The 275417-nt window shown below is 41.8% G+C and overlaps 12 protein-coding genes across 15 annotated transcripts; 8 read left to right on the top strand and 4 right to left on the bottom strand.

Moving 5' to 3' along the window:
• Positions 1–10432: 10432 nt before the first annotated feature.
• abcg4a (ATP-binding cassette, sub-family G (WHITE), member 4a) lies at positions 10433–28097 on the top strand (the record flags this gene model as incomplete). 3 transcript variants are annotated; one of them, XM_080748548.1, is made up of 14 exons in its annotated part: positions 10433–10670; positions 17065–17182; positions 17289–17421; positions 17617–17667; positions 18097–18242; positions 18625–18748; positions 19166–19280; positions 19715–19848; positions 23124–23222; positions 23349–23517; positions 24082–24182; positions 24686–24844; positions 25625–25743; positions 27872–28097. In XM_080748548.1, 14 exons carry the CDS (start codon positions 10433–10435, stop codon positions 28095–28097), a joined length of 1932 nt encoding a protein of 643 aa, XP_080604674.1. The 3 variants fall into 3 exon arrangements, with proteins under 3 accessions (XP_080604674.1, XP_080604672.1, XP_080604673.1); XM_080748546.1 differs by having other exon boundaries at positions 19715–19878; XM_080748547.1 differs by having other exon boundaries at positions 17044–17182.
• Positions 28098–36599: 8502 nt separating this feature from the next.
• nherf4b (NHERF family PDZ scaffold protein 4b) lies at positions 36600–45165 on the top strand (the record flags this gene model as incomplete). Its single annotated transcript, XM_080749370.1, has 10 exons — positions 36600–36643; positions 38821–38885; positions 40297–40502; positions 41099–41303; positions 41742–41878; positions 42000–42210; positions 42503–42699; positions 43058–43270; positions 43775–43993; positions 45160–45165. 10 exons carry the CDS (start codon positions 36600–36602, stop codon positions 45163–45165), a joined length of 1503 nt encoding a protein of 500 aa, XP_080605496.1.
• A 586-nt stretch (positions 45166–45751) lies between these two features.
• atp5l (ATP synthase, H+ transporting, mitochondrial F0 complex, subunit g) lies at positions 45752–49383 on the top strand. The gene is made up of 3 exons (XM_080748776.1): positions 45752–45891; positions 46343–46503; positions 49185–49383. The coding sequence occupies exons 1-3, from the start codon at positions 45840–45842 to the stop codon at positions 49281–49283; spliced, it is 312 nt and encodes a 103-aa protein (XP_080604902.1). The 5' UTR covers positions 45752–45839; the 3' UTR covers positions 49284–49383.
• Positions 49384–51117: 1734 nt separating this feature from the next.
• On the bottom strand, positions 51118–57662 carry ftr82 (finTRIM family, member 82). The gene is made up of 7 exons (XM_080748905.1): positions 56990–57662; positions 55063–55158; positions 54589–54822; positions 53439–53598; positions 52407–52463; positions 52179–52247; positions 51118–52085 (listed from the first exon to the last, which is right to left on the bottom strand). The coding sequence occupies exons 1-7, from the start codon at positions 57578–57580 to the stop codon at positions 51565–51567; spliced, it is 1728 nt and encodes a 575-aa protein (XP_080605031.1). The 5' UTR covers positions 57581–57662; the 3' UTR covers positions 51118–51564.
• Positions 57663–65286: 7624 nt separating this feature from the next.
• On the top strand, positions 65287–70293 carry ftr83 (finTRIM family, member 83; the record flags this gene model as incomplete). The annotated part of the gene is made up of 7 exons (XM_080749369.1): positions 65287–65871; positions 66219–66314; positions 66468–66701; positions 67108–67267; positions 67414–67476; positions 68311–68397; positions 69767–70293. 7 exons carry the CDS (start codon positions 65287–65289, stop codon positions 70291–70293), a joined length of 1752 nt encoding a protein of 583 aa, XP_080605495.1.
• Positions 70294–73469: 3176 nt separating this feature from the next.
• ruvbl2 (RuvB-like AAA ATPase 2) lies at positions 73470–80446 on the top strand. The gene is made up of 14 exons (XM_080749190.1): positions 73470–73512; positions 74149–74206; positions 74546–74601; positions 75028–75169; positions 75484–75613; positions 75693–75759; positions 76049–76155; positions 76278–76371; positions 77108–77326; positions 77424–77542; positions 77656–77775; positions 78481–78610; positions 79774–79888; positions 80066–80446. Exons 1-14 carry the CDS (start codon positions 73501–73503, stop codon positions 80092–80094), a joined length of 1398 nt encoding a protein of 465 aa, XP_080605316.1. The 5' UTR covers positions 73470–73500; the 3' UTR covers positions 80095–80446.
• Positions 80447–95848: 15402 nt separating this feature from the next.
• spns2 (SPNS lysolipid transporter 2, sphingosine-1-phosphate) lies at positions 95849–170280 on the bottom strand. The gene is made up of 13 exons (XM_080748584.1): positions 169913–170280; positions 146684–146749; positions 128054–128190; positions 121112–121263; positions 117676–117742; positions 114984–115126; positions 114500–114652; positions 114083–114272; positions 111645–111710; positions 110937–111035; positions 105756–105919; positions 101639–101683; positions 95849–96132 (listed from the first exon to the last, which is right to left on the bottom strand). Exons 1-12 carry the CDS (start codon positions 170145–170147, stop codon positions 101644–101646), a joined length of 1512 nt encoding a protein of 503 aa, XP_080604710.1. The 5' UTR covers positions 170148–170280; the 3' UTR covers positions 95849–96132; positions 101639–101643.
• Positions 170281–187810: 17530 nt separating this feature from the next.
• On the bottom strand, positions 187811–194739 carry spns3 (SPNS lysolipid transporter 3, sphingosine-1-phosphate (putative); the record flags this gene model as incomplete). The annotated part of the gene is made up of 12 exons (XM_080749368.1): positions 187811–187836; positions 189365–189536; positions 191400–191498; positions 191593–191658; positions 191951–192140; positions 192516–192668; positions 192795–192937; positions 193061–193127; positions 193223–193374; positions 193830–193966; positions 194363–194428; positions 194607–194739. Coding segments are annotated over 12 exons (1404 nt in total), but the record flags the coding sequence as incomplete, so codon positions are not given.
• A 9801-nt stretch (positions 194740–204540) lies between these two features.
• On the top strand, positions 204541–215080 carry ube2g1a (ubiquitin-conjugating enzyme E2G 1a). The gene is made up of 6 exons (XM_080748841.1): positions 204541–204703; positions 211014–211116; positions 211232–211329; positions 211668–211846; positions 212462–212581; positions 213441–215080. The coding sequence occupies exons 1-5, from the start codon at positions 204658–204660 to the stop codon at positions 212546–212548; spliced, it is 513 nt and encodes a 170-aa protein (XP_080604967.1). The 5' UTR covers positions 204541–204657; the 3' UTR covers positions 212549–212581; positions 213441–215080.
• Positions 215081–216905: 1825 nt separating this feature from the next.
• ankfy1 (ankyrin repeat and FYVE domain containing 1) lies at positions 216906–232454 on the top strand. Its single transcript, XM_080749094.1, has 25 exons — positions 216906–216934; positions 218775–218979; positions 219540–219658; positions 219807–219942; positions 220097–220220; positions 221184–221333; positions 221602–221767; positions 221940–222144; positions 222387–222455; positions 222554–222756; positions 223531–223628; positions 224933–225134; positions 225386–225484; positions 225896–226049; positions 226594–226762; positions 227439–227557; positions 227956–228112; positions 228275–228475; positions 228560–228736; positions 228846–228993; positions 229787–229877; positions 229972–230096; positions 230237–230383; positions 230480–230570; positions 230870–232454. Exons 1-25 carry the CDS (start codon positions 216925–216927, stop codon positions 231000–231002), a joined length of 3498 nt encoding a protein of 1165 aa, XP_080605220.1. The 5' UTR covers positions 216906–216924; the 3' UTR covers positions 231003–232454.
• Positions 232455–234559: 2105 nt separating this feature from the next.
• On the bottom strand, positions 234560–237533 carry cyb5d2 (cytochrome b5 domain containing 2). 2 transcript variants are annotated; one of them, XM_080748573.1, is made up of 4 exons: positions 237208–237533; positions 235643–235783; positions 234994–235177; positions 234560–234819 (listed from the first exon to the last, which is right to left on the bottom strand). In XM_080748573.1, the coding sequence occupies exons 1-4, from the start codon at positions 237473–237475 to the stop codon at positions 234651–234653; spliced, it is 762 nt and encodes a 253-aa protein (XP_080604699.1). In that variant the 5' UTR covers positions 237476–237533; the 3' UTR covers positions 234560–234650. The 2 variants fall into 2 exon arrangements, with proteins under 2 accessions (XP_080604699.1, XP_080604700.1); XM_080748574.1 differs by having other exon boundaries at positions 237304–237533.
• A 14655-nt stretch (positions 237534–252188) lies between these two features.
• Positions 252189–254783, top strand: LOC308304737 (volume-regulated anion channel subunit LRRC8A-like; the record flags this gene model as incomplete). Its single annotated transcript, XM_080749367.1, has 2 exons — positions 252189–254219; positions 254508–254783. 2 exons carry the CDS (start codon positions 252189–252191, stop codon positions 254781–254783), a joined length of 2307 nt encoding a protein of 768 aa, XP_080605493.1.
• Positions 254784–275417: the final 20634 nt, after the last annotated feature.

Below are 275417 nucleotides of genomic sequence, written 5' to 3'. Positions count from 1 at the left end.
AGCACGGTCAGTTTTCTTCTCTCTTCCTTCACTCACATGAGGATATTCCATTACACATATAGCCATGGCACCATATAAAGGTCCTCAGCTGTTTAGAGTACTACCATACTGTTGTTGTCATTGCTGAAATTTGATTTGTTACATGATGGCAGTGGCAGATTGTCCATGGACATTCATTAATGGTACACACCTCACTATTCTGAATGAGGTTCAATTTAATTAGTCAGTGACAAACACAACATCTCCCTGTATAGACTTTTCCCCCATGGATGAGAACAAATGCTCATTAAAAATGTCTCAAACTTTTGATTCTATTTTAAAAACCTCTCTATTTAGACTCTTTCTGTGGATGACATGAATATATAGACATACTACCATATACTGTATATAGGATGGTAGGTTCTTTATTGAGGCAAGTATTCAAGTTTAACGATAAAAAGGAGACTCAATTATGTTAAATTCATTGTGAGAAATGACATGGAATGTAAATCTTTTCATTATGTCAGAAGCATAATTCGTTATCAAATTGAAAACCACCACTAATGCACGTCTGGTCAATGTCTTGAGCAACAGGCAGTTGTTAGCTGAGGCGTAGTGTATAGGCTACAGATTCGGTCAAACCAGCACTGGATATCTTCTTGGGTGACTGAGAGTAGGTATTTGTAGAAGAAGTATAGCCTACATTGCGATTCTTACTATTATATGCAAGAAGAATTCAAAATACTACGAAATTCAACTCTAAGAAATAATATGAAACAAACTACCGGTATAAGTACAATGGGGACTTATGATTAAAAACCTAGGCCTATTTAAATTAAAAGGGATATGGGAGATGATAAATGTTGAATGGTGGACAGTGATGTCGGTGAATAATGACCATTAAAGTGGCTTGTGCACAATGTGCAGTAAGTGTATAAGTAGTAAGTGATTAACATAGTCCACACTGTAGTGATACGATTCCGTAGAGCCGTCTCCCATCATTTTTAGACCAGAATTGAGGGAGTAGCAAGCAAGATTCCTTCACCAATGTAAACACAGTTGCTGAGGGAAGCTACTTCCTTTAGAGACAGCAAGACTCGCTGTGATTGGCCGGTGGTGTATGATCGGCGCTGTGATTGGCCGGTAGTGTATCATGTGGGAGATGACATCATTTTGCCGGGAAATTCTCCCCCCCCTCACAACTCATAGAAAACATATAAAGAGAGGCTTCAGAAGCTGAAAATAACAGAGTGGGGGTTCTAAAACTTTAGCGATTTAACAGTTAGGACAATTTTAAAGATTTGTTTTATAAAAAAAGTTACATGGTATAACTTTAAAAACTCATATAACATTGAATGACAGACAAACAAAACACAGTACTATGCAGGGGGGAAAACAGTCGTAATTGAAGAAGATTGATTGAAGACTTTATTAGAAGTTTGCATAGGAAAAGTTAGGGAATTACACTCCTTTAAGGCTTTCGGTAGGGAGTTCCACATGTTAGTGGTATAGCAGGAGAACGAATTTGAACCTTTTTTAGAGCCAAATCTGGGTTGAACGTGATCTGTGTAGCTGCCTCGGGTGCTGTAATTGTGAACATCATTGACGTTTAGGAAGTATTTTGTTTGATTGATTGATTGAAGACTTTATTAGAAGTTTGCATAGGAAAAGGTACAGTTTCATGACGGTACAGTTCACTGGTACAAGGTCTACTAAAAGGAGATCCATGAAAAGACTAAGCTTATTTCCACTGGAAACCATTGAAGTATCTCATATAACATTGAATGACAGACAAATAGAACACAGTACTATGCAGTAGATATGTAAAGAAAAACAAAAAAGAAAACAGTAAGTCTAAACAAACAGTATATACAAAGAAGGGGCAGGGGAGGGTAGGGTTGGGCTAGATTCATTTTATTACCAGTTGCGAACGGCTGCTGCCTGTAAGTGGTTTTTCAGGGCAATTTTAAAGGATGCTAGTGATCCACACTCCTTTATGGCCTTCGGTAAGGCTTTCCACATTTTGGTGGTATAGCAGAAAAACGAGTTTGACCCTTTGTTGGTTTTGACTCTGGGTTGGAAGTGATCTGTGGCGCTGCCTCTGGTGTTGTAATTATGGACATCCTTAATGTTTATAAAGTATTTTGACAGGTACTTGGGTATCATAGTGGTGTAGTGTATCTTGTACACCAGGCCCATTGCAAGTTGCTGTACTCTGTCATCTACTCTGAGCCACCCCACTCTTAACTGGTGAGTAGCGGTGAGGTGAGTCTGATAGGGAAGTTTGAGCAGGACCCTAATTAGTTTATTTTGGGCTGTTTGGAGTTTAGTTTTAAGGGCTTGTGGGACGTCACGATACCATACGTGAACTCCGTAGTCAAATAGGGGCTGGATTATTGCACCAGCTATGGTCTTCAGTGTGTTGAAATTGACCATTGTCAGGTATACATGGGTATCTTAGTAGTGTAGGCCCATTGCATTGTACGCTGTCAGCTATTGTGAGCCACCCCACGCTTAAATAATGATAAGCGGTAAGGTGAGCCAGAGAAGAAAGGCCAAGCAAGACCCTAATCAGTTTTTTGGGGCTGTTTGGAGCTTTGATTTTAAGACATTTGGGGCAATGCGATACCATACCTGGCCTCCATAGTCAAGGACGGGCAGAATGAGTGCACCTCCTAGAGTCTTCCGTGTATTGCTATTAACCAGCGGCAGCGGGCGACCCTCTGTGTGTAAAACACAATGCAAAATAAATGGTATTTACAATATCAGGGGTAAGGATAGGCTTTGTTTTCTTGAGGCCAAAGTACAATAAAACGAATGTTTTTGTATGCAGTTAAAAATTGTAGCCAGAAGCTGCAATGTACTGTAGAAGTCTGTCTACAGCAAGTCTATCCACAATTTTCCAACATCCCATCGTGCATTGCGCAGATGTTGCACGGAGCTTCCGGCGCCGCAGCCGAGTGTGATCTACAAGCTCACAACGGTTGCATCTGCGACGCGACGTGAGCTTGTATGTCTGCTGTTAACCGGAAGTGTGGTGCAAAAAATTCTCCAGTAAATTCCCGCGGAAAGGGGTGGATAGAGATCACCAGACTCTTGCTTTCTCAACTTATGGCTTGCATTTCAACATCACTCATTGTGGTCCTGTGTATTCAATTCACAAGCATTTAATTGCTGCTTATATACAGTAGACTTATAATCACACTATAATGCATTATAAAGTGATTATAATGCATGATAAAATTATTATAACTACAGCTATGAGAATTATAATACTACACTATGATCCATTCCTGTCCAAAAGTAATTGACCATGCGTGTATTATGTATTATGATACTTTACTTCATATCTACATTCTGTATGAGTGCTTATAACTGTAATAATACATTGTGTTAAGCAGATTATAATGCATTTATACATGACCGTATAAGTAATTTAAAAACACTTTATCATTATTGTTATAAAGCATAATGTGTGTTTACTGTATGAGTGTTTACAACTATAATTATACGGTGTTCTACACATTATAATGCATTATAGACATAGAACGTGTTACACCAAAATTCCCAGAATTCTTTCTTTTACTCAAATAAATAGTGAGTAGCCCACTAGCTAGCATACAATGTGATCATTTATGGTTAAAGTGATTTGAACATTTAGCAACAAATGGTAAAGAAAACAATTAAGTGCTGTACAGTAACCAAACCAAACCTAGCATGTGTCGATACAACATGCTATTTAAACCAGTAAGACTTCCTAATCGGGAGATAAGCGACCGTAGGTGGCTTATCTCCACAAATAGGGCAAAAATTTGTTTTTCCAGAATCTTCCTGATCCATGTTGATGACATGAGTGTAGACATGCTGTGTAGTGATATTCGTGATTTTAGGGCAAAAACTGTAGGAGCAGTGTCCAAAAATGTGTTTTAAAAATCGGCCTGAAGGTGGCGCTAGAATAGGGCCATGTGAGAAATGAGGGGTGGGGTCTCCGCGTTGCCTTGGCGGACGAATAGGTACCGGCCCCGGCTCTCCCGGACGCTCCTAGCCCGAGTTACGGCATTTTATGTGCGCTGCAGTGGCAGGGGGTCCTCCACTGGGGGCGCCACCACTTTTGCATCCATTCTGGAGCACCAGGAGTCGGTGGTCCCCGGGAATTCCCCGTGAGCAGCCCCGTTGGGGTGGTCATTTGGTCATTTTTGCACATTTGGTCATTTTTTACATCTGGGGGTCCCCCAGGGACCTGGGGGTCCCTGGGGCTCCGGGGGTCCTTGGAGGTTGTAGTTTGGCAGGCAAGGAGTGTGTGTGTAAAATCTGGCATGGATCGGGTCAACGGGTGCGGAGATATAAGCAGGGAAAAAGTGTGACGTGTGACGTGTGAGCACATTTGGTCATTTTTTACATCTGGGGGTCCCCCAGGGACCTGGGGGTCCCTGGGGCTCCGGGGGTCCTTGGAGGTTGTAGTTTGGCAGTCAAGGAGTGTGTGTGCAAAATTTGGCATGGATGGGGGCAACGGTTGTGGAGATATGAGCAGGGCAAAAGTGTGACGGACTCACTGACTCACTGACTCACTGACTGACTGACTCACAGACAGCCGGTGGAGGTTTTGGTAGTAAATGCGACCTACGGTCGCAATAACATTGTTATTTGTGGACTAGCAAACTGACAACATGTGTGTGACTGTGTATGACTAGCATCTATCACCAGTAAGACTCCCTAATCGGGAGATAAGCGACCGTTGGTCGCTTATCTCCACAAATATCACAACCTCCACCTCTCACGTCATACGGGTAGCCATAGTTACACCTGGAATGTTGAATCTCCATATATGGCGATAACCTACGCATCACACAAAGTCTGACCTCACCAGCCCATACTTGGGCATGGACGACTTATATCTCCATATACGGAGATGGCCATATATGGAGATACGATGACATCACAGAGTCCACAGCTGATGATGTGGCGTGATGTCATACAATACACAAACAAGCCCTATATAAAGGGGCAATTCTCACCAGGGAAGAGAGCATTGCCTGGAATGTTGAATCTCCATATATGGAGATAACCTACGCATCACACAAAGTCTGACCTCACCAGCCCATACTTGGGCATGGACGACTTATATCTCCATATACGGAGATGGCCATATATGGAGATACGATGACATCACAGAGTCCACAGCTGATGATGTGGCGTGATGTCATACAATAAACAAACAAGCCCTATATACTGATGCGATACGATGACATCACAGAGTCCACAGCTGATGATGTGGCGTGATGTCATACAATAAACAAACAAGCCCTATATACTGATGCGGAGATATGAGCAGGGCAAAGGTGTGACGTGTGACGTGTGACCGACCGACCGACCGACCGACCGACCGACCGACCGACCGACCGACCGACCGACGGACGGACGGCCGGTGGAGGTTTTCATAGTAAACTGCTCCCTGACGGTCGCAATAATAGGCAACACGTGATACCAGTAAGACTCCCTAATCGGGAGATAAGCGACCGTTGGTCATGTATGCCCATATATGGACATCTCTATATCTACTGTAACAGTCCTTGTCCCTTTATGCCCATAGATGGAGATCTCTTAACTGTAAGTCCTTGTCCCTTTTATGCCCATATATGGATATTCCTGATGTCATCAGTATATGAACATATATGGGCTTTCTGATATGCCCATATATGGAGATCTCTTAACTGTAAGCCCTTGTCCCTTTTATGCCCATATATGGATATCCCTGATGTCATCCGTATATGCCCATATATGGGCTTTCTAATATGCCCATATATGGAGATCTCTGTATCTCCATATATGGGTATAAAAGGATACTTCAGGTCTGACATCAGGTTTGTTTATATTGGGTTGCTAGGTTTGACATCACAAACTCCATGGGCCATCTGACCTAGAAATCTATATTTGGGCATAGATGACTCATCGTGACCTCATCATGATTTCAATCGCTATAAAAGGACTCTCAGTGACATACACTCTCCACAGATAAAGCAGTCAACCAGCCTACCAGTCAACCCATTCTTTGATTACTTTGTACAACTAGATTAACTTTTCAATGGCATCCCCACTGGAATTGACCGAAATGTACGACAGACAATGCCGGTCTTATATAGGGGTCATTTGTGTACGGTGTGATGTCATACTGATGTCAGCAGTGTGATGTCATACTGATGCGGAGATATGAGCAGGGCAAAGGTGTGACGTGTGACGTGTGACTCAAGGACGGACGGCCGGTGGAGGTTTTGATACTAAACTGGCGATAAGGAGTCTGCATGCAGTCCTGAGTCTGGGGGGGGGGGGGGGGGGGGGGGGGTTCATCAGGGTTGCCATGTCTGCTTATTGGAGCTGTGTGGAACACAAGCTCCCCTATACGTGGCCGTGTGTGTAGGTATGTGGGTATGTGGGTGGGTGGGTCTGTGGGTCTGTATGTAGCCTGTATGTAGTAACCCTGGGTGACCAGAGAGGTGCTGTTGAGTCTAGCCTGCCCTGAGCATCAACTGCAATACACACACACACACACACACACACACACACACACACACACACACACACACACACAGCTCCACTTCGAACAGAGGTTCGATTTTATAAGTTACTTTTGCCTTGTTTTTCTGTAAAGTAGCTTGCTAATTATTATTGGTGTCCCCCCATCTAAAAATATTTTGTGCTAGGCTCTGTACCACATTAAAGATGAAACTGGATGGGTGTAGGGGTGGATCATGTCCTGAAAGGGGATGCCATGCACTTGATTGCATTGTAATAAGTAATCACTAGTGTTTTGAATTGAATGCAGGCAGCGACTGGAAACCAGTGAAGGGAACGGAGAAGTGGGCAGATGTGAAAATGACGGGAGGACTAAGCGTGCTGTGGCTTTAGATCAGTTGTAAGGAGTTTTAGTGAGCATATCGGCAGACCAGCAATTAGGAGTTGCAATAGTCAAGCCTTGTATTGTATAAGGAGCTGAGTTTGAATCCAGACTGGTTGCGAGCCAAACGTTTGTTCTGTGAGAGATGGAGTTCTTGATGTCGGAGGGGTCAAGAAAGGTATCTACAGTATCTATCTAAGAGACAGTTTCTTGAGGATAGTTGTAACTATCTGACTTGATGCCAGATGGGATGCAGCCTGAATGTTAATGATGGGAGTGATGGTGGTAATGAATGGGAGTAGATCAGGGCATTGGTCTGGAAGATCAAGGAGGGGTGGGGGAAGATAGGAGGAAGAGCTTCTGATATTATAATCAACATTCTTATCAAAGTACAGTAGGTGACAAAAGCTCCAGCAGAAGAAAAAAAACACACTGCTGGCGGTCATTTGTTTTGTGATACTTCAAGCTTTCTTGAGATTGAGGCTGCAAGTTCTTTCTTGCCTAATTCTTAAGTTAAGGAGAGAGGTGAAGGTGGAGAAGATCTTTCCTGGGTTAGAGGCAGAGGACTGAATATGATAAAAACATGGGAGAGGTCATCTCATTGGTCAGTTTCCACCCAGCTGCTCTAAGACATGTCTGCCAGATAACCAAGGAGCTGGCTGGTGGACACATGCTTGGAGGACAGAGGGCTGTGACATCAAAGACAGATGAGAACATGAGGAGTTGCAGTCTGTTGAGAGGGAAGGGAAGCAATCAAGGGATGGAAAAGAGGAGAGGTGAGAAGAAGAGAAAGAGAGCAGAGGTATTTGGAGAGCTCATATTCCACCTTGTGATAGAGACAGTGGTTGGTTAGGTTTAGATGGGAAAGTGGGGAGAGAGAGAGAGAGAGAGTGAGAGAGAGATGGAGAAGGTTACAAAGTGGTGGAGACATTAAGGGGGAGTGACAGAAAGGTTAGAGGAGGAGCAGTGTCTAGAGAACACTTGTATAGGTCCAATACATTATGGGAGCTTGAATGAGGATAGAAGACAGGTAGCATGAAGTCTGCTGGTAGGTTGAAGTCAACTAATTGAGGAGTGCCGTCTCCTGGGAAGTAGCTAATAAGATTACGCTGCTCTCCAAGGAAATCCCCTTGTGGACTTGGGGGACAATAGAGCACAAAGATTGAAAGAGGCACAGTGTGTAATTGAGAAACAGTATGAAGTTCATGTGTGAAAAATGAAACATGAGAAACATTAGGAACATAGAAACACAGCACAGGTAGCAGTGTAACGCTGCTACTTTGTGAGAGTCTTTTAAGAGTGATGAATTGCAGAGACTGGAATGAGGCATATAATAGGCTGAAATGAATTCTTCTTTCTGGATTGCTGGTCAGTTCCAGAGTCCTCCTTCCAAAAGGAAGTGGTGACCGGGCGACCTGGAGAAAACTTGCGCATAGGGTGCAGAGAATAGTGACAAAACACATTGTAGACAAAAATATAGTCTAAATCATACTGTTCATATACAAAAATAAGAAATCCCTAAACTGTTACTACCCACAAATGTTGGACAGAATAACACATTCAGTATTTATAGTAGGAACATTTTTCACAATAACCTGCTTAATAAGATTTTGGGGCACAATTCTCCAACATGTCTGAAATCATAATACTTTGCATAAAAATGTACTATGTACTAAAGCACTCTGTTCTCTTCCACTAATAGGCCTATAGTGTTACCAAAGTATAGTGTATGTGAAAGTAAAAATGTTCAATACATAAACAAAAATATATATTATTATTATGAGTCCATTTTACATTAGCTCATTTTCAATATTTTCAACACTGTTGAAAAACATTCGCACACCAATAAAATGTGTATAGGTGAAGCACTGATAAACAAAATCAATAAAAGCACCTGCACACTGTCTGACTTCACAGTACAAGATAAAACTCTATAGCTATTAGATGCAACATTCCAGTCGCCAAGACATTCCTCAAGCATGCTTGTAGTGTCACGTAAAAGTATTTCTCTTATACTGTGCAATATAATCAACACAAAACCATTTTCAAATTCAGTAGGCTTCACTCTAGTGATCAGAACCACTAGTACATGATGGAGCAGAATATTCAAACAGCACCACTACCGTGCATAGTGGAGCACACTATTCAGACAGCACTTGTACACTGTATTGTGAATCAGCACTATAACTGCTGTAAGGCTGAAACCAGATCCCCTACTCCTCACGCCCGGAATCTCATTCCCCTCATCCAGCCAGTCCACAGTAACATCTGTAATCAGATCATGTCCAGCACCTAGCTTTAACAGGATGTCTGCAATCATTTTATCGTCATTCGCATCACAGGCCTTTGCTGGCGCAACAATGTCATCGTGCCTATGGTTCATCCTCATAGGATTCCCAAAGTATCATCCAATCAACTAATTAATCAACCAATCAGCGACCCACTAACCATTTTCTATATTTTCTAGTACAGCAGATAATTAGTTTTCACATTTTATTGCTGTGTTCTTCAGCTTAGAAGATTGAGAATGCTGCTTGAGATAGGAGAGTACCTATAAAGCGGCTTCTGTGTAACACAACACAGTAAGGCTGGGCAATATATCGAAAATATATTGATATCGAGGTATCAACATGCGAGGTATACAAATCAACAAAGTTTGCTTGAAATGAGGTATTGGTGTGTGTCAGATTAATTAACAGACACACTATGCATGCACGTAGCACATGCAAAAAAGCAGTCCATCTGTAACCAGGTGTGGTTATTTCAATAAAGCCATTGTTGGAAAATGGAAATAAATTATTCTATGTGTACTGTGCAATGTGCATGCATTGATATGTTATTCATTGTCTGTGTTATAGGCAGGCAGTGGACCTAAAGCAGAAAACATTAAAAATGATATAATGCAATTGTTTTTACTAATATCGTGAGTAATATCGATATCGACGTATTCAACAACGTTATCGAATATCGAAGGTTTTCCTAATATCGCAGAGCCTTACAACACAGTTTGAGCTTTTAAGTGTACGAACACTTGAGTTTACACTTGACAGAGGATTAGAACAACAGGTGGATGGCACGGTAAGGGAAATGCTTTTACAACATCTTTGGTTCAGAAACCAGGATGGAAACCAGATGTGCAAGTTCGATTAGAAAGCAAGATGCCTCCACGAAGTTCATTTAAAAGCCTCTTAAACAAGGGTCTTCAACGGGGGGCCCGGGACCCCTAGGGGGTCCTCCAAACCGAGCTTGTAGATCGGCTATTTTCGGCAAAGAGGTTTGCTGAGGGGAAAAAGAGCAGACCAAATAGTGAAAGTTCAAGTTTATTAAGTATTGGCGGTTTAAGTGGTTAAACATCTGAAAACACAAATTGACATGAATCCTAAATACACTGATACACTGACATTGTTCTGTCAAACGATGAAACTATATGGATTATATGAAAAGGTTGTGGGGGTCCCTGCTTCATCTCCCTCTCAGCTAAGGGGTCCTCGGCCTGAAAACGTTGAAGAACCCTGCTCTAAAACTAACAAACTAATCTGTTCTCTTTTCCAGCCTTTCAGCATGGCTGAGAGGACGCTGGAGCCGGGGTCCGTCTCTGTCACCGTCAGCATCCCCATGGAAGAGACCAAACTCCCTGGCACACCTCAGGAGGCGTCCCTGCTGACCCACCTGAAGAAGGTGGAGAACCACATCACTGAGGCCCAGCGCTTCTCCCACCTCCCGCGGCGCAGGGCCGTGGACCTGGAGTTCACCGAGCTCTCCTACACCATCCGCGAGGGTCCCTGCTGGCGGAGAAGTGGTACTACATATTCAGCTTTAACAAAAACAGTGTGGGATCAGGCAAGCGTCACGAACGATGATCAATATGTTTGAGCCGAAATTTAAGACTAAAGGATTTCAAAAGTCCAATCCCCTCTCTCCTCTCTGAAGGAAGTTATAAATTCTCCATTCTCGTCTTTTTGTGATCTATTTACACTATTCTCTTTCGCACACGCGCGCGCGCACGCACTCACACACACACACACGCACACACGCACGCGCGCGCGCACGCGCACACACACACACACACACACACACACACACACACACACACACACACACACACACACACTCTGTTCTCAGAGTCAGACTTCCGCCATGTTGTTGCAGGCAGTGTGGCTGTAGCTTTGCTGTGCTCAGCAGAGTTTAGACATAGTAAATAATTTACATTCACAGGCTGGCACACTGCTTCCTGCCCTTTTCTTTGTGTTCTCTGACAATCGGTTATGGTACAGAAGGCCCAGTGATTGATCATCTGCTCATGCAATATGAATGGCATCTTAAACTCAACAATCTTATTCATGAGGAGACTTTGAGTCTCCTGCCTTGAGTACAGGGTTGGTCTCCAGGGTAGGACACTCCAAGTTAAACTACCTATTGTATACCGTAATGTGGGGTTATTTTGGTTATCTCATATGTGTTTAACAGGGAAGGGAAGTGGCACTTGAAAAGGTTCACGCTCTCCAGAGTAACCTTTTGAGAGGGCATACGCTGAGCATTTTTATATATCATATTAATGTCAATCTTTGACATTAGCTTTGTATTTTGAGAGCCAAACGATTGATTATTTGTTGACCCGTTGTGAAACCCACGTCAGTGGAGATGACAGGTGAACTGGATGACGAGCTGTAAGCTAGGCTGGAAAGCCGGGCACGGCAGGACGTTTCTGCGCACTGGTCGATAAACAGACTTTGTTGGTACTGAAGCGTTGTGTTTCCTCCGTGCTCTCGTCCAAATCAATCGGTGATTCTCCCTTGTTTATTCCATCTCAGCAGGGTGCCTGCCTCGGCTTATTTGTCTGAATGGCGTGTGAAGTGGAACTCACTAGGCTTTTAATGAGATAGCTCTCGTAAGGAGTGTAGCTTGTCATTTTGCTCAGGCGACTTCCAATCTGACTGCCCCCCCCCCAGCACCACCACCAACAGACTGTAACCGTCTCTAGGTCACCTTCAACACACTGCGCGTACCCCAGTTAACCCTCCTCTTCCTCTACCAGGCTCTGTTTTTTCCCCTTCACTCCTGGTCCTCCCCTTAAAGGACAACTCCGCCCTAAATCACTTCTAGGCTCATTTTCCTACTTATATTGATCCAAAAAGACTATCCATGGGGTCTATTAGGCAGAAATGGCCCTGTTGTCCAGTTTCCCCAGCAGAACCCAGCAGCTCTCATAGCATAGAGTGGAGCCTATAAGCCTATCGCTTTTATATTATTTGTTGTAGTCAAAAGTGTTTTTATTTTTCATGAATGTGTTACTAGTTGTCATTACAAACACGTCCATGCCATCGTTGTCCCACACAAGCCATCACACTCTGCTGAACAGATGGTATGCTTTTATCTGTTTTGCCAAGTCCCGGAAAAGATGCCCTGTGATTGGCCAGTACAGTCACTTTGATTGGCAGTTGTTCCGAATGCTCACCCCAAAACATGATTTATGAGATTGTGGTGGCTTGTGTGGGACAACCAAGGCATGGATGTGTTTGTACAACTAGTAACACATTCATGAAAAAATAAATCACCTTTGACCACAACAAATAGTATAATAGCGATAGGCTTATAGGCTCCACTCTATGCTAGGAGAGCTGCTGGGTTCTGCTGGGGGAACTGGACAACAGGGGCATTTGTGCCTAATAGAACCCATGGACAGTCATTTTGGATCAATATAAGTAGGAAAATGAGCCTAGAAGTGATTTCAGGCGGAGTTGTCCTTTAACATTAGATCAAATCAAAGCACGACGTGGTCTGTTCTGATGCGCTTGTTTGTGTTTCTGTCTGTTGTTATTAGGAAGCAGTGTATATGTACGCTCCTGCTTTTATCACACTAAGCTGATGCCAGGACATCAAGCTGTATAGCTGACAGAGAATTGAGAATTGTGGTACTGTGTTGTGGTGTTTATGGACTGTCTGCGTTATAGATGGGAGAGAGTGGAGAGATCATCTGAGCCAGGTATTAAAATACTGTATGCCATGATGACACACCTGAAGAGTACCAATTTCAAAAAAGAGAGGACTATTTGCACCAAGGAGAAACTATGTATGATTTCATAAAAGAACAGTAAGGCAGGTACAGTTTAAAAAGACGGTCAGCAGAGATATTTCTTGTAATGGAAGAAAGGGAAAAAAGACGGTGGAATTGGCTCAGGAAGGTTACAGGAGAGTTGAGCAGCCCCCCCACCTCTTTGTCTCTTTTTATAGCCTCTTCCTGGGGAGGGCAGCCATTTATCCCTGTCATTATGAAGTCACCATGGCCTCCTTTGATGTTGAGGGTATTCTCCTCCCAGGGGAGTTTACTTGGTAGTGTAACACAAGCCATGGATAGGAGAGGGAGGCGAGAGAGAATGTGTCTGTGTGTTTGTGTGTTTGTGTGTTTATGTGTTTGTGTGTGCGCACGTGCATGCATGCGTGCGTGCGTGCGTGCATGCATGCATGCGTGCGTGTGTGTGTGTGTGTGTGTGTGTGTGTGTGTGTGTGTGTGAGAGAGAGAGAGAGAGAGAGATTCTTGCAGGTCAGCATTTTGTTATTTACTGTTGGCTGCAATGCCAGCTACCCTCAATAATTATGGCGAATGGATTGACGTTTAGATATACATCATTATTGAATTAATTCACAGTCATTTCCCTAGAATGTTTATGCCCATTAATTCACGTTGGATTAGTATATATCAATAAAATATATATGCATAAGCAGTTCACACTAGTGATGAATCTCATATGCACAAATTCAACAGTATGGCTACACTTAGGCAAGACCAAAAGTTAAGAGAAACCATTAAAAGATTACTTAAGTGATATGTTTTCATTAAATTCAAATGTTAAAGCACTTTATTCTGATATTAATCATTGCTATTGAACAGCCTTTATTAAACAAACAAAAAAATAAACGGTTTGGGGTACCACCCACAAAGGGGAAAAATTCAGGCTCAATTTTAAAGTGTTGCAATTTTGTCTGCTGGAGAGATCGGGAGACACCTGTTACTGAACAAACAGTACAACACATTACTACCATTGATTGCTCTCAGAATGTAGAGCAAGAATATCACTTACGTACACCCACACAACATTTTTGAGATGGTACAGTATGTTAAATAATTTTGCCCCTCCCGATACAAATAAATAAATGCCAAGTAAGTAATAAGTGAGCCCACAGTGAAACCACTGTTAACACACAGTTTATTAAATAACCATAACATCAGCATAGATCAGGTTAGATCAAGTAAATGAAACGGTTACCAAAAGATTTGAGGTAATGTAACTGGGAGAAAAAAAAATGATTTCATGTCATCTCACCCCATGAATTACCACATCAGGTGCCATGGTGATGTACGGGTCTCCCGCATGAATACGACTATCTGCGTGTGCGATGGAAAGCACTGGGATGGATCATCTGTATGCACCACACACCAAGGCACGACTATTTTCTCTGACGGGGCTTTGCTCTGCTGTCTGTCTGACTGGAAGCCCTATATCTGATGGATGTGATAGCAGCGCAGAGGAGAAGGGGTGCAGCCATTAGACCGCTTTGCCTGATAGTGTGAGGGTTAGAAGGGTCTGGAAACTCTACTGGGACACCTAATTATACAACCTGAGAGAGGAAGAGGAACCCCAGCAGACGATGCTAGAGTGAAGAGATGTAGGATATATGGGCAGAGCGCTAAAGCCCTCAACACAAACACTTGCGCTACTTGCACGCTGTGTGATAGCGGACCCGCCTCTATTATTGGCAGGATGCCAGTGTGTGTGTGCGTGTAAAGGACTCTCAATAATAAGCATGTTTGTACACATGGCCAAGCTGATGTAGTCTGACTGTGGGAAACCTTAATCCACATAATTTAATCTATATCCCAGTAAAACGCCCTAAACCCAATACGTCCATATATAAGCGTATTGGGTTATACAGTATGCGATGCAGGTGTGATGGCTGCACTGCGGCCCAAACTCTAGATGTGTGGGCCGCATACCGGCCCGAACCTCTATAGTATCCATATAATCCATATCTAGCCATATATAATCCATTAATCATTTCATGTTGACAGGACTCACAGTTGTAGTAGCCTCTACTGCAAGGTTATTAAACCCATCTCTCCACCACCAGTAATAACAAAACATATATCATCTGCCGTTTTGTTAGAATTGATATTCAATTGAAAATGCATCCTTATCTCTGGGCTCTGGAAGCATTGCAGAGGTCCTCTCTGTATAATCTGAAATTTGATTTGCATGTTTTTGCACAATAGCAGATCTACAATGCACAATGCACAACTAAGTATAAATCAGGCATTACCGGTACTTGGAGCAGTATGAGTGTAGTAGGTGGCATGAACCCTTGTCCACCAAACAGGGTATCATGTGAATTCAACCAATAAACTGACAGCATGAATCTTAAATTACTTTATGGTTTATGTTCCAATCATATTCCACCAAGGAGCACTGAGTTCAGGCAATTCAAAACAAACAGAAAATGCATAGCTAGCCTCCAAATATTCCTTCAAAATCCATCATAGTATGATAATGTGGGAGCAATGCATGCTCATGTACGGTAGATATGCATAGTAATTGATGGTGTTAATAGTTTTACTGCTCTGTAATTGTCATCACTTATCTGACACCAGGATTCTGAACAACTCTTTTCACTGATGTTGAGTGGAAACCTTGTATGTCCAAAACCGTTAGTTTTGTATTTATAATTTTAACAATGATTTAAAATAGTGAAAACAGACGTTCTACAAGCACACACATAGATCAGCTATTTTCACTATTTTGTGCGACAGTCTTGTATGATGAAGCAGGGCTTAGCTTTACCAAAAAACATACAACATTGAAACTTGGAGATACAAGGTTTCTGCCCGACAATGATGTTTTGCACAAGAGCTTTAGCCACTAAAATCTATATAGCCTACTTGGTTGACCGGAGTCCTCTGTGCTCGCTTTTTCCCCCCTCTACACCAAATCTCTTCTCCGAAAATAGTAGATCTACCATAGAGATCTACAAGCTCACGAGTCGCTTTGCGATACGTTGTGATGTGTTGTGAACTTATAGAACTGCTATTTTCACCCAGTGTTTGCTCCAGGATAGGGGCACAGCGGTTGGCCACGCTTAAGGCCCTTCCATACTTCGACCGAAATGTTCGGTGAGTTATGTTTTCCGACGTGCAAATTTCCGAACTCTCGTTCGGTCCAATGCTTTTCAGAAGTCCCGAGGGATATAATTTTATGGTAGAAAAGGACCTTTTGAGTATGGAACGGCCTTTACTCTCTGACATCACTCACCATCTTTCAGACGCTCTGTTGCTCCCACCAGTATGATGCCAGCCATAACATCCTGCTGTGTCATACACTATGCACCACGTTGTTTCCGTCGCTGGCGTTTATCTGATCGCAACATTTTTGTTTTCTTTTAATGTTTGTGGAGAGATAAACTACCGTTCTGATTGGACTGTATGCATACAGTCCAAGACACGTCCAATCTGAACAGTAGTTTATCTCTCTACAAATATTAAAAGAATCACGATGGTGTTTTTGAGTTCCTTCCAAGTTTCATCAGAAACTTGACAGACTTGAGAGACTTCCCTTAAAGCTGCCAAATCCTCCTAAGTGCAGCAAATGCATTCTCTAGAGAGGCTGTGTTTCCACCATATCAGATTTGAACCACTTAATTATCGAGTCAATAACATTTCCTTGCTTGGGAATTGTTTCTGGACTTTGAATTGGTACATATATGCAACACCCACAAACAATATGTGTTCCCATGTCAGCACATCAATTTCAGTGGAACTATTTTATGCCAATAATTGGTATAAAATCACAACTCTTGACTTGAATATGAGTGAGTGAGTCTGGAAGTTTGAATAGTGCAGCTTATTGTAAAAATGAGAGAGCTGCTTTTTATGAGGATGAGTAATAACGTATTTCAATTACACTTAATTCAGTATTATTTCATTGTTCTTTATTGCAAATAATGTTTAATTTAAAGATTGTAGGTCATCAAGTGATATTGCATTACTCAATGAGAGCAAGATGTTGACAATCAATAGACAGTGAATCTTCATATTGGTGGCTGTCCCTTAATGGAACATCAGATGTAAAAATCGTACTCTAGCCTTATGTTTACATAGAAATTGCTTATGACATAGTGAATAGCTGAGATTGTCCCCTCCTCAGGTTACAAAGCCCTGCTCAAATGTCTGTCAGGAAGGTTCAGCAGCAAAGAGCTGATTGGCATCATGGGACCCTCTGGAGCGGGGAAGTCCACTCTGATGAACATCCTGGCTGGGTACAGGTGAGACTGCACCTGGGAGGGATCCATTTTTGTTTTCACATAAGTGCAATATGTTTTTGCTATTTTTGCTATTTTGCTGTGGTCTGTCCGGTCTGTTTGTACACAGGGAGACCGGGATGAAGGGACAGATCTTCGTGAACGGCCGACCACGAGATCTAAGGACCTTCAGGAAGATGTCCTGTTACATTATGCAGGATGACATGCTGCTGCCAAACCTCACAGCACGGGAGGCCATGATGGTGAGGCCACTTAAATTAACCACTTTCTGCCATGTCATTATAGGCGGAAAAAAGCTACAGGCTCATGTGTCATCATGATGCAATGCATTGTGAGCTCATAACAGATATATATTTTCATTGTATGACAAGTAGGGATTAAGTGGTTAAATTCAGTGTTCAATGATGATCCTGTGCTAAATCATATCCTTCTTCCAGGTCTCTGCCAATCTGAAACTGAATGAGAGCATGTTGGTGAAAAAAGAACTTGTAAGTTTAAATTTCTTGATTAGTCTGACAAAAGTTGTATTACAAAATGTTAATACTGTACCTCTTGACAGTCAGTCAGTTCTAGTTCATCTACTTGTATCTATCGTCAGACCAAAGCTTGATCAGCAAGTGAGAGAAAGAGAGAGAGAGGGCATAGAGAGGGAGGGAAAGTGAGAGGGGAGGAAGGGCGAGAAGGAGAGAGGGAGAGCCCGATCAGTAACAGAGAGCCTATTTCACCCACGCAATAACTCTGCCAATGAAAACCTGAACGTACTGATCAATGTGTTGTGAAGCGACGTGTTGTCAGTGCAATAACCCCAGGAAGCTATAGGCAAGCTGATAACGCAGCTCAAAGCACAGCGTGTTCTGCTTGTATATAACTGTATACTGTACATGTCCCACAATATCCCACCTCTCACCATGCCGCAGGTGGATGAGATCCTGACTGCTCTTGGACTTCAGGAGTGTGCCCAGACACGGACCATCTCCTTGTCAGGCGGTCAGTGTAAGAGGCTGGCAATCGCCCTGGAACTGGTCAACAATCCTCCCGTGATGTTCTTTGATGAGCCCACCAGGTACAGATCTTAACAATTAGTTTGTGTTAATTTACTTTCTCTTCTTTTGGACCCTTGTGGGTCCATTTAGAGTTTCATTAACCCGTTTGCATATCATTTCATTTTAGATTTTAGCTATATACTGCAGCAACACATGTTTTTCAGAAAATCCGTAGAATTTAGAACATTGGTGTAGAACAGTGGTTATCAAAAATAGTATATTTCCAAATATTTGGGGGGTTTCTTGACACAAGAAAGTTTAAGATCTACAGATTTAGAAGGCATTTGTTGAAACGGCTTCGGGTGAACTGTGGAGACAAGACATCCAAACTAATAGTGCCTAATAGTGCATCGATCCATCTCTCTCCATTTGTTTGTCTTTGTGTCTGTGTCCCCATGTCAGCGGTCTGGACAGTGCGTCCTGCTATCAGGTGGTCTCCCTCATGAAGTCTCTGGCTCAGGGCGGACGGACAATCATCTGCACCATCCACCAGCCCAGTGCCAAGCTGTTTGAGATGTTTGATAAGGTAATTCATACTGTATAATGATACAGTCATTAATGCTCAATATTTGGGCTCTGCCTGTTGGCACCAGTCAGATATTAGCTCTCCATTAAGCCCGATTTATACTTTGTCGTGCACTAAAAATAGCACACTTCCAAGTTCACAATCGCGTCGCAACACAATTGTGAGCTTGTAGATCTGCTATTTTCGGCGCAGGACACTATGGTATGATGCAGTACAAAATGCAAATTAAGCATTAGCCGCTGTGGTTCAGACTATAGCTACCTATGATTTACTGTACATGTACAATGTGTTTTTCCAACTGACCGCAGCAGTCACTTTCCAAGCATGTTGTTATGTTAGGTGTTCGTGCATTATTCAGTGAGTCTGTCTTTGCATGCTGAGCTCAGTTCGTTACTCTGTTTCTGTACCCCTGAACAGCTGTACATCCTCAGTCAGGGACAGTGCATATATAAGGGCACCGTCCCTTACCTCATCCCCTATCTGAAGAACCTGGGCCTTCACTGTCCCACTTATCACAACCCTGCTGACTTCAGTAAGTGTGGCAGTGCCCTTGGCATGGATGCATATTATGTACAAACATGCACATGTATTTGTGTGGTGCGTGTGCGTGTGCTATTTTCAGAGGGCAACACCCAAGCGCAACCAAACATAAAATGAGTTGTCTTGTAGTTCTACTGGATCTCTTCTTCACTAGTCCCTCCCTAACATTTTAGTCTAGTTTTTATTTGTTAACAAAATAGTCAATATATTTGGTCTTAGTTTTGGTCATTATAGCTTAGTTTTTATATAGTTCTTATTTAGTTTTCGTCTGTGAAAAAGGTAGTCGACGTGTGTGTGCGTGTGTGTGTGTGTGTGTGTGTGTGTGTGTGTGTGTGTGCATGCTAGGTGTGAGGGTATGTTTGTCATATTGTCCAATGTCCATAGATCTATATCCTGTCTCACTGGCATGTCCTCTTGTGTCCCCAGTCATTGAGGTGGCCTCGGGGGAGTATGGGGACCTGAACCCAAAGCTGTTTGAGGCTGTCCAGGGGGGTCTGTGCTCAGAGGAGGGCAAGAAGAACTCTAGTGACAAGAGCGAATCATCTTATGTCACTCACAGCGTGAGTAGTACACTGGGGGAGCTGTTAAATGTCTTCCACAAGGACACTTCTCCACATTTACTGCGCGGGCCGGTGGTCAAACCTTCCCATTTCCAGAAGGCCTCTTTACCCATCTAGCCGGCCCATCTCATAGAAGCCTAAGTCCTCCTGTGCTCTGCACGTTGAAATACGTGGTTTAACATAGGCTGACAGGGATTCTCCAGTGCCTCTGAAAGAGAGTTCTCGACACACAGAATGCATTGGACATGTTATGTTAAATATTTACGTGTCCTCCTTTTTTGTATCTAATCAAACTAAAATAGGCCTACAGAGATTAATCACTAATCAATAGTACTAGTAAGACGCCTCAGGGCGACATGCGACCTCGTCCTAAATGGCGAGGTCGCGCCAATTCTTGGCCATCTGGCCAGTGATGTATATCGGACCAGTTACCCATATATGGAGACCCCTGGTACCCATATATGGAGATCCATGCACTGTATATGGTACATCCCTACGTCTTCCTCCATATATGGGCATTCCCATATGAAGTCCTGTTAGATATGGGCTTAATATTGATGACATCAGGGATCTCCATATATGGACATAAAGGGATTCTGAGTGGTTCCCATGACATCACAACATACAATCCCTTTTATGGCCATACATGGAGATCCCTATCTGAACCAGCCACACAGATATGGGCCATGTCTTGGTCATCTGGCCAGTGATGGATATCGATAACATCAGGGATGTTCATATATGGGCATAAAAGGGATTCTGGGGAATACCCATATATGGACTTTTACATAGGTGATATCACAGTGATGTGTCAGGGGAACCAGAGTGTCAGGCGTGACCTTCAGGTCAGATACACAGATACGTGGACAAGATGTGCCGGTTTTCATTGTAAACTTGCGACCTACGGTCGCAACAATACCTACTAGTAAGATGCCTCAGGGCGACAAGTGACCTTGCCCTAAGGACGAGGTTGCGCCATGTCTGGAGATATGCTGTGAGAGCCCAAACATGCTTACTCAGTTATTCGTTATGTGAAAGTCCTATGATGTCTATCACATCTGACATCATAGATACAATCCCTTTTATGCCCATACATGGAGATCCCTGTCTGTACCAGCCACACATATATGGGCTGTCTAACTCCATATATGGGCATTCCCATATGAAGTCCTGTTAGATATGGGCTTAATATTGATGACATCAGGGATCTCCATATATGGGCATAGAGTGGTTCCCATGACATCACAACATACAATCCCTTTTATGCCCATACATGGAGATCCCTGTCTGAACCAGCCACACCACTGTGATGTCACCTGTTTATGCCCTTATATGGAGATCCCTGCTCTGAGTATCTGACATCACTGTGATGTCACCTGTGATGTCAAAGTTACGTGTCAGGGGAACCACAGTGTCAGGCAATACCCGTATACGGACAAGCTGTGCCGGTTCTGACAGTAAACTGCGACCTACGGAAAGAGTTATCCTCTGCATTGTGAAACAGCTGAAAGACGATGAATAATACATTTCTATGACGATACTGTTCCTTATCCATGGTATGAACTTGGTATGAACCCCAATGGGTAGGCATGAAAGAGAATTGTAATTCGTTATAAAGAAATTCCATTGGGCTTTCAGCATTTCACTCAGTTCCCCCTCAAACTCCCTCCTTTGTATCTCTCTTCTCAGCCACTCTCAGTGTTCTCTCAGTTCCACTATGCCACCACTCATATGGGTGATGGCTTATTACTTTATGTATTCTTTGTCTCTTTTTCTGGGACCTAAGTGTTCTGACTGGAAAATAAAATGAAAGGGAGTCGGAGACGAGTCTGATATATTGTATGAAGGTGCCAGGTTATTACAGTGCTTAAAAATCACTCTAGTTCTGGATAGCCGGCCCAGTTGTGAGATGTGGGGTAATATGATCTCTTCTCTTGTTTTTGTTAAAATTCATGCTGCAGCATTTTGAATTACCCGTAATAAGTCTATTTAGCAATTACAATTACAAGCATTCGCTTTCAGAGAGATGGTAACTATCAACTCTTTGTCCTTTCTTACAGATGTAACAGTACAGTAATATAAACATACTGTATATTTTGTATAAGAATAAATACATTATTTCTGATACAAGTGTTTCTTAGAGGAATTGAAATATTCAGAGAAATCACTGCTATAGCGGTGGGGTGATGGCCCCTTCTGCTTTTGGTGAAACACACTGGCTTTTACTCTAGCGCAGGGGTCTTCAACAGGGGTCTGGGACCCCTAGGGGGTCCTCAGAGCTACTACAGGGGGTCCTCCAAATCTTTGTGTGATAGAAACTTTTTTTCTTCTTTTTTTATATTAACCACTTGAACCCTAGTGTCCTTATTCTGAGAACTTTAGCCAAAAATAGCAGATCTACAAGGAGCTTGTAGATCGGCTATTTTTGGCAAAGAGCTTTGGTGTAGAGGGGAAAAAGAGCAGATTAAGTACATAGTGAAAGGTCAAGTTAATTAACGGTTCAAGTGGTTAAATATCTAAAAACACACATTAACATGAATCCAAAATACACTGATGATCGTGCTGTCATGCAATGAAACTACTGTATATGGAATCTATGAGCAGGTTGTGGGGGTCCCTGCTTCATCTCTCTCTCAGCTAAGGGATCCCTGGCTTGAAAACGTTGAAGACCCCTGCTCTAGCGTCACCCTAAAGGCCCAGAAAGAAAGTATGTTCTTGACTGGAGAAGGGCGGAGGCCCTGTGACAAAGTAGCACATTTATATTAGGCTGAGTATATCATCAGTGGGTGTCTTGGATCACGACAAATTAAATGGCCGCTTTTCATGACCTTTAAAAGCAGTGCACTCACTGTGCTGAGCACAACAGTGTTCTGGTAATTTTCATTGTGTCAAGGAAGAAAGGCCTCGGAAACATAATTTGTCCCAAGAGTAAACTCATATCCTTATGCCAGAGGTGCAGAATAGACAACAACAAATCTACAGCACTGGTCCTATGAAAAGTATGTCTCAGTATAAAGTTCAGTTCATAACTTCATATATGCCAACAACTAAACTAAACTACAGATAAGGACATCTGCAAAATGCACAGACCTGTCCATCCAGGAACGGCAGCAGCCCAGTACTATATATATATATTCTGCCTTCCCAAAAATAGGGCCCTTAGTCTTGTGTTCAAAATAGAGTGGGACTTGGTAATGTTTACATATACAACACAGGAATGAGGGAAATGTTTTGCTGGGTTCACTGTGAATATTCTTTGTTCTCTATCTCCACAGGACACGGGAACCCTTGAGAAACATAGCTTTGCCACCAGTTCATGGAATCAATTCTGCATTCTGTTCCAAAGAACCTTCATTACAATATGCAGAGACACGGTAAATGTCATAATTTAAATGACGAGTTACTGATCTTCATCTATCTTCAAATCAATAAGCATGTCTTTTACCACCAGCATCTATTTTTAGGATAAATTTAGTGCTGTAATGTGTTGTGTTTCAAAGGTGTTGACCCACCTCAGGGTGATGTCCCATCTGTGTATTGGAGTTTTGATCGGTCTGCTCTATCTCAACATCGGCAATGATGCCAGCAAAGTGTTCAACAACACCGGATTCCTCTTCTTCTCCATGCTGTTCCTCATGTTTGCTGCCCTGATGCCCACTGTCCTAACCTGTAAGATACTATTTATATAATATACTCACTGTCCTAACCTGTAAGATACTGTTCATATAATATACTCACACACCTAACCTGTAAGACAGTGATTCTCAACCTATTGAATTTCAAGGACCCGAACTTGATATGCATGAGTGTACTAAAGGAATCAAACAGACCCTTAAAGGATTTTAAGACTTTTTTAAACCTAAAAAAAATTAAGAAAAGTAAAAGATCATTTCTGCATCAAAAGTAATCAACAAACCATATTATAGAAACGGTCAAATAATCGAACATTTTGAAAATAGCTGATCTACAAGCTCACAATGCCTCGCAATATGAGGCGTTATGAGCTTGTAGCTCTGCTATTTTCACAATATTTGTAGGTGGAACCCGGTCAAATTAAATTCGACATACTCCTGCATTCAGAGTACTTATCAGGGTGGGGGGTCCCCAAGGTTGAGGACCACTGCTGTAAGATACTGTTCCATACGCCTGTAAGATACTGTAAATGGATCATCATGTTACACTTTTAACTTGACAGGGAATCCTTATGTTCTTATGTGTTCTGTTGTTGTGCAGTTCCTTTGGAGATGGGTGTGTTTATGAGGGAGCATCTTAATTACTGGTACAGTCTGAAGGCTTACTACCTGGCCAAGACTATGGCTGACATACCATTCCAGGTAATCTTTAAAGCGGATTAAAATGCAATGGAGCGTGGGATGTGGCTCCAAAGGATAATGTTACGTTCTTGTCTCTTATCGGCACTGTTGGGCAGAAACCTCGTATCTCCACGTTTCAAATTTGTAAGTTCTTTTGTAAAGTAAAGCCCTGCTTCATCATGCAAGACTGTCGCACGAAGCTAGTGAAAATAGCAGATCTACAAGCACACAACACCTCGCGGTGCGAGGCGCTGTGTGCTTGTAGATCAGGTATTTTCACTATTTAAATGATTCTTTAAATGATAAATACAAAACGAAAGTCATACAAGGTCTCCACCCGACAACAACGTTATGCCTATAATTTTATACTCGTCGTACAACAGTACAGTGTTTTGCGCCGAAAATAAAACATCTACAATCTTTATTGCTATGCGATACGTTGGGAGCTTGTAGCTCTACAGTAGTTTGGCACAGGACACCATTATCTGGCTTGTAATGTGCTCTTCTCTCTTCCACTTCCATAGATACTATGTCCCATCATATACTGCAGTATAGTGTACTGGATGACAGAACAGCCTCCGGAGGCAGGTCGCTACCTGCTGTTCATGGCGCTGTCCACGTCCACAGCCCTGGTAGCCCAGTCTCTGGGTCTACTCATAGGAGCTGCATCCACCTCCCTGCAGGTTAGCATACAATGTAGTGATTTGTGATGAGCTGGGATTGAACCTGAGTGCTCCCACTCGCCAGACCGACGCGCAACCTGTTGTGCCAATAGGGCTGAGCCGATTGGCAGGGCTGTTGTGCGCCGGGTGGCTGTACCAACTATGGGGGCTACACATAGCATGTCTAAAGTATAGATTCTGCTCAAACAAATACATTTAAATGAAAAAATTAAAGCTCGGTTAAAACTACTAGCAACTCGGGCGTCCTGGTGACGTAGAGGAAAAACACTCATCTACACTCTGCAAGATATGCTTCTTCTTTTTCTCCCAATTTAGTCGTTATGCCAATTCCCAATTCCCTGTGTATTCTAGTCCATTGTCACTCACTGCTAACAGCTACAGTTGGCCCTCCGCAGAGAACAACCACTTGTCTCTGATATGAGTGACATCATGCATGATTGACACGACAGTGTGACGTTTCACCGGGAAGATGTAACACATGTGGAGGAACATCCACATGAACCTCCTAGTTCACAACTGAAAAGGTGCCCTGTTCATTTCTATGAAATGTCAAGTGGCATGAAATGGAAACTTCAAGTTGTGCAAAAGCATAACGGTAGTTATGTTCCACCACTGCAGAGGAGTCACAGGAACTAAGTACACTTGGGGGTAATTAGCAACAACTGAGCTGGGGAGATGGGAACTAATGAAAGTAGTTAGGAAGTATTTTTCTTTTATTCCTCGGTCATTTCCTTTAAAGCAATTTAATGATATGATCTGTGAGCTGTTTTTGTCCCCTAGGTGGCAACCTTTGTGGGTCCAGTCACAGCTATACCGGTGCTCCTGTTCTCTGGCTTCTTTGTGAACTTTGACACCATTCCCAAGTACCTGCAGTGGAGCTCCTATGTGTCCTACGTCAGGTATCTGTAGCATGGGGTCATACTAATTAACCTTAAGTACCCAAAAGTGTATCCCGAACTACCCAAAAGTACCCAAAAGTACCCAAAAGTGGTTCCAAAATATCCCTAATTACCCAAAATTAGCATGATAATTATTAATTAACCAAAAGTACCCAAAAGTATACCCAATTGGTTGCGTGCTGTGTCAAAGAGGCAACATCTGTAATGGGGTAAATACAACCTTTAATTTGGGACCCTGTTTTCTTACACTCAAAGCTTTGATTGATTGATTGATTGATTGATTGATTGATTGATTGATTGATTGATTGATTGATTGATTGATTGATGGATTGATGGATTGATGGATGGATGGATGGATGGATGGATGGATGGATGGATGGATGGACATTGTTGACAAACATACATATATATGAACATATTTCAGTCAGATAACTCACGATTAGATTGAACCAATATTCTATGGTAATGTGACAATATGTGTCAATATAATATTTTAACTTGGCTTCCAGGCTCTGCTATATCTTTCTCTGTTTTTGTATTTGTTCGCATTCCTAAAACAAAAAATGTATTATAGTAAATGTACCCCCATTGATTCCGGATGGACCCATCTGGAATTAATGGGAGTACATTTATTGTAATCAAATTATTGTCCTCAGTGTTCATTTATCCACTTGGAACTCAGAGAGTGTATACAGTACATGTTATACTTATATAGCTCATCTGAGTTCTTTGGGGAGCACTGAGGGTTAAGACAGCAATGCTCGATCACCTGTCTCCCCCTGTTTGCATTAATTAGGATCTAGAACAGTGATTTTCAGCCCTTTTCTTATCAAGGTGCACTATTTATTGGGCATTTAAGCCACGGACCACCATTTGATGAGATTAGTCTCTCAGCAGACTGAAAACGTAGAACATTTTGCTATCGTAAGATTTTGTCCACCATTCCATGATGTATGATGTGGTACCATAGGAGAGATGACAGGCAAAACGTTGATCAAAATAACAATTCTTCTCATTATCTAATTGGGTAGACTTCTTGTAAATCAAGTAAAGCCCTTTGCACACAGGCGCGTTTAACCGCACCAATAAAACGGACAATATAATTTTTTGAAAAGAAAACAATGATTCTCTATGACCTCATGCACACCGGCTCCGAATTAGCCGTGCGACGAGTGGCTGCCGCTGTGCGTTTTTTTTCTCGATCGAACCCAGTTCGATTTGGTAAAAAACTCATCACTCCTTTTATGACTCCTTTTTGGATCCGCAGCGCCGATTCCGCACAGCCTTGCACACCAAAACCAATGCGTTTTATTCATGCCGCAAACGAAAAAACGCAACTGTCCTGTGTGCAAAGGGCTTAATTCAGATGTTTAAATTTAGAACGGGAACACAATACACATTATAGTGTATTATTATTTTATGCTTTAACTATTGAAAAATATCAGATATACAAGCTCACAGCGCGGCACCGAGTGCCGCGCTGCAAGCTTGTAGATCTGATATTTTTGAAAAAGTTGTGAAAATGTGTGAAAATCTTTGAATATATGTATTTTTAAAGCGAACGTTTGTATCTCAAATTTCGCTTCTGGGGGGTCCCTGGAACTAAATATTTTGAGATGGCCAAATACATGTCATTTTGGGGGTCCTTCACATGGATAAGGTTTGAAAACCACTGACATAGTAGTCTCTCAAGAACAGACTAACTGGGCTCCAGTTAAGTGAAAAGGACCTTTTCTTTGACGATGGCTAGCCAGATTGCTGACATAGAAACATAGGTTTTTCAAAAAACCTTAGAAGGATTCAAAAGACACTTATAGAATCGGGTCAAAATTCAAATTTTCATGATATTTCAAAAAATAGTAGATCTACAAGCTCGCAGCCGCACTGTGAGCTTGTATATCTACTATTTTTCAATAGCTAAAGAATTAAATAATTCTAGGCCTAAACTTATATGTATAACATGAAATTACAGGTCCATTTGGTTTCATAATATACTCTCTCTCTCTCTCTCTCTCTCTCTCTCTCTCTCTCTCTCTCTCTCTCTCTCTCTCTCTCTCTCTCTCTCTCTCTCTCTCAGTTTGTAGGGACGACCTAAAATGTTCTGAGAAACGTCTGCTCTTCTTTCCAGATATGGCTTTGAGGGAGTGATCCTGTCCATCTATGGGATGAACCGCTCCGAGTTGGAGTGTCCAACGATAGTGTGCAAGTTCCAGAAGCCTGAGGAGGTGCTGCAGCTCCTGGACGTGGAGGATGCTAAACTGTACGTGGACTTCTTGGTGCTGGGGGTTTTCTTCGTGGTCCTCAGGTTGGCCACTTTCCTGGTCCTGCGCTACAAAGTCAAGTCAGAGCGTTAAGAGGTCCATAGACAACCATTCTGGGATATGGACTTTTCACACATACAGTATATTCCTGCAAGGTGAGATTCATTGTATGCATATAGTCTCTCTCTCTCTCTCTCTCTCTCTCTCTCTCTCTCTCTCTGTCCACTCTCTCTGTCCACTCTCTCTGTCTGTCCACTCACTCACTCACACACACAGACACACACACACACACACACACACACACACACACACACACACACACACACACACACACACACACACACACACACACACACACACACGTGCGCACACCCAAACAAATTAGAATAAAGACTACAATTAATACAGAATACAATCATCCAAAATCTGACATCATTAACCGAACTATACATCACAGCGTTCATTTGCAGGTATTCAGAGGACTTGCGGTGATATATGTGTCTGGATTTTGTATTTGGAAAGGTTTTAGTCAGCAAAGGGGGAGATTAGCCGAGACTATGGAGTATACGTAGATGTCCTCGCCTGCCCATACTTAGCCCTCCAATATATTTTTTGGTCAGAGTGTTTATATATCACCTTTACTCTACAAGAATACTGTGTAAATGCACTAAACATGAGCAGAATATCCAACATAATAACTACAAAGCATGTTTCCTTATTATGAGGAATTGAGATGTACAGTTATTGGATGAGGGAATTCACAGCATCTCAACTATGAGCAGACATATTGTAGTACTTAGCCATGGGTATGGAGAAGCTCCATTATAATGATGACTATTGCGGGACAGAACTGTCCAGGATCATGCTTACTGTCTGTATGTATGTAGCTTCTCCCTCCAACGTCCTCCTGCCTGTAATATCTTTCCTCAACGGTCCAGACTCAGAGACACTGGACTGCCACTGATACCCCATTCATTGACATTTAAGTGAACACTATCACATACACTGGCTCTGCAATGGGACGTCATCGTGGTCACGAAGTACTAAACGTCATTAGTGGAGTGGATTGTCAAGCGAGGATCATTCTCCGTTGGGTTGGTCTTATTTCCAGCCTTATTACTCTTATTATTAAACACCATCACTGTCAGAGGATGACACTTCCAAAGCCTGATTTATTCTTAGTTGGAAATAGAAAATCTACAATCTTGTAGATCTGTTGTTTTCGGTGTGCGACACAGCTCGCATGCAACCAAGAATAACTCAGGCTTAATGCCGTGATATTGTGAAATACATCCCACTGCAATTAGTGTGCTTCAGATGGGAAAAGGACGTGGATTCACCTCTCAAGTAGGGCAGCTACGCTAACTGGCTCCTAATTAGGCTCCTCACACTTCACATCTGTGTCTGCCATAAGCCAAATGTATACTTTGATGAAGCACGACGATGTTGCTTGTTGAAAATGATTTTATATACCTACTGTATGTATAGTTGTATATATATTTTCGGAAAGTGACACCGTCGTATTTCAATGTATAAGAGAGGCTTTAATCAGTGTTGGAGGCCAGGGTTGGTCTAGCATGGAGAACATAATGTGAAAAGCATGGTACTGTTGTTTCCAGGCCTAGGCCAGAGGGTTGTCTTTGGCGTCGGCCATAAGGAGAGAAACATTGTTTTAGTTAACGTGCAATATTAATATTCTATGATAGAACGTGCTGTTTGTGTAAATGGTGTCATTATTTTGACACATGTCTTTGAACTGCTTGTTTCTGCTTGTTGTTCTATAACTCTTTAGCAGACTGCTCTTTGACATCTGAGATGATTCTTTTGTTTTTGTTTCCTGCTGTGCTTTGCTCAAGTCCAACTGATGTGTGTTGTCCAAAGCAATGCTACATGTAGATACTTGAAACGCTGGCTGGGCGGTTTGTGTGCCTCTGAAATGGAATGGAGTTTCTTCTTGTGCTTTAATGCTCATTGTTTGCATACACACCTTATGTCAAGACATATGCTGGCACACACAGACAAAGAAAAACACAGACACACACTCAAACGTGGCAATGTTTAGAAGAGCCTCTCCTTATCACAGGGCAATGCAAATATTATTTTCCAATAGACTTGCTATGAAATATTTCTTACCCAATCTATGCTACTTAGTAATCCTTATTATAATGCATAAATAAGTATGTAATCAATGATTGTACAGTGAATATGTTATGCTGTAAAGAAATGTACATTTGCACTTTTCAATGTATGTGTATTAGTTTTTATTTATTTGTATTTAATTTTATTTTTATATATCAATGTGACAAGCGCTGCTTGGAAGTATAAGGGTAACGGCAACTGAATGTTGCATGGTCAGTTTGGGAATTACATTTATGAAGTATTACATTTGAGAGGATATTAGTACAATGGTTTTAGCCCTTCATTAAAAGATATTTGTTCTGGCGTTTTAGGACAAAGAAAGCCTCACCTTTTTGCTAAACATTTTATATTACTGTGGGATTATGTGCTCTACTGACATACATTCAAAAACAAAGTCAAGAAGGAATCAGGACTGAGTGGATGGCAATGAACGTGTAGAGCATTGCCAGAAAGGAGGAAACAAGGACAAGGAAACAAGGACAACAAATTATAGTACTTGAAAAAAATATATATATTTTGATAGACTATGTAGCATGTGGCTAGATGATGTGTCTCTTAAGGAATGGTTAGGATTAGAAAGCATATTTTGGGTTGCTCTGGTCTGGTCGAAGGATAGAAACAGTGAGCTACTACAGCTGCGGGCTGCAGGCTGTTGTTAATAGCAATATAGTTATCATTTTGATTTGCACTTATGTCGACCATGTCCATGGCATCAATGATAGTGCCCTGTATGATTTAATGCTATGATCCTCCTCATTCCAGTTTTACCCTCATGCCTGCCTGCTACTGATCCTATTATGTATGAAAAATATCCAAAGGCATTTGACCTCTGTAAAACTGATTTCACGGGGAAGGCAGATGTAACATGACATGCAATGTAGTCAGAAAGTTAGTTTAATGTTACATTTAGTGATTATGCGATTTTTACCTTTAGTTAGCAGTTTAATTTAGAGTCATGCTATGGTGAATTAAAGTGCCAAATTTGGTATACATTATTACTGGGTGACCCTGTAAGGAATCATATCATGTTACTGACCACCTTCATAATGGGAATTAGCGGTGTGGACATAATGCGGTCACAATATAAACAATGATGAAAATATGAAAACCTTTGAGCGAATGAATGTTTTCCTGTAACTCAGTCAAAATAGGTGCTACCTAATTGAACATGGTGCATTGCTGCAATTCCTGGAAGGAAAGAGCTAGAGTTATAAATATTTGTATATACTGTATATAGTACAGGTAATGTGCTTCTCTGACAACGGTAGTATCAAGGGTGGGGGGGTGAACTTATGAGCAGTGGTGGAAGAAGTACACAGATCTGTTACTTAAGTAAAAGTAGCAATACCACAGATGTTTTTGAAGATATTCAAAACATTTGGTTTTGAATAGCTGAAGTATAGATTAGGGCATGGGTCTTCAACTGGGGGTCCGGGACCCCTAGGGGGTCCTCAGAGTTACTACAGGGGGTCCTTCATATCTTTGTGTGATGGATACCTTTTTTCTTCTTTTTTATATTAACCACTTGAACCCTAGCGTCCATATTCTGAGAACTGTAGCCAAAAATAGCTGATCTACAAGCTCACAACGCCTCGCAGCACGAGGCGTTGTGAGCTTGTAGATCTTCTATTTTTGGCAAAGAGGCTTTGTGTAAAGGGGAAAAGAGCAGAGTACAGAGTAAAAGGTCAAGTTTATTTTAGGTAATGACGGCTCAAGTGGTTAAATATCTGAAAACACAAATTGACATGAATCCAAAATACACTAACGATTGTGCTGTCAAACATTGAAACTATATGGAATCTCTGAAAAGGTGGTGGGGGTCCCTGCTTCATCTCTCTCTCGACTAAGGGGTCCTTGGCCTGAAAACGTTGAAGACCCATGGATTAGGGGTTTTGTACTAATAATACAAATCAGTATAGTAACTGAAGTTTTCAAATATTTGTAGTGGAGTAAAAGGTAAAATATTTTCCTCTGAGGTGTATTGGAGTAGAAGTATAAAGTATTGCAAAATGTCAGCACTCAAGTAGAGAAAAACATACCTCAGATTTGTACTTAAGTACAGTACTCGAGTAAACATACTTTGTTACGTTCCACCACTGCTTATGATCAAATCAAAATGTTCACTAAATTGGGTTACTTAATTCACCATGTCACTATTTCACCAGATGCACTGACTAGAGGTTTTTTGCACTCCATCCTGCATGATACGTAATAACATGTATCCTATTCCCTAGTGAAAGCTCCAGTAAACCGATGGAAAATGTATAATGGAATGGCAGGCTGTTTACACAGCAGATTATATTATGATCTTTTTTGTCTGATTTGTTTTATGTGTTATCATTTTTTGTTGACATATGTTTTCTCAACTCAAACAATGCAAGTTCTGTGTACTGAACGCTGTTCCAAGGATTACAATAAAGATCATTTATAACCTTTTTCCCTGTTCACTTTAAGATGATGTGTGTAGTATGTCGGAATTCATTATTTACTTTTTATTATTATTTACTTCTACTAGGCAAAGAACATCTAGAAGTAGGTCATGTTTCTGGTCATTTTTGGTTGGTGGTGGTTGCTGATATCATTATCGTTCAAACTGTATTGGTCAATTGGACATTGGATCAAGACATCCAAAGCAAATATTTTGTATAGATTTGTTACACAATTGCACCATCATGCAAAAAGGTAGATGCTTTTATGTAATGCTTCATGCCTGGGTGTATCAACACACCCAGGCCATATTGATAGGAGTTTTTCCCATTTTATTCAGTTGCCTCTTACTCGAAGAAATTAAGACCTAACTCAGCCATCCCAGTTATACAGGTTCATAACCCCTCCCTTGCTGTTAGCCACCTTTGTGTTGTATGTCATCCATTGTTTTCTTTGAAGAAAAGCCAAGACTACATGCTTCCTTCTTCATGGATAGTTCATTATTGATGGGCCTACACCTGCACTTTCCTCACTTGTGACAGTGCAACTCCATAGACAGGGAAAAGTGACTCTTGTGATTTGAATCTTGATTGATGCTTGGATACTATTTGAACTGCCATGCTACACCGAACAAATATCAGATCAGATCAGATCAATTTATGTAAATTCCTACAGGGAAGGTTTAAATAAAGCAACACATTGTTTTGTTTTTCCATGATGAGACTTGATCAATTTGTGGTGCAAGAGAGCCACCTACTGGCTCTCTTCATACTAGCATCATGTCCAGGGGGGTGTACTTGTACATCAAGCCACCTCATGCTATTCTGAAACAGGAGATGCGCTCCCCTTGGCTCGGCAAGGCTAACTTACTTGCTTATTCATTTAGAAGTATAGTATAAGGAGAACAATATGTTATTTTACTTGCCTTGACATGAGTTGATGGTACATATTTTCCATCTTAATCATTGCTATCGATTTTGTGTACAGATTCATCAACAGTGTCTGTATATGTGTGTGTCCAATATTTATAACGTTTAATACATCGTAATTTTTTGCTGGAAGCCTAACCAGCCAACCTACAAAGTGTTTTATGTTTATATACTCGGCAAGCTAAGACCTTAAATATACTTTGATGAGTGACCTTGTCACTCTGTAAAAGTAATACATTTTCTACAGAAAAATGTGATACATTCTTGACAAAGTCAATGACGAGTAGCAATACTGTCATATGTCCCAAAGCAGACACCAAGATTAGACAGACTAAAGCTACATTAAATTCAGTTCAATTCAAAGATGTTTTATTGGCATTAGAAATATATTCACAAGTAGCCATATGTCATTAATTCAACAATTCTAAAAGACCAATAACTTCAATCAAAAGCAAAACCTAAAAATCCCCAGACATTTCATGTCTTACTGTTTTACTAATTTATTTCCCTGATTTTGCATAAGCAACAGGGAGTACAAGGTTGGGTTACACATTCAGGGCCAGTCAGAACAAATAAACAAAAGTCTATAGGTTTATATTCCCACTAAAACCTTGAGATGCCCCAGCAGTCTGCTGACAGTGCACAGGCTGAAGTTTAACCTTCGTCAACAGTCATTGTGTTATTTCAGACATAAAATATAAAACAAAACTATCAAATGGTCCAAGTAATTGTCACAGACAGTGGTGCTTGATGTATACTCGTCTAGTCTAAGGCCTCTCCTGCAATAGCCTTGCTGCATCAATTCTATGACAACTTTCTCTCTAAATGGTAAATAGTGAATTTATATAGCACCTTTATCCAAGGTGCTTTACCGAGCATTACATTCACCCATTCACACAACGATGGCAAAGGAAACCATGCAAGGCACCAACCCGCTCCCCGGGAGCAACTAGGGGTTCAGAGTCTTGCTCAAGGACTCTTCGACACTACACATATAACTCTGGAGGAGCCCGGGATCGAACTGGGAACCCTTTGGGAACCCTCCATGTTGTAATGACGGTTTCTCTACCTCTGAGCCACTGCCAATCCTCTCTATCTTCCCTACAGATACTCTATATTTTGACAACTTTTTATGAAACCTTTCTTATTTAATCCTTGCTAATGTTCACTGCGGTTCTTGTCACTGCTAACCATCACTGTTGGCTTGGGTAGGGTGTAGACAAGCTCATGCCCCCTCTGATACACATTGAGTCACCACAGGCACTTCTTTTTACCTGACAGTGAGATATAACATACGCAGAGTATAACGTTATCTCTCCCAGATCTCTCCCCATTGAACAGGTTCCCCCGAATAATGACAAGACACAATCCCCTGCCGAGGCTGCCGGCTTTCCATCTGTGAACACTGCAAGTTGTGTTTGTTGAAGTGCCGGCAAAGCAAACAAACCCAGGCCTCTGCGGTGGTGGTTACACCTACATGAGGTCTCCCCTCTCTATCTTGTTTTATCTCTACCGACAGGACTCCCCTCTATATCCTCCTTACAATTAATTGATTGAATCTTGTTTAATCTACCCAAACATCTCTTCCATTTACCATGTGAGTACGTCTCATCATCTTCGATTCCTGCCTTATTCAAACTTTACAGCATTGCATCTCAGGCTTACTTTCATCTACAGATCAATCAAAGAAGCAGAACATCCAGAAGAACATCTCCTTGCAACTTCCCTGAAACTCCCAGCACTGACTAAACTTTGTCCTTTGAAGAAAGGTAGCAAGCCAAAGGCACAATGTTGTGTCTTTTGCAAAGAATTATATTTTCATTACTCTTGTCGTCTGAACAAGATTATCCATCCATATCACCCTAGATCTTTTCACTGGATACTCTAGTCTAGATGTGCAGTTGGCTTGAAGCCAAAAAACTTCCTGATCATTGTACATTAAATCAGTGGTTCTCAACCTTTTATGGATCAGGTCCCACTTGAAAAAGTCAGATGGGTGGGCTATGTGCATTTCAGATCATATTTAATAATCAATCAATCGGTCGTGTTCCGGTTTTCAAGGTTTCAAAACAAATTACCATGACATATTTCTTTTACATTATTTTGTTATGTTTATCTTATTGTCAATACAATCTTAAGTGTTTTTTAAGTGTTTCCGTTATTTGAGGGCTCACACCGTACAGTGGGCCCTGGCCCACAGGTTGAGAATTACTGCATTAAATCATTCTCATAATTTACAACCAAATGATATTCTTTTCACCATGCCACCAGCTGAACTACTCAACCACCCATTAGGAAGCATTAGGAAGGCTTATAGCATCATCCCCAACCATAATCCTCATTCCCAACCTTAGAACTAGCCCAAAACCCTGACCCTAAACCTAACCCTAACCTAACCTGAACTGTTTTCTTATTTTAACACCAAATCTAAATAGCATTAATATCTTTACCATGACAATAACCCTACTGCCTTTTCGTGATTTGTTGTGAAACAAGCACACGCACGAACACACTCATGCACACACAGACCCTTTCAGTTCTTCAAGTTTAGACTTTCTCCTTATTCTCATAACTTATCAACTTCAGTTATCATGAAGTGACATAACCTGCTGAGACTATGACATAATGTGCTCATTGAACATATAAGCGTATTTGGACAGTATATTGAAAGGATAACTTTGTTCTGTCAGTGCTGCAAAGCCAGGCACAGTTTTATATACATTTTACAAGTTAACTTTATACGTTTATTTGGATGGGACAGCGCATATTAATGAACATTAGAGTAAATACACCACATTTAGCAAGAATGCTCATTTCCATCTGTAGTCCCCATACAGAAAACAGCAACATTACAAAAGCACATATAAACATTACAAAAGGCCAAGAATAGCCTACTAAAAGATAACGTGCACGTGTGTGTGTGTGTGTGGGGGGGGGGGGGGGGACTATTTAGCCTGTACAAAGTGTATCCATCTCCTCTGCACACATGATGAGCATGTGCACGTCGGGGCGCACGCACACACACACACACACACACACACACACACACACACACACACACACACACACACACACACACACACACACACACAGATTACAAATGAAGTCTGTCACCGTCCCTCACATGAGAGGAGGAGTTTCATGGTGATGAGCAGATCTTTTTTATAAACATCACTCTGTCTGCTCTTCTGCTAGAGGGAAACACACTCACCATGAGACAAACGGCAGGTACGATATTACAATGATTACATTTTCAATTCAAAGGATTCAATGATTTATTCATTAATTTCTTTATTTTTACTGTGTCCTTCTAATCTTGTTTTCTGGTTTTGGTTCTACAAAGTAAAAAGTGTCAATTTAATTCTGAGATTGTATAAATGGAACCAAACAGACCCATGTGGTTCCATTTTGTGGATAAATAATACATATAATTTTGCATTAGTTTAGACTACTTTTCTGAACTTAAGCAAGCACTTTTTCCACTTCTGCTGTGAGGATATAGGGATGTGTTTATTAAAAAGTAGGTATTATTCTTTCTTTTAAAAGGAGTGATTTGAAATTAAATTAAATTAAATCCATGTAACTTTATCTCTTCACCTTCAATTCTTGAATTTGCATTAGGTAAGCTAATACTGTAGCTTTGACCTTTTTTAAATGGGTTATCATTTCTGAACTTACAAGGGAAATGTAATAGCTTTTGCATAAAAAGTATGATATATTATACGATGATTGATCACCAATCATTGCTTTACTGTCAGACCAGTCAGAAATGATCAGAGCTAGATGAGTGTGTGCACTGTGCACATGTTGTGCCTTAGTTCCCAAGCAGAGCAAACATGCTGTTAATGTGAATGGAGGGCCAGTTTAAAATGTCCGCCATGGCAGAAGGTTTATGGCAGTGAAAAGGGAAAAACAAACACTGGGCCATTAGCTCACAAGAACCACTTCCGGTTTGTGTTTGTGATGAGTCAACTTGTGATCTGAGAGAAATTGGTATTGGATTGGAGTAGTAGGTTCACATGTTTCAGAATATCAACCATAAATTCATATCATCATATCAACACTGAACATGACCAAGGTTTGTTATTCAACAGCTTCACCTATTTGTAGGTTATCAACACAGGTTAAACACAGGCACAATTATTCCAGCTTATACTGGACACCTATATGAGTGTAGTCTTACAAAAGTATTATTTTAGGCCATTCTATATAGTGCATACTGACAGTATACGTACCGGTACCTAGGTAACTTACTAATAGCAAAGAATTATTTTCATTTAATTGAACTAAACTATAAGATAAGGTTTGCCACACAGATAAAATGATTAGTCCCAGAAAACTATTTGATAACTAACAGGTTTCTGGGTTTCTATGACTACAAATTAGTACCCTGATAGCCCCAATAGTTCTGATCAGGTAAGTCATCCCATCTATCTCTCGAGGCATGTTTCCTTTAAATTCTCTGTTGAGTATTTATAACTGAGCTTCATAATAGAGAGGACAAAGGACAAATGTAATCATGCACTGGTCGTAACCCATCTTTATGATGCCTTGATAGATACATGTAATCTGCAGCTACAGAGTTAACTGAACACTCTGGATTTTACTTTGGATCATGTAAGGCGATATAGCTGTTGTCTCACAGCGTTAAAGACCTCATTTTAGTGGAGGAAACCAAGATGCATATGTCGTTGCTGTAGCTGTAAGTGTGAATTAATATTATTCCTATTGTGCTTTGACTGTAGTGATATTGTGTATTTGTTTGTTAGTGAATCTGGATTTTTTTCCCCCCCCACTGGCAAGATATTAATATTGTCTAAAATTTATTTTTAAGGTCTGGTGGAATTAATAGGATTGACAGAGTAAGTATTGCTTTTCATCTCAATATTCATCATCCATAATACATTTTTTCATTATTTCTTACACTACCATTCCTGATTTAACTATAATAACTGTGTAAGAGACCATACTGGGCAAAGAATACATTGTACATTGTTTGGAAAATGACCCAATTAAAAGTGTAACATTATGGGCCATTAAAGTTTTTAATATTGTATTTTTTCTCTGTTATGCCTGCTGACTTTTGTAACTGGTTGATATAGCTTTAAGACTTTGGGCCCAAGATAAGCTCCCTTGCGCACAGATAATGACTTGTATTGCACATATATGCTGTGTAATAACAAGATACTCAAATCTCATTTAACAATTTATGAATGTCGGACTTGAAGTTAAATGATTCCTTAATGTTTTAAATGTACTGTACCAACTTGATCATCTTGTAGGCCTATAACTGATAACTTGTCATATGTTTTTGTTTAAAGGAAATTCACATTCAATCCAAAGGAGGGAATAGACAACCCCATCATGGTCATCACAGAAGATGCAGGTGCTGTACACTCATTAACGAGTTTCCAAAGCTTTTCGTATTTCTGAGTAAGGAAACATTGCTCAGAGATTCTATGACAGGGGTCTTCAACGTTTTCAGGGCAGGGACCCCCAAACTGATGGGGAGATGGAGCAGGGACCCTCTAGTCTACCTCATAGGGTGGGGGTGGGGCTACAACATATATTCAGTGGTGTGTTCTAGATTTTCTTTGAGGGCATACTATAATCTACGATCTGTGGCCATTCATGCCATGCCAGTGCATAAGGCCAATCAGATATGCTACTTTGAAAGGTTCACAAGGGCAGACACTTTTTCAAAAAAGTGTCTCCACAGCATACAGTGTAGACCCCAGTATCAGGTAGAACACAGCACTGCATATATTGTATGTTTATGTATAAAATTGTGTTTCATGTGTATAAACATACCATGTTATTGTGCATTCAATACTATGCTATTAAAATAATAGATTAATATATTCATGCTTTTATTTTAAACATGCATGTACTGTAAGTGGCATACCACTGCCATTTATAAACATACTTTATTAACTGAGAACCAAATTGTCAATACTATCAATCTATCACATAATCTGTCAATTGCACAATAATCCTGGATAAAAGCTATTCAAAAGAGACAGAATCATGTTTTGTTTTTTTTATATTTAAAGACAAATCACATTTTTTTCTTTCGTTTTTAATAAAGAATATATATATTAAAAAAATCCCTCCAACAATTTCTGGGACCCCCCATCCCCACTGACCACCTAGGGGTCACAGACCCCCTGTTGAAGACCCCTGTTTAGAGATGGACCGATTGCAAAATTCTTGGCCGATACCGATCCTCCGGTTTTATGAAGGTCTGACCTGCCAAAAACGATTTTTCCGATACCGATTTCTTTAGCTAAGAACTAGAAAATAGGGTTGCTCAAATATACCCTTTTTTCAGGCCAAGTAGGCCTACAAGACATACTTCAATTTGAGTACCAATAAGCTAGAAGAACACTAATGCCAAATCAATCACAATAGTACAATATCCAAAAACACAGACAATATCCAGTCTAATATGACCGTCTGTTTTTTTTTTCTCCTTCTTTTTGGAGACGACATTGACACAGGATTATGGAATATATCCTTACATTGCAGTAATAAGCACCATCTGTATTCTGTAGGCTGCCATTAAGTAGACTGGCTGCTACTTGCTAATGTTTACTTTAGTCACAGGACCAGAGCATCATGCTGTGCAGTGCCATAGACACAATTGGCATAAAACCGGTTTTATGTCAGTGACCTGCCGATCACCGATTCGGCCGGTTTGATATAATACCTGCCGATTTTTGATATTGCCCGATACCGATGTCCATCCGTACCCCTGTTCTATGATATCACTCACCTGTCATCTTCCTGTTCACCAGATTGGACTCCCACCCCGCGTCTGTGTGTTCTCAAACGAGAGGAAGGAGAATCCTATGGTTTCCACCTACGTGTGGAAAGGGGCTGCGAAGGTCATGTGATCAGAAAGGTGTTGTCCCTGGGCGTGGCAGAGCGCAGTGGTCTTCGGGATGGAGATAGGCTGCTGGAGGTCAACGACTGTTTTATTGATGATGTTCCTCACCCTGAAGTGAGTCTGCTTTGTAACATTCAGGAGTGTCACACCAAATTCTGGGCCCATGAATGCTTTAACTATTGAAAAATAGCAGATATACAATCACAGCGCGGCACCGAGCTAGTGCCGCGCTGCAAGCTTGTAGATCTGCTATTTTTGGAAAATCTTGAAAACTTGCGCAAGTCTTTGAATAATTTCAAATCCTTCGAAGGTTTTTTGAAAAAACAATGTTTCTATGTCAGTGGTGCTCAACCTTTTTCATGTCAAGGACCCCCAAAATGATATGTATTTGGCCACGTACAACCATCTCAAAATATTTAGTTCCAGGGACCCTCCAGAAGCAAAATTTGAGTTACAAATATTCGCAGATCTACAAGCTCGCAGTGTGGCACTCGGTGCTGCGCTGTGAGCTTGTAAATCTGCTATTTTTCAATTGCTAAAGTATTAAATAATTCCAGGCCCCTCCACCGTGGGCCCTAGTAACTCAGTCCCCCCCCCCCCCCCCCCCTTGTGACGCCCCTGGTAACATTCATAACTAATCCGTGTTGGTGCAAACCGCCCTATATTAAGCTAAATGCATTTTGCCTATGTGTCACTCTGTTTATGCACAGGTGGCCAGGAAGATAAAGCTAAGTGGACAACAACTAGGTCTGTTAGTGTTGGACGGGGATGACTATGACCAGGCTGTAATCCAAGGTCTGGACCTCAGAGCATTGGCCAGAACACACAAGGGGGAAGGACGCAAAGCACCCAGGCTCTGTCACATCATCAGAGACCCACATGCAGGCTTGGGCATCAACTTCACACCAGTAGAAGGTAACGAATGTGATGGTCATTGTCATGGTAGTGAAAAGAATACAAAAATAGAAAAAAGGACTGCTCTACCATCTGTTTTTATTTTGAAGTGAACATAGTTTCCCCAAATCAGGGTTTCATCAAGTTGAACTGTTTGCGCAAAACGATGTTCACTTAAGGTTAAAATAAAAAAAGACGGGAGAGCAGTTTATCATGTGCGGACATTCCTATTATCTTCAATTGATTGTTTTTGGGTCCAGCACGCTATTTAAAGAACTGTGGGGATGTGCATACTGTATATCTTACCTTTTTTCATTGTCGTGGTAGTACCATCACGATGTCCATCATGGTATTTGAAAAAACATTGCAGATGTTTATAGAGTAGAATGCCTTGAAGTTAGAAGAATAACATTCATACAATTTACTGTACTACAGCTATTTACTGTTCCTGACTTTTAGGAGAGAAGGGTAGGTTTTCTGTAGGCCTGGTGACTGGAGGCCCAGCAGAGAAGGCGGGGGTGTGTAAAGGAGATCGTCTGGTGTGGATGGACGGAGCAACAGTGTCTGAACTCACTCACTCTGCACTAAGCAGGATGGTAGGAATATCCTCTTTTACACTGGACGCATCACATAGCTGGCCATGCACTCTTATTTCTGCTCACAGGAATCTGTGGAAACATTTCAATGGATTAATGACGAAAGTTTACTTGGTAACAGGTGAAGAAATTTGGCAATCATATTACCATCTTGGTGATTGACAGCGAGAGTGAGAGTAACTACATCCGGCACAAGATGCCTATTCTGCCTGCCATGGCGATCCCACATAACCTTCCTCACAGAGCCAGAAAGATCCATGTTGGCCTTGGGTCCGACTCTGAAGGCTACGGATTCCTCCTGAGGTTGGAGAAGACGCCGCCGGGCCGTGTCGGTGAGGAAAACTAATAAAAACATAGTGCTCAACTTAAAGGTTCAAAGCTTTTAGTTACAATCACATGCACCACATGCATTTATAAATGAACAGTGTTCATTTATAAATTTCAAGTGTACAAATGTAACCACATAGACTCACATGCAGTTGTACAATCTCAGAGTTAAATTAACTCTCAGAATTTTACAGTAAGGAAAACCTTTGCAAAAAGCGTATAATTTAATAGATAAATATCTGTCTCCTGCCCACCGTTTAGATGATAACTTCTTTGTTTGTGTACTGTATACTGTAGGTCATGTTATACGTGAGGTGGACAGTGGCAGTCCAGCAGCGAGGGCAGATATGCGGGAAGGTGACCTGCTGCTGGAGGTCAATGAAGAGTTAGTTGTGTCACTGACGCATGAGGAGGTTGTGGACAAATTGAGACACAGTGGACAACGGGTCACCCTTACCACCATCACACCCCAAGGCCTGGAGTTCTACACACGGGTACAGTTATGATCATTAACCACCTCGGACAAAGGCTTAGAGCAGGGGTCTTCAACATTTTCAGTCCAAGGACCCCTTAGTTGAGAGTGAGATGAAGCAGGGACCCAATGACCTGTTAATAGATTCCATATAGTTTCATCTTTTGACAGCACAATCATCAGTGTATTTTGGAATCATGTCAATTTGTTTTTCCGATATTTAACCACTTGAACCGTCAATACTTTAAAAAAATTTACCTTTCACTCTGTACTTAGTCTTCTCTTTTTCCCTATTCCCTATACACCCAATCTCTTTGCCAAAAATAGCCAAGGACTGACATAATAAATGTTTCCTTTTGACTTTCTGTTCTCCTCTACAGTTGGGTCTATCCCCTCTTCTCTTTTGTGAGGATAATGCTGTTGAAAGAGAACAGGAATGCAGGGTGCCAACATCTCTTGTAACAGAGCACACGCAGAAAGAAGAACCAGCTGACATCCCCAGCAGGCGAAGCTGCTTCCTTCAGAAAGGCCCCCTAGGCTTTGGCTTTAACTTGAGCTGTATCCAACCTACCCCTGGTACCTTTATCAGCCAGGTAAAAAAGACTATTGTATTATCTCTTTGTGATTGTACAGGATTTATTTGACAAGTTAGCAAAGAGTAGCAGTGAAACAGTATGTGTGTGTGTGTGTGTGTGTGTGTGTGTGTGTGTGTGTGTGTGTGTGTGTGTGTGTGTGTGTGTGTGTGTGTGTGTGTGTGTGTGTGAGAGAGAGAGAGAGAGAGAGAGAGAGAGAGAGAGAGAGAGAGAGAGAGGAAGATAGAGTGAGAGACAGACTGGAAAAGATGGAGTTAAACAAAGATAGATTTAGAGAAAGAGGGACAAAGAGACAGGGAGTTGGATAGGGGGAATGAGAGAGAGAGAGAGTTAAAGAGGGAAAGAGAAGATAGATACCATTAAAAATGTGGGAGGGAAAGAATTAGAGAAAGAGAGAGAGAGAGAGAGAGAGAGAGAGAGAGAGAGAGAGAGAGAGAGAGAGAGAGAGAGAGAGAGCAACAGCATGTGGTTTTAACAGTGATGTACTGTCCTCTGATGTTGCAGGTGGCTCTGGGGGGCTCAGGGCAGAGGGCGGGACTACTAGAGGGGGATGTGCTGATGGAGGTCAATGGACATAACGTGGAGGGGAAAGATCTGGAAGATGTGATTATGCTGGTGAGGGAAGGAGGGAATTTCCTCACCTTGTTGGTTATGGATAGAGATGGCTACACCAAGTTGAAAGAGAGTCAGATGCCCTCTTCTACAGAGTCTCTTGAAGCTGAGGTAAAGAAATTATGTCTGGATTAAATGCATAAGCTATGCTATTTATTTAAGTTTACACCTTTGATTTTCTTCCATTTTTCTTTTTATACTCCACAGGAGGACGAAGATGTTGAGATATCATGCTTGTAAATGGAAAATAACCAAACACTCATGATGGAACACCCAATACCCTATTGAGGAGACTTTGTATCATATGTCTTATATATCTGTCTTATGAATTGAATACACACTGGACCTCAATCTCAAAACTCATCATCTCAAACTGTTAATAAAGTGTCAATCAATCAATGAAACTTCTACTTAAGCTGTATGAGGAACATCTTAGATCGTATAAGACTGATAGAGAGCTATTACTACTGTAGCAACTGGTGCTTATATCTGCTGGGCTTTGGGAACCTCTCTGATGGATACAAAATGGAGCAATTAAAAACCCTAATTAATCCTAGCAGCATGTAGTATGAACCGCCTCAACAAGACAGTACATTACCGTGTTAGCCTTATCCACTGAGCAGTAATACTGACCTGATGAAGATCCTATTAGGTGATAAAAGTGATCTATAGCTGGAAGATGGTGTGCGGGTTCTACCTCTTTTAATATATAGATTTTTTTTTAAATATGTTTTTGCCTAGCACCTGCTGTGTGTGTAATTAGGTATGCTTAGTTTGGAGTCTTATCTAATTACCCATAATCGTTAGCCTGGCAAGCCAGCATTGATACGTGCTCAGTCACTCATTCCTTCCTCAGTATCAGGTCTGGACTTCGGCCTATAGGCATAGAGTATGAGAAAAAAGATTGTGTGTTACATTCATCATGTAAATTATATATAAAAATAACGTACAGTATGTTGCCTGCATTGTTGTTGGATATTTCTGCCTGGACCACATAATAAAAAATGTAATGCAACACAATGTCCTTTATTCTTATTTTGAAAATGTTGTTCTATTAATTAGAGTCAATACAGACATATTGTTTATTTTTTGTAGAACTGGAGGGAACATATTTTTAACAGAGATGCATAAGAAATGTGGGGCCACGTTTCTTACAGGCTCTCTTAAAATGTGACCCAGGGCCAGGGGTACATTCAGTATTACTTCATATCACAAGTGCTCTTGTCATGATGCACTCTCATTTAAATTGGCTGATTTATTTCCTTTCCCCATTTCAGATTTAAACCCCCATAGAAAGGCTAGGATATGGCTAGGATGGGGAGCACGACTATAAATCATATACTACTATATGAAAGTACACTGATTTTAAAATTCCTAATACACATATAAACCACTGGGGGTGCAGCAAAAAGCTATCCATGAATTCCATGTCTGGCTATCATGTATTAATAGCTGGTTACAGATCTACAAGCTCACAACACGAAGCGACCCATTGTGAGCTTGTAGATCTGCAATTTCACTACTTCTTAAACATTTGTTTTCTAATTTATGGAATGTCTTAATTACCTGAATTTGTTTTTTTTAATTCATGAAAGAAATTGCTTTCTTGGGAATGTTTTGAAAATGTTTTGACAATATGTAGGAAACAAAAAATCAAGGGACCCATAAAAATGTGTTCCGACCCTTATTATATATTACCTCTTTGGTCCATAGAGTTATAAGGTCCCGACTCGACCATAGGGTCCCGACCCAGTGCTTGGGAACCAGTCAACAAGCGTGACATCTCTAGGATTTTCATTGGCTGCTGCTGCTGCTCTTGCAAAAAGTGCCATATCTGTGGGTTGGATTACAGGCAGGTACGTGGCCAGCTATATTAAATTCGTGGGTCCTTTAGCTGGAGGTGACATTCATTTGACAGATCCAGGTAGCAGGAACAGACACATTCAAAGCTTTTATCATGGCACAAGCGGTGCAGAAGATGGTGGCAAAAGTACCCACACTGATCGGCGGTAAGTTGATAAAGTTTATTTTGATGTCTGCATAGCCTAAACGAATACAGCCAGCAGGCACGCCGGCAGTTGCTTGCTGCTAAGCTAATGCTAATCTACTACTCTGGTTACATCTCTTGATCGATGTCCACCCTTGACTCTCAGACACAGGGATAATAACATAACACTGCTAACTTACACTTAGCAGTGTGCTGTATATATTTGGCAGCGAAATGAAAACATGCGTTAACTTATAACTGTTGTATATAAAGTTGTAACGTTTGTTGGAACTATTTCTCGTTTTGCTGTAGCTGTGTATTCGTTAGCAGCTAGCCAGCAACAACGCGCTACATCGCAGCATTAACGACCCGCCTAACGAGATCAGATAAACGTGTAGCCTAGCTGTGTTGCTAGCGGACACTGTCGTCATATTAACCAACGTATTATGACCGTTCTGTTGTGTCTTCTTTAGCCGCTGTCACCTACTCCAGACCCCGGCTAGCGACCTTCTGGCATTACGCTCGTGTTGAGCTTGTTCCTCCTACTCCCGGTGAGATCCCCAAAGCTATTGAGAGTGCACAGGGTCTCGTCAAGAGCTTCCAGGCAGGGAAAGTTGGACAAACGACAGTGAAGGTGAGGAGGAGGAAATATGTTCCACGTTATAGGCTATGTTGCCCGAGTTGTACAGATTTTTGGTTTGAACAATATGAAGCTTACGTCTTGTTGGCTTTAGTGTGATTTGTTGCACTAGTAACTATTCAGTGAAAAGAGCTATGCTGCAGCTGCAGTTTGCCTCAAGATACAGGCTAGATGCTAGAAGACTAAAGTTCAAAATTCCAAGATATTACCGTTAACAACAGGAAGATATAGTGGACACTAAGTGTGGGTACCTCAATGTAAAATGTTCCCCCAAATGTTAAAAAATAAAATGTTAAGTATGCATGATTAGAACATGCTCAAACATTCGATAATTAATGTCTCATCTTTCTACAATAACGTGTACATCCAATCATTTAGGGCATAAACTTAAAGCTATACTGTGTAAGATGCTCAACTAGTGGTCAGTAGCCCTATAGCAAACCGCGGTCGCGTTCGCGTCTTTCGCCCGTTTTTCGTACCTTCACACCCCCGCGTCTGCCTCCACAACGCCGAGAGCTATCTTTAGAGGGGTCCCTGGTTCCTGTGCGTTCAGGCATTCCGGAGAAACGGACTACTTCACCCTGCCTGGTAGGCGAGATTACCTTTTGAGTAAAGAGACACACGGGCGACTACAAATATGGCGACCCCACTTCAAGATGCGCTGTGATTGGCCGGTAGTGTACCATGTGTGCATGATCGGCGATGTGATTGGGCAACGTATACACAACGTATACAGATGATGCAGATTACGTCATTTTGGCGCGAAATCCGGTCCACGGCCAGGATCATAGAAAACATATAAAGAGAAGGCTTCAGAAGCTGAAAATAACAGAGTGGGTGTTCTAAAACTTTAGCGATTTAACAGTTAGGACAATTTTAAGATTTGTTTTATAAAAAAAGTTACATGGTACAACTTTAAGTTGTAGTCTGATAATGATGTATCATGCATAATTTATTCAATTTCAAATCAAATTTACTTTTTTTTTTCTCGTTTTCTTTTTTACATTTTGGACAAAGTAGCCAATTTTACATCGAGGTGCACACTCCTCCTTAGTGCCCAGTCCTCTTGTATCCTCAGGACCAGGGATGTGGGAAGTCTTTGAGGTAGAATTATGATGGTGTCACAGTAATCGTTCTGACGTTCCTGTCTGGGTTAACTGGTAGGGATCATGGGGATATATTCTCATAAAAGGTATCCACCTGTTTCCGCAACAATTTACTGTAGCATTATTTGCGGGACACTTCCGGTTAACAGCAGACATACAAGCTCACGTCGCGTCACAGATGCAACCGTTGTGAGCTTGTAGATCACTCGGCTGCGGCGCCGGAAGCTGCCTGCACATTCTGTGCAATGCACGATGGGATGTTGGAAAGTTGTGGATAAGGTAAAATAAGTAATTTAAAAAGAAACACGTTTTCTTAACAATTTCTTTATACTTAAATTTAATGTTACAGGAAAATATAGCAACTGGAAATTAAGTTCAAGGACGCTTTTAAATGATGTCCATGTTAACTATTGTCGTCTCTCAACCTCTGCATGCAAGCACATGTGCTGTGTGCTTCAAGTAACTTAGCAAACAGAATGAGGCATTGATGAATTAAAATCATGGAAATAGTTAGCAAAAAGCAGGCCATCTCAGTAAAATGTTTGTTCTGCTTTGACTTTGACATTTATGTTTCAAAGGTGGTGTACCAATACCAGATTAATGAATAGCCATCTCCACTAAACCACATGAACTCTAGCTTCCCAATTCTGGATATTTCATATGTTAACATCTAGGGAAAATTTGGCAAACATAACCAACCTACACACTCGCAACACATCACAACATGTCGCTTTGTGAGCTTGTAGATCGGCTATTTTCTGCAAAAAACCTTTTGGTGTGTAGAGGGAATAAATGAGGCAACCACCAAGTATAGGCCCCCTGAGGGACCCTGGCCAATTAAGCATATAGGGTTTAAGTGGTTGAAATATTGATTTGAAGTGCCAAGTGTACTCCATACTGTTTGCCAGCTGTTAGCAGAAATGATTGTTAAAAGTCCCACATGGATGCGTTTTGCTTTAGGTCTCTGATAAGGCATGTGTATATAGCTCTTTGTGTGTTTGAAGAGGAGTCTTATTAAAGGAGTAGTTCACGTCCGGAATCAATGGGGGTGTGTGAACGCAAAAAATACAAAAAGATATGATTGAACTCAAGTCTCCATGGCATGAGTAAATAATCAGTGGAAAAAAGGCATTTTGGGCATGAACTACTCCTTTAAGGCTGTCTATCCATATGTACATTACTCTTATGTGCAGTGCAGCATTATCTGTATTATGTCACAGTTAACCACAGATATTAACCACCAATATTGTTTAAACGTCTTACTGTACATTTTTTGTAAATTAAAACACAAGTGTGGTCTGGCCAAGCTGAGCTGTGCCATCATGCAAGTCAAGTGATCAAAAATCATACTGTCAAATTTGTTTTTGTTGGCATGGCAGCTAGTTAGAAATAACTAATGCATACGTTCTACTCCATTTGTGTGTGTGTATATGCTGTGGCCTTTCAGATCGGGTATTTTCACAGTTTACAAAGTACACGGAAATAGGCATCAGAATGAAAGCTACGGCTGTTATTGAAAGCTCCTGCTGTTATTTAAACCTTGCTCCATGTTTCTTCTTTCTCTCACAGGATGCATTAAGGAATGGACTGGTGGCCACTGAAGTGTTGATGTGGTTCTATATTGGCGAGTGCATCGGCAAAGGAGGTCTTATTGGCTACAATGTCTGAGTTTTGGACTGTTGTAAAACTTTCTTATGTTCTGAGCATTGTATGCTCGACTTCACACGTGTATCATGGGAACCAATAAACGTCTATTGTTAAAGAACTACACTGACTTAAGTGCTTACTTGACCTGTTGTTTGGTTATGCTTTGGTTGGTTTGAGCCATTTTACATAATTATGATCATGCTCAATCTGCAGCATAAATCTTCACATCATTTTCGGATTAAAATGAACACTTACGCATAGTTCGGCAGTTCAAGAAAAAATTAAAGTAAACCATTTTCTAAATGTTCACTCAAATATAATGTTTGTATGTTGAATTGAGATCTGTTGGAAGAATAAAAAACATGATTGTAATGTTCTTAAAGCTACAAATCATATACGTTTTTATGTCCATGGTCTCACTCTTCCCTGAATGTTGAATGAAAAACAAAAAATCACACCCGTGTGAACTGAGCGGTGGTTTACCCACCAACCCCCCCTCCCCCCTTCCCCTCGGGCTCTGTGTGTGTGTGTGTGTGTGTGTGTGTGTGTGTATTGCAGTTGATGCACAGGCCAGGCTAGACTCAACAGCACCTCTCTGGTCACCCAGGGTACTCAGGCTACATACACCAGAGGCTACATACAGACAGACACACACACAGACAGACAGACACACACGGATACACACACGGCCACGCTATGGAGACGGTGTGACCACTGCTCAAAAAGATGGTGTGTTAGGTCTAGTGGGCAAATCTGGTGCACTGCTATTTTCCAAATACCTTTTTATTGGCCTTGTCAACCAGTTGGTGTCCTACCTTGACCTGGGTCTACTTTTCTCAATGGAAGAGAGACCTCCTCAAACCACTGCACCTGTTCTAGTTGGATCCAGTCCTGGATTCTTGTAGCTATCTGAGCACATAACACTGTCAAACTAAAATCTGTGATATGACAGTGGTTCTTATGTCAAGGCTCACTCATTGCAAATATATCATTGCCCCATATAGAGCCCAATTATATATTTAAAAAAAACAATTACATGACAGGTTTTTTTTGTCCCCCCCCCCCCCCCCCCCCCCCCAAATGAAAACAGGATGGGAGTCTTACAAGACTTCTAAGAAATAAGATGCATGTTCCCCTGCTTATATTTGGCTGTGGACTCTTCATTGGAAAACATTGTGTCAGGGAAACCCAAACCAGATTTTGGTTGCTAAGACGGTTCGAAAATATTAAATGTTTTAAATATTTTCAAGTGATGTGAATTTGTAGATCGGCTCTAGCCAACGTAAAGGGTTAAAGAGTTAAACTGATTCATATTCTTTATTTAATAATTTTGCTGGACCCCATGGAATCATGCGTTTACTCAAAATGAGGTCCCCAATAAAGAAGCCAAATGCAGAATATCAGCAAAGCCCTGATCTCATCCTTCGGCTGCCCAGCCTGGCCCCTGTGTCCTCTGTAAAGTGCATTGTAATCATACATTGTTCTCACCTTCCCATCCGTGGGGGTATTTTAGTACTCTAAATATAATTAGATGATTAGCACTTATTCAATTCAGAACCTTATCAGTGATTCACACCCAATCTCACACTACACACCTACAGGTCTTAACATGAGAACATAAATTGTTTCCGTTCTCAGTTTTGTAACCCCTTACAATGTTTAACAATTATTTTAATAACTTATGTTGAGTTAAGTTAGGGTAGTTAGTGGTCATCAAAATGATTTGATCCCAGTGATGACTCAATCAACCAAAAGATGGCGCCATATTCAAATGCTATGCACAGTTTGTTATCATTAGTCTGATGAGGAGTAAAAATCATAATGCACACAAATCACAGCTTTTTTATACTCTTTATTGAGATGTGAGTGTATAATTATTAGTAAAAACAAGCTGATATACTTTCTGTGTAATAACATTACATTGTGGTTGTCATTCATATCGATAAACTAACTAAACTTTAAATAAATGTTACGTTATGTGAAGAAACCGAGGTTATTCTTAAATTAATTGCTCAATTTTGGTGTGATTATGGTGGAATCATTTTTCAATAACAGCATGTGACAGTTATTGTAATTTGAGACATGATGCACAACTTATTTTAATCAATGCGTAGGTTATATCCCTAAATATACACACATTAAAGACGACCTGAAAAAAAAAGTACATTCATAGAAATCCATCAGCATGTGATAAGGTAAAAAAAAACATGTAGAAAAGTTCAAAAGGCAGTGTTGTATAGTACCAGCAACAAATCGTGAGCAAAATATTCAGTTTTCAGCCTGGAAAAAAGGCAATTAGTCTTCACTTGAGTTGGCAGATATTGACTGAGGTTCCAACTCCAAAACCTGGATAGAGGGGCTCAACAAATGTGGTCTCAAAGCGGTGCAACAAAGTCATGGTGTTACTAATACTATAAAAGGCCAGGATGCCTGCGCCATGATCCAGGTACATTCCTATCCTGGGCGAGTGGGGACCAGTGACGGCCTTGTCCACCCGGTTATGCCAGGCAGAGTAGCCGGTGTCGGAGCAGAGGAGACTCCATGACTTATCGTTGTAACCCAGCAGACACAGGGAGCCTTTACCCTTGCGGCTGATGCTTTTGTAGGCCACTCCAACAGAGAACTCGCCGCTCCACTCGATCTCCCAGTAGAAGCGGCCTCCAGACAGGGCTTCTCGGCACAGCACCTGGGCAAAGCTGTCAAACCTCTCAGGGTTCTCTCCATATGGCTGCAAGTCCCTGGTCCTGATGACCTTCCTGTTGTGGTCGGAGAGATGCAGCTCTTTGTAGGCAGTGTTGACGTCAAATTTCAGCTGGCAGAAGTCTGAATGTAGAAGAAAATCAAGCAGTGTATTATTATGCATAATTATGAATAGATTTTAAAACATGTAGGCAAACGTAATGGCTTCATACTTACATTTCACAAAATCTGCTCTGGATTTGGGCTCTGGAGGTGGAGCACTGTCCACTGTCATGATTTCTTTGACTGTAGATGGAGAGATAATAGGTTATATTATATGTCAATGGCGTCTAGCCGTCTACACACCTTTCCTTTAATTCTTTTCACTTGGTCTGCCTCAGGTAGTACAGCATAATAACTAACCTCTCCACATGATATCTTGCTGTAAGAAATGTATGTGCTCACCTCTGCTCCTTCTGTCTAGCGTCCGACTTTCTGTGTTGTAAACTGGGACATCGTTCACTGTAATATGTAAAACATTTGTGAGCATTTACAGTGGTGGAAAAGGTACCCGTGTTTCTTACTTACTGTAAGTAAAAGTATCAATACTGCAATGTAGAAATACTCTGTTACAACTAAACGTCCGGAATTCAAAAAAGTACAAAAGTATTGGTATCAAAATGTACTTAAAGTACCAAGAGTAAAAGTACTCATTATGCTGAATGTCCCATTTCAAATTTTCAAATGTATGTAAATCTTTTGAGAATACAAGCTCATCTACAAGCTCACGGTGTGTCGCAACGCATTGTGAGCTTGTAGATTGTCTATTTTCAAATGGCCGAAATGTATATAGGGTTGAAGTGGGTAATGTATGTTTTGTAATAAGAATCAAAATCTGCAAAGTAACTAGTAACTAAAGTTTGCAAAATTGTAGTGGAGTAAAAGTATAATTTTTGCCTCTGAGATGTAGTGGAGTAGAAGTAAAAGTATCTACTCGAGTAAAGTACAAATACCTCAAAATTATACTTAAGTACAGACAGTACTTAGGTAAATGTACTTACAGTAGTTACTTTACACCACTGAGCATTTATCAAAATCCAGGTGTGCAGAGTAGGGCTGTCACGATATGACATTTTACATGACGATTAATTGTCACTCAAATAATTGGCGATTAACGATTTAATTGTGTATTTGTCATTGATAATTACATTTCTGTTTGGCTTTTAGGCTTTGAAGTTGCATATGGTAGATATGACACATAACCTAAATATACAAATACAGTACATAACTGACATATTTGACAACTTACTACTTAAAAAATGACGACGCGTTGTGAGCTTGTAGATCTGCTATTTCCACTATTTCTGACATTTTTCAACATTCACGATTATGACGATTATGACAAAATAATTGCGATAATGTCAAATAATCACGATTAGACGATTATGTAATAATTGTGACAGCCCTAGCAGTAGGCCTATGATGCATGACATGTACCTGACTTGGAGATCTTCTGAAGTTCTTCTCTGCTGTACTCCTCCAGACGGTCTTTTATCTCAGCCACAGCTTTCCTGGCCGCCCCAAAGGAGAACTCTGGGTTCAACGTCACTCTAGGTATAATACCATCATCAGTGGGGGTGCACAGGTAGTTGAAATTCTGGTGATCAAAAGCAAAGTTGTCAGATGAGCTCTAAGGTTTGTAACAAAGGCTTATGCAATAGAAATAGTCACATAACGTTTAGTATGTTCAGTATCCTTAGAAATGTAAAACGTAGACAAAAAGCTTATTAGGAAATGTTAAATATTAGGTTTGGAACTTCGGCAAGTATCGCAGTGAAAGGAATGTGGGTAATGAAGGTACAGCAGCAATATGCAAAATAAAACATTCAAAGTAGCGCCATTGCCATGCAGAAACAGAGGGCACCGCCTAGTTTTCATAGACACACAGCAATACTGACGATGACTGATGAGCCATTATGTGAAAGGTGACACATGAATGTACCTATAAACAATTCAATTTGATATATTGAATAATACTTGGGAAAAAAATATGTGTAATCAGAAAAAACACAAAGCTGTAGTTTCTCCATTATCCAACCTCATGAGTTATCACATCACGTTTTTTTTAACAACTGAAATATTACACACGTTTTCAAAATGGGGCCGTGAGGCGGCCAGTTGGAAAAGAGAGAAAAGATGAAAAAATAGATAAAATATTAAATTATAACTTGTCATGTATTGCAGTGGTTCTCAACCTTTTTCAGCCCGCGACTCCCAAAATAATCATATTTTAACTGGGGACCCCCACGCTGACGAGCACTAAGAGTTGGTGCATTACATTTTGTATAACACGGTTCTATTGTGGAAATAGCAGATCTACATCACGAGGCGTTGTGAGCATGTAGATCGGCTATTTGCACAATTTCTGCCTGTAATATTTGACAATTTGGCCAATATTAAAAAGTCCTTAAATTGTCACTTTAGAAATGTGCAGATACCCTCTATAAACTTAAATGTTATGTTGGTTTGTTTGTTGCACATTAAGTTAATCATCTGAGGACCCCCCAAAATAATTTGGGGACCCCCCTGGGGGTCCCGACCCACAGGTTGAGAACCAATGATGTATTGAATGATGTAATGGACTGACCTGCAGGAAGTGAATGTGGTCCTCTGTGTGGTACAGCTGCTTGAGGCCGGCCTCTTTCTTCTTCAGTTCATCAATCTCCTGCTCCAGGCGCTCGATCAATGACTCTGCCTGGTTGAACGCAGCCTTCTCATTGATGCCGATCAGCTTGGTGACCTCTGACCTCATCCTCTCAATGGAGCGAATCATGTCCTCAAACATCTTCTGGCTCTCCACCATGGCTCTCTGCGCCGAGCTCTGCACGGGACACAGGAGGAGGTCATGTCAGTAACATTCAGGTCACTTTGAGATGCATCTCATTTCATACGGTTCAAGAATTACAGTAAAGAATCAAGCCGCGTTTTTTCATGTGAGCTTGTAGGTCGGCTATTAGTTGCAGGACAAAGCATACAGTTTGTGTCATGATTTGTCTTCTTTGTGAATTGACTGTATTTCATATTAATGAATGATAATGATTGATGAGAGTTTACTCCTTACTTTCAGTGAGTCCACGGCAGTCTTCAGTTCGTCCAATTCCTTCACCCTGTCCTGGCATTTCTGTCTGATCTCTGCTTGGGATACTCCTAGGAGTTTCTGTGGATCCAATGAGACAGGGTACATTACATCACACACACAAATCTTTTGAAATCTCAATCACTATAATGTGTTTCTTAGCCACTTTCAACCTGGCGTCCCTATTTTGATCATGTCATTATAGGGAAAAATTGGCAAAAATAGCCGAACAACACAACAAGCTTGTAGATCGGCTATTTTCAGCGAAGTATAGGTGTGGACAAGTAGCCTCGGGAACCCAGGCATTTCATTAAAATTACCGTTACATCTTGCTGTGTGTGTGTTGCATTGAATAAATACTAGGTGTTTATTTCTTTCACCAGTGTTCATGCATGCCTAATTATACATGATTTGTGATGCTGTTTGGTGCTCACAAGATGAAAGACGTCGTACTAAAGGGTTCATGGATGGGGGAATAATTGGGGGATTGTTAGTGCATGTCCAATAATACCCATCCCAGAGAATCTCTTAGGATGGTCATCTTTTATCTCTGCAGGAGAGTGGTGGTGGTGGGGGGGAAACTCCAATGGAATCCTGGCCATGTCAGGAATGTGAAACTACCACTGCCTGACTTTTAAAAGAGATGTCTCAAGGTGCTCACACACAGTACTGTCATACAAAACAGAGGGCTAGTAATTCAGCTTTTACTCAAGCCCACCAACCCATTCTTCAAGATAAGCTTGAGGAATGTGGAGAATCTGGGGGTGGGAGGTGGATTAGAGGGGGAGGGGAGAGACAGAGAAAGAGAGGAGTGAGATGTGGGAGACTGCAGGTTGTAAATCTGGGGATGAAACAATCCAGACTCCCTATTTAGTAAAAAGAAATGATATACCCTCCTCAAGAACTTGAGTCATTACTTCATCCCTCAGCAATATTATCTGTCTTCTTTCACATCCCTGGATGTCATAAACCCGTCCCACGCGTGCAAATTGTAAGTGCTCAGAAAGATTCCGATTTATAGTATGTATTGCTATTGCCCTATTTATCTACTTGTCCACACTGATTTATATGCCACGTGATTAGTTGTTTGAACGCACGTAGTCATGGTTACAATCTGCCTTTGTGATTGGTTCACTGGCAGGAGGTGTTGAAGGCCTTGACTTCTTGTCCTGGCATTCCAGTATCGCCACACTGACCACACTCCCACAGGTGGGTTTCTGTGTAGGGGGCGGTGTGGGTGAGAGGGGGAATTCCAGTTTCTCTTCTGTGCAACATACAGCTGCAGCTGGCTCACAAATATGCTTTAAAGGAGTGTGAAAAACTGACAATAACTGACTCCTCCAGTCCTAAACCAGCCAATTGGAGAGTTGCATTTGTTTTGGCGGTGAATGCCTGCCAGGCTAGCTGATAGCACAGCTGAACTAGGTCAAAGTAGAAAGTACAGACACAAGAGATAGTGGGGAGGGGGAGGCTGATGGGAATACTAACACGTCCGCTTTAACTCAAATGACTTCACCGAGACGATCCTTGTGGGTGTGCAAGGATGTGCAGCTTTTCAAGGGTGTGTCTTGGTGAATAACTTTGAATCTACTCTGCAAAAGCAGAGCACTATACCCTGAGTGAACATTGTTAGGTGCCAAGCTGTGTGGTTTCATATATCAATGATATCATGACTGTATGACTGTAATATATCTTTATATAACTGCCTAAGTACAGTGAATACCATGAAATGCACTTGTAAGTGTACAGAGGCAGTGAAAATTACACTTAAGTATACAGAGGCAGTTGATCGAGGTGATTTCTTTGACATTTACACAAGGCACCTGCAGTATGACAGTGATTTTAGCTCCACTTTAACAACTACTCCTTTAAGCCATTACGGCTTAAAGGAGGGAGGTTAAACATTCCATACCTGTTTCTCACTCCTCTCTGCCTCAGCTGAGACGATGTCGTGGCCCCTGTGTTCGCTGACTGTGCAGATGGCACAGATACACATCTGGTCTGTTCGACAGAATAGCTCCAGGGACTTCTGGTGCTGGGGGCAGATCTTCCTGTCCAGGTTCCCTAGCTCGTCCACCAGCTTGTGCCTCTTGAAAGTGGCAGATTCGTAGTGGGGCTTCAGGTGTTTCTCGCAGTAGGATGCCAGGCATCCCAGACAGGACTTCACTGCCTTGAGCTTCCTCCCAGTGCAGTAGTCACAAGGCACGTCAGATGGCCCAGCATAGTTGTTCAATGGGCTAGAGTTCACGTTGAGGTTCAGTCCACTTTTTTTGATCTTCTCCGCCACCATGTTCAGTGTGGCATTGGGCCGCAACACAGGCCTCTGGGTGAATGTGATCTTACACTGGGGGCAAATGTAGATTCCTGTGTAGTCAGCCTCATTCCAGTAGCCACTGATGCAGTCCATGCAGAAACTATGGCCACAGGGGATAGCCACAGGGTCCCTCAGAAGGTTCACACATAATGAGCAGTTGAAATAGTCGGGAGCCGCCGGATCAGCCATCACTAAACAAAAACAAGCAGGCCTGCAAAAACAGAGAGAATGCCAGAGGTAGACAGAGATACTGCCTAGTGCGCCTTGGAGCCCGCCCTCAAGAGTGTGGTACAGCCTGTCAGAGACAGGACCTACTTGTATTTCTGAATTCCAGAGGTTATTGATTGAAAGCAGACTAGGCCCTCCCCCTTGTGCGGTGACTATATCGAGCCCAGCCCAGTTCAGATAAGCAGGTTGAACGAAGGCTACAGGATACTAGAGAGAGAGAGAGAGAGAGAGGTTGAGAGAGGGCGAGGGAAAGAGGGCGGGCTCTTGAGAAAAGGGGGATAGGCTGAGAGGGTGAATGAATGAACTGTAAAATGTACAGATATTGTGCCAGACAGTTCTTTTCATCTTGTTATTGTAGGATACACCACAGGCAATTCCAGTCCCAAAGTCGCTTTAAGAAACAAAAAGAAATCTAAATAAACAACTTTATTAGGAGAAAAATTGTTAAAGGGATAAATATTTTGCAACCAGAAAAGTGACTAAAAAGCAGAAAGTGGTATGTGGTATGCACTCTTAGCAGGTCAGCCACTTGAGTGGCCCCTATAGTGCCATACAGTTTTTATTTCTAATTAACACAACTGGTTGCTATAGTCAAGTATAAATGCAGGTGAAGCATGGTTAAGGGCCACAGCCCTTCTAATAAACAATCTGGCAACCGAACCATATTTGTGTATTCAGCATCATCTTCTTCTTTTTTTTTCCCCCTTTTTTACCATAATGTGTAATCATATCAGAGTTTCAGATAGCTCCAGGCGTTTTGCCAGAGAACAATTTAAGCGCAAAACCCTTGAGCTAGTGGTATATTTACACTGTAGCCAGTCGGACCAGTCAGGTGGGTTTTAACAGGTGTATTTGTAACAGGAATGAAGCTCTGAGTGAGACAGAGAGAAAATATTCACTGTGTAGGCCAAGAAAGCCACTCAACATTCCAACAAGGTGAAGAAGGTCTAGTGAGGTAATGGATGTTTTAAATATTTTTGGACAGGTAAAATTGCATTTTTAAAACCCAAAACGTCCTCCTTGTTTCTTTGACTTATGACTCACAACATGGACAGAACTTGACACAGATTCACTATTTCACTACGTTGTTAAGTTTCTCATTTGCATATCAATTAGGTCTTGGCCCACACCGTGTTTGGCATCCTGATAGTGTCATTTTCAGTAAAAAAAAAAATAACAAAAACTAAATCAGATCAAATCAGCAAAAAAAAGTGTCAAGGTGTAAAAATGATCTGAAATTATAGTTTTGTAGAGGAAGGGAGATTCTAGTTTAAGATTGTGTAAACATTTAGCTCCACCTTCATTGCATGTCTTACATCATTTCACACACAGTTTCGCCTCTCTCCATATTTGGTCAGGTTTCTGATAAGCCAGTTTTGCTTTCCTTCCTGTTTTTTGAAGTCTGCTGAATAAATGGAGCTCTCTGTGTTTACAGATTAACTACCTGTTATTGACTGCACAGGGACTTTCAACACAATGGCTTTGATTTTATGTGAGAAGAGGCTGGTTTCCAACTGATGACAGAAAAGGCAACAAATTGCTGTTTTAGTTTATTATTATTATAGGGGTTCAAGCTCAAACCCTATTGTTATTGTGCAGATTTTTCGCTTTCCGTCGAGGTTTTGCTAATTCCCAGGCAGGAGGTATGGCATTTCCACCATGGACGTTGTATGCATGAACAACACATTTGACCCCATAGGCCTGATGGGAGCGCTAGGCATATAATTAATGATCAAAATGTTTACTTTTGAAAAGTCACAACTTTCTATCCTCACTCTACTACTGTTCAAAACCAGTGTTGATTTCGTCTACTAAAACTATGACGAAAAATATTTGTCGACTGCGTTTTTTTCACTGATGAAAACTAAAAACTAAATAAAAACTAAGCTGGATGACTAAAACTAAGACTAAACATATTGACGTTTTCGTCAAAACGTTAGGGAGGGACTAGTGGAGAAGAGAGTAATTCTGCGACGCGTTGTGAGCTTGTAGATCGGCTAATAATTAGACTAAAACTAAAACTTTTCAGGTGACTAAATTATGACTAAAACTAAAAGACATTGTTTTCAAAAGACTATGACTAAAACTAAATAAAAATTTGCTGTCAAAAACAACACTGTTCAAAACCTACTTCTGCTAAGAACTAATTACCGGTAGTAAGTCCATCTGACAAAACTTCCCTCCTTTATTTAGTTTAAGATATTGACCAATGAACTTCAAAGGGGTGTGGGTCAGGTCAGCACGTAAATAGAACATGTGAATAAATGCTGGGCCAATCGTCACAAAACTTGCAGGATATGACTACATACCTGAAATATACCCTGAAAGTTTAAATGAAATTGACCACTAAATTAGTGGAGTGATATCAAATGCTAAATATTGGCGTGGTATAACACAAAATCAGTGCTGGCATTCTGACACAAATCAAACAATACATTTAAAATTGTTTCATCATAATATTGTTGAACCATGTGTACACGTTTATTTGAAGTCTCCCAATAGGGGCACTACAAGTTCAACATTCCTGTTAGTGATCTCTACAGGTGTTATAAACTGTCAAATGTCTGGCCCCTCGCAGCTTTCAATTCAGTCTGTGTTGGTTTGAACACCCGAATCGCTGCTTTGTAACTATATCTTTATGTTTATTTTAAAGAAGGTGAATCAATAAATCATTAAACTAATTTAATTTACTTTATTGAGATGGGGATAACTATATCCTTCACTTGCAATATGCTTCCATGATAATATTTATAGGCTATATGAGCCCCAATGTTCTTTGATCAAGCATAAAATAGAAACAGTCAAAGATGAAAGGTAATTGGCCTTCACTGAGTTGTAGTGGATCAGTATCATGCATTGAGCAGCTACAGAGAGAAAGTGACAGAAACTCAAATGGGCACTTAATTATGGAAGTCAAGGACCCAGCACACTGACTGATAATTACATCATGATGACAAGCTATTTTGACATGATTTGTCGTGGAACAAAGATAATCTTTGTTACTGCTGCTGATAGATGGACAAGGTGAATACGAGTACTGATTATGACAAAAACCAGATGTGAATGAGCAAAGTATGAATGTTGTCAAGACCACCCCAGATGATGACCAAGACATAACCAAGACTCAGTCTTTACCAAGACTGAGAACAAAGTGACTATAAGCACAAATCAATCCAAAGATCGTATTTGTCTGACCGATACCAAAACTTTTAGCCTTGCTGATTAGGCAATTAGCATTAGATGCTTTCTGTGAAATTCTTTGGAATGATTTGCATTTGTTAGATAGCAATATCAGGCTCTCGCATAACGATACTCAAGTCTAAATCCAAATATGCCAGGAAGACTGAAACTATAACAGTTGACATGTAGACACAACATTATATACATATACAAACACTTTCAAGTTCAAGAAACTGTTCAAATGAATTTGGTTTGTTTTAACTATCACATTTATGAGCAAAGCTGCTGTGCTAACCCTATATGAATATAAACAGAGCTTACTATTTGTCAGCTGAAATATGACAGCATGTTTTACCAGCAAAACCTCTCTACAATAAAAATCAAACCTCGGTTCGAAGTGGAGCGGTGAATTTGAGCAGCTGTACCCTATTAGTCCATGGGCCAGACGGGTTGTCGGTATCAAAAAGGTGGCAAAGGTTACCATGCATTTTTGAAAAGCTCTATATCTGTAGATTATATTTTGGTATGATAACCCTTTCTTAGACCCAGCTAAATTGGTGTTATCAGCCGCTGGAGTTGGTGTCCCATTAACTTTACATTACAGGGAAAATAAGCAAAAAAATTATCTGCTTTTAGTAGCATAAGAGGGGTGTCAGGGGTCAAACTAGGGGTTTGTCATGATGCTGAATCCATTGCAAGCATCTGTTTTGCACAAACAACATTCCTTGGGCTAAAAAGACTATGGTTTAGTGATGAAAAGTGATGAGTCATCACTTTTGTGGGGGCTGTTTTAGCCCCAGGAATGTTTTTCGTGCTAAACAGATGCTTGCAATGGATTCAGCATCATGAAAACCCCCTAGTTTGACCCCTCTTATGCTACTTAAAGCAGATTAATTTTTTGCTTTTTTTCCCTGTAATGTAAAGTTAATGGGACCAACTCTAGCGGCTGATAACACCAATTTAGCTGGGTCTAAGAAAGGGTTATCATACCAAAATATAATCTACAGATATAGAGCTTTTCAAAAATGCATGGTAACCTTTGCCACCTTTTTGATACCGACAACCCGTCTGGCCCATGGACTATATGTGAGTGAGTGAGTGAGTGTAAACTGTGCCTGTGAGTGAGTGGTGAGTGTGCCTGGCCTGCACAAAACAGCGCCCCTCCTTTAACTAGTGTGTTGTGTGTGGCCACTCAAGGTATTGCCCAGGCTACGGACAGGGCCAGCCAGCCAGCCAGCCAGCCAGCCACATACCCACGGATATACCTGTTCATTGGGAGCGCTTTCACCGCTCCAAAAATCAAAGGACCTCAATATGCCATCTTTCAGTCTTCAGTCTTGGATATGGAGGACTGCATGTCATGTGGGGTCAGATTGTGAAGTGTTGGGGGGGGGGGGGGGGGGGGGGGCATATTATGTAGGTACTGCTTATTATGTAATGTTTCGTTCAATGCATTTCCTGTTGCACATGCTCTTTTCCAGAGTGGCTTAGAATAAACTTTATTGTCATCACAGGTTTACAGGTGCAAAAGAGTGTGTGTAGGCTACTTTTTTTAAACTTTTTTCTTTTCTTTTTTTGCCAGGGCAAGTTGCTATGGCAAGTTGTCATAGCAACCAAAATATGCAACAAAACAGTCATGCGATCCAGTGAACAGCATTTTTATAGACTTTTAGAAGCTAATTTATGATCCTTTGTGTGACCGTGTTGCTTGTCGTAAATAGCCCATTTTCAAGCTAACACGTCATTGTTAGCTTGACATTTTTTGGCAAGCAGCACCATCTTGCAACTCAGATAAATCATCTTCTGCCACAATCTAATAAAACCTCTAGTGAACCCTAACCACTACCTGCCCTGACATGCACTTACATTACATAGTGTCTTTGCATCTGCACCAGGTGCTGATGTATATACTGTAGGCAGCCTGTAGTTTGGAGCTGCCATGCTGTCTGAAAGTCATCATGCTTTTTTCACCTGTTGGTTAAATATAAATTTAATGGTCACATTTGGAAGACATTTCATACAAGCATAAAGATTTATTTGAATAAAGATTGTGTACTGTAAGGGTATTTTCCAATGAGTATAGGGAAACTGTCTTGATTCATTGACAGCACCTAAACCAACCTGATCCACCCTTTTGAAGCCCATACATTTTAAAAAGACCCACACTAGCCTACACAATGCATGTATTTTGGAAGTGACTTCTCTCAGTTACTGTACTTATTTTCACCATTTCTGTTGCAATGTCTCGCAAATAATGTTTTCTTGGCATACAGTAACACATTCTAATGTCTTCCATCAGATTATATGGTGTTTAAATCTCTAAATCTAATTTTAGCACGGTTTTCCTTTTTTTTAAACAAACAAAAAACATAGACCATCTTTGGCAAATCTCCAGTCACCAACGTCAGCAATTGGTTAACCAAAATATGATGTTATTTGAATGTCATGTTCATCAATACCACTGAAATTCATAGTTTTCCCATAATTATATTTAATACTATACATGTTATGATATATTTTAGGCTTGAAGTGCTTAACTTGTATTTGTTTGTACTGATTCACTCATCTGCGTAAGCAAAATAGATAGTAGGCCTACTGTAGATTACAAGGTCACTGCTTTATCAGGTACTATATGTCCAATGATACAAGATGAAACTCTTGTACTGTTTCATTGTGTACTTATTATTATCATATTTTATTCCTTTCTGTTCCTTTCTATATCTGTAACAACTCACATCTTCTGGTCACATAATGTGCAGTCTGGCTAACCATCATCAAATAAAAGGGAACGCCCTCTCTGTTTGTTACTCTTCATTTGATGATGTATCAGAGTCTGCCTTGAGAGATTACATAATGTGAAACGTACAATATATTCTCTGTATAGTATTTGTCAACTTCATAACATCATGTTATACGGCCTAAACTGCCTGGTGTGTCAACTTGTTCTCTGAGTCAATATGTTCTCTGAGTCAATATGATTTTGTCCTCTCAAATCATAATTCCTCCCACGGTGTCCAATATATATATTCACTATAACACCATGTCTTCTTGAGATTTCAACACAGTACTGTACTTCCCTTCTGCACAATGACAGACACCATAGCACAATAATGAGACCCTAGGATTGCATGCCGGCTACAGATACTGTCATTGACAGACAACAGATCCTAACGGCTGGCACTCTGCTTGGCCGTTGCTGGCTCTAACACAATGGAATCTTTTTAGCATGCTTTCTTGGCTCTCCTGTTATCTGGGCTATCTAGTGTGGTCACATTCCATTCTTCATTTAAGCAACCCTGAAACTCCATCTTGGTAGTAGGGAGGAGCTGTCAGTCTGAGATGAAAAGATGAAAAATGCTAAGTAAAGACTTCAGATTGAAAGTTGCATCATTACGCTTTTACTTTTGACACGCATTTACCCTACCCTTATTTATTGTCCAGAGAAAATACAGGAGAAATTATATAAGCTTATCTCCATTGTATCTCAAAGAAACTCCAATTGACGAATCAAATAACAGCAAGAACAGGAACAGGAAATAAGTGGCAATAAAATGGGATGTAAAATAGAGTTGATAATTAACTGCTCACTGATCCATTGGAAGGTGCGCACTGCTGAGATTTTGCAATTGTTAAAACCAGATTCCTAGGCTGTAGGCCTACCTCATGAAGCACAAAGCTGAACCAAAGCAAATGGTCACTTTATTGTTGCTGCAAAGAAAATTGTTGAAAGGCATAAACTGATGCTCACACTAAAGCACCATAAACAATGTTCAAAGGCATAAACTGGTGCTCACACAAATAATATATAGCCCAAAATAACAGCTTAAGCCGTGAGCAGGGTGAGCACAGTATCTATTGAAAACAGCCATTAAACCTGACCATGATATCTCAGCTCAATACCCTACACTTGTGTCTTTGAGTTTGTTTGTTTATCAATAAAATGTCACACACCCTTCACCTGTCCACTCCCTTTCCATACTATGCACTGTTCTTATTCTTATTCAATTGATTTATCAAATTGATTAATTGAATTTGAATTGAATATCTGAATTATTATTGTAATGAATATTAAAAAAAACAAGCATTTAAAAACATCTGTTAATAATATAATATGAATATTTGATTATTGATGTAGGCTGTGTGCTTGTGTTTGGGTCACAGGTAAGATGAGTTCATTATGATATTTTGTACTTTTGCCCTCATCTTGTAAGTGTCAGAGCTTACATCTCACGATACATTTCATTCATTCTTTTTAAGTTTGATAGATGCATTCAAACTGTCCTCGCCTGCCCCGCCCTCCTTTAACAAGTTTCGGCTCAACCAGTTTATCCTCCCTCTCTGTTTACTCTATATAACACGCGCTAGTACTACCTGTGGAGGTACTTTGCTCCTGTGCTGATAACCGCAGGCACTCAGCTCAGAGGGCAGTTACAGTAGTTTGTTTGCCTCCTCAGCGCGATAATAAGAAGCAGCCCCACGTCGCTCCCATGTCATCTGACGACTGCTGCTACCTGTGCAAGGAGGAACTCAGAGACCCTGTGTCCATTCCATGTGGCCACATCTTCTGCTCTGTCTGTCTGAAGACATACTGGGATCACGCTGACCACAGCAGCTCTTACCTCTGCCCACAGTGTCGCGTCTCCTACAACAAGAGGCCCACTCCACGCCGCCTGGGAGGAGGCTCCCGGCATTCCACCACCATGACCACCATGCGTGCCTCCGAGTCCTTCCCGCCACCCCCTCCATCCCCGGACTACAACTATGCAGGTGCCCAGGATGTGGGCTGTGACATCTGCATTGGCAAGAAGCACAAGGCCATCAAGTCCTGCCTGATGTGTCTGGCGTCCTACTGCGAGAGGCACTTGAAGCCCCATTACGAGTCGACCACTTTCAAAAGGCATAAGCTGGTGGATGAAATTGGCCACCTGGACAGGCAGATCTGTCCCCAGCATCAGAAGGGTCTGGAGCTCTTCTGTCGGACGGACCAGATGTGCATCTGTGTGCTGTGCACAGTGAAAGAACACAAAGGCCATGACATGGTGTCCGCTGAGCAGGAGAGGGCAGACGAACAGGTAAGAGCCAACTGGTTAGCTCTTTATATCTGTAGATTATATGGAAAATTAATTTTGTATTTTCTTTTTTCAATTATGACCTGCAAAGTAAAAGGCATTCAATATTTAATGTTATAGTTGTGTCTGTAAAAAAAAAGGTTGACAGTTTTAGTTTTACTTTAAAATGTAACAAAAGCTTTTATGGCTTAGTAAGACCCACACCTATGAATGAGGTTGCTCCCGCTTATCATACACAACTTGACGTATTGGAGATTGGCTATATTGAATTGCGAAGGTTTAAATGACAAACGACAAACGTCTCTTGATATTCACTTGTTACGTCCTATAACGTGTTGTTTTCATCCTAGCAACGGCTTGGCGCTACTCAGGCTGAGATCCAGGAGAAGATTCATGATCGTCTCAAACAGATGGAAGAGTTGAAACAAGCTGTGGACTCACTTAAGGTTTGTGGCAAAACAATGGGCAGATATAGTCTAGACAACATTCCTTCAAATAACAACGATGGCATTTGACACAGGGTAGGATAGGAAAAAGAAACAGTATGGCATTGGCATCCAAAAGAGTTATGTGTATGACGTCTTTCATTTCCTGTGCAGAGCTCAGCACAGAGGGCCATGCACGAGTGTGAGAAGCTCTTTGGGGAAATGCTGCGCTCCATTGAGAGGATGCAGCAGGAGATGACCAAGCTGATCTCCTCCAATAAGAGAGCAGCGCTCAGCAACGCCGAGGGACACTTGGAGCGGCTGAGACATGAGATTGACGACCTGAAGAGGAGAGACAGTGAGATCACGAGTCTGTCTCGCACTGAGGATCACATCCACTTCATCCAGGTGACTAGACAGCCCTTGACACATGCACTGGCCTTGTTATATCTCAATGTATTATGTAATGGATGTGTCATTACGCGGTCACTGTCAGATCACACATTTTCCCAACAATAAACTACATTACAGCCAGGAGTAGCCATAATAATGACTCAACTGTCCTTTGAACTTTCGTTATTACTCATTAACCAGGAAAGCATCTTTTGCATTGGCTATTCAAAAATAGCAGATATACCAGCTCAGAGCTTGCATATCTTGAAAGTGTTTGGAAAATGTTGAATAATTCTGATTTACGGAAAAGTTTGAGATCTACTGGTTTAGAATGCACTTGTAGAATCAGCCTCAGGTCTTGGTTAAATGAAAAATAAAATTATTAAAACTAATAATAATCTTTTTTTCCCCTGTGCTGCAGAGCTATCACATGCTGATAGCCCAGACAGAGGCAGAGGAGTTGCCTACAGTCAGTGTCAACCCGTACTTCACTTTTGGGCCGGTCAGTAAGGCTGTCTCCGAGATAAAACAACAACTCCACGACTTTGGCAATGAAGAACTGATCAAGGTTGCCAAGACAGGTGAGCAACAGCATGGGACCAAAGGGCTTTTTACTGAACTGAATAATGTAGGAATAAACATTCTGGCCTCATCTTAAATGTATAGCCTACCTTGCATCAGATAATGGTTGTTGTGTTAACTCTGTTATTGAATTGTCTCATTGCAGTGAACAAAATGCCATTCTGTCAGTTGGAGGAAGGCAAAAAGAGACGAACTATTAAAGGCAAAGGTGAGAAAGAATCTCTGCTTTATTTGTATTACTATTTTTATTTTATTGTAAATAAGAGATTAAATGGCTCAGCACCTAAATGTAAACATTGTCAGTATCGTCTGTACTATATATAAATATATTCTGAAAGTGTTTTAGGGATTTGGTAGCTGATGGCAGTTTGACTTGCACAATCAGAACATAATCTGAATCCCTTTACTCAGCATGTCACAAACTAAGACCTTGTGTAGTTCTGTTTGACTAGGGAAGTGGCCCTAGCAGCATGATTTGTTACAAGGGTAGGTCACTTAGTAGCTCAAGTGGTAGATGTTTACATTGACTGATAATGTGACTGCAAGAGATGTCACATGACCGAGCTTAAAGCAAACTATAGTAGTAGATGAGTGAGAATTCCTGAATGTATGGACGGTTGAATCATGATCATGTTGTTCACAATAACATGAATAAGCTTATTCCAAACCCATGAAGGAAAAACAGGTACAGTAGCTATGGTGGTGTTCAAAAGGCATTTTGTTGAGAGCTAAAATATGTATCATTACAAAAAATGAAAGCTTGTATAGAGTATTAGCACAAACAAATGTTCTAGTGATCTCAACCATGTCAACTCTCCCATGCACTAATGCTCAGGGCTCAGTGAAGTATCACTTTGTGACCTTGCAGTATCTTGGTTCATTGGTTTCTGCATTGTTTTAGGAGAGGGTTGACTGATGTTTTCTCTTTTTCTTTAATGATTAAAGTTTATTTTTCTGTGTATGCAAACATATAGAATGAACACACATACAATCACAATGTTAAAAATACCTAATAATTCTAATTTCATTGTTGTTACTTTAGGCGGGGATAAAGTTGACGAGGCTCAGGCTGTCATGTACAAGTCTCCACCGACCCACGAGCCACAGCACAGGGATGAGTTCCTGAGATGTAAGTTTTGAGCTTTTCACAGTGAAACACATTATTGTAGTGCACTTCCCTTTAACATTCAAATGAACCAGTCCAATCACATACCTGATGGGAATCAGATTTCTTATACTACTCAGAATGTTTTCAAGTGTGAGTAACCTCGCCCTGTCTGAAGTGGGAAGTAATTGCAGTTACAGTTTTTGCTGCACCGCCCTTTATATTATTTATAACAGTGCTTCGGGACACTACCATTCTTCCATTGACCTCTTCACTCTGATCAAATCTCTAAGCCTCTGTTAAGTCACATTCATGACTTCACAATAAGGTGAAAGTTTGCTGCCGTTGAAAGGCACCGATTTGGCCTACAGCTATGCTTTCTTTCATTTGGCAACACTCACTTTTAACAACTTCTTAAACATTTGTTTTCTAATTTGGGAATTTCTTAGATTTTCCTTTATTTATTAATGAAATCAATGAAAATCTTAGCTTTTTGGGGAAAGTTTTTTGAAAATGTTTTGAAATAAGAATAATTAAAAACAAAAAGTAGGAAACCAAAGATTAAGGGACCCATAAAAATGTGTCTGCGACCCACAAATGGGTCCCGACCCAGTGTTTTTGGAAACAGTGATACAGTATACACCATGTTGATGGACTGTCTGTGCTTAAAGTGGCAAGCAGTTATTATGATCCCTCTGGCATTCCAGATAATAGGCCGGACAGATCTGGTCGCAGCCATCGGGTGTCCCACCAGCTGTGACCTGCTGAGGTGGAGGTCCATAGCAGCAGGCAGGTGACTTCTCACACCTGGGAATATTTCTGACTAGAAGTGCACAGACAGAGGGTCTCACACTGGTTTCTGTGAACAGATCTAACAGTTCGACCTAATAATTAAAACAACTAACTAACAGCTCATGCATGCCTACAGCCTTATAGTTGGTGATGCACTGGTGATATGGGCCGGGTACTTCAACTGCTGTGCATTGTGCAATAACTACTGTTACTAATCTTCGGTTCATGCAGCTTTTGACTCATCAACACAATAAAATCCTCTGTGTTAAATGTTGCTGTGTACTTCAAAAGCCTAATTTAAATACTGTGTCAGACATGCCATGACTCTTGGCTCATAGCTCTGTACTACTACTACTGTAGATACTAACTGAGCTATGAGTCATCATGAGCCATGTGCCATTGTGCCACAACTTGGCACACACAGTACTATAAATTAGGCAATAATGCCTAAATGCCCAGAGCTATGCGCCATGTTTTGTCTGATACAGCATAAATTAGGTTAACCCATCCCACTGAGCTGAATGCAGCGTGTTGCAATATCTGAAGCCAGAAGGCATAGGCCTGTGTTGCTAATGACGACATACCTTCTGTCTCTTCTCAGATGCTTGTCAACTCACACTTGACCCAAACACAGCCTACAGACAGCTCTACTTGTCCCGGGGGAACAGGAAAGCTAAACTGAAGAGGGACCCGCAGGCTTACGACGAGAGCCCCTCCAGATTCGACTGCTTGCCCCAGGTCCTATGCCTGGAGTCCCTGTCTGGCGGGGCCTATTACTGGGAGGTGGACTGGAGTGGAGAGGGCGCTGCCATCGGTGTCACTTACAAGGGCATCAAGCGGGCGGGATATGGCGACAGCTGCCGCATCGGCTACAACCGCAAGTCCTGGAGCCTCTTCTGCTCCGACTCCAGCTACTCTGCCCGCCATAGCAAGGACCAAGTGGAGGTGGACGCGCCCTACTCCTCCCGCATAGGGGTGTTCCTCGACCACTCTGGAGGAACTCTGTCTTTCTATGGCGTAGGAGACACCATGACCCTCATTCACCGCTTCAAGGCCTCCTTCAGTGAGCCAGTCATCCCTGGGTTCTGGGTTTGGTATGAGTCAGCCGTCACCATCGGTCAGCTGTGAAAACATAATGCTCCTCAAGAATCAAGTTTATTGTCCCATGACTAAACAATCAGTGTACATTAGTGATTCAAGTGTACATATTGTTGTCATGTTTTCTGCCCTCAGAGCAAACAAGACAACAATATGTTTCTCACAAAGAAATAGATTAGATTATAAATTATATGCTGACTATCTGATGAATGTGCAGAATGTAACTATGAATTTTTCACACAAAAAAAGAATGATAATATGTAAAACTTGAAATTTAGAAAGATCTATTTAATTCACACCCAAAAGATTATGTCGATTGTATTTGAGAATTGCAATGTTTTGTATAGGCTATTATCTACATCATCGCCTCATGTTAATCATATACTTGTGCATTTATCAATAAACATTTTACATTGAGCCTAATGAGTTGTCCTTCCTTTTTATTGCCTCTCCTCCAACTCCATCACACATTCTCTGCAGTCTGTGCTTATTATTCCACTTAAGTCATCAGCCTCCAGCTCTGATCCAGTTTGAACACAAACATATGTTTTCCTCCTCCAGTTCTACACTATACTAAAGGCTCATTCATACTAGGGTGAAGTGAGTAGCTCCTCACCTTTTTAGGTGAAGTGAAGAGTCCAGAGTGAAGAGGTGATGTCGGAAAGTAAAAGCAGGGACATGCATGTGTCAGGGTTTGCGGTGAAGCGCTCTTCACCGCGGCTAATGGCGTAATGTTGTAGTTTTATGACTTTAGAAAACGGCACCTTCTCTGGAGTATGAATGAGCCTTAAGTCTACTAGGGTCACTTGAGATCTATTTTCTGTGGGCAATACCATAGTAAAGTAGGCTTAACATTTGGAGCAGGTAGTCCCTTTTTACTTGTGTGGTCACTGGTCAGTGTTGTGTGATTTAACACAATGATATTGAGGCCTGGACTAGCTGGTTCGGGGAGTCCAGTGACCTCACAGGAAAAAGATTTAAAGTTGCACAAGTAGTACAAGTAGTACAAGTTGTACAAGATGCCTAGGGGAGGTGTGACTGAGATGACCCAGAGTTCAGAGATGGTGGAGAGCCTCCTACAACCTCTTTTGGAACATCTTTTGGGTACTGGTGTGATGTGTGACTCATCCAGATCACTCCATGGTATTTGAAGGTTGTTAATGTAATTTGTTATTTTAATGTTTACAACAGACAATCAAGACCAATATTTATACATAAGGAATTGTACTTTGTGAGATGCCTCTTTAGAAAATATATGGGCCTATTGGTCCAGGCGCATACCATTTAAGCATTGCCACATAGGCATGGATGCCTGGCGGCTTCACCGGTTTGATTCCCGATCCGGACGACCTTTGCTGCGTGTCACTCACTCCCCATCTCTCCCCCCATTTCCTGTCAGTGTACTGTCCAATCAATAAAGGCATAAAAGCCTCTCAAACAAATCTTTAAAAAAAAGGAAAATATATGGACAAGACAAGGACTAGACTGACAAAATAAAAAAGAATCTTACCCAACGCCAGATAGAGATCTCTGATGAATGTACAGTGCATGAAAAGTATAATGTATATCATACATAATTAACAGGTCATTTATGGTGTCTGAAAAAGCACTATGAAAAATACACTGGTGCACTTCTGAAAGTTAAATGTATGTGTGCTAGTGCTTTTGCGATTGTCAAAATGTAAGATTATATTTATAATGTACTATGTCTAGGCCAAATCCAAAACTTCTTGTTTATCCCCAAAATGACTGGAAATCACATATTATGTAGCAATTTGTAGCATTTGTAGAAATATTGGGCCTTGAATCATAAATGTAATGACAAAGTTATTATTTGTAGGCCTATACATTTGTAAAATAAATGTATATAAAAATAAATAAATAAAATGTCCAAGTGGTGTGCAGTGTTCTCAGGGGCTCACTGTTATTTCAGGATGTTCTGCGATGTCATAATAACAGTGATTGTGGGTATTTTGCACACGTTTTGTCTATTGCGGTTGTAAGCTCTGTGTTGCCTCTGGCACCTGCATTTCCCCCACAGGATCAAGGTCTGTCTGTCTGTCTGTCTGTCTGTCTGTCTGTCTGTCTGTCTGTCTGTCTGTCTGTCTGTCTGTCTGTCTGTCTGTCTGTCTGTCTGTCTGTCTGTCTTTCTGTCTGTCTGTCTGTCTGTCTGTCTGTCTGTCTGTCTGTCTGTCTGTCATATTATCTATGGTAAATATTTCATTTACGCAAGATATTTTTCAAGTCATTTTGACTAAACAGTGGTACCTACAGGTGAAATAAAATCATTGCAAAAATATAGTCATAATAATTAATAAGTAAAGTAGCTGGAGAATAAGTAGCCATATTCAGCCTCCTGTTAATTATGGCTGAAGGAATAATGAATAAAGAATACTGCCTTTGGCCTACAGCTATGCTTTCTTTCATTTGGCGACACTCACTTTTTACAACTTTCCTTATCCTGTAATCCATTAACGACAACTAACAAGTATATTCATATTAATATTTATTATTATTATAAGAAGAATAACACTGTAGGCTTGCCATGCCTGCAATAATAAGCCATATTCTGGTTCTATGGCTCTAAGCTGTGGAATACATTTTTTTATTGATTTAGTACACTACACAATATTATACAGCCTACTACTACTGCTATTAGATGATGTAAGGGCTTGTTTCCATGTGGTCCTATGTAACTGTGCTCCGAAGAAAACTTTTTCTAGTTGTTATTATAGTAGTAGTAGTAATAGTCTAATAGTATTATTATATTATTGTTATTATTTGTTAAGCGTACAGAAGAGCCTCTCAAAGATTTGACCAAAAGAAAACATTTGGTCATCTGTCAGCTGTCGCATGCACACCCTCTGCTGTTTAATATAACAAATAGCCCCACCCCAGTAGGCCTAATATCGTTGTGCTGAATAACCCTATTATTTATTTAAACGGGTAGGCTTCATAACATCAATATGACTATTCTACGTTTTGGGTCTGAGTAACCTCGCCTACCAGGCTTAAGGGTCTGAGAGGCTAAATCTCATCAAATGGTGGTCCGTGGCACAAATACCCAATAAATAATGGACATGATATGAAGAACTGAAGAAGGTTGAAAAGCACTGTCATATCAGGCCGTGGGCCGTTTTCAGTTTTAAACCACATTTTCTCTACGGACACATTTACCGTGAGCACCCACTGAAAGCAGGCGCCGTTCCAAATGCTCTCATTCTGACCAGCACCAGTATGACTGCACAGGTGAGTTCTCCTCCACATGTGCCACATTATGACAAATGTCCTTCTTTAATGACTGTGTTTGGGAGGTAAACTCGTATAAATGCATTCTTTTAAATCCAACATCTCTCTGTCGCGTTTCAACACTTCTTTTACAGACTACGAAATGACTTGAATGGCGCTAACGTTAGCTTGCTAACGCGGATGGTGGGGCTACTAGCGCTAGCATCTGCCTGTGTTGTCATTCTCTTGTAGACTTGTATTGTACAAGACGTACAGTTCACGTAACACGTTAGATGCGTCACTTTATTGGGTAGTCTGTCCATAGTCTTACTCTAGACTAAAAGAATGGTCAAAAACTCTCGTCTGAGCCAACTGGCTTGTCTGGCTATAATGCTAAACATGTACGTACTACGTAGACTTACCATGTGTCTGACTGTTGTGTTGTGGCACGCGTATCGTTATGGTTATCTCTATGACAACCGACTGATCACAAACGCGTCTACCGCTGGTGGCTGTAGACATGATGCTACGTTGATGAACGATTCAGAACGAACCAAGAATTGATGAATGGACAGACACATGGTTTTACTGTACACACGCACCGCGTGACACGCTGAGGTTACGCCCCTCTTATTTGTTTTATCCTCAATATTGTAGATGGCGACAACAACAAAGGTTCCTGAGGTCCGGGACATCACACGGATTGAAAGAATAGGTAAGGCTACACGTTCACAAGACGGTCGGGTAACAGACTGAGAGGATACCAGATATTTGGCTATTACATTGAATACAATGCTGCTGATGTCCGCTACTGCTCCAGTTACAGTTTTTATGCACAGACTCTGGGCTTTTTTCATAATCCATTGGGGAAATGTATGCAGGATACTCCTGTCTCCTCCTGCATACATGGACACAAACATCTGTTTGTATAGGCTATAGGGGAAATGTATGCAGGAGACTCCTGTTTTTTTTAATCATTTTTGTCTAATTCTTTACAGAAATTGTGTAATTGCTGTTACCTCATGTGCATATTTTGTGTGTGTTTACTGTTTAGGTGCACATTCTCACATTCGTGGCCTTGGTTTGGATGATGCTTTGGAGCCAAGACAGGTAGCTTAAATTCTTCAATTAGTCCACTACTGGTCCATTCCTGCAGGTCGATTCATGTGTAAAAAAGACTAAAAACTAAATCTGTCTCCAAATTATTACAATTTGTAGAAATTAATTACGGGTTAAACCCTGCAAATGTCTTACTTAATACAATATAGAAAACAATCTCTTACCAATGATGGATGTGCATAAAAGCAAATGTTTACAGTTGACCACCCATATGTCCCAATCTATGTGTTGTTATATCTTTATTTGCACAAGAGACTGAGAAACATATTTTTTCATTTTTAATTAAAAGTAACTCGTAATTTGTGGGCTGCTTGCACTTGCACCATAGATAATTTCACCCACTCTTATACCTGTAAACTTGTGATGTGACTGACATTAAAGTGAAGTTGAAGTTAATGAACTCACACATTGTTCCAGGTGTCTCAGGGGATGGTTGGCCAGTTGGCCTCCCGTCGGGCAGCTGGCATCATCCTGGAGATGATCAAAGACGGACACATCGCTGGCAGGGCCATACTGATCGCTGGCCAACCTGGCACAGGAAAGACTGCCATCGCCATGGGTACGGTTCACTTCTGGAGCTTTCCCTTGCAATGTCATTAAGTGGTCGGTTGATATCGACCTTTGTGTTTTTAAGCACTTTAACTTGCATCCCAATTTTTGGCTTGTCATTATAGACAAAAAACAAAAATGTATATATATTCTTCCAAAAAATAGATCTGCAAGCTTGTGACACATTGTGAGCTTTTAGATCTGCTATTTCTGAAGTAATCTATTTGTGGTTAAGTGGATGTCTTATATATCCCCTGTGAGATTAAAGGTATCTATCTATCTTAATGTTCTACTTGATGCGAATGAATTATTTATCTATTTTAGGTATTGCCCAGTCTCTTGGCCCTGATACCCCATTCACAGCGATGGCCGCTAGTGAAATCTTCTCCTTGGAGATGAGCAAGACGGAGGCACTCAGCCAGGCTTTTAGAAAGGCCATTGGAGTGAGGATAAAGTGAGTGTGAAAACAGAATAATAGTTGCACTCTCAGTGTGTGAAATGAATTGCTTTTCACAGTGTGTTTGCTTGTGCAGGGAGGAGACAGAGATCATTGAAGGAGAGGTGGTGGAGATCCAGATTGATCGTCCAGCCACTGGAACGGTAAGCTCTTTCTACTCTATAACTTAATGTGGTATTTATTCTTTAAATGCATCCATCATCATGTCCAGATTGGAACAAAGAGAGTATTATTAGTTCCACTGATTCATAGATGAACGTGAGATGTTTACTATCCCTTTGAATGGAAATTTGCACATATCCTGTTTTCCTGAGCCTTTTTTAAGATATCCTGTTTTCAAGTCAAAAAGATGTGTATTAAAGCATAACATTGTCTGTTATATAGTTATTCCTGCCATTATTATAACCATTTTGATATGTATTTTCTGTACAGGGTGCCAAGGTGGGCAAACTTACTCTAAAGACAACAGAGATGGAGACCATCTATGACTTGGGCAACAAGATGATTGAGAGCCTCAGTAAGGAGAAGATTCAGGCTGGGTGAGTTAATCTGTTGTTTCTCTACTTTCGAGTCTTTTATTATTGTTCTTTATGTTTTAGGGTCATATCAGTCAGCCTGACCAGTCAAATATCTTGATCTCGGTGTGTTCCATCTTTTCTAGAGATGTCATCACCATAGACAAAGCCACTGGCAAGATAAGCAAGCTGGGGCGATCCTTCACCAGAGCCAGAGACTATGATGCTATGGGAGCCCAGGTACCACTTGTTACATAAATGTAACCCTATTGTCATGACATTTTACTGCAGCTTAAAATGCAGAAGTTACTAACTCAAAGTCACAAGCAGGAGAATGAATGCAAAATAGCCCCATCATAGTAAAAATATCATATAGGAAATATTGTTTTATTTTATGGTCACTAGCCCTTACCCGTTCAAAGATATGAGCTCTGATTTGTGCAGTATGTGGGTTATGGGGTGTGCACTGTGCACACAGTATATGAGGGATGGAAAGTAACTTTAACTGGTGCTTACATGATAATATGTAGGAGCATCAATGTAAGAAATACCCTTTCCGTTTCAATGGCTACAGAGATACTGTGTACCGATCTGCATGATTTTTGCACAACATCTGTAACAGGGCCAGACAACCCCCCCCCCCGCCTGCACACACACACACACACACACACACACACACACACACACACACACACACACATCAGCTGGTTAAACATGTTGCCTCATGCAGAATAGATAAGCCTCATGCTAGATGCAGAATAGATATAGATACACCATAAAAATGCTAATATACAGCATACGATTTGTGAAAGTGACAAACGGGCTTCACAGTTATGTTAGGTGTGTTCATATGCTAATGGTGATGCGATTTCAGATCAATTGCTCCAGCCACTGAGGAGAAACGCTGTTTCAGACAGACAGACAGACACTCAGACATTTGGAAAATTATATGTTTGATTGACCTTGGTCCTCCCAGACGCAGTTTGTTCAGTGTCCAGAGGGTGAGCTTCAAAAGAGGAAGGAGGTGGTCCACACAGTGTCCCTCCATGAGGTGGACGTCATCAACAGCCGCACGCAGGGCTTCCTGGCCCTCTTCTCTGGAGACACCGGAGAGATCAAGTCTGAAGTCCGTGAGCAGATCAATGCTAAAGTGTCTGAGTGGAGGGAAGAGGGCAAGGCCGAGATCATTCCAGGGGTAAGTCCATTGCAGTTCTGCACAACTGCACATTTGTGGGCGGGCGCACATGAATCCATGTGAATTTATTTCCTCGTTATTCTTCATGTAATTTCAGGTGTTATTTATTGATGAGGTTCACATGCTGGACATGGAGTGCTTCTCCTTTCTGAACCGTGCCCTGGAGAGTGACCTGTCCCCTGTTCTCATCATGGCCACCAACAGAGGCATCACTCGGTACTGTCGCCCACACTGACCAAATTTCCAACTGCCCCCTCATCTGATGTAGTACATGGCATCTCTTATTTGAACTATCTCAGAATAATTACCATTTCTTTTATTTTTTTCAGTATCCGTGGCACAAACTACCAGAGCCCTCACGGCATCCCCATCGACCTGCTAGACCGTCTCCTCATCATCGCCACCTCCCCATACACAGAGAAAGAGACCCGACAGATACTCAAGATCCGGTGAGAATCCACATTAAAATCTCTCCCAACTATTGCATTTGTTTAGTTTACTATTTCATATACCGGTATTTTAGGTGCATGGCCACTAGGCCTGGTATTGTCAATTCTGTGAGGTCACAAAGGTCAAATGCCAGGAATGGAGGGCCATTAAATAAAACAATGATTTAAAGTCCACAGAATTAATGCATTTAACTTTAGAAACTGTATTTATATATAGTACTAGTGGAGTATAACTAACAGATAAATAATGTTTTGTACCAATATTTATAAACCAATTGCACGGTAAAGGTTTATTTTATTGTATTTTCCTCATAAAATAATATTTTCTTTCAAGAGGAATTTTGATGAGACTTTAAGTAATGATGTTAGTTAATTTTCCTATTTTAACTTATGAATAATATCTTTATGGAAGATTCATTTGGCTAATTAAACTTTAAAGATCTCAAACTGTCATCCAGCCATCGTTTTTTATGATCCATTCCACACGTATGCACGTGTGTGCGCAGACTGCGCACACTGATACGCACTGGATGTGTCTTGGCTCGGGTAAACCACAGTGGTGGTGGTGTCGAGTTGTGTATCACAGTCACTTGGGTATATAGGGCCAAACTGAAGTAGGGCACCAACAGCCATGGCTGCTGTAGCTGCTGTGAAATTCCTTCCCTGCTTCCATCGTTTGACGAACTCTGCGTGGTGTGTTTGCAGGTGTGAGGAGGAGGATGTGGAGCTAAGCGATGAGGCTCTCACGGTCTTGACCCGTATCGGACTGGAGACGTCCCTGCGCTACTCCATTCAGCTGATCAGCACTGCGGGGCTGGTGTGCCGCAAACGCAGGGTAAGCTTCTTGAGCTCAATTAGCTCAAACATTAAATGATGGAAGAATCCCATTCGGTGAATTTACCATTGAGTTATGCAATGTTTTATTCATGTAAAAGAGTCCTGCAACTTCAATCACCATCGCAATGCAGCGTGACGCTCCTCCTCCCCCTCGGTTTGCTCCAGTTTTCAGACATAGAAACAGAGAAAGTAGATCCAGCCTGAAAAAACGACCAGAGAAGTGATGTGAGCTGAAGATAACAGACTAGCGTTACGGGAGTTACACACCCGCGCCACCCCTCATCTGCTCAGACAGGCTGTGGCGGTGAAAAGAACGAACACTCGTTATGGCACAGAGGACACGTGAAACAAAAAACGAACGCTCGTTCCGCGGTAAAAGAGTTAAAGGACACCATTGCACGATGGAGTATCAAACGTAATCACTTGCTTGAAATGTGCAAGGAAACATTTCTTAAAGATTTGCGCTGACATCAGAGCCCTCACTGCAGAGGTTATTGCATTTATAACATAATTGTTTGATTGTCTGTCTGCTGGCTGTGTGCTTATCAAAGTGTGTGCTGACTGCTGACACAGCCCTCCTACCCAGTATTCCTCCACTGACTTGATGTGAAAATGTCTATTGTGTGCAGTAAAGTGTCATTTGTTAACTTTCACCATGGAAGCCAGCTTAGATTAACCTGACTTTCGCCAGATAGTTGCAGCAGTGCGTAACGCTCTGCCTTACATCTGGGCTCTCTCGGGCACACTCGATGTAAGGGGCGGGCCATTTTTTGAATTTCTGTAGCTGGTGATTGGATGTGGCCGTTTCTATCACAGTCTGGGAGTGCCAACTCCAACCACTCATATTGGCCTGTCTGCATGACGTTGCACCCAGAATCCGCCTTCTGGGTTTCCACGTGGTCTGCAATCAGACTCTATTGGCTCAGAGCCGCTCAGAGCCCGCCCATAGCTGCCGCTGATTGGTCCGGCCCGGGACTTTACGAGTGTTGGCCGAGCAAGCCCAGATGGTAAAGCAGAGCGTTATATACGCAATGCTGCCACCATCTGGCGAAAGTCAGGTTAAGCTTAGATGATAACACAAAGTCTGCATCATGTCATCATTCCACTTCTGCACTTGACTGAGCACACCATTCTAGTTAAGACGCATGTTTTCTTTCTCAGGGGACACAGGTGCAGGTGGAGGACATCAAGAGAGTTTACTCTCTGTTCCTGGATGAGTCTAGATCTTCTCAGTACATGAAGGAGTACCAAGATTCCTTCCTCTTCAATGAAACACGTAGGTTCTCTGTTGAATTAATCCTGTCATCATGTTGGGGACAAGTGCTGAATCGCTTTAGTTTTAGTGCAGATTAATTTGAAAGGTCTAGACAAAATAAATCTATAGAAACGATTGTTCTCCAAACTAAATTCTAATTTCTGTGAGTTATTTATCTTCCTTCTGTCTCCATTTCAGAAACGCCTCAAATGGACACTTCGCAATGAAGAGGATATTTTGTCTTAGTATGTTTTCAAGTTGAATTTTTCATGTTGCCACTGGTTCTTCCTTGAGTCAGTTCAGAACTCCATTGTGAATTAGTTTTTTTCTTAGTTAAGTCTCAGAGGCTGTCTGGGTGAGATTATCCTGATTATGGATTTCTTCATTTCAAATGGTTTCTCTGAATTAATATTCATGAAACTGAATTTAATTTACAATGAATCGTCACCTTATCTTTGAGGCCTTGTGGCAGGAATACCTATTCCTTTCCTTTTCTGTTGATTTCTCTCTAAATGCGGTTTATTTTTTAGCAGGTTTATTAAACCAACCTTTTGTCAGTATACACTTTGTCATTTTTTATTCCTTATAAATGTTGCATCCTGATGGTTATGTAAAACTTGTATCATTAATGACTGAGCTCATATAACTAGTGTCCGACCGTTCCACATGTGGTCATTCAGAGCAGACTGATTCTTGGCCCTCATATGTGCTGATGAACGGCTCATCCCGTCAACTTCACACTCAACACTGCACTTCCATGTGTGTCCTGAGCAATACGCCTGCAGGGTGTGAAGTTTGGACAAAAAATCTCAAGAACAGGCATACATAGAGATTCCTTGAATTAACAGTATTTAAGTTTATTGCTACAGCAAAGACAATTAGCTGGCATGGTGTTGACTGCTTTATTGTGACATTTACTGAGAAAACGAATAAACGGTTTTGCCTGTAGACCACTTTGTCCGCCCCAAAATCAGTCAAGGATGTTTTGAGTAAAAACGCATTATCCCGCTCCAATCTATGGGCTTAAAAACTACAGCCGACACAACAAATCATTCAGACTGCAATCTTCTCTGCAGCTTTGTAAAAAATTGTATTAGCACTAGTAATTATTAATTAATGTAGTATTACACAGATTTGATTAGATGAAGCGGCCTATATGATTTTTGAAATCTTAAAATTCTTGCCCTGAAGTTTGATATTACTGCCACTGGGTGGAGCTCTTACATCTCTATTGTACTTGCATATTGGGCTTCAACAGTGAGATGAGAGAACCTGACCACAGATGTTGGTTTTCTATAACATGCCTCTCATCTATCTATAAATGCGAGAAGTCTCTGCGTGTGTGTTTGTAATCCGCGTATCTCGAGAACCGTTCGTCCCACCGGCTTCAGATTCGGCACGCGCATTCCCCGCCGCGGCACGGAGTGCAGTGCCGGGCCTCGACCCGACCCGAAGCACGGTTTTCCCTAACCGGCGCGAAACGTTCGGAATCGGGCGGCCGAGCTTCTAGTACCTATAATAACCACATTATAGTCGACATTCCCAAATTCTGTATTTTGTTGACCTGTAGGTAAAACAAACATTAAAGTGCCTTTGTTTACTGGAATCACAAATATTTATTATTGCAGGTGTTTCTTCTTTTCAAATCTTTTCTGCCTTTTTACTACATTTTCAAATATATTGCAGGTGTTTCTATGGAAATCTTATTCCACCAATAGCCATTTTATATATATATATATATATATATATATTATTATTATTATTATTTTTTTTAAGATTTGTTTTGGGGCTTTTATGCCTTTATTGATAGGACAGTAGACTGCCAGGAGATGGGGAGTGACGCGCGGCAAAGGTCGTCCGGATCGGGAATCGAACCGGCGACGCAGTCAGGCATCCAAGCATGCCTATCTGGCAATGCCTATTAGTGGTATGCGCGTGGACAAGAGGGGTCCCAGGTCCAGTGCACAGCTGTAGCAGCTGGTGAGACGAAGGAGAGTTCCCGGCAGGAATAACCCCACAGTAGGCTACTGGAGATCTCTACCTGTGTCACCTCAAGACCTCAGGAGCGAGTCGACCCAATACCTCCCCAGAGGAGCCTCTTGTTGGCTATAGAACAGGAGAGAGGAGTTTAGCCTTAGAGGAGGAGATGGGCATTTGGCCACCACTGCTGACCCGCCATCCGGAGGGTGTAGCGGTCAGGGTTTATCAGCCTATATTCTTTATGAAATCTTAACATTCTTGCTCAGAAGTTTGATATTACTGCCACTGGGGGGAGCTCTAACATCTCTATTGTACTTGCATATTGGGCTTCAACAGAAGTAAGATGAGAGAACCTGACCACAGATGTTGGGGTTCTATAACATGCCTCTCATACCTATAACCACATTATAGTCAACATTCCCAAGTTTTGTATTTTGCTGACCTGTATGTAAAACAGACTTTAAAGTCCCTTTGTTTACTGGAGTCACATATATATTATTGCAGGTGTTTCTATGGAAGTATTCCACCAAAAAAACATTTTATATATACAAATTCTTCAAATAAGAGGTTATGGTTTCTTCATACCCAACTGTTCTGGGACTTTTCCATATTACAAGCTTGGCATTATGACAGAACATCAGATTCCCCTCTGTGTGAAGTTTGGTTAGGATTACCTTTCTGCCTTTGTTCCATAAACCTCCCTTATTCTCATAAGACCACATTTGGCTGGAGTGTGGCACAGGTGTTTGGTTTGCATATGTGGTGTATGAGTGCATGAAGGATGGGGGAAGCCTTTCCTGTGCTGCCAAATCAGTTGGAGCAGAATGTCTAGTGCCAATATGTTGCTGGGTTCCAGTGGTGGGTGTGTGTGCGTGCGTGCGTGCGTGCGTGCGTGAGGTGCGTGCGTGTGCACATGCTAAGCACCTACACGTTCTGACAGCGTGCAACCCCCCTTGTTGTACCCATATGTCCTCTCTGTTTTTAACACTTTCTCTGAATCCACTTCGTCTTAAATTACTAATAATCTTATGTAAAGACATTATAATTTCAATCTAACTTAAGAGCAATGCTCAGAACACACCAGACTAATACCTTCTACGTATATCGTATAGACCTACATGTCATCATCTTGATGAGTGTAATGTGGAGACAATAATATTGAAACTAACCCTGTTGCAAAAGTAATGTGGAGACAATACTATTGAAACTAACCCTGTTGCAAAAGTAATGTGGAGACAATAATATTGAAACTAACCCTGTTGCAAAAGTAATGTGGAGACAATAATATTGAAACTAACCCTGTTGCAAAAGTAATGTGGAGACAATTGAAACTAACCCTGTTGCAAAAGTAATGTGGAGACAATTGAAACTAACCCTGTTGCAAAAGTAATGTGGAGACAATTGAAACTAACCCTGTTGCAAAAGTAATGTGGAGACAATTGAAACTAACCCTGTTGCAAAAGTAATGTGGAGACAATAATATTGAAACTAACCCTGTTGCAAAAGTAATGTGGAGACAATAATATTGAAACTAACCCTGTTGCAAAAGTAATGTGGAGACAATAATATTGAAACTAACCCTGTTGCAAAAGAAAAAAGACAACAAAACTCGATATACTGTACATATATCATATCTCATATTTCATCAGCTGGACAGGCATCATGCTGAGAGAGACTTAATCTTGACTTGAACCTCAGAGTTGCACAAGAATAAAGTAATCAACTCAAATTATAGCAAGTATAGTAACTGGACTGGCAAACATCTACCCATTCTCTAATGCTAGTCCTGAATATCTTTATTTGTGCACTTGACATATTTTCTTTTTTGATGTGAGTCTCAAAGCATTGATAGAAAACCACATTAAATGGATCTCTCCAGTTGACGGCTGATAGAAGATGAATGGATGAGTTCTGTGCTCAGGCGGGGTTCTTGGATTGGCTCCCACCATTGTCCACACGCTATACTGTAAGGCTTTACATTACATATCCAACATGAGGCTACATTTAGTCTGGTCACGGTGCAACCATATATTTTAACTCTATGGGCGTAACTGAATGGTATTCTCCCCAACCCTATCATGTCGTGCTAATATTCAGCCAAAACCACAATCAATCATTTCTCTGTAGATTCTTTTTTAACATAGCTCACACACCCTTAGCAAGAACATAGGAACAATACAAGTCATTAAGTACAACACGCCTCCCCAACATCCTATTGGGGATCCTGTCAAACACAGTCTGCACTGCAGTTGTTGTTTGTGTCAGCAAGAAGGCTGTGTCAAGAAGTAAAGGCCATGACATCATTGACAGTGTCAAGGGTCATTGGACATTCTGACGGCCTAACAAGGCTTTCGGTATGAATTCAATTAGTTAAAGGTACCTACATTAGGATCAATCACATCAGTCCTGAAATGAATTGACTCTTTAATCAATTGAATTGATTTATGGTATTTTCAACTGACACAAGGCATAACAAAGGGATACATCTGTTTGCCTGGATTTGACCACTGGACCACAGGGACCCAATAACATTAATTTGCAATCAACTCTTGTGTTGAGAGATATGCGTATCTGCAGCAAGAATTGTTAACAGACACTGTCAATATCTGTTTAGAACAGTGGTTTTCAACCCTTTTCATATCAAGGTAGATTATTTATTCAGCCATGGACCACCATTTGATGAGATTTAGCCTCTCAGACCCAAACCGTAGAATATTTTGTTATCATTGGATGAGATTTTGTCCACAATTTCATGCTGTATTGATTGATGTGTTACCACAGAAGAGATAAAACATGCAAACGTTGATCGAAATAGAAGTTCTTCTACATTATCGAATTGTGTAGACTTCTTGTAAATTATGTAATGCTGCAGATGTTTTTTTAACAATAATTTAACTCGAGAGCATAAAATGTAACCAAATGGACCCATTTTACATTCTCAAGAGTTAAAGATCTAAAGGGTCCATTTGGATACCAACTCGCCATAATTTACCTGGGACCACCTGGAATCCCCTCAGGGACCACTGGTTGAAAACCACTGGTTTAGAGAGATACCCACCCACACTCTCCACATTGCCTCAGTTCTCATGAAGCAGCGTATGCTGGTTTCTAATGAGGGTGGTGTGGTGTGATTAACTGAATGGATTATTCTGTTTGTAGTGACTCTAGCAGTGAAGCAGTGTGGCCCCCACAGAGAGGTCACTGCTTTTCATGGCGTGGCTCTTCATGAGGCTACATCTATAAAAGGGTCGGAATATGTGTTTGTGCGTGTGTGTGTTTGCGTTTGTGTGTTTGCATTTGCGCTTGTGTTTGTTTTGTGTCTGTCCGGAACTAATTTCACAAACTGCTGGAGTCTATGGTGTACCAACCAACACCAAAAGCGCAATCTGGAGTTGTTTGAGTTGATGGAAAATATGTCATTTGGTACTTTTTTTACCCTCATAAATGTAAATATAGGTTTGTTCCAGTGGTGACAAACATTGACAATATAAATAAAAACTATACAGCCCCCAAATACAGTTTACTGTGTGATATAATGTTTCACTGGAAGAAGAGAATAATAGAACACAAACACACACATGCATCAAAAAATAAATACATAAATAACATATGAAGAGTATATTATTATACCAGTAAGACACTCTAAGGGCGAGAACCGACCGAGGTCACGCACCTGGGGCTGGGCGAGCACTGTCGCTTTGTCATGGGATCAACTTTGACCAAAACAATGCACAGACCTGGTTGGTTGTTTAAGTTGGACAAAATGTGTCCATATATACCCAAATATGGAGATGACTGACGTCTGACATAGATGTTTGATGTCATAGACCACATGAGACTGACACAATATGTCCATATATGGGCAGATCAGGGATCTCCATAATATATGGGCATAAAGTGAAAGGGACAAGGACGGAATTCATTTGCAACATCACTGTGATGTCAGGTCAGCTATATCCATCTGCTGAGCTGGGATGAGGTGATGTCAGAACAGGTCAGCTATATCCTTCTGCTGAGACGGGATGAGGTGTCAATGTGATGTCAGAAGAGTGACTGACAGACATGACCTACGGTCGCAATTATTATTATTATTTTGTTTTATTTATTTGTATAATTATTTTGTAAGACAGAACATATATCTTTTTGTTACCTACCGTTCCAAGCTGTTGTACTCACATCATTTTGGAATACCAATGACAGGGTGTTGTCCAGTGACTGTGTTTGTGACTGTCAGTTTGTAAGTTGTATTGTGTCTGCTGCCGTTGCAAGTTGTAGCCTATATGGGTATAATATGGCTCTTGATTCCTTCAATTATGCTACAGAATGTGTGGAAGACAAGTTCAAGCTAGAGGTTTTGGGCTTTGACATAACAGCCATCATCTCCAAATGTTCATTTGAAATAGAAGACTGATTTGGATCTACAGTTTGTCTGTGTTGTGGCTGGTGTTAACGATTGTGAGTTGTGACAGGGTGGCTGTAACAGGCTTGGTGGCAAACAAACTATGTATGCCTATTCACAATTTCCCCTAGGTCCAATATTCATTCATTCATTCTTTCTTTCTTTCTTTCTTTCTTTTTATTTTTTTTATATTTTATATATATATTTTTTTATATTTAATTATCTTATGTGTGAGTTTGCTATTTCCTTTAACGTTCAAGTTAGAGGTTTTAGGCTATGACAAAACAGCCATCAATTGCAAATGTTCATTTATCAAGACATGATGGTGTTTAATAGGCTAGTTGTATTGTATTATTATCCTATCATTTGAATAGAATTTAGTTTTCGTAGACTAAAACAAGACTAAAATGAAGTCTATATACTGTATTGCCTGCCGGAAATAGCCAATCTTCGAGCTCACAACGCATTCCATAGAGCTTTTATTTTTATGTTTAGCCTTTTCTCCCCAATGTAGTTGTTGTGGCAATTGATTCCTCCCCACACACAAGTCTGTGTTGTCACTGCTGTTGCATCCTACTGACTCACCTTCACCACCAGTGAGGAGCCCCCACCGGGAGGACGTAGAGTTCTCCCTACTCCTCCTGCCAAAATACTCCCAGCTGACCGGTGCTGCCCCAGCCCGTAAGAATACATGCAGTGACAATTATCACTTCGCTCCCCCTGAACATGGGCCAATTGTGTCTGTACAGACACGTGACAAAGCCAAATGTACCACAGTGGATTTGAACCCATGACCTCTGCGGTCCTGGGGAGGCACTTTACCACTGCACCACCCAAACACCCACGTTGACTTTTAGCTGTTTTTGCCAACTGACACCATTGTACGACTGATCATAAATTAAGGATGGGGGTGGCACAAGTACCCACTTCAGTCTACAGCTTGGCAGCAGCAACAATGGCCTATAATGCCCAAAGTCAACAGAGGTAGACCCTTTGGCACGGGCTGACACTGAATCTTCTCCTTGTGTGTACAGATTGTATCCGTTTCTGTCTGTGTACTTCTGTCTGAAAGAGACAACAATGAAAGCGGAGGCAGTAATGAGAGAACAAGTGAAGAGGGATGGTACATGTTTGTGATCCTTTATACAGTTTATAGTCAAGAACAATGGCTCTTATTTCTCTTGTGGGTTTTTTTCCCTCTGTGATTTTAGCTGATTTCCTGCTATCTGCTTAAAAATAACAGATGGATTTATCATCACAGCTGAAATAATAATAATATATAATTTATATCACTATACATAATAATATATAATTTATATCACTATACATAAAGTACTAGTGTAATTGTTCTGGTAGTACTTTTTATCCTTGCTGTATCATACATTTTCTGTTCTCCAATCACTATTACTTGTGGTGTGTGTGTGTGTGTGTGTGTGTGTGTGTGTGTGTGTGTGTGTGTGTGTGTGTGTGTGTGTGTGTGTGTGTGTGTGTGTGTGTGTGTGTGTGTGTGTGTGTGTGTGTGTGTGTGTGTGTGTGTGTGTGCGTGCGTGCGTGCGTTGTGCGTGCGTGCGGTGCGTGCGTGCATGCATGTGTGCATTTAAATATGTATCACTTGTTTTTCAGAAATGTATTTTTATACATTTCTTGGTTTTCACGCTGTATGTGAGTGCAGAATAATGAGCCATATTGTACAAATGCGTGTGACCACATCAATAGGCAGAGAAATCTATTGTTGTACTGAATGTACAGTATGTGTATGTGCGTGCACTGTATGTAATTTATTGCTCAGCTTCCATTCACTCTTCTGAGCTCATGCCATTCATTGCCTCTGCCTGCCTCTCTGTTGCACTGCACTGTACATTACATTCAGACCCAAGTCATTCACAAAGCCCTGTGAGGACCCACCACACGCACACACGCCCACTGCCTCACACGCATGTGAGACCTGAATACAGATGCTTCAGTGGAGACAGACACACACACACACACACACACACACACACACACACGCGCGCAAACCGCCTATGGAGGCTTTTCTGAATCAGCTCATGCAAGAGTGGAAACACTTCTTCTAAATATGGAATCATGGAAGCTAAAAATGGCAACTAAACCCTACCGACATCATTCACTTGAGGACAAGTCAAGCATAAGCTTATGTTTAATGCAGGAAACTGTGGTATTTATAAATCACACTCCCCCCCACCGATGAAACTTTAATCCAATCGTGGTGTATGACTGACATGCATGTCGTAGCACTATTTACACTGTCAATTTACATTACATCCTCGTTAGTAAGCATGGAAATTAAATGAATCCCTCATTGCATTTGGAACCTCATCAGGACCCCTGAGCTCTGTGCCTCAGTGCCTCGAGGAGAGTGTAAAGAATGATCGTTATAATTGGTCTGATGGCGGGGAAAACCCTCCTGCCGCTGCAACTACTTTGGCAGATAGTGTTCCTGACACGCCGCATGCCATTCACGACTTCTCGCATCCTTCGTTTCTCTTTCCGCCGTTTCCTGCATTGACATTGCTCAGTTATCTGTGAAAGCACATTTCTTGGCCACTCTACACACACACATGGGTGGACAATGACAGGGGCAGGGGACATCACGTCTTTCCACTTGAACACATTGTTGGCTACATTAATGATACAGTAACGACTGCAGATGGGAGTGTCTTGGGGGGGTTTTGTTGCAGAGACACTCATTCATGCTTGCAGAATCTCCAGCTCAAGGCCTCACGCATGGGGAGCTGAAGGTCGATCTATACCTCTGGGCCTAACGCTCATTTACACCCATGCAGAAAGGTCTTTGATCTCTCTGTCCAGCTATAAATGAACATTAGTACTGCTGCTGGCATCTGCACCCCCACGTAAAAGTGCAATATTGTGAGTTTCAATGCAATATTGCACTATTGCTCAGATGTTGTGTATACAGTAGAATCCACAGAATAAATAACCCACCCATACAGATTTACAGATTATGATCTGCACTTCCTACGCACTGTCTATTGCAAAGAGATCACACATGCACAAAGAGGCAAAGATGAAGGCAGTCGGTGAGGCAGAGGTTTCCACTGCACTGTAATTTCTCAGTTTGCTATGTAGTGAGGGTTATTTCTAGAGCGTGAAGAAGGTTGGAAACGGTAATGAGAGTGAGCCTGCAGGGAGAGGCGAGAGATTCACAGTGGAGGTGTGATAGCAGTGGAGAGGACACTTCTTATACCACAGATTACTTAGAATTCCATCTAGACAGATTGTTCTCTATTCCTGAGACTGGTTGCCAGGTTTCAGGATTCCATCTCTTATCTTTTTTCTCAGTAGTCTCTGCTAGGGAGGTTTTATTATTCATCATGATTACACAAGCAGGTAAGGCCAAAACTGTGAGGAGAAAGACTTTGTAAATGTAAAGTGGTGGAGTTCTTAATTCTCAAAATGTGGTATTTTATGTGCAGGAATATGCAAACATTCCACTCCACTGCTCGAGGTTTATGGCCGTTCAAGGCGGGTTTCACCTTGCCACTGTGGGGCCTTTTCCATCGGTAAACAACCAGTTTGGGTTCTTTCTTCCGACTATGGGATGAACCAGAGGTGAGCTTTTTCCACCGAGAACCGAGTTGGTTCCGAACCGTAAAAGTTGGTTTGCGACCAGTTCGCAAGAACGAACCAAGGTTACAGGAAAGTTCCCATCTCATAGGAGGGAGAAAGAACCAATGAACCCGAACCGGTTCTTTGCCGGTGGAAAAGGCCCCTGTCAGTCCAAGTGATTGCTCATGCATGGAGGAATTGAATGAATTATCTATCTATGTCAAATGTCTTTTAATAAACAAACTGGCATTATATAAATAACATTGAATGATTGGTTTGGGCAAAGAATAATAGTTCACCATAAGATGAAGTTCATCGAGAATTAATTATTAGAAAGCATACATGTTTTAGCTGTAGCTACATGAAGTACTGAGTAGGTTATGACGACAACTTATATATGAGAGAATATCTGATTCCATTACAGGACAGATTGAAAATAACTTTTATAGGCTACTTATGGAGTTTAGCCATAAACCTCATCCCCATTCTGGGGGAACATTAACCAAAACTAGCCGATCTACAGGCTCACAACACGTCACAATGTGAGGCATTGGGAGCTTGTAGATCTGCTATTTTTGGTGCATACATTTGGTGTATATAGGCTCAATAGGAACGCATCAAGTACAGTGCAACTCAGGTCTGTTTTACTAGTGGTTAAACTAAAGTGATATTGATCAATTCCAAATATTATCAAAATATCCTGAGGCACCCCTGGACTTGCGTCATGGCACCCACTTTGGGGAAACCCTGCTCTAGCATGTTATAAATGTAGATTCTATGTTCCATCTTAAAATAGTTTTTGAACTGTTTACATTTAGTAGATAATGTTTCAATTCAACAGCAGCTATTTGTAATCTAAAGTTAATGTGTGCTAAATGGTCCGCCCTCTGTGATTTTAAGTGGTAAAGTGCAAATGGAATTTCCATGGCTTGTTAGAAATGCTCCCCCTTTCCTGCCTACGCCCCAATGTTTCCTGTCTGCTGCATGACTAGGTGTGTTGACTTTTACAAAGATTGGAACATCTAGGGGCAGATACTGGTCTAACTGTGGGAAAAGGGTATATTGGGTGCCTTGGTTTATCCAGCAAATAGTCCACGAATACCTGCATCAGTTCTTCACCGTTAATTCCCTCTAAACTAGTGGTTCTCAAACATTTTTTCATGTCAACGAACCCCAAATTGGTACTTATTAGCCCGCGGACCCCCATTTGAAAAGATATGCCAGGGATCCCCATAAGAGAAGAATTTTACGGTTCTAGCAGTGATTCCCAACCATTTTAATTTCAAGGACTCCCAGTTTAACATGCTGTAGGCTACGCACCCACATTTAATGGTATTTCTATCTCTGAGACCCCAATTTATATTGTAAAATCAATGTTAATTTAACTCAGAGAGTTAAATTAACTCTCTTAAGGGTGCTGGGTCTATTTGGTTCGTATACGAGGTCTCATTTAGCTGGGGTCCCCCTGGAACTCCCTCAAGGACCCCACTTTGAGAACCAATCCTCTAAACAAAGGTTTTGGTCAATATTTGTCAGAAGTAGGTCTCAGGTAGATGGCCCATCTCAGTCACAGCCCTGCCTAATTAAAGGTCTTACCTTGTGCCTTTTTTCTTTCAGATATTCTTTAGCCAAAGCTGTAACGTATACTTAAGCTTTTAGTTAGCATAGCCCTCTCATAGACAAGTCCATTAGTGCCATTGGCTTCCATGTGAGGTAATTCTACCTCTTCTAAAGAACCTCACCACACTGACAGCCTTTTGATTTGAACTTCCTTGTTTCCTGTGAAGGTAAATATTATGTTTTCTCGTTACATCCACACCCATGGATAGAGCTCTGTGTCTACCTAGTTGACGAGACTGTGTTGTGTCAGTGAGTTGGGGACTGCAGAATTATTTTACAGATTGAGCCTTACACAACCCCGCCTGGCTGCCCTTGAACAATAAAGTACTTCATTCACAGACGAACTAAGGCCTGCTCTTCTCTCAACATGATAAAAATCCAGCCTTTGTGAGTCCATCCAGAAATGGAGGGGAAAAAATGGGTTCAGCCCCCTAGTGCGTGTTGTGAAAGAGTATATACATTACCTTCTTCCATTGATCTTCTTTGGCCTTGCTAGTCTCATTTCTACATTTCTACACCTTGCATTCATTGACAGTTGTTGTGCAAATATCTTGGTATGTTTTACATGGCAGTGGCTTAGGATGTAGAGCGGCCCTTTCAGAATCCGAAGGTTCCAGATTCGATTCCCGGGTCCTTCTGGCTAAGTGTCGAAGTGACGCTGAACCCCGTACTGCTCCCGATAAGCATGATGTTTATTATATTAGTCTAAGAATAAGATATCTACTTTATGTCTCATTTGCACATAGTATGTCAGCATCTGTTGCATAAAATAAGCATTCTGTGACATTTCAAATAAGCGGTTATTAATAAAATAACAAAATGTCTCATTTACATACAGTAGTTGTCGTACGCAGCTCATTTGTTCTTTCATAAATAAAAGTGTTTTATTGTGAATTCCTTCAAAACACAAATAGGTGTTCTGGAGCATACATCACACCTTACCAAAGAAACAAGACACTTATCAAAGAAGGCAACACGGTGGAATGAATTGATTAAATAACTTTATTTGATCATTTACATAGACATGTACATTTTATACCAACCCCCCAAGGGAGGATCACAGTTCAGCTCTAGAATAATATTGTTCCAACTTATTTTTGTTTTACTTGTATTGTCTTGTGTTCACTTGCTCTAAAAAATACAAAATAAAACCTCTGTTTTCTGCTTCAACATCAGAAATAGGTTTCTTTATACATGGTTCTTGTATGACAAGAAAGAGCACATTCTCAATACATCACTTCAGTGATTATTCATATAGAAGTACATAAATTTGGCGAGGTGAAAATCCATTCATGACCCATGTGACCAGAGCCAACGTCCCCTTCTGATGTTAATGATAGAATGTCGGCACTTACTGTGAGCATGACGTGTCAGAGGTGGTGAAGTGGATGCTTAGTCAATGGTTAAAACAAATCCCTGATCATTAAGCGTGCAAAGAAACACAACAGTTTGATCTGTTCTAAGTGGGACAAAACAAACAGAATAAATGCAGTAATATTGCGCCTTAAAGCAATCAATACATTTGTCTCAAAATCACATTGGAATCGTGTGTGTGTGTGTGTGTGTGTGTGTGTGTGTGTGTGTGTGTGTGTGTGTGTGCGTGCGTGCGTGCATGTGTGCGTGTGTGCGCGTGTGTGCGTGACTGTGTGACTGCGTGTGCGTGTGTGTGTGCAACATGTTCCTATAGGTATGAGATGCCCAATTCATGATCACAGTAAACATGACAAATCTTAGTGATGTAAAAAGGTTTTGTGTTGTTTCATTGTGATACAATAAGATGAACATACAGGCATTTATAAACCCAAACACAAACAACAAATTGTACTATACTTAAACCTTAAACTTCCCTTTACAGATTCTTCTTCATTATAAGAAACAAATAAATACATTGCATCCAAGCGATCATTTACAATATATTAAAATTGCTGCATGATATAGCTTTATATATATATATATATATCTCTAGTGTATTTTTACTTTATTTAATAAAAACTCATTTGGTAAAAAGAAAAAAGGCAAAGATAATCAGTAAAAGAAACGGTAAGAAGCTTAATTCATTAAGAGGACGTATAGGTGCGTAAACAAATTAGGTTGGACAGAATCACATTCAGAAGAGCTCCATGTCGTTGGATAGAAGCTAAAGCTAATTATCTGGCAACAAGGACACACAGCCCACACAGCTAGCATGAGTCAGAGTCACACTCACACACCGATGCTACAAGAACTCAAAGCCTCCCTTCATGTCTCTACTATCATCAATCTATCATCCCTATTCCTTTCTCACAGGCTCCCCGTAGGTCCATTTTAGGTTCCCTTTTTTCCTTTCTGCTGAATACAAAATCCAAACCTTTAGTGGTATTAAGGGTGACAAGGTACAAAGTAGTATTTTTTTTAGTCTCCATTCAGATTGTGTTGGAATTCATTATTATTATTAATGTATTTCTCAATAATATTTTGAATTGCCTTCCTCAATGAATATTTTGTTGCAGGAGATTGCATTGAGTTTGCATAACCACAAATCTGATGGTGCATAGACAGAATGGAGGCAATCATGTCTTCAGCCTCTTGCACAGTTCAGTGTAATTTTAAGCCTTACATGTACTCTTATCTACTTTTATTTGCTTTTACATAATACCTTAACCATGTCTTTCTTCCTCTGGCTGTGGTGAGTTCCGTTAAAGCCTCATTTATACTTAGTGTACCAGTGTAGTGCTCAGTAGATAGCAGATCTACAAGCTCACCACGGTGAACTTGAAGATCTGCTATTTACTGCAAGCAACACCAGCATGCAACAAATTATAAATGAGTCTTAAGCGTTGCATTTGTGTTTCAGTGGGATTCCTTGCTTATCGTTTATCACTGATTAAAAAGGTTTCCATCAGTCTTCCCTGGTGCCAATAGATTTCCCGGTACTGTCGGTTTTGAATTCTCCAATAACCTGATGACCGGGACACCATGCTCTTTTCAAGGGACCCTTTCTTCCACTCCTAGGAATGAGATAGCTACAGTTTCGAGGGGAAATTGGCCAATGTTCACAAGGCTTGCTATTGTAACCAACTGGGATTAGAATCCATCATTAAAAGTGACTCTACTAGTCTCTATGAGGGGTGTTCTGTTGTCCAGAAATCCAAAACCAGCCAACACAGAGCTATCCTTTAAAGGGGAACACTGATAAGTGTGGATGAAAAGATTGGTTTCACCAACATTTAGTTCCTTGTATTGCTTCTCTAGTACGCAGACAAAGACTAAATACTGTACATCTTAAATGGCTCTAAACCAAAGCATTACATCTTTTGGGGAAAAAACAATATATACATTATAAGTTATAAAACATGATCCAGTGTCATTCCTAAATTGCCTAAACAATCATAGGCAGCAAACCTCCAGTTTCGAATTCAAACTCACACAGAATTAAAATAAGAAAAATAAAATCACAAGAAACCTTGTGAGAAATAATGTGCAGAAACCTCTTGCTGTTGTGTTCTCTGGTACTGTCTGCATTGATGAGTGCTAAAATATATATACATAATGGGATCAACAAAACAAACAGCTCACATGCACTGTTAATGTGAAAGTCTCCAAGTCTTAAGGCTGATTCACTGACCTTTAGACATTTTAGACACTTTTTGGCTATTTCTTTCCTATGTTTACATACACTTCAATAGTTTAACATTAAGGTGGTTATGAGATAACTGCAATTTAGACATGGTTGACGTAAACATCTTAAAATATAATACATTTGTTTTATTACGTTTATATCCTAATTAAAATGCAGACTACTGCATGCACCATTTGTTGAAATTATCAGAATTATTAATTTCTATACAGAAAGGACCAACGTTGCTTGTAGTGTAAAGACTGCCTCAAACAGGAGTATTTCTAGAAGCTGTGTCTTCGAAAGAGCTGTAAACGACTTAATCAAATTTTCCTCATAATCACGGCACTGTGATTAGATTGCTGTGTGCATGTAAACATGGCTGAGATGCCATGAGAGTTGACGGTGGTCAGTGCAAAGTCTGTGAAGGAATGTAATGACGCTATGGCACTTGGTGCAGGTAGACAGCCAATGCAACAGACAGAAAGATAGACAAACAAACAGACAGACTGACCATCGGACAGGACAGGACGAGTTCGTGGTCAGCATTCAGTAGTATGGCATTGGAAGGGGCCACTCGCCCCCGGATGGTTCAGTGTGGGTCCTGGCAGACAGAGGTGACGAGGACACCAGCTGTCACTTGGCTGCAACACGCTGCTGAATGCCCAGGATTTAGAGGTGTCTTTATCCACTTCAACCCCGGCGTCCCCATTTCGGGGACGTTGTTGTAGGTGAAACCTTTCAGCTGATATGCAAGCTCATAACACGTCACGTTTATGACGCGTTGTGAGGTTGTAGATCGGCTATAAAAATGTTTTTTTTGAATAGGGCTTAAGTGGTTAAGGAGGAGCCAGACGCTCCCTCTTTCCAGTTACAAACAAGCCTCTGAAAGCATGTACAAAATAGGAGCGTCTGCCAGGATGAGGATGATGCTTATGATGACCACAAGGAGGGAACTATAGATGGCTGGCTTGGATCAGGACAAGTAGATCAGCTGCCCCCCCACAGCTTATTGTCCTTACTGTCATCCTTATTCATAGAGTTCAGTTGCCGCTGTAGGATGGCCCCTCACGTGGAGGTCACCTGAAGAGAGAGAGAGAGAGAGAGAGAGAGAGAGAGAGAGAGAGAGAGAGAGAGAGAGAGAGAGAGAGAGAGAGAGAGAGAGAGAGAGAGAGAGAGAGAGGAGGAGAGGAAATGTAGGGAGATATTAGAGTCTGCCATCGCAACAGGACATTGTCATGTAATTAATGTTGTGGTGGAGAGCCCCTTTGCCATCTGTTCAGACCAGCCTGGCCAACATACCACCACACTACAATCTTCCTGTGTGGTTATCCTCTCGATATGTCAGGAAGAAGCAACATGGAATTGTTGAAATTACAGGAAGTGCTGATCACGGATTTATATAATATGATATTCTAAAAAGTCTCATACAGTACCGGTATATGTATCTATTTTTGGTGAAATATGTATGATCCATTCGGCAAAAGTGGCGACTTTTTGTCAACGAGGGACTAAAGCTGCCTAATTGCTTTAAAGAGGACATTTTCTCATAGTGTCACCTTTTCAAACAAACAAATGAGTAAATTGTATTTGACCAAGATTATAGTAATGTAGTTTAGCTTTAAAAAAGCAGTGCAAGCTTGTTTTGATCAGTTACAACATAAGCTTTTTTAAATAACAGTAACAGTCTGCAAGAATTTAAACATTTAAACAGCAGATGGACACATTTTGCACCGCTTCACTGGCAGACAACGTTGAGTTTCTGTTTCAAATAACCGTACTTGATTCATGACAGGGCCAGGGGTGAGAGAATGGCATTGTTTTGGGCTTAAGGATTGGTCCTTTATTTAACAAGGGGAAAAAAAAGCCTGGATGTAGTACCTCAGGAATCAATTGCAAGGCAGCTTTTTTTAGTGCATTTGAGGCAGTGGCTGAGATCTCTTTAGAGTTTAGATTTAATCAGAGAGATGTTCCAGTAGTTGTTGTGTTCTGTCATTAAAGTGGAACCACTCTGCCCTGGATGCTTCAGTACACAATCTGCCACTACTACAATAGGATTAGTGCAGGGGGCTTGGCAGTGTGCCATTCCAAGCTAGCGTCTTACTCGTGTAATATAAACACACACCTAAGAACGCATGCTTGCACATAAACAAACGCACATGGACACATGCAGTCGCAAGCATGTACTGTACCCCCCTGTACTATCCCCTCGCTCTGGGAAATAAACAAGAGTAATTAGATGGTTTTATTAATAATAAGAGGATTAGATTTTTTTTTTCTTTTTTTAGAACAATGTCTTTTGTTTGCATATTCAGTGGAGGGAGATGCAGTGACTAATTTCTTCATGAATTAGTCAGAGCTGGGAAAAACCTCAATGATGTTTTTATGGGCCAAACTAAAATTAAACTAGTGCCAATGCGCAGCATAATAACAAACAGAGTTCAACATGCTTTGATAGTAAGTGGAAGCTGGTGCCAATGCCAGCATAATAACAAATAGTTCAATATGCTTTGATAGTGGAAGACTGGTCTGCCTCCTTATAAATACACTACACAGTGAAACCCTCAGTTTTAACTTATGGGTCCATTTGGTTACATTTGTACACTCTCAGAATTAAATTGGCCCTTCCACAAAAGCAGTGAAAATGTTTGCCTTCCTGCAAAAGATGAATGACCTGAACATACAACACTGTCGTAGGTTTGGTTGGTTTAGCATACTGGCCTGGGACCACACATGGATTAAAGAAAACTATACAATAGCTGCATCTTCGAAAGCATTGAGTTGTCTCTTCCTGTTTCGCCCTCCTATTGACAAAGGCGGATTTGAAAGAGAAGGCCTTATGTCTACTCTGCCACCCAGTTCACATTAGGGGTCTGTGGTTAGTGCTCTAAAACGCACGGCATACTGTAAACTCCCGGCGCTGCCGAATGAGAGCTTTTTATTGAATGATAAAAGATCAGAGAAACAATTGCACCACTGCAGCTGTATAAACAAATTGAATGTATTTTACGTTCTGACAGCAGAGGATTAAGAACGGTCCTGTCACATGACTCCCACAGAAATGCAGGAAGAGTGGCGGCTTGACTACTTTCAACCTGGCATCCCTAGTTTGGGCCTGTTGTTATATGTAAACATTTCTTTAAAAAAAATCGAATGTAATCTTTTTGAAAATAGCCTCTCTCATACTGTAGCTCACAACGTTTCATGTGATGCATTGTGAGCTTGCAGATGGTCTAGATTCACTCCTTGTTGAGTGATGTATATAGATAGGGCTTAAGTAGCTTGGTCGTTAAGAAGCGGTGTCATGGATCCATGTTTGAATCTCATGCAGACGGCCTCCAACTTGGAAATTGATTCTAGTTCACAAGAGCTGTAGGGGGTGGGGTGTCTCTTCACCGATTGGACAGCGAAGGCATGTTACCCCTAAAACCCCAGAGGAGGAAGTTAATTGGATGTGAGTGTATCTGATGTCCATAGGACTTCATCACACCACAGATTAATGCTTGCAATGCATCACAGTAGTGTACGATTACTTCCTTTCTCCATCCTCATTTCTCCCCAGCAGCACCCCCCACCCCCCCAATCTCCTTAAAAAGGCGTTAAACAAGGTTATTATTTTTCTTACTTGCTTTCTTCTTTCAAACTTTGCCGCTGTCCCTTTGTTTTCTGTTCTTTTCTTTCTCTCTCTCTCTCTCCCTCTCTCTCTCTCTCTCTCTCTCTCTCTCTCGGGTCTGTGTTGAGGCACTCTCACCGCGGTTCAAAAACAAACCACAGTCGACACCAGTGGCTTGTGTGTCGGCAGCTCTCACCTCCCACGGGGTGTTGTTCAAATTAAAACAATGTTGTACCACTAGCAGTAGTGTTCACTGTTGGGGGAGTATAGGTTTAGGTAGGCAGGTGTCATCAGAGATCAGGCAACTATGACCTATATCGATCTGTGTGTGGACCAAGTGAGTCAGCCTCGGCGTGAAAAGCCTCTGGCTCTCACTTAACATTGCCTGGTTGAGCCTTCAAAGCCCTTGTGCTGAGAATGCATCAGCGCGTGGAACGCCTTTGTTGTCCACCTCTGAGCAGACATTTACAACTCACAGAGAGATTCAACTCTGAATGCTTTTTATTGAATGATAAAAGATCAGAGAAACAATTGCACCACTGCAGCTGTATAAACAAATTGAATGTATTTTACGTTCTGACAGCAGAGGATTAAGAACGGTCCTGTCACATGACTCCCACAGAAATGCAGGAAGAGTGGCGGCTTGACTACTTTCAACCTGGCATCCCTAGTTTGGGCCTGTTGTTATATGTAAACATTTCTTTAAAAAAAATCGAATGTAATCTTTTTGAAAATAGCCTCTCTCATACTGTAGCTCACAACGTTTCATGTGATGCATTGTGAGCTTGCAGATGGTCTAGATTCACTCCTTGTTGAGTGATGTATATAGATAGGGCTTAAGTAGCTTGGTCGTTAAGAAGCGGTGTCATGGATCCATGTTTGAATCTCATGCAGACGGCCTCCAACTTGGAAATTGATTCTAGTTCACAAGAGCTGTAGGGGGTGGGGTGTCTCTTCACCGATTGGACAGCGAAGGCATGTTACCCCTAAAACCCCAGAGGAGGAAGTTAATTGGATGTGAGTGTATCTGATGTCCATAGGACTTCATCACACCACAGATTAATGCTTGCAATGCATCACAGTAGTGTACGATTACTTCCTTTCTGACCCCCCGCCCCGTAGTTGTAATCACTGTTAATCTGTAATCTGTAATTAGCCACCCCAGTAGCACAGAGAGAATTTATGTGATGTGACAGAATCAGAGGGCTGATGAAAACCCAGAGGCTGAGCACCCAGAATGCCAGTCATGGACTGAAACATGAGACCTGTGACAGCCATGGAGGAGCCTTTCATGTCAGCTGTCATTTGCTTAGCATGCTAATGTCAGCCTGTCACAAATAATGACACTGTCATCCTTAAGAGCCCGAGGTCACCCCCCTTTCAGGATCTTCAGGAATCGGCATCTTCCCATCAGCAACATTTTCTGTTTACTGCATGGTTGAAGCCCAAGTCATCCAGAACACCGTTTGTCTTTATGGATGTGTATTTATGTCATTTTTCTTTATCCATTGCTCACACAAGCCTAAACCCTGCAGGGATGCCATTCCAAAGTGAGAGCACTCAGGTCCAAAACGATAATGTTTAGAATTGTTATTTCTAAAAAAAAAAAAAACATATCCACAACTTTCCAACATCCCATCGTGCATTGCGCAGAAAGTGTGCGGCAGCTTCCGGCACCAAAGCCGAGTGTGATCTACAAGCTCACAACGGTTGCATCTGCGACGCGACGTGAGCTTGTATGTCTGCTGTTAACCGGAAGTGTCCCGCAGATAATGCTACAGAAAATTCTCGCGGAAACAGGTGGATATGATTACATCTTTGTTCACTGATGAACAATCTTAGCCAATCCAATAGGTAAGTTTAGAATGAAAGGAGATAATGTGGGACATTTATGAGGAAGTGGTGATGATAAACCCAGTGCTAGAAATGTCTGTGACCTATTTTATATGGAGTTCATTCTGATAATATTTAAACAAACATCCTTGAAACCCAGATAAGTAATGAATCGACCTCCTTGAACTCTTGGTCAAACACGATAACCTCAACACGCTATTCACAACAAACATCTTGTCCTTTGCAATCATAGAGTCAGGGTTTAATCTTGTTGTTGATAGCTCACACAGCTCCCTATAGTAGCCCCCCTATTGTCCTGTTGTACATAGCTGGCTGGCGCACCAGCAACCGTTTCCCTACTGTTGGTGCTTTTCTTCCCTCAGTTAATGATTAGTGACAAAGGTTCTGCAATGTGTGTGAGACTCTGATAAGAAGAGGAAGGCGGGAAGGCAACTCAAGTCTTGATAAAATGCCATCAAATCACTACACCAACAATGCCCAGACAGACAGCATAAACACAATGGAACCAGGAACTGAACTGTGGATCAACCCATCATGCATTTCACCTTTGATGTTTACACTGTCATGATTACATTGTCAGGGCAGACTCAGGGAAAGTGTTCTCTATCTACAGTTTACAGTTTACAGTTTAGGCATTTAGCAGACGCTTTTAATCCAAAGCGACTTACAATAAGCAGATACAACATCGCAATAATAAACAAGATAATAGGTCAGTACATTAACAGCAATATAACAATGTAAATGGATATCTATCTAGAGAAAAACACAATATAATCAAGTTCTAAAGAAACCTAACAAACAAATGCTTCATGTATGGTCATTGATTTTACTGTAGTGCTAAGGGTTTAGGTGGAGTCTGAAAAGGTGAGTTTTCAGTCCACGGCGAAAGGTAGCGAGTGAGTCCGTTGTTCTAAGTGCGACAGGGAGTTTATTCCACAACTTGGGAGCCAAGAGGGCAAACTGTCTCGGACGAGTGGATTTTTATCTAAAGGTTTTAGTGTTTTTTTAGGGACTCTATATGTGATGTTTGCCAAAAAATCAAACACTTAATGTTCTTGAGATGAGTTATAAAGGCCCAAAGAGCCACTTAAGCAGGAGAGACGTTAATTGATTTCAAATTACCTTGGTCATATCTTGACTGAGGGCTGTTGTGTCAGCTGGCTCAACCTGGCAACATAAAAGAAAGAACAGTGTTAAGAATTACACACAATTATCATCTTCATCCTCCTTCATTCATTAAAAAGTTGGTTGTTAGCCTGAAAGTTATTTTTGGCGAGCGACAATCATGACAAAGTGGCTCGTGTGCCAAGTCATGACAGGACAAAGGATCAGAAAGATGAGCTTTCACATACTGTACCTGTACTGTAAATAAGCACTGGATGCACGCGTGAGCATGCGTGTGTGTGAGATTGAGAGGGAGAGATTAAACAATAGTTTAATTAGCATCCTCAATACACCTTAATATCTTTCTTCCTCTTTCTACACAATTTACAATGAGGTCCTGATTTTAGAAGTTAATGTTTCTGATCTATACGGTACATGTACCAGGCTTTCCAAGATAAATATTTAAAGTACCATCCGCTAATTAAGTATAGGAATCTTTTGGTACAGATATAGACTCTGTCGACTCATATTTTGAAGCCTGGGTCATTCTACATTAAAATTGCCTAGAGGGTGGGTCAACCGTGGACAGTGGAAACGTAATATCCAGACTTAAGAGGTACATTGTTGCTCCGATCTGCATCAAACTTGGCACAATCACTGTTCAATGGACTGCCATGAGAATAGTCACATGGGGGCCACAGACGCACCGTTGTTTCCGATCCGCACCTAACTTTGCACAATCACTGTTTAGGGGACTGCCATGATAATAGTCATACCAGGGGCCACGTGTGGCCCCCAGAGGTCGGGTCAGGGGCATATTAGCGGCCTGAATATCTAGTGTATATAAACTTACCACGAGTGGTCTGAACATTGCTGGCATCACAATGACCAAAGCCAAACAAACTCGCTAAATACTGCTCTGTGTGAGCTGTTATATGCAGCTTGGCTGAGTGGAGAAGGTGCTACAGTATGTACCTTTAGGTGTTCCTGAATTGTAACCCTGTTATATTTGTTTGCCATGTAAATTAATAAACATTTTGTGGATTCTTAATTCTTGAATAAAGATTTTTTTTTTATGTATGCGTGTGTGTGTGTGTGTGTGTGTGTGTGTGTGCGTGCGTGCGTGCGTGCGTGCGTGCGTGCGTGCGTGTGTGCGTGTGTGCGTGCGCGCGTGCATGCGTTCGTTCCTGGATGTGTGGATGTTGTATGCTTGTATAAATGTGTGTGGGGAATATGAACCAAACGCGAGCTATTATTGGCATACACTCGTCCAAAAAAGCTAAAAGCTACAACCTAGAAATAATAAAACAGTCTTGGAAGGCTGGAAATAGACAGGCGTGCTCCAGTGAGTAACTTATTCTGGCTCTGTGCCTTTTATAAATAGCGCTGAATATCTGAGGACGCACTCATAAGAGAAAAGCTTCATACGTGAAGTCGGGGCGAATTTGTTGATCAGGGCCTGCAGAGCGTGAATGGAGGCTATAAATATCACAGTCGCAGAATAACCCCACTTTTATGTAGTTGTTTGTGTTGTCATCTTTCTTAGTCCCCGCAGTGCTGTTTGAAGGTTGTTACATAAGAGCTGCCACGGTTGAAATGTTAGCAGAGGCTCGTTCATCATCGGGACAAAGTCCTGCTCTAGTTCTGCCTCTGATGAGGCATTTATATTAAGAAACCAGTGTTGTATTTCTACTGTGTGCCTGGCGAGTGCTTATAGCCATGAAACAGTATGTTCACTGTTGCAATACCTACATGTCATCCAACAGGCTGGTGTATAATGAAACCATGTGTTTTGGTAGTCTGCTACATGGAGGTGGAAGTACACACTAAGGCCTCTGTTCAAGGAAACGTATAAATGAACCTGTATAGAATTAGTATTGCTAATTGTTGTTCATTGAAAACCATATCCAGGACTTTTTTTTAATGAATGAACATTTTATTTTAAAGAGGTGGTGCCATAGTTTTGTACTTTTACTATTTTGTATGTGTCTATGAAGTTAACATCACTCTAATAGACCACGGGGTGGGGTTATAATGTGCAAATTTGAATTCCCTGTGTATTGTTGGTTACTTCCTGAAAGCAGAAAGCCTCTGAGTCAAAAGGCCCAACTGAAAAACACTGAGTTAATGACATCATATATTCAACACCTCCCCCTTTACCATACACCCAACACTGTGGGTGTGGTAAGCACGGCATCTTTAACCAAGAACATGAATGCCGAATCAAGTAGCCAATGTCTCCTCAATTTCTACAAGTTAGAATAAAACATGGACGGCCCGGGCAATACCAGCCTGACAGTGTGTCGCTCCTGGACTAGTGGTAGCATTTTGGTTTCCCATTCGTTGGACTACGGCAGTAGTTCTCAAAGTGGATTCCAGGGACTCTGTGGGTTCCTTTAGAGGGGTCTAAAATTGACCCATACAAGTCTGTAACTCTGACAGTGTACACATAGAAACAAATGGAGCCCTTTGTACACTGTCAGAGTTTCAAGGGAGATCTTGAAATTTGAAAGATTTAGAAACACTGGACTAGGGTTCAAATACCAGGTGGGGCATAAAGGTTATGGATTGCAGCTTTAAATGTAATTCTGTATGGTACTTGTAAAGTGTTCCTTCAATTCCCCCACATGGTACAATGATTAATGTACTGCCATGTATAGTGTAGTAAATTGCAGGGTTCATACATTCAATGCATTAATTTTCTTATATGGAGCAGTATAATCATCTAAAGTCTAAAGACAGAAGAGTTCAAGTACCGTACTGTACTAAAGTTAATTCCACCCCCACTTCGTATACAGTTATACTGTTTTTAAACAGTTTTTAACTGCATGTGCTCAGCTTTTAGCCTCGTCCTTTGTAACTGTGGTTGGACACGAGAAGTTTGAGTGAACATGTGCCATACGCCCACACACTGGGCAATAATGTGGTCGCATACATTGAACCACAGACTGGTATCTATTACTGGCATGATAGCAAGAGTGTGACTTTTTATCACTGTTCCGCCTTTCTTCCTTTCTTTCCTGGACTGGTCCCAAGCGCAGCCACAGCATGGCTTAGTGGTGGTGTGCATGGTTGTGTAACTTAGCTATGACCCCTGCTAGACTGTATGTTAATAACACACAGGAGAGGTCCATGTTAACTGTGTGGATAATAGTTGTATTCCTAGAATGATATGCATTAAATCCTCTAACGGGGAAAGGTTAATGTTTTCCACAAAAGATGGCAGGCAGCATATGTTATACATCTGCAGGTTCTGCCATCTGTACTGTTAGGCCTGTAATTGAACAAGTCATGCACACAAAAATATGCTAATATTGCTCGTTCCTGTCAATCCGCAGCAGAATGCCTCGAGTATTCCGTCTTTGGGGAGTTCCATCATGGGAACCAACCACCGACCAGCCCTGTGAGGGCGAGGACAGATAACTGCAGACATCAGATTGCCACCCTGTCTAAAAATGTCCCTTATATCCTCAACAGGAAGGAAGCCATTTATGAGAGCCATAGCACCAAGGGAGTCCGCCATTGCGATAAAAATGGGACGAGGGGGTTATGCCTCACCGTCTGACAGGATGAGTGTGTTTGTTTTAGCCTTTTAAAGGCATGACATGCATGACATACCCTCCTGGGTTTGTGTTTTGGTATGTAAAAGAGGAAAATGTGAATGCCTGCATATGAGGAGTGGCACAGTACAGTAGCTCATAAAAGACTTAAGAAAGCACACTTGAACCAAACGGATGGCTTGCTGGCTGGAACAGCTTGTGTCAGCTCCAGCGTGCTTTTAGCTGACTTGGCCTTTCTATTGGCAAAGAGACATCATACCGGTACATACAGTCTTGCAGAACTGGTGCGGCCATTGGCCCGTTTGTCCCTGACGGACCTCTAAACCCTCCACACGATTAACGTAAAAGACTATGAAATTCTCCTGAGTCTTTATATGTATTCATTTATTTTTAACACCTGATCTCTTTCTCTCTCTGTGAGAAACAAAGACTTGCATTACTGCTGTGTCTGCAGTTTCATGCAGACAGATGCTGGGAGTCAGCAGAGAGTTTTTAATCCAGATATATTCTAAAGTGAGGTTGAAAACAGAAAATGAAATGTGAATGCCGTGTTCAAACGACGTTGAGTCACTTACTGTTTCTCGGCCTTCTCCCTGTCATCCAGGAAGAAGAGGGCGGTAGCCAGGAAGAACATGCCCCCCAGGACGATGACGAAGGGACAGAGCATGAGGGCATACCCCAGACTCAGGAACTGCCACAGCACCGACATGGCATAGCTCTCCTGAAGGGCATCCGAGATCTACACACAACAACACATTCACGAGCACCCAAACACGCCACACACGCACGCACACATACAAACCCAGTCATGCCACACAAAAAGAGAAAGAAAATGAAGTTACTCATTCGAGCTAATCATCCACTGACTCACATTATCGCTTCATCGCGCGGCAATTTCCTATCCTGTAAGCCGGACTCTTAACACGATGCTAGGCTTCCAGAGATGAGAGAGATTATGGGAGCTGCATGTTCAGCCAGGCTTGCAAATAACTTGTTTTATCTATCACTGATAATTATGGATATTTCAGCTTAGCAAAAATCGCTGAAACTCATTCAAATAACCTCTCTGCATGAAGAAAGTAATATGTCCTGCTCACTGAAAGAAGCGCTGTTATTTTCAGCGAGCAACACCATTGTGTGACAAAGTATAAATTAAATATAAAAATATAAAACTGTATAGTCACGCCACCATGTGTTGTGAACTTCTATTTTCAGTGCGCACTGTGCAATACAATACACAATGAAGTACCGGTATATATTATCAAGCTCTTGACAGTCATTCATTAACTTCTCAGCTTTTCCCCCAGACAACACCTATTAGTTCAAGGAAATTCTTACAATTAATGGAATATTAGTTAAATATAATTTTGGTACCTTTAACAAAGGTATAAAATAAAACATTTTAAGCATGAATAACCACCTGTAATTATGCCATGGACCACTAGTGGTTTGTGCACCACTGGTTGAGAAACAGTGGTTCCCAAGCCTTTAAGCTCGTGACCCAAAAGAGGAATTAGACTTTCGCTCAGAAAGATAACAGATCTACAAGCTCACAATGCGTCGCACCGCGTTGTGAGCTTGTAGATCGGCTATTTTCACTACTTCTTAAACATCTGTTTTATAATGTATGGAATTTCTTTTATTTATTAATGAAATTATTTTTTGCATCTTTTTTTAATTCATGAAAATGTTTCGAAATAATAATAATTAAAAACACAATGTAGGAACCCATAAAAATGTGTTCGCGACCCACAAATGGGTCCCGACCCAGTGCTTGGGTACCAGTGCAGTAGATTATACTGTAACTAAGGATGCTCAGTTGGATGGAGGGTTTTTCTGAGTGGACATAGGTCACCCTGGCTGAAGTGCATTGATTATCTGTTGGCATCAGCAGAGTGAGACTTTCCAGGGGGACGTCTTAGAAAACAGCTGACAAAGGTTAAAAGGGAGGAAACGTGTGTGTGTGTGTGTGTGTGTGTGTGTGTGCGGCTGTGCGCGTGTGTGTGTGTCTGTGTGCGTGTGAGAGAGAGAGAGAGAGAGGGGGGGGAGGCGGTGGAGAGTATATAAATGCATAAGTGAGACAGAATGTGGTAACGTGTCCAACAGATTTATGTGTGGGTGGCACAGCGTTGCACAAGTCAGTCAATCAGGTGCACGCTCTGATGCACTATGCTGCCTGCCACTCGCACGCTGCTGCAAATCGTTGCTGTCGGGCGGAAACCTTGTACGCCCCAAAACCGTTCCTTTTTTTATTCTTATTTTAGAAGCAGATGTACAGCTTGCTGAGCTTTCACTACTTCTGTGCAAGTGCGTCACGCTCTTGTACGATGAGGTGGGGGCGTTCATTTACGGGGGAAGCGTAAAAAGTTGAGATACGAGGGTTCAGCCCGACAGCAATGAAATGGCTTGGCTAAAAATACCTCCAGTATTGGAGCTGACCTGTGCATGTCTCATTAGCGTGCAAGCAGGGAGACTGTTCCTGGATTCAGCCTCAGGCTGTGTCCCTGAACTCCTTCATTATGTGAGTGTGTGTGTCGCCCGGGGGAACGGTTATAAGCCCGTTATACCTCATCAGGACAGTGTCGCTTGCTGAAAAAAGTGTGTGCCACGATTTTCTCGGTTATTTCCTATGCATACTGTAAGTACTGCATTAGTGAGTACAGATTAGGCTTTCTGCGTGACAACGGTAAGAGACTGTGAATGTGCAGGTGGATCTCAAATGGCATGAGCATTTTTCCACCACCGCAGTCAGGAGATGGCAGTTTTGCAGCAGGCTAGCAGACACCTGGATCAATGTCCACATGCAGGGTCGACAAATAGAAAACCGACAAAGGCCACATTGGTTTGTGGTATATCTTGTGCCAGTGTGACATTTGGGGGAACATGTAGCCTACATGTAAAAATCGAATTCTGCACAAAAAGGCTGTCTCACCGCTGTCTTCAGTGGTTGCTAAGCAATAAGGTGATGACTACTTTTCCTACATTGTGGAGGCTCGACTATTCACTTCCCGTCCTTCGCTGCTGTGTGTGTGTGTGTGTGTGTGTGTGTGTGTGTGTGTGTGTGTGTGTGTGCGTGCGTGCGTGCGTGCGTGCGTGCGTGCGTGCGTGCGTGGGTGCGTGGGTGGGTGCGTGGGTGCGTGCGTGCGTGCGTGCGTGCGTGCGTGTGTATGGGCGGGGGGGATTATGCATGCACCCACATTTGACGTGCGTCATGTCAAGTCCATCACACCGGGCTGCTAAACCTCAGCTGGGGAACGGAGGACTGGTGACGCACTTGGTGCATTCTGGAGCCTTTATGTTCAGGGGTTTGAGAAAGGGTGAGAGCCTGAGGGACATTTGTGAGTGTCACTCACTCAAGCTCTATGCCAGGGAGCTGATAGGCACAGGATGATGGTGACCAGCTAACCATCAGGCCATGACTGGGTAGCTCTAATTATCTTTGCCAGGAGATCATGCATGCATGGAGATCATGCATGCAGTCTTTGTGTGTGTGTGTGTGTGTGTGTGTGTGTGCGTGCGCCTAGTATGTGCCTGCATGTGTCCACTTGTATCTTTCTACTAAGCCATCAGCGTCATAGTTTTTGTGCATTCTCACAGTAGGTCAAGAACCTCCATTCTTGAATTACTATAGATCGTTCACAGAAATAAATACGCTTCCCACAAGGCTATGGACCGTAACCATACAACTGGGAACCTGTCTGTTCGGTTATGGGATCATTACTTCTAACTTGCCAATTAATTACAATGATTCTGTCCGTCTAGCTTACTGTTAGATTAACAACAAAATATGCATTCTTAAACATGACAACATGCTCGAAAAGTCAGTCTGAGTCTGACATTTACCAACGCATGCAACAAAACCAATGTAACCCAATGTGACATTAAATAGAGAAATGAGCATGCTTTATTTGAAAATAAATTGTCTGGGGTGATTTGATTGGGATATTCCTACTGAATGTATCGTAAAATATGTCATTATGTCAATAAGGAAGTCTTCTGTTTGCACAATGTCAAGACAGGAGAAGGGGTTCTTCTTAGACAGTAAATTAAATCCCATTCTTTTGAAGTGCGTGTTGGAACTTGACGCCAGCTTAGTGTTACGTTCTCTGCCTTTGATGACAGTTTAATAATTCAATTTGTAAAAAACGAAACAAACAAAACAGCAAAGATGTTTCTTAGCGGTTCAAAAGGTGCATCTGTCAGCATCTGAAGAAGATCTTGGGTCACTAATCAAAGCATGACTTCCACTGCCTTCGTTAAAATTACTTCAGAAGACAATGAAACACAATGTGAACGCTTTCCAAAACTAAACACGAGTGCAGCAGACTGCATTTTCAGTCAGACATTGGCTAGAACCAAAGTGCATGTTGAATATTAATATCTGGGTTAGGGTTAGGTTTGTGTGATGGAGATTTGATAGTTGGTTATTGTAACACTTTGGATCATAAGGATTTCTATGTTCTGAGCCCAGGCTTATCACCCATTTACTGGAGCCCCAGCAGCAAGTTAATGACTATCGGTTGTGGCATGTAAGCATCGTGAGTGTGAGTCAGAGATGATCGGTACATGGAAAGGTACTCCCAGCAGCACTTCCACAGAGTTACTCTTTAACTCTGAGAATGTTCATATTCTCGTATGTGGAATGAGAGGAATTCCCGTTGACGTTCGGAGGTGGGTACCGTTTTGTTTGCTGAAATTGTGAAACGGGGTCTCGCAGCTCGGCTATTGTCTGCGGTTGGCTGGGTGGCGGGGGAAGCAGTTTAAGAGACCCACGGGGACATTCAGAGAATGAGGTGACCTTGAGAGCCTTACTATGCCAGTAAGAGCCATTCTCTCTATCCCCCTGACCAATCACACAGCCTCTCTTAACCAGCGGATGTTTTACTATGAAGCGGGCTGACTTGCCGTTCGCTCTCCCTCCTGAGACGTGCGCTAAAAGCCTCTCAGGTAGCTCACTGTGATCTGGCCCACTCTAGCTAAACCTCCTTTCATAGCGTGCAAGATTGGTATCATGCCTCAGCATGCGCGTGTGTTCTTGTGTGTGAGGCGAGCGTGTGTGCGTGTGAGAATGGGACGTACGCGCACATTCTGTTGGACAACTGCCCGGCCTGAGGTGCAGGACTTCCAAGTGAATCGCACGTGTATTCCTACACTGTAAATCCTAAAGTCAATTTAACACTGAGAGGGGAACATTTTACAACTTTTAACTCTCAAGAGTTAATCGACACTTGCATCTTGCATGTTTTTTATAGTCTGTAAGAGAAGCGATGTACGCTCAATCCGTCTAGGGCAGTGGTTTTCAACCAGTGGTCCGGGGACCATCAGTGGTCCTTGAGGGGGTTGCAGGTGGTCCCCAGCTAAATGATGGAGAGTTGGTAACCAAATGGACCCTTATAGATCTTTAACGCGTATTGAAACCAACAAAATGAAATCAAATGGACCCTTAAATTTCCATTTGGTTTCATTTTACGCTCTCTAGTGTTAAATTATTGTTAAACATCTGCATTACTTATTTACATCTACACAATTAGAAGAATTGTTATTTTGATCAACGTTTGCCTGTCATCTCTCCGATACCACATCAATACCGCATGGAATTGTGGACAAAATCTTATGCAACCATAACGAAATATTCAAAGTCTTGGGTCTGAGAAGCTAAATCTCATCAAATGGTGGTCCGTGGCTCAAATACTGAATAAATCATGGACCTTGATATGAAAAGGGTTGAAATCCAGTGGTCTAGAGAAAAGCCTTACCAAGCCTATCAGGTAAGGGCTCCCTGCATCCCCTAGGAGATGAGAGGTGAAGCTCTGGAAGGCCACCGCCGTCGCTCGCCGCGTGGGGATGACGACAAACTGCCGGGAGAAAACAGAGAGGCGAGAAGGAATCAGAGCAGGCCAGGTGAAGAAAGATTAACCCGTCCATGATCACACTTCAGTCCCAGTACAGTGTGTATGTACAGTATGTATGGTTTCCAGGCAGACAGGCCTGCCACTCATAGTTAAAACCTCAGTGAATGGAGCCACTGATGATGTCTCCCTTTGCCCTCTGTGGCAGCCTGTCCAAGTCTGCTCCCTCACCACAGGCTCCATCCTAAATGGCAGATTAAGGAGTTGGCTACCGTGTGGCCGATTTTGCAGGAAGTCTCATTTCATTTGGCTCACGCAACCTTTTAAGAGCTGTTATCCCATCCCTTTTTGCACTCGAGACACAAAAACACACTGGCCTCTTAAAAAAAGAAAAAGGCCTCCTTCCCTTTATTTCCATGAGTGGTGTATGCATCAAGCCGGGTCAAAGGAGGTAATTATCAACCCCACCCGAACTATACAAGGGTTCCTTGCACACTCACACATTTCTCAAGTCCAAATAAGAGGCTACATCTTAAAGGGATGACTGCCATTTGTTACAGGGTATTGCATAAGTTTCCAATGGCCAGGGGATAAGTATAGGTTCTCTGTGCGTACCATTAAAATGTCCGCTGTGATGGCCCAGTTCAGAAACAGCAGTGTTTCTCCTATGAAGATGCAGACCTGAGGAAAAAAAAGAGGATATTGTACATTTTTAGTAGGATCATCAACAGGATCAGCCTATACGCAGTCAAGTATTCACTTATCCACTTGTATCTCTGAGAGAGTACAAATGTAACCAAATGGACCAATAAGGGTCCATTTGGTTACATTTGTACTCTCTCAGAGTTAGATTAACACACTGCACGCATAGAGCTGGCGACAAGCCATGAAGTCAAAGGGCAATTGTGCTGCAGATGTTGCTACCGTCTGTGGGAATTCACTGGTGAATTAAAGTCCTTTGGTTACTGTGGTTTGGAAACATGCTATTATGCTATGGCCCAATTATACTGCATGTACCGTATAGACCTCCATTTCTGTCCCACAACACGGTAAAATCCTCAGTGATAATTTAACTCTGAGAGTGTACAAATAAAACCAAATAGAACCTATTGGTGTACTCTCTGAGATACAAATGGATACATTAACACTGAGGATTTCATTGTGTGGTTTTTCAACAAAAAATAAATAAAAAAAGAAGCACAGGATGATATGAACTTATGTCCCCTTATAAATCACATTTAAACATTTGAACATTTCCTAAATCCAAGTAACAAGATTCCGTAACACAAAATGTATTCAACATGGTTTGCACAAATGATTGATTATCCTAGCCAATATAGCAAGTCTTGAATTCGACATATTGAAAATACACATATCGCATAACATAGTGAGGTTGACATACAGCACATGTAGACATGGGTTTCTCCTGACATCCTAACTAAAACAAGCGCGAGGAGCAGCTGGTAGGGTGATTTGGCCACTTTCAATAAAAGACCCAGAGGGATTTGGTTGCAATGGAATCCCATGTATCTCTATAGCTAGTTGTGGCATGAGTTAACACTGCTGGTGGATGTGTGCTTCCTGGCTGGGGAATAGCCCTGGTGTCAGTGTGCCATACCTGCACACAGCCACAGGACCTCAGCCTTTGACTGACAGTGAGGCTGTAGACAGGGCTGTTTCACAGAGCCTGCGAGGCAGACGCTGTGACCTAAAGAACAGAAGCCCACCCTGCCTCGGTTCAGCTATGTGTTAGTTAGACGACAGCTGTGGAGGGTCAATTAGCCTAGACAGAGTGGCACTGACTATTGCCGCCATGTCATGCTGTGTAATGTAACACATCTGTCAGTGAAACCCGAGTTGATCACATTACAGTCCACTGTACAGTAAGGTTATTCAATACTCTACTGTATGTAGCATAGTCTGAAGCCAGACTGGCTGTACGTGAAGACGTCAGACTGAGTTGCCGGGGATTGTGCCCCAGGATTGTGCCTCATTATAGTGAGATAAGATATTTGTTGATGCGTTGTTGTTTTTTTTCGTACCAGACAGTACAACTACTCCCAGACAATAGGTTATATGTGGATGCGTATGGAACATTTTAACCCCCCCCCCCCCCCCCCCCATACTTCTATCAAAGTAAAATAGAAACCAGGTGACAGGTAAAACAGTTAGTACTATCTCTCATCACACTCTGTCTTTATCCCATACTGACTCCATCAAACAAGCAATGTTGCAGGTGCTACTAGAATATATTTTGAAGCTCACAGTGAATCCAAAACCCTTTTGGCGCTTGTTGATGTCAGAGAGCAGGACTTTCCAAGGGCGGTCTTGGCCACACATTGGGACCGGGAAGTCTGTTGTTGCAAATAATCCGATTCACGGGAAATATTTTCCATCTTTCTTGACCTTTATCACGTTATTATTGGCCAAGTTGTTGAAAGATAGTTCCTACTTCTTTTGTTTTTGAGAGTGTAAAATGTGTGCCCGGTGAGTCCGAAACGCTGCATTCCATTGTTCGAGGGGCAGGGATTGTTAAAGCTGCACCTTTTCCTGCTTTCCATTGCAATTAGCCATGCAAACACCCTGACCCCTTTCCCTTTTGGCCAGACCGGAGGCAGCAGCCTCAGAGGTCCTCTCAATCCAACATTCTGTAAGAGAGACTCTTCTTGAGTGCTTAAGAGGAACGGTCTCGCCTCTCTCTCTTGTTTCTGTTCAGGGCATTTACAGCTCACATCCCGCTGAGCTTTTACTATACAATATCTTGTAAACTGGGTTACCAGGTTGCCACTTGTATAATGCATAGCACCTCAGGCCAATCCACTATTATCATATAAAGATGGCACCCCATCGGAGGGACAAGTTTTATTTGGGACTTTTAACAGATTCTTGGCAATTCTTGGCATTATAATTAACAATTATCATACATGTTTGAGTAGTGTGTGTGTGTGTGTGTGTGTGTGTGTGTGTGTGTGTGTGTGTGTGTGTGTGTGTGTGTGTGTGTGTGTGTGTGTGTGTGTGTGTGTGTGTGTGTGTGTGTGTAGAGAGACCCTTACATAAGCTCCTACTATGCTCTTCTTGGCCACCACAAAGATGAGGCAAATGAAGATGGCGGAGCCAAGCATGCTGACAGCACACACAAGTGGATCTGCTCTCTCCGTCTTCTGGCGACACAGCCGCGTGGTGGCCGCGCCAATCACCACCCCTAACAGCCCTGTTACACACGTGATGGCCCCGAAGATCAGACTAGACGACGGGGTTGAAGAAAATGAGAAATGCATGTGTTAGAGTTCATTCAAACATATTCGACCAGGATGTGAGGAGATGTCACACAAACGAAGGGGTAGCACTTTGTGAATACCTAAAAGCCAATACACAAAATGGTATGATAATGACAAGGATGCTTAATGAATTCTACAATGACGATACATTTGCGTCTGTTAGTATTACTTCCATTGTTATGAACCTCTCACCTGTCCTTGCTGCTACAAATGTCTTTAGTACAGATTTCTGCGGTCTTCTGCACCACCTGTGCTCGAGTAAGGTACACTGGGATCCACATGCCAAAGGCACCTGTAGCGAACGATACAGCTGCAGACGCCAGGGACGAGAACACATAGCTCCGACTGGCCAGGGAAACACACACACACACACACACACACACACACACACACACACACACACACACACACACACACACACACACACACACACACACACACACACACACACACACACACACACACACAGTTAAACCAAGCCAAGCCAAACCATACTATGTCAGATGGTAATCTTGGAATACAAAAGAAAAGTAGACAACAGTCTACAATCTTGAACACTTTCTTTTGCTCTAGTGTACTCTATATGTCTGTCTGTCTCTCTGTCCGTCCTTACGTCCGTCGAGAGATTAGTCATCACTAGATAATATGACCATGTTAACATGAACAAATGTCTTACTTCTTGGCCAGAGCCTTCATGTCGCAGCACCAGGAGCTGCGGGTCTTGTAGCGTCCTGTAAGCTGGTCAGCGCAGCCTCTCTTGGGCTCAGGCACAAAGACCAGGATCAGCGTCCCAGCTGTGATCCCCAGAAGAGGGGACACCTATGGGAACATCACAGCTGTATGAATGCAATGGAACACACAGACATACTAGTGGTGGGATAGCATGGCCACTGTCTGGCTGTGTGGCTATTGTGTTTGCCAATACGCTTGATGTAATTTACTTTGATTCTGTGTAAACAGTAAGCATGCATGCAGACTCCATTATGGGCATTTGGTCTTTGAGAGCTCAGCTCTTTGTGGAAGTTCTGTGCCAGTGACAGCCCATCTTTGCCCAACTGCTATTATCTCTTTTATCATCTTGTATGGAATTTGCTTCAGTGTGTGCCTGTGCAAGCACACGCCTGTGTGTGTGTGTGTGTGTGTGTGTGTGTGTGTGTGTGTGTGTGTGTGTGTGTGTGTGTGTGTGTGTGTGTGTGTGTGTGTGTGTGTGTGTGTGTGTGTGTGTGTGTGTGTGTGAGAGAGAGAGAGAGAGAGAGAGAGAGAGAGAGAGAGAGAGAGAGAGAGAGAGAGAGAGAGAGAGAGAGAGAGAGAGAGAAAGAGAGAAGGATAGGGACAGCTAGAGAATGGGTAGAGTGCAGTGTGCAGTGTGTGGGAGAGGAATTGCTTGAATAATACACATTGCAAATGAAAGAAAAACCAATTTTGTCTGTCAGATGAAATTCCGCTGAATATATTTTATGTCTTGTAAATGAAATTTTATATTCATAACCAGCAGGCTAATAGACCATGCAGCCTGTGTGTGTGTGTGTGGCTGTGTGTGTGTGTGTGTGTGTGTGTGTGTGTGTGTGTGTGTGTGTGTGTGTGTGTGTGTGTGTGTGTGTGTGTGTGTGTGTGTGTGTGTGTGTGTGTGTGAGAAAAAGGGTGCATGTTTTAGGTTATAGGATGGTGTACTGTATATTATGCTCTCAGGTTCTTTCCAGAGACAGTAGTTATGGCTGGTCTGGCTCATAGCGCGGTCCGCCTAGCTCTTACAGTACATGCCTGCAGGGTGACCATTACACCAACATAGACAATTTGCTTTTGCATATTGTGTCACAAATTTCCCCCTGGCTGTCAAAGATCGTGTGGCACTTAATAGGTCTACTGCTTGGTGCATCTAAATCACAAGTATATCTAGTGCGGAGGTATGGAACATATAGAGCTCCTCTCACCGAGAAGGACAATACATGTTCTGTAATGAGTTATTCCACAGGCTCTACTTTCCACTTGCAAATTCTTTCATTTCATTATATTATTGCATTATTTATATAAGTATGTGATATATTTTTTTTAACCCAGGACTTCCCCAACACCCCCTTCCCCCCCATTAGATTTCCCTACAGGCTGATTAGAACATTCTCCAACGCTTCATTTTTACACATTCCCCCTGTTCTACCTTGCCCTCCACATTTCCTCTGAAGAAAGGAAGGTAGCCAGAACACATCTGGGCAAAAACAAACGGAAAATGCTGCAAGTGTTTTTTCCTGAAAGCCGGATATTGCCGCTAAAGAAAGTCTCTTTCATGTGTTCACGTTTCTCCCACTGCGCAGCACACCGGTGATTAATTGGCCCTCATGCACGGGGGGATTGTTTTATTGGAATGTCATTGTGGCCGCCGTGGAACAGACCGCCCGACTCTTTGTTTTTTCTGATACGCTCCACCAAAACACAGAGAAATGGACTTCCTGTTTCCTCAAGCCGAACGAATGTGCTGTCATGTCCAGGAATCTCTCTGACCGCAGTGTTCTGAGAGGATGTTTAATATCCTCCTTTAATTTTCACTCAGTCCATAATTTGTTTTCAGTAGCCAGGAGGGCCTACAGTCAGTGGGTCTTAGGCCACCCAATCCATTAATCCTGACTTATACTTCTTCGTACGACGGTGTCAAGTACTGTAAATGGCAGATCTCCAAGCTCACACTGTGTTGCGGTGTGACACCTTGTGAGCATGTAGATCTGCTATTGTCGACCCTCTACTTATACTGTAGCTATAGGCTTCTTTTTTTGGTGCAGTACTAGATTATAATTGGTGGTCGCGATAAAAGAAAGTCATGACAACAGTGATTAATGTATCTAATTTTACAACGTGTGTGCTGTTGATGGAGCATACTACTGTAAGTGTGCCACGGCCAGAAGCAGTCCACTCAGGAAATTCTACTTCGTTAAAAAGCCCATTACGATGGAGGATCTTGGCTATTTTCTATGGATTCATTACCCCAGAGACTTAAAATGAGCCGTTGATTAAAAGGGATCCGGGTATTTCCAGTGCTCTTCAAGCTGCATTTTGAGCCAATATATGCTAACAAGTGTCTCTTTGTGCCCGGCCAAATGTATACCCCACCCCCCAATCCTCTGCCAGTTTGCAAAGAGACCTTAAAGGCGCTATAGGAAGGTTGAGGAAGCACTGAATTCTTCTTCTTTCAATAAGACTGACATCGATCCTGTTGCTTCAGGGCACAGAACCTCCAAATGAAAGGTTTAATGAAAGATTAATGTGTTTTCAGCCTCGCTGTTTTACCAAATTCCTTTCTGCATGATACTGTATGTACTGTACACATGTGGGTGTATTCTCATAGTGAACCATGTGAGTGATGATGGCGATGTTCTTACCCTGAGAGCCCAATGCCAGTCCCCTGCTGCTTCCTTGGCGCTGGATCCCAGTATATAACCCAGCCCACTGGAGGTGCACGGATACAGACACACACAAAAAGAAGCACGTTAATGGAAGATGCATTGCACAACCAACATCTTCTCCATTTAATTTGTTTGGTTTTTATTTGATCCTCTTTTAGCCCCACTGGACTACTCTTTATTCCACTTAAACCCTGCATACTTATGCTGCCTTGCTTCCATTTTAGTATCTGCACTAGAAAAACATCACCAAGTGAAGAGACCTCTCATCTGGAACCAGTTGAGCGTGTGCGTGTACGTGTGCGTGTGCATTTGTGTGCGTGTGTGTAATCTATTGATCAGTTCTACTTGGATGGCGGTGCGGCTTTGAAGTTTGCAGGTATGTTGTCTTGGAAGGCAGGTAGAATATTCCACATTCTCATTTCTAATTCCTTCTGCCTTCTCAAGCCAGTCCCCAGAGTACACCCGTAGAAGATGGTTTTAGACCAAGGTTTCTATTCAGTCTGTACACCGAATAGACCAAGAGACCAATACAGGGTTTTGATGATTAAATTAAAGAATGTACTACGTGACTATGGGTTTAGCCTAAAATGTACAAGTCATATTAAGAAGAAACAGCCAAAGTAACATCATACCGTATGTAAATTACAAAGAGAATTTAGATGTTTAAATGTTAGATATTTAGAGGAACTTAGACATCTGTATCTAGTGATAAGTAAAATGATGGATACAGTCTGAAAACTGATTGCTGATCCAAAATTGAATATGTTTGTTTGTAGCAAAGGTCAAATACTGTATATCTTTGTTTAACAAATCTGATAGCACTTTTTAAACAGCAAATTGATCGTTATCTTGTTCAAGAAATACAATGAGTTTACGCACACTCGCACAGCATATTCATACCCTCCCATTACCATTTGTCGTGAGCAAATCCCGGTTTCCCCAACATTCTTGGGCTTGTTTCTATGCACGTCGTACAGTGCCCATGGCCAGGAGTTGCTATTAACCATTTGAATAGTAGGTTGAAGCAATAGATGGGGTCAAGAGCAACCGCCAAGATGACTTAACAATAGGTTCTTATCAGCATAGGTTTCTTAAAGGCTGTGACCCGTTTAACTGGTTCAAGGCACACAGATATAGATAGTCACACATACTGTACATACATGGAACAGGGAAACGGCCTAATGTGTGGTGCTTACATGTAGCTGATTAGTGCTCCAAAAATAAACAGTACAGTATAACGGACTCACACAGCGTATGATTTCCAGTGAATGACTAAGTAACAGCTAATCTTATCTGAGTCTACCCAGAGACTGTTCGGAAAGTTCAGCAATCAACAATAAAACTTGAGAAATAGGGTCACTTCAACCAAACGGGGGACACACGCTGACAGCACCCACATGGGCCAAGTTTACAGATTAGAGAGCAGGGGAATCCATTTCCTGTGAACCCAGGCTCATTCTTGAGGTCATTTCCTGGAAACGGTCATAACAACCTCGGTAAAGACAAACAAGCAGAGTACATAGGATGTCTGACTGCACTTTACTGAGGCCCCCTCTTCTTTCACCTCCTATTGTCTTGGTTGCTGGGCAGTTTACTGTGACCCAACATTCTTACCTGATCGTTCCACATTCCACAGAAGAATGCATTTTTTCAAAAAAAGATGTAACATGATTTTACCATTTATGAATACAACAATTATTCTAGTCTTATATAAAAAAAAATACTGAACCAATTGAGGGCAGCATTAAAATTCATGGTTCAACCTAACATAGTTCATCGTACTAAAGTGCAAGTTGTGAATGCATGCAATACCGCTGCAATACTGTTGTACCCATTGTTACCCGTTGTATCCGTCTGTCTGACTATGTCCCTTTTATGCCCATACTGTATGTGGAGATCTCTGTATCTGTCTGTCCATCAGTATACACCCATATATGGTTCAGGACAAACAGATCTCCATACTGTATGCCTATTATATGGGCATATCATTCGCTGGGCACTGCACTCCCTTGGGTCCTCTACGATGTGCATGCAGAGTTTGAAGTCGATCGGTTCTTGAGAAACATGTACTATAGACGCGCAGAGTGCAGACAAATACATACAAGTTTTCGCACATGTATGGTATAGTAGGATGATGTTATTTTACTCACTTTTTGGTATTTACGCAATAAATATTATTCAAGTTATGACCATAAGACCGCAATGTTAACAGGATCACTGCGTATTGAATCTTGAACCTTGAGTCGTGATATGTATTTTATCGCTAGATTCTTGCCAATATCCCACCCTAATATACATACCTAATGTCTACATGATTTTCACTATATGTTTTACATACATAATGTAATTCATCAGTACTCTATTTTACCGTGTAGAAGTTGAACTGAACTGACATAATTGCATGATAAATAATTTATAGTGGATGTTGGTGGTGTCCTGTTGAGATTATAGCAAGCATCCACTTAGACAACTGTCTGTGGGCATGTGATTGTGTATTTATGCTGTACAGGAGTGCAGCTTTGTCACAGCACTGACAGATGCTGTGAATCTTTCAACCGTAAACCTCGAGAGCCTTCTGTGTCACATGCACCAGAGTGTATCTTTTATCACATTGTTTGTTTTCTACCTTGGACCCTTTTCTGACCAAACTGAAAAGGTGGACGATTTGGATCTAGAAAACCTCCTTCTATCTCACATTTCCAAAAAGCCTTCCTTTGAGCTTGAAGTTTATTTTATATTTAATCGTCCAACAAAAACAACATATTTTCAACTGAAAAGTGTTGAAAACATAATATAAATTGAATATAATTCCTGCATTGTTGCTTATAAATACAAATGTAATCACAAACTTGGCAGTAAACCTGATATGAACATTCAGAACATCCGATATTGGGTGAGGTGTGATATAGAGTCTATATCAGACCTCTCCCAATTCAGTTATCCTAAATGCCTCCAAATTCAGCGACTATATCAGACTGAACTTACGATGACGAAGGAATACTCCACTGCCTTTCTCTGTGTCTTTATTGGTAAGAAAGCGACACAGATTGTCAGAGTGATGGTATAGTCCCTTCTGCCACTAGGGGCAATGGCCTTGAGAATTGCTGAAGAACCAGGTTTTTACAGTGAATTATGGTTATTATAGGATTAGACAGCCATGTTCAGAATAGAACAGATAATTTTTTCTTTTTCTCAAATTGTATTCCATGTCACCAAAATGTTTGTGATTGTAATCAACACCATTAATATCACAAATGACTAAACATCCATTTGTAAGGAATTTGGTTGCAGAAAGTTTGGTTGAACAGGATGAAATGATCATCACATCTATCTGGCATTGTCAGTGAGTGTATCTCTTGCTGTTTCCTACTGTCAGAGTGATGTATGAGTGCAAGCTGGTTTTGCCACTCACCTTCCAAGGGGAATGGCCAGGTAGAACACAGAGAGCATCATGGTCCGACTGTTGCTGGTGAACAGGTCGCCTATGATGGTGGGAGAGATGGAAGAGTAGCTGGACTCGCCGATACCCACCAGGCCTCGGGATAGCACAAACAGCCAGTAGTACTGCAGGGAAAGAGGATATAGACATTTATGTTAGAACTCCTTTCTATGGAAAACAGGAGGGTTATAAGAGTCAGTCAGAGCACAACAATGTGAAGTTGTGCCACTGCCTTGCTTTGCTTACTCTATAGCAGATCTACACAGTAAATACATCAACATTGCTATTCCAAACAGGGTTACAAAGCACAAACAAAAGACTTATAGAGGCTTTCAAAACCTAACATAAAAGGTTCCTAACAGTACCAGAATGTATCGTGCTGGTTTAGGAGTGGCATCCTAGCAGGCTCTGGGTGCCATAGCTACGAGAGAATGCTAAGGAACGCTGTCCTATGAAAATTATTATTTCACTGTTACAACGTTGAGAAAAGCAGGGTGTCTTTTTGCATACATTTACCTGTTAAAATACGATTCAGTCTAATATGTTCAATCTCACACACACAGACCATCCCCTTAGGTATACCGGGCAGTGCTACGCCCGTTGAATATACTGTACATATGCTCTTTTGACCATTTACTGTTCATGTTGGTGACTGCTAATTAAGAGGACAGCATGCAAAAAGTGAAGGACAGTAAAACGTAAAGTGAGTGGGCTTAACAAAATACAGCACTGAATGCTGAACGTTGATAAGTCCCATACACAGTTGTCCTCATCTAACCTTAGGTCACAACACCATGTGACACTAACAATAATAAGTGTCCCTGAAACACTGCAGCTTTGGACATAACAGATGTAACCCCTGACTGTCTTTGCACTGGATTCTTCTAGTGGGGGTCAGGCTGCCTCGGTTTTGCAATTCACGACTTTAACTGCTGAAGAGCAGTTTTTTCCCCCTCCCATGTTTCTCTTGGACGTTCCAGTGAATGGTTTCAGAGGGGTTTTACTGCTCCAACAAATGGATGACAATGGAGTTTATATCAGAAACACAACATCTCAGTAAAATATAGGCCATAACCTGTGACTGTGTGAGTTGTTTTATAGCGAGCAGAGACATGAGGACAGACCACTGGCACTCATTCACTCTTTCCTATAAAGCACTAGTTTGGTTGTCTTTGTTGTGTACAGAGAACTGACCAAGCATTCATGTCCTCTGATAACAGAATTTGGCTAAAGGTAACTTAATACCGTATTTTACTACTAGTGTTTTATTTGTGGGTCAGGTGACAAATGTTGTCCTAATACGAGATGCTAAGAATAGGGTTAGGTTACAACAAAAACAAATCAGAGGAAATTCAGATTTTCTTCTGTACAGTAAATCGAGTCAATATTCCACAATTTGTGCCACAAATGCTATTATACTGTATTAACCCCTTATGAAAGCTGCCATTTTGTATCCAATCATCTTTTTTTTTTTTTTAAGATATGTTTTCCGACTTTTATGCCTTTATTGATAGATCAGTAGACTGACAGGGGAATGGGGAGAGGCGCGCAGTGACATGCAGCAAAGGTAGTCGGGATCGGCACAAGAACCAGCGACACACTGAGAGGCTACAAATTGTGGTCCTGTTCAGGTAGTAGTAGAAAATTAGCAAATGGTATAAACTGTACAGTACAATGCAATGCAGTGTTAATTTATCCATTTGTAACTTGTGTACAATGTTCCAAAAACACCTATGGGTCTGTGTGGTTATTTGTATACTCTCAGAGTTAAATTAACACTGACAATTCGACACTATGACACGCACGCACGCACGCACGCACGCACGCACGCACGCACGCACGCACGCACGCACGCACGCACACACACACACACACACACACACACACACACACACACACACACACACACACACACTCACACACACACACACACAAACCCCACCCCTGATGTGACTCTGGGGAGAATAACTCCTGACACTGCCTGTGGTGTGGTGGTAGTCGCCCATGCTGGGGTTTTCAATGATATGTGTTTACAGCTGTCCTAAACTGTTGTTTTCTCCAGCCACTGGTTTCAGATTATATCTGCTACTGTCTGTTTATGATTGACAACTGTGATTGTAGCTTTGTGTTTGTCTGTTGCCTATGGCCAGTCTATTTTCTGCTCTCGATGGCCCATCGTTTGGCGGGATCTTGATGCTGTTATTCTGTGTGGTCACCAGTGGTGTAAACTAACATTTACTTTTACTGTACTTAAGTACCGTTTTGAGGTATTTGTACTTTACTTGAGTATTTCCTATTTCCAATACTTTCACTTCTACTCCACTGCATCTCAGAGTCGGAACCAAATATTTTATTCCACTACAGTTATTTGAAAACTTTAGTTACTAGTTACTTTGCAGATATAAATGATAATATTAAAAAATACACATTAACCACTTATCCCTATTTTATACTATTAGGCTATTTGAAAATAGCCAATCTACAAGCTCACAACGAGCTTGTAGGTCTGCTATTTTCAAACATTTTGTACTTTTACTTTTGGTACTTTAAGTACATTTGGATGCCAACACTTTCGTACTTTTACCCAAGTACATTTTGAATTCCGGACTTTTACTTGCAACAGAGTATTTCTATATTTCAATATTGATAGTTTTACTAAAGTATTAAATGTGAGTACTTTTTCCGCCACTGGTGGCCACCAGACCATGGACTCCCCTGGGTTGGGATGGGCCAGCAGCACAGACAACAACACCATGAAATATAGCTGCACTGAAGCCAGGGAATGGACATAAAAAGAACTTGGCACTTTAGAAATGGGAAAGGAGGTCTCAGTAAATCAAAAAGCTCAACAACAGACACAACCAACATTTCACATATGGATTGTTTTAAGGAGTGAAGAAGTTACGTGGAAGTGTCCCAAAATTGAAATCTATGGTGAATAGACGAAAGGACCAATGAAGTTAAGAAACGACACATGGTATAAAATGGAGACATCCAAAGCCAAAAAAATGAGTTCCAGCAATCTCCATCTTAATCCAATAAAGACACCCCTTGACTCCAAGGAAAGCTCAGAAGTTCAAAAGTTGGATTTGTTACCAGAGATATGATGATTAAAGGTTAACAGATGTCCTGAATCCATGGCATGGTTTCACTAAAGTGTGGCGCTAGAGCAGGGGTCAGCAACCCGTGGCTCTAGAGCCGCATGCGGCTCTTTAGTGCCACCCTAGTGGCTCCCTGGAGCTTTCTCAAAAATTTATGAAAATGAAAAAAGATGGGGGGAATTTTTTTTTTGTTTTAACGATTTTTTTATCGTCACTGTCGGGCAGAAACCTTGTTATCTCCAAGTTTCAAATTTGTATGTTTTTTTTTCGCAAAGTAAAGCCCTGCTTCATCATACAAGACTGACGCACAAAAGTAGTGAAAACAGCAGATCTACAAGCACACAACGCCTCGCACCGCGAGGCGTTGTGTGCTTGTAGATCGGCTGTTTTCACTAGTTTAGTTCATTTTTTAAATGATAAATACAAAACAAAGTTTTGGACATACAAGGTTTCCACCCGACAACGACAATATATAAGGCTTTTATATTTTTTTGCGGCTCCAGACAGACTTGCTTTGTTTTTTTTTGGTCCAATATGGCTCTTTCAACATTTTGGGTTGCCGACCCCTGCGCTAGAGCAAAGGTTACTGTGAGTGGGCTTGAATTTAACCACTTAAAACCTTTATATTAAGTTGCCCAGGTTCCCACAGGGATCTGTACTGGGCCCCCAAACTTTTCCCCACTACACCAAATCAATTTTCTGAAAATAGCTGATCTACAAGATCACAGCTTGTAGATCTGCTATTTTGCTGAATGTTGGCCTCTAATGACAAGCCCACAATAAGGAAGCTATCGTTCAAGTGGTTAAAAACAATCAATAATAATGTCAATCGTCATTATCAATATAAAGGACATATTATTTAAATAAATTCTATATTCAAATTGGCTAATGGCAGGCAGGGCGGGTGGTCTAGAGCCACGTCACTCTGACTCTAACCATAAACAAACCCATATAGGCCTATAGGTAGGACCATGGCCATGTCACTATGGCTCATAACCATAATCAAACCCAATACGGCTATGCCCATATAAAGGTATATACTGTATGGAGATACGGTTACCCAGAGCCACAGATACGACCGCTATTCCCATATATGGTCATTTGCATACATGGGGACCGACTTCAAACTCGCCTCGTGCCTGGTGCCAAATAGATTGGATATGCAGCTGACCAGAATCGCCAATATGACCGATATTTCCATATATAGGCATATAGATATCCAGTTGTCCAGAACTTTCAATTCAACCGATATGCCCATATATGTGTGTGCATGCCAATATATGGGCATATAGTGACGACAGGGGATCTCCATATATGGGCATAAAAGGGACAACATCTGACAGATACAGAGATCTCCATATATGGGCATAAAAGGGACACAGAGTCACAAACAGGTACAGTACAACAGGTACTCTGACAACCCCCTGACACTATGACTCAGACATATCGGTCGGCTCGGTGGTGCGACATAGGTGTGAGGGCCGAACCTAGGATTTAAACTAGGCAAAACTATATCCTACACTGTGCAGGCAAGTAGCAGCATTAGTTCATATTTATGAGGGGAAACTGAATAAAATGAGTCCCCATTCCACTGGGATTAAAGTATAAATAAAGACGAAGTTGTGACAAAAATCAGCAAGCATATGTGCATATTTTCAAAGAAGCATAATGCGCTGCACACCAAGACATTTTTCTTTTTGGTTCTCAGTTAGGGATAGTTAAGGAAATTCACAGTAGACTCCCACTGGTCACTGAGTGTTAGATAAAGAGGAAATGACCAGCCTATTCTCAGATTATCTTGAAGTGGCCTGTTTATGAGCAACACTGTAATTGGATAATCGGGGAATACAAGTAAAACAGCTATAATTTGACTTCAACATAACACACTGGCCCAAACAGTGTTCTGTTATGTAAGACGTAAATAACAATTTGACTGCAAGCCATCTTTAATGCCCCCGAGTGATACACGATGATACGCTTCAGCTGTAAGTGGTTATGAATTTTTCATTGGACATCTTATGGTAATTGCGCTGTCGAGCTGTTGCGTAAGAGAAATCCACTGTCGTCTCGCTAGATTGACAGATTTCTAGAGATGGACTCAAGATGAAGGCTCCCCATGGGTGGGTGCTGAAGCTGCCTCCTCATGACCCCCATCAACCTTGGCCTATGTGTCATGCGGCAGAGGGAGACAGCGGGGCGTCTGTAGCCTGGCCCTTTCCTGTCAACGTAACTAGGACGGCAGAAGCAATCTGAATGTTTCCCCCTCAGGCAAAAGGCAGCCCATCTTGCCTCCTAGTGGAGATTTCCACAGGGGATTTAGTCAACGCATGTCCTTCTGGGGCCACCGGTCTGCATCTGTGAACTGTCAGTCTCTATCCTACTGTGGGGAACAAGCTTAGTTGCATGTGGAGATGAAACACTGCGGCCATGTATACTGGATTGGCTTGGCTTTCACTGTCATATACTGTACATTCCTCTGACAACAAATTGACCGTAAGCTGGTCCATTTTATTATATTATGACTTCTACTCTCTGAATGGAAGAACAGGCTCACACGCACACGCACAGGCACACACACACACACACACGAACGCACGCACGCACGCACGCGCGCGCACACACACACACACACACACACACACACACACACACACACACACACACACACACACACACACACACACACACACACACATACTCATGTTTAAAGCCTGTTAAAGTGATGGTAACTCTCTGCGGGATTCACCACCCCCAATAAGAATAATACTGCTTTTCAGTGCCTATGACACCACCCACCGCACACATGGGCTTTTAGAGATATCAAATCCATAGCGGCTTGTCAAAGAGCAGAAGCCTTGTTATAATGTATTCTGATTCATTGTAATTGAGACAGCTAAGGAATGTGCCTTCATTAGCTGATTGGAAGACAGCCAGGCAGAGAGAGAAAGACAGTGACATGAAGAGCCTCCACAAAATGGGCGTCTCACACCTTATAACGTGTCATTTCGATGGCATTAATGTCAAGCGTTGGTCACAGGGTTCCCAAACACAGGGTTGGGAATTTGTTTTGTAAATATATACATTTTTGAAAATGATTTCAGATTATTTCAGGAAAAAGAAATACAATACAAAACTTGTTGTGTTGTAGATGGGCTATTTTCACAATTTTTGGAATAGCCATTAGGGCTTAAAATAACCTTAAATGGTTAATTTATTTGAGTTTTTGAATGGGTCCTGGGGAGACCAAGGAGACACCAAATGTATCTTCTGGGTCTTGAGCTGAAAGTTTTGGGAACCCCTGTATTACAGTAGGACAGAGGTCTTCAACAGGGGGTCCGGGACCCATAGGGGTCCTCAGAGTTACTACAGGGGGTCCTCCAAATCTTTGAGTGATAACAACTTTTTTTCTCCTTTTTTTATATTAACCACTTGAACCCTATGTCCATATTCTGAGAAAAATAGGAGATCTACAAGCTCACAACGCCTCGTGCTGCGAGGCGTTGTGAGCTTGTACATCGTCTATTTTCGGCAAAGAGTTTTGTTGTAAAGGGGAAAAAGAGCAGACTAAGTACAGAGCAAAAGGTCAAGTTTATTAGATAATGACGGCTCAAGTGGTTAAATATCTGAAAACACAAATTTACATGAATCCAAAATACACTGATGATTGTGCTGTCAAACGATTAAATTATTATCTATGATAAGGTTGTGGGGGTCCCTGCTTCATCTCTCTCTCTCAACTAAGGGGTCCTTGGCCTGAAAAGGTTGAAGACCCCTGCAGTAGGACATGCTCCTCTGAGAGGAGATGAGGCCATACCTCTTTACTGATGAAGGAGCTGGACAGGGTGATGATGGACCAGAAGAAGATGCCACAGCTCAGGATGACCTTCCTGTTGAAGCGGTCTCCCAGGTAACCAAAGATGGGAGCTGCCACCATGAAGCTGCATATGAACACTGTGGAAGACAAAAGCAAAAGGACAAAGCATATAAATGACAGGTGGCTTAACCTTGTGGTCATTCTTCTTCTTATTGTTGTTGTTATTGCTTATTATCGTCATTAATAAGTGGATAAATGGTCTGCACTTCTATGGTACCTTAATCCAAGGTACTTTACATTGTGCGTTACTACATTCACCCACCAATGGTGGAGGCAGTCATGCAAGCCTTGCCCAAGGACACTTGCGACGCCATTAGGAGCTGGGTATTGAACTGGGGACCTTCCAGTTTCCAGATGGCCACTCCTCAGTACATGCGGATCCACTTACACCCCATGATATTAGTAATGGGGTGGTTTGCATTGCTATATTTGTATGTGGTTATGGACAGTCTTAAATTCCAAACAAACCATATTCACACATCACACTTTGGCACGTTATACATACCGTACTTAAATAATGTTGTAAAAGCAAATTGGTCTCCATGTTAATATAGTCAATAGAATCTTTCTTTAGCTGTACTTTGATTTATTGAGCTAAGGCGTGTCTTGATCAGCCATTTGATAGCAGCCAGCCAGAGCCGCAGTGAAGGACTGCCAAAGGACACCTCCGTTCAACTCCTACCAATAAGCACTCTATTATATGTCTTTCCATAGCTAAATGGAGGAGGAATATTAAATACTGATGATGCCGAAGACTCTAGGTAGGAAGGTTTGGCCTATGGGACACACTGCGTGTCACTTTTGGAAAAATGTGGGAATGTGTCCACCAGAGGGAATAAATTATAGGCTATCCCAGAAGCAGGACATTCTTTTTCTTTTCTTTTTTTAGTGCAGTGTAATGGCAATGTGTATTGTCACCTCACTGTGCATAAATGAATGCTCAGAATTGCACTTTTTAGCAATTGAAGCTGCTTACAGTTGTGCATGTTTCCTATCTGACCAAACAAAAGCAGCTCATTCTCAGGACCTTGATGAAATGTATGAACAAACCCACGCAAGCTTGAATTTTGAATGCTATTGGGTTTAAGGGCGAGAATGTTGACAGCAGCAGTTGAAGAAAGCTAGGGAGGCTGTTTTTGACACTTCATCAGCATAAACATATTTCCAGCTGGGTTAAGAGCGAAGGGGAGGAGAGGAGGGTGGATGGACGGAGAAGAAAGAGATGTGTTATGTAACATAGGGGGTATAGAGCATCTCCGTCACGCAGCGTGTAAGAAACAAACCAATGACCCCAGGGGCCAGCCAGCATGGTGAATGCTAAAGTAGCCAACCAACCACTTCACCATTCTGCTGGTAATTGTATAATGTAACACACATGGTTAGAGGGAAACGGCTATTTGCTTATCTGACGCATAATTTTCTCAAATTTGCAATTGCACTTTGAGTAACTGGGATTGTGCAATATTAAAGTGAACTGGTCAACTGCCAGTCTGTAAAGTAGAATAAATTGCCCATTTAACTTTAGAATAATTGAAACATAATGAAAGTAATTGCATTACATTCCTATGTGGCAATAATCCAGAAGATTGCATGGCTGATTGCAACTTTAAGCAGATAATCTGTAATGCATTACAATTGAGAGTAACTTTCCCATGCAACCCTGGGTAGATAATTGGTTATACAACAAGTAAGCTCAAAAGAAACCATACGAACAAAGGTGAAGAATAAAAGCTTCAAAGAGCAGGAAAAAAAGTCTGTGTGTATGTGGGTATTAAATGCCCTTCTTCTCGCTCATTGCATTGGTCTTTCCTGTCTCTCCCTTCTTAACATTGTCTTTGCAAGCGTGTCATTAGTAGCAGAATCCTTGTACACCCATACAGTATTTCATCTTTGTTTCGTTTTTTTCCCCCATAAATCAATGTACCATTTTATTATTTGTCGTATGACAGTGTCACGCAAAAGTAGTTAAATTATTACGGGTCATTAACTTGTAGATTGACTAGTTTTGCTATTTTAAAATAATTTCGATTTCTTTTTTTCCCTTGTTTTTCATGACATGCCCAAAATAGGGACGCCATCGGTTGAAAGTGGTCTTTATTTATTATTTAACCAATGCAAAGTATTAACAAGAGCTTTTTGACTACTACCACTGGATACACACGGTCCTTTTTTCCCATTTCCTGAAAAGTAACGGTTTTGGACATACTGTACAGTACAAGGTTTCTGCCTGACAGCGACGATTTAATGTGGCTGCCTGTGTTGCATAGCGTTAAGTGACTGATCTGTGCTGATGCAGCATCCTAAAGACCTTTACTGAACCACCCAGCAGCTTTCAAAGTACTGCTGAGAAAAAGATATTGGACTCAAACACATGCATACAGACACACACACACACACACACACACACGCACACGCACGCACGCACGCACGCACGCACGCACGCACGCACACACACACACACACACACACACAATAATGCAGACATGCACAACTGTGTGTGCCCACACAGCAGGGTATCATGCAGTGCATGCTGTAGATAAGACAGGGGAGAGGTTCCACAATCAACCACCGCCAGCTGGCCCCACGTCGGGCTTTCAAAGCCAGGGGGGCAGAGGCAGACATCATTAGTGTCACAGAGCTGACATCTACAGTTTAGCAGCTTGTCTAAAAGCCATGTTCTCACATCATTAATGAAGCCTATTTTAAGTCGTCACACAGTGGCACACGCCGGCAGGTCGCGCCTGTGTAGTGATTTCTAAATGGTCGATCTTATTTTCCTGGCGTTTTCCTCATTATCACATCTTTGCAACGTGAGCACATGGGAATGAAGTCAGCGCCTCGCAATGTGTCAGTGTTTATTTGATGCTAGACGAAATATATAAACAGTATCCCAAATACAGGTATGACTGCATACAGTTGTATGCATGAGTGAGATTCATGAGTCATGTCATGTTATTCATTGCTTTGGGTGGATCAGGAAAGTTCACAAAGATGTCGCTGCTCTTTAACAACGGCTATTACCAAAAACAACTGTCACAGAAATCGTAAGCTATTTCGACTAATCATCCTTGTGACAATTAATATTGACTAATACAGTGGTCTTCAACGTTTTCAGGCCAATTAAGGACCCCTTAGCTGAGAGAGAGATGAAGCAGGGACCCCCTCTACATATTGTATAAATGTGTAATTTTTATTGATTTCACAGATAGATTCATAGACTTGTTTGACAGCACTGTCATCAGTCCATGTCGGATTTGTGTTTTTAGTTAACTTACCTCTACACCAAACCTATTTGTGGAAAATAGACGATCTACAAGATCGGCTATTTTTGGCTAAAGTTCTCCTCAGATTAGGGATGCGATGGTTCAAGTTGTTAATTTAAAAGAATGATCACACAGATCATTCACACAGAGTCAGCATTCAGCAGCCCAGCCCTGCACACTGTAGTGTCAGGTGCACGGTGTGACTACCAGCTAAGTGGATGCTTTGAGACATTCACAGAGTATGATGATGATGATGATGATGATGATGATGGATTGCTGTCATTGAGTCAACAGGCAGTAGATTAATTTGCGTGTTTCTTTTTAACAAACAGAGACACACCCTTCCACTGAATCAGGTCCCGGTAATTTCCCAGCCAAGCGAGAATGTACTCTACAGATTTGTTCATTTCCAGTACAATACATTATATGACAAGGAGCTATATGAATTCCACATAATGTCCCTTCATCTCTGTGACTCAAATCAATTTCTTTATTATTATTATTATCTCTCATTGGGATTAAATACATTGATTTAAGTGACAAAAAAACATAATTCCCTTCATTAAAAAAATCGTCACTGAACAAACTATTAATTTAAAGATAATTTTCTAATTTAAAATATCTTTATTTATAGTATAGTATATAGTATTCATAATTTGAATTTATTTAATTTATCTGATGCACGGGAATTTGTTAGGGTGTAGCAATATTTATACAGGCACATACAAACATGTGAGATAGTGTTATGAAGATAAGATAACTATGAAAGTACGCTGCTACTGAATTTGCCGGGTAAGGGAAATACCATGTCAGTCCAAAGAGGATCTTTAAAATGAAACCACTGTTCCAATTTCACTCATTCTGATGGCTATTGGATAAAGACCCTTCAAACTTGTCTCAAGGATCAAAGAATTATGTCAAGTAGAAACAGCCCAAGCCCAAACATTAACCCCTTGTGCAACTTGTTTTTCTTTCAAACAATTTAAATAATAATACATCTATTCATAAACATATTTATTGCAGTTAAAATTAAAGTTTCAGTTTGACCTTCACAAACCTAATGGAGTTCAGCACTGATCCAAAACCAAGGTTATAATCTGCCATAAATAAAGTGCATATATATAACACACGTGCAGCAGGAAAACCCAAAGATCAACACTAAGTTGATGTCTGCACTGGAGATCCTTTGTACCATAGATGTACTTTGTGGATGTTTATGCTGCAGGCCAGAGGGGAGGAAATGTTTTTGATGGGCTAATTTATTGGACAATGGTCAGCTTTGACTACTGCGTAAGTCAGCTGGTGAACGACATTCTAAACATGGCAGGCGGAGAAACATTACAGTTTGCTCAGCCCACGTTTCCTGTGGTGCAGAAGCAACATTGACTGTGATGTGTGTCCTCCTAGCTATAGGAGCTTATCTCTGTGTCCAACACCACTGTTTGCCTTAAACAAATTGAACGTTTGACAGAGATGTGACACAGCTAGACTTCCTGTACTACTGCACATACAGTAGAGTATATAATTAGTACTGGTACTGCTGGCAATACGAGAAGTGCAGTGTGATGGTGGCAGACAACACAACACCATACTGTACATGTACTGTATATAACAATATACTATAAAAAAGATGCATGTGGTCCCTTCCTGAGAGAAGCTGTGAGAGGTTTTTTGTCTTCATGTACATTATCTTGCCAAGCACCTCCACCTCTGTGCCTGGATGTGCATGAGAGCTACCTGAATATAGGCTATACTGGTACGTGTGTGTGTGTGTGTGTGTGTGTGTGTGTGTGTGTGTGTGTGTGTGTGTGTGTGTGTGTGTGTGTGTGCGTGCGTGCGTGCGTGCGTGCGTGCGTGCGTGCGTGCGTGCGTGCGTGCGTGCGTGCGTGTATTGTGTATACATACTGTAGTGTATATGGTATATGGGGGGTGAGGGAAGTGACTCAATGCTCCAACCTTTGCTGAAAACAATAGCTGCGCCATCTACTCAGCCAGGTGGCCTGGCTTTATCATGAGACTATATATAACCTATCTATTTCTATTAGCTTAACAAACACAGACTACCTTTTAAATGGTACTGTCAGACATTGTTTTGTCCATTAAGCCGTGTCCTTGCTAACAGACAAGAGCGTAAATAGTGACTCTGTACGCTAAAGACATCATGACAGCAATCAGAATGGTCCATTATTAAATGACAAGGGCATTTGGGGCTTGATTATTATGTTGCAGCACAAAGTCATGTCGTGAATATAAAGGAGACTTGATGTAACCTTGCAGAGTTGTTTGCACCATCAAAAGGCCATGTCTCACTGCAGAGACAGCTGCCTTTGAGTTTAGTCTGGAAGAAGAAAGTACCTTGTACCTCTTCAGATGAATTAACCATTATATCATTCTCTTTGTGGACGTAGAGATGCCAAAGGCAACCTTGTGAACCCTTGGATTCTGTATACTTTTGTTTCTTTTCTTGTTCATTATTTTCAAACTGTATTCTGTTTGAGGTAATAGGTTCTTACGTAGGCTACCTCACATATGATACCTTACTGAGATGCTGGGCATATTTTCTCATAATCCTTCACGGTGTAAATGTCAACAATTATCATATTTCTGGCACATTCCATGCAAGAACAATGGATGTGTCAAGAGTCTGAACATGGACACAATAACGCATATCTATTTTTGACTACAGTTTAAATGACGTCCTTGCTGTATAGTCTTGTTGATGTTGTGTATGTGACAGACATGTACGACAGGTGAGTCATATACGTCTGCCAGTAACCTTAGTCTGACGATGATGACGCTCCTGGTCTCTGAAGTCCACAACACAATATCTTACTTAACTAGAAAGGTGCAATTCTGGGAAATTGCAAGTGTAGTTGCACTGACGCAAGTCGCGAGGAATCCACTGGGAAATGAATTCCGTCTTACCATTTATATTATATATTGTGATGTCAAGTGAAACATGACCAATCCTGTCTGATTGGACATTATATTGTCCTTGATATCTGGCCTTACAACCCAGATAACTCCAGTTGAAAGGTTAACAAAAAAAGGTTCACTTTAGCTGGTAAAGGTTCTCTGACCTACAGTAGAATAATAGTGTGTTGCAAATACAGTAGCAACCATACAAATGAAATCCCACTACACATACACTGAATGTTTAATGTAGGCCTAATGCATTGAACATTGCCTTCAGTAAAACACAACAGTCCCACTTTGAGATGCATTTCCATCTATATCATCCATACGGCTGCTGTGTAAATGTCAATACTGTTTACAATAAGCTATGGCCCATGGCTCGATCACTGGCTCACATCCTATGAGAAGTACAAAATGATGTCCATGAGCCACACAATCCGTCTCACTGTGTCTTACAAAGGGGCCATAATTAGATACAAGCACCTTTACACACTGTTTGTTAGGCCCTTACTGATGACGATGAAGCCATTTAAGAGAGTATACCGCATGTGGAACAAAATACTAAATGGGTAACAAATCCACCACCCAGAGTAGTAGAGTACAGATCCGATAAAGTTGTGTTTTGTGAATTAATTGATCTCAAAGAGTTTATAACAGAGCCTCCATCAGTTCTGTAGACAGAAGCTCTCAGATGCCTCGCCGCTACCCATTCCTTCCCCTCCTCCCTCGGTCAATAGAAACACGGTGTCAAGCTTTCGCTTTGGTCGGCCTGCGGTATCAATGCTTCTTGTGATGACTCACTCCTGGTGTGCGTGCATCCGTGTGATTGATATTCACTGAATCTGTTTCCCTATGAAACAGTAGTTTCCACGAAACAGAGCACCTGCACACTTGCCTTTGAGTTTGATTGTACAACACCAGATCCAAAGCCTGTTTTGATCCCCGCCCTCCCCCACACAACTTCATCAAGAAGAGGTGTGGACATCCATTGAATTAACAATGCATTTACCTCTTCTTCTCCAGTGTTTGACTGAGGCTGAAAGAAGTGAACAGTGGTTGGACATGAAGGTGTTTAGAGGGACTAAAATACATTGCAGCTTAATCCCCTGCATATGCAGTGACCCTTAGCAATGGACTTGCCCACATAGATCGGTGTTGTGTTGTATGGGCCGTGCAGCTGTGAAACCTGACAGTCAGTGCAGACGGCATAAGCAGGGGACCGCAGTCAGAGGAATTCAAATATGTCTCTCAGCTGCCAGACTGGCTGAATTAAAGGAACAGGAGAACCGCATCCTAACTGCATGTCTCTGCATGCCTGCGGGCTAGGCGTTGTCACCGAGTGCCATTTACAGATCTGTGCGGTGTCACTTTGACCTGCTCTCGCTTTGCGTGAGGTGTGTGCCTGTGTGTCATGTGCTCATCACTGCGCAAACATTTAGCTTCCATAAATACAACTTCCCCATTGAGTTTCTGTTAACTCTATAGTCTACCTTTGTGTCTCTGCCCTTCCTGTCACCACCAAGGTTATCTGCCACCGGGGCGATGTGTACAGCGAGTCAACTATGTATGAATAATGCTTTTTACACAGTCAAATACACCACAGAAAGTCTCTGGATTGTTGCCCCATACCCTCTGATTTATGCTTTGTAGAAAAGGTGTTGGCTGATTTCAATGGAAAAACAAACAACAGAAATCGGTTGAAAATACTGTATCATATACTGTAATGTTATTTTTGTCACCAAAGCACAAATCAGGCTTAATATTATCCGTGGTTCTGGTTACAGAGAGGTTACATAGAACATTGTGTTGTGCTGTTGTAATCAACCAAATCAAATTCATTTCACGGAGTGATTGATGATCAGACTTAGTCATTAGTTGCGGTTTCCTCTGACAGAAACTCAGTGGATCTTTCGCGGACTAGTAGTACTCTGCCTTTTGAACATGCCACTGTCGGATGTTCTGATGTGTGTAGGCCTACAGACTCTCAGGCAGCTCATGTTTCAATGCTGCTCTCTCTGTCACTTCAGTGAACGTATTTGTAGACATTTCTGTCTGTCAACATAGTCTCATGGTGACTCGCCAATACTGGCGATATGTAGTATCTCCAGTGTGTGTTATTTTATTTTTTCTCTATCTCTATTTCTGGAGAAATAAGTGTAACTTAGCATAATGACTTTAGATTGCTTCAAATCATAACATCTGGAATCCTCATTCCAACTCAAATGTACATTCAAATGTCGATTTAGACATTAGACATTTAGACATTTCATTATATAATGGTATGGTTCATTTCAAAAGCACCTACAGATTTCCGTCTCATTTCCAGGAAGGAAGAGAGTAGACTATGTAACATATTTGAAATATCCACTCTCTAATGGTGCTTTGAGAAGGCTACCGTTGATCATTATTGATTGATTGGTTGATCTGTTATTGTTCTTCCTCTTCTTCTTATTATTATTATTATGTATTTGTCTTTCATCATCAAATGAAGCATCAACATGGTGTGTTAAAACAACAGGGTAAACTATTTCAAGTCATCTGTAATGGGTTTAAGTGGAGGACCCTAATTCCAAAATAATTACAGCCTAATGATTCTACTTTAGACGTGCAAATCACCATCTTGAGAGCCAACACATACATAACACCTGGCAAAGCTGACGTAATTCCCAGGTTGTGGTTTTCTGTTTTTTTCAAATTATGCAACACACATGCATCACACATCTGAGTTTAGCATGTGATTGAAATAATAATAATAATCTATATGTAAACATTCTATCATGTCAATAGCATTTAAAATGATATCATTCATAAAGAAAGTTGTATATTACCTTTCAAATATTGTTATTCTTGAGAGAATATCTCTATGTGAGTGTGCCAAGTTATGACAAGCAAGTGGAAGATATACAGTAGTCCAAGTGTAACTGTAAATTAATGATGAGAAAAGCCATTGACTACAAATGAGTTTGGATGTCTTTTGTGGTTTGGGTGTGTTATATTTATGATAGCAATAAATCAAAGGCTTCTCTCTGGCTTAAATAAATGATCAAAACAGAAGCACAAGCTACTGACAGATTTATTCTTCATTGTTTACTGCTAGAGGAGAACTCATCACACCACACACTCTGATCAAATAATAATGATAATTTTGCTGACAGCGTCACAACGCAAGACTCGGCAAGAGTGAGGAAGAAAGAGAACAATATTGACTACCGTTTGGGATTTGCAAAAGGTTATCTAAGATCTAGCTGCTGTTGGCTTCATTGAGAGTGACCTTTCAGTCAATTGAATGGATTAAGGACTCAGCATTCCCAGTCATCATCACCAACCAATGACATCATGTGTGTGTATTGTGGAATCAGCAGCCTTGGAAGGGATGGTCGAGGGAACACCTAGATCTTGTTCTTCGGCCCGGCCTAATGATTAATGTGACTGCCTGAGGAGGGTGTGACACATAACTTTGGGCTGAATTGGACACCGTACTCGACCGATGTGCCTCAATCCGCACGTTCGCACACATCACACATCACACATCTCCCTCCTGTATTCCCCGCCAAAACCCAGACCGAAAGTACATGTGGCGCCCCCAAACATCACCACATTCCTCACATTGCTGATCACTGGCAAACTCGTCCAAAGAATCCAGCCATACAGGCCTCACCAGTGTTGGGTTACCATCATATTGACCGCCGTTTGATAAATGCCACATGCAGCCTGGGAAATACCCCCACAGAGTCTGTTTCCGAGGAATTCGTGGTTAACTTCTATAGAAGCCTCAGAGCTTTGCCAAGTTCTACAGTAAGTTATAATCACATATATATTTCACAAATTCAGGTGTGATGAAAGCCGCCTGCCATGCCTCCTCACTGTTTCTTCTATGGTGGTCCGTCCTTTTGTCTACTCTTAAAGGACCATACACCGCATCAATACACGCCATTATCTATTTACTGCTTTGGGCCATATATCCTACATAATGGGTCTTCAACAGGGGGTCCGGGACCCCTAGGGGGTCCTCAGAGTTACTACAGGGGGACCTCCAAATCTTTGAGTGATAGAAAGTTTTTTTCTCCTTTTTTGGAGCGGTGAAAGCGCTCCCAATAGACAGGTATGTCTGTGGCTGGCTGGCTGGCTGGCTGGCTGGCTATGTGGCTGGCTGGGTATGTCTGTAGCCTGGCAATACCTTGTGTGGCCACACAAGTTAAAGGAGGGGCGCTGTTGTGCAGGCAGGCAGGCAGGCAGGCAGGCAGGCACGCACACACACACACACACACACACACACACACACACACACACACACACACACTCACCGCTCCACTTCGAACCGAGGTTTGATTTTTATATTTACCACTTGAACCCTAATGTCCATATTCTGAGAACTTTTGACAACAATAGCAGATCTACAAGGTCACAACTTGTGTGAGCTTGTAGATCGCTACTTTCAGCAAAGAGCTTTGGTGTAGAGGGGTAAAAGAGTGAAAGGTCAAGTTTATTAAGTATTGACGGTTCAAGTGGTTAAATATCTGAAAACACAAATTGACATGAATCCAAAATAAACTGATTTTTGTCAAACAATGAAACTATATGAAATCTATAATAAGGTTGTGGCGGTCCACGCTTCATCTCTCTCTCAACTAAGGGATCCTGAAAACGTTGAAGACCCCTGTCCAACATAAACAGTTTTCCCATTACTTGCTTTATTTTTAGATAATGTATCTGTTTAAAAATTCTCCAGTCAGGAAAACATTATACCAACTTACCTGAAAAATCAAGTCAATGTTGGCTTAGCGTCATTGTGCGGTTATGGGCATTTGAATTTTGTAAATAATTTTTCTCAAAGGACTGTTTTCAACTACACTTTTCAATCAGTCTGCCTATTAAAATGCCATGATGAATGATGAGTGAAATTTTGACAAAGAAAATCACATAATGATATTTATGTTATTGAATTACCTATCTCAAGTTTCAAGTCTTTTCAAATGGACTTTCATACTGCTTGGGAAATGGTCTGCAGTAATGTGTACCATGAGAGGTAGTGAATGGGCTAAACATGCCAGACCACTGGTATGACTTTTAAACGGGATAAAGAATGGAGCAGGCTATATCACAATGTAACGACTACACAGTGTACTGGGTGATACAGACAAAACCAAATATCACAATGCTGTCAACCAACTGACTCAATATCGATATTGTAATAATAACAAATACATACACAAAGAGATTAAAAAAAAACAAAAACAAAAAAAAAACAGTAATGCCTATATACCGGTAATAACTAGCATGTAAAGGCAAGTGATAGAGCAGTCAGGGACGTGTTTTTGTTAATGAACATTGGAATATATAAATAAAAACATAATTTCAGTTTTTAGACCTGAGGCCGATTCTAAAAATGTCATCTAAATCTGACCTAATTTTTCTGGAAGAAATTGAATATTTATTCAGAAATTACAAATAATATACGTATGTTGCTATAGTATATACTGTACATAGCAACAACAACCCCAAAAGGGACTCTCGTATTGAAAGGTATAGACGTAGTGGTTCCCGTTCTAATGGGCAAAATAAAAGATAAATAGACAACGGTGCATTGTGAGCTCGTAGATCTGCTATTTCCGCTATGAGGATTATGCTAAATAATTGAGATTATCTCAAATAATTGCGACCAGGCGATCATGTAATAATTGCAGGTCAAACAGCACATATTGAAGGCAAATGTATGCTAGTATGCAGTGTCAAGTAAGTATGCAGAAAAGGAATTTACTGTCTTCGATTCTGCAGACAGTCAACTAAGCACACATGCGAGGTTCCGGACTGCTATCCAAGCGTCAGAATGGAACAGCTTGTCATATTTTGTGGGGATACTGGTGTCTTGTCTGGGGCTGTGCTGGGATGCAGCAGGGCCATTTTAGTGCAAGGCGAGGAGTTTTTCTTTCCTGCCATTTTCCTGCCATAAGTACAGGAGCAGCTTACTTAATGACAAGCTAAGAGTGAAATGATAGGGGAACGCGATTGTGTGTGTGTGTGTGTGTGTGTGTGTGTGTGTGTGTGTGTGTGTGTGTGTGTGTGTGTGTTGCCAATTGTTGTTTAGACCACTAGTGTACAAAAATAAGCTTACATGGGCACATGCATAGGCATGTGCCCATACATACATACATTAACACACACAAACCTTCCTCTTCAAAACATACACAAAACAAACCAGAGGAGCACATGCAGCAGTGCTATCTTTGACCTTGCCTGGGTGACATAGTGTGTGTGTGTGTGTGTGTGTGTGTGTGTGTGTGTGTGTGTGTGTGTGTGTGTGTGTGTGTGCGTGCGTGCGTGCGTGCGTGCGTGCGTGCGTGCGTGCGTGCGTGCGTGTGTGCGCGTGCGCGTGTGTTTGTAGGTGCGTGTGTGTGAGTGTGTTTGCTTAATTGATCTGTTGATGTCAGTCAGAGCAGAAACAAGCAGCAGGCTGCTGCACAGTCTATTGATCTGAGATCAGCCTTCCGCCTGCAGTGCCAAGACAGAATATCACAAAGACCCGCGTTGCAACTGGCAATGAAACTGTTGTGGCGACTGAAAAGGACAGAGCCATTTTCAGGTCAGTGTGTCCGACCTCTCTCTCCCCCCCGCTACTGTAAGCCTACAGATATTGCATCCCTCGCTGCAATATCAGGTGGAATTAAAGCTCTGATCTGGGATTTCAGCATGCCTCATGGAGAGACGCTCTCTCCAACCACGGCAAACATGCCAGTGTTATTACTGTATATACTATACAGATGGATAAAATAAGCATTTGTTTGTTCAAATAAATCCCAGATTGAAAGGGAATTTAGGATTTAAGAGGATTCACTGCTTCAGCCTGGTGACACCTCATTGGTGATTTGGTTGTTGCTAAGTGGCTCTGATCTGATTGGCTTGGTAGCAAAGACTCGAGTTCCAATCATCATCTAACAACTGCCCTCCTCATAGATATGCCCTACAAATGCAACCCCACAGAGAGAGAGAGAGAGAGAGAGAGAGAGAGAGAGAGAGAGAGAGAGAGAGAGAGGGGCGCACACACAACCTCCCACACACACAAGATATGATATTATTATATTACTGGGTCATCATTCTATTCTTGCTTCAGTCGTATCAACACCACTGAGCGTCGTCAAAACGCAATTATTTTGGCTTTGGTATTAATCCTGTTGTAGAAGATCACTTGGCAACGGGAAGGTTTCACAGGTGTCTCTTTCCTCTCTTTCTATTTCTATTTTAGTTTATTTCCTTCCTAAAGCACTCTAATTCATGCACCATGCCAGTCACAGTTACAACAGAGCAACGACAGCTGCCAAATTGCTGATAGAGAGAGAGAGAGAGAGAGAGAGAGAGAGAGAGAGAGAGAGAGAGAGAGAGAGAGAGAGAGAGAGAGAGAGAGAGAAAGCAGATGAGTGTGTGTGTGTGTGTGGGGGGGTGGGGGGGGGGGGGGGGGGGGAGTTGCAGAGGGATACCAGAGAGTGCAAGCAAGAGACAAAACAGGAGCAGCTGTGAGTGACCAACACAGCTGACCAGGCACCTATATTTTACCTCTCAATCAAAGAAACCTCCATTTCGATTGCATGAGATGAGAGAGACTGTGACTGAGGCTGTCAATAAACTTTATGTGTGTGTGGTCACACCTGAGGCCCAGTCACTAACGGGTTTCACATGGCCGCAGGCGCAGCCTAAACCCTGTGTATGAAAACACATTTGTGCCCATTACATTGAAACTCCAGAACTGTATGGAGCCATGTACCTCGACTGGATCACACACACTTTGCGGTTTAGGCCTAAGAAATGTGCACGTATGTGTGTGTGTTGTGTGTGTGTGTGTGTGTGTGTGTGTGTGTGTGTGTGTGTGTGTGTGTGTGCGTGCGTGCGTGCGTGCGTGTGTGTAATTGAGGTATGGTGGTCCACTCTGTCAGTGGAGCTCAAGGCCTTAAGGCTCACACACGCACTAACACACACATACACAAACACCTGTGGCCCCATTCCTAGGAGCTCGCAGACTGACACCCTGTTAGGATGTGATTGCGTGTCTGTGCATGTGTGTGTGTGTGTGTGTGTGTCCTCAGTCCTGTTCCAGACAGAACGGGACCCAGACATTCTGGTTATAAAAGGCCGGCTCCGTATTCAGACACTGACCAGCAGATGTGATCGACCCCCCAGAAATCCACCAATCTTGACCGGGATATTAATAATAACCACAGGTCATTTTATGACAATTTGAATTTTAAATCCTCAGCTCTGGGAAGAAGCTTCTCATTAAATATCTTTTCCCCTTATTTGCCTCAAAGCGCTTTCAATACAATAACCTTACCATTTTAGCGGGAGGAGAAAGCCTTTTCTCAGATTTCCCCGTCTGGGGTTAACAAAAGGGCTCAAACTCCTCCAAACCAAACGTAACCTCATCCAGGTGAAGCCCATTCCATTAACCTCCTCTGTGTCCTCCATGGCCTGGAGACACTGGTCCTGTTCTCAGCTGCCTGCATGTGTGTCACTCACTTCACATGACCAGGGCCTCAAGGCCATTAGCACATACAGGCTTGTCTTTCCCCAGTGTTGAGATCTGAGCACAGGCCGAGTGATCCGACAGGTGTGATGTCAGGTGAGAGAGCTAGCTGGGCTAGGCTAGTAATGACAGCCATATATTCTACTGCGCCGAAGGACAGACAGGCCAGAGAGTGGCAGGCTAGATAACAACAGGCCGTACCCTAACCTGATTGACGGCCTTTACACACCTCACCTCATCCTCTTACACAAAACAAGGCTGAGTCTTCAACTCCTCGGGCAACAAGGCCTCAAACAGACAGAGATGAACGGAGAGAGATAGAGAGAGAGAGAGAGAGAGAGAGAGAGAGAGAGAGAGAGAGAGAGAGAGAGAGAGCAGGCACATAATAGAAACAAAACAGATGACGGGGAGCAAAGAGCTAATATTGTGTGAGCTGTTTTAGAAAGGTTTTAAGTTGCCACATAACAAACATACAGCACCGCAGCATCTAAGATATGTGGAGGATGAGGTCAGCTCACCACAGGACGTTTTCCATCATTTGTCTTGCAAATAAGCATGCGCACGGGCACACACACACACACACACACACACACACACACACACACACACACACACACACACACACACACACACACACACACACACACAGACACACACACACACACACACACACACACACACACACACACACACACACACATACACACACACACACACACACACACACACACTCACAAACACACACACACTCACATACATAAATGACGGCTCCACTAGTAGGCAGTCGAGAACATACCGGTAGATGTATTTCCAGACCAATACACTTGCTATACTTGGGTACTTTTGCGAACACTGAGTATCTCTCAACAGACACAAAGAGTTAATGTTACACTTGCCAAACAGGTCCGAAGCCAGGCCAGGATTCACACAGAGCTTATGAACCCTGTAATGTGTTTTTGAGTTGGTCTAGTGCTGGTCTTAGCGCGCTGTGCTGTGGAGTGTGCGGTCAGAGCCCTCTTACAGATGTGAGTGTCCAGGGCATCAGAGGCAGAGAGCCCCACTCACTCCCTGCTAAAACAAACTGGTCGTTTGGATTCCCAAAAGGGAACGAGGAGGGAGAGAGACGGCAGCGCTTGCGTGCAGGTGCTCACAGAGCTGCTGATTGTTCTCTCTGGAGGAGGAGGGGATATTGGGGAGTAGGGGGAAGCTTTCGGGGGCACACACACATTCTGTAAACATAGCCATACAGGCACACTCGGTCTCTGCCCCCCCACTCTGATCACGTCATCCCCACCCCCCACCCCCACCCCCAACCCCGGTAACCTCTCCTTCGCACCTAGGCTCACTGTCTGCGCCCACCCGCTCTCGCAGCTCTCAGCCGGGCCACCGCACATTCCTCGGGGCAGTGTGAGACAGAGGTCGCCTGGGGATCAAGGGCCGAGCGGAGTCTGAAACAAGACAGCCTGAGACAGGCAGAGGCTGGCCGGGCACACAGAGCAGTTCCGTTTTTAGCCCGGCTGGCTAGGTGCCTCTCATAGACGCACAGAAGCAGACGGTGCCTGATACTCCCGCTAACATAGGCCTACTGTGAGAGTGTGTGTGTGTGTTTGTGTGTGTGTGTGTGTGTGTGTGTGTGTGTGTGTGTGCGTGTGCGTGTGCGTGTGTGTGTTGTGTGTGTGTGTGTGTGTGTGTGTGTGTGTGTGTGTGTGTGTGTGTGGGAGCGTGCGTGCATGGTGGGAGGGCTCACATGTCTTTGTGCTAGTGAAGTGTGCATAATCCAGAAATACGCCACTGTAAATAAGGTTGACTCTATCCTTGCCGATCATTATCTGATGTAAGCCTTTTGTACTGATCTGTGAACTATAGTAGAAAATGATTATCTAATTAGATAGCATTCAGGGAACAAATATACCAGAGCAGACCTCACCTGGAAAAGGGATGTGTCCTCACAATGGCTGGCAATCTGCTGAACGCTCTTTTTGAAGCCAAGCTCTCAACATTGCTTATGATTTCATGCATATGTCAGCCAGAAGCATTACCTCTCTGTGTGGGCCTTAGAATGAACAAAGGCTGGAGTGAAGTGGAGCACTTGGAAGTGGAACGCATGACTGGCAGCCCCTAATGGAGTGAAGAAATCTTGAAGAGATTTCTCACCTGCCAATCACAGTCGAGCTACGAGTCCTAGGACGCAGGATCGACCTGTTCTCATTTCCACAGCAGGTAACACTGCACTGCCACTAATAGTCAACAATCAGGAGAAGATGAGAAAAATGAAGTGGGGCAAGAAGACGGAAATTTGATAAAATATATATATCCTTAATTAGTGTACTGTACAAATAAAGGGGAATACATTTTCAAGGTACTGAAATGGCTCATTTGTTCTCACCCCCAAAATGACTTTTTTTTTTTTCAATTGATTACTCACCCAATGGAGACTTGAATTGATGGATATTTTTTTTTTTTTTTTTAGACAATAATGTGATGACCAGCAGTGGTTCCCTATGCCCTATTGAGACACACAGAGCCTGCTTTGTTCTCTATGGAGGTACGTAGTCTCCTCAATTTATTAGCTTAGGAATACGACAAAAATAAAAAGAAAATGAATTCAAGTCCCCCATGGGGTGAGTAATCAATAGAAAAAACATCACTTTGGGCGTGATCTATCCTTTAATTGCTAAAGTGACATTTATGGAAGGTATATTTGGACAGAACACTCAAAAGGTTGTGTTATTTTTCTTCATTGGTAAACTTTTGATGAAAAGAGGAAACAGTGAGCTGTATTCTTTGCCCCCAAACTCCAGCGTGGTCCTGAGCTCTCAATGGCACTTTGTGTGAGTTTGTTTGTGTTTGAGTGCATTTCGAGGGACAGGGAGACAAGACGGGGCCCTGTCCTCTAGCAAGAGCCCTGTGCAGGGAATCTCCGTAAAAAGGTGAATTCATTAGGGTCTAGAGTGAAAGCAGGAAACCCACGCCCTGACCAGGGCCCGCAGACCCTCTGAGCACACGCACACATGGCCTCAGGAGAAAGAAACGCCTGCCTGCCTACTTCACAATAAAATCTGGAGTATTCATTGAACTGAATTGATTTTTGCAGTACACAGTATCTCTAAAGTCATATCATCAACATGGATATGTCCCATTTCCCATATTCCCTCCTGATTGGCTATACGATTGCCTTCTAAAGTTTGTGTATGCAACGTGACGGTCGGTTATCGCCCGATTAGGGATTCTTACTGGTCAGATCCTCAGTCAGTTTGTGCTCCAGTTTCTCTGGATTCATTGAGGATCTGTGTTTCAGAGGCTGTGCTGGCTTTGTTGACTCAAACATTTTCATGTCAAGGACCCCTAAATTAATATGTGTTTGACCACGGAAGATTTGTGTATAGGGTTAAAGTTGATTAACAGATTTTGATGCATTATTAATTTTGCTGGGGACCCCCTGGAACCCCCTCAACGACCCCCATTTCAGAACCACTGGTGTAGAGACTATACTCAACTTCAAACAACTGTTGGACAAATTGGTGCACTGATGGAGAGTACTTGATTACAATATATCATGAATCATGGGAATGCGATTTGATCAGGCATTTGATCAGAGGTCAGCATGTGTTTACCTGTTGTACTGATATGGATAGCATCCAAACATTCTGCTCATAGTACAGACTGTAGTGATTAGAACGAAAATAGAGGCACATTGAAGGGCCCTTCTCTTTAGGGGAGGACCTCCACCATTGTTTTCCATTATCCTGATCTGCATTTAGCTAAAAGGAGCTTAGAGAGCTCAGGTAATAATCACTTCAATTACAAGAGAATGCACAAGCACTTGAGCTAGTGTTTTTCACACACGTAATTATGGGATTGGAGAAGCAGAAGACTTACCTGTTTGCAACAAGCCGGCTTGGCTGTCTGATATGTTGAAATGCCTCTGGATGTCAAGAAGAACACCTGCAAAAAGGGGGGAGAGAGAGCATTGTTAAATATCATGGTGTCATTAATGACAAATTGCACTTATGGTTTCATAGCCATGGTCAATCCTAGCCAAAGTAGCCATCAATATTTAAACAGTTTGACTTATATTGGAATTAATTGTGGATGGATACTCGTGGCCTCTTATCATTCACTTTGCATCTCTGAGAAGCAATAATCGCTTCTGTGGTCTCTGGCTGACAAACACGGCTAATAAGACTTCAGCTCTTATACTTTTGGTGTCAGGGTTACAGTGGGTGCCTCTGCTCTCACCACAAAGCAACGCTCTTTCATCTAAAACACTGGTTCCCAAATAGTGGGTCAGGAGTCTCAGGACCCATGTGTGGGTCACGGACACATTTTTATGGGTCCCTTAATTTTTTGTTTCCTAGATTTAGTTTTGAATCATTATTATTTCAAAACATTTTCAAAAAACATTCCTCAAAATAAATAATAAAAAAGCAATGAAGCAATGAAGTAATTTCATTAATAGATAAAAGAAAATAAATCTGAAAAAGAGTACACGTTGTGAGCTTGTAGATCTGCACGCACACATGCATGCACGTGTACACACACACACACAACCAACTCCCCCTCCAGCTCTGAAAGCTTTCTCCAGCATCATCTTCCCACCAGCAGATGCAAGCGCCAGCTTTAGGGAACACGACAGTGAACTGCAATGATTGGAATTGGGCTGACGGTGTCAGATGATGCCGTAGGTGTACTGAATTTGTTAGGCGGGTATTTCAGGTGCATCTTTGCCTCGCCACAATAAATTAAACCGTCAATTATGGAGGTGGTCCCTGTCTATTTAAAAAACTTTGAAGTAGAGTTGTTCCTGTTGGTGTAACCCAAGAGCTCTCTTATGTTGGAATGGAGGAAATTCCTCTGAGAAGGTCACACACTGCTCGATGCACTGACAGCTTAATGAGCAACACGGCACTTTGGTCACTGCAGGAAAGTCGAAAGGTATGTGAACAGCTGAACAGTCAAGTCATCACAATATTTGGTTTCCATGCATGTTTACGGCAACGAAAGCACATGAAAGCGGGCTGTGAAACAAGTGATTGTAATGAGACCTTTTTACGTTGTCAAATACATCATAAACGTCCCCATCAGACAGAGACAGCTGAATGATTGAATGATAAGGTTACATTTCTTCATAGCATTCACAGGCTTCCAAACAATTGTGGTAGTCTGTGAACAAGATGCAGTAAAACAATTCTGCTCAGTTTATTCAGATGTACCGTATCTACACACCAGTCTGGATCGAAGGGATGAAAGAGAAGTATCTTTAAGTATCTCCAAATACATACAAATTAAACTGCCTCTCACTCTTACACAGTCAAATGTTATTTATGGGTTATTTATCAATTTGTAACTCTGAGAGTGCACATACGGTACACTCTCAGAGTTAACCTGATTGAAATTGAGTTCAATTAAAAAAGATACATTACATTTTAAATTGATTTCCCTTGTGGTCAGGATGGGAGGTGTTGTGTTATTAACATGAGCTATTGTGTGACAGACTGGCAGGCTGGTCTGATTCATTAGCACAGCTTATGAATACCGTCATTGTCAGGGAGAAACCTTGTATCTCTAATTTTGTACGTGTATGTTTTTTGGTAAACTAAAGCCCTACTTCATCATACAAAAGTAGTGAAAATAGCTGATCTACAAGCGCCTCACGATGAGGTTTTGGACATACAAGGTTTCCACCCGACAACAACGATATGTAACTGCTTCATACCCAACAGCTTGTCTGTTTGCACTTCACCTCTTCTAAACCTTACTACTACTGTACGCTACATTATCTGCCAGTATCATTTTCTCTCCAAAGCATACACTAGAAAACAACACAAGACAAAAATGCAAATTCCCAAGCTTCAACAATAACTTGTGGAATCCTTATCCCCTCATAGTTATAGCTTTGGGAACAGAGGAAGTGACAGCCAAAGTAGTAAAGAATTAAGCCATTCATCCATAGGTCTTAATTCCACCGGATGGCGATTCTTGGGGCTTGCTAACGTTGCACTGTCATCACTAGTTCATTTGTCACCAGAGCAGCGTGGTGGGTTTCAAAGGCAGAGGTGACGTGGGGGGTGGGGGCGGGGACACACTGGACTGTGGCCAGGGAGTCGGAATGTAAGTGAAATTCTGGTCATTCGAAACATGCCACCTGCTGCCATTCTCACACTTCACACAGCAATGTTGGACTAGCACAACATCTGCAACAGTGAGACTGGTTTCTGCCTGATAATGACCTCAGTTAAATGACTCGTACGCTACCTACCACGTAATACGAGTAAAAACACTATTCTTGTGTACCTGTTTGATCCATTATGAAATGAGTAGAGAATGTGAATGACACATCAACTTCCTTATGTGAATACATTCCCACGAATATGGTGGATCTGACGATGACTGCTATTTTTGATCGCTTTTCAAGTCCAGTATGGGATCGTGCAAACAGAGAGATTCTTTACAGGGGCATGTCTTTGAGTAGGTATTGCCATGCCACTTCTACGTTGACAGATGGTAAACAGTACCTTTTCCCTCCGCAACTGCACTCCTTGTTAGCAGGTCCTGTGGCAATTAGAGCGGTATGTACGGTAGTTAAAAGCTCAAGGGATGCAAGATTAGATCTACATTTTGCTCAGGTAAAACCTAGTCCATATGGTTGCATGTGAAGCATGGGGATTATCAAAACAATTACCCTTTTAACCTACTGCAATTTTCATATTTTCACATTTTAGCTGCTTCTCTTCTCTAGGGTGACTTGACGAAGTGAGCAGCTAGGGTCTTAGCGTCTCAGTTTGGTATCAAATTTAGATGTTATTTTGAACGAAGGTTGCAGTTTACTATGAGAAACGTCACAGCTTGTCCGTGTCCGTGTAGACGTGTACACATTTTTCGGGCTATGGGTTTGCCGCTCTGACATAAATGCTCTAATGTCACTGTGATGTCAGGGGAACCACTCTACCAGAATGGGTTTGCCACTTTGACATCACGCTCTGGCTTCACTGTGATGTCACACTAACATAATCCCTTTTATGCCCATTATATGGAGTTCCCTGATGTCATCAATATTAATGATGCCCTGTTAGAGAGATCCCTGTGATGCCAGGGGGAACAATCCCTTTTATGCCCATATATGGAGATATGGGATTGGAGATCCCTGTGATGCCAGGGGAACAAATCCCTTTTATGCCCATAGGCGAGGTCGCTTGTCGCCCTGAGGCATCTTACTAGTTTATCCATTTGTACAAATGTAACCAAAATACCAAATGTGACCAAATTGGGATACATTTGTACAGTCTCTGAGTTAAATTAACATAATTTAGCTGAGTACTTTTTGGCTTATGTATGGATCAGACATGTGAGTTTTCCATTACCGGACGGTCGCCACGACCACACACACAATTACACATACAGACAATAGCTTGTTATACTATTTCTGTCCGCGATGGCTGCGGCAGCGAACTGTTTCACTCTTGTCAAGCCTGTCAAACAGCCACAACAGTGTTCAACACATTGCACTGCAGTGGCTGGGCTCTAATTGGCTGGGCAGAACTGCAGACATACACACACGCTTAGACTACACGCGTGCACATGCACAGCACACACACATACGCTCGCATGCACGGCCCGCTGGGAGGGGGGATTCCTGCACCAGATGGTGGAGCGTCCCTCCTCAACAGAATCAGCATTTGTCTGTCTGTGTGCCACACCCCGTCCCCAATCGCCACACAACTCTACTGTCTGGAGGAGGTTTTATTCAAGCAGACAAATCGTCTTCTTTTTGTGTCTTCGAAGCATGTTGGTTATATATATATATGACAGCTTCCCATTTCTTTGCACAGTCCTTTGCATTATTATTGAACTCTGTGACATCTTTAAAGCTGCGCACAGATTGAGTAATAGAGGGCAGAGAAGGCAGTGCTGCATCGTATGTACAGTATGGTCTGCTTCTCCACATTCACAGGTGGTTGGGCCAGTTTTATAACCCCTGAAACTGAACTCAGTGCAATAAATACCACTGTCTTTATTATTGTAATTAATTACCACTGTTTTTATTATTGTAATAATAGTAATAATGGTAGGTAATAATATTATGTTATGACAAGTAATCTGGTGAAGATCCACTATAGCTCAAAATGTCGTATTTATTGCTTAATAAAAAAGTCTAAACAATAGCTTGTAGTGAGGGTTCTATCATTGAACTATGTTATGACAGAAAAACAAATATGATTTGTTCATAGGAACAAGATGAGCCGAGTGCTTCAGAGGTTTAGCAGCAGGGTGATAACTCTGATTTGTTCATAACTCTCACAGCACTGGCTGAATGTACAAAAATGAGAGAGTAAAGTAACAGCGTATGTGATTTACAGGTGGTTGGCACGGTTCAGGTGCTCTAAGCTGCATTATGATCACTTTATGACACTGCACGATTCCAGTGGGAGGCTGTGCTGCACTGCACAGCGTTTGTTCAGCAGTTTCATCTCCTCCCTCGGGGAGGGCCTTTCGGTTGCACAGCAATCACACTCTGTACCCTTGTCCTCCATTCCATCGCACACTCTAAAATCCTGAGTTTCATTTAAGAGTGACAAAGGGATAAATGGACGATGAGGATCTCACTCTCCCTTTGCTTCATGCCTTTTTACTTTGAGCAATAAAGTGACTATGATTCCTAGTTACGACAGGGTAATTCACAGAAGTGTCTGATGAGGTACGATGGCGGCGGGCCGTATAGCCCACATTGGCACTATAGAGCCAGGGTTTGGTTGCCATGGTAATGTAGTGTTGGTACATACAAAGAGGAAAAAGGTCAAGAGACGGTGAGCAGGAGGAACCCAGCCTCCCAAATCACTGACCTGCCCTCTGTTAATTTCTCCTCCCTTGTCATGGATCTCTGTTCTTTCCTGATGTTTGCCTCTCCACCAGCCTCGGGCGTCTGTTACAATTTCATTACGTTTCTAACAACATGAACCCTAGCGTCCCTATTCTGGGGAGAAGATTCAGTAAAAATAGTAGATCTTTGTGAGCTTTTAGATAGGCTATTTTTGGCAAAAGTATTTAGCGTGGAGGCAAACAAGGAGGGGGCCTAGCATTGATCCATAGGGGTCTCTGGCCAACCAAGTATAATATAGTGTTTTAAGTGGTTTAAATGGTATTAGATAAATAGACACCAGGTTACGGTCACCTGCTAAACTGTTCCTGAATTCGTAGTAGGTTACAACCACAGTATCAGGTGACACAACACTTTGAACTTCTTCCTGGTTCTGTCTTATTGAGCCATCTGCAATTAGCTTCTCACGCCTTAGACCTCAAATGATCTGTGCGCATTATGAAGCATGATTCATTGTTGTACCCAGCAAGAGACATGGGAGTATGGCAGGAATGTGGACCTTCCTGACAGCACACAGGAACACCAACTTACAATACAACGGAAGTCAAACTAATGCACAGACACACAAACCCCAAAACACACCCAGCAGCCTCACACACGCACATCTGAGTGCTTGTGGTTACACAGTAAATGCTTTGTGGGTCACTCCCTCTAACTTTTTAATCCTGCAGTTCATACCTTCATACCTTTACCTACCGTAGAATAAGGGACACATTCAAGGCAATGATAAATAGCAACCCTATATATATACTGACAGTATTTTTCTATCTGTATTAAGATGTTGGTAATGTGACAGAGGCTATGTGTGTGTGTGTGTGTGTGTGTGTGTGTGTGTGTGTGTGTGTGTGTGTGTGTGTGTGTGTGTGTGTGTGTGTGTGTGTGTGTGTGTGCCGCTCATAAAGTCGTCCTTCATGAGCATATATATACTATTCAATGTTGCTTCAGAAATTACTCAATTTGATGACACAAACACAGCATTTAGACAGAATGATGAATGGTGAATGATCTTCCTTCTAAAATGAACAGTACCGGTACCTTCATGTACTCTGGTATACTATTCACACGCAGTATGGGATTTGTACATTTAGACCGATCCAGCAGAAGAAAACTAGAAAAGCCCAGAATAATCATCAAGCATCCAAGTATGCACATTTTATCTACAAGCTCACCACAATGCTTTGTGAGCTTGTAGATCGGTTTTGGCACCTTTTGAAAAACATTTAGGTAAATATCCCTAACCCTAACCCTCTCCAAAATGGGGATCGGCATCAGACCTGAGAATCTGGCCTCAGTTGGGCTTTAAACAACATACAGCCATTGATTACATAACATTTAGTCAACACAGGGCGGTAAAATCTGCCTGAAAACTGTTTGCTGTCCCGCTTTGGTTCCTTGTAAACCATAAAATGTGGGTCTCATTTAGATGATGTTTAAATGAGGATACAGTGTGCTGTTTTGTGAGGCCAGCTTTTTCTGTACTGTGAGTCACACTGTTAGCCTACAGTAGCTCATCTGGGACACACAATGTACACACAAACACACACACACACACACACACACACACACACACACACACACACGCACGCACACACACACACACACACACACACACACACACACACACACACACACACACACACACACATGCGCGTGTGCACACACACACACACACACACACACACACACACACACACACACACACACACACACACACACACACACACACACACTCGTGTACACAGTATACTGTATATGCAAACATATACACGTGTGCAATCATACACTCTCACTCTGTCACATTAGGGGGGACAGACTTCATATCCAAATTCCCACCAGAGACACATGGATCTCCAGCCCCTTGGTTCTATTTCTGCTCATTGAAACTAGGCTAAGAGGAAGGAGAGAATAGCGGTCCAATTTAGAAGGGAGGGGTGTAATGAGAGAGAGAGAGAGAGAGAGAAGGAGAGAGAGAGAGAGAGAGGGGAAAACAATTTGAAGCAGAGAAATAGGTGGCTCCATTGGTCAGGCAAGGCTGGATTCCTTTTGTGAAACACAGCCAATGTTTCCATTGTGTGCACAGAACACTGTAAGATCCGGAATCTGAGAGAGTACAAATGGAACGGGCCCATCTATACTATAATTTTGCGAATGTCTGAGTGAGTGTCTGTCTGTCTGTCACAGCGTTTCTCCTCGGTGGCTGGAGCAATTGATCTGAAATCGCATCACCATTAGCATATGAACACACCTAACATAACTGTGAAGCCCGTTTGTCACTTTCACAAATCGTATACTGTATATTAGCATTTTTATGGTGTATCTACTATCTATTCTGCATCTAGCATGAGGCACATCTATTCTGCATCTAGCATGAGGCAACATGTTTAACCAGCTCTCTCTGTGTGTGTGTGTGTGTGTGTGTGTGTGTGTGTGTGTGTGTGTGTGCAGGCAGGCGGGTGTGTGCGCAGGCGGGTGGGCGGGTGGGCGGGGGGGGGGGGGGGCCGGGTTAGCCATTAAACGAAACGGGTATTTCTTACATTGATGCTCCTACATATTATCATGCAAGCACCAGTTAAAGTTACTTTCCATCCCATAACCCACACACTGCACATCATTTTGGAGCTCATATCTTTGAACGGGTAAGGGCTAGTTTGGTTAAATTATCACTATGGATGTAATGTGTATGTGTCTTGGTGAGAGGACGTGTGTGTCTGTGTGTTCCCCTTTCCCCTGGTTTCACTGTTGTTGCTGCTGCTGCTGCATGCGTGTGCGTGCAGCCGTGCACGTATGTGTGTGTGTATTTCAGTAAGTGAGTGAGCTGTAGATGGAAGTCATTCACCCTGGCCAGTGTATGTCGGGCCGCGGTGAACCGCTCTGCTGATGTTGCCAAATCCTTCCACTGTGATTCCTGTAAAGGGGGGATCCCTTTCTACGTGTCCCCAGATCCACTGTACACACTGGACTTCACGCAGAGAGAGCGAGACAGAAGGAACAAGGTTCCCCCTTAAGAATCAGTGTGTCCTTAGGGAGTCTCTCGCACTCCTAAAAGACACTTGGACGCGAGGGTGTGAGGAGAAGAGAGGGGTGGCGAGAAGTAGAGAGTACAAGGGAACGTTGGCTATATAGGAGAGTGGCTTAGAGACGGCAGCAAGGAGAGAGTTGACCACAAATATGCCCGACTGCGGCCGGCGGGCTCCTGACCGACTGCTCTCCTCCCTGCCATGCGGCTCCAACGGGCGGGGGACACTTTTTCCATCCCACTTCCTCTCCCCGGCCCGCCACACAGAGGAAACGCTCTGCAGATGTGTCTGAGAAACAGCGTGGGACCGCCTGTACGGCAAAGCTCAAAAGTGTGTTCAAGAGGTGAACTCCCTCTGAAAGACTGCATGCGATTGTGCATGTAATGTGTGTGTGTGTTGTGTGTGTGTGTGTGTGTGTGTGTGTGTGTGTGTGTGTGTGTGTGCGTGCGTGCGTGCGTGCGTGCGTGCGTGCGCGGGCGCGTGCGTGTGTACCGGTATGTGCGTGTGTATGTGCGTTTGGATGAAACTTCAAATTTGACTTCAAAACCACAAAATCATTTATTTTCAGCCCTGTCTAGTAAATATGATCTCATCTACGCCTTGCTGAGGAAGCTGTTTAGGTTCAGAAGCTCTATGCGACCAAAAGAGCAGCTAATGTGTGACTTTAGTCAAGTTGATTAAGTACAGCAATATATCCCTCACACAGCAGGGCTAGCAGCTGAATCATAGATCCTTGTGGATATGCTGTATGTCTTTATCTGTCTGTGTGTGCGTGCGTGTGTGTGGGGGGACGGTGACAGATTGCTCTGATAAAACTGTGAGGGAAAGAGATGAGATTTGGCATGCTTTTCACTCTAATCTAAAAAATTTGACTGGTACACCCAAATTGGAGCTGAATCAAGTTCAACTTTTGAAGCTTTCCCAACCCTAACATTTTGTTTTGATCCTTGATTAAAATACAATCTTCTCCTACTTGTCTGGTACTAATCAAAAGCTTGAATTCTGCTCGAGTGCTCTGTCCCAGCCAATAGGTGCTAAATATTTGATGACAGTGGAGAAGATGTGTAATGTAGCATTCATGGAGCAGACTATACCGATGGATCATCCATTATAGATACAGTAGGGGGCCAGCACAGTCTGCTCATGTGAGATAATGCATTAGATGTATTGGAAAGAAATGCAGTGAAGTGAGGCGAATGTATGTGAGATGAGAGGAGATGAGCTAAGGCTCGCCGACTGGCTCCTTGGTGGGATGCTAGTGAGATGCCGTGGTCCTCACCCTCATCTGTATGGAATAGTGAGATGCCGTGGTCCTCACCCTCATCTGTATGGAACAGCCAAATGATGCCGTGGTCCTCACCCTCATCTGTATGAATAGCCAAATGCATCTGAACCCAACCTTGAGCTCCAGGTCATGGTGCAGCGCTGTTTACTTTACTGTTCTGCACTCGTGTAAAGTAACTAAGTAGATTTACTTAAGTACTGTACTTAAGTACAATTTTTAGGTATTTGTACTTTACTCGAGTATTTCCAATTTCCAATACATTTACCACTCCAAATATTGTACTCCACTATATTTATTTGAAAACTTTAGTTACTAATTGCAGTTATAAATTTTAATAGGCTATTACAAAACATACATTAACTAACCACTTTAGCCCTATTTTATACCTTGGATATTTGAAAATAGACCATTTACAAGCGCAACAACGCATGGCATCGTGACGCGTTGTGAGCTTGTAGATCTGCTATTTTCAAACATGTTGTACTTTTACTTTTGGTACTTTAAGTAAACGTTGATGCCAACACTGTCATACTTATACTCAAGCACATTTTACGTGTAAGGGCACAGTCACATAAAAAGTATGGCTGGCGGCTGATAAACTCTTTTTGTGCTCAGCCGACCAGCGGATTCTCACAATAACCAATGACAACCACTTGTCACTTCGTGAGTTTTGGGGCAGTCCACCTTCAACTCACCCGATTGGACAGAGGGGAAAAACAGTGCTTCAAGCATAAACGCAAGGTCTGCGCGGCACGCTGAAAGCTGTATCAATACTACATTGCAGTATTGATACTTTTACTTAAGTAATTAGGGCCTCAGGGCGACAAGCGACCATGATGTCAGAGCGACAAACCCATAGACCGTAAAAATGTGTACATGTCTACACAGACGGACACGGACAAGCTGTGACGTTTCTCATAGAAAACTGCAACCTTCGGTTGCAATAAATGTGAGTACTTTTTCCACCACTGCTGTTATGGAATGGAGCCACGTTAACCAGAGTGAATGGCTGTGGGTATCCACACTGGATCTATATGAGATCTCAGTATTGTCTCCCTTAAAAGCCATAAACAAAACAAATCAAAACAAATCAAATCCAATCCTGCAGTTCAGTTGCTCAATCTCCATCTGTTATTCGTCTTTCGTGCTTTGTTTGATAACAAAGTATCAAAGACGAATAAAAGAGTCATCGTGGAAGATGGGTTTTGCAGATTCCATGTAGAATCCTGCAGATATTGGTCAGCAGAGAGAAACAATTTATACTGACTCAAACGTCCCTTATACTCATTACGGAGTGTTTTAAGAATTGTGGTGTTACCCTGTACCTTGCAGTAACCCTGAAGTGTTTAAGAGGAACGCATACACAAACACATCTTTCTGTGTTCCGCCTAATTAGGAAGAATAGCGTTATGTCAGCGCTGAGACTCTGTCTAATGAGTAAGCCAAAAGCCAGGAGTGAGGAGTGCAATTACGAGTGTGTGTGTGTGTGTGTGTGTGTGTGTGTGTGTGTGTGTGTGTGCGCGTGCGTGCGTGTGTGTGTGTGTGTGTGTGTGTGTGTGTGTGTGTGTGTGTGTGTATGCGTGCGTGTGTGCGTGTCTGTGCGAGCAAGAGAGAGAGAGAGAGAGAGAGAGAGAGAGACAGACAGACAGAGAGAGAGATAGAGAGAGAGAGAGCTCAAAACACAAAGCGCATGCGTCAGGGTGAGTGTATTTACATGCACACAAATACACATGTGCACATAGTACACAGCTGGTGACAGCAAAGAAAAATCCCATCGGTAATCCCCAATGCTTTTTGGGGAATGGAGGATTAAATTCGTTCTGTAGTGTGCTTTTTTATGAGATTCAACTTCCTGTCTCTCCTCCGGTATGAGGAATAGGAACAGGTGGTCATTGAGACTTGTCTTTCTGCATAATAAACACTTACAATTCAAGGCATGCTTTGTCACATTATTTTTCTTATTTACACTCATTTACATATGCAGCCTTTGCTGGAAGCTCTCTTTCAATTACCAACAGGTTCTCTAAGGCATGGATGGCAATTTAAAATGCTGCCCGGTAGTAAAACCTTCAGGATAATACCAGACACCTGTGTCTCCTCTGAAAACAATGCACCACGGCAGAACAATAGGCCCTCCACAGGCTTTCAAAGAGCCTTGTTGTTCCTCCCTGCTCACAGTAGAAGAAAAATGTAGTTTCAAATGTGACCTGAGCCTGATAACGGAGAAGTAAATTGGTCAAGCCTTGTGTTTTAGGCTCAATTTAACATCAAAAGCCTGGTCTGTCAAGCTACAGTAACAGCAACCGTTAGACATATTACACAGGGGGAAGCAGGGACAGGGGCACAGTTGGTTCCATGGATGATAACTTCCCTCCGTGGTATGGACCGCTGTTCTACAATCAACATATAGAAGCCTCTGTGCGCTTGCCAATTTGGCACAGGAGGCCACTACACCACTGGGTGTAGTGAGAACTTTTTCATGTCAAGGACCCCCAAATTGACCCATATTGGCCCCCAGACCCCCATTTAATTGCCATAAAACAGCAGTTTTGACCCAACGGTGCCGTCTCTGCACAGATATTGGAATGAATCCTTCCTGACGGAATGGATAGATCTGGCATTAATTATGATTCATGACACAAAGGTCTATGCAATAACTAATGAGAACGTCTGTCTTAAATGGGCTTCATTCAACTCATGCAGCGATCAATCAAGATTCCCCACAGTAACTATAAACACTCCATTCCTCTCATAACACACTAATGGGGAGTCTATACTCGTTACTCCTGCAGTACATTAACCAACATATGGTGACATAGACTGTACTTACATATGGCCTTATTCATTTTAGCTCTATAATGACTCCTCTATAATAATGCATGTCTTTCTATGTATGCGTGTGTGTGTGTGTGTGTGTGTGTGTGTGTGTGTGTGTGTGTGTGTGTGTGTGTGTGTGTGTGTGTGTGTGTGTGTGTGTGTGTGTGTGCGTGCATGCGCGTGTGTGTGTGTGTCCATCTTCAGCCAACCTCCTGAAAGGGAGGCATTAAAAAGGAATGACACGCCTTATCCAGGATTCTGTCGAAAGCACTTCTCAACAGCTGTATACAAGTCACTAAATAGCCGTCCACAAGAGCCACCCCCAGTACTAGGAGAGAGAACCCTCCCTGACGCTTAACTCTATTTCAGCCTTGACAAGAGGGGACAGTTGTGCTAATGCTCAGGGGCTCATATCTCATCTTCTCATGAATTAGACATGCATTTCATTTCTTCCTCTGTTTCACACTTGGAGGAAACCTGAATGTGTCCTAACGTCTGAAAAATGATTTCTGGGACCATTCCATGATAGATATCTTGCACGCACGCACGCACGCACACACACACACACACACACACACACACACACACACACACACACACACACACACACACACACACGTATATATATATATATATATATATATATATATATATATATATATATATATATATATATATATATATATATATATATAGATAGATATATATAGATAGCATGCAAAATTGGTGATTGATTGGTGTTTTTACTCAAGCATCACACACAGTTGCAGTGCTGGCTACTGGTTAGACAATAATTATGATTTGTGACACAAATGACTATGCAATAGCTGATGAGAACATCTGTCTCAACTGGGCTTTACTGTCAACTCCTGCAACAACTTCCTCTGTTCACACTCGGGAAATGTGTCCTATTGTATGAACTTCAGAAAAATGATCTCTGGGGCCATTTCAGTTCCCTTGTAGGTCACTGATAGAAATACATTTCTTGAGCATGCAGTATGAGTTCAGGCACAGGTTCAGTTCTTATCTAATCTCGTTCCACCACGGCTAGATAACTTGCTTTAGGAAATACTGTATCTAGATCAAGGATGTTGTCTGATGTTGGTGTTGCTTGAATGCATGGGGAAACAAAATAAAAAAACAACCTCGTTGCTCTGTAGTGTGTAGGATGCTATTCTGTGCATGCACTGTCCTTTTTAAGTGGCGTGTGATCTCGCGGCCTTGGGCATATGCATTTAAACATGGCCCCGCAGACATTTGTGTGACTGAGGAATCAAAAGAATGCTGCGCAGTAATCCACCCTGCTGGGAGCTGAGATGTAACCACCCATTGTCGCATAGAGACCCACCACTGAAATAAACACCTCGAACCCAACCACCACTCTCAGAACCGCAGACATGCATCGTGGGATAGAAATGTATTAGTGTTGTTGAGTCCAGACAAATGCAGACGTTTTACTGTACATAATATACAGGTAAGTGTGTAGATTACTGCACCATCCCTGTCACTGACTGCTTCCTCATGTCTCAGGAATCCCACCCTACGTGTGAGTTGCTAGTACCATATACCGGTAGGCGCATACCACATAGGCTCTGATGCCTGACAGCGTGTTGCGGGTTCGAATCCCGTTCCCGACGACCTTTGCTGCGTGTCACTCACTCCCCATCTCTCTCACCATTTCCTGTCGGTCTACTGTCCTATCAATAAAAGCATAAAAGCCCCAAAACATGTCTGTCTGTTTCTGTTCATAGGTGTGTGTTTGTGTGTCATCATCATCTCAGCCCAGGGGCATTAACAGAAAGATCACACTGACCTTGGTATGGGTCAGTGTGTTCATTCCACTTCTATTGCTCTCACAAATTGCAACACAGCGCAGCTTGCAACAAGCAACCCGTCCCACTGGTCTCACCGTCCCAGTAATGAAAACGTATAGTCATGACAGATATTCTCAAATGAAATAAAACAGATGAAACCTGCGAGGGAATGCCCATGTGCAAACACACACACACACACACACACACACACACACACACACACACACACACACACACACACACACACACACACACACACACACACACACACACAAACACACACACACGTGCATGCACGCATGCGCGCGCGCACACACACACACACACACACACACACACACACACACACACACACACACACACACACACACACACACACACACACACACACACACACACACACGCACACACACACAAACCTCATCCCGGATAAACCTAATACATAATCCCTTACTGTAGTCAGACTATTTATTCTGTCACATGTAAAACTGGAGGGAAAAAAAAGATTACATTTCCGTCAAGAGGGAAGGGCTAGCAAACATGGGGCTGCCGTAAATAAACACTGCAAATATTATTCTAGCGGCTGCGAAGACCTTTCTGGGGCTGAGGGCTAATATATGCTGTTAGCGGTGGGTCAGAGGAAGCAGGTCTGTTTTCAATGGCACAAACAATGGGTGTGACTTTTGCTTCAAGGGGATCAATCAATACTGGATTGCAACCCTCCCAAGAATAACTTGCCAGCTAATGTGTTGGCGTAAAATCCAATCTCACTGTGTCTGGGGAAATTGTGTCTCATCAACTGTAACATGTTCAAAGGTCCTATATCCTATATGCAGCATTATGGGTACATGCATGCTCTTGCAACATGCCTCTCTCCACTGCATGTATCCAGTGGTGTAAAGTAACCAAGTATATTAATCAAGTACTGTACTTAAGTAAGATTTTGAGGCATGTCTACTTTACTGAAGTATTTACAATTTTCAGTACTTTTATTCAAGTACATTTTGATTTCCATACTTTTACTACTTGTAACAGAGTATTTATACATTACAGTATTGATACTTTTACGTAAGTAAGAAATGTGAGTACTTTTCACACCACTGATTGCAAGATGCCTTTCTCTGCTGCATGTATCAGTGGCCTCAGCTGAAGGGGACATTTGAAAATACTTTCACTGAACCAAATCTCTGAAACGCTTGCTTCTTAATTTCACCTCTGGTGTTGTGGCTGTGTATGTGAGAGGATGTGTCACTGCAGTGTGTTCAAATGGATGTGGGATTGTGGGTAATGTCACATTTTGTGCAGGGCGTCTGGGTCTGAGAGGGCTGGCTGGAGGACAGAGAAACGAGGACAGGGAAATATAGAGCATTTAAATGGGTTTCTCACACACAGTCATACTGATGGTGACAGAAACTCCTGGGGGAAGGCGGGGTATTAGTGTAACACACCTCCCATGTCAGTTTGGAACCACCATAGCTATAGCCGCATTGCATTACATGTAGTTAGCAGCAATAATTCAAAGTGATAGAATGTTTATATATAGATGTTCTTGTAATACATTTCCCCCACAGCATTAGTCACGTTAATTAATCACTTAAAGCCTATATTCTTTGTCATAATATGGTGAATAGCAAAAAGTGCGCTCATGCGTTGTGACTTGTGAGCTTGTAGATCGTCTGTATTTGATATTTTATGTTGAGGGAAAGATAGGATAAATACATTTTTACTTTCCCAAAATAGGGATCCAAGGTAAAGTGCTTCCACAATTACATCATTATGCATTCTGTGTTATGAAAAGGCTTACAGCACATTTCATGTTTGTTATGGAAGAACACTGACTGCTGGGAACCCCCCACCTCCCCCCCACTGTTCTTCATCTCGTTGTCACCCCAAAGTACTTTAAAACGCCTAGCAGACCGCCATTTATCTCAAAGGCTTTAATCCTAAAGCAAACTGTGGAGGTACAGGAGACAACACCAAAGAAAATACTGCCTCCCTCTCCTTATGTCCACACTGTGTTCCTTTACTCACTACTGTTTGAACATGCTCAAAGGTGACCACTAATGACAAAGGGGAGGTCACTGATTATCAGGCGTCTCATGTCAAAGATCAACAGTGGTCATGCGTAAGCGCTGTTGTCTTTTTCATGTTTCCGCTGCACGCCCACTGGAAGCCAGACGATAAGAAAGGTACTTTGTGTAAGTACTGTACAGTTTTGAGGTATTTGCACTTTACTTGAGTATTTCTAATTTCCAATACTTTTACTTCTACTCCACTACATCTAGGATCCAAATATTGTACTTTTACTCCACTACATTTAGTTGAAAAGTTACTAGCTACTTTGTAGATTTTGATTATTATTACAAAACATACATTAACCGCTTCAGGCCTATATACTGCACATTCCGGCCATTTGAAAATAGCTGATCTAAAAGCTCACAATTGTGAGCTTGTAGATTTGCTATTTTCAAAAGTTTTTAAACATTTGAATACTTGAAATTCTGCATAATGAGTACTTTTTTTGAAGAAACATTTTGAATTCTGGACTTTTACTTGTTAGCCATATAGAGAGTCACCCCACACGTCTGATTTACAGTATACTTCATCGTATGACCACATAGCTCGGGTGAGCGACAGTCATACAAATATATAACCTAGGCTTGCTTTAGTGGCCAACACTGAAGACATGAGGTCATGCTTATGCAACCAGGGTCATGGGGTAACAGCGGCTATAGGGGAAGTATGTCTCCTTGCTAGCAAAAACTGGGGTGCCCACATGAAAGGGCCATGTGCTGCCAAAAGGAAGAGGCTATGTCTAATTCCACTGGTTACTATTACAGATGTCGGCTAAATTGGAGGCTAAAGAACACACTCACTGTTTTCCCACAGCAATGGAAACGGCATGCAAGGATATGGGCCAGAAGAGATTACTGTGATATCTGTGGAAAACCATTCTTGGAAAAGAATCATCTGGACGGGATCTCATATATTTGTTGGATTCACTTGGAAATGGTGTCAATATCTCACCGTCCTACAATGAGAAATATCAGGAGATACTCTGTAGTAACATGGTTAGCTACAAATAATGCAGACAAATGGAAGTGCACCGTGTAACATAATTGACTGGTACAAAGCAGTCGTCAAATGGAAAGCGCATGGCAAGAAAAATACAATCCTATAAACTAAATTGGTGGAACCCTTTGAATCTCTTTAATACTTCTGAGAGCTTTAATGTGAGCACCATAAAACGATCTACAGAACAGACAAAAGTGTGAAATAAGCCCTAAGAGACTGAAGCCTTTCTTGCATGCTACCGTACTTGATGAGTGACAAGACAATTCCTGCGTAAATGATCCTTACTTCCATTTAACACCTTCTGTACAGTGGGCTTCTCTGTTACTCAGGGGAAAATATGCAGCAGCTCATTTCCACCCACAGCCAAAAAAGTCAAGCTTCACAGACAACAGTTTCAACAACTACCGTAGTTGTCATGCTCTGACTTCATTATTTACTTTCGTATCTGTATAGAATTTGAACCATACCTTTTAATGTTCCCCTCCCAACCATTTTCCATTCTCCCCCTTCCTAAACTCTCTAGGAATATAAGAAGGTTGGCTTTATGTGTTCTGTGAGCACCATCCAAAGAAAACAATGAGCTGTAACTACTGAAAGACCAACCAACAGAAAACGTTAAACACTGGAAAGTATTATACATTATATACATTTAGCAAATGTGTGTACTTTTTGAACAGCCAAATCCACTTGCTCCCACATTCAGAAATCATCCAGTAGATAACATTTTGTAATGTCAGGATTGAAAGAATTCCAACCAAGCTCCGAAATACAAGTATACTTATATCATCAATAATATATAGGCCTATATATATATATATATATATATATATATATATATATATATATATATATATAATTTTACCGTTAACAGTAGAAAGGGTTCCAGAGAATTGCAAGTATAGCAGTTTGAAAGTCAAACATTACAATGCACATTTATAGGCCTTAACCAAATAAGTACGGTACACTCGTACTGTCATGATTCATACCAGGACAGCAGAACTTGTCTCATTTTAAGTATATATCTATATCCTTTTTCCCCCCTTTTTTTTGCATGCAACATTAATAGGATAACATAACGTTATCCCTTATCCGTTGCCCTATTTATGTAAAACAAAAGCTGAGGTTAATAATTGTGCTATTATCTTATCTTATCTTTACAAATCTGCAAACGTTGTGTGGAAAGCCCCAGGAAATAATAATAATGATTAGCTGCTGGGAAATGAAGGTAGAAATCAAACACAGCCCGTCAGACTGGATGGATCACCAGAATCTACAATAGATACATCTTTCTTCCAGCATCACAAAGAGCTTGCCTTTAAGAGGATTATTACGGCACGCACACTCGCACAGTCATCTGGGTCTAGGTAAAACAGCCTGTGCTCACACATGAGGGAACTCCACTTGTCCAGAGGGGACATGTGCATATTTTAGGGGTGTTCCTGTAAATGTCTGGATTAGTCACCAGCACGCCACACAGACCCCTAATTAACAGCTTGACTGAGACATGAAGTCCTTGGAAGCTTTAGATTGGCCAGCAAGAAACATTAATCTGCTGCTCCCTAACACTATGTTCAGCATACACCAAGATTAGGCTGAAGTAAGTACCCCTCCAATGTACCCCTTACAGGATGTTCACAAGGTTGGGTGACTGACTGTGGTCGATACAGATCAGTGTGGACCCCAACACACAAATAACTTTAAGTGCTGACTGTCTGTCCAGCATATAACCTCATATTCGCTTAAAACACTTAATCCCCTCCTTATCATAAGCTGTTGGGAGGCTTGGACTGTCTGCAGTGGGACAACTGGTATAGCACCACCAGGATGTTACAGTAGGTTTCCAAGCCACAGCAAATTAAATTAAAGCTGGTGGCTCTTTGCCCCAATCCCTTTAAATCTTAGTGTCTTCGTCACAGTAGAGACTGCAGGTTTAAACGAATGCATCTGTGGACATAAAAGCCAGACAGAGTGACCCCGGGCTGAGCATCGTAACTCATCAGATGGCTAACACTTCCACTCCAATCATCCAGGCTCTGAAGGAGCAGCTCAGGAGATGTACCGGTAGAATAGTAGTATTTGCTCTCAGAGTTAAATGAACACTCTGAATTTTGCGGTGTGCTTCTCACTAATTCTCTCTCCATCCATACAGCTCTTTTAAATGCTGTAACAAAGAGAGCAGACAGAACATCAGGTGCACATAAAGGACACGCAGCATCATTCTACCCAGACCCTCCTCCTTTCCCCCTTTACTGTTTCATAGACGATCGTAAAACAACCATAGGCTTCTGAAACACCACTCAAGCTCGGTTTTGATTTTTCAGGGTGAGAAGCTCACATGAAGCCCACCCGCTGCAAAAACAGCTGAGCCTAAAATCCACCATGTTTAACATTAACCTCCTCTGTCACTTGGAACCCTCCATTTCTTCAGCACCTACAGTACCAAAAATGCAACAGTAGTGTCCTTTGTGCTTGTCCACACCTGGGTTAGGCCGCTGCATGTGTGCCTAAATAAAGACAGCCCACCACGTCTGTTTACCAAGTCCACAGTGTGGAAAGTGGTGGCTGCAGAAATTATGACTGTTTGTGGACCACTGCTCTCTGCAACAGAAGCCACATAAACTTACCAGCATTAAGACGACAGGGCTTAACAGAAAACAGACAGCTCATTTTTGGTCTTGAATCTAAACCAACTGGTCTAAATATGTAACATATGGAAAAGTTCCATACATGTATTATAATCTGCGGTCATTAGAGCTGATTACATTTCTACTGGGAGCGAGAATACACACAATTTGGAATTTGACAAACATGATATTTGCATAGAAAAACTTAAATAGATGTAATTTGGCGTCATCTTTTTTATGATTTTAAATGGATGAATAATGACTTGAGTTTTGTTCATGCTGCTAACGCTACAGTATGGTAAGAGCTGTAAACAATCTCATTTTATTCCTTTGTTTCAACTCCTCACATAGTGGCCACACCACTCAGATATTTAAGTCTTGTATAAAGTATATTGGCTGTAAATCTATCAAATCCAGAACCAAACAACCTTCAACAAAAGGCACTGAGACTTGTGGTTCCAACCATCATCTTGGATAAGGCAAGCAGCGGTTTATAAAATGCAATCTGCTTCTTTTTATCTGTGTGTGTGTGTGTGTGTGTGTGTGTGTGTGTGTGTGTGTGTGTGTGTGTGTGTGTGTGTGTGTGTGTGTGTGGTTGTGTAAAAGAAAGAGAATATGTATGCTGTGTGTGTGTGTGTGCGTGCGTGCGTGCGTGCGTGCGCGTGTGTGTGCATGCACGCACATGTGTGTGAGCGCATGCGCACAATGTGTGCAATTTTCCCATCATTGTTGCAGAACAGAATAGTACTGGTGTGTGGAACGGCCTAGCCCTCTGTCTGTGCGACAACAATGCTTTAGTGATCCACACACTACAATAATAGCTGCTGGTACAAGGACCTTTTGATGGAGCGCCACGGTAACGCTATGGCTCAACGGAACGTGCATTCAGTTCTTCTGTGTCCACTTTCCTGCCTGCCACTGCAGCAATCAGCCCCTCCCAAGTCCCAACTCCCCTCACCTCTTCTATTGTGCATGCGTGTGTGTGCGCGCGCGAGTGCACCCCCCATGTGCTCATGCTCACAATTAGGATCTATCAGTTGAGATGTGCTTTGAGTACCTGCCATTTGTGATGGTTGTAAGAGAGAAAAAACAAAGCGGAGAGGATGAAGAGGAAGGGAGGGACCACAAAAGTGACAAATTGGCCCTATCACATGCTTCATCAGCCCCTTTGTGTTCTGTACAGATCCATCATGCTTGTTCTTACCGAGACAGGTCAGGGGGGGGACCACGTGGATACCACAGAGGCTGTGGTGGCCAGTGGAAGAGGGAAGAGGAGGCATTACGAAGCCGGCAGTGACCCATTCATTATAACACCTCCCCACCCCCCACCCGCCCCCACAAAAACACTTCCCACTATGAAACAGATGTGCTGCAACAGCACTAAATTACTATCCCAAATATAGCACGTAAATATAGGCTACAGCAGGCAAGGAGACAATGTATTAGTTGTGTTGTTTTACTGAGGGGTGTGTGTCTGTTGTTGTTTTTTTTTTGTTTTTTTTTGCCTGTCATTCTGTGTGATGGTCAACTGCACATGGTGTCCATGCATAAATAATGCATCAGTTGAGCATGCAGGTGCCGTGGTGGAGGGAACCCCCATGCCTGCACTATCCCTATGAGGGGGGTTTATCAAGACTGCTGCAATCTCCCCCATCAATCAACCCCTTCTTGCTCCCCTCACTCTACTCCTCTGCTCTATCACACTCCTTCGCATCATGCATCTCACACACACACACACACACACACACACACACACACACACACACACACACACACACACACATAAAAGACAGATGTAGTCACTTGGAATTAATCCGCTCAATAACACAGACACTACTACGCGACATTAGGGGAATGAGCCTCAGAGCCAAATGGAGAAGGTTTTTAGCCCACTAATGAGGGGTTTCCTCGGTTAAAAGGGATAGGAAGGTGTCGGGAATGTGAGCCAGTCTGTTTGGTTCATCTGTTGGATCCATGATATAAGAATGTGGCATTTCAAGATATTTCACGTGCTACTCTAAGTGGCTCTTGAAGATGGTGAGATAAGATAATATGCTACTGTACATCAACACATACTCAGCATGGATTTTGTTTCAGCAGCTGAAAACCTCAGCCATCCCGAGAGATCATCAGTCAAATGCCTGAAGCTGCGTAGCTGCTGAACTCTACGACTGCTGACAAACAGGACCCGAAGCCTGGAGAGGCATCAATTATAAGCCATGCTCATGTATTCTTTCACTTGTGGAATTATGATGAGAATTAATCAATTTATGAGATGCCACGTTGTGGTCCAAGTTTATGTGTCAGCGTATAGGTTTATAGGCAAAAGTGGACAAAAGCCAGTTGTAGGAGAGGATAGACTGTCATCATACACTTCAGCATCCCTTTCCTTACAGCATGCTCTGGCCATAAACAGACTCATCTCTGGTCTGGATGCTGCGGCAGTATGTTTAACCCATTTCTTGCCGGAGACCAAAGTCTGGCTCATGATAGCGCTAATCTTACCACACACAATATAGGCTACTGTATAGGCAATCACAAAAAGTAGTCTAATAGGGGAGTGGAATGCTGATCATCAGATTTTGAGGAAACAACTGCATTATAAAGGTTTACATAATCCCATGATGCATAAATCAAAACCAAAACAAACCAATAACGTGCAAAGCAAAAAGGCATGGGGGAGGGACTACCCTTTTAAATATTTTGACACTCAAATAAATTACTTATTGACATGATTATTGAATTATAATGTAATTAATGTGTGTTCTAGAATCACTATGATATAGCTATGCCTATATCTTAAAATGGCAAGTAGGCCTAATAGGCCTTCTTCAAATTAAGTAGTTTTATGAGCCCTAACAAGTTAAGTTGTGTTAAATTAACATTAATGTAGGATAGGCTATTTTTGCCCAAGAGGGAACAAATAAATTGGCCTACTGTAACCACTCGTTCCCTGCAATACAGACATTTCACTAGAATGGCATAGACACCTGCATACCGCACTGAATTGTATAGGCCTATCAGATATTGCTCAAATCTGCATCGCAACAGCATGGGTTTATTGGGCCATCTAGACAATACGCTCATTCAAAGTGAAATATTTGTAAGCAATTGGAACAATGAGAATATATGACAGGCGACCTGAAGGCAATATCATCACATATATACACACATATAGGCTGCTACACAAATTGTAGGCGGTCAGGTTCATTGACACCTCCATGTTTAGTAATTGATTAACAATTAGCCTAATGGGTGACTGCTCATCATATGGCCTACAGTAGCCTACTGAGGAAGTCGTATATTTGATCTAATCACTTGGGCTATTGTTCCAAACAATAGCCTGTAATCTTGTCATGGGAAAAAAAGATAGTCCATCCGTGCGCGTGGGCAAAACCCATTGTTTGATTTGTCTCAGACAGTTGAGGTGCGCTTGTGACAGGATCTAAAATGTCAGGTTGGGAATGGGATATGAGTTCAAAATATCTCCAAAACCGCACCTGGAAATCCAGATTACTGTCTGTTCCCTGAAGTGGTCCTAGAAATAAAGAGCCATATATTGCCCATATATAAAGGAAAATGAATGAATGGTGTGTCTTACCAGCTACAGTGTATCTATCCATGTAATTTAGCACGTTCCCAAAGCTGAGGATCCCGGCTGCAGCGGTGGGAGAACGGCATCTGAGCAGCGCGGCGCGGAATTTGTGGCCGGGCTTCTTGCACGGGTGAAGGTCCGCGTTGGATTTCAGTGCCGGACTCATGCTGCCCGACAGCGTCTGGACCACATCCGAACTGCTGCAGTCCTCGATCTCGCATCCATCGCTCTCCACGCACATCTTCTGGCACGAAAGATCCAGCGCAAAGGAGAACGAGACAAGCCGTGAAAGAAGAAGAAAACTGGGAAATCGGAAGAGAATGCCCGGCGGTGATGAATGGCTTTAAAAATAATTAATCGCGTGGATGATGTTGTCATAAGTGTCTGTGCGCCCGCCGCTCGCCCTGGATCATATTCTGTGACTGGCTGTGCGCTCCTTAGTTTGTTCTCAGGGCCATGAAGCTAGTGCAGGGGGTGTGACCTGGCTGTGAAGAACCCCGCCCCCTGGAGTCCTGCGACGAATGATGGAGCTGGTACCTGATGTTCAGGACAGAATGCGGGGAATTGCAATGTGAGAGAGTGCTGCTGCTGCTGTGTGCGGTGCGGTCACTAATATGCTGCTGGTGACAGTCGTACGCCGGTAACGCCGTGATCATGCGCGACAGCTCTTTCTGTCATTGTTATTTTTAAGGGGGCAACAATGGGGAAAGGGCCAGGTACAGTATTGCAGGAGAGAATGGATTCTCTATAAGCTGCTAGGCGTTTCGAAAGGACCTGTTCATGTGCTTTTGAGATAGACAGTAACCTACCTAAACGCATGTGTTTTATTGCACATGCAGCATAAGATTTTCGTTCAGTTACGTGCGCTGAATAAAACTTCCAGACCCTCACAGGCTCAGCATAATTGGAAAATAAAAATAAAATAAATGCATATAGCCTATTTATGATCGGTATGATCGGTTTAGCTGCAATCTGAAATAACAAACAAACAAACTAAAACATGAATAATATGAATATAATTATTCTGTGACGTATCATATATTTGTGGTAGCCCTATGTCTACACAATGGTCCCATGTTGCTCAATGTTCAGAACAGTAGGCCTGATAACTGTAGGCTACAGGAGTCACTGGATAGCCATTTGTTTCCTATATGCAACCTAGCATGTATATTTCACCAAGTTACAGAATACAGTGGTGCAGGATGATGGCAGATTGTCTGCAAGCAGGAGTCGCCCACAACATTATGTTGTGTAATATGTCTTTATCAGCTGCTAATCATGTGCCAGTGTTGTTATGTTACACACCACTGCAATCATTCAAGCATTGGTGCTGCAGATAGCAATTGATTAACAAGAAACATGTTAATAAATTAAAGTGCTTGCTATCTGAAGACAAAGAAAGTTGTGGAAAATATGCAGACTCTTCTTATGATCATGTAAGAAGAATAGTCAGGAAAATGGGACTGTGAACTGCAAGCTCCACAGTGGCATCTGTGCACATTTGCAATGTGAAATAGCGAACTAAATATTGGGAGCTATTTTTCTGTGTGCATACCCATATCCCTCCGCTTTTGCTATTTCTTCCTAAGTCATGTGATGATTGCTAGCCTGTGTGTGTGTGTGTGTGTGTGTGTGTGTGTGTGTGTGTGTGTGTGTGTGTGTGTGTGTGTGCGTGCGTGCGCGTGTGTAATACAATGTGTAGATTAATAGTTGTTTTTTATTTCTCTTTCTCTTTTTAACTAAAATGATGGAGCTTGAATGAATTTCATCCACAGTTTTATACTTCTAAACCTTTGATGTGCCAATAAAGTTAATTCTGATTTGTTAAGTTGATGTTTCTTCTGTATTGTCTTGTTGCATGTAATCTGATGCCACATGGCAGACAAAGGTTCCTAACAGATCTCAATCAGTCAGTCAGTCAATCAATCAATCAAACAAACAATCAATCAATCAATCCAAAAACAAACAATCAATCAATCATGCATATCTAGATGAGAGTTTCTATGCCATTGGCTCTGTGTTCCTTTAGCCACGGTATCCATCTCAACACTCCATCCACACTTGTTACAGATACAAGCTCTTGTGAACTAATAGAACAGCTATTTTTGTCAAATGGATTTGGTGCAGAGGGAGAAAATGAAGGTGTCCAATATAGAACCCCAGAGGACACTGCAATGAAGTAGGCCTATAGGTTATATTCTTCAACATAGAGCCCAAAAAAGAGCTTTAGTTTAGAGAAGCACAGGCTACAACATACACATGAATAATTCGTAAGATGTGTATGTAAATCACACAAAGGATAACGATGTAGGAGGAGGAAAGCTGATGAGAGAGACTGGTAGTCCTCCCACCAGTTGAGGTGAATTCTGGGAGCTTTTTTGGCTGTGCTCTGCTGGTCTTTGGCAGCACATTGATATCAAAGGACTGAACGCATTCTGAGTCAGCTCAACTGTCGTTTAATAATCAAATATGGGTCTTGTGGCTAAATTATGCTTGTACCTTCCATTGGATAACAAGACAAGCCTTCTTATTACATGCAGTCTGCCAAAAAGGTTTCATTCTGATAAAAGGTGAAGACTGCAAATTGCAGATGTTTGGTGCAACTCGCTGAAACAATGCTGCTTGGCAGGCTCAACACATTAACAGTAAACCAATAGAAAACAAGCTCAAATCAACAGAGTACTATGCTAAAGACTTTAAGGGTGCCCCAGCAAACTGTTGTTTTCTCCCTCTCTTGCTGTTGCACCCCATCTCTTATTCTCTCTGACGTGCTTGATATGCCGGTCATGTCTTGGGGATCCTGTGTTTTTCCACAGTGCAGAGTGGGTTGATGGACCTGGGCCTGTCTCTTGCTGTATTGTGCTGTGTGCCTGGAGCCATGGAGTCACAGCCCCAGCCTTCCTTCCTGTTTCAAGTCAGGGCCGAGCCTCCAGTGCAGGATGGGAGATAACCCATAATCGCTGGGCTCAGTGCCTGCAGGACGATAAGAGAGACTCCCTCGAAATTCTGACGTAAGGCTGCCAATAAAGTTTAAATGCCCTTTTGACACGTGTGTCTATCAGCTGTGGCAGTGTTAAAAAATTCACTCCACTCCCATTTATAGCAGTCTATGGTATGGTTTTGTTTGTTTGTTGTATTCACTGTAATTATATTAAGAATACTATTATATATTTTTTCCCATTTAGCCATATTTTGGAATTATTATTTGTACATAAGCATTTGTTATCCTTTTTAAGGAAAGTTGTTTAAAAGCAAGGAATGTAAAACCGTGTGCCTCATCCATTGTTTTGTTATGTTTATCTCCAGTCAAATGTACAGTACACCCAACATTTTCTGCTCTATTCTACGGCACTGTAACCTAGAAAGGGCAGAGAACCAGCGTTCCATTGTGTCTGAGCTCTGTGTATACAGTAAAGATCCTGTATCACACTTTCTGTCAAATGTAACTATGCTGAAACCAGTGAGTTGGAGCGGTCACATTGCTTGGTTTTTGTAGACATTCCAGCCTGAGGTCAGACTTATCTTGTGCAGAGTACATAAAAACTGGCTACGGTGCTGCCTGGATCACAGGTTCCTTCCTATTGGAATGTACAGGTATCTCTATTATGGATAAAACCAAGCTTAAACACAGAGGGTTACGCAGAGGTGAACCTCTGTGTAAACGCTTGGTCAGACCTCTGATAACGAGAGCATCTTTTCTTTTTTTCTCAGTGCCTAATCCCTTATATTAATAAAACTAGCCCTTACCCGTTCAAAGATATGAGCTCCGAAATGATGTGCAGTGTGTGGATTATGGGATGTGCACTGTGCACACAATATATGAGGGATGGAAAGTAACTTTAACTGGTGCTTGCATGCTAATATGTAGGAGCATCAATGTAAATACCCGTTCCATTTAACGGCTACAGAGATACTGTGTACCGATCTGCATGATTTTGGACAACATCTGTAACAGGGCCAGAACCCGCCTGCACACACACACTCCCCCCCCCCCCCCCCCCCGTGTGTGTGTGTGTGTGTGTGTGTGTGTGTGTGTGTGTGTGTGTGTGTGTGTGTGTGTGTGTGTGTTTGTGTGTGATTGTGCATGGCCTGAACAACAGCGCCCCTCCCTTAACATGTGTGGTCACAAAAGGTACTGTAGACTAAATAGATATAGATACACCATAAAAATGCTATTATACAGCATACGATTTGTGAAAGTGACAAACGGGCTTCACAGTTATGTCAGGTGTGTTCATATGCTGATGGTGATGCGATTTCAGATCAATTGCTCCAGCCACCGAGGAGAAACGCTGAGACAGACAGACAGACACTCAGACATTCGCAAAATTATAGTATAGATGGAAGACATCTCATAGGTTTGTAGCTAGAGTGACCAGAGCAATGGTTTCACTGGTTTTGAAACCAGTTTTTATCTCCTTTCCTTCACTCAGACAGAACAAGGTGTGAGTTATTAATATCCTCTGATCATTCAAGCAACCTCTTGTATGTCTCCTGCGATGGACTGTGATAAAGTTGGTACAGTGCTTAGATTAAACCATGTTACATTTAAGATTATATCACATACTCTGCCCTCAAGCCCCTGTTGAGTTCAACCAATTGAACTTATCCCATTCTCCTGCAATGAATCTATTCTTGGAATGTGAATGTACATGTCCCATTTCTGTATTGCTCCTAATCCATTCATAAAAATAGCAGTGCTAACTCGCTGGGCAATGACTGAACCAGCTAGCCTGACTCATTTCTTACAGACCAGTGAGCAGAGACCTGGGAAGGTCTTGCGTCATATATTGGAGTTCAAACTGGTGGTTTGGTTGACTCTAATAGACAGATTCTAGAATACATTCAGAATGGTTCTTTGTATCGTAATGGACTGAAAACATACGTCCTCTCTGACAGTGCAGCATCCAACACGATTGCATGTCACAAGCTTATCGTTACTGTTATCATTGACCCACATTTGTGACAAAAACAGTGACACTCAGCATTTTAGGGTGGGGTTGTCCTTCCCACCCATGTTGTGACATGAGAGTTCACATCCCTTCAACCTCGTACAGTCGTATACAGCATTTGTTTTTGGAGCCAAGACTGTCTGGGCTGTAGTCAGGCTTGAGGTGTGGGCTCTGCCATTCTGACCCCTTCTGTTCCCCCTTGACCTCCTGACCCCTGGCCAGTCTGGGTCTGTCTGTGGCCACTAAAGCAAAGTTTCACCGGTTTCTACCCCTAAATTAACTCTCACAGCAGAGGGGTTGAAGATTTTAATAGCTATGGGTTGATGTGTCCACTTGAAGTCTCTCCTCAGGGGAGCACAGAGCCACTTTTATCTCCCTATTTAATAATTTATCCAACAGCTCCATCCAAGCCATGGACTCCTTGGTCCCAGGTCATCAGTCTCAGTGAATCCGTCTGGGAGGTATAGCTCTGCAGCTTTTAATCTCCATTCTTTTGCCTGACTTCACATAAACGGGACTTAAGGGCAGTCTCCACATCAACATCATGCATACAGTAAAAAAAAAAAAGAAAAAGAAAGAAAGAAAAAAAAGAAGAAAAAAAAGAAAACAGTGTAAAATGTGGAGCCGAATGGGTCCAAATTGTCCCAAATGAGTCAATTAACAACAAGGATGTTATTGTTTATTATTGTATTGCAGGGATATGTGGGGATAGATAGACAGAAGGACTTTTCCATAATGGCCTAAGAAGGTGATGGGATATGATCCCCGTATACTAGTACGCCTCAGGCGACAAGCTACCAAGGTCACACCACAGTGATGTGGACATCAGGGATGTGGACATCAGGGATCTCCATATATGGGCATAAAGGGGATTTGTTCCCCTGGCATCACAGGGATCTCCATAATTATCTCCATATATGGGCATATAAAGGGATCTGTTCCCCCTGGCATCACAGGGATCTATCTAACAGGGCATCATTCATATTGATTATATCAGGGAACTCCATATATGTGCATGAAAGGGATGCTGTTAGTGTGACATGACAGTGAAGCCAGAGTGTGATGTCAGAGCGGCAAACCCATTCTGGTAGAGCGGTTCCCCTGACATCACAGTGACATCAGAGCATGATGACATCATGATGACACATTTTTACGGTCTATGGGTTTGCCCATAGACCGTATACACGGAGACAAGCTGTGACGTTTCTCGTTAATTGCGACCTTAGGGCGCAATTAACCTATACATTGTTATACCGTACAATCTACATGTATAGGTTAATACAACGGATCTAAATGGGTTAAAAAGCTCAACGTCAGGTCTGTTGGATGGGATGGCTTTTGTGCTGGTACAGGACTGAGGTTGAGCTCCAGGGATGCCAGATCACTGTGGTGCTGTGGCTCGTATTTATAGACTGAATGGATCTTTGTAATTATTCTGCTTGCCTTGCCTGTCTCTGTGAACCAGCAGCCGTCTTCTTCATCCCGTTGGCCAACAGACCTCCGGAACGGGAATGCTAAATACATAGGAGCAGAAAGCACACATGCCATTATAGCACAAACCTCAGTCTTCGCCACACTACCATTGCAGTCTGCATTTGCACTCACTGCTCCACACATACAGTCCTGTAGCCATGCTGAGCGGGCCAGGTCAGTTTGCGGAGAATGAAACCAATGAAGTCAACTTCAGGGGTCAGTATGTGCTCGCATGACAGTGAGAAATGCTTCGCTGGACTTTTATCAAAAGCACAATCATGGACACACTGGAAGGAATATAGCACTATTTTCCCAATAAAGCTCATCCACTATATCATCCTAAAGACAACAGTGCACAACACTGCATTATTATGACGTATGAAATATTTATTATTATGAATAAATATTTTATATTTTCAGTTATATTGTTCATATCTTATCTTATGCTCTCATGTACTTTTCCATGCATTACTGTGACAGAATCTCTGCCTTAGTTGTCACCCACAATTTAATTGTCTAATCAACACTTTCACTCAGTTGGAGCTGTACATTTTCTACCACTAAAAATAACACCAGAGGCTGTATAACGCTTTCCAACATGCATCTCTTTAAACCAGTCATGTGTTTCCTGTAGCAAATGTTAACTGCAATGTTAAGTGAGCAATGTTGCTCATATTTGTTCATTTTATTTATCTGTTGTAATTTCTATACACACCTTTTTATACACATTTGTTTTTCTTTTAAGATAAATATAATCATGTATTCAAAGAAATCTAATATTTATTTATGTGTAAAGAAATATGCCCACACTGCCTGAGGCCTAAACTTGTGAAGATGTCCAGAATTGTAGAGAAAAGACACAGCACGCGGTCACTAGTAAAATAAGGACAGGATGATGTCACCAGTTATTGGCTGATAAGGAGCGAGTGCAACATGTGGTTTTATTCTTCTCACATGAAACTTCAGCTGATCCTAAAGGAGGACTTGTCACCCTCCATACAGCAGATCAGGAGGCAATTGCTTGGCCTAAGAACTTTGAATTCGCTAAATAAATACAGTAGCTGAGCCTTGGATGGGTGAGAATAGGTACATTCCATCTACGTATTCTTCACTGTGCCATTTGTAAAATCCTGCCATTTTCCATATACCACTGTACATGTGTTTCAGTGTGTTATTTTGTGTGAATACGTCAATTTGGCCATATGCATGCCTGTGGAATGTGACCTATCCCAAAGTAAACATTGACCACATCCGCTCTGCCTCTGGCCCCCCTCATTGATCGGCCCCCACAATTTATTAGCCATTGTGACAGTTTCCTGAACAGTCAGGATCAACAGGGGAAGCAGGGAAGTATGTAGATAAAGTGTTCTGAAATATGGTGCACACAATACCTATTGTGTTTTAATTACAGGTTGAACTGTTAAGAGTGTTTTTTACATACCATTTAGGATACGTGTGTGCTTGGTTGCTATCCTACATAGAATGTACCCATATGACCTAAAGCCCTAAATTTCAACTTTGTTGTGTTTTATCACTTGAAGATCTGTTATTTTCGGCAAGCAACATAGTATTACGATAATGTATTAAATAGCTTTAAGTGTCAAGAGTTGTTCATATCTAATTTCACTGGAGAAAGCCTGTATGTGTAATTCCATCAATGGAGAATATTTCCTGTATTGTGGTACCAATGTTTTCCATTCACTTTTGTTAACTTTGTGTCTTTATTTTTTATTTGGGTTTCGTTAAAACAAACAATCCTTGTCCTGAATCTTCCACCAACCCACTCCAACATCACAGGGGAATGTTATGACGTGTGATGACATGCTGGTGTCAGAGTTGGCCACTGTAGACTAGTTGGCCACAGAGAGGGACACTAGACACCTCTTTTGCAGATGTCTGGCATTTTGCAAGTTGATTGACTAGCTGTCATATCAGGGTATGCAAACATGGCATGTATGTCTTAGACCCCTGCCCAAGCATGTACATAGCCCCCTGGGTGCTGTATGTACTGATACATGCTACTGACAATGCTAAAGCCTGCTCATGTTCTGTGAATTCAACAAGTTGTTTCTAACCAGTTCTCTTTCCATCTCTCACAGAACAACCCTTTGCATCAGAATTCAGAACCTGGATTTTAACCTGCAAATTCCACAGAAATTAAAGACAGACCTACTCCACACTGTTTCTCCTTCCCTCCTTGCCAGTTTGAAGAGCAACATCCGCTGCATCCCTGGCTGACATCTCACAGTGGATGTCTTCCCACCACCAAGCTTCTCCTCTCCCCTGGAAAGTCCTGCCCCCTGCAGGGTCTTTCCATTTCCAGCAACAACAGCCTGGTGGTTCCTGTTCCAACTGCTAAGAATCTGGGAGTTGTCCTGTCCTTACTTCTAGGCACACATTGTAGTGATCATTTGATCCTGATCATCCTGTAGGCCGGTTGTTCTCAAACATTTTCATGACAACGAACCCCAAATTAATATATTTGGCTGCAGACCCCCGAACTGAAAATATCTTTCACCATACAAGATTTGTGTTGTTAAAATGGTTAACAAATGTCTTTAAGGAACCCACTTTGAGAAGCACTCCAAGGAGTCTTGAATAACAGTCTGAAATCTCATCTCTTCAGACTGTACCTCACCCCCCTGCACTCCTCATTGTCTCCGCCAGGTCAAAGGCGTGGCCCTATGTGGCCCATGTTTTGCACACTGTCCGTCCGTCCGTCCGTCCGTCCGTCCGTCCGTCCGTCCGTCCGTCCGTCCGTCCGTCCGTCCGTCCGTCCGTCTGTGTCATATAGTGGTCCACGTGTGTCCGTCCTTCTGTCCGACTGTGAGCAGCTAATCTCTGGCACCGTTGGCCTAATCAATGTGAAACACGTGTGTGTGCACACACACACACACACACACACACACAAACACACACACACACACACACACACACACACACACACACACACACACACACACACACACACACACACACACACACACACACACACACACACACACACACACACACACACACACACACACACACACACTGGATGCCAGAGCAGAACCTCTGCCCCAGCCGAGGTTTTAGCTAAATAAAATGCTTTATATTACTTATAGATTTTGTCCAAACATCATGCAAATTGATACACAGTATCTCTTTAGTCATATTCCATTCTGATTGGCTTAGATTGGCTTATAAAGTTTGCAGGAGTGGTCTGTTTTGAACAGAATGCCTCAGTTCATGAACGCAGTGTGCCATTACCGTGAAACTTTGCCTCATGGTGGGTTCGGCAGTGGCTCAGGGGTAGAGTTGCCGTCTTAGAACACAGAGGGTTCCCGAAGGGTTCCCAGTTCGATCCAGGGCTCCCCCAGAGTTAGTGTCGAAGAGTCCTTGAGCAAGACTCTGAACCCCTAGTTGCTCCCGGTGAGCAGGTTGGTGCCTTGCATGGTTTCCTCCACCATCAGTGTATGAATGTCTGTGTGAATGGGTGGATGTATAATGCACAATCTCTGTAAAGCGCCTTGGATAAAGGCGCTATATAAATACACCATTTACCATTTATGATGGCGCTATAAGGCCGATTCGCATTTTTTATTTATAACTGGAACCGTCGGTGCTCCAAGGAGCCAGGAGGCAGATTTTTCCAACACAGATTTTGTCCAAACATCATGCAAATTGGTACTCTTATCTCTATTGTCATTTTATCAACATGGATCTGTCCGATTTTTCATATTCCATCCTGATTGGCAAATTCCGAACATTGTTGGCCCACAATAACCTACCTGACCTGGTGGAGACCTGTGCTCCGAGTAGCACTTTTTCTAGTTACTTGTATCACTTCCAGAAGTTCCTAATTCTTTCAAGGTGGTAGTTGCGACCGTAGGTCGCAGTTACTTGCACACTATCCAAACCTCCACCGGCTGTCCCTCCGTCACTCCGTCACTCCCTCTGTCACACGTCACACGTCACACTTTTGCCCTGCTCATATCTCTGCAACCGTTGCCCCGATCCATGCCAGATTTTGCACACACACTCCTTGCCTGCCAAACTACAACCTCCAAGGACCCCCGGAGTTTCGGGGACCCCCAGGTCCCTGGGGGACCCCCAGGTGTAAAAAATTACCAAATGTGCAAAAATGACCAAATGACCACCCCAACGGGGCTGCTCACGGGGCATTCCCGGGGACCACCCACTCCTGGTGCTCCAGAACGGATGCAAAAGTGGTGGCGCCCCCAGTGGAGGACCCCCTGCCACTGCAGCTCACATAAAATGCCGTAACTCGGGCTAGGAGCGACCGGGAGAGCCGGGGCCGGTACCTATTCGTCCGCCTTGGCGGCGAGGAGACCCCACCCCTCATTTCTCACATGGCCCTCTAGCGCCACCATGAGGCCGATTCAGATTTTGCCCTAAAATCACGAAAATCACTACACAGTATGTCTACACTCATGTCAACAACATGGATCAGGAAGATTTTGGAAAAACACATTTTTGCTCTATTTATGGAGATAAGCGACCAACGGTCGCTTATCTCCCGATTAGGGAGTCTTACTGGTTATACTTACCGTATGTGTGATAGAAGATATTAGTGTTAGAGTTATCTTGTAATAACTACTTAACGTGTGATAGAAGATATTAGTGTTAGAGTTATCTTGTAATAATGACTTAACTGTTTCTTCAATGTGAAGAATATTCTGGTACTATATTTGGCCTTTAACCCCTCTTTTTCATTTACCGGCATTGCAGTACATTTTTATAATAATTCATGATCTAAAATCCAATCAGTGTTTTTGCCTTGTGTTTGTATTTGAGTATCATCCTAACAAGACAAACAGTACATTGTCCTGCACTATATGGTTACTGGTTCACATATCTACATATGTTATTTAGATACTGTAGCATGGTTTTTTTTGAGCGGTGGTAGACCGCTCCATAGCATGGCCGTGTGTGTGGGTCTGTAGCCTGTGTATCTGTGTATGTATGTATGTATGTGGGTCTGTAGCCTGAGTACCACTGAGTGACCAGAGAGGGTGCTGTTGAGTGATTCTAGTCTGAGCATCAACTGCAATACACACACACACACGCGCGCGCACGCGCGCACGCACGCACGCACGCACACACACACACACACACAGTAGTGCTGTTGCGCAGCCTCCACGACCACCGCTCAGTTCACACGGGTGTGATTTTTTTTTTACATACCTTAACCCAGCTGAGTGCTGCCCACATTGCGGAGGGGTGGGGGGAGCAATTAAAGGGGAAGACCACCCATTTTCGGTGTGATGTCATCACATTGTACTTTACAATACAAACCCCAAAATCAATCCTCCTGTTCTAGGCAACACAGAAGGGGGGGAACCTTTTTTCTATTTCCACACAACTCCTCTAAGGTATATTAATGACATATTTCAATATTGAAAATGGGTGGTCTTCCCCTTTAAGGGTTAGGTGTCTTGCTCAGGGACACTTCAACACATTGCTGGCATGGAATCGTACCTGCGATAACCAGGGGCTCTGGTTCCCCAGGTAGACTCACTAACCACTTAAAGGGATATTCCACTTTCAGTTTCAACAGCTAGGGAGCAGTAGAAGGCCCTCTCTCCACATACACACCCATTGTAACTTCAAACTCCATTTTAACCATGATAGATTCATTAAAAACACCCATTATCTTTTCTGGTGACTCATATTACCCTCCTAATACGTGAGCAGGCCGTGTTTTTTCGATAACTTTTTTTCATTTATTTTTAATAATTATTTGGGAAAATGGAAAAAATGAAATACAAAAAAATAATGATTAAAAATAAATGAAAAAAGTTATCGAAAAAACACGGCCTCCTCACATATTAGGAGGGTATTATGAGTCACCAGAAAAAAATAATGGGTGTTTTTAATGAATCTATCATGGTTAAAATGAAGTTTGAAGTTACAATGGGTGTGTGTGGGGAGAGGGCCTGGTAACATTACATCAAATATCTAAATATTAAATCAAGCTAATTAAAAACTGTCCAGGGTGTTCATAAAAGCCTGATTAGATGATAAAATTACCAAAAGTTTTTTTGAAAGTGAAAATATCCCTTTAACTATGGCCGCCCATCTTTAAACATGCTAGTAGTAACATGCTATTGACCATTTACCCTAATGCTTGTTGTAAATTGTAACAGGTCACAAACCTCTATCAGCTAGGGTACAACAAGGAGCTAAAGTACACACGCAGGGGTGAAAAAAACATGCATGTGTTTATTGAAATATATTTCATAAAATGAATTGACATGCTATATTATTAGTTATGACAGAAAAAGGTTTTCACTACTGTCATAATGATTATGAAACTATAAAATCCAAGAATGCTGGCCTATGGTAGCCTATAACAGTGGTATTACAGTAATTGGTTAATGTGACATTACCTCTCTGTTAATCATGTTTATTATTCAGCTCACCATGGATACACTGTTGGTTGTGCTTGAGGAATAGCCTACCTATAAAGACCATTAAAGCTCCGTGACAGTTGGGAATTGTGAAAAATGTCTTTCAGTTCTACTGTACCTCCCTGATGCTTGACAACAGTACAGTACAATTCCTCTTACATTCTATTATTTTTCTATTGTTGTTGCAATATGTCTGTTTTGACCATAGATGTGGTTTTGACTTTCAGTAGGCCTACCAATGTAATTTATGGAATACTGCCATCTAGTGGAGGCGAAACAGTAATGTCTTGAATAGATAGATACCTTTATTATCCCAAAAAACTCAGTAAAGCGGTGTTCCCATACCGGGAGTTGAACCCAGGCCGCCTGGGTGAGAACCAGGAATCCTAACCGCTAGACCATATGGGAATAAATACCCACTGGGGAGAATTAGGAATAAGGGATAATTTATTTGTATAAAAACATAACAACCACATACTGTAATCAGATGCACATCACACATGGCCAACATACAACTAATCTGAACCACACCCACTAACTGGGAGAGATTTGGAAGTCTCAGAGCAAATGGTATAGGCCTATTAAAAGATGCTGAATCTTCCATTTGAACTGTAGGCCTACATCAGGTGCATATGTTTCCAGCCCCAGGCCCACTCTGGTCCTCATTAGCAGGCAGCAGCTGCATGTTGGCTGGGACATTCATTGAGGGAAAGGTCAGTCCGATGATGCCCAACAAAGCTGCCATGGCAAATTCAGCATAATTTCTGCCTGTATATATTTTTTAGCCATGGGTATCTGCAAGTCAAAATGGTTGCTTGAGCATGAGCAAGTGTCAGCACAAGAGGCCTGGTAAATGTTAAGAATATTCCCCTTTTGCAAATTTAGAACATGTGAAATCTGTTTTGTGGATGGATAGTTCCTTGCTAAAAATGATAGAATTGCATTTTCATAACAATGCATTGAGAGACACCCCAGTCAGTGTATTATTAAACAGTATAGGGCCTTACTATTGTATGCACGCGCATGCATGCACACACACACACACACACACACACACACACACACACACACACACACACACACACACACACACAGACACAGACACAGACACACACACACACACACACACACACACACACACACACACACACACACACACACACACACACACACACACACACACACACACACACACACACATACATACACATGCATGCACACACAATTTATTTTCACCAGTGTCCTGCTTTTTACCTTCAGACAACACACATTCACACCTGGGAGGAGTCCAGTTCAACACAACGTTTCACTTTTGTCCACTGAGCAGATATAGTATGTTGCAGATATGCCATCCAGGCCTAGAATTTCATCTTTTTAGGGGCAAGGCCACTTGGCCTTTGGTGTTGTCCATTTTTTGATGGCACAACGGCCAAATGCTAGGGCAGGAAGGCCATCAAATAAAACAAGGTTTAGTCCATTGAAATAATTCACCGAATTGAATTTAGGGGTTAAACTTACTGCATTGGTTTAAAGTTGAGGTCTTAAAAAATGTATATCTGTTTAGTTCAATATCACTAAACCTTTTTTTCTACAGCAGTGATAGCTGAGTGGTTAGTGTCCATACCTAGGACTCCGGAGGTCCCAGAGGTCGCAGCCGCAGGTACGATTCCCTGCTCCAGCTATCACTGCCCCCCCCCCCCCCCCCCCGCGCGCCTTGTGCGAAGCACTGGGGGTCAGCTGGGTTAAGCTGAAAACTGAATTTCCCTTGTGGGTTGACATAGGTAAATTCTTCTTCTTTTCTTTTTCTTTTTTTTACTATTTTGAAAACTTTAATATTTCAAATAGCTGATCTCACAACATGCCGATGTACAGGGGTCATCATGTCAGCTTGTGATGGACATTTTGATAAATATTTTATTTTTGTCACGGACATACAAAATAACTGTCCAATAATTTTACAAAAGAACATACTGTATCATATTTGGCAAAATGATTGAAATTTCAGTTCCTAGTTTATTTATTTTTCTCAGTTCTCTGTCTGCTGGAAATGTCTCGTCAAATGATGTGTGGTTTGTCCGCAAGTTCTCTTTCTTCACCATCTTGCTGATGAGACAAATACTTTACAGAGCTCCACCAGTTCCATGTATGGTACACAAATACGTAAGGCTTCATTCACTTCTAGTAGTCAAATGATTTGTGGTTTGTCAGAAAGAGTCTTTCCAAGTTCCCTTTCTTCACCATCACGGCATTGTTTTTGCAATTCATTGTCCCATCAAAAAATATTGTTTTATTATTTTGTCTTTTGCCAAACTCATTCTACTGATCTCTTGTCTCATTAGCTGTGGTTGAAAGATAGTAGTAGCTTAATAAACAGGTAACAGTCCAGTAAAATTGATATGCTGCCAGGGTCAATCCTGTGTCAATTCACACAGTGAACAAGTATTATACTGTATGTTGATGAGAAAGACAGTGCGTAAGTGGTGTGTAAGGTACCAGTGGAACAAGTATTAGCAAACATTAATTCTCTCTCTGTCTTGTCTTGCATCCTCACCTGATACAATCATGTAGCCAACACAACATATTAATCATCCTGACACTTTACCAGTCCCCAAAATAATTCAAACAAATGCTTTATTATTATTATTATTATTGAATATTTAGGATAGATTATGTACACATGATAACCAACATACTAAATGTGCCACGGATATGGACAAGTCTTGCCACAGACACGTTTGTCTGTGTACGGACATGTTGATGACACCTGCAGATGTAGATCGGCCATTTGAAGTATTTTAAAATGTTTTCCAAAATATAAAAAAGGCAAAGAAGTTCATAGGAATAAGGGTACAGTCAGCTGGAGTAAGGCCACTGTGGCCTCAGGTCATGCCATTGGTTTGAGGGGCACAAGGCCAAACTGAGGGGCAACGACGGCCATGGCCTTCATGGCCTCCCTGAAAATCCTGCCCTGATGCCATCAATCATTTATTTTCCTCAATCCCATTTTTCACAGTCAACCTCGTGATGTGAACCAATGATGGTGTGGTAAGAAGTCATTAGGTTACCACGGCTTCCTAGACAGACAGACAGGCAGACAGACAGACAGACAGACAGACAGACAGACAGACAGAGACAAGCAGATGTTCACATTATTACTGGGACAATGAAATGTTATGTTACAAGCTCATGAAGCCCTGTGTTCCCAAAAACTAGATTGTTTCAGTTTCCAGCAAAGACAAACAGCACCACCCAATGGGAGGATATCATTTAAACAATGTCACATTGCTGTGCACTTTGCACTAAAGTCAAAGAGTTGCTTCAGTTTATAGCATCTGTTTTCCTGTTGTGATGCAGTGACAGTAACAAGAAAAAAAGGGAACTTACATGCTCACCAAATGAAGTTATCAGCACTCAAATTAAGTAGCATGTAACGCTTTTTTTAATAACGCAAAGCAGCATTAGGAATCAGACAAATGTATATGGGTGTGAAGTCTGCTTTTGGAATTCAAGATAACATACACATACCACGTCATAACCAGAAGTTTGAACTTGTTAGGTTCCATTAATAGTTTATTTTTTTTAAATGTCCGCTTTATATAGCGCTTTTCTAAGTACTCAAAGTCGCACTGGTCTGGGGTGTGTGTGTGTGTGTGTGGGGGGGGGGGGGGCTTTATTAGGGTGGAGAAAATCTAAAAGAAACAAATAAGATAAGTACAAGAATAAAATAATAATAAAAAATCACACCCGTGTGAAGTGGAGCTGTGTGTGTGTGTGTGTGTGTGTGTGTGTGTGTGTGTGTGTGTGTGTGTGTGTGTGTTGCAGTTGATGCTCAGGGCAGGCTAGACTCAACAGCACCTCTCTGGTCACCCAGGATCATGTGTACCGATTTTTGTGACATTTGACGAAAATATGTAGGAAAAGGAGCAAAAAGTGTGTTTTGGAGAAAATTCAAGATGGCGGAAAATCTATCCTGACGCAAATGGGCGTGGCCTATATGGGGAGATGCGTCTTGACCCAAGGAATCCAGGGAAAAAAGAATTTTAATTTTTCGACCTACGGTTCAAGAGTTACGAGACAAGTAGGCCGTTATAGCGCCACCATGAGGCAGAGTGGAAATGCTTTTGGGGATTCGTTGAGTATGCCACCCCCGACCTGTGGTTCAAATTCAGTGTTGACTGGACCTTTTGTTTGTGATTTATGGCTATTGTTTGCAAAACGGGCCCCTCCCGCTAACTTTGGAAGCGCGTTACGAACGAACGGAATGGACTATCGCAATATCCCTTGAGTATGTTCATTGCATAGGTTCATAGATCATGTGTACCGGTTTTTAAGACATTTGAAGAAAATATGTAGGAAAAGGAACAAAAAGTGTGTTTTGGAGAAAATTCAAGATGGCGGAAAATCTATCCTGGCGCAAATGGGCGTGGCCTATATCGGGAGATGCGTCTTGACCCAGGGAATCCAGGGTAAAAATAATTTTAATTTTCCGACCTACGGTTCAACAGTTATAGGCCAAAACGTAAACTGGGCTGTTATAGCGCCACCATGAGGCCAAATGACACAATTATTTTTTATTTAATCCTTGAAATCATTATGAACCTCCTCTCCAAGTCTTGAAACTGTAGCCCCTATGGTTTGCGAGAGAAAAATAATTGAATGTGAGTTTTTGCGATTCCCATTATAAGTCAATGGGGAAAATTAATTCACTAATAAATTAATATCAATTAAACTATTGAACCTTTCTCTTAGCCCACCATTCCCGAGTAAGCCGGTCGATTTGACATATGGCGCGAGTGTGTGGTGGCAAAACTGTGGGACTAGTAGCGTGCCGAAGTTTAGGAAGTTCAGGCTACATACGGACACACAGACCCACACAGCCACGTATAGGGAGCCTGTGTTTCACACAGCTCCAAAAAGGTAAAACAAGCTAAGAACATTCTCAACTCGACCTCAACTGGGACAAGCAATTTTGAACCACTGGGGTTTCAGGGCCGTTTTGAAGGAGGTATTGTATCTGATAGTGAGTGCATTCCAGAGGGAGGTTCAGAGCTTGGTCCTGGGGACTACCAGGAGGCTGGCATCACTGGATCTGAGGGGATGGGACATGGGGGATGGTGGATGTCAGAGAGGTATCGAGGCGAGACAGATTGTGGAGTGTCTTGTAGGTGGTGAGCAGTATTTAAAATACATTGCTCCATCAGATTTTATTAACATTATCATTCTAAATCATCCTAGTATATATTATTATTAATAAATCCCAGCTTTACCCCTGTATTCGGCTCCATGGTGGACTCAACCCTAGCAGCCAGTTGTGGTGGAGGATCTCCTGGAACATGAAAATAAATGCATGAGCATGTACACACTCTAAATGCACGCATGAGCCAGCAACAGCACCAACGTGACCAACTAGGAAACGAAGTTATCACAGAGGGTGCAAGATCAGAGACCTACACAGACCGTAAGGACTCAACCTCATCATGGAAATCTAATCTGGCTGCCTGACCTTAGTCAAACTAACTAGTTAAGTGAAGTAGAGGCTGTAAAGTTGATATAATGCAATGGAAAAGTGCCAGACTCTGGCTGAGTGTGATAGATAGCACATTATTGTGCATTGACCTAATCGATGCACAAAGGATAAATTGATCAGTCCCTCACCCACTGAGGGGAGAGAGCCTCTGTCACAACAGAATGAACCATCTTGCCTCTCTCTTCAATGACCTGGGACTTTCCATGGAAACCAGAATTACGCCAGAAGAGCGTGATGTTTGGGGATTTCCGTAAATAACAGAATTTCCTAGTGGCAATATCTACTTTGTGATTTAAGCACCATTCCCACCAGACACCACAACTACTGTATAAAGATAACTATAACTATATCATTCACCATTGTTTTTTTCTATAATCAGTGTGAATACTGCCATCCACTTGATGATTTTTAAAACTATACTTTTATCATTATAGTTATAGTGCTCAGTGTGAATGCCCTTTGACTACTTTATATGTCTGTACCTGGAAATAAAAGAGAACTGTTACATAACGCCTGCTATCGTCTGTCCAGTTGCAGGCCTACCGAGCCGTGTTACAGCCATGTTCATGTAGTAGATGCCTGGCAAACTGACACACACAGTGACAGACCCAACAGAATGGTGAGAATATGGCCATGTGTGGCCTCTTTTCCTCTGATTCACTGCAAACCAAATTACCAACCTGTTACTGCGACATGCATTCTGATAAGTATAGAATTTGTTGTCTTCTGTGTGAAAGGGAGCAGTATAGGAAGTGAGTTGCTGTGGCTTAGCAGAGAGGAAGGGCACAAAGAGGGCATTGTTAGGGGATGTCCTTGAGCAAGTATCACGATGTGTGGACTCTCAAGCAATGACTGCGTTATTTCGCTAACACAACACAATTGCAGACTCTCAGTCCCATGCCAGTCTCTCATGCTGGACACACACTAGCTGCCATGCACACAAACATTCACACATAATTATGCGTTCTTGGAATTGTTTCTACTTTGCCCAAAAACCAAAAGCAGTTGTTTTGGAAAGAGCTAAGCAACTTAAGCCATAGCAATTTAACAATATTCTGTCTTGGGAAGACTGGAAACATTGTCCAATTACCTTTAGCCAATGAATCAGCTGCTTTCCTGTCTTGGGTAATGTACAGGGCAGTCATGAGGAAGAACAATCCACCCAGGACTCCAACAAAGGGACAGAGAAGGAAGCTGTACTCTAGACTGCGGAACCTCCACTCATACGATTCAGGGTTGTACTTACTTATAGCATCAGATATCTAGAGAACAGCGTGAAACAAAAGAGGTAGTGGTCAGTGATACATACTGTAGATACGACAACACTGGGTTTACCAAAGAGACAGCACATTGTCGCAACATATCCACTGTTACTGTTAAAATCTTGTTGAAATACACAACGCAATATGAAGAGGTCATTGAGCTATATTTTCATCCATGCCTAAACTTATTTTCCATTTTTTTACTATTTTGAAAAACATTTTCAAATACTTCAAATAGCTGATCTACATCAAAACCTTGTGAGCTTGTAGATCAGCTATGGCATGGACGAAAATAGGGCACAAGAAAGATGTGTTTGCATAGACATATATATTCCAAGAAGACTAATATGGAATCTATGGATAAGCTAAAATAATTTGAATCTTCCTGAATCCTGACCAGGCCTAGAATTTCGTCTTTTTAGGGGCAAGGCCACTTGGCCTTTGGTGTTGTCCATTTTTTTATGGCACAAAGGCCAAATGCCAGGGCAGGAAGGCCATCAAATAAAACAAGGTTTAGTCCATTGAAATAATTAACTGAATTTAAGGGTTAAACTTACTGCATTGTTTTAAAGTTGAGGTCTTTAATTTTATTATCAGTTTAGTTTAGTTCAATATCACTAAACCTTTCTTTCCTTTTTTTTTTACTATTTTGAAAAAACATTTTTTAATATTTCAAATAGCTGATCTCACAACATGCCGGTGTACAGGGGTCATCACCATGTCAGCTTGTGATGGACATTTTGATAAATATTGTATTTTTGTCACGGACATACAAAGTAACTGTCCAATAATTTTACAAAAGAACATACTGTATCATATTTGGCAAAATGGTTGAAATTTCAGTTCCTTAGTTTATATCTTTTTCTCAGTTCTCTGTCTGCTGGAAATGTCTCGTCAAATGATGTGTGGTTTGTCCGCAAGTTCTTTCTTCACCATCTTGCTGATGAGACAAATACTTGACAGAGCTCCATCCAGTTCCATGTATGGTACACAAAACGTAAGGCTTCACTTCCTTCTAGCAGTCAAATGATTTGTGGTTTGTCAGAAAGAGTCTTTCCAAGTTCCCTTTCTTCACTATCACGGCATCGTTTTTGCAATTCATTGTCCCATCAAAAAATATTGTTTTATTATGTTGTCTTTTGCCAAACTCATTCTACTGATCTCTTGTCTCATTAGTTGTGGTTGAAAGATAGTAGTAGCTTAATAAACAGGTAACAGTCCAGTAAAATTGATATGCTGCCAGGGTCAATCCTGTGTTAATTCACACAGTGAACAAGTATACTGTATGTTGATGAGAAAGACAGTGCAGTGCGTAAGTGGTGTGATGTAAGGTATACCAGTGGAACAAGTAGGGATGGGTATCGTTCACCTTTTAATCGATACGATATTAGCAAACATTACTTACTCTCTCTGTCTTGTCTTGCATCCTCACCTGATACAATCATGTAGCCAACACGACATATTAATCATCCTGACACTTTACCAGTCCCCAAAATAATTCAAACAAATGCTTTATTATTATTATTATTATTGAATATTTAGGATAGATTATGTACACATGATAACCAACATACTAAATGTGCCACGGACATGGACAAGTCTTGCCACAGACACCTGACACCTGCAGATGTAGATCGGCCATTTGAAGTATTTTAAAATGTTTTCCAAAATATAAAAAAAGGCAAAGAAGTTTATAGAGATAAGGGTACAGTCAGCTGGAGTAAAGGCCACATGTGGCCTCAGGTCATGCCATTGGTTTGAGGGGCACAAGGCCAAACTGAGGGGCAACGACGGCCATGGCCTTCATGGCCTCCCTGAAATTCCTGCCCTGATCCTGACTAAAGAATATTGATGATTTCTCACCATTCCTATCAGGTAGGGACTCCCCGCATCACCCAAGAGATGACACACCATAATCTGGAGCGCCTCGGCCGTGGCCCTTCTGTTTGGCACAACAACATACTGAAGAACACAGAACAACACACACGTCACTTTATGTTTAAGCAGACTCTGCTACTCTGCTGATTCTAGTCATTGATGCAAAACTCAAACTCACCAGCAATATGTCAGCCAGTATGGGCCAGTTCAATGATATCAGTGTCTCTCCAAGGAAAATGAACACCTAAAACAGATGTGATTATGACATGGAGCTATCATATTTCCTTATCTTCCACTAAATGTTACATGCAATGGCTGTTATAGGACAGTGGCTCTCAAAGTGGATTCCAAGGACTTTGTGGGTTCCTTTGTGGGGTCTAATTTGACCCATACAAGTCTGTAACTCTAACAGTGTACCAATGGATCCATTTGGTTCCATTTGTATACTGTCAGAGTTAAGGTGAGACCTTGAAATGTAAAGGTCTGAGAAACACTGTTATAGGATACCAGCAATGGAAAAAGGGTGACTTTCTTACATAAGTGGCAGGGATGCTGATTGATGCAAAGAAGATGGCTAAAAAGAAACAAGGGGCTGATCCCAGCATGCCCACAGCACAGATTACTGGATCAGCATTGGGCACTTTGTCTCTCAGGCACCTGGAAAATGCAGTTCCAAGACACACTCCCAAAATGCCTGTCACCACTGTAACGCCACCAAAGATGTAACTGTTCAGGAGAGATGAAGTGCATTGTTCCATTAAAATCCCTTACATACATAATTGATGTAATTTGATGTAATGATGTAATTGATGAAGTAAAAGTATCAATACCGCAATAAGTAAAAGTCTGGAATTCAAAATGTACTTGAGTAAAAGTACAAAAAGATTGGTATCAAAATGTACTTAAAGCACCAAAAGTACAAAATGTTTGAAAATAGCAGATCTACAAGCTCACAATAGTGGATCGGCTATTTTTAAAATTGTACTTAAGTAAAGTAGGGCAGGCGACTTAAGTAAATGTACTTAGTTAACTTAAAATCCCTCACATACATAATTGATGTAAAGATACTGTAGAAGAGGTGGACCGAAGCCCGGCCCATACCTGTCTGAGTTGTCGCAGGGCTCCTGGACGCACGGCACTCGGAGTCCCTGTGTGACCTGAGCTCTGGAGAGGAAGGTGGGCGTCCAGAAAGCCAGGGCTCCGGTCAAGAAGGCCATGGCCGTCACTCCCATGGAAGACCACACAAAACTCTTACTGGAGCATCACAGGGACAAGTAAAATGCACAGTAAATAGCAGGACGTTGTGAACGCAAATCAGTGTCACTTTTATTTTGTGAAGGCTGTACATTAACAATTAACGCAAGTAATTTCCTCGCCTACTTCTTCAGAAGGTATTTGATGTCTTCCATGTATGAGCTCTGTCCTATGATCCCTTCTCCATTGGTTTCTGCTGCCCCTCTGGGGGGGTTGGGGCATAAGAAGATGAGCAGGACAACACCCACTACACCTAAAATGGGATTGAGCTTATGACACAAAGAATAGTATCATATATTGTAAGTGCACAACCAGTTTATATAGAAGAAGATTTATTTGTAGATCTGAAACAGTACACTATTATTTGATATGCATGATGTGAATCTGTTTACCCTAAGAGCCCAACGCCAGTCCCCTGTGAGAGTGGCTATGGATGATCCTGTTATATATCCAAGACCACTAAGAAAAACAAAACACATAGTTGTGTAACCCCTTTCAGCCTGAAGTCTTAAACATTCATTAATATAAACTGTCTGTATCTGAAGATGTCTAACCTGCCGACAGGAATGAAGATGTAGAAGGCAGCGATCATGATGGTCCTCATACCACCAGTAAAGAGGTCTCCAATGATGGTAGGAGCGACAGTGGAGTAGCTGGCTTCTCCTGTCCCGACCAGAGCTCTCATCAACACCAAGAACCAGAAATACTGTAAAGATAAGGTTAATTAGATTGTTTTTAAAACATCAAAGGTTATAACAGTCTATTTCACATGTTTATGGCCAAGAACAGACTGCTTAGTTTGTAAATAATGAGCAATACTTCCTCAAAGGGCATTGATCTGTCATATCGTACTAGTATACACCATCAAGGTATATCTAAATGTATTTCATCCTTAAGTTTTGAACCTGTATATTACATTTTGGCACATTCATATTTGGTCTTCTGTGGCTATGGGCTGCCATAATGAATGCTTACTCATACAACCTGAACTGCACTCATGTTCTGAGGAAAGCATAACATAATTCTAAGCAGAAGCAGCAGCAGTGCTACCCTAGATTAGAATGTCATTTAAATGGGAAGATCAAAAAGATGGCAGATGAATGGTGCTTCTGTTCTTGAACAGTGCATGTGTACACACCAAATTCTGGAGTTTTCAATTACCGACTCGCTGACAAAGGAGCTGGCCAAGGTAGTCACAAGCCACACACTCAGGCCAACAATCATGATAACCTTCCGGTTGTAGCGGTCGCCAAGGTAACCGAACAGAGGAGCCAAAAAAATGAAACTGCAGATGAAAACTGTAAATATGTTAACATTTTATGCAAAGAATCTACATGTCAAATCATTATTTGACATCATGCAGAGAGAGTCATTTACTTGCAACATGTTGCCACAGATTGATTGCAAGCACACACTCCAAACAATGATTAAAGCTATAAGCCAATGTACCGGTATCAGAAGACAAACACACCACCTACTGCACATTTTGGCCCAGTTTGAGTACAGATAACTCCATTTTCAATACAAGTTAAAGGACAGATGGTCATGGAACTTATTTGAAATTCAAAAACAATTAGGGCGTAGTCTTTTACAAATTACTTTTATATCCTATTATTATCATTCAAACAATGCAAGATTGGAAACGGTAAAAAGTGCTTGAGAATGTAGTTTTGCATTTGACTGCATTGTTATACCTGTCTGTAGAAGTCCAGATGTGCTGTCATTTATATCAAAGAATTTCTGTATGTTGAGAAGGACTCCTTCATGTAAAAAAAAGATTCAAGAAATCACGTTATGTCTGAGCGACACTGGTGTGCAACAAGTAAATCACCCTTAGTGGTCCCCATCAAACAAGAGGTAGCTTATTATGCTATGCATACAGTACACTGTGGATGTTGCATACAGTACACTGTGGATGTAAAGAGGAGATCATTCAACCTGCTATTGTGTATCGATCCATGTAGTTGAGCAAGTTGACATAACAGAGCACAGCCACTGCTATGTACGAGCGCGCAGGGGATATGACTGGTTGTGGTTTCACCTCTGTGGCTGGTAGAAGTGAGGATAGGCTATTAACAATGGAACCATAGCGTGGAGTAGAGCTGTGACTGTTACTCAGAAGAGTTGTCCCTCCATCTTGTTGGAGCAGCACTGGTCTGTTCGACTCCATCGTACCAGGCTTGTATTTACCTGAAAGCAGAGTATGTTTATAGAATGTAGAAGGTAGACCTTTATTCATCCCGTGTGGATTTCAGTTTCATCTTCGCCCAGCTGATGGCTGCTCAGAGGTGCTTGGGAAGGGAGCAGTTTTATGGGGCTTAAGTGTTTTGTTCAGGGACACCCCGACATGTAGGCTGGGCGGATTTGGGGGTTGAACCAGTGATCTTCTGATCCCCAGACAGCCTCTGTTTCTACCCACTAAACTATGTCCGCTCCTAAATATATGCTACAGTATATACAGTAGTTATATATATGACCTTAGCTGTGTAAACAAGTCAACCTGCTAAACATGACATTTTAGTGCCATAATTGATTTATTTGGGAATATATACTGTACAGTGGGGAAGTAGGCCTACAGATATTAATTCAATATCTAATGGAAAAATAACAGTGTTTTTCTGCTTCAGTACAATACAGTTGCTAATGAGACACAATTACTTGCTAACTGCTCAGGTCATACAGTAACATAACCTGACCATTGTTTTAGCAGTTCTCTGTGTTAATCCACTTTAGGCATTAACTTAATGCAGTTTGTGGAAATAGAAATTGTGGAAAAGTTTCAGAATAATGTTCCTGAAAACACAAGCACAGTAATCCTGTCCACCCACACACACACACACACACACACACACACACACACACACACACACACATAAAAAGCATGTATAAACCCACATCCATTCACATGATGCACACACACACGCGCACATGCTCGGGCGCGCGCGTGCACACACACACACACACACACACACACACACACACACACACACACACACACACACACACACACACACACACACACACACACACACACACACACACACACACACACACACACACACACACACACACACCTGAGTTTTGAACACTTTGAACTCATGTAAACTTTATTGTCTTTTTTTCAGTTATTGACCAACTTGACCACAGGATTTTAAACCCAGGGCGAAAACTATAATGACTGAGGGTTTGTATTTAAAGGTTTGTTGTGGTGATTGTGGTCAAGGTTTGTGTGTAGGTGGGTGTGTGTGTGTGTGCGCGCGCGTGTGTGTGTGCGTGCGCGTGTGCACGCGAGCACGGGTGTGCGTGTGTGTGTGCATGCACATGTGTCACTCTCTAATATTGTTATCTATAGTATATACTATGTGTGCAATTTGTGAGGGGAAAAGTGCTGCACAAAGCACAAGCGTTCAGTGGCAAAGTATACAGGCTTGTTGCTTGTGTGCGGCTGTGATTACTCTTCTTTTTGATGTGGCATACATACAGTAAATGCATACATTACATACGTTCAAGGCCTATTGTGACGCCATCAAAGGAGTATTTTGCAAGACACTTTATGTATATACACTTATATATTATTCGCCCCCTCTATTGATGCACCTTCTCTTTATTGGTACTGTACTGCTCTTGTCTTTGTTTTGTTTTTTTCCCCCTCTTATCTATCTTTTCTTACGTCTCTGTAACTTTGTAAATAACTGTATACTGCTGTGCTTCTACAATATATATATATAATAAAGGTATCTATCTATCTATCTATCTATCTATCTATTGAGACTGGCTGTGCACAAGTAATATGAATGAAAAATAAATAAAAAATCTATCCTATTATCAGTCTACAGTAAGATGCTGTAAATAATCGGCTACAGTCCCAGCTGCCCACTGTGATGTGTGTCAGCCTGGGTAATATTAACGCTCCTGTCTGTGAACAAAAAACCCTGGGATTGAATGGGTGGATTTCATGAAACGTCGTGAGAATGATCAGTATGCTCAAGTCATGGTCAAAATGACACAATCAGTTATATCTCAGGTCACATACTGTGTATACAAATGAGGTTTGATGGCTTGGAAATAAAACAGTTGATCAATCTATCAAATTGTATAGATATTTCTGGATCTTGGGTTCCTACAAGCCAAAAGGGTTATCGCCCTTTCATGGAAAAAGACAGGGAAACCTAGCATCGCACAGTGGTTTAAGGAACTGTCTTTGTGCCTTCCCATTAGAAAGAATCACATACACTCTCAAAAACAAACAAGAGCTATTTGAGAAGATATGGGGGAATTTTATCCAGTATGTCAAGGGTAATGATCTTTCTTATTTAATGGAGGAACCAGGTGTGGGGTAGCTGCATTCTCTCTGCAGCCACTTGTCCGGCCTTATGGCATAGGACTCTGGGTGTAAATAGTGTAAATAGTATATGTGCTCTTTGTATAATAATTATTTAATACTCTTATGTGTCGTGTTAGTGTCAGTTCTTTTTTTTTTCTTTTTCTGTATGTTGTTGGATTTTCTTTTTTGCTTGTTTCGTCTGTATGTAGCATATTATAGTCCTGTATACCGGTATGTTGTTTTGTATGTCTCTTTAAAAAATCAAACCTCTGTTCGAAGTGGAGCGGTGAATCTGAGCGTGTGTGTGTGTGAGTGCGTGTGTGTGCGTGCGTGCGTGCGTGTGTGTGTGTGTGTGTGTGTGTGTGTGTGTGTGTCTGTGTGAGTGAGTGGTGAGTGTGCCTGGCCTGCACAAAACAGCGCCCCTCCTTTAACTAGTGTGTTGTGTGTGGCCACTCAAGGTATTGCCAGGCTACGGACACGGCCAGCCACCCAGCCACCCACCCAGCCACCCAGCCACCCAGCCAGCCACCCAGCCACCCACCCACGGACATACCCACGGACATACCTGTCTATTGGGAGCGCTTTCACCGCTCCAAAAATGAAAAACAAAAATAAACATATTGTTTAAAAAACGATTGCATAGATATATTGGAGCAGGCAGCCTCCTCCGGTGTGTAGTGTGTTCCATTTCATAAGATTTATAATAACAACAATAACCTACAGTTTAAGTAGATGGAGTGTATGCTGTATGAAGAGATCTACTTTTCTTTGTTTCCCTGTCATTATTTTGTTATCATGTTGCTATGCTGCTGCAATGTCCCAAGGAGTTGAACGAAAGTAATGTTTACTCTTATACACAACACGAGACATAAGAACTTTGAATCCTTGAACCCTATGAAAAATCTAAACATTTTCTTTCACAACAATGTTTATCAAATTAATACTTCATTTCAAACATGGCCTGTGAATATTGAATGGTTTCTGGAATGGCTTCTTATGGTGAATCCAATGCATTCAGCCCAGTTTGGAGTCAATTGCATGCACTGGCAACTTTCAGCTATTATAGTTTAACTTTCTTTGTAGGCAAAAATGGACCTATACTGCTCAAGCGTTGGCTGCTGAAACCCATATAGATCAGGCTCTGCAGAAGTCTTACAAACACAATCAGTTTTAAAATACCTATCATGTTCTGAGGTTTCAATATCAACACATCAGTATAATAACAATGTATTGTCTCAAAATAAAACTTAAATCAAAACTAGCCTTACCTACAAAGTCTTGACAGTGATGTTCTATTCACTACATTCCATATTAGTAGTTCTCAGTGATTAAGGTAACTCCACGAATATACCAGGCTTGAAGATGTACAACCGAGATCTCCCTATTCTAATTATGCTCTGTGTCATATTAAGTTAGCAAAGGGACCAGCCCCCTTCTGGGCTGGTCATGCGCTTTCACGCAGATCAACCCTGTGATGTAATGTTGTACACAAGCCTTCTGTCCATTTGTCTTCTTCTTCTTTTAACTCTTTGTGCAATGTCCCTGCCCTGGCCACTAGAGCATGCCCTTAATCAATACATGAATAATGTTTCTATACTTATTGGTGTATATAATTCTGCTACTATTATGTACAAATACAATAGATAATTTTTTATTTTCTTTAAAATGGACACAATATACTCACTCATACTTCTTGGGTGGGAAAATAAATGCATGTGCTGGTGTCTGAAATCATACACATGAATTATCAATATGCCTGTCAATTTGGCTGACCATGTTCGATCACATTCATTCAGTATTCATGCACCAAGCCATCAACATTCGATTAGAGGGATTTCCAAATTGTCAGCTTCCTAAAATAATGGCCCATGTAAGCTTTTCAGAAAACAGAAAGAATAAAACTAGAAAGCTGCAATTCTGAGAAATTGCAAGTGTGGTTGCATTGACGCGAGTCACGAGGAATCCACTTGGAAATGAATTCCGTCTTTATATTATCGCCTATATTGTGAAGTGAAGCATGACCAAAATCCTCATTTTCTGTTGTGCAAAGGTTAACAAAAAACAGGTTTGCTTTGCTGGCAAAAAATCTCAGAACTAGAACAATAGTGTCTTGCCTACCACACTAATTAAACAAATACATAATATATGATGAACATATGACCAACAGTGATAAAATGATGACACAAGAACTGTTGCCCAAACACAAACAATGATACTGACGGGCCTCTCTTGGAAAACAGATTTTAATCTCAATGAGTACTTTTGCTTGTGGTTATTTTGGTTATAGGCTACTGACATAGGCCTATATCTCCTAGTATCTCTGCAGTGCTATACTGCCACCTGCATGTGTGTCAGGCTCCCAAAATGACAGGCACGGCCAATTTGTATGGGTGTATTGTGTGTGTGTGTGTGTGTGTGTGTGTGTGTGTGTGTGGATATACATATATATATGGGTCAGTGACGTGACGCCCCAAAAAACATGTTTTTTAAAAAACTTTAAATAGCAGGCATAAAAATTATTTACTTTTGTTCTACTCACTCTCAACTTTATGGAAACACATTTTGTTTTTAGATATTTTATTGGAATCAGACTTTATTGAGCAGTTTGTTGTACTTGTGCCTAAAACCGTCATCTGGTGTGACATGACAATAATTGTTCATAAAATGAAAATGGAGTACACCTTTCTTAAGTTACTCACTTTATCAAAGTCCTTTATCATAACTAACCTGTGATCCACTATAGTTTTGTGAAAATTAATTGAATCTGTATATTTTTTTCATAATCAACACTCTGTGTGAGGCCCATGTTGTCGATCTTTCAACATATTTAAATTTTATTCTGACAAAAACTTTCTTTAAAATTACACAAATATTTGTGACTCTTCCTGATACTATTTTCTATGTAAACCATACACATTTTTTCGGTTTCATCATTAATAAAGGTATGATTTCTCACTATTTGGAATGTCACACCAGATGACTTGGTGTCACACCAGATGACCATATCTTCATGTGTCAAAGCAAACTGTGTTTTAACCTACCTATTAGTGAGTACTGAACTTTACTGATTGATTAAACAATTACCCAGGAAAAACAGCAACAGTAAAATTGCTTTAACATTAAATAACATGGCCTTAATATTTCTGAACAGGATAGTATTGTTGGGCCTTAACATAGGATAACAAAGAATTGTAGTAGTAGATGGATGATGAGGATGTGCACAGGAATGCTACGCACACCTAAGTCTTCTGCCGGCCCACGGCAGAAGGATCTTAAAGAGACAATAAGGTGCATAGCCACACTGGGAGCCAAGGCAACATTTTATTAACACCAATTATTGGAAACAACTCAGCATTCAGGTGTATTACTTTTTTCCGAAGTCTCCTGAACTTGAACACAGCATTTTGAGTTGAACAAATTTATTTACTAATCATGTCGTTACACCACATCTCCACTAGCTAAAGAGTGCTGGGTTGTGCAACTCCGAAAATAGCTGATCTACAAGCTCTCGCAGCACAATGCGTTGAGAGCTTGTAGATCAGCTATTTTCGCTATGTTTGTCTCGGGTCCTACCTTACCTCATTGTCCAGTCCAGTGAGTGAAAGTACAAAAGTATTAGATTAGATTAGAATAGACATTTAGACTGCATTGTACATCAGCCAGTCACATTTGGTGAGGGTATAGACATTTAGACTGTATTGTACATCAGCCAGTCACATTTGGTGAGGGTAGCAAACCGTTTGCCCTGTTGCGGTTCTGCTATGCCACAGACAACTTCCTGCTCTTTGTAGAAAATGCAGTCTCGCCCCTTTGGCCAGACAAAACCATTTTTCATTTTTCCAAGTTGATTCATGCAGTTTATCTCTAGCCCCTCCTTATTAATGGTAACAATCTGCCCCACATATGGCTTTCCCTCATATTTGATTATGACAAACTGTCCTTGTGTGTATTCATCTGAGGAGGTGTCTGAATCCTCAGCTTGGGCCTCTCCAATAGATGCACTTGTGTCCAGCACCTGAGTAGAAGACCTTCAGGAGGAGACATTTAAATGTAATTTATTTGTCAGGTAGATTGTTTTTAGTAGTAAAATGTAATTACTAGCAAGTCCTCAAGTTTGCCAAGTATGTTATACTCACTGAGCTCCGGAAGCTGTTTTGGGCCTGCAGCTGACCTGGGAAGGGGGCAGTTCCGCAGATGGGCCACCACTTAGTTAAGGAAGAAAAGGAATGAATGGATGACATAAGTTACTTTATTGTCATTAAACAGGTACAATTACAGGTATCATAAAATTGGCAAAGAGAATGATTTAGTTATACTTACTCATCACTTGTCTTGTCACCTGGCACCTCAGCCCTGGAGACTTGGTCGAACTGTAATTTCCGTGGGTTGTGACAGGTGCAGATCTGAGGAAACTGGCAGAAACAACTCAGGTCTCTGTAAACTATCTTTCCCGGGAAGATAGAAAGAACCTGGTGCGTAGTGCTGATGCCAGTCACTGGACGCACTGATGGAGGGACCATTTCATCCATGTTGGATATCTTCTCTTCTTCGATCCACATGACAGTGACTTTTTCAGAGGACTTCTGTAAATACTCACACAGATCCCTCGGTGTTTGTAGGTCACTGCCTCCGAGGACATACATGTCTGCCTTACGCTTCAGCACCCCTCCCACACCATCAGGTGCGCCCTTTCCATGGGAACGCTCTGAAAAGTTCCAGGTGACCCTCTTGAATCCCCATGTATAAGGAATGCTGCTCATGAGGAAGCAGTTTGTGCGATTCCGGTACTGGGTTGCTGGCCCATCACTGAGGACATGCAGGGTGTCAATTGCATTGTCTTGTTTTCCTCGGAAATCATCAATAACTGGCTTGATGTGTGCCCACACAGCACGCTCATCATGGCGTAAGGACTGTGAAATGGTGGCATAGCACTGGGAGCCACTGACTGAGTAGGCAACTCCGGTATGCACTGTTGCCTGCTGCCTATTGCCACCAAAATGAAACGCCTGAATCTCTGTGTTTAGTTTACATGCATAGTTCTCAGAAAAGTCTATATGCAAGACCATTTCATTGGGTTGGATGCTCTCCTTGATGTGTCTGAACTGCTTCACCTGATGAAGCCAGTTGAGCTGATGACTTGCAATCGCACTGAGCCTCTGGTTGAACACATCAGTGAGTTCTCCATGTTTGTGTATTTTGGAAATAATAAAATCACATTTTCTGTACCACCCATTTTCTGTTGTCAAGTGTCTTATATTAACTGCTTATAACGGATAGTTATTATAAAGTGTTACCACAATATAAGGTTTAGGTTTCTGTGAAGGGGTTTCTGCTCTGTCTGATGAATTTGCTGTATCACCGAATGAAGCTAAATTAAATTATGTAAAAATGTTTAAAACGTTGTTTTAAACATGTTAAAATGTTTTAAATGGACAAAAGAAACATGGGACTTGTTATTTATAGTTATGTCTGTAGGAAAATACAGTATATATCATCTGGTGTGACAATCAAGTCATCTGGCGTGACAAGCAGATATGTCACACCAGATGACGAAGTGTCACACCAGATGACGTTTTCTGCATTTAGGACTACCTTGAGGCTACCAGGTACACATTAGCATGCTAACAACATGCTAGCTATAACAAAACAACCTAGATTTACATGTAATTATGACCAAAGTTTCAAATAACTTTTGCTTTATTAATGAAAAAGGTGTCACACCAGATGACATCCAGAAGTGCCACACTTGTCAAAGTTTCAACAAGATGGCATTTCATGAAAATGTTAAAATCATAACTCACCTCAGACACCTGTCTTGCAGTTGTGCTGGGAGTGCTGAATAGCCTTACAGAAGAAGGACCTCTCTAGCCCAGTAGGTGTCCAAATTATTGCCTGTTTAATTTTTCCAAACTAGTGTCACACCAGATGATTTTGGTTTGGGGGACAAAATCTTTTTGATCAGAAATGACTGAAAACATTATGCTTGGACTTTGAAAAGATATAGGCTCACAAATAGACATTTGTTTTTGCCTAAATTCATTTTTAAATGAATTTTAGCAATTCTTTTTCTTAGTTTTATTCAAGTTCCCACTTTGAGAAACAAGGTCGGGACAGTCACACCAGATGACATTTACCATGTTTGGTTGAAGATTCTGAAGAAATGAGGAATGAAATGTTTTAATCTTGAGTAAGTTCACATAAAGCTTAATGTCCTGCACAATATTCAGAAGGTTTTTGACAAATATATTTTTTATTTATACATGTTTGACACCGAGGACAGCGAAAACGCTACGTCACGTCACCCACCCATATATATAAATATATACATTTTAAAACTAACAAATCTAAGAAATTCTTCACGTTCGTTCGCGTGGAACCACTTCTCTATCACCTCAACTCAAAGGCACTAAAATCAGAACCACAGACCTCTCAAGACAAACTAATCAGACTACTACTAGACCTCACACCTAGGACTCATTTGGCTTGGGTGGGATGGCTCAGGGAGGGCAGAGTACAGCAACTTGCCTGTCTATGGTCCTGCTCCAGTGCAGCGGTGCCCATGCATGTACCTGTCAAACTAATGAAAAGAGTGAGAAACGCCCAGGCACAACACCAGAGCTCCACTGATCTCATTCACTCATTCCCCCTCAGATACGCAGGGAGGACAAAAAAATGCCAAAACTCAAAATAAATAAATAAATGAAAATTATAAAGACAGAAATGCACAAATAATTTATAAATAAATAAATATGCAAGGAAATGTAAAAACAATAATTAAATCTATATATTTAAGTGACATTTCGGCACAAACATGGGGATGATACATGATTCTATTTATCCATAGCTATTCCCTACCACCAGCCATCAAAAAGTGTGACTCCTTTACCCTCCTTCAAAACCGCCATTCAAGAGCTGTCACCAGCCATCAAAAAGTGTGACTCCTTAAGCCCGTATCAGAGTCTACGGTGGAGACCTATCCACCGCAAATTTGAGGTGGAAAGCTTTCCACCTCAAGTCAGAAAATAAGTGCAGGCCATCATAGTCACGGCCCACGGTGAAGTCCTTTACCCCGTCTAGAACGGTTCAGGTCGACCAATCAGTGAACGGGGTGTAGAGCCTGTCTGTCTGATAGTAAAAACAGAGAGATGTGTTGGGACTCACGGTGGAAAGCTCTCCACCGTGAGGAATGATGTAACGTTGTAGTTTCATGACTCAAAAAGACTCGAAAAGACTACACAGCGGTGTAAAGCCTTCCACCGCGGACCCGACTATGATACGGGCTTTACCCTCCTTCAAACCCGCCATTCAAGAGCTGTCTGTCTGCAATTTGCAACTGGACCTATATAAGTCTTCTAGCTTGGCAAAAGAAATGAAATTACCCTCACTGTTTTTCTGTAAATATATTTGTACCGATCCTAGCCTATTGATGATTACTTAATAATCATCTTGATGCATTTCCAACGGCAATGTACATCGGCACAGTAGAGGGCGCTACACGCGACATACTTAGAAGTGACGCGAAATAGACATTATGCAGAAGAAGGATGACGAGCTGGCTAAACATAAACTGAAGAGGAGACGAGAGACTGTTTATTGAACGTTAACTTAACACTGTCGCGTCCAAATATTGACATTGAACATATCCGTAATAAAGTTCGCTGAAAGATGACGGAGCCTCAGTCGGTGCTGTTACTAAGAAGACAGCTCGCAGGTAATATAAAAACGTTATTGACAAACGGGATATCGGCTAACGATAGCCAGCTAACCATCTTAGCCGTGATGCTAACGTTAGCTTTGATTCAAGTGATGCCTGCTGGCGCAAAACTATTTCTGTTAACCAGCTGGTCCTACTCTTTGTAACGTTTCATAACGTTACACATGTTGTAAGCTGGTTGTGATTGTAAATGAATTCTAGTGACAGGTCGTCCTGTTGGCGTAAACAACTTGGACCCCGTATGCTGTTGCGAGAGAGGGAGAGAGAGAAAGAGAGAGAGAGAGAGAGAGGGAGGGAGAGAAGTTGTTTGTTAATGCTGCACACTGAACAGCAGCCTGTCGTAGAAGAGATATCAGCTAACCTATTAAACCTGTTTTGTTTATTTACACCTGCAGTGTGGAAGAATTACCCAATTCTTATTTAGGTAGAAGTATCAATACTGCAATATAGAAATACTCTGTTACAAGTGAAAGTCCTGAATTCACAATGTACTTGAGTAAAATTACAAAAGTATTGGCTTCAAAATGTACTTAAAGTACTAAAAGTAAAAGTACTCATTATGCAGAATGTCCCATTTCAAGTTTTCAAAATTATATAAACACCTTTTGAAAATAGATTTTCAAATGGTCAAAATTAATATATGGCTGAAGTGGTTAATGTATATATTGTACTAGTAACTAAAGTGTTCAAATAAATGTAGTGGAGTAAAGGTATACTATTTGCCTCTGAATTGTAGTGGAGTAGAAGTAAAAGTATTGGAAATTAGAAATACTCAAAGTACAAATACCTCAAAATTGTACTCAACTACAATACTTAAGTAAATGTACTTAGGCCTAGTTACTTTACACCACTGTACACCTGACGGTTGGTACTGTATTCAGTTAAATCACATTGGACTGCATCCAGTTAGAAATATTGAGACCTGACTCCCCTCTTCTAAAGGTAAAACTGGACTTGGTTGTTAAGCCAACTAATTATGTAGCCTAGCCAAGTGACTCAGACTCACCGTTGTTGGCAAGCTACTTGGCTAACGTTATCAAGATCACACTGTCTGTGATAGTGTCAGCTGCGCATACAAGTTCTCTCTCTCTCATTACTAGTTAAAGACAAAAACACATTAGCAGTACCATCCTCATCTGTGAGACTGCGATGAAACTTTGACTCGCTTTCTCTCTGGGAAAGATCAGAGAATCATAAGATTCACAGGGTAGTAGACCATAAGGAAAAGTAAAGTCCATGGCCAGGCTCTCATTGGGTGGTAACTTTTACAGGGAAAAGCACAGGTAGAGTAAATCCACATGGTGGATCCACAAGAAAAGAGTCCAGTTAAAACATTTATACAGGTGACATTAATGTTACCTCAAAAAGTCAGGCGGTTGTTGTGGTGCATCAGGCTTTGTAGATTGTCTACTAACACAATTGGCTCGTGTTTGGGGGAGGGAAGGTGAGGAAGGTGCTGGTGGGGAGACACCTGTCAGCAGAGAGTACTGGCCACAGTGGCCAGGAGGAGTAGGACTATGTCCTCCCGGTGGGGAGGAGTGTATCCAGATAAATGTGTGTGAGGAGGAATTGATTGAATACATTAAAAAGTACAATCCACTATTCGTTGGGTTTCACCTTCAAACGCTGGTTGTTTTTTGGCGACCATGGTGAATGTGGGCACACTACACGGGACTCTGCGCATTTTGCAGGAGATCTATGAACTTACTCAGTGACACTACGAATACAGCGTGTACAGAAGACTACACCACTGCCTAGTGCCTACCCCCCCATTATTGTGATGCCAGTACAGGTCAGCTACTGTATATCCCTCTGCTGAGCTGGGATGAGGTGTCACGCACTGTGAGTGAGCCAGGTGTTGGTCCAGTTCAGCTCACGCTCAGTTTCATTCAATGCACACATAAGCAAGGTGTTTATTGCGACCGTAGGTCGCACTTACTACAGAAAGCTCCACCAGGTGTCCGTGCGTCAGTCAGTCCGTCACACGTCACACTTTTGCCCTGCTCATATCTCCGCAACCGTTGCCCCGATCCATGCCAGATTTTGCACACACACTCCTTGCCTGCCAAACTACAACCTCCAAGGACCCCCGGAGCTCCAGGGACCCCCAGGTCCCTGGGGGACCCCCAGATGTAAAAAATGACCAAATGTGCAAAAATGACCAAATGACCACCCCAACGGGGCTGCTCACGGGGAATTCCCGGGGACCACCGACTCCTTGTGCTCCAGAACGGATGCAAAAGTGGTGGCGCCCCCAGTGGAGGACCCCCTGCCACTGCAGCGCACATAAAATGCCCTAACTTGGCCTAGGAGTCACCGGGAGAGCCGGGGCCGGTACCTATTCGTCCGCCTCGGCGGCGCGGAGACCCCACCCCTCATTTCTCACATGGCCCTCTTCTAGCGCCACCATGAGGCCGATTCTTGCAAAACACATTTTTGGACACTGCTCCTCCAATTTTTGCCCTAAAATCACTCAACTCGGTACACAGTATGTCTACACTCATGTCATCAACATGGATCCGTCCACATTTTTTGGGGACACTGCTCCCTACTCTTTGTGTATACATGTGACCTACGGTCGCTTATCTCCTGATTAGGGAGTCTTACTGGTTCTTTGTCCTAGGCATGTTGGGCAACTTGGGCCATCATTTAATCATGCAGCTTCTAGCGGAGCGGACTCTGAGTCGGTTAGACCCCATCTACACCTTGCTTTAAAATGTAGGCCTTATCTAGATATAATTATCTAGATATGGATATACTAATGCAAAGTGTAAACACACGCACGCACGCACGCACGCGCGCGCGCGCGCGCGCGCGCGCGCGCGCGCACACACACACACACACACACACACACACACACACACACACACACACACACACACACACACACACACACACACACACACACACACACACACACACACACACACACACACACACACACACACACACACGATATAATGTCTTGTGGACCTGCAGTACGTTATCGTCCACTTTCAGTCCAAAAGCAAATATATCATACACAGAATCAAAACATTTTAAAGGGAGGGATGTTACAGAATTCCTGAACTGGACACAAGGCTTATCAATGCCAAGAGGAAGGGAAGGGATTTCCACCCAGTGCCAGTGTGGAATCTTTCCAACTTCAATTTTGTTTTTGCGACCGTAGGTCGCATTTACTACCAAAACCTCCACAGGCTGTCCGTGGGTGAGTGAGTCAGTCAGTCAGTCAGTCAGTCAGTTAGGGCTGACCTTCGAATACTTTTTTCATAATCGAAGCTCCTTCGAAGCTTTCTTTCGAACTTCGAAGCTTCGATGACGGCGACGGGGGGGGGGGGGGGGAAGCAAAAGTTTATCGGTTACATAAGTGATAACCGTTAAGGAAATGTGTCTAAAAATGCGCGATTTACACAATTTTAAAAGGGAAAACACACCAGTTTTTTCCTCGTAATAAAGCTCCTTATTTTCATTAAATAATACGACAATACAACGAGGAAGAAGAAGATACGAATGTTTTCTATATTAAAGAAAAGTGTTTTTGCAGTACAGTAGGATTGACATAATCACATCACGTCTGTAATGTAACACACCGTGGCTGCAACAGCAAACAGCAGCAGCGCGACTCAAGAGCCCTATATAACAAACAGATTAACTCCCAAGTCCCAAGGTGTACTGTACACGCAAATGTAATAGTATATTTTATAGTAAATAATTGCACTGCAGTGTGTCTGATGTAACGTTCCACTCATCAGCCGAAAGCTGATGGTCAGGCTCAGACAACGTAGTTCTCTATGCGGGCGCGACTAGTGAGCTTGCAGATCCGATATAAACTTGTAATCATCAACACCACGACAATGTAACCCTAGCAAGTTGTTGCTCTTTTGTCCTCTTTAAAACGGGATCGACGCTGACGGGGTCCGATTTGTAAAATCCAATTGTCGCTGTTTGTTTCCTTGCGTTGAGTTGTGTGTCTGTCAGCGTGTGGAAGTGTGCATGGATGTTACACCGACAATGGGTGGCAAACGAAATGTGTGACTGCATCGCATAGTTGCATTGGGTGATGATGTTACTCAGACATTGGTGTTACACATTTCGGTGCCAAACGGATGTCGGTGTATATGTGACAGCGCGCTGTCTTTTCTTTTTTTTCTTCAGCGTCGACCATTCGGATGGCTTCATTGTTGGCTTGTTATTGTTAACACGTGTGTGAGAAGGGGGTGACGCTATCATGCTAGAGTGGAGCGAGGCGCATGCAAGCTAAGGCACGCGGCCCCCCCAAAGGACAAACGGCCGCGGCCGATTATTCGAATTTATTTTTCAAATTCGAATACCGTGCCTTCGAACGAAGCTTCGAATATTCGAATTTTTTGGGTCAGCCCTACAGTCAGTCAGTCAGTCAGTCAGTCCGTCACACTTTTGCCCTGCTCATATCTCCACAACCGTTGCCCCCATCCATGCCATCCAATTTTGCACACACACTCCTTGACTGCCAAACTACAACCTCCAAGGACCCCCGGGAGCCCCAGGGACCCCCAGGTCCCTGGGGGACCCCCAGATGTAAAAAATGACCAAATGTGCTCACACGTCACACTTTTTCCCTGCTTATATCTCCGCACCCGTTGACCCGATCCATGCCAGATTTTACACACACACTCCTTGCCTGCCAAACTACAACCTCCAAGGACCCCCGGAGCCCCAGGGACCCCCAGATGTAAAAAATGACCAAATGTGCAAAAATGACCAAATGACCACCCCAACGGGGCTGCTCACGGGGAATTCCCGGGGACCACCGACTCCTGGTGCTCCAGAACGGATGCAAAAGTGGTGGCGCCCCCAGTGGAGGACCCCCTGCCACTGCAGCGCACATAAAATGCCGTAACTCGGGCTAGGAGCGTCCGGGAGAGCCGGGGCCAGTACCTATTCGTCCGCCAAGGCAACGCGGAGACCCCACCCCTCATTTCTCACATGGCCCTATTCTAGCGCCACCTTCAGGCCGATTTTTAAAACACATTTTTGGACACTGCTCCTACAGTTTTTGCCCTAAAATCACGAATATCACTACACAGCATGTCTACACTCATGTCATCAACATGGATCAGGAAGATTTTGGAAAAACAAATTTTTGCCCTATTTGTGGAGATAAGCCACCTACGGTCGCTTATCTCCCGATTAGGGAGTCTTACTGGTCTCTGTTGTAATAACATATGCCTCACCAAGCTGCTAGAAGAACAATTGTCTTTCATTAATTCGATGCAACACTCACAAACATTAACTTTACCATCTATTAGAAACTGTCAAACTTGAAACTGTCCCATATATAGGTGATATTTAATTTGAACTTGATCTATCATTTTGTGAACGCAATTGTCAATTCCCCCCTCTCATTGGGTGGTCAGAGGTCAAGAAAAACATTTTTGATTAACATCATGTTCTACACAACTTCTCAATTAGTCATTCATTCAAGGATAAGTCTTAGTTTGAATTTGAAAGTGTTTCAAGCCATTTCACTTGCTGCGTTGATAATGTTCCTGTTTGATATAAGATAATTACCTTTCAGCTGAACTATGTATGCACACATATACTGTAGGTTGCCCAATATCCATGTTTATTAATTATTAGGCTATGGCGCTCTGAGCGGCAAGCACCTTGATCAGGCTTCCCTCAAAGCATTTCTGCTTTTTCCCCTTATTGTTTTTAACAAGAGAAGATAATTCAGTTATGCATGCCACCATTACTTAATATGAGACACTGGTAGTCATAACCTAATAACATTAAGCCTTATCCAATTTGTGTGAATTATTTGTCACATGAATGGTGCTGATGCAAATTACTGTCTGTGCAATATGATGCAACTTGTTTTAATGTTTTAAATGTGTATTAAATGCAAGGCAAAGTGTAGCAAGTGAAGTGCTGTCTCTACATGATCGTAACACCGAACAGCATTGGCCAGTGGTAGTGTAAAGGGACTCGATAGGGAGGTCAATTTAGCTCACCCAAGCTTATTTAACATAACCATGACTGTGGTGTCAGGCTGAACTCTTTGCCTTTTGCCACAATTTTCCCCTCTAGATGGCATAGTATCCTATACAAATTGCATCACTGGTGCTCTTTTAAGGACTAAACTTGCTGCTTTTCTTTTTTGGACTGTTCACCTCTTCTTCATAAAATGGATAATGGATATCCTAATCTAATAGCACATGATAATACACAAGCAGATCACTCCTAACTGGATATCAGTTGACACGTTGACATGTATATGAGGCATTATATAAAGATTCCCATGAGTAATACTTTTCTCTTTCTGCAGAGCTGAACAAGAACCCTGTGGAGGGATTCTCAGCAGGCTTGATAGATGATAATGACCTCTACAGATGGGAAGTTTTAATCATTGGCCCCCCAGACACACTGTTGTAAGTCTCTTCTTTTCTTCAAAAGTGGAAACTTCTTAGTATGATTTATCAATGTTTTACATCTAATTGCATCTCATCTGCTGCTTGAAGCTGACCCTTTTTTCTTCATTCACAGTGAAGGTGGTGTGTTTAAAGCACATTTGACATTTCCCAAAGACTACCCTCTCAGGCCACCTAAAATGAAATTTATCACAGATATATGGCACCCCAACGGTATGTACAAGTATAGTGCAATAAATAAAATGTATTTTCGTCTGTTGCAGGTTCTGTATAGACTATGAGGAAGAACATAGTTTTCTATTTCTTAGATACATTTATTACTTATTTCTAATGTAGTTACAAGGCTTTCTGGAATCCATCGATCGTCGTCATACTTTAAGATTATATGCCCGTGTAGCTATTCAACAGGGAGGTCAACTGGGTTCGATAGAGTGTAGGATGTAGGGATATAGCCAGGGTATCTTGGCATAATGAGGGGATTAATTTGTGCAAATACAAATTTTAAATATTATGAATTTTAATTATCTTTTTGTTTTTTGTTTTGTTTTCAGTTGACAAGAATGGAGATGTATGTATTTCTATTTTGCACGAGCCGGGGGAGGATAAGTACGGCTATGAGAAACCAGAGGAACGCTGGCTCCCCATCCACACAGTGGAAACCATTATGATTAGTGTTATCTCTATGCTTGCAGACCCAAATGGGGACTCACCAGCAAACGTGGATGCTGCAGTAAGTGTATTCTTTAAGGCAGATGTTTACTCAAATTAAACGGATAGGTTTCTTCATTTAAAACAGGATCTTAAAAAGGATATACAGTATATTGGATATAGTCCTTGGACATTAAAACAGCCTTTATGGCAGTTTTTAGAAGTAGGCTTATTACAGGAAAGCAACTGTATTATAGACAATGATTAACATCTAAAATACATCAATGGCACATCTGTATGTAATGTAGCTACTCTTAACAGATACAGCCTGATTGCTTTTCATTTTAATAGCCAACACTGCCATAGCCCTCACTCACTTTTCTCATTTCTTGTAAATTGTGTGTATAAAGATTCAACCCAACTACAAGGGAAACAGAAACACATACATTCTAGCACAAATCCATCATTTATACAAAATAGCTAGACCTGCAAATGCTGCAATACTTACACCACAAAGGTTACATAATGCCTAATTTCCCATTCCTACACACACACAAACACACACACACACACACACACACACACACACACACACACACACACACACACACACACACACACACAAAACCAACCATGTATCCTTTATTCATCTGTCATGACACTCATAACCATGTCTTTCTAAAAAATCCCTTTGCAGAAAGAGTGGAGGGAGGACAGACATGGAGAGTTCAAGAGGAAAGTTGCCCGTTGTGTACGGAAGAGCCAAGAGACTGCTTTTGAGTGAAATTTAGCAAAGTTCTAACTCCACGTTTTCAGGGTATGTGTTTTTGGACTTTTGTTTACTTTATTAACCCAGTCTTTGGTTTCAGAACTAAAATGTTAAAGAAGAAATCATGTGGATTTTGACTTATTTAAGGGGGGCGTAACAGTGGTAGTTTTGTTTAAAGAAGTGTTAAATAACGAATATTCCGATAGGTGTCGCTCTTACATTACATTTTCGGGTCGGGACTCAGGATACCAATTTGATCATTGATACAGGATGAAGTGAAATTGGAAGTGATGAAACAAAACAAAAAAAAGGAAATAAAAAAATAAGCAGACAAAATTGGAATTAAAACACTACAAATGTAAAGCTGTTGAGGGTTTCCCTCTCCTAATTGAATAAAATTGGTATCCTGACCTGACCTTAAAGTGTATTTTATTATTACTAAAGGGATTGAGAGACTCTGTTACTGAAGAAATGCTATAGCAGTGAAATTTGGCATATAGAGCTTTAACTTTGCTAGCTAACATGTATCCTGTACAGCCCCCTATACTCTCACATGTTGCATCAGGTCTACTGTAAATGGGTTCACAAGAGGCCATAGTACATTGGGATTATATAGCTTTGGCGTTGTTGACACAATGCCAAGTTCAGTTCTTTAAAAGCCCAAAGCTGTGATACAATATAACATGGCCTTGAGTGTACATTTTATCAAATACATAAATAAAACAAATTATTGACCCTAATTGTCAGATGGGATCTATACCTGCTACGGCCGCCCGCGTTTAGCAACCTATTGCAACTATGAGTTATTGCAAGTTGACCGTGTTATAATTGTTTGTAATAAGATACTGTATTTGGCACACTGCTTGTCTGCTTAATCCTAGAAATGTTTATTTATTGTCTTCAACAGGTCTTCAATTGAAAATCAACATGGCACTGTTTGCTGCACTCTTCCACTCTTTTGCCAGGCCTTCCCCTGACTTGGGTAGGAACAGGTTGGCTACAATAGGCTGCAATAGAACATAAGTGACTGCAAAGGCTGACAGAAGCCCGCCAAGCAAGTGCCAACTCCATAACAACAAAAGATAGTAAAACGTTTCGGAAGTCATGAACTGCTTCAACATTCAGGAAAATATTGTAAAGATCTGTATATAGCACAGACAGAACCGGATAATATATAAACTCACTTTCCATCCAGCAGCACACTTAGACCAAATGAGTAGCTTTGTTTAGGTAATGTTTTGAGAGGTTTTAGTCAATCTTCCCCATTATCATCTCTAGAGTGCATTAGTTATGTTTAGATTGTTTTAACAGGAAGGCAGGGAAGAATCTGAAACTGTTGAAGAATCTCACTTCTACAGAGCAGGATTGGTTCAAGGAAGTCGTGAATGACATTAATGGGGAAAGGTAGTTGGTGGATTGCTGGTACATATATCGGAATACACAAAGCATGTCTCCGTTATGAGTTCTCTCACAGTCTCAGCACTCAACATTGGATATGGGTACATGGATGTTTCTTCTTTATGGGTCTTGCCACCCTGATCAGTTGCCTTTGGAAAGGGAACGTGCCCATCATTGCTCATGCATGCTTGAAAGTTTTTCACATCTTTTTTCAAAAGTGCCTCCTGAAAAATGCTTGGCAACTCCACCCTGCATTTAACAAGAGTAAAAAAACAAATATCTGAAAAGTTGGAGAAATTGTTTAACACCTTGAAAATTGTGTGTGAATTTATTTAACAGTCCAGTTCATGAGGATGATGTATAATTAGAATATTGGTAACCTTTTGGTGTAGCAATAACTCCCCCTTGTGTGAAGTGTACATGTCTTAATTTCATTTTTATTGTGATAAAGGTTTGGTTGATTTGGGGTCTATTTCTCCAATGTTCTATTTTAGCATCATCTATTTTTCCTTTATAAGGGATGCATGATATTTCGGTTTTGGTCAATTATTGCGCAATGTGCTGAAGACACTGACACATTCACAGAACAGCTGCCTAGCCTACACTGGAGAAAGTGTCTGTAATCTGCATCTCTTCAGTGTATGCAGACACTTAACACACAGAGATAAGAATAATAAATAAGGACTGTTACTGAACAAAGTTATTTTGTAGACCTCTATACTAAGCATTACAGTCATAGTACTAAAATAAATGCCACTGGTGAAAGACTGATGGAGGTATGTATTGCCTCAAAGTGAATATCTGTGGCACCCATGGAAGTTATGGGATATTGACCAAAATCTTGACATTGTGCATCCTTTTTATGTGTTGCCTTGGGTAGGAATTGTTATGCATGCTTTAACCTTAGTTTACTTTTTTCTGAATGTTTGGTGGATTTGGTTTGCGAATGTTAAGAGTGTTTGTGTATACAGTATGTATGCCCATGTTCTTTTTCCTCCCTTTCTTTCCTGATCCTCATATTTTCCATTATTTTCTCTGGACTATTACAGTTTTTGCCTAATGTACAAAGACAAAATACTGATGTATATTTTTCATGTTATGAAATTGTCACCTGTAGTGAGTTCTTCTAAAATAAGACTTTTTCCAATATGTCTTGTGCATTTCATTGACCAGTATTTTAGATGATACAGGAATTGAATGATTGAAACACACTGAGCAAGAACCAAGCTATAATATAGCATTTTACAGTCATAGACAGTATAAACACACATCTTAAGTTGTCTGAGTTTACATGACCATTAATAAAATATACAGATTATTCTGAATGGTTCATTAGAAGGGGCTATAGATCTTTCAAGCCTGTGCTCGTGCTCCAGCACCTTGGAATACTGGGGAATATATGAACTTATTACAAATTGTTTTACATGCTTTACTTCAACAACAATGTTAAGGAAATTACTAATGTTAATTTATTTTTGAATTTATCCAGTAGTGCAGTTTCAGAACTGTAATTCTATTTCCCTGTGATTACATTTAATTTCTATTTCCCTGTGGTTACATTTTACAGGTCTGATTTTAAAGGATATTGAAAACTCCACATCCTGTTTTGTAATACCTAATACAGCTCAGCTCTAGGGTGTTGCAGTCTTCCTCCTTTACCTCAATGATGTATTTATGCATCATTTAAGATCTTTTGCAGGTTTGGTTGTTTGTAATAGTCTAATAAAAATCACACCTAGTGTGAAGTGAGCGGTGCTATTTATGAGTTAATTTCAGCTTCCCGCGAAGCTTGGCCAATGTGACCCTGGGCGTAAACTTTGAGTGCTTTGTGCCAAGATGTAGACCCGATAGACCATGCTTCGCTAGATGTTGGAGCTTAGCTCAAAAAGAATAAATCCGACCTGGACTGCTAGGGTAGTGGTCCGGCCCGGAGGGCTCCGGGCACCTAGCCTGACAGTGTGTTGCGGGTTCGACTCCTGATCCCAGTGACCTTTGCTGTGTATCTCTCCCATTTGCTGTCAGTCTACTGTAATCTGTCAAATTATTAACAGATTACGGTAGACTGACAGCAAAAAAACAAAAGCTCCCAAAATATATTTTAAAAATAAACACAAAATAAATCTCTTTTCCATTCGAGCCATGTTTCTGTGTCAGGCACAGGTCTGGATCAGGCATGCAAAGGGTGAAAATGATAGAAGGATGATTTGAGGAGGGGGAAGAGAACCAGGGGTATTTCTCTTGTTAGAAAGCTGTTGGCTAAATAATGGGCTTCTTTACAAGAGACTGTGTAGCTTGGCTTTATGGAATACATGAAATGTGTGTGCAATAAAACAAAGTGGGCCCAGTGGGCACTAGAGATGACTTGGCACTAAAAACACCAGAGCCATTGCAAGGCTCTGTAAAACTCTAAAAGGAAGTGGGCACTGGGAATATTGCATGTTATCTTTATTTTAGTTTTTAAACAAAATATTAAACTTACTTGCTACCTAAAAATGCATAGCCTGGCTGCTACCAGTGTTGGAAAGTAACTCAGTACATTTACTTAAGTAAGTACTTACTCCACTACATCTCAGATCCAAATATTGTACTTAATACTCCTTTATATTTATTTGAAAACTTTAGTTACTAGTTACTTTGTAGATTTTAAATATTATTACAAAACATACACTAACCACTTCAGCCTTCACACAGTGAGGTGTTGTGAGCATGTAGATCTGCTATTTTCAAAATATGTTTATACATTTCAAAACTTGAAATGGGAATATTCTGCACAATGAGTACTTTTACTTTTGGTACTTAAGTACATTTTGATATCATTACTTGTGTACTTGAATTCCGGACCTTTACCTGAGTATTTCTATATTCCAGTATTGATACTTTTAGTAAAACATTTCAGTACCTTTTCCACCACTGCTGCACATGGACCAGATGGGCGGTTCCATCGTCATATCGCGATACAGAGCGACGAGGCAGAGCTGAGTGAGCTGAGCAACATGGCGGAAGGTATGAGATAGAATTTCTTATTTTTTCAGATTAACGGGATACTCTCTTCCTTTGTGTTATGCGAATTGAACTGTGATATTGACGTGTGTGTGTGTTTCCTAAAGCGTTACATCATGCATGGCTGCACTGGGAAAGAAGCCCCGCGTCAATCTTCTTTGCTTACATACTGATCTTGCTTGCTAGCGTAGATGTTGCTGCTAGCGCAATTATATTTACTATTCGGAGGAGGTGGTCAAGCAAGTCATAGGTGGTGGGTTCGACTGTGGGGATGAGTTTTGGTTTAGCTCACTTTAACTTGTACAAATTGACATGTAATGTCAGTGATGATTTGCCCTGCTAGTGAAATGTCAATGTTATGACTATGAGCTAACCTGTTAACATACTGCTTTGAAGCTCACTCATTCTAGCTACAGTACTGTCCTGCTGGTTATGACTGTCATTGTCAACAATATAACATAATAACCTTGTGCTGCATTACAATTATTTCATTGGTTAATATTATAGGACAGGGGGAGGACACTGTCGCCGCTGGACAGGTGTCACTCCCGTGTCAGGAGTCATTTCCAAAGTGCCTTTAATGCTAGGATCACAAGGCACACTGTGTGTGCCTGTTTGGATGGAAATTATGCACAAAAGCAAGAGGCCAACCAAGAGCGATTACTATGGGAATAGTCCATTATGTGTTAAACATGAAAAGAGATATTTCTTTGCTGCCAATTTGTAATTAAATTGTGTTTTTCATTGGACTTGTTGATTTCAACTGCCCACTATGTCATGATGAGTAACGTGACATCTTTGGGTGGAGTTTCCTTAAGTACCAAGACTTGACAATCACTTGAATTGGCGTCCACAAATTAAACCAATAAAACTTTGCATTATTCAGGCATGTTGCAAATACTGTTCTGCAACCTCAATGTTCTAAAGTAGGGTTGGGTCAATGTTGGTCTGGTAAATTTTCTAATAAATTTGGCCCTAAGCTCTTCGTGCAGCACAGATTCCTTCCTGTGTTGGAGTGGTCAGGTGGTGTGGAGAAACACCCCCTCTGCGCCTCATGACCAGTGATGATGCCAGTAACAGTTTACGAGGGAAGGCGAAATAATGTGCCTCCTCAGCATTCCTCCCACAGTAAAAACTTCTCTGGTTGAAATGGAAGGAAGTGGCCCCAGTGAAATTCTGTGCAATTCAGTGCAGGCTTGAACATGTATCACACTTGTTACCCCCCCGCTCTGCAGAACATTTCAGTTATTTCTGCAAATGAAATGAATAAAAAACAACAGCCCTCATTGGATTTTGTTTCAGACAATATTTTAAGATATAGACAAATGTGCTTTCGAACATAGTTCTGACATCAGGCAGAGAAATGAAAGTTTCTGGACAGCTGAAGTGACCCGACAAAATGTTGTGCAGACCAGAGGCCATGTCATGTAATAGATTAGACAAAATGTCTTGGTGGCTAAGCTGGTATTGGCAAAATAGTACAATGAAATGTTTAAATTCTTGTGTGTGCAAATCTAGCTCACAACCGCTACTCATCCATCACTGTTGCTCTACAATTTAGCCGTCTATTTATAGATAAGTTACAGACAACATTAAACGAATAATCTTAGGAGTGAGTGATATCGTAAGGTAAAATATACATCATCCCAAAGCAGATTTTCGTTGACTTGTAAAATTGTATCACTGCATTGGCTCTAAATAATATAAGTCTACATTGATTTATTAGCTTTGCTGCAAAAACAATGCAAGCCTAAGTAAGTGCAGCAACAGAAATAGTTCTCCGCTAACCTATTTCTTCTCACTGCGTCCTTTCACTGTGCCCCTGTGCCATTACCTGGGACAGAGGAGGTGGCCAAGCTTCAGAAGCACCTGGCCCTGCTCAGGCAGGAGTATGTGAAGATGCAGCAGAAGCTGGCCGACACAGAGAGACGCTGTGCGGTGCTGACCGCTCAATCCCCCAGCCAGGGTTCCCACCCTGTTCCTGGAGACACCTTCATCAGTCGCCTGCTGACCATCGTGGCCGACCTCTATCAGCAGGAGCAGTACAGGTGAGGGAGATGATCATGACGGTAGCCATTTTTCAATACAAGTACAAACGTGAAACACACAGGCAGCTTTCATTCATATTACATGTTTATAGAACTTTTACACAAATTGTAGTGGGTCCAGACTACAACCACTTGTATTTGAAAGGAGTCAAATTGGGCTACATTATGATCTTGTTGCAACATGCCACTACTCATTTCTCCCAACATGCCTATGCATTGTTTACACTTAAGTTGTGACACAACACAGGTACAGTACAGTATTTATTAGACAAGTGGCAGCTTGTCTACTGTGACTGAGCCATCAGATTCTTCTTCTTTAATTGTTGGTTTATGTGATGACACTCCCCACTTTTTTTTGTTGAACTTGTTCATGGAATTTTCATTTACTGTAAACCTGATAATATCAATTCAAGTAGACTTGTTATTCAAGCTATTGTTCACATTCTTTTCATTTATTCACTTTACAATGTTGTACAACACATTCCAGCGATTCAAAAAAGCCTATTATGGCAAACTTAACATTATTTGGTTGTATTGATGTTGTGGCCACTCTTTTGCAGTGATCTGAAGGTAAAAGTTGCAGGGGAAGAGTTCAATGCCCATAAGTTTGTGTTGGCTGCTCGCAGTGATGTCTGGAGTCTGGCCAACCTGGCCGCCACCTCAGAACTGGACCTAACAGGTGAGCAGTCCTGCTGTTAAGGAGCCCAAAACATCTGACAGTACCAACGTTACAGGCCAGTGTTTAATCCACATGCAATTCATTATTGGAATTCAATATTAGCATTCTAGCTGTCCTTTGAACCTTTTATCACCCGATGGTTATCCAGATGCCAAGCCAGATGTGGCTGTAGCGATGTTGCACTGGGCATACACTGACGACTTGGAGCTTAGTGGGGACGATGCCTTTCTTATTGACTTGATGAAGCTGGCCAACCGCTTTCAACTTCAGCTGCTCAGAGAGAGGTGAGTAGTTGGCTTCTACTGAGAAGTATAGTTTACGGTCTTGCGGTTTTCTACAGCAGCAATAGTGTTATTATAGTACCATGCCTTATTTTATAGATTGGTTTTACAAGTAATTGGTTGGTGCAACATTTTTATTGTCTCTCCTTTGGGGCAGGTGCGAGAAGGGTGTGATGTCGTCCGTTAATGTTAGGAACTGTATTCGCTTCTATCAAACGGCTGAGGAGCTCGATGCCACCACACTGATGAACTACTGTGGGGAAATCATAGCTAGTCACTGGGTGAGGCAGTTTTCTTTACTGTGTGTGTGTGTGTGTGTGTGTGTGTGTGTGTGTGTGTGTGTGTGTGTGTGTGTGTGTGTGTGTGTGTGTGTGTGTGTGTGTGTGTGTGTGTGTGTGTGTGTGTGTGTGTGTGTGTGTGTGTGTGTGTGTGTGTGCGTGCGTGTAAGAAAGGGTGCTTAATAGACACTATGATTCATTTCTTCTATGATGAGGATGGGTTACTGGACAGTGAAGTGAAAGTAATGCACCATAAGATCCTCTTCTGAGTTTGCTACTGTATGTTAGACTATCTACGTATGTAGTACCTCCAGGATGTTCCTTTGTGTACAAGGCATGAGGTGAAAATGTTAAGTTGCTGTTTTAATTAGTTGTGTGCCTGCCCTCACTTGCACAACTGTTGACATAATGTGAGTGATGTACATTTTACTTAGTTTGAAGTAACTCATCTCATCTTATGATATTATAAATCTGGTTTGGCCAGTGCCAAATCTAACATTGCCTTCTCACACCATCTATGTTGTTTCATTGCACTGCACTAAGATGTTTAATGACTGAAACTCATTATCATTTCACTATGTAGACTGAAGTACTAAATTAAGTACTTTCATGAATCTACTCAATTAGTCTTGTAATAGTCATTCTCAGTCAATTGGAATTACTATGAATTAGTCTTGTAATAGTCATTCTCTGCAATATTGCAGCCTGCAATATAGAAAAAGGTTGCCGTTTGCTCAAGAAATGCAAGAAAATACAGCATTTGATGTTGGCCTCATTGCCCTCATATGTTACATACTGTATGCACTAGTGCAGTGGTTTTCAGATTCAGATCAAGGAAATCTGGTTTCTCACCTTGAAGTATTTTTTTTTCGAAACGATGAACCATCGTTTCCAGCGATGGTTTCAAAATGTTTTTTTCTACCGTACTTCAAGTTGAAATCATTTTCCTCCAATCTTTCCTACCAGGATGACCTGAGGAAAGATGACTTCAGCACCATGAGTGCCCAGCTCCTTTACAAGATGATCAAGTCTAAAACTGAATATCCGCTCCACAAAGCCATCAAAGTGGAGAGGGAGGATGTAGTTTTTCTTTACCTCATCGAGATGGATTCACAGGTCAGGTCACTCCCTAGCTGTTAAGGACAGGGCAGTAGGCAATTTCAAAGTCATACCGTGTAACCTTTTCAATTAAACAAATTTTGATGATTATCTTTCACTGGTATATTTTTCACAATAACCAACTTTTCCAAACCTGGAGTTTGGAAATGGAACCGACATTTTAAGTAATTTCAAAATGGTTCTAATAAGAAAACAGCTGATATTGTTGTCTAGATAGTTGAGTGTGTCTCCAGAGCGAATCACCTTCTCTTCTGATTTATTTCAGTTGCCGGGCAAGCTGAACGAACTAGACAACAACGGGGACCTGGCATTAGACTTGGCCCTCTCTCGCAAACTGGAGAGCATTGCTACCACACTGGTGAACAACAAAGCAGATGTGGATATGGTAGACCAGAGTGGATGGAGCCTCCTGCATAAAGCCATCCAACGAGGTATTGGGGGGGAGTCATTCCTTTACAGTGTTCTGCACAGGTCTTAAATGTTTGAGGGTGAAAGTATAGAAAATAACTAATAACTATGATACATTCCCAGAGGCTTTGGAATGACATTAAAACCATTTTGAGTGAGAGTCTGATGTGCATATTGTTCTCGCGCCCCATCCAGGTGATGAGTTTGCCTCTACCTTCCTGATCCGGCACTCTGCCCAGGTGAATGCAGCCACGGTGGGGGCAGTAGAGACCCCCCTCCATCTGGTCTGCTCCTTCAGCCCCAAAAAGCACTCTGCGGAGGTTATGGGTGGGATGGCCCAAATTGCAGAGGCACTGCTCAAGACTGGAGCCAACCCCAACATGCAGAACAGCAAGGGCAGGTGGGCGCACACAGCGATAACTGTCTCTACACCTGTTTGAATTGCAAGTGTTCAGAGTTTGTCTGTTAGTTTGTTTGGTTTAATTTGTACTAGTCTTATTCAAGCCTTCAAACTAAGCCTTGAAAATAAAAAAATGACGCTGTGAACATTTTAAGTAACCAGTTGATGCATTAGAGAGCAGATCTAACATCGCTGCCAGTATTGTATTGTAATATCACGTCATTGTCTTTCCTCATACGAAGAACCCCTTTGCACGAAGCTGTGGCATCAGGGAATGAGCCCGTGTTCAGCCAACTCCTACAGTGCAAACAGTGAGTCAAGTTTGAGAAAACCTCAAGTTCCCATGGCCTTCATAACTCAAAACACAATTATTTGATCTGTTACACCCCATCGTTATCTCTCCTGTTAGGCTTGACCTAGACCTTAAGGACCACGAGGGGAGCACAGCCCTGTGGCTTGCCCTGCAGTACATTACAGTCTCTGCAGACAACTCTGTAAACCCGTTTGAGGATGTGGCGCCAGTGGAGAATGGCACCTCGTTTGATGAGAACAGCTTCGCAGCGCAGCTCATCCAGAGGGGCAGCAACCCAGATGCACCTGACATTACCACAGGTACTGTTTAACTCATACAGTGCCATCCGGCCACAAGGGGTGCTAGAGTGCCAGAAATTTCTCCATTGACCTTCTTTATAGCTTTCGTCGACCCTCTCCCAACTGGCCTGTGTTTTCACTCCGGTCAATCCTATGGGTGTCCACTGTCCAGAGGAGGAAGCTAGCTGACACGTAGCCAAAATGCTAACCCATTTAGAAGCCCGATCTAAAGCTATTTCAGCCGCAAAAAACTTTCTCATTGGGTCTGGGGACACAATCCGGAGAAAATCCTGTCTAAAGATGTGATTTATTATTGGAGTGGGCGGCGCGATTCGGCCGTTAGCGCGAATACGGCCTGTGGATGGCCGAGTCTAAGTCCCGGCCAAGGATGGACGTCTAGACCGGGGCTTCGTTGAGGCCTCCGATAAAATAATTCATTTTATTAAATATCCCGGACATGTTCGGGATAGGCACCCTGGAATACGTCGCGCCGCCTACAATGAACATTTGGTGAACATTGGGGGGGGTCTAAACTTTATTTTAAACCATTTTCAATGGAATAAATCGTCAGAGCATCTAGCGTCTCTCGTTGGTGAGCGCTGGGCGAGCCGGGACCACCCACGTTGCTCCAAGCAGCTCGGGGTAAGTAAAATAGCAAATAAAAAATTGTTTTTGATCCCGAATATCCCAAAGGGTTAAGACACTCATATTGGTGCATCCATTTAATAGCAACTTTGGCTCCACCTTTATCACATGTTCACTCCTCTCCTCTTCTTCCTCCTCTCCCCCCTCTAGAAAACTGCCTCCTGCAGAGAGCAGCAGCGGCAGGCAATGAGGCGGCCGCCCTCTTCTTGGCTACTCACGGAGCAAAGGTCAACCATGTCAACAAATGGGTGAGTGCTGGAAGTCACATGTTTCTCTGTAAAATATATCACAGTGGTACACAAGCTCTTATCTGTAATACGGGTAAAGCTGCACCACAATGTAGGCCCCTCTATGAACATACCTTTGCAGCATAAGGTGTCTTGTATTTCGAAAACGAGTTCCATCGGCCTGATTTTGAGCAGGCGTTAATGTATGATCAGTGCAATTGTTCTTATGAATGCATTCTAAAAACGACATTCATCTTTAAATTTGAAGGACCATACTGGTGTTATTGTCTATTCAGTTTCTGCCATATAGTAACCATTTTTCCCCTCATTGCTTTTATTTTCGTACCTTTTTATAAGGTATGAGAATGTGTGTAGTTATTAACACATCTGGTGCCAACCCCGTGTTTCCCGAGTTTGAAAAGGTACCACCCCTGTGCCAACCCCGAGTTTCCCCGAGTTTGGGCCGTTTTTTTTTTTTTTTTCAAAAACATTTTTTTTAATTTTTTTTTGAACCTCCAGAAATGTATTAGGCATGATCGCGACCGCGATCTTGCATGTTTAACCCCCATACCAACCCATTCTTTCAAACATGGCAGCATGTTTGTTTACATCTGAAGAAAACATAATGGCTGATAAATCATGAATGCCTGAACGGATTTCCAAGCGGATTTCTTTGTTTGAAAGCTGTGAACAGTGTGCACACACGTGGTGCATCATCTAGGCATGAGTGTGCACGATCCGTGCACTATAAATTACATGGAAGTCTATGGAGACAATTATTTAAAGCATAGAATCAAGCCATCCAGGATCCTAGTAAATCATGACCATAAAACCTTAGATTCTGTGAGCGGGAGAAAAAAAGTGCGACCATAGGTTTACCAGAACCGTCACAGCTTGACCGTATCTGCCTGTACGGGTAACGCCTGACACTGTGGTTCCCCTGACACATCACGTTACATCACAGGTGACATCACAGTGATGTCAGATACTCAGAGCAGGGATCTCCATATATGGGCATAAAGGGATTGTTAGGGATCTCCATATATGGGCATAAAAGGGATTGTATCCCAGATGATACCCTGTTAGAAGATCCACACTAACAGAATCCATATATGGCCAAGACACATGGGCGAGGTCGCTTTTCGCCCTTAGGCGTCTTACTGGTTAAATGTAGTATATCATAATAAATTAAATATTAAAATACAATTTCAAGAGGTTTTATGGTCATTATTCACCAGGACCCTGGCTTGTGCTATGAAATGACTCGTGCTATGAAATCTCAAAGTTTTATTTATTATGCTTTTCCCCCTCCCTCTATGATCCAGGGCGAGAGCCCTCTCCATACAGCATGTCGCTGTGGCCTGGCCAGTCTGACTGCTGAGCTCCTCCAGCAGGGGGCCAACCCCAACCTCCAGACCCAGAAGGCCTTGTCTGAGGACGGCCATGGCGTGGCGTTGCAGAGCCCTCTCCACATGGCCATCTCTCACAACCACTCAGACGTGGTCTCCGTCATCCTGGAGCAGAAAGGTCAGCACAGTGGGCACTTTTAAATACTACTCAAATACTCAAAATCAAATCAAATCAAAAGTCTAAATGGTATTGGATGTGTACTGTATATACTGTAATGTGAAGTCATGTGAAAAACCTGCACAATATTATTAATACTTATATTTCTAACTGGTTAATACAGATATATACAGAAATTGCACTGGGTAAGTGCATAACAGACTAATGTGGATGCACTTATTTTATTTCTTTCCTTCACCGTCCTGTTCCAGCCAATGCACTTCATGCCACGAACAACTTTCAAATCATCCCAGATTTCAGCCTCAAAGACTCCATGGACCAGACAGTACTGGGATTGGCCCTCTGGACAGGTATGGTAAACAACAGTTAGACCTGTGGTCATTCACATGATTATTTACTGTACTCCAATCCGGTCTACCATCGTCAAAGAAAAGGGAAAAACGGCGCCCTTTCTGTTTTGTTCAGAGAATCTGTTTTTGAGAGATTAACCGTACTCAAACGTATGAATAACACCGGTTAGGAGTGGAATTTAGTGTATTATCTTCCTTTCTGCTGTTGACACTAAATGTCTTCACTGAAAATAACAGATCTAAAAGCGTGCAAAGTGTTGCAACAGTGTATGTTATGAGCTTGTAGATCTTTTTTTGTTGTTGCAAGGGTTCATGTGGTTAATAGTGCCAAGACCTCTCTTCTTGAATGACACTTTCGATTTTGATTATGATTATGTGTTATTGAATAACTAAAATATCTGTCTCTGTCAGGTATGCACACCATAGCGGCTCAGCTGTTGGGCTCAGGGGCTTCCATCAATGACACCATGTCAAATGGCCAAACCCTATTACACATGGCCATCCAAAGACAGGACAGCAAGAGTGCCCTGTTTCTATTGGAGCACCAGGCTGACATCAACGTTCGGTAAGATCAGTCACTGTCATGTTATGTTTCAGTGGATAGAAAAGTGGATAGTGTTATGGCAATGTTTGTCAATGTTGGTGGTGCCACCATTATGCCAAACTTTCCACTTGCAGACACATTTATCTGAACAAGAACATCTAATGGGCCGATTACCATGAGTGGTCTCTGGAAACACATCAACACCCCATGATCCTCTAGTGCCACCCTCAGGCAAAAATATCAACTTTCCATGATTTTGGTGTCCACATGGCATTTCATCTAGCGGCTTCTACCTGAGCTTTACACGCTGTCTTGCGTGCCAATTTTTGCAAATTAGAACTTTATTTATTTTCTGAAATGATGAGGAAAATGTGTCATAGTATGGCTGGTATCTCAGCTCCAGGTTCAGGAGCAGTTAGGGGTTCAATGTCTTGCTCACAGACACTTCTGTGTATTATGCGTGAGTAAATTGCGGAAATGTACATTTCACAGATGATGATTGTCATCGGAATGCAGGTTAAAGATCTGCAACGATTCCCTTAATGCATTTTTCTCCTCTTTCAAGGACTCAAGAGGGCCAGACAGCCCTGCAACTGGCCATCAGTAACCAGCTTCCCCTAGTTGTGGACGCCATCTGCACGCGAGGAGCAGACATGTCTGTGGTGGATGAGAAAGGTGACCCTCCCCTCTGGCTGGCCCTGGAGAATGGCTTGGAAGACATTGCCTCTACACTGGTGAGACACACCCAAACCAAACATAACATGGAACCATGAGATCAAAGTAGATTTCATTTATTCTTATTAGATATTGCATTCATTGTTCATAGTGATGAGTTTTGCCGTACACATGCCACAGTTATTAAATGACAGCCTGGGGAAATTAGTTTTCTACCTGCCAACAAATTGCCTGCCGGTTGCCATCAGTTAGAATGTGTTGTGTACAGGTCCTGTTGATTGTCCTACAGAACAAAATAAGGATCATTGGACATTTTTTATATAGTGCCAAATTACTGTACAGGTACATTTACACTGATAAGAGATTTTTTTGGTGCCAGCTGCATTCTTGGTTACTTCCTGTCTGAGACCTGCGTTTTCAACTTTACATTCTACAAGTTAGGGATTTCATGTCACGGTTATTGTGACCAAAATATTAATGATTTACAAAATTATTGCGATTTGGTAGAGTGAAAAAAGTATGTTATTTATAGGTCTGTTTACCAATTAGAGGGTTTAAGTGGTACCAGATATGCAGCAAAAGGTGAATTGATCCCAGTGCATGACGGAGGACAATTTCACAATCATTTTCTTTTTTCTTTTTTTTTATCAATGGCATTATCGTCCCATCCCTACTAAAGTATGACATTGGTTTGATGTGTTTTCTTGTCTACATTTCCTACATTTTCCCTGCTAGGTTCGCCATGGCTGTGATGCCACTTGTTGGGGCCCTGGTCCTTCAGGCTGCCTGCAGAGCCTTCTGCACAGAGCCATCGATGAAAACAATGAGACCACCGCCTGCTTCCTCATCCGCAGGTCTGGCTCCACAGCACTTGCACACGCATGGCTGCAGATGGGCAGTGTACATTATATACCTAAATATATACATTTGTTTAAATTGTCAGATTCTCTTCCTTCTGTGGCTGCACATAATTTGTCAAACTTGTCTTACTGTCTTATATTATGTCCTACCAATGGCATACATTGACAATAGAAGGAGAGCTAAAATAATGGCAATTTAGTTATTTATAAAAGAATAACTGCTTCAAAGCCTAATCCATGAACAGTCCACATTTGATCCAATAATAATTAGCATGGTGTTTAAATTCATTCCAGTAAAATATTTTGACTGACTCTGGTTGCCTTTGACAGCGGTGAGGATATGCTTGCTGTCAGTATGTCCAGTGTAACATTCCATCTGTCCATGTCTTCAGTGGCTGTGATGTGAATAGCCCCAGGCGGCCTGGTACTAATGGGGAGGGGGATGAAGAAGCTCGCGATGGACAGTCCCCCCTCCACCTGGCGGGTAGCTGGGGGTTGGACGACGTGGTGCAGTGCCTTCTAGAGTTTGGGGCTAATGTCAACGCACAGGTCTGTCTCAGTTGGATCACAGACTAGTGTTTTCCTGATATTGCAATGTACACTTTCCCTTGTAGATGGCCTTTCACCAAAGCTTGTAGTTTGTGAGCTGTTGCAAAAGAAAAAAAAAAGATTCTTCTCTTTGTCTAATCTTGTACTGGTTACATTCCTCAGGATGCCGAGGGCCGAGCTCCTATCCACATTGCCATTAGCAACCAGCACAGTGTCATTATCCAGCTGCTTATTTCCCATCCGGAGATACGTCTGAACATGCGTGACCGCCAGGGCATGACCCCATTTGCCTGCGCCATGACCCACAAGAACAACAAGGCTGCTGACGCAATCCTTAAGAGAGAGCCTGGGGCTGCTGAGCAGGTACTGTAGCACACTCAGACACACCACAAACACACCTTCGGTATGAATCCTAACTGATCTCAGATCCTTTTCATCTCTGTTCAGGTGGACAACAAGGGGCGTAATTTCCTTCACGTTGCCGTGCAGAACTCAGACATAGAGAGTGTCCTATTCCTCATCAGCGTCCAGGCCAACGTCAACTCCAGGGTGCAGGATTCGGCCAAACTCACTCCACTTCACCTGGCTGTCCAGGCGGGCTCAGAGATCACTGTCCGAAATCTGGTAAACAGGGCAGCTTTATTCATGCTGACGGTATTTGCTACAGTCTGGGACTCTGGTACATTTAGTTACATTTTTGTTAATGCATGTTATACATTTTATACACTTCCAGCTGCTTGCAGGGGCCAAAGTGAATGAGGTGACCAAACACAGGCAAACAGCCCTACACTTGGCTGCCCAGCAGGACTTGGCTACTATTTGCTCTGTACTGTTGGAGAATGGGGTTGATTTTGCTGCTGAAGATGAGAATGGCAATAACGGTAACAATCATCACTGTTGGTTCAAGCTTGTGATGTGATGAGGACCAGTCCAAAGTGTCTTGTTTTCAGTCTAAACAATATTTTAGGCTTGGTGCGTATTTCACCTATTTGCATATTATGCTCCTATATTAGCTACATGTAAGATCTTCCATTTAGCTTGATCACTATCACAAAGGCATTGCGCACATAAAGCCAACTGTTTCCTTGGTGCACTGATTTCTTAATTGTGGTCAGATCTGATGTTTAACTTATTGCTTATTAAAGCACCAATTGGGTTGGCTCCATCTTACCTGAGACCTCATCAGCTCCTACATTCCACTGCATGGGCTAGATCACAGGATGCTGGTTAAGGATAATTAAGCAATCCGTAGATGGCAGTGAATTTGGCACCACTTCTGTGGATTAAACTACCTTATTCAATCAGAGATCTCTGTTCTGGCCAATCACATTTTGTTATATTATCTTCTGTAAAGTGTATTGAGAAACCTGTGACTATGCAGTTAAAATACATTTACTTGCCTACTCTTATGAAATGGAAATACTAGAGCTGCTTTTAGCTGTTACAATATGTTACATTTCTTTCCTATTGCACTACATTGTCTCCAGATATTTTACAAAGGTACGCAAAAGCTTTTTGCGTAAGTTTTTATTTGTAACTAACTCTAAGACTAACATTAAAACTAATGATCATTGGTTTCACTCCTACAATCCCTATTTAATGTTCTGTGATAATCAGTGTGTACTGTGTACTACTGATAGTGATTGTGACTACTTTTCCTCTTCCTCGTCTCAGCTCTGCACCTGGCTGTGATGCAGGGTCGCCTTAACAATGTCCGAGCCCTTCTCACAGAATCCAACGTGGACGCTGAGGCCTTCAATCTTCGGTACTGTTGCTCTTCACTGTCATGTTACTCATGATATATGCAAACCTCTGTAGACATTGTTCCATGTCAAATTATTATGTTCTTGTCTCCATAGGGGACTATCACCGATGCACGTCCTGGGGCATTATGGGAAAGAGAATGCAGCTGCCATCTTTGAGTTGTTCTTGGAGTGCATGCCTGAATATCCCCTGGACAAACCAGACAATGAAGGGAACACAGGTAGACTTCACTTTTTGGGATCAGCCTCTGCTTTCCCACTATGTCAGATTGGTTCAATTCTGTTATTCAAAGTGGACAAGTAGACCTCAGTGCAAGATGCTGTCGTGTTAGAATAGACGTGCTCTTATCACTTTCTCCAGTTCTGCTGCTGGCCTACATGAAGGGAAACTCTAACCTGTGTCGTGGCATCGTGAGGTCTGGGGCTCGCCTGGGTGTCAACAACAATCAGAGCATCAACATTTTCAACTACCAAGTGGCAACCAAACAGTTGCTCTTCCGCCTTCTCGGTCAGCCTTTTTTTATTATTATTATTAAATTCATCCTAATCATATCTGTATGGTTATATACGGCTATAATTCATTCTGGGCTATTTGTTTGCTTAGATATGCTGTCCAAAGAACCCCCATGGTGTGATGGGTCCAACTGCTATGAATGTGCTGCTAAGTTTGGAGTCACAACACGGAAACATCATTGGTTAGTAACATTGATATATGCAGTAGAAACATATTTTATTTTATTCAGAAATGCAATCTTCATTTGATATTACAGTACTTAATACTTAAGTCTGATTAATACTTTTGTCGTACAATGGTGTCACACTGCGAAAATAGGCAATCTAAATTACAAGCTCACAACGCGGCGCATTGCGATGCATTGTGAACCTTTTTTGTGGGGGCCTGTAATGACATGCCCAAAATAGTGTCGCCATGTTGAAAGTAGTTAAAATTATATGGTAAATTTTCCACCATCTCTCCTTTCTCTCTTTTCTCTAGCCGCCACTGTGGGCGCTTGCTGTGCCACAAGTGCTCTATAAAGGAGATTCCCATCATCAAGTTTGACCTGAACAAACCAGTGAGGGTGTGTGACATCTGCTTTGATGTGCTAACTTTGGGAGGGGTATCCTAATGAGGCAGCCTGACCGCCATCCAGCGCCACACGCTAGCCATGCCATGCCCCAACCGGGCACTGCTGGCTGGACATGACGGGAGAAAGGGACATCAGTAGCAGGAAATACTGACAGGGGATCCCTGGACAGTTATGGACCACAACTTCTATACTATTCCAGTCTTATGAAAAAAAAAAGAAATCTATATTAAAATGTTCTAGAGGGATGCTTTGATGTAGGGGAAAAAAAGAAGGAAAGAAAAAAAAAAAAGATCAAGTATTGTGAAGCTGGGTGATGACTGGACTGTGTTAGAGGGGGAGATATTATTCAGATTGTCTTAACAGGCTCAGTGATCTTGTCATGGTTAAATCTAAATATCACTCAAAACTAAGTGCTGTTAATGGTCATCATCAGCCATGTACTGGATCATTCACATTTAACATTCAGAGACGTTCACCCAGTTCTCTATTAAGCAGTCAAAACCAAATGGATATTTCACCATTGGGAGCCTTGGAGATTCATGACCTACACACTAACACTATGCCACTGTTAATGGATATATGTATATACATTGTAAACCTCCAGGTGTCCCAGTCCACTCCAAAGATCTGGACTAGGACACCTGTGACATTCTAACTATAACCATTATTTTTCTGCCTCCAGTTGTCAGTATACTGGGTCAAATAAGAGACAACTTAGGCTTTAAGGGACAACGGGTTCTGGTTGCTCTTGCAGATTTGTTTTTTAGTTCCTTTGAATTAAGAGACTCATAATTTGACTATGAGCAAATTAATTGGAAATAAGAAAAATGGTTGAAACAACCAAGTACACATACTTTTTTTTTTAAGTAAATGATCAAATTTGACCTCTGAAAGCCTTATCATAACAGAGGAATATGAACTTTGTGCAGAACACAAATTAAGAAGCTGCATAAAATGATTATGCCTATGCATGTTATATGATTTTTAAGCTGAATATCTTTCCGTTGTCATAATCGCATTCTTTCCCCCAAATTGGTCACCAAAGGGTTACATTCCATTTCTGGCCTATCATGAGGTCTTAGTTGGGATTGGCAAACCTGATCTTACTGATATTGCCTCTGGTCAAGTTTTCTTGGCTTATCACATTTTAATGCTTCTTGATTTCTAAACCTAACAGGTGCACTTTATCAAGATTACATGACATTTCTGATAATTTAGGAGAATGTGCGGAGGATGGATGGCCAGGTAGAGGGGCCACTTTAGGTATTGTTAAATTGTACAGATAAATGTGTGATATTTTTGACCACTACAACTGTTTTGTACTTAATGCAGTTTGTGCTTGTCATTGTGACAAACTTAAATCTTGCCTCTGTTAATCTTTTATGCACATTGTTTAATCTTTTATGCACATTGTATTGTATCTGTATGCTCAGATATCTAGACTGTCTCTTCCTGGTGTATCCTTTTAGAGAAAGGGAAGACAACTTTACATAAAGGTCATCAAAATAAGAAATGAGCGTTTTCCCTCTATGCACCCTCAGTGAATAGATACTGTTTGAGAACGTGTTTATTTATTCTATTTATATATTCTGTGAGCATAGTGACAGTCTTGTGATTTTAGTCCCTGTTGTATTTAGCCACCACTAATCTACAACAGGACAAGAGTCCCTCGAGTCATAGTCCTGCCGGTTGGGGTTTCTTGCTGTCAATGGCTCCTGAATACAGACACATTGAGCATGGCTGAAGCTGGAAGAGAAGAGCCTCCTAAGGGCTCTTGTCCAGAGTCTCTCTCTTCACCCCCCCCCCCCCCCCACACCCACTGGAAGCAAAACAAATTGGACCGAATATTGAGAATTACACATTACAAATGACACCCACTTGTATAATGACTTGTGGCAGTATATGGAGTTTGTGTACAGGCTGAGAGTTGAGTCTCAGGCCATGTGCTAGTAACGCCTGTACCCTATGCAGAGCTGCTGTGGGTGGACCACTTTCACTGTAGGATCGTCCCACTCCACCCTGAATCAAAACGGGCGAAACAGTTGTATGAACTGTATAACACATTGGTTCTCAAAGTGAGGTCTGGGGGTCCCCAGCTAAATTTGTTACCATGGCTATTTAAAAATGGCAGATATACAAGCTCACAGCACCTCATTTTGTGCCGCATTGCAAGCTTGTACATCTGCCATTTTTGAACATTTTTTAAATACATTGATATTTTTTGGTATAAAACGTGGTTCTTCCAATAGACGACTAGCCAGTCATACAGGGCCCCCACCTGCAAAGTGGACAGTGTGGCAGTTAAGGCAGGAACAGTGGGAAATAAGGGAAAAGCACTGCTTCAGAATTCAGAGCATTATCAAGAAAGGGCAGTGGAGGGCAGAGAGAAGGCATACAGAGATACTGACTAGACGGGGCACTGTGGACTAGAGTACCATGGGACCTGGTGAAGATGGGGAAACAAGACCTTCAGGTGGACTTATGATACATGCAAGAAAGAGCAACCGGAGGTGTCAGGGGACGCTATAGGAGCATCGAGCCACTAGATGTCACACTATACTTGGGGCAGTGAAAGACAGAGCATAGAATGAAATCCATCTGCCATCTGTAAAGACTAATTATAGTTTTGTGCAATATTTTTTACAGCTCATTATAGAGATTAAAACAATATAAAACTAAGTATTACTTATTAGTGGAAGCCTACTATGAATGTGCATCACCATTGTCAGGGAGACTTCAGTAGTGACGCGATGTATTATGATATATTTATTTTCTCCATTTGTTAGTACTTAAAGGTAGGGTATGTGATATTGTTTGGTTAAAACAAAAAATAATTAAAAGGTTGAAGCACTATATTCTGAAATTGCAGGGGTCTCCCTGTCTCTACAGCTCTTTAATAGACAGAAATACTAATAATAAGTATCATCACTTCACTTCCAATATCACCTGTTTAATCTGGATCCTGAGTTCTCCATCCTGATTGGATTAAATTGGTATCCCGACCTGAAAATTATAAGATGGAGACTCCTGTAAATCCTGTTACTGAACAAACACTAGGCCTAGACTTCACCCATGTTCAACATTAGCCTGGTTAATAAACCAGACTGCACAACACCACCCCCTGTTGGTAGTGGTGGTGTGATAGAGTCTGATGCTTGCAGTCAGGCTAGTTCAACATACCTTCATATAGTTGCTTCTTCTCACTAATAGTCCTGATAAAATGTTCAATTTCTTTCTAGGTCTGTGGATCCCTCAGCAAACTGCCTACCAGCAGTGACATCATCATGTTCCACATAGCATGCAAACAGAAATAGAAAGCTTGCAGTTATTAGCTTGGATTCCCCCATCGATGATGGTGAGGAATACAACAATAAGGGATGTCTGGGAACCATATTTTTGGGATCACTGGGCAGTGGGCACCTGGAGAGGTGGGCAGACTGGGCACCAAAACCATCTAGGCACTAGGGACAGGTGGGCAACTGGACATTGGACATCTTGGCCATCTTCCTGTTGTATTATCTTAAAGAGACAACTTTACATAAAGGTTATCAAAATAAGATGTGCTACCATGTTTATTAGATTAGGTTTTATTTCTAAAACATTTTTCTAAAAGCACACATACACTTTTATTCCCTGAGCACATTGACAGAGAGTCTTGTGATTTTAGTCCGGGTGTATTGCACCACACTAATCTACAACAGGACAAGAGTCAGCATAGGGAGGACAGTCCTCATATTCCTGCAGGTTGGGGTTTGTTGCCGTCAATGGGTCCTCAAGGCAAACACACCGAGCATGGCTGGAGCCAGGAGAGAAGAGCTTCCTTGGGACTCCTGTCCAGTCTCTCTTCACTCCCCCACTGGAAGCAAAACAATTTAGTCTGACTAAATATTGTGAATGACACAGTACAAATATCACCCACTATATATGACTTGTGCCGTGTGTGTAACTGTGTATGGGAGGGGAGGGGCAGCATATGCATTCCAGATTATTCCACTGTTGACAGGTGTTGTATGCGGTACTATGGCTGTACCTTTTAGTAGAACACCAGACCCTTCCTCTGTTGGCACTCCATTCTGTGTTGCATGCTGGGAAGTGTTCCCTTTCAGTTTGGGATTGGATTTTAAGTCTCAGTCCCTCTGCTAGTAACGCCTGTACCCCCAGCAGAGCTTCTGTGGGTGGACCACTTTCACTGTAGAATCGTCCCACTAGCCGCCCTGAAACAAAACAGACAATAGGTGTGGGTGGTTGTCGTATAAAACTGTTTCCCAAACTGGGTCGGGACCCAGTTGTGGGTCACGGACACATTTTTATGGGTCCCCTTATTTTTTGTTTCCTACAATTTGTTCTTAATTATTATTATTATTTCAAAACATTTTCAATAAACATTCCCAAAAAAGCTATTCTTTTCATGAATTGAAAACAGAATTCAATTATTCTTTCAGTAATTTCATGAAGAAATCAAAGAAAAATTCCATAAATTAGAACACAAATGTTTAAGTAGTGAAAATTGATGATCTACAAGCTCTCAAGGCGGCGTGAAGCGACACGTTGTGAGCTTGTAGATGTGCTTTTTTCACTAGTTTGGGTTCCGGGCAAATGTCTAATTTCTCTTTTGGGTCTTGAGCTAAGAATTATGGGAACCAGTGGTATAAGTTGTATGAACAGTAAAATGTACACACCTACAGGGTGGTAGTTTTTCCAATAGAAGGCGAGCCAGTCATACAGGGCCACCACCTGCAAAGGGGACAGACTGGACACGTCATCCGTCAGCCCACTTTCTGTGAAATCCCCAGTGATGTAGGCCAGTGAGGCATCTTTACCTGGAAACAATGATAACTGCATGAAAACACATCTAGTGTTTATTTTCCTATATGTGCATGTTTACTAATAACTATTGAGATGGTAGTGTGAATGAAATCATATGTGCATGCATGATTACATTATGTGTTGATGTTTACTGTGTTGAACATGAGTAGCCTACACAACAGTCAGTTATAACAGTTGGTCCAGGGGCCCTTGAGAGGGTTTCCAGGGGCTCTCCTGCTAAATGTAGTATAGTTACAATATGGTATGTATGAGAGATTATTCTTTTTTTTTTTTTTATACTATTTTTATTTGGGTTTTGGGCATACCAAGGAATAATTTCACAGTTATAAACAACAGAATATAAAAAAGGCAGCGATATGGTACAATGAGTAATATAAGTAGTAATATTAAATAATAATATAAGTACAAATATAACATGAAAGAAAAACAGAAACAAACAAACAGTGACAAACAACATAGCAAACGACAAAACAAAAAACAGAACAGTAAATAAGACACTCTTGCTCTCAGTCCTCCAGCACGGATCGTGCCCTTTCTGTTATTCCCTCTGTTTCTTTAATCGATAGTGGTCTCAGGCGTGTTATACACGCCACGGATGTATTTCACTTATAAAATGAAACAAAGGGATATGGAATAATAAAACAATAAAAAAAAAAGAAGGAAATACTCTAGTCCTTTTTGTCTTTCTCATTCTTCTCCATCTTTTCCACATAGATTTTGATTATTATTTTCAATGATTATTATGTTGGGGGGGTCAGCTTACTTTTATTAAAGTGGCTGATGAAAGGTTGCCAAATCTTATAGAATTTGTCTTCACTCCCTCTCAATTCGAACTTTATTTTTTCTAATTGCAGATAATGCATAACATCTTTCATAAGAGCAGTATGTGTCGGTACATACACTTGTTTCCAATTTAACAGTATCAGCCTGCGAGCCAATATAGTCACAAACGACACCATGTTATATTGTGCACTAGTCAGTTTAACATTGGGCCCTTTAACCCCCAAAATAGCCGTTAGTGGATCCGGGTCAAAAGGCTTCTCAAGTATGTCTGATAGTGATTTGAATATATTTTGCCAATATGGTGTTAGTTTTGTACAGTGCCAGAACATATGAGCCAACGTTGCTGGAGCTTGACCACATCTGTCGCAGGCTGGGTTTACGTTTGGATACATTCTGTTAAGCTTTTCCTTTGAAAGATGTAGTCTATGTAAAATTTTAAATTGCAGAAGGCCATGCCTTGCACATACTGATGACGAGTGTACCATTTTTTGTGATGTGAGAGATTATTCTTAAACAAAAGCAAAATGCCATATAAAGGTTCCTAAAAGAGAATAATTTGAGATTGTGGTCCATATTGCCTAATTAAAGTTTATTTTTCGGGATCTGTGATAAAATAATAATATTTGAAGGTCACCTGCCATACTGTGATAACCACCACCAGGTCCATAGTTCTTTCTTCCTTTGCTTACATCAAAAACCTGCCCAAGTATAGCCAGGTAAAGACCCTTACTATCTTCATCCCCGTTGTATAGACTCAACTCATCCCAGTTTATGAGGCGCTCAGGTGGCACTTGGAGTAATAATTCATGTTCGTCGTTCGAGGTCCAGTCCAGAGGAAAATAAAGAATTGCAATAAATACTGATACAAGTGCGACACAGACATATCCAAGCATAATGTTCATTCAAGCTTCCCCATTTAACATCTGCATCCCGAATCTTGATCTAATCTGGACCATAGAATTGAATATTATTTACACTGGAAGTAGTTCCGCTATCAGTCTCAACAGCGCATGCTCGAGATCATGTGTTTATTTATTTATTTTGCACGCCTGTCGCGTAAGATAGGAAGATAGTGCCATCTAGAGGGCAGTAGAAACATTGGTCATCTGTTGACAGACTGAACAGATCTGTCATTTGAATGGACTGTGTATGTATTTATGTCCCTACTCCCTAGACAGTAAAGGTCCCTTGAGGTTAATATTTGCTTGATCAGAATGGAGAGCCAGCCAGGTAGGCCTACTGTTTGCTATTTCTGCAAGCAACACTGTCGTACATCTGCTACATCACGCAGGCAGCACGTCATGCTTTTCTCTCCTCCTGCTCAGTAATAGATTCAGAACCAACCTGGACCCAATTGACCATAATAAAACATGGACTTTAACTCAGATATGGTTAGGTATTTTCAGTTTGGGTAGATCTGTGAAGACTTCTACTGAATAAATGTACACAAACTGCACCGTGAAAACAGAACCTGATCTTTAGTAGGTCTACCAATGGTTCAGTACATGTTGTCAGTGACTGGCTGGAACAAAAGGTGATGGGTAATTTTGTTTTTATTCCTGAGGTGGGAATCCTGTTTTCTGTAGTTAACTGATGCAATACCAAATGGCTTACTCTATTTAACTGAAAACCCTTTGCAGCACCTATTTTCATGGGTAATCACTATTATGTGAACCAGGGTTTACTGCAAAAACTGAGGCATAATGTGTGAAACACTGCTATCTCCAACCCCAACTGCAACACACAGCTATAATAGTTCTAGTTTGATTACCAACTATTCCATCAGACTGGTTGTAGGCCAAGGCAGAGTTAAAATACTTTATTAAAAACTACTGTTGGCAATACAGTGAGACTTGTGGGTTTATTTTTAGCAACCAAAAGTGAAAGTGTTTTGGAAAAACACGGTTAAGTGTAGGCTAAATTATATTTTAAGCTACTTTACTTGTATGATGCTTGAGGTTTTCCTGTTTGGATACTTGATGACATTCGTGTGTGGTAAGAAACTAACTATATTTAGTTTGACTTGAGCCAGGTGAAACTGCTTAGATCAGCCATCCCAGTGGGAAGATCTAATTGTTCCACTTGACCTGTGTTCACCATATGTACACATTATTAATAACTGAAATTCACAAATATAAATACATTATCTTGACAAAAACTAAAATGAATCACTTTAACACGTGAATATTAGATTTCCTTAAGCTATAAACGCCAGAGGTGTAAATAAACTAAGCTTCCAGATGCAGTCTCACCCTCCTAAAATCTCTTTGGTTTGACAGATTCAGCACCATGGACAGTGACAGGGTCAGAGAGCAGAATCGTATTCACTGTGGGGCGATTTCACAGAAAACTTGAGGCTCATTTCAGATGAAATGTATTAAACATAGCAAGGACCGCCTGTCTTGACAAGTGACTTGCTACATTTTACTGTCAGAAGTCAGACAACCGTCAGAGTCTACTGATGACTTCAAAACACATCAGTCTGGATCAAATAACGCACTGCGACACAGGGCTTAGTTTTTCAGGTTGTCCTCCCTGCACCCTGCAGTTTTATTAATCCTCCTAGATTTTGTGTGTGCATATTATGGGCTGGTATTATACCGGCGCTTGCATTTAAAAGTCAACACCATTTATCACGTCAATGTTGTTTCATGACAAAAAGGAAAATAATTGCTTTAAGAAACTTGAACTCCTTCTGTTCTTCATTTGCAGGTGCTGTTACCATAATGATGATGGCTTGGCTGTCCTTCCTAAGGAAACTCCACCTCCCTATGATTCAGCTACAGTATGAAACCAAGCCCAATTTACTTCATTGCCTGGTGTCACATGCTGAAATGAGCTGAGAATGTCGTCGCCATGCACCGCATTGTGAGCTTATAGATTGGCTATTTTCGTATGACGGATGAATACTCTCCAGCCGTAATCCTGCTTACACCCACCACCTCGGCTATTATGTACTACAATGGACCACATTGCCTCTTTGATGTATTAGTATATGTTCATACAGTAGGTACACACATGCACACATATACATGCATGGCATCCATACTCATACAGACAGATTCATGCAATCACCATGCTGACCATACACGTAATAACCATAATTAATAATCTCTTTGGTCATATTTAAATCCTGGCCATTTTGCCCTTAAATCATCATTTTGATGTATTGTATGAGCGAAATGGCCACCATGTGTATATGGTAAAGTTTGTGTTGTATTGTTTATTTAGTGAAATAAAGTGAAACAGTGTGTAACTGTAACTGCTCCATATACATATTCCGTTACTGTTATAACACTACTGGTTTTATTATCCTGTTTCATTTAGCTTGCTTTATTTGCACTAATCTCTGGTATGATTTGTGCAAACCAGGGAACATTATACATTTGTAACAGGGTGAAATGGAATACAAAGTCACTGCATAGAGTGACAAATGATATAAATAAATGATATTTTTTTGACATAATATATGAGTTAATTTAAGCTCTTTGCACGAAGATGCTAATAGTGGGGCCAGCTCACAACAGAATATCCGGAATGGTAGTCTTTAAAAGACAAGAAAGCAGCCACACACACTGATAGACAAATATTTACTTTAGGAAGCAGAGTATACAAAAAACAATGTTTCGGCAGACAACTGCCTTCTTTGTTTACCCTGAAGTTGTCTGCGGAAATATTGTTTTTTGTATACTCATGCATCCTAAAATAAATATTGTCACTTTGTCTTTTAAATACTACCATTGAGATTCATTTAAGCTCTGTCATACCTGTAATAGTATTTGGTCAGTTTTTACTTGTAGACAGTCCCAAATGTGTGATCTTGTTGTTGCTCATATACCGCTAAGGGCTGAACAGTTAACCCAAAGACACATTTCCTCTCTCTGTGTGGTCTTTATTTTTAACCTTTCTTTTGATAGTGTGCTTTTAAGTTTGAAGTGTCACCTAGTGAAATCATTCCAAAGAACTCAACTGTGTCTATTTATATTCTGATGTGATGGAAGAGCAGCATACTATATATCTGTCACCTGCTTCCACTGTATATTTAAATTATGGATTCAATTCGTAACAGTGTCTATGTTTTTACTGGATGAGGTCATGAGGATTGTTCTTTTTATCCATTGAGAGCACTGGAGGTCTACAATAAGGTTTTTTGTTGTCACTAGTATGAATTGAGCAGCTCACTAGGATATGATGCACTGATCCTGGATCAGCATCAATCTGAGACTGCTGATAAATGGACCCTTGGTTGTGTTTTTTCAATTACGCAGATGGGAGCAGACAAATCTGTTCTGCTGCTCCATCGAGGGGAATGTGTCCTCTGAGGTCACAAATGTCAACCCTTAAAGGAGTCATCCAGACCAAAACACATATAGGGTTAAATCTGCCTTTTATCATACCCCTTCATACCTGCTTTAGTTGATTTTTTTCATAGCTGCCCCTGTTGCTAGATTTCGGCTGCCCCTGTTGCTAGATTTCGCATAACTAACATAGTGGATTGTCCTTAGGCTAGTGCGGTTATTTCTTTAGCTTCAAAGTTAGTATTTTTTTATTGGATTGTGTTTACACAACGTCCTGAGACCAACCAAACCGCTGTTTTGACCTCACAGGCACCCTTACTTGTCAAACGGCTTCTGCTCTGCTCAGAGCAGGGAGAGGAGAGCCTAGAAAGGTAGGGGAAGGAGGGGTCTGTTTGACAAGTAAGGGTGCCTGTGAGGTCAAAACAGTGGTGTGGTTGGTCTCAGGATGTTGTGTAAACACAATCCAATAAAAAAAATCTGACTTTGAAGCTAAAGAAATAACCGCACTAGCCTAAGGACAATCCACTGTGTTAGTTATGAGAGAGCCCGCGAAATCTAGCAACAGGGGCAGCCGAAATCTAGCAACAGGGGCAGCTCTGAAAAAAATCGACTAAAGCAGGTATGTAGGGGTATGATAAAAGGCAGATTTAACCCTATATGTGTTTTGGTCTGGATGTCTCCTTTAACAGGCTGCTACTGGATGGAAACAGAATGTTTAATGTGATATTTATTTGTCTATTACAGTGTTTCTGAAACTTTCAAATCTCAAGGTCTCCCCTTAACCCTGACAGTTTGTTTGTTTGTTTGTTTATTAAGGATCCCCATTAGTCTACACCGTAGTGGAGACTATTCTTCCTGGGGTCCAAGCATAAAACATCACAATACAAATAAAATAAAATACAATACAGTATTATATTAAATAATAAACATCCTTTCCATGCTGGACTCTGCATGGCAGGGGTGTCCTCCTCCCTGAGCCAGGCCTAAGCCTGACCGCATACCAAAAAACATAATCAGTATTACAGACAAAACATAAACTTAAAAATGAAAATAAGATGTACATTAAGAATTGAAAAATAAAACAGGTATGTCTGACCTAACCTAAAATAATGTCCTTTTTGATTATTGCTGCCTTAAGCTTCCTTTTAAAAGCAAATGTATTTCTTGATAGAATTAAATGTGGGGGGAGCACATCCCAGTATGCCATGGCTCTGTACATGACTGTTTTCTTAAGCGCATTGGTTTGGGGCGCAGGTAAAGTGAGGTGACCATTTAGTGCCTGTCTAGTATTGTAACTATGTCTTTCACTTACTTGTAAAAACAAACTGAATGGTTTCTGTGAGGAGTAAACATTATTTAAAAACAGAACAAGGCTGCATGCCAGTCTCTCATCCACCCTCATCCATGACAGACTGGCATGCATAGCATCCACACTACTCCTGACAGAGCAGCGCAGTGCTAGTCTTGCCGCTCTGTTCTGAGCAAGCTGAAGTTTGCCAATGTCTTGCTTTGATGCACTAGACCAGATAACCGGACAGTAGTCTAGAATTGACAGAACTAAAGATTGTATGACCAGTCTAATTGTTTTCTCATTTAGTAGATGAGCACTCCTTCTAATTGCATATATTCCATTACTCATTCTCACCACTATATTTTTAATCTGAGTAGACCAAGAAAGTGTTTCATCTATAGTGACACCCAACAATTTAATTTCTTTAACCTGCTCTATAGAGGCACCCTGCAGAGAGGGTGCCTCTATAGAGCAGGTTAAAGAAATTAAATTGACAGTGCTGTACAGAATGGAACCAAATGAACCCATCAGGGTTCATTTGGTTCCATGGAATCCACTTTGAGAACCACTGGTTTATTAAAATACAATTTCATTGACTCTTGTGTAGTTGTGTTTTATTTCAGTGTTTTACTGTTCAGTACAAGTCTGTTCTGCCTACTGTAGACTCATTCGGTTGGTTCATTCAATTTAATAGCTTTTCAAGAATAAGCATTTCAAAGTGGTGGCTCAACCTTTGGGCCGATGGATATTACATTAATCATTGCTACTGTATGTTTATCGTACAGTAAACAATTATCAATAACCCACTGAGGAAGAAAATGTTCCTAATTGTTTCTACTTTTAACTCTTGCTTTGCCATCATGTCCTTAGCCTATGGCAGATACTAGACCAGGGCTACTCAACTTGAGATGGCTCAGGGGCCACTCAGCAAAATACCAAAAGTCCAAAGGGCCGCAAGCTAAAAATGACGGTCCTATTTTGGACGTTTACATTGATTTTGTACAGTACACAGTCTAATAATTAAGGAAACGCACAGAAAACAGCCACATTTCCATAAGCCAGGCCAAACCTCATTGAACCAAAAGATTGTCATGGATGGAATGATGAAATTGATGACATTTGAATTTTTTATCAAATTAGGCTTTATTCACAAAATGTGAAGTGAAAATGAACAGTTCTGGTTCAACCTTTTTGTAACCTCCCCTGTGTCTGGGTATGCAAAGCTAGTGAACTTTGGCAATGTAAAGGTATGTTTTCTCATGCCACTAACACTCCTTTTCATTAATAGGACAGATTTAAAATAAATAAACGTTTATACTTATTATTCAATCACTCAAACCCCAGCATCCCTATTCTTGGGGGACATAGCCAATCTACAAGCTCACCACAAGATGCATTGTGAGCTTGTAGATCGGCTATTTTTGGTGAAGAGAGTTATTGTATGGAAAAATAACTCAAGTACAGTTCAACTCCCCCTCAGATGCACTGTACTTGTGAAACAGTTTGATGCTTTGAGCTTTGTAAAACACAACAGCTCGTTGGAGGAGATTTGTGTTAATAAGCATAGTTCCTTGGCTGCAGCGCGATCTGTTGGAATGCTTGGACTGTCGGTGCCATAGAGTTATAGTCGGAGCTGACTGGCGGAGTCACGGAGGGAGAGACAAGCAGCGGAGACAAGGGCTAGGTCTTCATTAGACTGAAACATGACGATCGCGGCATTCGCGGCCGTTCATATCGCACGACCGTCATGCGTCTCCGCTCCAGTGAGCCCGACTGTGGTTGTCTGCTGCAAAATCTCCGCATATTTGTCTGTCTGACTGTCTCGTTGTACTGTAGCTCTAGTGTAGCCGCCTGCATCTCTGCACTGCTACTGCATTCGCTTCCTGACTCTTATCCCTAACTACGGAGTGCACCGAGGGTCAAACATCACCGCGTTTTGTGTTTCGCGTTAACTTTGACAGGCTTAGAAAAATCATATTTTTTTTGGCATGATCATGACGGGCCACACAGACATGCGGAAAGGGCCGCATGCGGCCCGCGGGCCGCGGGTTGAGTAGCACTGTACTAGACCCTGGAAACGGGTCATTGAGGTAATGTGCTACCATAAATAAATGTGTTCATTTTGTGGCCAGCAGGTTCTTTGGAGTTGTGAGTTCTCCTTATTAGAGTCTTTCCATAAACTGCTGCTGGACTATGTACTAATACATGTGGAGAATAAGTTCATCCAAATGTCACTTACACAGTTACAATAGCATTTTCACAGTTGCTGTAAATTCTACGAGGACGAAGCAGACAAACTGTGGCAGTGTATTTTGTTAACACTAACAAAACTGCACAAATTAAAAAAAAAAACATTTGATTGGTTTAGCTACATGTAATAGGACCCTCTGGATCATAATACTAAGTGCAGATGTACCCTTACAGTTTGAGTTAAATGAACAGTCAGGTTTTTACTGTGTTCTCAGTTTATTCATAATAGTCATCACAGGTAATAATAATAATAATACAATAAAACAATAATAATCACTGATAATATAATAATAATACAATAAAACTATTAATAATCACAGGTAATAACAATATACAATACAATAAAAAAATATAATATATACATGTAATAATAATTAATTCAGTGTTGTCAATTACTGTGGTCCACCAACTGCTCTTAATCTTGTTCCATTATAAGACAACATACCAGTAAGTGCAAAGGTTTATGGTTTTAAGGCCAAACCAAGCCTCATCCACGTCTCTGGCTGGGTCTTTGCATGCGATTGAACAGCCTTTTCCACAGCCCTCTCCTGGTGGGTTTGGCTAGTGCTGCTGACGGGTGAAGAGGTTCCTTCAGGTGTGTTGTCCTCTCCTGGCTCACCTCCCTGATGGTCTGGACCCACATGTGTTTGGCCTCCACACTGGACGCTTTGAGTACAGTCTTGTGGGTAGTGGAGGTCCTCCCTGTCCACAGAGCAAACTTAGAGGGGTCCTGTCCAATTTGCTCTGTCACTGCTAACTCTGATGTCAGTAGTTTGAATGTATACTGGTACTTGGTCATGCCAGCATAGTCTTTCACCTCCTTGCTAAATACCAGTGCGTTTTTAAACAAGAAGAGGTGGTAGTTGTGACCTTTCCTGCTGAGTGACATGGTCCTGCTGAGTGACATGGTCCTGCTGAGTGACATGGTCCTGCTGAGTGACATGTGACCCTTCTGCAATACCTGGACAGTGTCGTGCAGGATAAAGTCCCCCTGCACATCCAGGTTCTCATCAAACCCCTCCAGCATGGCAATGCTCATGGCATCGTTGGATTTCTTGAGAACTCCTTGCATCAACTCCAAAGCGTCCTTAATCTCTCCTCCCTCTCCCATGGCACAACAAGACAATAGGTTTTTCAGCAGGAGCGGGTACCTCGTAATTCTCTGTACCGGCTTGAGGAGGTAGGAGTCCAGAGAACTGTCAAAGCCCAGACCACATTTCTGCTGGATGTGGTTAAAGTACTGTAGGTGGTCTAATACAAGTTGGTTGGAGGCAGGTTTGTTCATGCAGTAGTTCACATAGATGTTAAACATCTCAGCACATGCCACAAAGCAATGTCCTACATCTGCTGGAAGCTGACAGTTGACCAACTGGTCTAGAAAGATACTGCTGTGGAACTCACATATGTCCTGGATGTTACCAAATATGATGGCTTCGTTGTTGAGGATGCCTGCAGGTTTCTCCCCCACTCCACTGGTCATCTCCAACAGGTAGCTCTCCAGGCAGTCCTGCAGATCCTTGATGTAGGCTCGCTCTGTCTGAAACAGTTCATCCAAAATATTCCTCATCTTCTGGGAAGACTTCTGTTCGTCTGTCTGCTGGCTGAGAAGAGGTTCTTGTTTTGGTTGATCTGTTTGCAGCAAAAGTTCCTTGTGTCTGTAATAATTAGCTGCAGCAACGGCGTCCTCTTCTGGCTGCTGGAAGCTCTTGCAGTCGGTGTTTGAGTTGTAATTATCTCCGTCGAGCTTTGAGAATGGGTTCAAATCCTCCAGGTCTAGCGTGAAGAAAGTCTCCTGGTTGAAGAAGTTCTCAAGGTCTTCAGAGAAGAGCTGATTCCTGCGTGTGTCTTCCATCATCATCGCCATCATTATCAACTAACGAACTGTGGCTGCGCGGCCTTATTTATAACGTTGCTGACGTCAGTGACGTGTTTCTTTTTAAACATCAGCCTGTGATTGGCTGTGCGCACTCGCTGGTCATAGGTCAAGTTCAAGTCGCGTGCGTCGTGACCACGCCCATCGCGTGACCGAGGCATCAAGCAACGACAGTCGTTTCACTTTCAAACGTCAACAACGTGTGACGTCAGCGTTTATAGGTACGTAAATGACGCCGTTACTGTATTATTATTATTAATAAATAATAGGTGTTATTACTGATTCTGATGGACATTTATTTAACGTGTTTTCACTAAGATGATAATGTAGGCGATTCAGGTGAACGCCGTTAGCTTAGCTACCTTAGCTTAGCTAGCTAACGTTAAATTATGTAAGTGGAAACAGTACTCAATGTTTTACTATATGTATCAATACTGCAATATAGAAATACTCTTTTAGTAAATTCAAAGTGTACTTGAATAAAAGTGCAAAAGTATTGGCATCAAAAGTAAAAGTAAGCATTGTGCACAACATTTCAAGTTTCAACAATCATTTGAAAATAGAAGATCTACATTCTTCTCTGGCATCATGGTGTGATGCCAGTCCAGGGACAGGGGTGCCGCAGGATAATTTGATAGTATTTGGAATTCATCAATATCACTCAGGGGTTGACACTAAGCCTTAAGGTCTCAGAGGCACTTGCCCATCGGGCAAGTACAGGTCATGTTCTACTTGCCCGAAGGTCATGCCCACTTGCCCGAAAATTAATTGTCCATTATAAAATGATAGGTACGATTTTAATTACCGCTCAATTTAACACTTATTTCTTTACTTTCTGGGGCTGTGCGAGAAAAAATGTCAGACTTCAATACCTCCAAATCCAAATACCTAATTCCTACATACTTTAGCTATGATTGAATATGTCTATGGTTTCACACTTGTTATTTTATATTTTTAAACGTAGCAACAGTAATAAAAAAAAACAGCACATTATAGGTAAATAGTGTTCTTATTTTACATTCCACAGACCAGAAGACAGCGCAGTGGCCACGTTCAGGTGTTTAGACGACAGATATCTCGTGTTGTGTTTATAGACATTTGTGTCCCCTCTCAAATTGCACTTGCCCTGTCGGGCAACCTGAAGGCCAACTTCACCTGCCCTGACGTTTTATTTACCTGCCGGGGGCAGGTGGGCAAGCCTTAGTGTCAATGCCTGTCACTTAATCAACATAAAACAGACCTGATATGCACTGTACGTTAGTTCTTTTTCCATCTACCCCAACTCTCTTCACCAAGAATAGCCCATTGCAGTAGATCATCTATTTTGGTGAATCTTCCCCCCAGGGATGCTGGGGTTCAAGTGGTCAAATGTCAAGTTTAAAGTTATTTTCAATCAGTTCTGATGGAAAAGGATATTTCTCCATAACATCTCAGCCTCAGGTGGAAAGATGTGCATTATTTACCTAGCGTAATTAATATGATATAAGATTCTAAACATTAACAGCGTAATTCAAAACAAAGTTTGAAAACCCCTGGTTTAGAGCACGCCTTGCCAGTCTTGTGTTTGATCTCCTGAATAACATAGATGCATGCAGCCACGTCTAAATTATCACTTTCTGAAACAATATTAGGACACATATTACCATACAGTTGTATCTGCATCTTTCCTATTCCTTTACAGTTTAGTATAATGCTTTGAGGCAGTTACAGTAATCTAAATGTCACTCACTGCAACTCCTGCATGGTGTTCAGGAAATCAATATTAAAAGTGTCTACAGGTTTAAGATACATCCTCTCTCAACCTCGGTTATGAATTTGTCTTTTTCAAGTTGGATTCAGACCAAAAATCTGCCATACTGTAGGTGTTCAGTTGGGTTGAACACCTACCTGAAGATCTGGTCACTGCAAAGTTCACAGAAGAACATCAAAACATTCAGTGACACCTCATGGCCTGTAGATGGTGGCATTGTCATTCTACAATACTCTACTCCTTCAGGATAGACATGTTTCATGATCATAGAATAAAGGTGAATGAATAACCATGTTCTTGTTTCTTGTAATCTTATGGGCTTTTCTGAACCTTTATTTGATAGGTACAGTGGAGAGAACAGTAATCATCTAGCAGGGGAGCGAAATGCAGCAAATGGTCCAGCTGAATAGAACCAAGGACTCGCTGTCAGGCGTTTGAGGTATGTGCCCTAAACAGTAAACACTCAGCTATCAGGACTCAGAAAAACATTGTATTGATTTGTACTGATCCATCCCTTTCAGTCTAGTGGACCCAAACCATAACAGGAAAATTCCCCTCAAAGCATTATAGAGCCACCGGACCCCTCACTGTATGGTCAAGCATTCAGGCCTGTTTTCTTAAACCACACATTTCATGTACTCAGAAATAATAGTATAGACGCGACGCGACTATTAGACAAGACTTCTAGTTAATTACAATACTGAATCTCGGTGTGGACTGTGGAAAGGATTTTGTCACGTGACATAGGCCATGGCTACACAGAGCTGGATTTTTCATATATCCTGTTTTTTCAGATATCCACGTACAAAAATATCTAGGTCCACACGACAAAGATATCTAGGTCTAACAAGCACACACACAGTAAAGTCTTCAGAGATATCCGGGTTCCCTGTCTACACGGATCCAGTGAATCGGATATTTTTCAATCTCTCCACTTATTTATCCGGTTTAAAAAATATCCAGTTTCACAGCCGAAATATCCAGCTTTGTGTGGCTGCAAGCCCCAACAGCACAAAAAATGTCCAGCTTCAGAAATATCCAGCTCTGTGTAGTCGGCACCATAGAGTAGAGTATCCATGCTTATTCTAGGTAGGGGATAGGAACTTTCTGCGACATAACTTGTTTCCCATTTGTTGTCAGGACTAGATAACACACCATGTAGTTGCAGAGAAGCAAGGAAGAGGTTTCTGTCATTTGACGTTCCAAATAAACACTGATACTATTTGTTATCTGCTCTTTAATTTGTCTCACATTAACAACCTTTTTCTCATTGGGAAAACGGCAGGTAATGCTATAGGTTCATTAGGTTGTGATATTCATTGAGATGAAGATGAAGCATGTTGTTTATGTGTGTCCCACCCCCTCTTTACCTAAATCAGAAAATTAACTGAATTAAAATGAACTAACTAATTAATGTATGTGCGCTATTCTGCTACAATCTATAGAATAAAAGGTTTGAAAACATTAAAATCTAATGGCAACAAATGTACAGAAGTGCCAGTTAGATTACTGTTACATGGATTTAGACTATATTTAATCAAATGTTAGGATCATGTTCTAAAGTAGTGTGCTGACCTAACCGCAGCCCTGAAACATTGCGTCCATGTTATGTCAAAACATGCCCATATATGGCCATTACTAGATGTCCTTAATATTGATGACGTTGGGACATATGGGCATAAAACATATGTTAATTAGTAAAGCCTAGCAGGGCCTTGGCAAGTTAGGGCCTGGGTTTGATGCCTGGGGATGTACCCTTACAGGGCATCATCTGGGAATGCCCATACTGTATATGGACATTTTATTTATTTTATCGTTTATTAATATATATCCATATACATATATGGACTTAATATTAGCGTTTTCAGGGAAGGTAGTGTGTAAATCAGAGTAAAGCAGGCTCTCAGGCCAATTAGGCCCTGGGATTGATGACAATAGAAATCTCCATATATGGGCATAAAAGAGATTTTGTTTCTGGGAATGACCATATATGGACTTTTTATTTCATTTTATCCTTTATTAATAATAATATGTATCCATATACATACAATATATGTTATGCCCATACATGGAGATCCCTGAACCAGCCACACAGATATGGGCCATGCCTTTGCCATCTGGCCAGTGATATATATCGATGACATCAGTGATCTTCATATATGGGCATAAAAGGGATACCCATATGGACTTTTACATAGGTGATGTCACCTCACCTGTGATGTCACAGTGACAAGGGAACCAACCCATAGACTGTAAACTGACTGGCTGACTGACTGACTGACTGACTGACTGTCTGTCTGTCTGTCTGTCTGTCTGTCTGTCTGTCTGTCTGTCTGTCTGTCTGTCTGTCTGTCTGTCTGTCTGTCTGTCTGTCTGTCTGTCTTTCTGTCTGTCTGTCTGACTGACTGACTGACTGACTGACTGACTGACTGACTGACTGACTGACTGACACAGTATGGATATCCAGTGTTTGATCTTTGATGATTTTTTTTTATTGAAGATATATGATACACTAGGGTTAGTAGTCCTTAGGGTGGCAATACAAATGTGTGTGTGTGTGTGTGTGTGTGTGTGTGTGTGTGTGTGTGTGTGTGTGTGTGTGTGTGTGTGTGTGTGTGTGTGTGTGTGTGTGTGTGTGTGTGTTGAGAGAGAGAGGGGGGGGTTTGATGAACTAAAAGGTGACAGTGGACATTTCCAGAGAGATTAAAGCTGGAGACAGCAGCTCCCGTAAGGTAAACAGGATCTCGTCTTGGAGGCTGGGGAGGGGAGCTTCTCAAGGCCACCGCAGCAGACAATACCTTGGGTATTATAAACGGAAATGGCTAAGAATAGGGAGCAAGGCGGCGAGATGGACACGGTCGGAGTGACCACTGCTTTGTTTGGGCCAAACGAGCCAAAACGGAACATCTTCTTTCTGGCAGATTGTCTCTCTCGGCTTGCGTGCCGGCAATTGGTACGGGGTGAAAAATGGGTTACAAAATTGTGGGATAAAAATGTAAGGAAAAAAACAACAGCAAATAGAAGCACTATGGCATATGTGTCTATTTTTCTGTTTAAGGTTACAACTTTTCTCATCCTTTGTTGAATTCATGATTTTTATTTGTTGTTTTGTATCAGCCATCCATTTTCTGGCCAACTCTTTCATTGTTTGTGAGAGCTTTAATTTGATTGGTTAAACCGTACTGATTACTACCAGTGACAATTCATAACATTCCTGCCCTATATTTTTGTTTAAAATAATGCAGGATCTTTGCTTGGGTGCAGGACGCATCAATGAGTCCAACTAATGAAAGGGATGTACAGTAGGAATCATTTCACGTGTCTTTATATTAGAGCTGCAACGATTAATCGTTATCGGATCGATTATTCAATTCGTTTCCAACTAATTTAGTAATCGTGTAATCCAATCAGCAACTAATCGCTGGAATTTTTATTAATACCGTTTTCTTTTTTTCATATCCGCAGTTTTATCAATACATTCCTCATTAGAGTGACATGAATGATAGGAATGTATTCCTATCCATTTCTTATTGATACAAGGTGGTGAATGCAAATTACATATATGTTTTGCTGCTGCAAACAGTAATAATGATATCTGGTATCCACCGTTGGAGCAAAATTAATTGGACCAACCATTGTAAAATCAATAGTCTTCATTACCTAGTAAAGTCTCTCTATGAATTCTATGGTGGTTGGCGCCGTCATTACAGCTGTCAGCCTTCAAATTATCCATCTGAAACTACCTGACATATGACCTTTATATGCTATAATTGTATTGATTGATCAGCCGTGGGTGGGGATAGGTTACGGTGGTCATAACAAGCTTTCCCCATTACTTCAGCCGTGAATGTGAAAACTGTAATTTTGATCATTTTATGATCATGTTAGGATTTCTAACTAGAAAGGTGCAATTCTGGGAAATTGCACGTTTTGAACTCAATGGACTTTTGGGGTTTGTGGGTTACAGAAAAAGTCCATTGAACTCAAAGGACCTTTGGGGTTACAGAAAAGGTCCATTGAACTGAATGGACTTTTTTAGGGGGTTTGGGGTTACTCTAGATGAAATAATAAAGCTTGACAATTATAGTCTTCAACCACACTAATAATGTAGTGCCTGATAATGATATTGTGCTCCTGTCTTCCTAGGTAAACCATGATCCCCATCACTGAGCGGTACTTTGTGGACACGCAGCCTGCGTACCGCATCCTGAAGCCATGGTGGGACGTGTTCACCGACTACATCTCCATCGTCATGCTCATGATCTCCGTGTTCGGGGGGACACTGCAGGTCACCCAGGACAAGATGATCTGCCTGCCCTGCAAGTGGGTGGTGAACCAGACCTGCAGGAGGTTCTTCAACTCCACCGTGTCCAACTCGCTGCTCCTGGAGCCCCGGGGCATCCAGTACGACCTGGACCGGCAGCAGTACAACTACGTGGACGACATGTGCTACGAGAACCGGCTCCACTGGTTCGCCAAGTACTTCCCCTACCTGGTGCTGCTCCACACCCTCATCTTCCTCGCGTGCAGCAACTTCTGGTTCAAGTTCCCCCGGACCAGCTCCAAGCTGGAGCACTTTGTGTTCATCTTACTCAAGTGCTTCGACTCGCCCTGGACCAGCAGGGCGCTGTCGGAGACGGTGATGGAGGAGAAGATGAACGGCTCCGTGGACAGAACTGAAACGGGCGTTCTGGACAAGAAAGAGGGCGAGCAGGCCAAGGCACTGTTTGAGAAAGTGAAAAAGTTCCGCATACACGTGGAAGAAGGAGACATAGTGTACAGACTGTACATCCGTCAGACTATAATTAAAGTCATCCAGTTTATTTTGATAATCTGCTATACAGGGTATTATGTGCAAAATATTCAGTTCAGCGTCGACTGCAGGGTCGATATCGAAAGCCTTACAGGTTATAGCATGTATCGCTGTGCACATCCGTTGGCGACGCTTTTTAAAATCCTGGCCTGCTTCTACATTAGCTTAGTCGTGGTGTACGGACTGATATGCATGTACACGCTTTGCTGGATGCTGCGTCGCTCTTTAAAGAAGTACTCCTTCGAGTCCATTCGGGAGGAGATCAGATACAGCGACATACCCGACGTGAAGAATGACTTTGCCTTCATGTTGCACATGATCGACCAGTACGACCCGCTGTACTCCAAGCGCTTTGCTGTCTTCCTCTCGGAGGTGAGCGAGAACAAGCTGAGGCAGCTCAACCTCGACAACGAGTGGAGCGAGAACAAGCTGAGGCAGCTCAACCTCAACAACGAGTGGACACTGGACAAGCTGCGTCAGCGGATCACAAAAAACTCCCAGGAGAAGCTGGAGCTTCACCTCTTCATGCTGAGCGGCATCCCCGACACAGTGTTCGACCTGATGGAGCTGGAGGTCCTCAAGCTGGAGCTGATCCCCGACGTCACCATCCCCCCGATCATAGCCCAGCTGGTCAACCTCCGAGAGATGTGGCTGTCAAGATTGAGGACGCCCGCCAAGATTGAGGCGCCGGCGCTGGCCTTCCTGCGGGAGAACCTGAAATCCCTGCACATCAAGTTCACGGACATCAAAGAGATCCCGCGGTGGATCTACAGCCTGAAGAACCTGAGCGAGCTCCACCTGACGGGGAACCTCAGCGCGAACCACTACTACCAGGTCTTTGTCGGGCTCCGGGAGTTCAAGCAGCTCAAGGTGCTCCGTCTGAATGGCAATGTCACCGACCTAGATCAGGTGGTGAGGTTCGTGTCCATACACCTCCAGAAGCTCTCCATCAACAACGAGGGCACCAAGCTGATGGTGTTCAACACCTTGTATAAGTTGGAAGATCTGACCGAGCTGGAGCTCATCCACTGCGACCTGAAGTGCATACATGGCTCCATCTTCAGCTCCACCGACCTGAACTTCACCAACTCCACCGTCGATGAGATCATCAGCAGCTACCGGCCCCGTCACCGGCTCGTCTGCCTTAAACTGTGCTACAACCAGATCGCCTACATTCCCATCCAGATCGGCACGCTGACCAACATGGAGAGTCTCTACCTGAACGGGAACAAGATCGAGGAGATCCCCAGCCAGCTCTTCGACTGCCGCAAGCTGCGCTTCCTGGACCTGAGCCACAACAACCTCACCTACATCCCGACGGACATCGGCTGCCTCCAGAATCTGCAGTACCTAGCAGTGACGGCCAACAGGGTGAGTGCTTTTATATTCAATTTAGGCATTTAGCTCTCGTCCAGAGCAACTTGAAATGTAAGATCATCGTAAGCGGGAATTATAAGATGGCAGGCTAGTTAATTGTTATCACATTGTGTTGTCCATTTATTAAAGGAAAGCATAGGCTTTTCTGTGCTATTTCTTTAGCATATTTCTGGTTAATTGCGCATTCAGGAAGACATGGCTTGTCAGTATGGTAATTTGTGGGCCGCAATAATTAGGATTTGAGGATCTAATAACCTGTCCTTCCCACACCACACATAACAGATCGAGACCCTGCCTAATGAGCTGTTCCAGTGCAAGAAACTCTGCACGCTGAACCTGGGGAACAATTGCCTGCAGTCTCTGCCCTCGCGCTTCGGAGAGCTGACCGGGCTGACCCAGCTGGAGCTGAGGGGCAACCGGCTGGAGTGCCTGCCCGTGGTGCTGGGAGAGTGCAGGCAGCTGAAGAGGACAGGCCTGGTGGTGGAGGAGGACCTCTTCAACACTCTGCCCACGGAGGTCAAGGAACAACTGTGGAAGGTTGACAAGGAGCAGACCTAAAAGGCATTATGGTTGCTTTTTTTCTAATTTTTTCCCTCCCCACACACACACAGACTTGGCCCGCGTCGACAGGAACTCGGACCCTCCGGACAATCCCACAGACGGGCCGCAGAAGATGTCAGAGGGTCCTCTGACTGCAATGCACACACAGCCTGTGTTTAGTCTCCTCAATCGGATTGAAGCCTAATATATCACATGGCGACCATAACACGTTCACCTTTCTATTTGTTCGTTTGTATTTTATTTTCTCCTCTCCTTTTTATGAAATGCACAAAGCAATTTAGTAAATGGGTTTTCTAAGGAAAAACCAACAAACGTTGGGCTTGGAAAAAGGTGAGTCAGCGACGGCGTTGGTCGTTTCAAGTGACACTTAGAAAACCTTTCATCCTCCAGATGCTTGTATTCTGTGTAATTTCCAAGGACACGAGTAACGGTAACGGTGATCCTGCTCATACATGCCTGCTTACCTTGTACAGTACCATGTCAGATTAACCTTCACACGGAGCGTATGGAATAGCAATTACAAGCTTGCCACAACTTTTATTTGTGCCATAAGAGCCGCTATCTGCAAATTGCAAGTGGAAGATGGAAATTCTCCATCTATTACAGTCTATTACAGTAGCATGTACAGTAGTCACAAAGGGTGACTAGGATGAGCATTGAAAAGGTAGAACTCTTTAATCGAAGTCCACAATGTGCAATTTTCACTGTTAGATGCTAATTGCTTGCACATTTCACATTTCAGCCATAACGTTACCTAAAAACGTTATCCAGCAAATGTTGATGCTTATTGTACATGGTTTAGTTGGAGTGAACATGTCATTTTGCTCTCAGTTGAACAAAATGCAATGCAATAAGCCTCTAGGTGGCCAATGTTTGAAACGTTAGGAAACATTTCCAGTTATTGTTTGGGTTACAAAGAACATTACACTTTTTAAGAAAAAGGAAAAAAAAGTCCAGATGAAACGGCCTTTTAAGAGTATCGAACTTCCATATGACGAAGTTCTGAAATACGCGAAACAGGAAAGGCAAGATGGACAACACTGAGAAATTTGATTTGAACAGTGAAAATTGGGTGTCATAACATAAGGAGAATTCGGGCACAGTCACACGTGCGGAAGCATGCGATTGACCACCACTTTGCCATTTGTTGAGGCCCATATGCAGATGCGTTGTGAACTTGTCGATCAGCTATTTTAATAGTTTTAAAATGTTGTTTTATTTATCGATTAGTCCTATTAAGTGTTTCGTCCCTAATTTGCTTTGCCACCGGAATAAGATGCTTAATTGAACCCTTCGAATCACACAGATTGGCAGAGAATGCTAACTGTGTGACCAAGTCCTCAAATTTGATTGATGGGTGGATGTCGTGATAATTGGGTGAAATTGTTTAGTCACAGCCTAACTTAGCACTAAGTCTGATTTCATTTCACAAAAAGGAAACCTGATTTCATTTCAACCAGAGAATACAAAGAAATTGTATTTTAATTTTTTTTTTATTTTGCATTTTTTGTTAAAAAGTGCACCGGAATTGTGATTACAATTACAAGAAATGCAGGGTGGTGAGTGCATGGCTTGGCCAGTGGTGGACAAAGTACTCAACCCCAAGTGTGAATTACAAAGTACATTTTCTTTTTAACATCAAATGTTTAAAGTTGAGAAATTTTCCCCCCAAAAGCCAAAGATTTTCCAGACATTGCAAAATAATTGTGAAAATAGCAGATATATAAGTTCACAAAGTGATGGGTTGTGAGCTTGTAGTTCTGCTATTTTCACTATATTTGAAATGGGGCTTAAGTGGTGAATTCATATATATATTTTTCCCTTCCTAGAGATGTTGAAGTAAAGTGGCTTGAAAGTCATCCGCACCGGAAATAAAGTACAGTTACAATACTGGAAGTAAATGTACTTTGTTTGCTGTCCACCACTAATAAAAGCCATAGGTTGTGGGTAAACCATTAAAGAACGTACAAACCATTACGTCAATATGCCTTAACTTCAAACTCACTCTTTTGATGTTGACTCATCGTTTTGTCTTGTAGAAGGAGGTTCTAATCCTATAGTCACATTCTTTATCCTAGTCCATTTGACCATGCCAGTATTAATGTTCACATTTGTCTTTGTCGCTGGCTTAGGCTGGTCAAATCTTTGTTGTGCTTGTGCACTAGTGATTAACACATTCTGTACGCTACAGCTGTGGTTCTCAAACGTTCTCATGTCAAGGACCCCCAAAATGCTTAGTATTTGGCTGCAGACCCCCCACTTTGAGAACCAATGCACTTCAGAGTCACCAGTAACCTCTCAGTATTAACTTTACTCTAAGAGTTTACAAATGGACCTCTAAGCCTGGGTCCATTTGGTGCCATTTGTACACTCTTGGGAGTTACAAGTGGATAGGATTTTTACTCTTTAGGAAAAAAGTGGTTTGAAGCTGAAATACTAAACTACTAGCACTGGTAAGAAAGGCTTACTTGGTCTTGTGTTTTTCTAATTTGACACAGCAGAAATAGTACATCCACAAGAGAATGACTTCATTATCCTAAAAGCCTAAAAGCCTTTTCTTTTTCTTTTTTCGTTTTGTTTTGTTATCTTTATTATATGACTGTTTTTTTCTCTTTTTTTCTTTGTGATTGGTTCTCATAATATACGAACAAGTCTTGGTTTACTGTGTCCTGAATTTCAAATAAACAAAACTGTGCAAAAGAAATGATGTGAAGTGGAAACAGTAGGCTCAGGCTACTCAAATGTTTTACTATGTATCAATACTGCAATATAGAAATACTCTTTTAGTAAATTCAAAGTGTACTTGAGTAAAAGTGCAAAAGTATTGGCATCAAACGTAAAAGTAAACATTGTGCACAACGTCCCATTTCAAGTTTCAACAATCTTTTGAAAATAGAAGATCTACAAGCTCACATTGTGAGCTTGTAGATCTGCTATGTGATGCCAGTCCAGGGGTGCCGCTGCCGCAGGATAATTTGATGATAATATTTGGAATTCATCAATATTACTTAATCAATATAAAACAGACCTGATATGCACTGTACGCTAGTTCTTTTTCCATCTACCCCAACTCTCTACACCAAGAATAGCCCATTGTACTGTAGATCATCTATTTTGGTGAATCTTCCCCCCAGGGATGCTGGGGTTCAAGTGGTCAAACGTCAAGTTTAAAGTTATTTTCAATCAGTTCTGATGGAAAAGGATATTTCTCCATAACATATCTCAGGTGGAAAGATGTGCATTATTTACCTAGGGTAATCTGATATAAGATTCTAAACATTAACAGTGTAATTCAAAACAAAGTTTGAAAACCCATGGCTTAGAGCACGCCTTGTGTTTGTTAAGGTAGCCTCTATCCTGCCATCTCCTGAATAACATAGATGCATGCAGCCGCGTCTAAATTATCACTTTCTGAAACAATATTAGGACACATATTACCATACAGTTGTATCTGCATCTCTCCTATTTCTTTACAGTTTAGTATAATGCTTTGAGGAAGTTACAGTAATCTAAATGTCACTCACTGCAACTCCTGCGGTGGAGTGTCTGAACATGTTAGTCCAAAATCTGCCATACTGTAGGTGTTCAGTTGGGTTGAACACCTACCCGAAGATCTGGTCACTGCAAAGGTCACAGAAGAACATCAAAACATTCAGTGACACCTCATGGCCTGTAGATGGTGGCATTGTCATTCTACAATACTCTACTCCTTCAGGATAGACATGTTTCATCATCATAGAATAAAGGTGAATGAATAACCATTTTCTTGTTTCTTGTAATCTTATGGGCTTTTCTGAACCTTTATTTGATAGGTACAGTGGAGAGAACGGAAAACATCTATCAGGGGAGCGAAATGCAGCAAATGGTCCAGCTGAATAGAACCAAGGACTTGCTGTCAGGCGTTTGAGGTTTGTGCCCTAAACAGTAAACACACAGCTATCAGGACTCAGAAAAACATTGTATCGTATTGTATTTAAGTCTAGTGGACCCAAACCATAACAGGAAAATTCCCCTCAAAGCATTACAGAGCCACGGGACCCCTCACTGTATGGTCAAGCAGTCAGGCCTGTTTTCTTAAACCACACATTTCATGTACTCACCCAGTTGTCGAAGATATAGTGAAGAATTAAGCCTGTATCATAGTCGGGTCCGCGGTGGAAGGCTTTACACCGCGGTGTAGTCTTTTCGAGTCTTTTTGAGTCATGAAACTACAACGTTACATCATTCCTCACGGTGGAGAGCTTTCCACCGTGAGTCCCAACACATCTCTCTGTTTTTACTATCAGACAGGCAGGCTCTACACCCCGTTCACTGATTGGTCGACCTGAACCGGTCTAGACGGGGTAAAGGACTTCACCGTGGGCCGTGACTATGATGGCCTGCACTTATTTTCTGATTTGAGGTGGAAAGCTTTCCACCTCAAATTTGCGGTGGATAGGTCTCCACCGTACACTCTGATACGGGCTTGACTCTTCTAAACATATACTGGGTATTATTTCCACATCACTGTAGACCAGTGGTTAGATGTTTTTTGAACCACTGAATGTGAAATGTGCATTTGACTTTGTAATGAGGGTTTTATGCACAGCACCCACATTAACCTCATACCTTATCTTATTATAACCCACCAAGCCAACACAGAGAAAGCCACCCTCTACCTGAGGGTTGTTAAAATAAAATACAAAAAAATGTAAAAACACAAAATTGCATTGTTTTCACCTCCAATTAAGAAGTATGAGCATCTCAACCTTTTGCACCCTTATGTTGCGTAAGAAATCTGATCCTAGGGCAACCTAATCATCACGCAGGCAGCACGTCATGCTTTTCTCTCCTGATCAGCACTGAGGTAGATTCAGAACCAACCCGGACCCAATTGACCATAATAAAACATGGACTTTAACTCAGATATGGATGGGTATTTTCAGTTTGGGTAGATCCGTAAAGACTTCTACTGAATATACAGTAAATGTACGCAAACTGCACCGTGAAAACAGAACCTGATCTTTAGTACCAATGGTTCAGTATACATGTTGTCAGTGACTGGCTGGAACAAAAGGTGATGGGTAATTTTGTTTTTATTCCTGAGGTGGGAATCCTGTTTTCTGATGCAATATCAAATGGCTTACTTTATTTAACTGAAAACCTATTGCAGCACCTATTTTCTTGGGAAACCTCTATATGTGAACCAGGGTTTACTGCAAAAACTGAGGCATAATGTGTGAAACACTGCTATCTCCAACCTCTACAACTGTAACACACAGCTATAATAGTTCTAGTTTGATTACCAACTATTCCATCAGACTGGTTGTAGGCCAAGGCAGAGTTAAAAGACATTATTCAAAACTACTGTTTGCAATACAGTGAGACTTGTGGGTTTATTTTTAGCAACCAAAAGTGAAAGTGTTTTGGAAAACGGTAGGCTAAATTATATTTTAAGCTACTTTACTTGTATGATGCTTGAGGTTTTCCTGTTTGGATACTTGATGACATTCGTGTGTGGTAAGAATATTTAGTTTGACTTGAGCCAGGTGAAACTGCTTAGATCAGCCATCCCAATGAGAAGATCTAATTGTCCCACTTGACCTGTGTTCACCATATGTACACACATGTATTTATTAATAACTGAAATTCACAAACATAAATACATTATCTTGACAAAAACTAAAATGAATCACTTTAATTTTAACACATGAATATTAGATTTCCTTAAGCTATACACACCAGAGGTGTAAATAAACTAAGCTTCCAAATGCAGTCTCACCCTCCTAAAATCTCTTTGGTTTGACAGATTCAGCACCATGGACAGTGAAAGGGTCAGAGAGCAGAATCGTATTCACTGTGGGGATTTCACAGAAAACTTGAGGCTCATTTCAGATGAAATGTATTTAACATAGCAAGGACCGCCTGTCTTGACAAGTGACTTGCTACATTTTACTGTCAGAAGTCAGACAACCGTCAGAGTCTACTGATGACTTTAAAACACATCAGTCTGGATCAAATAACGCACTGCGACACAGGGCTTAGTTTTTCAGGTTGTCCTCCCTGCACCTCTCTCTAGATGTTTAGAGCAGGGCTTCCCAAAGTGGGTTCTGTGATAGCTGTATGTAACAGGAACATCTGGGTCATATATAGATGTGGGGAATGGGGATGTGGGCTGGAGATGTGGGTGTCTCTAGATGAAATCTGTCTTTTAGCCTCAAGTCTAAAGTTTTATTAATCCTCCTAGATCAGCTACAGTATGAAACCAAGCCCAATTTACTTCATTGTCATGTGTCAGGTGTCACGTGCTGAAATGAGCTGAGAATGTCGTCGCCATGCCCCGCATTGTGAGCTTATAGATTGGCTATTTTCGTATGACGGATGAACTGGAATGAATACTCTCCAGCCGTAATCCTGCTTACACCCACCACCTCGGCTATTATGTACTACAACCACAGCTAATTTATGGACCACATTGCCTCTTTGATGTATTAGTATATGTTCATACAGTAGGTACACACATGCACACATATACATGCATGGCATCCATACTCATACAGACAGATTCATGCAATCACCATGCTGACCATAATAACCATAATTAATAATCTCTTTGGTCATATTTAAATCCTGGCCATTTTGCCCTTAAATCATCAGTTTGATGTACTGTATGAGCGAAATGGCCACCATGTGTATATGGTCAATTTTGTGTTGTATTGTTTATTTAGTGAAATAAAGTGAAACAGTGTGTAACTGTAACTGCTCCATATACCTATTCCGTTACTGTTATAACACTACTGGTTTTATTATCCTGTTTCATTTAGCTTGCTTTATTTGCACTAATCTCTGGTATGATTTGTGCAAACCAGGGAACATTATACATTTGTAACAGGGTGAAATGGAATACAAAATCACTGCATAGAGTGACAAATGATATACATAAATGAAAATGTTTTGACATAATATATGAGTTAATTTAAGCTCTTTGCACGAAGATGCTACTTAGTGGGGCCAGCTCACAACAGAATATCCGGAATGGTAGTCTTTAAAAGACAAGAAAGCAGCCGCACACACTGATAGACAAATATTTATTTTAGGAAGCAGAGTATACAAAAAACAATGTTTCGGCAGACAACTGCCTTCTTGGTTTACCCTGAAGTTGTCTGCGGAAATGTTGTTTTTTGTATACTCTGCATCCTAAAATAGTTTTTACTTGTAGACAGTCCCAAATGTGTGATCTTGTTGTTGCCCATATAAGGGCTGAACAGTTAACCCAAAGACACATTTCCTCTCTCTGTGTGGTCTTTATTTGTAACCTTTCTTTTGATAGTGTGCTTTTAAGTATGAAGTGTCACCTAGTGAAATTATTCCAAAGAACTCAACTGTGTCTATTTATATTCTGATGTGATGGAAGAGCAGCATACTATATATCTGTCACCTGCTTCCACTGTATATTTAAATTATGGATTCAATTCATAGGTTGATTTCCATGACTTTTATACCAGTATGTAACAGTGTCTATGTTTTTACTGGATGAGGTCATGAGGATTGTTCTTTTATTGAGAGCACTGGAGGTCTAGAATAAGGTTTTTTGTTGTCACTAGTATGAATTGAGCAGCTCACTAGGATATGGTGCACTGATCCTGGATCAGCATCAATCTGAGACTGCTGATAAATGGACCCTTGGTTGTGTTTTTTCAATTACGCAGATGGGAGCAGACAAATCTGTTCTGCTGCTCCATCGAGGGGAATGTGTCCTCTGAGGTCACAAATGTCAACCCTTAACAGGCTGCTACTGGATGGAAACAGAATGTTCAATGTGATGTTTATTTGTCTATTACAGTGTTTCTGAAACTTTCAAATCTCAAGGTCTCCCCTTAACTCTGACAGTGCTGTACAGAATGGAACCAAATGATTTGGTTCCATGGAATCCACTTTGAGAACCACTGGTTTATTAAAATACAATTTCATTGACTCTTGTGTTGTTGTGTTTTATTTCAGACGTACTGTTCAGTACAAGTCTGTTCTGCCTACTGTAGACTCATTCGGTTGGTTCATTCAATGTAATACCTTTTCAAGAATAAGCATTTCAAAGTGGTGGCTCAACCTTTGGGCCGATGGATATTACATTAATCATTGCTATGTTTATCGTACAGTGAACAATTATCAATAACCCACTGAGGAAGAAAATGTTACTAATTGTTTCTACTTTTAACTCTTGCTTTGCCATCATGTCCTTAGCCTATGGCAGATACTAGACCCTGGAAACGGGTCATTGAGGTAATGTGCTATCATAAATAAATGTGTTCATTTTGTGGCCAGCAGGTTCTTTGGAGTTGTGAGTTCTCCTTATTAGAGTCTTTCCATAAACTGCTGCTGGACTATGTACTACATGTGGAGAATAAGTTCATTCAAATGTCACTTACACAGTTACAATAGCATTATCACAGTTGCTGTAAATTCTATGAGGACGAAGCAGACAAACTGTGGCAGTGTATTTTGTTAACACTAACAAAACTACACAAATAAAATAAAAAACCCATTTGATTGGTTTAGCTACATGTAATAGGACCCTCTGGATCATATACTAAGTGCAGATGTACCCTTACAGTTTGAGTTAAATGAACAGTCAGGTTTTTACTGTGTTCTCAGTTTATTCACAATAGTCATCACAGGTAATAATAATAATACAATAAAATACAACTATTAATCACAGGTAATAACAATATACAATACAATAAAAAAATATAATATATACATGTAATAATAATTAATTCAGTGTTGTCAATTACTGTGGTCCACCAACTGCTCTTAATCTTGTTCCATTATAAGACAACATACCAGTAAGTGCAAAGGTTTATGGTTTTAAGGCCAAACCAAGCCTCATCCACGTCTCTGGCTGGGTCTTTGCATGCGATTGAACAGCCTTTTCCACAGCCCTCTCCTGGTGGGTTTGGCTAGTGCTGCTGACGGGTGAAGAGGTTCCTTCAGGTGTGTTGTCCTCTCCTGACTCACCTCCCTGATGGTCTGGACCCACATGTGTTTTGCCTCCACACTGGACGCTTTGAGTACAGTCTTGTGAGTGGAGGTCCTCCCTGTCCACAGAGCAACCTCAGAGGGGTCCTGTCCAATTTGCTCTGTCACTGCTAACTCTGATGTCAGTAGTTTGAATTTATACTGGTACTTGGTAATGCCAGCATAGTCTTTCACCTCCTTGCTAAATACCAGTGCGTTTTTAAACAAGAAGAGGTGGTAGTTGTGACCTTTCCTGCTGAGTGACATGGTCCTGCTGAGTGACATGTGACCCTTCTGCATGAAAGACCACAATACCTGGACAGTGTCGTGCAGGATAAAGTCCCCCTGCACATCCAGGTTCTCATCAAACCCCTCCAGCATGGCAATGCTCATGGCATCGTTGGATTTCTTGAGAACTCCTTGCATCAACTCCAAAGCGTCCTTAATCTCTCCTCCCTCTCCCATGGCACAACAAGACAATAGGTTTTTCAGCAGGAGCGGGTACCTCGTAATTCTCTGTACCGGCTTGAGGAGGTAAGAGTCCAGAGAACTGGCAAAGTCCAGACCACATTTCTGCTGGATGTGGTTAAAGTACTGTAGGTGGTCTAATACAAGTCGGTTGGAGGCAGGTTTGTTCATGCAGTAGCTCACATAGATGTTAAACATCTCAGCACATGCCACAAAGCAATGTCCTACATCTGCTGGAAGCTGACAGTTGACCAACTGGTCTAGAAAGATACTGCTGTGGAACTCACATATGTCCTGGATGTTACCAAATATGATGGCTTTGTTGTTGAGGATGCCTGCAGGTTTCTCCTCCACTCCACTGGTCATCTCCAACAGGTAGGTCTCCAGGCAGTGCTGCAGATCCCTGATGTAGTCTCGCTCTGTCTGAAACAGTTCATCCAAAATAGACCTCATCTTCTGGGAAGACTTCTGTTCGTCTGTCTGCTGGCTGAGAAGAGGTTCTTGTTTTGGTTGATCTGTTTGCAGCAACAGTTCCTTGTGTCTGTCCAGGGTAGGTCTGAGCTCTTCAGCATAATTAGCTGCAGCAACGGCGTCCTCTTCTGGCTGCTGGAAGCTCTTGCAGTCATTGTTTGTGTTGTAATTATCTCCGTCGAGTGTTGAGAACGGGTTCAAATCCTCCAGGTCTAGCGTGAAGAAAGTCTCCTGGTTGAAGAAGTTCTCAAGGTCTTCAGAGAAGAGCTGATTCCTGCGTGTGTCTTCCATCATCATCGCCATCATTATCAACTAACGAACTGTGGCTGCGCGGCCTTATTTATAACGTTGCTGACGTCAGTGACGTGTTTCATTTTAAACTTCAACAGTGGTAACCATGGTAACTCGCCTGTGATTGGCTGTGCGCACTCGCTGGTCATAGGTCAAGTTCAAGTCGCGTGCGTCGTGACCACGCCCACCGCGCGACCGAGGCGTCAAGCAACGATAGTCGTTTAGTTGTTTCACTTTCAAACGTCAACAACGTGTGACGTTGGCGTTTATAGGTACGTAAATGACGCCGTTACTGTATTATTATTATTATTATTATTAATAATAGTTGTTATTACTGATTCTGATGGACATTTATTTAACGTGTTTTCTCTAAGATGATATTGTAGGCGATTCAGGTGAACGCCGTTAGCTTAGCTAGCTTAGCTTAGCTAGCTAACGTTAAATTATGTAAGTGGAAACATACTGCAATATAGAAATACTCTTTTAGTAAATTCAAAGTGTACTTGAGTAAAAGTGCAAAAGTATTGGCATCAAAAGTAAAAGTAAGCATTGTGCACAACGTCCCATTTCAAGTTTCAACAATCTTTTGAAAATAGAAGATCTACATTCTTCTCTGGCATCATGGTGTGATGCCAGTCCAGGGGTGCCACAGGATAATTTGATGATAACATTTTGAATTCATCAATATTACTTAATCAATATAAAACAGACCTGATATGCACTGTACGTTAGCTAGTTTTTTTTTCCATCTACCCCAACTCTCTTCACCAAGAATAGCCCATTGTACTAGATCATCTATTTTGGTGAATCTTCCCCCCAGGGATGCTGGGGTTCAAGTGGTCAAACGTCAAGTATAAATTTATTTTCTATCAGTTCTGATGGAAAAGGATATTTCTCCATACATAACATATCTCAGGTGGAAAGATGTGCATTATTTACCAAGCGTAATATGATATAAGATTCTAAACATTAACAGTGTAATTCAAAACAATGTTTGAAAACCCCTGGTTTAGAGCACGCCTTGCCAGAGGTCTTGTGTTTGTTAAGGTAGCCTCTATCCTGCCATCTCCTGAATAACATAGATGCATGCAGCCGCTTCTACATTATCACTTTCTGAAACAATATTAGGAGACATATTACCATACAGTTGTATCTGCATCTTTCCTATTCCTTTACAGTTTAGTATAATGCTTTGAGGAAGTTACAGTGATCTAAATATCACTCACTGCAACTCCTGCATGGTGTTCAAGAAATCAATATTAAAAGTGTCTACAGGTTTAAGATACATCCTCTCTCAAACTCGGTTATGAATTTGTCTTTTTCAAGTTGGATTCTGACCACATGCCTTTAATGCCATGTCGACATCCTATGACATATTCATTTGATGTGACAGATTAAATGAAAAACCAACATAAAATGTCCAGAGCAAACTTCAATGTACTTTGGCCTAGATTCTACAAGCCTAGAACTCTACTTGAGGGATGGAAGACCATTCTAACTTAGATATTACCTCATTTGGTTTTTTGATGATTGATGGTGGTGGAGTGTCTGAACATGTTTGTCCAAAATCTGCCATACTGTAGGTGTTCAGTTGGGTTGAACACCTACCTGAAGATCTGGTCACTGCAAAGGTCACAGAAGAACATCAAAATTAATTCAGTGACACCTCATGGCCTGTAGATGGTGGCATTGTCATTCTACAATACTCTACTCCTTCAGGATAGACATGTTTCATGATCATAGAATAAAGGTGAATGAATAACCATTTTCTTGTTTCTTGTAATCTTATGGGCTTTTCTGAACCTTTATTTGATAAGTACAGTGGAGAGAACGGTAATCATCTAGCAGGGGAGCGAAATGCAGCAAATGGTCCAGCTGAATAGAACCAAGGACTCGCTGTCAGGCGTTTGAGGTATGTGCCCTAAACAGTAAACACTCAGCTACCAGGACTCAGAAAAAACCCTCACTGTAGGGTCAAGCATTCATGCCTGTTTTCTTAAACCACACATTTCATGTACTCACCCAGTTGTCGAAGATATAGTGAAGAATGACTCTCAACTAACCCTAAACATATACTGAGTAGGGCTGTCACAATTATTACATAATCGTCTAATCGCAATTATTTTACATAATCGCGATTATTTTTCATAATCGTCATAATCGTGAATGTTGAAAATGTTTCATATATATTTTTTTGAAGTAAAAAATTGTGGAAATAGCAGATCTACAAGCTCACAACGCATCGCATCGCGACGCGTTGTGAGCTTGTAGATCGGCTATTTCCACTATCAATGTTATTTTTTAAGTAGAAAGTTGTCAAATATGTCCATAATTTCGTTGTATATTAAGGTTATTTGTCGTATCTGCCATGTGCAACTTCAAAGCCTAAAAGCCAAATAGAAATGTAATTGTCAACGACAAAAACACAATTAAATCGTTAATCGCAATTATTTGAGTGACAATTAATCGTCATGTAAAATGTCATATCGTGACAGCCCTAATACAGGGTATTATTTCCATGCTTATTCGAGGTAGGGGCTAGGAACTTTCTGCGACATAACTTGTTTCCCTTTTGTTGTCAGGACTAGATAACATGCCATGTAGTTGCAGAGAAGCAAGGAAGAGGTTTCTGTCATTTGACGTTCCAAATAAACACTGATACTATTTGTTATCTGCTCTTTAATTTGTCTCATATTGTACGTTTAACAACCTTTTTCTCATTGGGAAAACGGCAGGTAATGCTATAGGTTCATTAGGTTGTGATATTCATTGAGATGAAGATGAAGCATGTTGTTTATGTGCGTCCCACCCCCTCTTTACCTAAATCAGAAAATTAACTGAATTAAAATGAACTAACTAATTAATGTATGTGCGCTATTCTGCTACAATCTATAGAATAAAAGGTTTGAAAACATTAAAATCTAACGGCAACAAATGTACAGAAGTGCCAGTTAAATTACTGTTACATGGATTTAGACTATATTTAATCAAATGTTAGGATCATGTTCTAAAGTAGTGTGCTGACCTAACCGCAGCCCTGAAACATTGCGTCCACCTCAACCTTGTTTGGAGCGGGGTAGCCAATTTGCCATGGGCCACGGCAGGCTAAACTAGTAAGGCGCCTCAGGACGACATGCAACCTCGCCCTAAAGGGCGGGGTCGCAGCAATTCTTGGCCATCTGGCCATCTGGCCAGTGATGTATATCCCATATGGAGACCCCTGATTATAATTACATCTAACGATGCTTCTCCTCCATTCACGTTTGGTGAATGTAGCCTTGGCCAGGAAAATTTGATGTCTTCAGGTGGTAACCATCGATCATAAGGTGTTTCGACCCGCAAACCACAACACCCTCCTGATGGCCGGGTCGGCAGTGGTGGCCAAATCACTGCCCATCTCCTCCTCCTGACCAAGGCTAAACTCCCCTCTCCTGCTCTATTTGTTGTATCTATTTGTCTGTATTGGGTGGGTCCCTCCTGAGGTCTTGAGGTGACACAGGTGCGTAGAGTTCTCCAGTACTGTGGGGTTATTCCTGCCTGGAGTTCTCCTTCGTCTCACCAACTCACCAACCAAGTTGTGCGCTGCACCTGTGACCCCTCTTCTCCACACTTGGTCCTGGCTTGATGTATTTTTACCTTTTGTGTTCCTGCAGATGTTCTCGCAGTGACACTTTACTTCCAATTTCTCCCCAGCTGATGTTGTTTAGGTGAGCCATCTCGTTAGCTGTGATTAGTTAAGGGCTGTTACCGTTATGTTTGTATTGCATGATAGTCAACAATGTTATGTCAAAACATGCCCATATATGGCGATTACTAGATAGGTCCTTAATATTGATGACATTGGGTCATATGGCCATAAAACGTATGTTAATTAGTAAAGCCAAGCAGCGCCTTGGCAAGTTAGGGCCTGGATTTGATGCCTGGGGATGTACCCTAACAGGGCATCATCTGGGAATGCCCATACTGTATATGGACATTTTATTTATACTGTATATGGACATTTTATTTATTTTATTCTTTATTAATATATACTAGCCCTTACCCGTTCAAAGATATGAGCTCCGAAATGATGTGCAGTGTGTGGGTTATGGGATGTGCACTGTGCACACAGTATATGAGGGATGGAAAGTAACTTTAACTGGTGCTTGCATGATAATATGTAGGAGCATCAATGTAAGAAATACCCGTTTCGTTTAATGGCTACAGAGATACTGTGTTCCCCCCCTCCCCGCCCGCCCACAGTCCCACACACACACCCGCCTGCCTGCACACACACACACACACACACACACACACACACACACACACACACACACACACACACACACACACACACACACAGAGCTGGTTAAACATGTTGCCTCATGCTAGATGCAGAATAGATATGCCTCATGCTAGATGCAGAATAGTAGATACACCATAAAAATGCTAATATACAGCATATGATTTGTGAAAGTGACAAACGGGCTTCACAGTTATGTCAGGTGTGTTCATATGCTAATGGTGATGCGATTTCAGATCAATTGCTCCAGCCACTGAGGAGAAACGCTGTTTCAGACAGACAGACAGACAGACAGACAGACAGACAGACAGACACTCACTCAGACATTCGGAAAATTATATGTTTGATATCCAAATACATATATGGACTTAATATTAACGTTTTCTGGCCAGTGATATATATCGAAGACATCAGGGATCTTCATATATGGGCATAAAAGGGATACCCATATATGGACTTTTACATAGGTGATCTGTGATATCACCTGTGATGTCACAGTGACAAGGGAACCAACCCATAGAGTGTAAAAATGTGTACTTACTGACTGACTGACTGACTGACTGACTGACTGACTGTCTGTCTGTCTGTCTGTCTGTCTGTCTGTCTGTCTGTCTGTCTGTCTGTCTGTCTGTCTGTCTGTCTGTCTGACTGACTGACTGACTGACTGACACAGTATGGATATCCAGGGTTTGATCTTTTGAAGATATATGATACACTATGGTTAGTTAGTAGTCCTTAGGGTGGTTGTATTCCATTGGCTAGCCTTCTTTTATTGCAACAGTTCACAAATCTTGCTTCTGTGTTCTCACAAGGCACCGCAATACACGTGTGCAGGGGTTAAAGTTCTCAGTCCTGGGGACTGATTTCAGTCTTGAGGATTCCATAGGGGCTATGGATCAGTCCACGGCGTGAATGACAAAGTCGTCAAAACGCTTGTCAAGTGATCTCCAAACTAAGGAGCAGTTATAATTTCAAGATATGAGTACTGTATTTGAATTGGCCAGACTAGCATAGTCCAACAGAACTTCAGAAGATACTTCTAAAATGAAGCATGGATTGGCTGGCACACACACACACACACATTCAGTGAAGGCAGATCAGAGGAAGATCAGGGAAACACCCCAAATATTGGTGTTTAAAATCACAAATTGGTCATGGTCTGAAAATAAATTTCAGTCTTGGAATTTATTTTGACTTTAACCCCTGCGTGTGTGTGTGTGTGTGTGTGTGTGTGTGTGTGTGTGTGTGTGTGTGTGTGTGTGTGTGTGTGTGTGTGTGTGTGTGTGTGTGTGTGTGTGTGTGTGTGTTCTCCAGGTATTAAGTAGCTACTAGCTGTCCTTGAGGTGATGTGGGAGCAGCCATCATGGACAGAATCACCTTCCACTACAACACCGTTCTGTCACAGCCAGGTGTGTGTTTGTTTGTGTGTGTTGTTATTCAGTGTAATGCACCAACCTCACAGAGACACACATATTACTTGCATGTTTGCATGTGCATTGTGCAAGTAATATTACCAGTAAGACTCCCTAATCGGGAGATAAGCGACCGTAGGTGGCTTATCACCACAAATAGGGCAAAAATGTGTTTTTCCAAATTCTTCCTGATCCATGTTGATGACATGAGTGTAGACATGCTGTGTAGTGATATTCGTGATTTTAGGGCAAAAACTGTAGGAGCAGTGTCCAAAAATGTGTTTTAAAAAGCCTGAAGGTGGCGCTAGAATAGGGCCATGTGAGAAATGAGGGGTGGGGTCTCCGCGTTGCCTTGGCGGACGAATAGGTACCGGCCCCGGCTCTCCCGGACGCTCCTAGCCCGAGTTACGGCATTTTATGTGCGCTGCAGTGGCAGGGGGTCCTCCACTGGGGGCGCCACCACTTTTGCATCCGTTCTGGAGCACCAGGAGTCGGTGGTCCCCGGGAATTCCCCGTGAGCAGCCCCGTTGGGGTGGTCATTTGGTCATTTTTGCACATTTGGTCATTTTTTACATCTGGGGGTCCCCCAGGGACCTGGGGGTCCCTGGGGCTCCGGGGGTCCTTGGAGGTTGTAGTTTGGCAGGCAAGGAGTGTGTGTGTAAAATCTGGCATGGATCGGGTCAACAGGTGCGGAGATATAAGCAGGGAAAAAGTGTGAGGTGTGACGTGTGAGCACATTTGGTCATTTTTTACATCTGGGGGTCCCCCAGGGACCTGGGGGTCCCTGGGGCTCCGGGGGTCCTTGGAGGTTGTAGTTTGGCAGTCAAGGAGTGTGTGTGCAAAATTTGACATGTATGGGGGCAACGGTTGTGGAGATATGAGCAGGGCAAAAGTGTGACGGACTCAAGTGTGACGGACTCACTCACAGACAGCCCGTGGAGGTTTCTACAGTAAGTAGCTCCCTACGGTCGCAATTACTTTCCACTTCCTAACATCTAGAATTACGGACTACCTTTTGGGCAGACCGCAGTACATGATGTGGGGTCGTGGTATAAAAAAGTTTGAGAACCCCTGCTCTAATGCATTCCACCGAACTTCCGGCTGCGACAAATTTGCCGGTTGGAATGGCGTGATAGCGAAAATGACGTAGATGACATACCTTCTTTTTATATACCTTGTGGCAGATGAGGAAGTGGAGAGAACTGTTCAGCCAATCCTAGACGAGGATGGAGACCTGGTGGTGACACGAAGGTATGTTCAACAAAAGACTAACTTCTCTAACCAGCCAATGAATGACTAACTAAGGCCATGGCTACACAGAGCTGGATTTTTAATATCCAGGTTTTTCAGATATCCACATAAAAAAATATCTAGGTCCACACGGAGCTGGATATTTCATATATCCCGGTTTTTCAGATATCCACATAGAAACATATCTAGGTCCACACGACAAAGATATCTAGGTCTAACAAGCACACACACAGTAAAGTCTTCAGAGATATCCGGGTATCATGACTACACGGATCCAGTGAAGCGGATATTTTTCAGTGTCTCCACTTATTTATCCGGATTGAAAAATTTCCAGATTCACTGCCAAAATATCCAGCTTTGTGTGGCTACAAGCCCCAACAGCACCAAAAAATGTCTAGATTCACAAATATCCAGCTCCGTGTAGCCTTGGCCTAACACTCATACATCTCTGTCCACAGCTGATGGGGTACAGGGACCCCCAGGTGTCATTAAGGGGGTTCCAACTTACCCTCATACATCTGACCACAGCTGGTTTGGTAGAGCGCTGGTTCAAAATCAGTTTTATCACTTAACACCTAGATACATAGGCCATTTGAAGATAGCTGATCTACAAGTCTCTTGATGTGACACATTGTGAACCTGTAAATATGCTATTCTCCAAAACAAATTGAAATAATTTGGATATTGTTGAATATTTTTTGAAACATTTTAACTACACAAATCTTGTATGGGGTGTCCCTGGCACAACATATTTACAGATGGCTGGCCAAATTCATATTAATTTGGGGGTCGTTCACATTAAACAACACATTGGATGCCGTTGATTAAACAATGATTTAACCGCAGAGTGCCAGGGTATTTTGTTTTTTTCCTTATTTCGGAGGCACTACAGTATTCTCTTCAGCCATGGCTACCCTAGACAGCAAGCTACGGTTTAATATAAAACCCTATCACATTCGTCAAACTCGTCGACAGCACTGTGTGACATCAAAGAGTGCGACAACACCTCGTCGGCATCCGCTGTGTTAAAATGTATGCGAACCACTCTGGTAGAGGGTGGCTGTGTGAACTGCACTATAAAATGTACCCGAACATGAAAACGTCAAAGATGCTGCTGTTCTATGCAGGCCCAGACAGAGCATCCGGACAGAGAGAGTCAGCAGAACCCAGGTGTCTCCTACCATCCTCAGCCAATCAACAGCCAGTGAAGAAGATGATGATGATGAAGAGCAGGACGATGAAGACCACCGGGACCTCAAAGATGTCATAAGGATCGGTAAGTAAAGCCTGATTTATACTTCAGTTTTTCAGCACGTGACACCGGAAAGACATTTTCCCACAAACCTCTTTTCAACAGAAATTCAGAATTTTATTCCATACATGTGATAAACTTATGGTGAAAAAAACTGATCTACAGCTAAAGGTCTAAATGGGACCTATGTGGTTAATTCACAACACATTTTTGTACGTTTGGATCCTGAAATCTATCTTTTGGGTGATGAGATAAAAACCTTTGGAAAACACTGGTTTAAAAGACTCCACAATCTGTAGTTTATTGTCTTGACCCAGGTACAGTTCTGTACAATCTGTAGTTCATAGTCTTGACTTCAATGGAAAGGATCGCTCAACTCTGGAGCGGTTCAGAGTATATTGGGTGCCGATTCAGATAATATTCCCTGTGTATTTATGATATAGGGCAGGCCTATAGTTCACCTTTCTGTTGTCAGTTTGTATTTGCATTGTGCTCATTTGTGTTTCTCATTTGTTTTCAGGACTTGGGGAGCAGCCAGTGATTGTCATCAATCAGTCTAATTGGGGAGCACCTGGGCCCGGGTGTCTCCCCTATAAAAGCCTGCTTCCCCAGTCCTTTAGCAGTTATGTTCAGCCCACAACCAGGCACTCCTTTAAATATTTTGGTTAATAAATACAATGCATCACATGCACTACTACACCGTCTCACTCATGCAGACATGCACTCATCACTGACATCCCACCAGTTAATTTCTGTTAATTTGCTTGTTTTTAGTTAATTAATAAATATGCCTTCTGGCTTTTTAACTGCGTCTCTTGTTTTTTGTTATTTGCACTGGCACCCCTAGGCCAGGGTCATAACCTTTGGTCATAACACAGACAAGACAGAGTGGCTCCTTCAGAGCTGATCGGATCCTGTGTTTGCGATATATGGATATGGTTTCTTGTTTTAGAAATAGGCTCCTCCCACACATTTTCACTCCTGAGATCACTTGACTTGTATTTCATTTTGGGAGGATTGTCTGATTATTGTCTGATATAATAATGCATAACAAACACTGGTAATTTAGCCATCATATTCATATAACAAGCAGGGGTTGACACTAAGGTCTCAGAGGCACTTGCCCGCTGGGCAAGTACAGGTCATGTTTTACTTGCCCGAAGGTCATGTCTACTTGCCCGAAAAGTAAATTGTCCATGTAAAATTATAGGTAAGATTTTAATTACTGCTCAATTTAACACTTATCTCTTCACTTTCTGGGGCTGTGCGATAAAAAATGTCATACCTCAATAACTCCTAATACAAATAGCGAATAGGCTACCTATGTAGCTATATATTGAATATGTCTATGGTTTCACACTTGTTACATTCCACAGACCAGAAGACAGAGCGCGCTGCATGGCCACGTTCAGGTGTTTAGACGGATATCTCATGTTGTGTTTATAGACGGTTGCTTCCCTTCTCAAATGAGCACTTGCCCGGTCGGGCAACCTGAATGCAAACTTCACCTGCCCGAAAGTTTTATTTACCTGCCGGGGGCAGGTGGGCAAGCCTTAGTGTCAATGCCTGACAAGTACAAAAGTTGGTCATCTTTAATCTTGTTGATGAGACCTATGAGACACAGACATTATGAGGACCAATTATATGAAGAAAAGTGGTGAATGTTAATATTATTTTCACAAGTCCATGGTCATAATTATTTGTATCGTATGTAGTAAAATAACTACATCTCTGACGTTTATAACGAACCAATCTGTTTGAAAATCGATTGAAAATTCAGCAAGCAATGGTCTTTTCAATAGTACATGCACCATAGACATTAATGTTATAAGTGGGCGAGCTGCCCGAAGCAAGATGACCGCCATGTGGCCACGCCAGTCTCCATCACAGAGGTAGGGTCTCCATTGGCTAACAGTGTGCGTGATCTACCATAGCATCTAAGGACTATCCCAGACGGTCGTATCTCACGATCGTCATGGTTCGACTTCAACCTGGTGTTGAGCAGTTTAGCCATTTTGCCACGTACGTCTACACAAACGTTTATATTTCAACAATAAAGTGCTTACTGAAGGCTTTCGAATGTAACAATATGTTACGCCTAAGCAGAATTACACGTATCTTCCGTATTGTTTAATAAAAAGCATTTTAATCCGATCGGTGGCCATTTTTCAACTACGCGACCATCGATTGGGCGATGTACTGCACTCTGT

Source organism: Nannobrachium achirus (genome assembly GCF_963921795.1).
Source record: "Nannobrachium achirus genome assembly, chromosome: 19".
NCBI classification, from domain to species: domain Eukaryota; kingdom Metazoa; phylum Chordata; class Actinopteri; order Myctophiformes; family Myctophidae; genus Nannobrachium; species Nannobrachium achirus.
Note: the sequence above shows the minus strand (reverse complement) of the source record. Positions and strands in the feature narration are given on the sequence as shown.

Excerpts from the sequence above, each read along its gene's own strand:
- ftr82 (XM_080748905.1), bottom strand. The coding sequence starts at position 57,580 with ATGGCTGATCCGGCGGCTCCCGACTATTTCAACTGCTCATTATGTGTG. Across the intron at positions 55,159-56,989 it reads CAGAGAGGAGTGAGAAACAG|AAACTCCTAGGAGTATCCCA; the intron begins GTATGGAATGTT and ends TTGGATCCACAG. Across the intron at positions 52,086-52,178 it reads CAGAGCAGATTTTGTGAAAT|ACTTCTGCCAGCTGAAATTT; the intron begins GTAAGTATGAAG and ends TTCTACATTCAG.
- atp5l (XM_080748776.1), top strand. The coding sequence starts at position 45,840 with ATGGCACAAGCGGTGCAGAAGATGGTGGCAAAAGTACCCACACTGATC. Across the intron at positions 45,892-46,342 it reads AGTACCCACACTGATCGGCG|CCGCTGTCACCTACTCCAGA; the intron begins GTAAGTTGATAA and ends TGTCTTCTTTAG. Across the intron at positions 46,504-49,184 it reads TTGGACAAACGACAGTGAAG|GATGCATTAAGGAATGGACT; the intron begins GTGAGGAGGAGG and ends TTTCTCTCACAG.
- ruvbl2 (XM_080749190.1), top strand. Across the intron at positions 74,602-75,027 it reads ATGCTTTGGAGCCAAGACAG|GTGTCTCAGGGGATGGTTGG; the intron begins GTAGCTTAAATT and ends ACATTGTTCCAG. Across the intron at positions 76,156-76,277 it reads AAGGAGAAGATTCAGGCTGG|AGATGTCATCACCATAGACA; the intron begins GTGAGTTAATCT and ends CATCTTTTCTAG.
- ube2g1a (XM_080748841.1), top strand. The coding sequence starts at position 204,658 with ATGACGGAGCCTCAGTCGGTGCTGTTACTAAGAAGACAGCTCGCAG. Across the intron at positions 204,704-211,013 it reads ACTAAGAAGACAGCTCGCAG|AGCTGAACAAGAACCCTGTG; the intron begins GTAATATAAAAA and ends CTCTTTCTGCAG. Across the intron at positions 211,117-211,231 it reads GGCCCCCCAGACACACTGTT|TGAAGGTGGTGTGTTTAAAG; the intron begins GTAAGTCTCTTC and ends CTTCATTCACAG.
- ankfy1 (XM_080749094.1), top strand. Across the intron at positions 221,334-221,601 it reads TCATCGAGATGGATTCACAG|TTGCCGGGCAAGCTGAACGA; the intron begins GTCAGGTCACTC and ends GATTTATTTCAG. Across the intron at positions 230,384-230,479 it reads GTTGCTCTTCCGCCTTCTCG|ATATGCTGTCCAAAGAACCC; the intron begins GTCAGCCTTTTT and ends TTGTTTGCTTAG.
- cyb5d2 (XM_080748573.1), bottom strand. The coding sequence starts at position 237,475 with ATGAACATTATGCTTGGATATGTCTGTGTCGCACTTGTATCAGTATTT. Across the intron at positions 235,784-237,207 it reads TGGTTATCACAGTATGGCAG|GTAAAGATGCCTCACTGGCC; the intron begins GTGACCTTCAAA and ends CATTGTTTCCAG. Across the intron at positions 234,820-234,993 it reads GTCTGGTGTTCTACTAAAAG|TGGGGGAGTGAAGAGAGACT; the intron begins GTACAGCCATAG and ends TTTTGCTTCCAG.
- spns2 (XM_080748584.1), bottom strand. The coding sequence starts at position 170,147 with ATGTGCGTGGAGAGCGATGGATGCGAGATCGAGGACTGCAGCAGTTCG. Across the intron at positions 146,750-169,912 it reads GGATAGATACACTGTAGCTG|GTGTTCTTCTTGACATCCAG; the intron begins GTAAGACACACC and ends CCCTTTTTGCAG. Across the intron at positions 117,743-121,111 it reads CTGGCCATTCCCCTTGGAAG|TGGGCTGGGTTATATACTGG; the intron begins GTGAGTGGCAAA and ends GTGCACCTCCAG.